This window comes from Bactrocera neohumeralis, chromosome 4, assembly GCF_024586455.1.
Source record: "Bactrocera neohumeralis isolate Rockhampton chromosome 4, APGP_CSIRO_Bneo_wtdbg2-racon-allhic-juicebox.fasta_v2, whole genome shotgun sequence".
Classification (NCBI taxonomy): domain Eukaryota; kingdom Metazoa; phylum Arthropoda; class Insecta; order Diptera; family Tephritidae; genus Bactrocera; species Bactrocera neohumeralis.
In genome coordinates, this window is record NC_065921.1 from 30356233 (window position 1) to 30623364 (window position 267132).

At 35.2% G+C, this 267132-nt stretch overlaps 10 protein-coding genes across 18 annotated transcripts in view; 7 read left to right on the forward strand and 3 right to left on the reverse strand.

The window, feature by feature from the left end:
* The first annotated feature begins 4262 nt into the window (after positions 1–4262).
* LOC126754763 (receptor-type tyrosine-protein phosphatase alpha) lies at positions 4263–6538 on the forward strand. The gene is made up of 2 exons (XM_050466863.1): positions 4263–4475; positions 5896–6538. Exons 1-2 carry the CDS (start codon positions 4263–4265, stop codon positions 6448–6450), a joined length of 768 nt encoding a protein of 255 aa, XP_050322820.1. The 3' UTR covers positions 6451–6538.
* A 7069-nt stretch (positions 6539–13607) lies between these two features.
* On the reverse strand, positions 13608–30291 carry LOC126754762 (protein clueless). 2 transcript variants are annotated; one of them, XM_050466861.1, is made up of 9 exons: positions 30230–30291; positions 29930–30113; positions 19597–20656; positions 18221–19543; positions 17309–18158; positions 17131–17256; positions 16857–17072; positions 13936–14147; positions 13608–13880 (listed from the first exon to the last, which is right to left on the reverse strand). In XM_050466861.1, the coding sequence occupies exons 2-9, from the start codon at positions 30039–30041 to the stop codon at positions 13691–13693; spliced, it is 4089 nt and encodes a 1362-aa protein (XP_050322818.1). In that variant the 5' UTR covers positions 30042–30113; positions 30230–30291; the 3' UTR covers positions 13608–13690. The 2 variants fall into 2 exon arrangements, with proteins under 2 accessions (XP_050322818.1, XP_050322817.1); XM_050466860.1 differs by lacking the exon at positions 30230–30291 and having other exon boundaries at positions 29930–30223.
* Positions 30292–31942: 1651 nt separating this feature from the next.
* On the forward strand, positions 31943–41008 carry LOC126756604 (uncharacterized). The gene is made up of 2 exons (XM_050469804.1): positions 31943–32135; positions 40587–41008. The coding sequence occupies exons 1-2, from the start codon at positions 32019–32021 to the stop codon at positions 40698–40700; spliced, it is 231 nt and encodes a 76-aa protein (XP_050325761.1). The 5' UTR covers positions 31943–32018; the 3' UTR covers positions 40701–41008.
* Positions 41009–52017: 11009 nt separating this feature from the next.
* Positions 52018–114443, reverse strand: LOC126756577 (lissencephaly-1 homolog). 3 transcript variants are annotated; one of them, XM_050469763.1, is made up of 9 exons: positions 114327–114443; positions 98060–98169; positions 97702–98002; positions 87615–87771; positions 87381–87558; positions 87183–87318; positions 78001–78156; positions 64334–64529; positions 52018–52542 (listed from the first exon to the last, which is right to left on the reverse strand). In XM_050469763.1, the coding sequence occupies exons 2-9, from the start codon at positions 98095–98097 to the stop codon at positions 52469–52471; spliced, it is 1236 nt and encodes a 411-aa protein (XP_050325720.1). In that variant the 5' UTR covers positions 98098–98169; positions 114327–114443; the 3' UTR covers positions 52018–52468. The 3 variants fall into 3 exon arrangements, with proteins under 3 accessions (XP_050325720.1, XP_050325722.1, XP_050325721.1); XM_050469765.1 differs by having other exon boundaries at positions 98060–98137; positions 114327–114433; XM_050469764.1 differs by lacking the exon at positions 114327–114443 and adding an exon at positions 113774–113848.
* A 4693-nt stretch (positions 114444–119136) lies between these two features.
* Positions 119137–145893, forward strand: LOC126756540 (integrator complex subunit 1). 3 transcript variants are annotated; one of them, XM_050469678.1, is made up of 4 exons: positions 119137–120558; positions 132790–133769; positions 141185–144736; positions 144810–145011. In XM_050469678.1, exons 1-4 carry the CDS (start codon positions 119250–119252, stop codon positions 144819–144821), a joined length of 5853 nt encoding a protein of 1950 aa, XP_050325635.1. In that variant the 5' UTR covers positions 119137–119249; the 3' UTR covers positions 144822–145011. The 3 variants fall into 3 exon arrangements, with proteins under 3 accessions (XP_050325635.1, XP_050325634.1, XP_050325636.1); XM_050469679.1 differs by adding an exon at positions 120929–120959 and having other exon boundaries at positions 120424–120558; positions 141185–145893; XM_050469677.1 differs by having other exon boundaries at positions 141185–145893.
* Positions 145894–149627: 3734 nt separating this feature from the next.
* On the reverse strand, positions 149628–157664 carry LOC126756596 (PRKR-interacting protein 1 homolog). The gene is made up of 2 exons (XM_050469792.1): positions 157487–157664; positions 149628–150137 (listed from the first exon to the last, which is right to left on the reverse strand). Exons 1-2 carry the CDS (start codon positions 157586–157588, stop codon positions 149784–149786), a joined length of 456 nt encoding a protein of 151 aa, XP_050325749.1. The 5' UTR covers positions 157589–157664; the 3' UTR covers positions 149628–149783.
* A 1731-nt stretch (positions 157665–159395) lies between these two features.
* On the forward strand, positions 159396–164868 carry LOC126756560 (LIM domain-binding protein 2). Its single transcript, XM_050469718.1, has 2 exons — positions 159396–159588; positions 162307–164868. Exon 2 carries the CDS (start codon positions 162336–162338, stop codon positions 164076–164078), a length of 1743 nt encoding a protein of 580 aa, XP_050325675.1. The 5' UTR covers positions 159396–159588; positions 162307–162335; the 3' UTR covers positions 164079–164868.
* Positions 164869–169853: 4985 nt separating this feature from the next.
* Positions 169854–219850, forward strand: LOC126756574 (synaptic vesicle 2-related protein). 3 transcript variants are annotated; one of them, XM_050469760.1, is made up of 10 exons: positions 169854–170087; positions 176180–176265; positions 186980–187236; positions 194361–194485; positions 200922–200985; positions 205888–206013; positions 210239–210310; positions 214068–214269; positions 214375–214465; positions 219219–219850. In XM_050469760.1, the coding sequence occupies exons 2-10, from the start codon at positions 176202–176204 to the stop codon at positions 219499–219501; spliced, it is 1284 nt and encodes a 427-aa protein (XP_050325717.1). In that variant the 5' UTR covers positions 169854–170087; positions 176180–176201; the 3' UTR covers positions 219502–219850. The 3 variants fall into 3 exon arrangements, with proteins under 3 accessions (XP_050325717.1, XP_050325716.1, XP_050325715.1); XM_050469759.1 differs by adding an exon at positions 170232–170356 and having other exon boundaries at positions 169859–170087; positions 214068–214465; XM_050469758.1 differs by having other exon boundaries at positions 169860–170087; positions 214068–214465.
* A 12213-nt stretch (positions 219851–232063) lies between these two features.
* LOC126756558 (inner nuclear membrane protein Man1) lies at positions 232064–234207 on the forward strand. Its single transcript, XM_050469715.1, has one exon. It carries the CDS (start codon positions 232252–232254, stop codon positions 234088–234090), a length of 1839 nt encoding a protein of 612 aa, XP_050325672.1. The 5' UTR covers positions 232064–232251; the 3' UTR covers positions 234091–234207.
* Positions 234208–242785: 8578 nt separating this feature from the next.
* LOC126756575 (oxysterol-binding protein-related protein 1) overlaps positions 242786–267132 on the forward strand; it is a 36451-nt gene continuing 12104 nt past the window's right edge. Inside the window, exons 1-7 of one of the 2 annotated variants that reach the window (XM_050469761.1) lie at positions 242786–242915; positions 248083–248145; positions 252195–252415; positions 254047–254305; positions 258767–258961; positions 261176–261371; positions 261454–261573. In XM_050469761.1, the coding sequence (XP_050325718.1) occupies positions 248117–248145; positions 252195–252415; positions 254047–254305; positions 258767–258961; positions 261176–261371; positions 261454–261573 (1020 nt within the window). In that variant the 5' untranslated portion in view covers positions 242786–242915; positions 248083–248116. Of the gene's footprint in view, positions 242916–243449; positions 243471–248082; positions 248146–252194; positions 252416–254046; positions 254306–258766; positions 258962–261175; positions 261372–261453; positions 261574–267132 lie in introns of those variants that run through there. The other variant, XM_050469762.1, reaches the window with a different exon arrangement.

Consider the following 267132-nt stretch of genomic DNA (forward strand, 5'->3'; position numbering starts at 1 on the left):
TCTTTTTTGTTTGTCTGCAAATATGTCTCGCTGCCCTCTTCACCTCCCGGTATCTATCACATCCCGCACGTGTTGTGGTCGATAGCAACGTTGCGAGGTAAGCAATCTGGTTTCTCTCCATTGCGACACGGTACTCCTCATCGTACCAGCTTTTCTTTGCATTTTCCGAAAAACCCTGGTCTCGTGTGAAGCTGTACGTAAAGAGCTTGAAATACCGTCCCACAGTTCCCTTATACTGCAATCATTGTTGATGAGTGCTCTCAGAGGCCAATAGTGCAAGTCGAGTAGAAAATCGTTGGGCGGTTTTTTTTTTTGTGATTGCAGCTTCTCGACGTCGAACCTCTTTGTGTTTGTTGACGTGCTTTTTTTGCTGCACAGAGGCGGGTGGGTATCTCGGCCGAATCGATGTTAGGACCTCGGAGCTTACGCACGTCTAAAACCCTGGAGACGTGTCTTCCGTCTATTACAACATGAGCGATGTGGTTGGCGCTTTTCTATCCGTAGACAGCCAGGTAGTTTGGTGAATTTTTCTATGCTGGAATCTAAAACTACAGATACCCATATTTCGGGACCCGGCGAAGTCGATCAGCCTCAATCCATTTGGAGATGTTTCTTCGTAGAGGCTGAATTTACTTACAACTTGCACTCCTGGTCTTTGAAAGCACTCATCAACAATGATTGCAGTATAAGGGAACTGTGGGACGGTATTTCAAGCTCTTTACGTATAGCTTCGGAAAATGTAAAAAAACAACTAGTGCAATGAGGAGTACCGTATTGCAGTGGAGAGAAAACAAAAACAGACTGCTTATCTCGCAACGTTACAATCGACCGAGGACATGCTCGAAAAGATGCGGCGAGTAACGTAAGTTTTCAAGACCGGAGCATACTCTTGTAGAACCCCCAAAGGTGATCTAGTCTCCGATGCCCAGAGCATACTTAAATTATGGAGGGAACACTTCTCCAGCCTGCTGAATGGCAGTGAAAGTACAACGCCAGGAGAAGGCGAACCCGATTCCCCAATCGATGACGATGGAGCAGACGTTCCATTGCCCGACCATGACGAAGTTCGAATAGAAATTGCCCGCCTGAAGAACAACAAAGCGGCAGGGGCCGACGGATTGCCTGCCGAGCTATTCAAACACGGCGGCGAAGATCTGATGAGGAGCATGCATCAGCTTCTTTGTAAAATATGGTCAGACGAAAGCATGCCCAACGATTGGAATTTAAGTGTGCTATGCCAAATCCATAAAAAAGGAGACCCCACAATCTGCGCCAACTACCGTGGGAATAGCCTCCTCAACATCGCATATAAGGTTCTATCGAGCGTATTGTGTGAAAGATTAAAGCTCACCGTCAACAAACTGATTGGACCTTATCAGTGTGGCTTCAGACCTGGAAAATCAACATCCGACCAGATATTCACCATGCGCCAAATCTTGGAAAAGACCCGTGAAAGAAGAATCGACACACACCACCTCTTCGTCGATTTCAAAGCTGCTTTCAACAGCACGAAAAGGAGCTGCCTTTATGCCGCGATGTCTGAATTTGGTATCCCCGCAAAATCCCCTGGTTTCGTGTACCAAGGCTATATATAATTTCAAAAGTCTCCATCGATGCTTGGCGCACTGAGGTACCACTCTTGACGCATTCTGGCCAAAGTGCTTTCCAGAACGAATTTAATGTTGATACCCTTAACTTTTCTTTGGCCATTGCAGCATATGTAATGCAATCCAAAATAAAATATTTTTTCCTTTGTCCTTTGGTTGTCCTTCTCTACTACATCTAAATTATGTTGGAATGCTCGTTGAATATAATAAAGCTTAAACGTAGCAATTATACCCTGATCTAGTGGTTGAATCAAGAAAGTGGTATTAGGTGCAAAAATATTACTTTACGAGTAACATTTGGATGCTCTAAAACGTGATGCATTGGCGCATTATCTATGAGCAAAAGCATTTTAAATTAAGACATTTCTGTTCCATATATTTTTTTATAAATTATTTTTTTTTCAACCGTGTAACTTCAAATCCGTGTAAAAAGAAACCGGTTAAAAAAAGAGTTGGGTGTATTAATGTTCAGGCTGACGATTCGTCTTTAACCCGGGTGACTTTATGTCTGACCATCCGTGCCATATAAATTCTGAACAAAAAGTATCCGGAAATTGTAAATAAAACGCAAAATATTTAATTTAATATTTATTTTGTCGCCTCAAAGTAATTCCCATCACAAGCAATAAACGATTATTCCAGTCCTCGAACAACTTTTCATAAGCACATTTTGGGATGGTCTTCAGCTCCTTCAGCGAATTTTGTTTTATCTCTTCGAACGACTGAAAACGGGTTCCACAGTACGGCAACTTTAGTTTGGGCAAAAAAAAATCATACGGAGCCAAATCAAGTGAATACGATGATGCAGCAAACTCCGAATATCGAAAAAACTGTGTTTTTCTTTAGTTTCGGTTCGTTTTTTTCCCTCCATTTCGATGATGGTTGAGTTGTTTGCATGTCAAACTCATAAACCCATATCTCATCGCTAGTTGTAATGCTCTCCATGAATGTGGAATGTATTTCCATGATGAAATTGTAAACATTACTGGAATACAAGTACAATGAAAATAAGTAAAGATGTGGTAAGTTCGGGAACAACTGACCATTTTATACACCTAATTCTGTTTTTACACGAATTATTTTTACACGAATTTGAAATAACACGACTAAATACGAAAAAATATTTCTATTTTTACACGACATAATTTGAAATAACACGAATACAAAAAAAACAAAATTACTTTTTTTACATGAATTATTGGATTTAACACGTTTTTTTCAATGAATTTTTTTCTACTTAAAATAATTCTGGTGTGTATTCTGAGTTATGTCTATGTATGCGTAATTTCTGTTTAATTTCTGTGTAATTTCTGGAAATGCGGGATTCCCCGAATTATTGAAAAAATAAAACGTACATAATGTATTGTACACACAATTTAGTTCCTATTTGACAATTATAATTGAAAGATCGTTAGTTTTTGGGATTTTTAACAAAGTGCTAAGTAAAATAAAGTAGAAGCTCATATAATTTTGGTAGACCAATAACAGGTTAGTTTCAAATATTTAACTTTAGATTTTTGCATTTTTGATTAATAAAATATATTTTGGTAGGCATACCCATGTTACATAATTCTCCTGCATTAAAAATGAGGAAAGCGATCAGCTTAGATACCAAAATCAAAATTTTAGATCAACTTGCAACGGGACAAGGCGCAACGGTTGTGGGAAATAATTTCGGAATCCATGAAGCTACTCTAAGAACAATTAAAAAAAATGAAACGGTAATTAGAGCATCAGTATGTTCTGGAACAAAATTAAGTGCAAAGTCATCATCGTATGTAAGGGATGTTGTTAAAGAGGAAATGGAAAAAGCTTTGGTAATCTGGATAGAAGACAAATCCCAAAAGAGAATACCAGTAGACGGACTTGCTATCAAGTCTATAAACGTATCCAGGAAATTGATCCAGATACATCATCTCAGTCAAAACAACATGCATTTTCCGCAAGTACTGGTTGGATGACTGGTTTTTCCACGCTCTCCACAATATAAAAATTAAGGAGAAACTGCATCCGCTGATGAATTGGCTGCTAAAGAAATTTCCCGAAAAACTAAAAAAAAATTATTGAAGATGGAGAATATACTCCAGACCAAGTTTGGAATTTAGATGAAATATGCCTTTTTTGGAAGAGAATGCCTAGAAGAACTTATGTAGCAAAATCGCAGAAAACAGCCGGTGGTTTTAAAGTAGCAAAGGACCGTATTACGTTGTTGTTTTGTTCAAATGCTTCAGGAGAACGTATTCTTAAGCCACTCCTATCGTCGTGCCTTAAGACCACGTTCCATGAAAAGTGTAGATTTCAATAAATTGCCTGTACACTGGATGGCGAACAAAAAGGCTTGGGTAACCAGTGCAATTTTCACAGAGTGGTTTCAGAAGCACTTCATCCCAGAAGTTAGGCGCTACATGAAAGAAAAATGTCTCGAATTTAAAGTTCTTTTGATTCTAGACAATGCATCCATCCAGTTTTGGAGCACCCAAACGTACGATTTTGTTTTTTGCCGCCTAATACCACTTCCCTTATACAGCCACTAGACCAGGGGATAATTGCTACGTTTAAAACGTATTACATAAGAAGTTCATTTCATTATGTTGTAGAAAATTTGATAATTATGAGGAATCATCAGTAATAGATGAATGGAAAAAATTTTCTATAATGGACTGCATTAATCAAGTCAAGATCGCGTTAGATTTATTAAAGCCATCAACTTTGAACTCGTGTTGGAAAAATATTTGGCCAGAATGCGTAAAATGCAAAGATCCTGTTATCGATAATAACGCTGAACTTGCTGATATAATAACAATGGCCAATGCAATCGGTGGGGATGGATTCGATGACCTATCGTTAGCAGATGTAGAAGAATTGTTGGTAGATGAAAGCTTGAGCGAAAATGAAATTATCGAATTCACCCTTGAGACTCGTTATGATAAAGAACATAGTGACAGTGACGAAAGAGATCGTCCAATTTTGAAAGCATCTCTAATTAAAGAAGGTCTTGATCTCGCTAGAAAATTAGGTAGTCATTTTGAACAACATGATCATGACGAGGAACGAGCTGCCAAAACGTGAACTGAAATCATTAATGGCATCTTACAGGGAAGTTTATAATGGGTTAACGCGAAATAAAACTCAATCTAAGATAACTGATTTCGTTCAAAAATCTACTGATGTCCCAACACAGTCGGCTAGAAATGATAATGATCAACAAAATCATTCCAGTGATGGCAGTGATATTGTAGTCTTTCGCAAACGTTTACGTTTATTATCAGCCAGTGACAATAAATAAAATTGTTTAATGTTTAAATTTTTCTTATGGTTGTACTTTATGTTATTTAAGTTTTTTGGCAATGAATTTCTGATATTATTTTTTTATGAAATCTAAATTTTAATTTATTTTATTATAATTTAGTTTATTTAATAAATTAAAACGAAAATAAATTCTTAAAATAACTACAACAATATTTTTTTTATATTATTTAGTCTAATTTTAACTTATTTTTGAGTCTATACAATCTATTATTTTTGTACTTGGCCAGTATCTTTTTTTACACGAATTTCTCGGGAACCATTCTATCGTGTAAAAACAGAATTAGGTGTACTCTTGAAACTTGCAAGAATCAAAACCAGGGAAATACATTACTTTAAGGTGTAAAACCTATCATATAGAGTAAAGTCAGCCGGATGATCGAAAATCCTGATATTATTCATCTATTTAGACACAAAGATACACTGTTATGAATGAAACACGCTCTCTTTTTTCATTGGGATAACTCACATATTGACCGATATATGCGGTACAAAGTCACCCCGAAGTTCGAAAATCTTTATATTAGGTATATGGGGGCTAAGGGAAGTATTGGTCCGATTCAACCCATTTTTGACATACAGACATACCATTATAAGAGAAGGATTATCCCTTAATTTCATAACATAAATTTCGCACATTGACCGAAACTTTGGATCAAAAGTCAACTTTAGGTTCGGTTCGGTTATACTCAAATTTTGCCCTTCCTTATTTGTTGAATTTAAAGTTTTGTCAGTACTAGAAATTTTTTCAAACAGACGGGAATGACTAAATCAACTAAGCTCAAAAGGCAGATAATTTGAAAATGTATTTTATAGGGTCTCTGATGTTTCCTTCTATGTGTTAGAAACTTAAGGGTTTAGGGTATAAAACAATTGAAAAATACTAAACACAAAAAATATTGTCAACAAATAGAAATAACTTTACATTTACTATATATACATATATGTGTGATATATCTTAATTTTTTTTTAATCTTTTCAGATCAAATGCCACGAATATTTTCCTTATGATTCAAATGGAATTTCGGTTATTATCAGGAAGAAAACTTGCTTTGAATATTATGACCGATCCGAGATGTTAATTACTCAGGAAAAGTATGGATTAAAACGGAAAATTGATCATTTCTTTTTCAAAAAATGGCCAGATCATGGATGTCCCAAGGATCCTGCGCACTTGATAAATTTTATTCGTAAAATAAGAAGTTATCGACTGTCTAGCTATTCGCCAACTGTTATTCATTGTAGTGCAGGAGTCGGACGAACTGGTACATTTATCGCTTTGGATATAATAATGCAAAGGTTGAAGTACGAGTTTAAGATCAATATTTATGAAACTGTTAAAAAGCTACGATTTCAAAGAATGAAAATGGTTCAAACTATAGAGCAATACACTTTTTTGTACGAATCTGCGTATGAACTTCTCCGTCGTAATATTAAAAAACAAATATTTGATGATAACAAACTAATTGTTCCACATAAAGGCGTTATAATGGCAACTATGTATAATTCTGAAGAGCGAAATAGCGAAAATGTCTAATTTGTAATAGCAACTTATAATATTAAACACATTTATAAAATGTTAGTAAAATTATTAAAAGTTAGAAAATAAATGTACTATAGAAAATAATTTTTTGTTAAATTTCCATGGAATTTATAATTGACTAACCAATAGGCGTTCACACGGTACTATTAAGGCCAGGTTCCTCTAAAAAACGTAATTTTTTTCAATACATTTTATTTTTATTACAAAACATGTTGGATAATCAATTTTTTTACATATGAAAGTACATACATACATACATATATTAAATTACTTGAAAAAATTTTGTTTATTTTTTTTTTTTAAATGGCGGTCCTGAAAATGGCTGCTGAAACTCATTCGATTCGTAGATGGATGACATCATTTCATGGAAAAGAATTATCTGAAAGTAAAAAACAAAACGGTTTCATTTTTTGTATCGAATTAGCTATGGCCTCAAGCAGAATGAAACATTTTCAATGAAAACAACAAACAAAATGGCGGACTTTTGATTTTTTTAATCCCTTTTTTTCACTTTTAATTGTTTATAACTTTTTTTAATAATAATGAATATTTCTGGTTCTGCTTAAGGCCATAGCCAGACATCTAAAGAGTAAAATGCCGTTTGGTTCATATCGATAAGTGCAATAGTTTTGAAATGAGAGTGTCATCCATGCGAAAAAACGTGGTTCGGAGAAAAATCAGTTTAAACCAAAGGCACGCAGTAGCTGCCGCTACCGAAGGCGTTCGAGCGGCCGGATTTCCCGCAGCGCTCCTCACTCTTTTATACCTGCTTCTCGGTCTTGCTGACCTTCGGGACTAATTCTATACTATTTCTACGAGTATACAGTAGCAATTTATGAAAAAAAAAATTTCGATTTTTTCAAAATTGTTTGGAGGAACCTGGCCTTAACAAAGAAGTCCATATGGCATTGCAGACTCAACTGAGTGCTATTAGTGACAGTTATATAATATTGGGCCGTACGTACTATATAACTATACACCCAACTCTTTTTTTACACGGTAGATACGTTCCTCAGAAATCCGTGTAAAAAAAACCGTGTAAAAAAAAACCGTGTAAAAAAGAGGCGTTTCCTATAGAAAAATGGGGGATACGTTCCACGTCATCTGAAAACCGTGTAAGATGAAATTAAGAACTATATTTACTTCGAAAAACCGTGTAAAAAAAGTTGAAAACTATAAAATAAATTGTATCGTCACCTGAAATGCAAAATAACGGAACATCACTTTTCGTAGGTTTACAGGAAAAGCAAAAAACCGTGTAAAAAGAAAACCACTTGAGATATTGAAACAAAATTTTCAAATCTGAATTAACATGAACCTATAAGTATAAAAAAAAAAAAAATAATGAAAAAATTAAGCAAATTTTATAGTAGGTATCTTACATTATTTTGAATTTTCATTTCTGAAACATAATAACGTATGATCAATCTAAATCCTGCAGATGCTGCCATTTCTTCTTAATTATTGTTAAACTTTGCAAAAGAACAGGCTGCTGAATTCCTAAAAGCACGGGTCTGATCACTTGGAACATGGAGTCGCTAAACCGAACTCTGGCGGATCCTTCTCTACCCATATACCGAGGGAGTTGTGGGTGGGTACAAGCCGTTGGAGAAAAGTGACAGTGTCTTCCAGGCCGAGGTTGCAGCCATTAAGATAGCAGCTACTGCTCCGGAGTGCAGCCTCCTTCAGAGAAGTGACCGTTAACAGTGTTTTCAGGATTGGTGGTACCTAACCTCGCTATCAATAGCATCGAGTGTCTTTGTAATAAGTGTGTGCGAAATCGCAAGAAATTACAAAGAAAGATAAGCTAGTAAGGAAAGACACCCTAGAACCGTTATCGGTAGAATGGGAGCGGATCTGTGCTCCCGTATCCTATTCTATTACTGCTGGGCCAGAATTTTTACACACCCTTCTGAAAAAGTCTTATGTCCCTAGATCGTTCGCATGAGATCTAGTGATCTCTTTACCCTTAGTAAGGTAGCCTTTCCCTAGTTTTGTAGCTTGTAACGCGCCATTGTCCTATTGACTTCCACGCAGTAAGGCTGGGAATCCTTCCAGACGCCATCTGGAGGAAGATTATATAGAAACAATTCAACACTTCCTTCTTGGCTGTCTTGCGTTAGGGAGGTCAGGACTTAATCACTTGGGGGCGCATACCTTCAGACATCCCACCGAACTGGCGGGAAGCGTTTTGTTAATTTATAAGTTCGAACACAGGAGGTCTTCTTAAAACATAAACAACAAATGAAGGCTAACTTCGATATAAAAAAAAACAAACACTGTTATATTTACATACTTGAGTGATGATACGTTATTTTGTTTAACGAAATCAAGTACTTGATGATACGTTTTTTTGAATTTTTAATATTGCTTGGGTATTTTTGATCGCAGAACCTTAAAATTTTCGACACATATGTAATACTAGCTGACCCCGCATACGTTAACCTGCGTGAAATTATGTGTTTTGAAATGAAAAGAAAGTTGAATTTACGTTGGAAATATCAATAGCAACCGAAGGTATTAGCAATCGTCGTTTTTCGGGTGGATTATGAACACACCTGTATACGTAACTATTTCTTCGTCGATGCATTCCATGTATAATATCAAGGCATTTCCGAATAGAGCAATGTGCTCGCAAACGAATCACTGACGCAAGTTGAGAAAAAACTCGTCAATGTAAATTTTGTTGTTGGAGGTGTTTCCGATGGGTGTACTGTATTCTCTGGGTTGAAAAACACTCTTTAGCCATTCTCCAAATGAACTGCGAGACGCACAACAGTCGAAAAACGTTCATGAATTGCAAAAGTAAATACCTTACAAAGCGCTTTATTGCAATTCACGTATCGACCGTATCGTTCAAGACCAATATTGATATGAGTTTTGAATGTGAATTACACAACAGTGGAGAGTATAGTACGATGTTGTCAACTTCGATATTCACTACTCTAAGTTGTATGGTCGTCTGATGAGCTACGACGATAGAGTGGATATCTATCATTTCCAGTTTGCAAGCAAGTGGATATTGTTTCGTGCATTTATTGTCAGACATACAAACCGAAGTGGGATTGTGGTGTCCGCAAGGTCCATGAACCATATTGGTTTTCATCACTTCGTTTAATACTGGATCTTTCTCTGCATGAGGAATTTCCACAGAAATGATTTCATCAATTTGATCTGGTGTAACCACCATCCACCATTCAAAGAAGAATGTGTGCGTGCGGCAAACCTCGTTTTTGCAACTCAACAGAGTACATCCAGCATCTGACTGCACCATACTTGTATATACATACGTTCTTCTTCTTCTTAATTGACGTAGACACCGCTTACGCGATTATAGCCGAGTTAACAACAGCGCGCCAGTCGTTTCTTCTTTTCGCTACGTGGCGCCAATTGGATATTCCAAGCGAAGCCAGGTCCTTCTCCACTTGGTCCTTCCAACGGAGTGGAGGTCTTCCTCTTCCTCTGCTTTCCCGGCGGGTACTGCGTCGAATACTTTCAGAGCTGGAGTGTTTTCATCACATGGCATGACTTAGCCAAGTGTCTCTTAATTGGCTGAACTATGTCAATGTCGTCGTATATCTCGTACAGCTCATCGTTCCATCGAATGCGATATTCGCCGTGGCCAATGCGCAAAGGACCATAAATCTTTCGCAGAACTTTTCTCTCGAAAACTCGTAACGTCGACTCATCGGTTGCTGTCATCGCCCAAACCTCTGCACCATATAGCAGGACGGGAATTATGAGCGACTTGTAGAGTTTAGCTTTTGTACGTCGAGAGAGGACTTTACTTTTCAATTGATGATATCAATATCATCGGCATACGCCAGCAGCTGTACACTCTTATAGAAGATGGTACCTTCTCAATTTAGTTCTGCAGCTCGAACTATTTTCTCCAGGAGCAGATTGAAGAAGTCGCACTATAGGGAGTCGCCTTGTCTGAAACCTCGTTTGGCATCGAACGGCTCAGAGAGGTCCTTCCCGATCCTGACGGAGCTTTTGGTGTCAACGTCAGTTTACACAGCCGTATTAGTTTCGCGGGGATACCAAATTCAGACATCGCGGCATAAAAGCAGCATCTTTTCGTGCTGTCGAAAGCAGCTTTGAAATCGAAGAAGAGGTGGTGTGTGTCGATTCTTCTTTCACGGGTCTTTTCCAAGATTTGGCGCATGGTGAATATCTGGTCAGTTGTTGATTTTCCAGGTCTAAAGCCACACTGATAAGGTCAATCAGTTTGTTGACGGTGGGCTTTAATCTTTCACACAATACGCTCGATAGAACCTTATATGCGATGTTGAGGAGGCTAATCCCACGGTAGTTGGCGCAGATTGTGGGGTCTCTTTTTTATGGATTGGGCATAGCACACTTAGGATGGAGTCATGTGTAGAAGTTCACGCAAGTGAGAAAGTTCTCTGATCGCCATTCACTTGAAGTGGCCAGAAACGATTCTTTTACACATGGCTCAAGCAGCTCACTACTTCCGGTCTTTGACCAAGTATCTTCTGGGTAGCCTAAGAACATCCTTTCGAAGGCGAGCTAATGTGAGAAGGCGAAACATCCCTACATAGGGTTGTGCGCTGGGTTTGGGACCCGCCACGTAAAAAAACACTCAACGAAAAAGAAAAAAATATACATACGTTGCTTCAAGATAAAGTCCATCAAATCGTAGCTGTTGTTTGAAAAATCTTGCTGTATTATCGTGATGATCGCTTGCTGATTGACAGCGATCCATAATTCCACACGTACATATGTCATCGCATCCTGGGAGCTGGCAAAAAGAACGCCGACCGATATTAGCGCGATGTCTTCGTTGCCGTAACAAATTTCAATCTGTAATTGATCACTTCGTTTGAAACACACATAAAGTTTTCACTGAACAATTTTCAATAATTTTTCTTTTAAATAGCCGGAATAAAAAAGCAAGCGACCGAAATTGAAAGATTCAAATAATTTACAGAACAAAATATTGAAAAACATAGCAAAAACGGATTGTATGAAAAGTCACTTTTTGGAAATTTCCAATTTTTCGACATTTCCTTATGAAAAGTATATGGTTTTTGTTTTATATCTAACCCTTTCCAGATCCACAGCGAACAACTTCTGATTTCATGAAGATTGGTTCCGACGTTGTCGTGCATTAGCGTTACTAACAAACAAACAATCATTTTTACTTATATATGTACATATGTATGTATGTATGTATGTATATACAAAATAAAACGTTTGTATGGGAAAAAGAAAAGGGCAGTTTTTAGGGGTTTTCCGGCAACTTTCGTAATTGTTTCTTACATAAGAACCGTCTCCGAATGATAACAAATACAACAAAAAAACAATCAGCCAAATCGGTTCAGCCATTCACGCGTGATGCCGTGACAACGAAAACGGTTTCATTTTTATATATCGCTCATTTGCTGCAAGACCGGCATAAATCAAAAAACGTGATTTTTGAGTTAATGATGCAGAATTGTTCGTTATATCATACTTCATGTTGAGTGAAAAATTCACATGAATACCTCTTATATGCTCCGCTTGAGAAGAGAATATGATTCCTGTTTTCCGTGTAAGGTTGGAGTCAGATGAAAACTTTTAACGCGTTTTCTGGCAAAGCGAGTTTTTTGACTTATGCCGGTCTTGCAGCAAATGAGCGATATAAGATTATGTGGTGAATCGTAATCAGTAAAAAACTCAATTTTGAATTTTTCGATGATACGTTATTTTTTATTTCAGGTGACCGTATGTTCATATGGCATTTTATTGAACATTAAAACTTAATATGCATAATTCATACAGGTAAAAAATTGGTAGAGCAAGCAAAAAACAAAAGAAATCACTTAATCCAGAATTAAGAACAGAAAAATTAGAATAGAAATAAGGAAAAAATATTTACATAGCTACATAATTATTCGTCGCTACTTGATAACAAGCGCAATAGTTTGCGACGAACTGGACTAAAGTCGGTATCATCGCTGGAGATATCCATTTCAGCAATGTAAATATCATGCGAACAAAATGTGTAGGTAAGAGTTATCGAATAATTAGATTTTCCAGTTACTACTATGTATGTATGTTCATTTCAGCAATGGTGCTAAGTGTGGCAAAAACAAACATAATTACAAGACAGTGATTTTGAAACCGTACTAGATTAAAAATTTTTTACAAGAAAAATTTTTTTCAGCCGTGTAACTTCAAATCCGTGTAAAAAGAAACTGTGTAAAAAAAGAATTGGTGTATTTGTAACTTACCTGACGCTCTTCAAATCATTTACATTGCTTCAAATGTCAATATGTGCGTCTAATTCTTACACATTCAAAAATTTCGTATGATGAATGTTGCTACACTTACAATAGAGTTTTCCATTTCAAGTACCACCTGGATATGTATTAGTACAAGAGGTAAAACTTTACAAATGTATTTGTGAATTGGTTAGCATCATATTGTAGGGACATTCAGCTATAAACAAATTCATTTGAAAATTAGTGAGCTTTACAAAATGAGCTCGAAATGTAAAAGACTGACATGCGATGAAAAAAATTATATTTTATATTTTTTAATTTAATTTCATTGACACTAAAATTGAAATTAATATTTTAATATATATTTTTTTTAGACTGAAACACGAGTTTAGTCGCGTTATTACTTAAAAAAATTGAATTGTTTAAATTTTTTGTTTAAACATTTTCAGGTTGGCAACACTAATAAAACTGCAATTGAAAATAGTTGAATTTCTTGATACCAAAAAGGGTTAAAATTATCTGAAGTTAAATTGCCTTAAACTTAATTTAACTGAATGGATTTGAATAGGTGTATAAATTGGTTAGAAAATACTCCACATCTCTCTCGATAAAGCTGTAAGCTGTAACATATTGCCTTTATAATAAAACAGTTGATTGAAGTCAAATAATAGAATTTATTATAGTACAATATTGTTTATAATTCAAGAAATTTCAACAAATTAAATAAACCAGAATCCAAAATAAAGAAGACTTTGGAATGGAACATAAAATTTACAAACAATAATGCCTGGCAATTTTTGAAACTGTTAAATTTTATCTAATTTTTGTTGATTGCAATATTGGATATATTTTTAAATTATTGGTTTATTTACCATGTTCTTCACGCTCGTGTCTAACCCTAATATTAATTAATACAAATAATTAAAAATGGCAGATCGGCGAATCATTTTATTATAACAATCAGTAAATATCATGACTGATATTAATCACAAAATACTGGTTACTCAACTTTTACCAACGTTATCACCAATGCCATTAGCCAATACCTCAGTCTTTTCAAGGTTAGGTGAAGAATTCGGCATATTACTCGAATGTTCAAAGGTACCATTATTTTGGGCAGTTCCGATAGTGTTGTCATTTGTATTCTTTAAGTGTTTCTCTATTTCAGTTCGAACCTTAGCTATATCCTTTTGACTAAATAAAACACAATTAAAAAATATAAATATTTATGTAAATCTTTATGACCTACCTGATTTGAACGAACAATATTCCATTTATTGTGTTTAGCATCTCCAAAACCGATCCCATGGTCGGTGGTTGTATGTGAATTGGAGGTAACCCAGTGCCTAATTTGCCATTTGAATATATATCGTTCATTTTGCGTTGCAAAAGTACAGCTTGCTGTGTAAGCAGACGCAAGCATTCCGCAGACTCTCGGGTTTTCTCATGAGCCTCACCTAACTGCAATCCAAAAATATGTGTCAGCAAACTTAAAAATTTCTTATATATATTATGCATAATAAATACATATAATGTTAACTCCTCCTTAGCAAATATCAGAGGTTACTATAAGCTCAAAGAAAGCGAAACATCACGCCTCTTGGAGGGGACCAACTGAGCGGAAAACCAATAGACCAACTGTATCAAGGACCGGCAAAGGTAGAACCAGCCACGATGCAGAGGAATAGGAAAATTATAGGATATCCTTACCGAAGTCAAGTAAAGTTATGTAAGGAGGCAATAATTAGGTAAAAACTACTTTCAATGGAAGATTAGGCAAACATTATCTACATTTGCTTAAGCTGCCCTAGACCAGGCAGGTTCTTCAAGGGTTGCGAGAAGAAATGGTCTCTAGAGAAACACCTTAGGTCTCGAAAAAATCACACATTTTGTCAAATATTCTGACATGGGAGCACAATATCTAATGATGGCTTCAGGACGGCTGCCTTCAACTATTACACTCTTTTACTAAATACCGTTGTACTCAACGAAGCGAAAATGTTGATCAAAGTGAAATACATATCAATAACTGTAAATACAGAAAATATTCTGTTTTCCATTTCTTTCTGCTGAAGATACTGAAAACAATAACATGATTCACCCTTCACTGAGTACTCATTTTTCTTCACATTAAAAAGATCGAAAAAACTGACCGAATTGTACACGTCAGAAATCAAAATTGGACAAGTGTTAATTAGCAAAAAAAAATTTAACAGTTTTCCGCGAAATGATTAAACTTTACATCCAGGATGGTACACGAGGTCTTTATAGGAGCTGGTGTCAAACGACATTTGGCGTGTCACCGCCCACCTTTAGGTGAAATCACATACCTCCAGACCTACGCGACCAATTTCAACCAAGTTCTGTAGCTAATATTAACCTCACATTCCTGTTACAGTGCAAAAAAGTACAACAAACACGCCTCCTTCCCAGGTAGCGTCTTTGTAGCACTTCTGCAAGAGGTATGGCAAGTCTTATTGCCCCACCTTATTTTGTTGATAAGAGATAGCCTACACTTTGAATACCACTCTACAGTGGCAGCGGCATGTGGATCTGACCATTAGCAAAGCCACAAAAGCACCCATCGGGGGAATCGAAAAAATCTGGAAAATCCTGGGGCTGCAAGCCAAGGATTATCAGGTGGATGTATACCATAATCGTAAGACCGATTGTTTCAACTATCAAAAGGATTGAGTAAAATAGACCTTAACTCGCGGTACAAGCCTCAATTTATTTCTACCTATCCAATGTAATGTATTTAAAGATGAGTGACGTCGTTAAAATGACAAAATTTTATAATAAGGGTTTACTGAAGTCAGCTGAAATTCTTTATGGCAACAAATAACAATGATTGAATACTGCAACAAGACAATGATACGAAACATATTAAGACTTTTTAATTTAAATTTCGCGCGAAAACCTATTCGTCGATATATTTTTATTCTAGGTTGGTATGACTCGTCAGTGACATCTGCACCAAATGTCACTTTAAAATAATTATTAGTGATTAGTATACGCTTGTCTTTATGAAGTAAATAAAGTGCACTGAGCACTCTTCTTTTATGGCGAGTGAAATTATTCAACAAAGAAGTTCCATTAAATTGTGTGTGCGGAATAAAATTTCTTGTGCCGAAACGCTCAAAATGTTAGAAAAAACCTGCGGTGATAATTGTTTTCTGATTGGTATAATTTATACAAAGAGGGTCGAGAACGCAATGACGACGAACCAAGTCCAGTATGGCTATCAACATTAACTGATGATGAACATGTCAATAAAATAAAGGAATTGGTGCTTGATAATTGACGATTAACAGTCAGAGATCTTACAGGCATCGTTGGGATATCGGAAGAATCAATGAAAACCATTTTGAAAGATCATTTGGGCCTAAGAAAAGTAAAAGCACGATTGGTGTCAAAACCACACAGTTTTTTCGAAAAATCAGTGTCGCGTTATTGTCCGTGAAACAATGTTTTCCGACTACAGGATGTCATGAAATGTATTATTACTGACGATGAGTCTTGGATCTATGCTTACGACCCGGAAATAAACGATCAATAGACCGAATATCGTGGCAGTAGCGAGCCGAAGCCAAAAAAACCACGTCAAAGCAGGTCAAAAATCAAGGTTATGTTGATAGTTTTCTTCGATTATCGAGGTGTGATGCACTTCAAATCTCTTTCCGACCGGCTAAACTGTTAAGGAATACTATTTGAGTGTTATGCTTCGTTTGCGCGAAGATGTTCGTAAACAGAGGCCGGAATTATGGGGGCGACAACTCTGGTTTTTGCACAACGACAATGCACCGTCGCATATAGTAGTGATTTTTCGTGAGTTTATCGCCAAATTTCCATCAAATATCGTGCGACAACCCCCGTATTTGCCTAATCTATTTCCGTGTGACTTCTGGCTATTCAGCAAACTCAAACGTTCCGAGAAAATGGTTTTGAGTCAATTGAAGTCATTAAAAGTGAATCGCGTAGCATTGAATACTATTCCGGAAACCGACTTTAACAGCTCTTTCGGGGATTGGAAAAAAAAACGTTGGCATAAGTGCGTTGGGCCCAAGGAGGATTACTTTGAGGGGGACGACATAGATTTTAAAGAATAAATTAAGAATTTTAAAATTATGTAGTAAATACACATTTCTAAAATGTATTACAAGGTATTACCTGAGATTTATAAATGGCATACGTTTCTTTTTCGTTATTTAGAGCTGAACGGAAATCACCCATACATGACTGAGTTCTGGCAACTAAGTGGTAACTAACTGCAACGTGCATGGACTTATCTCCAAAATATTTCAAATTTAATCCCAGTGCATGTTCAATAAATCGTAGAGATAGCTCGTACTCGCCCACAGCATGTAAAATTAGGCTAATATTACTCTGAAATGGCAAAAAAATATATATCAGAAAAAGAAATTTTGACAAAACAACATTTTACATCTATGAGGGCAACTTCTGGATGATCTTCACCACATATCAGAACCAATAAATATCGGGCACGGTAAAGCAGTTTCAATGATGCACCAATTTGTCCATTAGCGAAGCAATATAAAGATAAGTGTGTCTAAAAGATATGTATTTAAATATTTTTCTTTTCAATATTTCATATGACTTACGTATTCTAATATGGTGCATGGGTGATCAATACCGTTAACGCGTTCACTCATAATTACTGAGCGCTGCTGAATTGCTAAGGCCTCCTGTGGATCTCCCAACAAGTAGCTAAGTCGAGCTAACATACGTAAGCAAGATCCATTTTCGGAATGCATAGCTCCAAAAACATTATTTAAAAGATTTAAGGCTTCACTAATAAGCTCATAACCTTCTTTAAATAGGCCTTGCTGTATTTTAGACTGACCTGTGGTATAAAAATTGTATGCATCTGACGCACGAGGACTTATATGTTTAACAATTGGAAAAACATTTAGAATGTCCTCTTCGTTAAACGTTGATTTATTGCGTAAATCAAAATTATACTCGCGCAACAACACTTGTATTCCAACTTTCAAGCAGAAAGCACGCAAAACGCTCATTCGTTGGAAACCATATATTTCGATAGCTGTTTCAATTGAATCACATTTGAGATCATAGTCCCAGTATGATTTAATTTCTTTTTTTATTTGATTCCATATTGACTTTGGGGTCACAAGTAGCCAATCATTATTATCGCCAACTGATGTGTTTTTGTTTCCAGATCCATTGGCAATTTTGGTATATTTCTTTTTTCCACGACGATTAGATTTACTCGAATCATTGGAATTGCTTGCAGCATGTACAGGTCCCGAGGACAAGAAACAATTCAGAAAATGACTAATAGCGTTGGACAACTGCATAACATCCGTATTTTGCATATATGAATAATAAATATGTTTGGTAGCACGAACTATAATTTCAATAATAGCTATTCTATATAAGTATTCCAAGCGAGGTATTTTTTCCAACATATATATTACTTTTCCAAGATACCTTCAAACAAAACAGTGTTTATTAAAAAAAAAAAAAAAAATTAATAATGTCAATATCCATACCTAATGTTAATGCCATGACTGTGTAAAGCCTCTGTTAAACTTGTACCATCCATCGGTGGTGACGAATGATTCATATGTTCTTTAATAAAAGATGGCAATTGTTTTGTAACCAAAAATTCAGCAGCATCCTGTATAAGTTTTTTTTGCTTAGAAATTGAGTTATGAGAACTTGAATCATCCACATGACGTATTCCTGGCGAAAATACGTCCGGATTGAAACGAAAGTCGAACTCTTGCTCTTTTAAAGAACCAACAGCTGCGCACGCGTGTTTCACAACATCAGCAGCCTGGGTCTCATCAGAAGCAGCCACTTTAAACTGTGCTTCTTTGATAACGTCTAGGGCCTCCGACATAACGTCGTTGGCTTTATTGTTCGATTTTGTTGATATTTGGTTTTCCTCTTCTGATTGCAATACTTCACAGCGTAAATCATTATTATTTCCAAGCGCTGGCTTTTGTGAATTGCAACTTTGTAAGTGTTGAGCTGCGCTTCGTATAAAAGTAACATAACGGTCTTCTATAAACGCTTCAAGTAGCTCTTGTCTTAAACAGGAAAGTTTATGTTTATGCTCTATTGGAAAACCTAAAGCTTGCAAATCAGGACTAATATGGATATCATCCAGAACTAAAAAATTTACGTCTGGGGGAAACGTTCGCAGTAGATCTAGAATATAATGTCTGCCATCGTTACCTATGATGCCTTTACATTCGACAGAGGAGCAGAGCTCTACGGGTTCATCGCGTTCATTTAGTACAGAATGCGGCATAATCTTTAAATGCTTACCGGCCTTCCGTAGTAATTCAAGATACTTTGGATGGCTTAGAACAGTTTTTCCAAAATCAATGGAACCATAAACAACAGATTGCTCTTGTTCTCTCTCCAAAATTCCAGGAATAATGGATTGAGCGGTTACTCTATAACCACGATAATCTATTACTACTGTTCCCAATGTATAAAGGCCCTCTATATCTACGGCACTATAAACACGTACCCCATGAAGATCATTTCGAGGCGCTACAAAGGCGGCTACATCACCACCCAAGTCCTTATAATGATCTCGTACATCAAATCCCAACGAGAAAAATATATTGTTCCATATGAACATTTGCATTTTTGGATCCTCTCCAGGATTTATAGCCAAAACATTACCATCTATAACAGCCATAGCTCCGCGTGTTGCCGCAATTACAAAGTCTCCATGTACTTTAAAAATAGCTCGCTCGCGAAGTAATCGTTCTGGTAAAGTTTTACGTGGCAATTCACGAGTTGTTTGCAACTCTTCATTCCAATCACGTGTCTGTCCAGGGATGTGTTCCTCATAGCTATAAAGAAAATTATTAATATGTATTACTTCAAAAATTAGCAAAGTGCTTACCCAAGCTTTGATGAAAAAGCATCTTCAGCACGAATCGCATCAATTGTATGCTCTAATTGTGGTGCAGTCCACTGATATAATTGATAAGGCGTAGCAACCCGTTCGAATGCGTGACGTAAAGTACGCTTTTTTTGCATTTGTTGAAATGCACGCTTAAAAGATGGCGAAATTTGTGAGAGTAAATCTATTAACGAATGATTCAAATGGCTGGGATTGTCTGGTTTAGGATTAAACACTTCGTCTGTAGATTGGTTTATATAGAATCCCTTAGGACAAGCAGATATGTGAAATCGTTTCTCTTCCATGGTTACAACATATAAGTACATAAGATCTCCATGCAGTTTACGAGGTCCTGGAGGAGGATTCCATGCAGAGGTGGTTAATATTTTAAGTGCTTGTGGTCCTCTTGAATTTTTTAAACCTGGTTGCAAAGGTATTAGTGGAGCTTCTTTCACGCCGGGCATTACATAATCTGGTGGTGTACAATCTACTGAATCAGATCGCGATTTTTTCTTTTCGAGTAAGTCTCCTTGTGTTATAGTATGCAAAAACGTCAGAGAATTACATTCAATACCACTATAAGCATCCGAAGGGTCCATACTTTTTAATAAATCACGCACATGGCGTACATGAATACGCGCCTCACGCATCGTGTAAGGTTCTTCGATAACTTTAATTGTTGATCCGTGTTTTAAACCTTCAATTGTTTTTAGTTCAGCAAAATTATCTAAAGTTATTCCATTTAACTGTAAAGAAAAACAGGTACGGTGACAAGTATCTTCTCGATCCATGAGTAATTGATGTATTTCTTGCACCAACTCCATACTAGACAACTGTACTGAAAGCAATTCAGCACCTGGGCTCTGTATATGTACTGTGATACCAACATCGTGAAGCGTTTCTAAATCTATAGACTCGGATGAAAGCGAATATTCTTCACCGTCAACTAACTCACTTGATCCACTCTCAACATTTTCATTGGTTTTATTTTCATTTCTGGGAGTTGATGCTAATACAGAATTTTCACTCAATTCATTGATTGGTTTTTTCTCTTCTTTTCCTATAAGAAGACACAAAGACATATACTAAGTTTATTTATTTATACAGTTTGATAACACTTACAACTACATGTATAAGTAGTAAGATATACTTAGTCTAAGTTCTGTTACAAAGTTTACAATGCATACAGCGAGGACAAAATCGCAGAAAAAATAAGTGATATTTTTATTGCTGTTGTTTCATCTAAAACTAATTAAGATAGATAGAAGGTTATACATAAATACTATATATAAATGGTCAGGATGTCGAGTTGAAATCCGGATGTCTGTCTAACCGTCCGTCCGTTTGTCGTTCTGTCCCGTTGTGTCTGTGCAAGCTGTAACTTGAGTAAAAAATGAGATATCCTAATGAAACTTGGTTCACGTGTTTCTTGGAAAAAAGTGAGAATGAATTCGTTGATGGGTGTAATCGGATGACTTCCACTCGGATCGAATTAAATATACCAAAAGCTCCGTATGACTTCTGGCTATTCAGCAAACTCAAACGACCGCTCTACGGAAACCGTTTTAAGTCAATTGAAGCCGTTAAACGTGATTCGCTACACGCATTGAGGGCTATTCCGGAAATTGGCTCTATCAACTTTTTCAAATAATAGAAAAAACGTTGGCACAAGTGTATTGGCTCTAAGGAGGATTACTTTGAGGGGGATGACAAAGCTTTTGAAGAATAATTTAAGACACATATTACTTTGCAGAAGTGGTAATCGCGTAGATTTAAATAAAAAATAATCATTTATTGTGTTTTTGAAGAATGAGTAATTAAAAGTATTTCAGTATAAAATGGGATCTGGTAAATATATCATGATAGAAGAAAATCTAGTAATTTGGGAAATGTATGAAAAATGGCTAAAAGTGGCTGTAATTCCACTAACTATCAATCCACTAACTATCAATCCAGCTCAATATACCAAAGTTTTCGCATTTTGATGAGTATTTTTTTAGCAATGAATTGCAACTTCATTTTGTACTGTTATTGAAGGCAAAGGATGGACCTTTAAAAAAAACCCAAACACTTGTTATCTTTTAAAACCTATTATGATACTGTAACGTAATTTAATCGTTTTCTGAGTGTACCTAGGGTTATATTCTTGTACAAATATTCTTCTATCTGGTCCTATCCTGTTAACCTTTGTTTCGTTACTCCAAAACCCCCTTTTTTCAAAAATTTAAGTTTTTCTCTTGATGAGCTTTGGCGAAGATTAGTTGTTTTGAAGTATTTTTTTTTTTTTTAAAGGAGTGCTTTCTTCCTCGATATGGGTCCGAGCAAGCTATATGCCGTGATGATTTAAATGGATCTTTTTTGGCGAATATTACTGTAGCAGCGTTTGTACGCGCATCCGTTTTACGCGGTCTTGGCATCCGAATCCTGCCATTGACCAATACTTGGGAGTTCTCCATACATTATTTGATTGCGTTGTATACTTTTTTATGAGAAATTTCCGTTAGTTTAGCAATTTCGGCCACTTTTTGCGCCTTCTTTATACATGTTCCAAATTATTCCCCATTCTTCTATTGTAGTATGCTTTCCGGATCCCATTTTATACTATTTCTTTCACTGAAGTACTTTTAATTATTTATTTTTCAACAACACAAAAAATTATGTTCTTGAATTAAAATCTGCACGAGAATTAATTCCGCGAAGTAATCTGTGCCAATAGGCACGAAGAGATAAATGATTTCAAAAAGATTGCGACAAAACCTATGCAAGTACATTATTCATTTTGAAGTGCATACCCATGCTCCAAAAGAGTTACGACTTCCAGAAGGATGTCGGTTCTGGTAGAAAGTCAGAAGACTAGCCAAGATTTCGGGCAAAACTGAGACGGAACACTTTATGTTATGAGAGAGAAGCTTTCTACATTTGATCACGTACAATGTTAGGATTTCGTTTCATCGCACGCCAAATTATTGAAACAGATGAAGAAATTTGGTTATCTCTTTTCACTTTCCTGTCGCGTGTTAATAATTTTGGATGGCTGGTAAAAAAGGTTTTCGAGGATTATCGTCAATTCAATACGATGTCTGAGTTGAAAAAAGTTTTTTCGGATACATGGACTTTATTAACCCCATAAATTATTTCTTATTACACCAACTCAATGCCAAATCCACTATTCACACTTAATACTACTAATGGAAACATAATAATTTATTAGCAAAAAATAGAAATTGGTTTATTTAATTTTTTCGTGGTTGAAGGGCTGTATTTATAGCAATGAAACACCGTTTTAAGGGCGTTTCACTTACTACTTATAATAGTAGTAATCGCAGTCTCGTCAATCTTTTCTTTAAGAAAATGTACGCCCTTTTTGCACTCCTATAACATAAAAAACTACGTTGGATAGCTCAACGTTGTGTATTTTTATTGTCCGAAAGACTGCTTTATCCTCTTAAGTAGAAGGTTCTGTAGACTTGAGAACAAAAAACAATAAACATCAACAACAAGAAAATCCTAAAATTACAGCTGAAACATCAAAAAAATTTACTTTTGCTTTAAAAGCAAATAATAATGATAATATATCCAATAACAGCATTTTATCACAGATCTTAACTTTTTCGAGCCCTTATATACATATACTATATGTATATATGTATATATAATTTTTTTCAATAAGTTAATTTTTTTAATTTTTTACTCATTTAAAAGGAATAATTAATGTAATAATTATAAAAATAAAAACAAAATCAATTAATATTCACTTTATGCCATTCAAACTAACCGAACAAAATCAATATACAAGATGTATTTATACTTTGTCATGAGAATTGCACACTTAAAAGGTTTTATAGATATATTTTATAAGAATATATTAAAATACTGTCCAGGAAAATTTACCCATTTTTAATATATTTGCATTTAAAGTTGAGAAAATGTATTTATTTACACCCTTATTGACACATTATGGGGTTATATACATACATAGTTAGAATTTTCAAAAAAAATCGATTTATTTTTATTTTATTTATATATTATTATCGATTTATTTTATTTATTTCAGAAAGGAGTGCTTGGAAGTGCATTTCAGACGTGGTTCGTAAATATATTTTTTAATATTTAATAACATTTTTTAAATGAATAAATATTTTTTTTAAACAATATAAGTCTGAAATTTTAGTTAAAAATTTATTGTTTTTTAGAAACCGCCATTTTGTCAAACAATTTTATTTTGCTTATTCCTCCAATTAATTACTAGATTTAATATTACTTTAACGAAATATGTTTTTTTTTTTAATTCAGAGGATTCAGTTCAGAGACATAATGGTCACCGCAAAACGCTTTTTTTGAGAGGAGCTCCCAGAGATCAGCTGTAGTTCCTTTCCAAACAAATATTTTTACGAACACTAAGCCTTAAAATACAGTTAAAAGATTTTTGGATCAATAAATTTAAAATTTTTCTCAGCAAAAAATCTGGAAATTTCGCTCTTTTCGGTCTTCTAACTTTATATAACCCCTCAATAAAAATCCTGACATAACTCTATACACCTCCGGTAATGTTGGTTGATTTCCGACCTTGCTCGACACGTGGCTCGTTTTTGTTCTGAATCTCAGTGATTTATTGACGCTTGAAGGTCACGCACTTCTTTGCGTTTGTCACTTGAGTATTTTTATACTCTTGCAACTTGCAGGAATCAAAGCCAGGGAAATAGTGGTCAAATTGAAAGGTAATTTTTAATTTATACTTCGGTTGTTTTTCGAATCGGTAATTTTTTTTCTGTAATTTGGTAGTACTGTTAGTGAAGTCTATGCTAAATTTCACGTCAAAATATTCATTAATATTTGAGATACTCGTCGTTTCGTGAGGCTCCAAAAGTGAATTCTTTGATTTTTACTATGTCTGAATTTATTGAACAAAGAAGTGCGATAATGCACCATCACCGATTTTTTCGGGCAAAAGTCGACTACAGATGGTGGCGTTCACATATTCGGTTCAGTTTTAGTTGGATTTGGACAATTTTTGGTCAGAAGGTGGCATACTTTGTAGGAATGTGTGACATAGGAATATGAGAAAAATGCTAAGTACTAATTAACGGTCGGTCGGGTCCCGAGATATGGGATTTCACCAGAAATTGGGTGGTGCCACGCCCATCGTACAATTTTTACACCGGCTCTTTTAAAGCCTCTCATACCATATCGGAGGTAAAATTTAATGTTTCTGTCGTATTTAGTTATTGACTTATTGCACTTTTAGTAGTTTTTACCAGTACCGTTATATGAGAAGTATCGAGGTTATCATCCCATTTCATCCATTTTCACACTTTCGGTAGGAGTTTCCATAATATTAGTGGTTAGGAGAAATGTACATTAAACTTATTAGAGGGCGGGACCACGCCCACTTTTTCAAAATTGTTTCCCAAAAGCTGTTCCTTGCTACTGCGATCCCCTGTACCAATTACTACTTTATATCTTAATTTAGTACTTAGTTTTGTCACTTTATAGATTTTCGGTTAATGGTCCGATTACGTCCATCTACGAACTCCTAAATTTGTTTGTGCTAAGAAACCTGCATACCAAGTTTCATGAAGATATCTCAATTTTTACTCATTTTACAGCTTGCACTGACATACGGACGAACAGACAAACAGTCACTCGGATTTCAACTTTCCTCGTCATCCTGATTATTTATATATACATAACCATAAATCTATCTCGATTAGTTTTAGATGATACGTACAACCGTTAGGCGCACAAAACTATTATACTATTAGCAAAAGGTTGCAAGAGTATAAAAATGTCATCTCAACGTAGTAAAACATTTACGATTGAGGAGAAAGGTGGAATAACTCATCTATCGCAAAGGAATTTGAAGTGGGTCATTCAGCAATCTTTCAAATCAAATGTTTTGAAACTGCGGTCTTCGAAAATAGCGACAAGGAAATGTTGATCAAACATAAATTCAGGGGTTTAAAATTCATGAGAAACCAAGGAATATTTTCTATTTTTTCGAAGCGATTTCTTTCAATGCAGGAATTCTTAAAAGGAAATCCCAAAATTTTGTGTCTTTTATGAAATATAAGAAAAAATAAAATAAAAAGGTTAAGAGGTGATTTAACCCATTTTCGACCGCACCTAGATCCACTGCATTGATTTAATTTCAACTTTTTATTTGGATTGTAATAGAAGAGACTCGATGTTTAAAATTTTTTGAGATTGTTACATTGAGCCGTTTAGCCACGGCTTCTTCCGTTTTCATCCATTTTCACACTATCGGTAGAAGCTCTTATAAGATTTGCACAAAGCAAACTTGGTTGTTGTAGCTTAAGTGGTTTAAGAGATATATACATTAAACTTGTTAGAGGGCGGGGCCACGCCCACTTTTTCAAAAAAATTTACCCACAGATGCCCCTTGCTACTGCGATCTTTTGTACCGAATTACAGCTTTATATCTTAATTTAGTGCGTTGTTGTGGCACTTTATGTGTTTTCGGTTAATGGCGATTTGTGGACGTGGCAGTGGTCCGATTTTTTGTACTTAGGAACCCACATACCAAATTTCATCGAGGTATCTCAATTTTTTCCTCAAGTTACAGCCTGCACGGACGGACAGGCAGACAGTCAGCCGGATTTCAACATTTCTCGTCATCCACGCATTTTTAGGCACAGAAGAAATTAAATTATTTACTATATATCATGTTGTATGCCATTCCACCCAGTTCTAAAAGTTGATCCTTGGTTTTACAGTTTTCCCTATTTATATTGGACCTAACGAGCTCCCATAAGTTCTCGATGGATTTGACATCGAGTGATTACGCCGGAACATTTAAAACATATGCTTTGTAACTTCACGACCAAGTTTTGTAATGCCTAGAGTTATGCTTAGGATCATTATCCTGCTGGAACTACCATTATAGTGGCATATCCTTTTCAGCATACGGAAGCATCCCGTTTTTTAAAATGTCGGTGTAAACAAACCGGTCTCTTATTCCATTTATTATATGAATCGGTCCAGTCCCGTGCCCACAGAAAAAGCTCCAGACTGTAACGTTACCACCGCCATATTTAATGGTCGCAACATAATACTTAGGTTTGAGTCCTTGTCCTTTCGGCCTTCTCACACATCTTATGCCATCCGAATCTTTAATATTATATTTCGATTCGTCTGAGAATAAAATGGTATTCAATTTCTGAATGCTGCAATCGAGATATATGTATATAAGTACAATGCCTGTTGGCTGAAATTTATTTATTAATCGGGGGCACCACTGATCTTTTCACCGAATATTTTTAACTAATTTTATGTTGAGATAAATCGTTTTGCCAATCACCTATTATATTATTTATAAAGTCGCTTAAGTATAATAAGTATTTTCCAACAATTTTGATTCTTAAACTCTAAATCGCAACTGAACAGTGAAAACGTCAATAATCTCTTTATAAAATGTGTCATGAATATTTGTACCGGTTTATTGTTAACGTCTTCAACGAATAAAGTACTTTTAGAGCAGGGCGGTACTATTTTTCCTAACAACAGTTTTGCCACTCAGATCTATACTTTTGAAAAGTTTTTTGTTTAAAATTTTTTATCTCGAAAGAATATATAACAAATGTTATATTTTTTATTATTTAATTAACATATATAGTATATATTATATTTTTCTAAAATTTAGACATAAAAAAACACAGTAGAGGTGCTTTAGTTTTGTCCAATACTGTATAACCCTATATCTATCTCGTTTAGTTTTAGGAGATTCATAACAAGAACTTTGATCTGTCAGTTTAAATGGCTGCTATAAGCTATCGTAACTCGATCTTCATCAAGCTCTTCAAATTTAAATTAGATTCGAATGAAGAAAGTTTTCAATTCAAGCATTTGACTCCGATCTTTCAGTTTTTATGACAACTATACATATGTTACAGTGATTCGATCTGAACAATTTCTTCAGAGATTAAGCCACACGCCGATCACAAACGGTTCGATTCGTGTACATGGATCGAACTTAAAGAACTAGACAGAGTAACGGGTCAATACTATATTCGGAACAAAAATTAATTACTTGTTGAAGTTCTCTGGTACTTATGCTTTTTGGCTGTGATATAGAAAATTTAAAATTTGTTATCGACATATTGGCACAATTATAGGTACCGCAAACGCTTAGTTTACGAGATATTCGACCTTAAAGTTCAAAAATTCCCAAAATCCGGACATTTCAACAAGCTATTTTACCACATTAAACACACTTTACTCATATTTTCCACTTCAAATTAATTAAATTAAACTATAAACTTTTAAATAAATCCACATTTTACACTTTTAACACTTTTTTTACCGAAGAAATCTTTATTTTAAAAATTACATTTTACACTCGTAGTGAGCATCATGTGTGTGCTAAGAATTACGACGAAATGGAGCGCTGCCATGTGATAATAAGGAAATTCGCTGAAATGCCTTTTTTCCCAAAAATTCCTCTATCCATTCATGTGGATATGTTTTTTATTTAATTTAATAAACAAATAAGTCACCTAATATTATTTTCACTTATTGTCACCTAATATACAAAAAAACGTATTATCAAAAATAAATGGAAAGAGCTGACAGATATAATAACCAAAATTTAACCATTTTATAACGAAAACTCAAATTTTGTTTCAATATCAGTGCAAGATAACCAAAAAATATAACCACTTTATAACGAAACTCAATATATTTTTTTTATTTTAACGCAGAAAGGAGTACTATGCGAAAGTACTTCAGTCACCCCGGGTATTCGCTCGACCAGGGTTTTTTTTTAAAGCGCGGCCGAAGGCCGCCAACGTAGAAAGGAGTACTACGCGAAAGTACTAGAGTCACCCCGGGTATTCGCTCGACCAGGGTTATTTTTTAAAGCGCGGCCGAAGGCCGCCAACGCAGAGTTGGAGTACTACGCGAAAGTAGTAGTAAAGAGTATTTTTTATAGTTAATATAGAAAAAAGAATCACACGAAAAAACAAACAAAGAACAATTGTTAAAAATCCTACATATTTGCTGTTTAAGATGTTTCAAGGTTCGTTTTCCACATAATTGTAAACAATCTAACCTTTTCAACGATGAGTGTGCTAAGTGATTTTTAAATTAATAAATTTAGGTAAAATATAGCAAAATAAAAGTGAAATGTGAACTTATTTCAATGTTTAGAGTGTATATTTAAATATACAGAGTGAAAAACGTGAAAAAATTTAGTGAAACATAGAGAAATACCATGTGTTATTAGTGCAAATTTTTGAACTTTTAATCGTGAATATTTTAAAAAATAAAAGTTATTTTTATATTATTTTTGGGTATTTCTTCTCTGGAGAAGCTCCCCTATCCGCACATACCCCATTTATACGGAAATTCGGTTTTTTTAACCCTCCGCCAAAGTAATCGGAATCGTGCCGACATATTTATTTTCATTCAAGTTTAAATATATACTTCTCTAAATAACGAAATGAAACCGTTGATTAGACCTATTCGTTTCAAATTGAGAAATTTTGTGACTGTTACAAACTCAATTGCAAAATCGAATGACTTCAGAAGTCACAAAAATTGGCTCCAATTGGAAATCTCAAATTTAGAGACTTGTGACTGTATCAATATTCTGGTACAGAATTCTGGTATTAACATATCCTGTTCCAGGAATAATAAAGATGTAGAAAAGAATCACGGTTTGGTTTAGGTTAGCATCCTCCGATTTCGGGATTAAAATAGGTATGTACAGATAGAGAAGGTTCACCAGATTGAGAAAAATATATAATTTCAAAAATTTAAGAAGAGCTGAATTTTTGAACTTTAAATGCAAATATCTCAAAAATCATAATTCAGCGGCAACTACGTTTATATGTATATTTTATTGAACTGGACAATTTGCTCTATCAGCGCATATCTATCTTAACCCCGAAATAGGGGTTTTATCCAGAATTACGAGGTATTCTAAAGTTTTCCCACTTAATTTATTTAAAAACCGTCAATTTTTTAACTTCAAAGTAGACTCAAAAACAACAAATAGCATCGAATATCTCAATAAGCCTTTCATTAAATTTTATGTTGCTTATTTTATAGAAAAAAACTTATGCTTTGTTCGAATGAGTGATAAAAAAACACAATAGTTTTTTTTAGATGAAGAGATAATTCATAGCGTCTCATTTCAAGCGCTACAAATCACGTGCGACTTGCAGGTTACGTTAAGCCATAATGTATGCTAATAATAGAAAGAGTAAAATGGATTTATTAGGCCCTTAGGAAATTTTACATGTTCAGGAACTAATGCTCCCATGTCAAGAAATGCTTTAAAAATAGACATATTACATAAAGCCGATTAACATACCATTCGATTGAATATTTTCGGTTAAAACTTTACTCCTATCTGTAGATGCCGACGACATATCATCTCCTGAAACCGCTCTTTCCTTGCTCTGCAATTCGTTTTCTTGAGCCATTGTTCCACTTATAAAATGCAGGATCAATTGAAAATCCCAAGTTACACAACACGTTCACAATGTAATGTAGTTCTACAAGTACAGTTCCAAATTTCAATACATGAAATCGTTCAAACAGGAGTAAAGAAGAGATGTAATTAATCTTCTCGAATTATAATATTACATAAATTAAAATTAATGTTACTAACAGGTCAAATCTAACCCACCGCGATAAGGAAAAGAAATAAAGTTACAAAATTATCGAGCGGACTATCGATAGTAAATCAATTTGAATTTGATAAATGTTACAATATTTTCGGTGAAACCCTTAATAGACGTATTCACAGGGGTACTATAAAATATTCTTAACAAATGGGAAAACTTAAGAACAAAAATGGGTATGCGCGGATAAAGGAGGTTCTGCAAATCGAATATATACATACATAGACTCATAATTTTCAAGATATTTGTTTTTATAGTTGAAAATTTCAATATTTTTTAATAATTTATCTTCTAGTTAAACTAAGAAAATTCCAAAAAAGAGTGTAAAATGTTACAAATTTTTTAAAAATTAAAAAAACATTGTATTGACCAAATAAATTTTACTTCGTGTGGTTTAAAATATGTTCAAACTTGACTTTTCCTAGTTTTTTTAGTTTAAATAGAAGATAGTTTTATGCCAAAGATAATAAACTTTGCCCCAATTCCATACGACGGTTTTCTATCCTCCCCGTCAATTAAACATAATCGTAAAAATGAAAAACCGAGAAATCACGCTTCAAAGTTTTCGCTTTTTGCCCAAGCGCTCATATACATACATATGTATCTGCTAGACGCCCGGTCACTATTTCCCTTCTAGCTTCGATAATATTGCGAATTCCCATCTATAACTTTGGGGACATATTCTTAGATAATTTTTAAAGAGACTTAAGCAAAAAAAAATCGATTGTTTGAGGATTCAAAAGCCGGCTCCCCCTTAATAAAGATTTCGTAACAGAATTTATTGATCTTATAAAAAATTAAGTGGCAATTTGCCAAACGAAAAGTCATAAATATAAAAATAAAATTGAGAAAAATAAAAGTTGGAATAACTTATTAACGAAATACAAAGAAGCAGATAAAGGTGCTACATTAGAAATAAATCCAAAGAAATGTTCCGCTTGCCTGTCGCACATGTTCACTGTGTGAAGAACGAACGCAAAATGGATTTGTATGTCGTGTATGGCGAAACGATTTCATACAGATCGAACGCACATGTGTGTCGTGTATGGCCCCTTTAACACTGCCATGAACAACAAGTTTCGTACTACTTCGCAACTTTTTATGCCCTTCTTTCCGTCTAATGATATTTATCTAGCCCTCTTATACACTTTGATAACTCTGAGAACTAAAAATTTTTCCATTCCTGCCATAATTGACATTAGGGGTATTCTCTTGCTTTTGCAAAACCCTTGCACGGTGCACGAATTGCAGAACTCTCCACTTGGTGCAAAGTCACAACACGTAAAAAAATAATTACAACCTTGAGCTAGCTGTCATTCTTAAATACATATTTTGACGTAAAATTGTTAAGGAATGTAAATTTTAAATAGATTTTATAATTTCTATTTAAATTATTAAGATTTATTGCAGTGTTTTTGTTAAGAATAAATGCTGAAGGTGTGCCAATTCACAATAGCCATGCACAACAGTCATTTACAATAAATTGACCGAATCGGCCGTTCATATATCACTAGATTCTGCAATGGGTGCTCTCGTACAAGGGTACATATTATTATTATTATATTTCGGTATGCGATTTTTGCAATCTGCAATCTTGCAAGAGCAAGATAATTCCCTCCTCTATTTATCCATCCAATAAAAACATCGATGCACTCCTTGTTCACATTAAATTTACATCGATTTTTCGCCTACCGATGGATATCGGTTATCACTATTGTGATATTTATTAAGCTTGTGAGGTTTGTTTTGAATTTGTTTTTCTACTTGTCTGACGGAATGGTACGTTTAAGCATAATTGCATTTGCTGTGAAGCCTCGCGTTTCACTCATTAAGTTTCGCAAAGGTGGACTTGCTCCTATTGACCGTACAGAACGTCTGTCGTCAGCTTCTACAGTAAGTTGCAGAAAAGAGTTTGGTTGCGTAATAATGGCAGCATCAAAAGAAAGTGTATAACGTTTGTTTATTACTTTGCCTGTTTTATTTTCGGTCACGATTCCGATTAATTTGGCAGTCGGGTAAAAAACACGAATTTCGGTATAATTGCGGTATGTGCTAATAGGGGAGCTTCTCCAGTGCAGTAATATGCAAAAATAATGTTAACACTTATATATTTTAAAATATTCCCGATTAAAAATTCAAGGGAAACTTTAGTATACCATCCCACGATTTCAGGTTGAAAATTACCACGGGTAAATTTTAGAATCCCCCGATTTCGGGGTTAAAATGGGTATGTACGGATAGAGGAGGTCCTCCAACCTGACTTATGGTTTTTTAAATATTTGCATTTAAAGTTCAAAGAAAAAAATATATATAGTTGCCGCTGACTTATGGTTTTTGAGATATTTGCATTGAAAGTTCAAAAATTTAACTATATAACATGCGTGTTTCGCCGATTTATAATTAATTTTACACTTATGTATATATCTTAACTTATATCCACTAACCCTTCACTAATTCCTTTCTAACCATTTATTTTATATTAGATAGTAGAAAAATAACTTTTATTCAATAGTTTACTTTTGTTCAATTATTAAAGAATAACAAAAGGGTTGCATTTTAACTAATATTCAGTGTTACCTTAAGTACATATTTTACAGAAGAACATATCAATATCATCGGCATACGCTGTACACTCTTATAAAAGATTGAACCTGCTCGATTAAGTTCTCCAGCAGCAGGTTGAAGAAGTCGCACGATAGGGAGTCGCCTTGTCTGAAACCTCGTTTGGTATCGAACGGCTCGGAGAGGTCCTTCCCAATCCTGACGGAGCTTTTGGTGTTGCTCAACATCAGTTTACACAGCTGTATTAGTTTTGCAGGGATATCAAATTCAGGCATACGGGCATAGAGGCAGCTCCTTTTCGTGCTGCGAAAGAAGCTTTGAAATCGACGAAGAGGTGGTGTGTGTCGATTCTCCTTTCACGAGCCTTTTCCAAAACTGGTCGGTTGTTGATTTTCCAGGTCTAAAGCCACATTGATAAGGTCCAATCAGTTTGTTGACGGTGGGCTTTAATCTTTCACACAATACGCTCGATAGAACCTTATACGCAGTGTTAAGGAGGCTTTTCCCACGGGAGTTAGCGCAGATTGTGGGGTCTCTCTTTTTGTAGATCGGGCAGAGCACGCATAACACACTTTTCGGAGAATTTTCGAGCATTACCCTTGTCGGCCAGCTTATCAAGCTCTTCATACTCACGCATTTCGGCCTCTTTCTTTTTCTGTCTGCAAATGCGTCTCGCTTCCCTCTTCAACTCTCGGTATCTATCCCATCCCGCACGTGGTTTCGGTTGCAGCTGTACGTAAGGAGCTTGAAATTCCGTCCCACAGTTCCCTTATACCGAGTTGTTGACGAGCGCTCTCAGAGAGCAGGAGTACAAGTCGAGTAGAAAATCGTTCGGCTATCTGTTCTGATTGCAGCTTCTCAACGTCGAACCTTCCTTGTGTTTGTTGGCGTGCGTTTTTTTGCTACACAGAGACGGTTGCGAATCTTGGCTGCGTCAAGATAGTGGTCCGAGTGGATGTTAGGACCTCGGAGCGCACGCATATCTAAAACACTGGAGACGTGTCTTCCGTCTATCACAACATGATCGATCTGGTTGGTGGTTTTTCGATCTCGAGACAGCCAGGTGGCTTGATGAATCTTCTTATGCTGGAAACTAGTACTAGCCTCAAACCCATTTGGGGATGTTTCCTCGTGGGAGCTGGACTTACCGACCGTAGTGCCAAAGATAACCTCTTCGCCCACCCTGGCGTTAAAGTCACCAAGCACTATTTTGATATCGTGGCGGGGGCAGCTCTCATAGGTGTGCTCCAAGCGATCATAGAAGGCATCTTTTGGTCCTTCTCTTCCGTCGGGGCGTGGGCGCAAATCAGCGATATGTTGAATAACCTCGATTTGATGCGGATTGTGGCTAGACGTTCATTCACCGGAGTGAGTAGGGTTGCCAGCTCTCAAACTATGGAATATAGTATTTTTCCTCTTTTTATATAGTATTTTCAATAAAAATATAGTATTTTTCATAAAAAGTCAACAATTGATTCTTTAATTCTTTATTAAAAAAAAGATATAAAAACATAACAAAACAATTCAAATCCAGTCAGTTTTAAACAAAAGAATATGCTATTCGTATTATCGCAATTAACCGTATACAGTTCAAAGAGCATTTGATTGAATACCAATAATGAAACATTAAATAGTTCAATCCCACTTTAAGTTTTTTGAAAACAAAAGCAATATTTAAAAAAAAAACTTAAAAAATATTACATTCGCCGTAAATTATATCATATAGGCTATAAAATAGATTTGCGACATATTGATAAATTTTTACTATTTTTCTTTTGTTTGTTAAGAGCATATTATTATTTTTTAAATATCGCTCATTATCTAACAAAACCCATAAAAATCTTAATTTCAAACTTTGGGCAGAAAAAGAAAAACTCAGCAAAATTTCATCTAAATTTAAAACTTTGTTGTAAGGATTTAAAAAAAAAATGTTGGTTGCTATACAGTTTTATATCTTAATCAATTTAAGTGCCATTAAGTGTAATTGTAAAGCTGCTGAAAATTACGGCTGATTTAAAATTTTTTTTTTTGCTGGCAGTGTTAGGCATTTCCTTCTATATACAAACATTTTCAAATACACTTTGTATGGAATGCAAAGCCATATCTATGTTAAGTTTTTATGTGATACAACCAATTTTCGTCGGTAAAATCAAACCACTTTTTAAGATATGTGAGGCATTGATCTAAAAATAACACAAAATTGTTCTCTGTTTCTTTGTAAAGAAGAGGATTTTCGTCTCTAATATATTTTAATAATTTATTGGTTTCGTAACCAAAAAATTTATCTTGGTTCCTTTGATTGAGCTAAAACTTCAATTTTTCCATTGCTCCATACAAATCAAGCACTGTTGTGTCATTTCTTTCCAGTTTTTTAATTGTTTTGTCGAAAACATTGAAAACATGGCTGACCATATTTAAAAAAAAACTTTAACTTGTATATTTAAAATATCTTCTTCAAGCTTTAAAAGTTGACGAATTTGTGTTGGGCATTTATCATCCACTTTGCGAAAGTAATTCGTTATGGGAGTCCAATACATTAATATATGATCGACTGCTGGCAACAAAGAGAGCCATCTTGTTCCTATGTGACGCTTAATCTCATGCCATTGCCCATTCACTTCTGCCACGAATTTTTTAAGCTCCTCTCTTCTAGAGGCAGAAACAGAGAAGTAGCTATATATTTTAAGGATGATGTTTTCGACATCGCAATTTAAAAAGTTCATTCCGTATTTGACATTGTGTGCATAGCAATTGCCTTTTATTAAATGTGGCACCATTTTCTCAATGTTTGTGAAAAGCGAATGGTTTTTTCCAAAATTAGCATTTACATTGTCGGCACTAAGCGCAATTATTTTAACAAGCGATAGATTATTACGCGTTAACGAATCTTTTACTGCTGTGAACATTCCATCTGCTGACTCATCTGGATTTTCATAAAAGTCTAAAAGCTTTTGCTGCATTCCTGCTTTTGTATCGAAGTACTGAATAACAAGAGGGACTAGTTTTACATTTTTTCGGTTTGACGCGTCTATTTGCAATGCAAAAAATTCACTTTTATCTTTTATATGTGTCAGAGCTTGTTTCGATGCATATGGGACCAGAGCATTTTCGACAATTGCTGTTTGTTTCGTTCGACCCAATTGAATGGTTTATCATTTTTAGATTCGGCATAAAGTAATTTATTAAGTTGGCACCGCAATCTGCACTGTTATATGAAAGGTTGTGCTTTACTGTATGGTAAACTAAGGCTAACTCAGCAGCCGTTGTTTGTTTAGATTCGTTTGATTCAGCAGTACCCAATCGTAGAAAATTATTTAAAATTGAAGATTGTTGCGTTATTTTTAATTTACTTGCGTGCGTGTTATATTCACTATGCTGTTTTATCTAAAATAATGATAACTTTAAACTAAAAACCACGTATTAAACAATTTTGAATCTTACTTGACCTATGCCACTTTTATCAATTGAAAAAGTTATTGCACAGATAGAACATTTTGCTTTAAACTGATCTTCATCTTTTTCAAGCCATGGAAATTTCCTTTTCCATTCGTTTTTAAACTTTTGCAGTCTTTTTACTTTAACTTTTCTCTGTGTTTTAGGTGTTTCATATAATATGCTGCAATCACTTGAAGACATTCTTAAAATTTACCTGCGAAAAACAGCTGATTGAGCTAGTGCCTAAAATGCTTTATCGATTTATCGATATGTTGGATATTCGCAAATTCAAACAACCTTTTATGCACAGCTTTATCAGCTGATTTTCGCTGTTGCGAAAAAAATATAAAATTATGCTTGAATAGGGATTCAAATTTTTAGAAAAGTATGAATTAATTTGCTTAGAGTATAAAAATAGTATTTTAGCGTACTATATTTATTGAGAACAGTATATAGTATTCAAGCGAAAAATATAGTACAATACTATAAATATAGTACGTCTGGCAACCCTAGGAGAGAATGATAGTACTCGGCGACGGAGTCTCTCTCCCACCACGAATCCCACACCAAACTTGCGCTCGATTATATGGCCACTGTAGTAAATGCCACAAGGACCTACTCGTCTCAGCCCTTGTCCCGTCCATCGCGTTTCTGGGACAGCGGTGATGTCAGCCTTTATTTTCACGTGGACATCAACCAGCATGGCAGCGGCACCTTCCCAATTAAGGGACCGGACATTCCAAGTGCATGCCCTCAAATCATAGTCCTTAATTCGTTTGCCATGGTCGTCATCAAAAGGGGGTTCACTCATCCGAGGCTTGTTGTTTCTTTTCAGGGGGTGTGTTTTTTTACGTGGCGGGTCCCAAACCCAGCGGACAACCCTGCGGAGGGAATGTTTCGCCTTCTCACGTTAGCTCGCCTTGAAAGACCGGAAGTCGTGAGCTGCTTGAGCCATATGTAAAAGAATCGTTTCTGGCAACTCCCAAGTGAATGGCGATCAGAGAACTTTCCTCACTTGCGTGAACTTCTACATATGACTGCATCCTCCCATGAATTAAATTAATTTACCAATAATAAAAGAGTTATAAACTGTCAAATAATCAGTGTTACCATACTAACATATTTTACAAACTAACAAAAATAAAATAGAAAGATAGATTAACAAAACGGAGTTTTACGCGAAAAACCCCTTGACACACCCCGGTGTTAGACCGACCAAAACTATTTATTAGAAGTGCGGCCGAATACCGACTTGAAAAAATCTTGAAACACCCCGTGTTGGACCGCCCAGGGTATTTATTTGAAGCGCGGCCGAAGGCCCCCACGCAAAAAAAGAGTTTTACCCAAAAAAAACTTGGCACACCCCAGTTGCGACTAATAAAAAAGATTTTTTGCTATAGACAACTGCGAAATCCTTTTTTTTGGGTATAATCTATTTTCTTTATTTCTCTCTCGGTGTTCCTAGGAGGCGGTTCCGCTCCAAGGTGACTGTAAGGATGACTGCCTGGAGAGGAGTTCATTATTCTCCTTAACTGAGAGCATACAGGCCTCACTATGCAGACATAGGACAAGAGGCATCCTGTCGTAGTCCGGAGTGCGGTATACTGACGTCTGCCCTTCACTGCATCCAAGCGGCCTTATTGGTACGCCGTAGTTAAGGACCGGCCGGCCGATTGCCTTGTAAGTTGCCCACAACGTTTCTTTGTTCTTTCCCCTTCTGCTGCCGGCTAGCGAATTTTGTTACAACTGTGTATTTTGGCAATAATCGCGGTCGTATGAGGAGTGAACAGACAGACTGTCAAAAGTCAACCTAAAATCGTAGGATTATTGACAGCTAAAATCTTGACGCCATCGACTGCAATATTAAGGTCAAGTCTGCACTCCTTCGTCCAGTTTGTAAATGTGTTCGTTGTGGATTTAATGGGGGAAAGTGTTAAGTTGCGTGCAGAGAGGAAGCGAGATAGTTCGGAGAGATAGCCGTTTATCTTTGAACACATACCATCGATTTCATTGCCCGACATATAGAAGAGAGGACACCACCCTGCGGAACCCCTTGTTTAATTCTTCTCTCGTTCCCTCACAGGGTGGTTTTTGGTTAAGGCCATGAACTATCTGGGCGCATATGACGCGATTTTTAAACAATACCTACAAACCAAGTTCATAGAACCAATATGAAAGGGATCAAAACTAGGCATTATTTCAACCAATGCTCATTTAAACGAATTTCGCTAAGAACTGAATTTCAATTTATAGTATTTCTAACTCACCAAAATAAAATGAACATTGTCAGTTAAATTTTCATTAAAAGTTGCAATAAAACAACCGCATTTAACGAAAACGGGAAAGAACCAATCACTTTCTATTTCGTGTTGTTGCTGATACTGTCTATTCAACCAACTACATAAAATTGACCTTGGAACAATTTTTTTCAATAAAATAACTTACGCACAATGCACTCAACTAAATAAAATGAATGTTATTTCTACATCAATGTATTTTTTTCACAAACAATACTTGCAATTTCAAACAACTCCAACGATCCTCCAATCTGTCGATCCCATCCTTGAAGTGAGAAACCGGAAGGTCTGCAAAATACGCTTAAATAGCCGTTATGACCTCTTTATTTGATGAAAAACGCTTGCAACGCATACATTTTTTGAGTTCTGGAAACAAATGGAAGTCGCTGGGGGCCAAACCTGGTGAATACGGTGGAGGCTCCAACAAATCAAACTTTAATTCATGGATTTTAGCCATTGTCAAAATGCTCTTGTGACACGGTGCATTGTCCTGATGAAAAAGGATTTTTTCTTCTGCAAACCGAATTTTTTCCTTCAACTGGTCTATAAGGTTGCAATAATATTCAGAATTAATTGTTTTACCAGTTTGCAAGTAATCCACAAACAAAATTCTTGTCGCATCCAAAAACTGATGCCATAACCTTCTTGGCCGATTTCTAGACACGAACTCGTTTCGAAGCCGAACAACCAGGTTCACACCACTCTTTATCCTCTTGTTTTGATTTAGGATCATGGTGATAGACCCCAGTCCCATCCATAGTGATGAAACGACGCACAAACTCCACTTTATCTTTTTTAAAATGCTCCAAATGTTTCTGAGGAAATCGCATTCGAACGTGTTTTTGTTCCATTCTTAGCGAATGCGGCATCCATTGTGCACACAGCTTTCTAAAACCCTAAATTTCACTTAAGATATGGCTCACACTGCATAATGAGTTGCGTAGAGCCTCTACTAAATCAGTCAATCGACGGTGGTTTGACAACTTTTTTTCCATTTTTTTAATTTTTTTTTCTGAACCACCAACATCTCAAGAATATTGTGTTAAAGTTTTAGGTCATTCGGAGAAAAACTAACGAAGTTACAGCAGGTTGAATAACGGTACCTCTAACTTAGGTTTGCGCGCCTTCCAGCTACCTGCGCTGAGCGGTAAAAACTTTGAATCGATTTTCCCAAATATGTAATTTTTAAAGTCGGTGACCAGCCTACAGAATCGATCATTTTTGAAATTTTGTACAAATATTCCACATATACATATATAGCTCTCGAATGACGTCGAGTTTTTCGAAAAATTTTAATTACTAACAATTTACAATAACAAATTTCGATTTTTTCGTCTAAAATCGTCATTTTGGCTTGAAAATGGTACCAAAAATTTAAAAATTAAAAAAAAAAAACTCGACGTCAATTGAAAGATAAACTAATAAACTAAAGAAAGCATTTTGGTTTTTTGGTTTCAGATGATCCAGTGATGCTGTAGGCTGGTCACCGCACAAAAACTTCTTTTCGAGGTGCCTGCAGAGATCGATGATAAATCCGTTATTCCTCTCTATTTTTCGATTAAACTTTTTTTAAGTATCCTTCAAATGTTGTACTTTCATATAATAATAAGTAAAATAAACCTACAGCAATAATTTTTTCTAAAAAAATTCATGAAAAAAGGTCTTTTTTCGACGAAACAAACCTTACCCCCAGCCCCGTTGTCCGTTGTCCGAATAAAACACGAGCGAATTCCGGTAACGTGAACCGGTTCTATATATGTGGTATAATCTTTTTTATTTTTGTCGTATTTGGCAAAGACTTTTGAAGTGTTAGTGGATATTGAAATGAAAAATATAAAAGTAAATTTTTGGACTTCAAGCAAAAATATCTGAAAAACCATAAGTCATATATATATTATTAATCCGGAGAACTTTATCCGCAGGGGATGCTATGCTTTAGTTAAATGTAAAAGTAAATATAATAAGTTGAGCTTTCTGTTATAAATATAGGGTTAAGAATATAATATAATTCGTCCCTTTCGTTGATTTTATATTTTTTCGTTTTTCATAGGAGAGTGCTACTCGCAGTACAGCTATTGAAGACTGGGAATTGCCATATCGGTATGCGCGTAAACCTATTGACCCGGTTGAAATGGAATATATTAATAACGGTGGAATTATTTAAAGTGTTTCGTCAAAAAAGGAAAACCTGATATATTTGTCATGAAGACAGAAGCGTTTGCATATTTTTATTAATAAATAAATCAAAGAATGCAGTTTCGAAGTCGTATTAAATTTTTATATTATATGAAAAATTGGTTGACATGTGATTCGAATACCTTGAACTTAGGTAATTTTTGTTATTTACGCTAATAACACAAGGGATGTATTATATAAATATACTCTTATACATACTTTGTTGATTTATCAAAACTTCACTTAATTAATAACTTAATAAAAAATGTTTTAATCATCATGGACAAGTAAAACATACATATGTTCGCTATTTATTTTCACTATTAAACTTGGTTGTACTACTATTCTTATATTCTTTATTTCATTCAATGCATTAATAAGGAAAGGTTCTTGCCTTCTACATTTTTATTATTTGGCGGAAATGAAAATTAAGATGTTAGAGTTAAGTACAAGTAATATTTTGGTATGTGATTAACAGATCTCAGTATACATATCTATATTTTTGTAGAAAAGTTGCCGATATTTTAATTGATAAGGCTATGTATATAACGCTAGTCTCAATGCAATATTGGTACCCTTTAGAACATTTATGTATATAAAATTTGATTTGGGGAATAAAATTTGTGTTGCCGAAATGTTCAGAATGTTGGAAAAGGCCTTCGGTGATAATTGTTTGTGGCGAGCAAGTGTTTTTGATTGGTATTATTCAAAGTGGGCCGAGAACGGAAGGATCTGAAAAATTAAAGATCATAAGAAAGGCGAAATCACGCTTGGTTCCGAAATCACTACATATGTAGTCCTGCTGTGATGCGTACGACCCGGAAACAGACGACCTATCGGCCGAATATCGTGGCAAAGGTGAGCCGAAGCTGAAAAAACTACGTTCAACCAGGTCAAAAGTCAAGGTTATGTTGAGAGTTTTCTTCGATTATCGAGTTGTGGTTCACTCCGAATTCCTTCTGATCAGCCAATTTACCAACAAGGAATACTATTTGAGTGTTGTGCGTCATTTGCACTAAACTATTCGTAACAAGTAAGAATGGGTATATATATTTATATATACTCTAAACTGACGTTGAGTAACACCAAAAGCTCCGTCAGGATCGGGAAGGACCTCTCCGAGCCGTTCGATACCAAACGAGTTTTCAGACAAGGCCACTCCCTATCGTGCGACTTCTTCAACCTGCCTCTGGAGAAAATAGTTCGAGCCGTAGAACTAAATAGAGAAGGTACCATCTTCTATAAGAGTGTACAGCTGCTGGCGTATGCCGATGATATTGATATCATCGGCCTCAACACCCGCGCCGTTAGTTTTGCTTTCTCCAGGCTGGACAAGGAAGCAAAATAAATGGGTCTGGCAGTGAGCGAGGGCAAGACGAAATATCTCCTGTCATCAAACAAACAGTCGTCGCGCTCGCGACTTGGCTCTCACGTCACTGTTGACAGTCATAACTTTGAAGTCGTAGATAATTTCGTCTATCTTGGAACCAGCGTAAACTGGGTTTCATTAAGGTACCTCACATACAATCATCAATCATATGGAGCAAAGTCAACCGGATAATATTGACCGATATATACTGCCAGTTGGAAGTTCAAAAAACGCATAATTAGGTATATGGGGGCTTAGGGAAGTATTGACCCGATTCAGTCATGTTTAGAAGTTCACGCAAGTGAGGAAATTTCTCTGAGCGGCATTCACTTGATAGTGGCCAGAAGCGATTCTTTAACATATGGCTCAAGCAGCTCACGACTTCCAGTTCTAGACCAAGTATTCTCTGCGGCAACTAACAGAAGGTTTCAAGACCGGAGCAAACTCTTGTAGAATTCCCAAAGGTGATCTAGTGACTGATGCCCAGAGCATACTAAAATTATAGAGGGAACACTTCTCCAGCCTGATGAATGGCAGTGAAAGTATAACGTCAGGAAAAGACGAACCCGATTCCCCAATCGATGACGATGGAGCAGACGTTCCATTACCCGACCATGAAGAAGTTCGAATAGCAATTACCCGCCTGAACAACAACAAAGCGGCGGGAGCGATGTATTACCAGCCGAGCTATTCAAACACGGCGGCGAAGAATAGATAAGGAGCCTGCTTTAGCTTCTTTGTAGGATATGGTCGGACGAAAGCATGCCCAAGGAATGGAATTTAAGAGTGCTCTGCTCAATCCACATGAAGGGAGACCCCACAACCTGCGCCAACTACCGTGGGATAAAAAAAATTGGTTCACGTTGGATCCCACACAATTTGTCAATCGCTTCATGTCGATTGGTCGAGACAAAAGTAAAAAAAGGTGATAGTGTTTCTTCGAAACATGTTTATAACAATGTGAAGATGAATTGTGTATTTATACGTATGAGCTCGAAAGTAAACAGCAGTCGACTGTATGGGTGTTTCGAGATGAAGAGAATAAAAGTAGTTCGCGCTCAAAGCACTTCCAAAAAATGGTTGCCAGTTCTTTTGAGAGAAATGGACCATACCACTAGAACAACGTAAAACAGTGGTAAACAACCATTTGCTTTTCAAGAAATCAGGAAAACCAACCGCCGAAGACGGATTATTCTACACCACAACAATGCGAGTTCTAACAGATTAACTGAAACAACTGCATTTTTGAACACTCAAAACATGACTTCTTTTCATTCCCTTGCGTAAAAAATAAACTAGTGCTTGATGTATTCGTGGGTAGCTTAGAACCAGGGTAAGGACATAGAACACTTTTTATCTCTTTATGCTAAAATTGAATACAATTCATAAATACAAAAATTATATTTCAAATCATAAGCATTTGTTCAAAATTCATGTAAGAATCATTTGAAAATTTTAGTAATTCAAAAATAGAAAGAAATAAGTAAAAATTTGCATATCCAAACATGCTTAGCATATGGGTTTTACTGATTTCGCTCCTGAATCAGGCAGCTTTTTTTTTAGGACGAACCTATCAGATATATTTGATATCACAACAAACACATAGTTAATGGATTAAAACTGGCTCAGTAATCATTCGATGAATAATATACCACGTGCGTCCCAAAAGACTGATGCCATAACATTGCCAGCCGATTTTTTTGCCTTTCCACGCTTTAGGACCGTTTCGTAATATGCAGTTCACTAGGTTGACTGTTGATTGGACTCGGTTGATTTCACTGGTGCACAGCCCAAATTCAACACTACTTTTCCCCCAAAGAACAATGCTTGATGTGGTGGGTTACTACCCCCTTCGTAGAAATACCTGGTATGATGATGAATGGCGCTGTGTACAAAGCCATTCGATCTCGCATCAACAATCTACCGTGACAACGTCTGATTGTGTTTAACATGGGATCCTGCTGTCGACAGCTTAACTCCACGGTGCTCAAAAGCACAACGGATCAATACAATGCGTCGATCAGCGCCCTGAAAACTGGGTAAGCATTTTCAGTACCAATCGGCAGTGTGGCATGGACACACTAACCACCTTGGTAGGGCTCGAGGCCCATCTAAAACCTCTGCCGTACTTTGGGTCCGGCACCCGGTTGCAATGCAACTCCACATTCGACTGACAAAGTCAGTTCTTCCCGCGATTTGGGTTTTAACCACAGCCACCACGAATCTTCACAAAGGGCCAAACCCAATGAGCAGACTGAAGTTACCTCCAGGGGCTACTGCTCCCCGTGGTACCAGGTTAAAGTCTTTGGTATGACCTTGTAGCCGAAGCTACGACCAGTTGAGCTTCCATACAGACCTGGACTGGTGGCCAGGATCTTAGTCGCCTCTTACGACAGGCATGCCTTACCGCGGGTATATTCGGTTTCCCCTCGAACCCGGAGGGGTCCCCCCGGGTCCCGGGTTTACTCTACCCTATCTAAAGAAGGGAGATCTCGAAGTCTGCATTAATTACCGCCGGATTAGCATTTTCTACATTGCTTATAAGGTTATGTCAATGATATTTTATGGAAGACGTGTTTCAAGAGATCCTTAAAATATACAGCGGAAGGCAGCGGATAAAGTTATGGTTTGGGGGTATATGGCTGCATCTGGAGTTGGACATTTGGATTTTTATAGTGAAAAAATGGGTAAATACATGTATCTGAACATTTTAACAAAATAACTTAAAATTTAAGTGTGCTTAAATCGGCTGTTAATAGCAGCAAAATCAATTTCCAACAGGATACCGACCTAAAATACACAGTGTATCTTGCACGTGCAGGGTTGTTATGGAAATAAAAATAACTTCATAGATCCCGCAATCACTAGACATTAATCCTATTCAAAGTATCTGAAGCTTTTTGGAGAACCGTATTAGAAAACGTCGACTTTCATCAAAATAAGGCCAAAAAACTGGACCATCGACTCAGTGGCTCAAAATAACCGGAAATAATACTAGAAATCGAGTGGGGAGCATGCGTCGACGCCTAAGGACAATAACAGCAACAATATGTAGGCCAAAAACCGCTAAAACTATTGTAAACAGTTATTTGAGGATTTATACCTTAAACTAACTGCTTAAACTAGTGGTACATGTAAGTACTTATATATTTAAAAAAAGGGGTAATTACATTTACATATCTTTCTTCAATAAATTCGTTAATTTACTGTAATTGATTAAATTGTAATATAACAGACTATGTGAGAATTTTATAGTATGTATACTTAATTAAGTATTTTACATAGAATAACGTCTATAATTTAATTCATGATCTTTCAACTTAAATAAGCATCAGCGCGATTTTCTGAATGGGTCGCTGATTCTGCACGTGGCAATGTCTGCCATCCTCATCTTAGTACCCATTGTGTTCCGTGGGCAGGTATTTTTTGCGCTCCTAAAGTCTCGTAATGGACCAAAGTCGCAAAAACTTTCTAGAGACACTAAACCAGCTGCCATCGCTCGAGGTCGTTGATACTTGTGCTGTTGGCAGTGCATCCTATGAGTAAGTGTCGTGGAGTTAACCGTCGTTGGAGTCCTGGTTCAAAGGTGCTATAAAATTGCTAACGGCTTTTACTTTGGCCAGCAGCGCACAGTGGTTCGGTTTGTATGAAATCGCGGTCACAAATAATTCTCCCTGAGATATCGCTCTGAAATTTTCATTAAAAAAAGTTTTTTCTGATACATAGCACACTTACACTTACATAATAGGTTGTCAAATATCGCTTTTTTGCTCTTTATTCAATGCTTTAAGAAAAGTGATTGGATTTAGTTCAAATATGCGCCGTTTCGTTCGATAATCTGTTTCCATCTAGACGGCAATTTTATAATATCCCCCTCGTAGAAGCCCCCCTCCTTATTTGCGAAGAACTCGGACAGCCACTTTTCACAAGCCTCTTTTGAGTTCAACTTTACACCAACAAGGGCGTTCGCCATGGACAGGAACAGGTGGTAATCACTTGGCGCTATGTGGATGATTCCCTTCCAATCCCACCAAACCTACAGCCAAACCTTCCTGGTCGTCAATCCCGGCTTGGCCACTGTTTGGGACGATTCACCGGCTTTCGACCACGACCGTTTTCGCTTGATATTGTCGTATGTGATCCATTTTTCGTCGCCAGTCACCATCCGCTTCAAAAATGGGTCGAGTTCGTTCCGTTTCAGCAGCATATCGCAGGCGTTGATTCGGTTTTTTGGCGTCAAATCATGCGGCACCCAAACATCAAGCTTTTTTGTGTATCTAGCCTTCTGCAGATGGTTTAAAATGGTTTGGTGACTAACTCCCATCTTCTGGGCGATGTCACGAGATGCCACATGCCGGTCTAACTCGATGTTTTCCATGATTTGATCGGTATTCGTCGTCACAAGTCTTTCGTCGGCTGAATTATCCATGGTGTCGTTTTCACCCGCTCTGAATCGTCGAAATCATTCCTCCGCAGTTCGAAGTGATAGAGTACCATGCCCCAAAACACCATTAATGTCACGGAACGTTTCTCTAGCGGATTTGCCTTTAACGAAGAAAAACTTTAAAAAACTTCATTTGAGTCATTGCCTATTGTGAATGGTACAACTTTTTGAGAAGCATGCCAGCAATTGCAATTGCTGGAACATGATAATCACTGGAATCAAATTATGGACGATGCGATAGCTACTTCGCATGTCACTGAAGTTCGCACACTTTTCGCGAAGATCATTTCAACATATCAGCCTTCAAATCCTCGTCAATTATGGGCTACGAACAAAAATGACATTACCGATGACATTTTACATTGTATTCACTAAGAATTGGAAATGGGCAAATTTCGGGTGATACTTCCAGTGGTTTGATATCAATTCCACTGCCTTTTGTCAATTCACTTCAATGAAAAATTAACTTACCACGAATGTTTATCCGAACATTGGCCAAATTATCGTAACTACGATTGCTTGAGTGCACGCGCAATTTTAGCTGCCGAAAATACCGATGTTAATGACTCAAACTGAAAGATTCAGAGTCAAATTACGGGAGGTTTGCGCTCATACAAATCGACCGATTTCTTGACAATGAAGATCTTGATTTCTAAATTCGTTGTAGAGGCTTGGCATGCCGCAGCATTATTTGCGTTTCAAAGTTGGATGATTATTATTATATTTCACAATCTTCATGCGCCGAAACCGTGTAATGGCACCCGACTGATTGTGACGCTACTATCGAATACAAGGGGGTTGAATGTTTTATTTTACGAATTCCTTTAAGTTCTAACGATTTGCCATTTCAGTTCAAACCTATTCCGTTTCCAGTGAAAATTGCATATGAAATTATAAATTTAACTTTCTTTCCATTTCAAAACACATAATTTCACGCATACATATATATTAGGGTGCTTCAAAAATTTTTTTTGGAATTTTTTTCAACTCTTACCCCCCACAAGTGTTAGTGATTGACAAACAAAAAATCCTCCCTCAAGTCAGGCGCTGTAGCTTAACTCTAAGGGGTCGCTATTTTTTATTTAGATTCCCATACATTTAATATAGGATTTTTTGTTTTTTCATTTAAACTAAAATTTCACCAACTAATTTTCGTTTCTCAGAAATATCCATCACATATTCATAAAGATGGCTTTTCAAACTTTAAATATTCCCGCGACATATTATAATATAATAGTGCTTGATTTGTATGGAGGAAAGCTTATTGAAACATTAAATATTTTCCTAATATAATATTTATAAAAACAAGTTCTTAATAATAATTATGTGGCAGTGTGCCTCCTGGCCCCTCCTTGCCTTCGACCGTTCAACATCAGTTTCAGAATCGGTTTGTTAATTTTAAATCTTAATTTGTTATTTCATAAGAATATAATTAAATTGAGTGAAAAGGAGACTACAGGGGACGCAGTGGAGTCGAGGTTATGTGAAGGTACGTTACTATTGATTTGAGGGTTGCTTGTCACGTGTTTAAATTTACAATTTCGCGAAAAACATATTTTCCAAAAAAAATATAAACATAAAATAAATTTTAAATTAATTTCCATTGGGAGAAATGGGATCTCTACCCCCAGTACTCCACTGGTTCCAGAGGATCAAGACTGAAAATGCCTGCTGAATGTGCGCCTGCGTTGATAAATGAACATGTTTTTGTTGTAAGATTTACTGCATTTGACTATTTGATGCAAAATATTGTAGTTGTAGTCTTTGCTGGTGACATACATATTTACATGTATACGCAAAAATGTACTTATGTTGATTTGTTCGATGTCAACATCAGCAAGAATTGGGAACTTCTGTGCAGTAGAGTGCAAAATTAATTATTAATGGTAGGAATAATCCAACGACATAAGAGGGAACCATTATTGATGCAGTTTTCGCCATCTTAGCTATCATAATCCATTTTTAAATATTATAAATTTCTTTCAAATTTCTTAGTAACAAAAGGATAGTAAACTATTTTTCCAAGCCGAATTTAAGTTTATCTAGGATATTGGTAGCAAAGTTAACTTTTTTGAGCTTATCTTTTTTTCAAACCCAACCGTTTGTTTAGCAAGAAAAACAATTGCTATGTATTCCCCGAATTTCTATGTAAAAAATTATGGTCGGAGGTACATACATACGTAGTTTGTCATGAACGTGAAAAGATGGTTCGCATAAGTTGAAACCATTGATATTTGTCAATGCTCAGGACATAGGTTCGTTCAAAGTCGTGATGCGACGGAACTAGTTCACGGATCAAAAAACATTTTACCAACATATTCTAGACAATTTAAGCCTTCGATTTGTACAATAAAAAAAAATAAATTTTTTAAAGAAATTTTAAAAGAGGGCCCCCTAATGGAAGCATACAAAATCTTTAGTTTATTTTTCAAGTATCACACCCAGTTTCAAGTGTTGTCGATACTGGAAAAATAGTGAAATAAGTGAACCTGATTGTTCGAGGAATGGATTATAACACTGTAGAAATTTAAAAGGTCATAAAAAAAACTGACACATACGAACGCCAAACCCTTTGAGGGTTTTACTATACTGACCTAGTACCATCACCCTGACTTGGAATTTCTCACCCCCAGATTAGCTGTTGTACTGTGTAATTGAAGCAAAAATTATACTAAATAATCCTTAATTGATTTTATGAATTTTAGCCAATACCACATACTAATTAAAAGCTCCCTGGGTTTGAATAAGGTAATTCACATACCATGTTCGAAAATTTTATTAGATATAGAGGATAGATCAAGTTTTCATCCGATTTTAGGCTTGATCAGTTTCGGTACAATTTAGAAAAGATTGGGTCATAATTTGGCATACTTCAAAGCATTATTTAAGCAAAATTGTATTCCGTTATTTTAATTGGTGTTTTATTTACTTTTTGGAATGTGAAAGTATCAGATGGAATTTCATATTATGTTATATAGGAAGTAGGCGTGGTTGTGCCAGGATTTCTCTCATTCTTGCATGGAATGTTATGTACTAATTTTGGTTGATATGTGTCAAGTAGGTCGCAAGATATAGATTTTCCCGTAAATGTGAGCGGTGTCACGCCTACTTTCCGAATTTGACACCGGCTCTCTCTTTACGAATAGCTTCTCGCAAACGACGCATAACACTCAAATAGTATTTCCTTTTGACAGTTTGGTCGGTAAGAAAGAATTCGGATAGCACTACACTTCGATAATCGAAGAAAACTGTAAACATACAGCCCTATTCTGCATTTCGATTACGTTCCCGCTCTACGCTCCGTCTGAAACGAAAATAGGTATTCTGAGTTACGATTGGATTGAAAGAGGAAGAGGAAGAGCTGTAGCTCTTTCGAAGTCAGCTGTTTGCCTTGAAACGTGTGAAAATGAAACATAACAAAGCAAAAATACACAAATTATTGTTGGTTTATTAAAATAAAGAAATTATATCGCGTTTTTTTTTAAACACTAACATGGAATCAGTAGCGGCAGCGATATTACTTGAGGAGGAGAGCAATGCATTATTCAAAATATGCCCTACATTATTCTATTAAATAAAAACAATTGCATTCAGTGCATTTTACAGCTCCTATATTAGAAAAGTAAATGCTTTTATTTCATTTCACAGCTCGTTATATAAATGAATAATAGTAAAATAAATAAAAGGCTAACAATTAAAAAAATACTACTTTGAATCCGGCTTATAATTTGGATCTAATCTTAGCATTTGCATTTTTATTTCTACTTTTTCCTTCACCAGCTCTTTCTTAATTCTGTTGTGTCGCTTCTGTTCTTCAAGTTGCTTCACTGCAGTCTCCGCCAAAGTTTCTAGAGAACGATTCATGTGCCGTAAATATGAAGTAACTTCTTCCATTTTACCAAAGGCAGCTTCATTGAATTTTTTCGTCTCTGCATAAAATTCTTTTTGATTTGTATCTGTTGCTTAAGTAATGAAGAAGTGCTCTGATTGTCTGCTCTCGCCTCTTTATTTTGGCTTCTAGCTCTACTGGTTGAAGGGATATCATCCCTTTCCAAACCCGTCAAAGCTATCACCTTTTCATGAAGTGGGCTTATGCGTTGTAAACGACAAGAACCTCCACCGGTGCTCATCCTTTCTTTTTTGTTATGCGATAATTTTCGCTTCATGTAGCATTTTCAGTCAATCCAGACCTGCACGAAAACGTTAAATTTAACTTAATTTTTTAAAATTAATTGTAGGTAATACCCTACCTCCATGTATTGGAATCTTTTGTTGGTGGGCCAAGTGCATTTAAATTCCTTGCAACCTCCTCCCAAAACTCCTGTGCTTCTTCCTTCGGTCGCTTTTGGAAGCCCTGCGCAATATCTCTTTTCGTGGCCATCATATCACACAATTTTTCTTATTGCTCTGCCGTTGTTACTTTTGACCTGCAAACATATCAAAAAATATAATTTAAGCACAAACAACCAAGGACACCACCATTATGTCTTTTACAACTATAATCATAAAGTTTTACTTACATATTTGAGGAAATTATTTTATCCAAGTGCACGAAAATGAATATATAACGGCTTTCCGCCGACAAAACTTCAACGTACAAAAACGTAATTACGATCGCAATGCAGAATACATAGAATTGGAATTTTCGAAGTTGAATCGAAACGCAGAATACCAAAGTTGCCAATCGGAGAAAATTTCGATTCGAGTAGAAATGCAGAATAGGGCTGATAACCTTGATTTTTTACCTGCTTTGATGTGGGGTTTTGGTTTAGGCTCACCTTTGCCACGATATTCCGACTTCACCACGATATTCCATGGATAAATTTGCCACGATATTCGGCCGATTGATCATCTGTTTCGTGTTCGTGTTGCAGATTAGTTGATGTTGATGACCGTCCTGGACGTGATTCGTCGTTAACGCCTTCTCGACCCTCTTCGAATAATTTGTATCAATCCAAAACACTTGCTCGCGACAAGCAATTATCACCGAAGGCCTTTTCTAACATTATGAACGTTTCGGCAACAGAAATTGATTCCAATGACAAAATTTAATGGAACTTCTTTGCTGAATAATTTCACACATCGTAAAAATCGCCGTAATAACACTAATTTATTTTGCTGTGACATTTGGCACAGATGTCAGTGACAGTCATATCATCCTACAAGAAAAATATTTCGACGAATGGGTGTTTACGCGAAATGTTAATTAAAAAGTCTTACTATGTATACTATTTATTTATACTATTATGTTATATATACTATAACGATATAATTACAAAATAAAAAACAAGTATAATTTCTAAATAAAAAAATCATGATTTTCTTCTAAACCGATTGATGTGGACTGCCACCATTAATCGGAAACAAGTAATTTAGTTACAATTTACAGTGAAATATTCAGTGAATAACAATAGGAATCAGCTACATTACTGCGAGATTAGAATTTTATTTTTAGCGTAATTCGAAACCAACTTTCAAATAAATTAAAAAGTATTAATATTTCGATGTTATGTTTTATTATATATTTGAACAATCAACGACAGTATTAGCAATATATCTCCAAATATTAATCCAACCATGTTTTATTTAGCTGAAAACTAAAGTATGTATGATTAAAAAAGACGTAAAAGCATATATTGAATAGAACTGTTTATATATAAGAATCTATTTATATTTACCGACTGTAAGCTTTGTTATTTACTTTTATTATAATATTACATTAATATACTTGCTCTTTAAATTTTTCATCAGTTGCTCTAGTTCTTGCTTTAAAATAAATAATATTTTAATAAGATTTTCGTTATACTATAATCATTACTAAATAAATATATTATATCGTATTGAATTACATATGTATGATAATCTATTTTATATAATTTTACTTCTGAAATTCAAATGATGTCGCCTGGTTATAGGTAAAAGTAAACGTAATCCGTCAATGCAATTAACGGCATTCCCAAACCTTTACGGTCTGATCTACGCTTCCGGAAATAACATAGGGATGAGTTTTATGGAAATCTGAAAGAAATGAAAAGTTTTGGAATATATTTTCTTAGTAATGGTTTAATTTTTTTTTATAAATAATATACACATACTACATACATATTATTAATATATTATCAAAGTCATATAGCTAGCGTAATTTACTTTTGCGTTTCTGATCAAATGGAATATATCCAAATCAGATTTTCAGAATTTAATGAGGGAGATTTATCATGACCTTAAAACTCATGTAAAAGCATCAAATGCATTTAACACAGAAAGCAATTACTTAATTGCCTAATTCGCACTGGTTTACTAATACTCCTGGAGTGGGCGCGGTGAATGGGATGCTAAAAACAGCATAAGTAGTCTTTCAAATTTAGGCCATTAACATAACACATTTTGTAATAAAGTTATTTAATATTCATATTTTATATGATTTTTATTACCTTTTGATTTCAAGCTTTCAAAATATATTAATATGATTAGCACGCACAATTTCTTTGGTATTTCCAAATTTCTGTGAGGTATTCAGCATAGAATATTCTCCAACTCTTTACGCCTTTACAGAATACTCCATACTAAACTATTTCATCCGCTGAATGGTGATCACTTTGAAACTTTGGAATACAATTTTTTGGAGCTAGTTTGTTTAGTAGACCTTGGGGTTTTACTAGTAAAACTTTTTCAAAAATGAAAACTGTTTTGTCTATCATCGCCGTTAACCGACAGTCACTTGTATCTGTTGAGCCAAATTTCTCATAAGTCCAGTTGCCCGACGATAAGTGTTCTTGGGGAGATCATCTCGGAAGTCTTGATATTGATCTAGTGGATATATCCATTTCGTTTTTTCTAATCCTCGAAACAGTTGTTAGCAATTCACGTTTAATGTCTTCAATTAACTCAAAAGGGGTTCCCCGGAGCGATCGTTTAAATTTGCTGAATAGCCAGAAGTCACCTGGAGATAAATGAGGCGAAAATGGTGGTAATTTCGGCCTCTGTTTACGTATAGCTTTGCGCAAACGACGCATAACATTCAAATAATATTCCTTGTTGACAGTTTGACCGGTCGGAAGAAATTTGGAGTACAACACACCACGATAATCGAAGAAAACTTTCAACATAACCTTGATTTTTGATCTGCTTTGACGTGGTTTTTTCGGTTTCGGCTCGCCTTTGCCACGATATTCGGTCGATTGATTGTCTGTTTCTGGGTCGTAAGCGTAGATCCAAGACTCATCGCCAGTAATATGCCCCTATTGCGGATTTCAACCCGACTTGGTCGAATTGAAGTTAAGGCAACTCAACTTCAGATCAACCAAACTCTTTTTCGGTATTGCGAACTTCAACTAAGTTCAGTCGAAGTATGATTGGCGTTGCCAACCTAAGGAAGGGAAATTTGACAGATTGTGAAACAGCTAAAATTTTGTAAACGACATATTTAAACAATTGAATTCAGTTGTCGCTCGCGAAAAAGTGAGTAAACATATATAATAAACAATAAATAAATAATGGTAAGTTTGATTTATATTACAATGACGAAAATACTGGGGGCAAAATTGATGTGCTACGTATACGAAAAAGCCTTCGTGATCACTCAAATCCATTGGAGCTTCCAAATGCAAAGTAAGCCATAGTTTTTTCACAATTGAGTTGCTTTTTAATAATATTTGTTGCAGATTCATAAGTTATTTTCGATTAAATAACGTCTGCGAGGAACGGCCATACCTCCTATATTAAAATTATGCGCAACTCTGCGTTTCCTTGCTGACGGTGGTTATCAAAAATGCAGTGGAAATGATTTTAACATTGGGTTGGCGCAACCTATGATATCTTTAGTAATTAAAGAGGTTATAAATATAATTTAACAACGTACATATATGTGCCCAATGGATAAAAATTCAAATGACTGAGGAGGAGCAAAACGCTTCAAAAGTTTCATTTTATTCAAAAAGTGCTTTCCCGGGAGTACATAGTTGGTTGCATCGACGGAACTCATGTTCGCATAATTTCACCAAGAAAAGAAGTGCAACATCTTTATCTTAACAGAAAGGGCTACTACAGTTTAAACGTGATGATGTATGTATAAAATCTGAATTATATTAGAAACAAAATGGTATAATTTCTTAAAATTTTAGCTTTGTGATTATAAAATGTCTATTCGGTATGTGGATGCTAGGCATGCAGGCGCAAATCATGACTCTTTTGTTTTCAATGTTAGCGATTTGAAAGTGCATTTACAGAACATACAGAATAACACTTGGATCTTGGGTAAGACTTTATCGTATTTATTGCTAAATAAGTGGAGTAATGTAATTTCTTAGGCGACGCTGGCTATCCTCTGCACAAATATTTAATGACGCCTTATCGCATGGCGGAAGCGTCTTCACCCCAAGCATGCTACAATACAGTACACTCAAAGGTCCGGAATATTGTAGAGCGGACAATTGGTGTACTCAAGAGTAGATTTCGATGTCTTTTATCTGTACGAGGTTTACATTACACTCCTGAAAAGGCTACGCAAATTGTGAATGCTTGCTGCGCATTGCACAATATTTGCCAACACTTTTAAGTGGAATCTCCGGAAGAAATACCATCTACTTCAAATACTACAATGACCAATGATGTTTTGGACATAGAAAGAGAAGAAGAGGATACGGCTCGAATAATTCGCAATAATATTATGACTTCCCTCTAAATAATTAAAATATTAAATTTCATTTATTATTTCTAATGGGCTATTTATTCAGGCATATATTTAAATTTTATTTAAATAAATTCATTAAATAACAATGTAACCCTTCATGTAAACTTAAACTATGGTACAAAAATATAAAATATCACTTCATTCCAGAATAATTAAAAATAAAATAAAATAAATATTACTTTGTGTCTTAAATAACCAAAAGAAAAAAAACCTTTGCGAAGATTTTAATTTAGCAATTTTGAGGCGCTGCACCTCAAATTGAATTTATTGTTTCCAAATTGTGGCTTTCCTCTTCCTACTTCTGGAAACTTCTCCATTAACTCCACCAATTTTTCGAATTGCTTTTTTGTTGCAACTTTATTTTTTCTAAAAATTTATAAAAAATATTAATTAAAATTAATTTAACATTAATTAAAATAGTTATTTTACCCGTCCTCCATTTTTCTTTAATATTTTTTTTTATTTCACTGCACGAATGTTGAACTTCAACTTCTATTAAGCAGTTGAAGTTTATTTATATACTAGTCAACCCCACTTGTACAGAGTTGAAAACCGCAATACCAAAAAAAGTTGAAGTTCGATCATACTTCAACCGCAATTTTTTTTGACGGATTGGGTTGAAGTTGGCAATACCGAATTTTTAAACTTCGACTGAAATGCAGTTGGGTTGAAAACCGCAATAGGGGCAATAATACATTTCCTAGTAGTCGAAAAGCATTGTTTCACAGGCGTCAATATTTCGAAAAGATTGATCCCACGATGCCAGTAAGATCTCTGACTGTTAATCGTCAATTCTCAAGCATCATTTTTTTTTATTTTATTGACGTGCTGATCATCCATTTATGTTAATGGTGACGTTGTTCGTTTCAACGCGTTCTCGAAAATTTTTTTAAAAATTTGTACCATTCAAAAATACTTTCTACCGACAAACAACTATTACCGAAGGCCTTTTGCAAAACTTCTTTGTTGAATAACTTCATTAATCGTAAAAATCGCCGACTGAACTTTATGTACTACAGAAAGACAAGCGCCTACTAAACACTAATGATTGTTTTGATGTTTTGGGCATTTGGCACAGATCTTAGGTCGTGTTCTTTCTTAATTTCTAAAAGGTAAATCTGGCACATGATACTTTTTGCGTCTTTGAATTTCTTGACTATCAGCTAATAAACATACTGCAAGAGCATTACTGCGATTGCTGAGTTTATAATTTAGGTATTTATCAGATACCTTACTATCTTCTTGTTACGTAGCGAATTTGAATATATTTATTTATATATTTTCATTTGCTACAAACCACGGCGCATTTAGAATCATGACTGGTAGCGTTGAAGGATTTATATATTTGATTTGGAAGCCGTGACCCACAACATACATATGTCCGCACTCAAACTAAGTTCAGACTTCGCACCAAGAAGGCAATACATTTTGCTTTTCTTAAACTTAGGTTGCTGCCGCTTTTGTGTTACTAAGTGCTTTTATTTCTTACTCAACTTCTGATTGATATACTATGTATATTTATGGAAAGCCCATTTGACAGGTCACATCTAGAAATCTCATAACTTCTTCTTTATCTGTAGGACTATTGATTGGAAGCAAATTTCGTGAGCTTTACTTGTGTCAGATTTACACCACGACCCATTGGTGCTGCTTATAGCACATTTCTTCGTCTTGGATGTTTTAAATAATTCGTTGTTTGTAATAAACTGAGCTCGTTTTTTTTCAACTTCAAGATTTTTGAGAAATTCCGAGTCTGTCTTATAATCCCTTCTGCCATACTTCTTCGGATCGTCTATCGGCCAGCTACCGCTACCATTTACAAGCTATGATGCAGCAACGCAACTGTGTTCGGAGATATTCCTTTGCAAAACATACGATCGCTGAACAACAATACTAATTTCCTACATATCGACTCAAACATAGGATAAGATAGCAGAAAACATTCATTCACAGCATCCTGGCTAAGAGCTAATACACTTCTGTTATGTTTATTACATGAAACTCAAAATTAAAAAAAGAATTATGAACATTAGGTGAAGAAAATTTAATCAATCACTGTTTTCCACAATACTTCAAGAAAAATGCCAAGTTGTGCCAGAACTAGGTCAGCAAACAAGTGGGGCGATAACCGTTCAAAAAGAATTGACCTACTTTCTTCTTCTTTACTGGCGTAGACACCGCTTACGCGATTATAGCCGAGTTAACAACAGCGCGCCAGTCGTTTGTTCTTTTCGCTACGTGGGGCTAAATGAAGCGAAGCCAGGTCCTTCTCCACCTGGTCCTTCCAACGAAGGTCTTCCTCTTCCTCTGCTTCCCCCAGCGGGTACTGCGTCGAATATTTTCAGAGCTGGAGCGTTTCCGTCCATTCGTACGGCAAGACCTATCCAGCGCAGACGCTGTCTTTTGATTCGCTGAACTATGTTAATGTCGTCGTATAACTCATACAGGTCATCGTTCCATCGAATGCGATATTCGCCGTGGTCAACGCGCAAAGGACCATAAATCTTTCGCAGAACCTTTCTCTCGCAAACTCGCAACGTCGACTCATCAGTTGTCGTCATCGTCCATGACTCTGCACCATATAGAAGGACGGGGGTAATGAGTGACTTATAAAGTGTTGTTTTTGTTCGTCGAAAGAGACTTTACTTCTCAATTGCCTACTCAGTCCGAAGATGTGTGTGTTCTCTTTTCACGGGTCTTTTCCAGGATTTGGCGCAAGGTGAATATCTGGTCAGTTGTTGATTTTCCAGGCCTAAAGCCAAACTGATAAGGTCCAATCAGTTTGCTGACGGTGAGCTTTAGTCTTTCACACAATACGATCGATAGAACCTTATACGCGATATTGAGGAGGCTTATCCCAGGGTAGTTGGCGCAGATTGTGGGGTCTCCCTTTTTGTGGATTGGGCAGAAACATTTTTAACTAAAGTATTATATAAAGAAATTTAATTTTGTAAAATCAGTCTATATTATGTAATGTCCGGGTCTAGCAAAAAAAAAAAAAATAAAAACGTATTTTTATATAATTTACACAACCATTTGTTTGCCAGTTGTCTTTCAAGAAATCAGAAAACCGCCGGAGATGTATCAATCTTCACTACGATAATGCCAGCTTTCACACATTGACAGAAACAATTCCATTTTTGAGCAATAAAAAAACGATTTTATGAGTCATCAACCGTATATTTCTGACTTGGCACCGAATGACTTTTTTACTCCCGCATGTAAAGATAAACTAAGAGATCGTCGTTTCTCGACACCTGAAGAGATGGTTAATGAGTTTAGAAATACCTTAGTCAGAGTGGCAAAAGTGCTTCGACAATTGGTTCAAACGCACGCAAAAGAGTATATACTTGTGGCCAGGCAAAGCTTACCATTCAAAATTTTGAAGTGTTGTGCATATTTGACAACACTTTATAGCGGTACTTTTTGCGCTATAGAAATTTTTTATTTAGAAATAAGTTAATGACATATTATTTATCAAAAATATTAAAAATTAAAAACAAAAAAACAGCTATAGACAATATCATTTGAAAGTTAGTGAGCTTTACAAAATGAGCTCAAAATATAACAGACTGACATGCGATGAAAAATTATATTTTTTTTATTTCTTTAATTTAATTTCAATTACACTATAATCAAACAGTATTTTTCCCTTTCTGTCTTATATTTTAAAATTAATAAATTTAATAAGCCGAATTGTGCATGTTTTGATGTCAATACCAAACAAATATTAAGGGATGTTGTATATTTTGTTGAACAGAAACTGAAAGATATTATATGACTAAAGCTTTGAAAAAATCCTATATGGTGGATTTGCTTCCGCCGTTTTCCAATAGATGTCTCTAGGGTCAAGCACTGGTCGATTAAATCGTTTTATATCGATCTTGGACATTTTTGTCAACATTAACCCAACAAAATATTTGTAGAGATCTCTTTGCATCCCAAACTTATTGTCAACTGAAAATGTCACTTTTTGAGCCGAATTCTCGACATTTGTGGAAAATTTTGCTTTTCTTTTTTAATTGCAAGAAAAGTGCGGCTGAGGCTGTCCTAAGTGAAAGAACATGTCGCGAAAGGTTTCAACGTTTTAAGAATGGTGATTATGAAGTCGAAAACCGGCATGGTGGTGGAAGGGAGAATATTTTCGAAGATGCTGAATTGGAAGCATTACTTGACCAAGATGCGTTTCAAACCCAAGAGGAATTGGCCGAATCGTTGCAAGTGACACAGCAAGCCATATCAAAACGCCTCAAAGCCATGGGGATGATTAAGAAACAAGGAAACTGGGTTCCTTACGACTTGAAACCAAGAGATGTCGAACGGCGCTTCTTTGCATGTGAACAGCTGCTTCAAAGGCACAACCGAAAGGGATTTTTAAATCGTAAATTGTAACTGGCGGCGAAAAATGGGTCCACTACGATAATCCTAAGCGAAGAAAGTCATGGGGAAAGCCTGTTCATGCCTCCACGTCGACGGCAAAACCGAACATTTACGGCGCCAAGGTCATTTCTGCATTTGGTGGGACCAGCAGATAGATTTCATTTTTTGGGGGAGATTAATATTTTAAGTTACTGTAAACAACACAAATAGCGCTCGTATGTCAAAACGTTCTGAGTACGTATGACCTCGTACATACAAAACTTTACGATAAAGTTGGGAATGTCCAGATTGCAACCTAAGGATTGCCGTAATAAAAAGCGTAGATATTGTCGTTTTATTATTAAAACCTTCTTCAATAGTGAAAATTTGTTCATCAGTAAAAAGGATACTTTTTTGCGTTCCCGAACACTTTTTTTATATCTGAAATGGTTTGATCCTCGTGAGGACGACCACTTCTTTTTTGTCATCAACGTTTGGAAAAATTATCAATAGTGCGGTAAACAAAATTTTGTAAGATATTAAGCATAATAAGCATAATTCAATCACAATCACCTCACTATAATTTTTATTAGCTTTCCACTGAGAGTTAAATTCAGTTATGTACAGTTATGTACATCCGAACATTTCATTGGCTTTTTTTAGTTGTTTCAAATTACAAATTTGTATTTGAATATTTTAGAAATTGTCTTATATATGTATGTATGTGTGTCAATATTTCGTTTGTAAAAATCAAACATTGGACCAAATGAAAAAAGGCAAGACGCACCATCATGGACCAATAAGAATTCAGCAAGCTTACGATATTTTTTGTAAGTATTACGTATTACAACGTCAACAAATCGTTTATAACTTTGCATCGCGCTCTTTTTCTGTACGCATGGCAAACCAAATTTGTTCCCTCCTCGTAAATTGAAGTGATGATTTCAATAAAATTGAACTAAAAGCCAAAAATTCAAACTAGCTCTGAAAATCTACCCTCTCCTCACTACCATTTTTCTGATGTTCCTATCAAAAAGGAGAATTGGCAATATGGCCTATTGTCGACCTAAAATATTAATTTAATCTTTAAGTTCTACTAGTTCTAAGCACAATCCATATAGTGCTTTTATATGTTTACTTTATATATAATTTCACAAATTTTAGATTTAGCACATTTTATCTCAATACGACGCTATGAAAATGCAGCCCTATCGGTAATCGCAATACTTCAAAAGCAGCATAAAGCATTACAAAAAGGACAAACAACATTGTCGATTGAAATAAATTTTGTCAATTCCGCGACGATGCGCAAAATTCAGCATCAATATGTATGCGAGCTCGTATGTACCGGTGCAAGCAGTGAAATAGTAATGGGTATTAACACCTTGAATCCTTTTCAATTGTTAATAATTTTAAATACAATAGTTTTGGTTCTGGTTACATTGCAAATGTAAAACTCCCTTTACGTATTTTTGAAGTTTTGTCCATGCGTATATTTAGTAGTTCATAGCATTACCTTAATTTTTAGTCACAACTATAAAACGTCTCTTCGTAGACCACACAGGTGTTTCACACCTGTTCGGAGATATAGTTCGTCATGCACCCTGAATTACGGACCACACCTCATTGTGGTTTTTGGACTTATCCTTCCCAGCACATTTTTTTATATACCATAAACCCAAAGGTTTTCAACGCGATTGAGGTCAGGAAATCGAGCTGGCTGCTCCATAAACTCAATTCCATTGATCCGAAAGCATTCCTGTGCCAGCCTACTGTTGATTTTTGGATCATTGCCCTAGTAAAACCCCAATTTAATGGCATGTTATCTTCTGCAAATGGTAGCATAACATTTTGCAGTATATTGGCATATGCGTGCTGATTCATGATGCCATCAATTCGGTGGATCGGATCAACGCCTCACGGCATTGTGGTCGAGCACGACGAATGACGATTAATGCTTCATAACACCAAGGTAAAACACAGCATTAATCGTTTGGCCAGGTGGGACGAACTCTCGGTGTACAATACCCTTGGAATCGTAAAAACAAATCAACATTGTCTTTATTTTTGACTTCTGAAGACGACCGACTTCTGATCGTCACAGAGGTCCTCGCGACCTTCTTGGAATCGCTTAAACCACACATGCACATCAATTGAAATGTTTCAGTAAACGTTTTTCCAAGTTTAAAACAAAATTTAATATTTGCTCTTTGTTCAAAATGCATTTTACGACCGATGACCAAAAGCTGCTGTCACTTTTTGATCGATAACATCGATTGTAGTTATCCAATTGTCTTAAAATTTTTACGAAATGTCAGCAAGAGATCAAACTTTTTATTTCATATACCCACCAACAGGTGGCGCCACCAGAAACAGTTATATTTAAAAAGTTCTGTTTCTTTTGCGACAGACCTTGTATTTCGTTGCTCGCTGTGAAGTACAAAACTTGCAATGTTATCTACTCTAAGGAATAACGGTATTGAATTACCATTTTGAAATTGAGTGAAATAGGTAATTTCCACATTGTAATTAAATTCCCGGGAAAATGATATTTCAAAAAAAAAAAATGTATTTTGATAAATTAGCAGGAACCAAATTTTGTGTGCAAAATCGTTGGAAAATCTTGCGGTGATTCAGTTTCATGAAAACTACAAGCACATGAATGGAAGAAAGCTTTCAAAGACGGTCGAGAGATCGCTGAAGACATGTCTCGTTCTGGACGACTGTATGGAGGCCGAAACCTTTTCAACTGAGGTTATTGTCCATATAGCAGAACGAGAATGACGAGCGACATATAGAGTTTGGTCTTTGCTCGTCGAGAGAGGATTTTACTTCTCAATTGCCTACTCAGTCCGAAGCAGCACCTGATGACAAGAGTTATTCTGTGTTGTTGTCGAACGGTTTTGATCCCGACGGAGCTTTTGATATTGCTCAGTTTACACGGTCGTATTAGTTTTGCGGTAATACCAAATTCAAACATAGCGGCATAGAGGCACCTCCTTTTCGTGCTGTCAAAAACAGCTTTAAAATCGACAAAGAGGTGGTGTGTGTCGTTCCTATTTTCACGGGTGTTTTCCAAGATTTGGAGCTTGGTGAATATCTGGTCAGTTTGTGTGGCCTAAAGCCACACTGATAAGGTCCAAACAGTTTGTTGACGGTGGGTTTTAATCTTTCACGCAGTACGCTCGATAGAATCTCATACTATGTGATGTCGAAGTGGCTTATTTCACCATAGTTGGCGTAGATTGTGGGATATCTCTTTTTGTGGATTGGGCAGTGCACACTTGAATTCCAATCGTCGTGCATGCTTGCGTTTGTTGCATATTCAACAAGGAAGCTGATGCATACTCCTTATCAGTTCTACGCCGCCGTGATTGAATAGCTCGGATAGCAATCCATGGCCCTCGCCGCTTTGTTGTTCTTCAGACGGGTATTTGCTATTCGAACTTCTTCATGGTCGGGCTTGGAACGCCTGCTTCATCGTCATCGATTGAGGAAAAGGGTTCGCCACATTCTTAGAAGTGTTCCCTCCCTAATTTTAGGCTGCTCTGGGCATCAGTCACTAGATCACCTTTGGGGGTTCTACAAGAGTATGCTCCGTGAACTGCTTTTTACCTATTTTTGCTAGGGCTAAGGCAAGTTTTCATCCGTGTTTATCCATTTTATGCACAAAGATACATTGTTGAAAAACACTGACATTCAATTTCATTCAGACAACTTATATAATGTCCAATATTCGAAGTATATAAAGGCCGCCGCAAGTTCAAAAAATCATATCAGGTGCATATGCTGACCAAGAGAATTATTGATTCAGCCCAGTTTTGGTGCACGGGCATATTCTATCTGTGTTTCTATAATATACAGATTGGCCGATATTTGCGATAAAAAGTTGGTAATAAGAACTGAGTTCCATAAATTCGTTCCGGGCGGCTTGAACAGTTTTGGTCTGATTTGGATAATTTTCAAAGGCAGTTTCGTGCAAAGTCTTATCACGATTCATTTGTGCTTAATTTGCTATTGCTATAAAAGTAGCTGGAACTGTTAAACGTTTTTAACTGAATAATTTACGTAAATTGATTTAAAAAAAATGTTCCTATTTAAAGTGTGCCAACGCACAAAGATTAGTACTTTCGCAACGAACAAACACATTAATTCAATTTTAATAAATTTAACTAATTAAAATGTAACGAACGTACTAATTGTTTTTCATTTCTTTATGTTTCATTTTACTCATATAAAAAATTTAAGCAAAACTGTCAAATACTTTTCAAACGCTTCTCAAATATGTAAACACAGGGTTGTTATATTAATTAGTGGTAATAAATTCGATATTGGCAAAATGCTTATTATATTTGTATGAGTCCTCAGTTGAGATTGGTCCGGGTCAAATTTAACTGGATTATATATTTGTGTAACCTGAACGGTTTATAACATTCAGAAGGAAACGGCGGAAATCCTATAGTGACTTGTATTACATGTGACCTGGTCTACGAAAAGGGAGCTAACGTGCGAAAACTAGTTTTCTGGGAAACAGCTGTTAAAAATAAACAACTCGTTTCGTCAGCTAAATCAACTAAAAAGTGAAAATTGATTTTTTTGACACCTGAGCCCCCTTTCCGTAGACCAGGTCACATATACATATGTATGTATACAAATAATTAGCGAATTGAATTGATTAAAACATTTCCGTTGCTATAAAAAATGTTCATGTGCAAACAAACTTTTTGGTTTTGGTTGTTTAATGATTTTTTTACATCTTACCAATTGAAGTGCAAAAATGCTGATGTGCATACAGCGTTTTCATACATCGCTTGTTGCGTAAATCCCAAACTCTAATGGTTTTGTCATCACTTGCTGATATAAGATATTTACCGCCTGGATGAAATGATAACCCTCTGACCCAATTGTCATGGCCATTCAGAGTGAACAAACATACACCAACACTAACGTCCCAAATCTGTAATGAAAATTAAAAAAAGATAAAATACATACATATATAATGTTACGGAGCAATAACAGAAAAATATTTATTTCGTACATAGTTTCCAATTGAAATTATTTTTAAATGTAGGCAGATAAAACTGAATGAATTTAAATGTAGAGTTAACTACTAAAAATGGAAATTGTGTCAATAATGGATTACGTTTGGTATCATGTTTACTTGTAAAGGGTGATCCATTTCGAGGTTCTCTACTTTTTAAAATAAAAAATACTCAAACTTCAAATTTAATGGGGAATGTTTATTATCAGTCGAAAGAACATTCTTTTGGCATTTATTTTTTGAAGATTATCTTTTTAAAATGTTGGTCGCGGTTACGTCTCAGATGGCACCGCCGTTGAGTCCCATTTTCAATGACTCGTTCGAGCATTTCAACTGATAACTGGCGAATGACACGCGTTATGTTTTTCTCTCCAAGGCCTGAATCGAAGCGGGATTGTCCGCATAGACTTTCGACTTTACATATTCCTACAGAAGTTTAAACGTGTGATATCACACGATCTTTTTGCCAATCGACTGGCCTAAAAAGGTAAAATTACCTGTTTACTGAAGTGTTCTCTTAATAAATATTGATTTTTAATTTTTTTTTTGAGTTTATCATTCATTGCAACTAGTTTAAATAAAAGAAACGATTAACAAGCAATTTGAATATGATTTAAACGTATAATTACAAAATTACAAAACTACTATGAGATTATTGGCTAATTTGAAAGATCGCTGGGTTTGAGGCGTTTGGTGTCTTGGTGGTCCATCTCTAGAAGTTAACATGGCTACTTTTTCGTTACAATGCTTTAGCAATATTGCACTACGTGCTGTTGCAGTTTTTAATATTTCTGCGTTAACCGAGTCTATATCAGCACATCTACAATACCAATGTGCTTTGACAATTAGTCTTAGTACTTTGTTTTGAAATTGTTGGATGACTTTCTTATTGTTTGCGTTAGTAAATTTCCAGAGTTGTGCACCAGTTCTTGAGTCGGTTGTCCAGCTCTTTGCTTTTGTTTTTCACGTGAACGTTCCACCGTAGCTTAGAGTCAAGCGTCATTCCTAAGTATTTAGCGGAGTTAAAGTACGGTATTCGTGCACCGTCTATGAAAATTGGTAAGTGCTATATCTTGTTGTATGTGAAAATAATGTGTACAGACTTAGCTTCATTCACTTTTATCTGTCATTTCTTTGCCCATTGTAGCACTTTCTTTAAAGTTCTTTGGAGATTAGTAATGGACTCCGTAATTAGTCACTGTTGTAGCTTGAAACTTATCAGTTGATAGTTTTTCTTTCTCAAAGTGTTTAATCGTATTTTTAATTAATATTGCGCTTCCGCCACGGGCGCAATTGCTAGGACGAATTGTAGGTAAGTTTTATAGTTTTTAATTTTAAAATAGGATTGTGTCGTAAAATGTGTCTCCGATATCATACATACGTCAACATTTTCCGAGTTCAGTACAATTTCGATTTCATTCTTATGCTTGCTTAACCCATTGGAGTTCCATAGAAGAATTTTTATAGATTTAGATAATGGGTTGTCAAAAAAGTCTTGCGGTATTTTTATTGCATTTTTTTTTTATTGAAATTGAAATGAATTTTTGATGACTCATGCCCAGCTCTTGATCGATGCTACGGCTGCCACTATGCCGGTCTCTTTCGACCAATTCAGCGATTTTATCGCAATTTTCGACGACAGGCCTTCCGGAGCGTGGCGCATCTTCGACCACCTCTACACCAGAACGAAAACGTTGAAACCATCGTTGTGCGGCGGAAATGGAAACTGTATCGGGTCCATAAACTGCACAAATTTTATTGGCGGCTTGAGATGCATTTTTGCCTTTATCGTAGTAGTACTGTAAAATATGCCGTATTTTCTCTTTATTTTGCTCCATGTTTGCGACGCTATAACTCACGAACGACTTAAAAGAAACGACAATCAATCAAACACGTGTTAGCGCGTGAAATGAGCTTTCCAAAAAGGTATAGCATGACCCGATGCGACGAATAAAACTAGAACTACGCGCTTTCAGCGCCAACTAGCGAAAATACCGCAAGACTTTTTTGACAACCAATATCATTGGTATTAAAAAGATATTTTTCAAGCTTGCATAAGCGATTTTGTAAGGAAGTGTTGAATTCGTCTTGTTTGTTGAGTTTCTGTAAGATCTGTGATAAAATGCTGTTATTGGATATATTATCATTATTATTTGCTTTTAAAACATGAGCAAAATTTAATTTTGGGATCTTCTTGTTGTTCTACCTTTTGGGCTAGGCACCCTCGATAGTTGGCTGGATGTGTTTCGCCACAGTTACAGCATGCATTTAGGCTGCGGTTTCTCTGGTTTCGAAAATTCAGATGTCTTATGCTTACCGGCGCTCTTAACGCATTTTGGTTGTATGCCACAATAGTTTTATGTGTGGCCAAATGACTGGCAATTGAATTTAATATAGTTTTGGTTTCGTAAATCTCTTTTATGTTCTCCATGGGATCGGATGTTACCATTTAAGACGATTGACAGCACTCAGTGCATTTAATCCTTGCTCTTTTAAGTCAGTAATAATCGATTTCGGATCACAAGAATTGTGCAAATTTTTACAATAACTCTAATTGGCCTCGTTTGCTTATTCTCAAAGCTATACCAAGATATATTTCGACTCGAAAGTGCTTTTGATATGCATCTGTAGTCCTCTATGGAGAAAGTGTTTACTTTGTATATTGCATTATTTAAAAGTTTAATGGCAAAATTGTTTTTTGCTTCCGATTTTGCAATAGCATATATTTGCTGATAATTATTGCCTTTGGCATCTCCAGACACCATAATTAGTGGAGGCCGCGGTTTTAATGTGGCTTTATCTGCTTTTTCCGGGAGATCAGGAGAATACCTCGCTTTTCCTTTTTTAGCTGGTCTTTTTTTTAGAATTTCATATTTTTGTTTATAACTTTATTTTCATTATGAGTTAAAAAAGTAGCAGTTGAAAAATACTTTGATACATAGTATTTCCATAGATAATTCATGAAACCACACCATGCGGAACAAACTCTATGCTTTTCTGCGTTTTCATTACTATGCGCAATCAACATTTTTGATCTTCCGTTTTCAACATTTTTTAACAACCAGGGAATTGTGTGGATATGTAATATACAAATATATTGTTTCGGCCAAATAAACAAGTTTCGATAATTTCGAGAATATCAAAAAAATTGTTAGTACTTATTATAGGTACCTATCAAGTAAAAAATCTTTCTATTTTCCATTTAATTTTTTAATTTTGATTAAATAAATTAATTAACTATTTCAGATTTATCTTATTTTTAGTAACAATTTTAAAATTTATTTCTTGCGCATAGAAATAAATATGTCCATATTTTTTTTGTCCATTTGTATGTTTACGAAAGCAAATGCGAGTTACATACTACATACAAGGTGCGTTCCAAAGTAAACAGGACTTTTTGTATCTAGTCGACTGGTGCGTTAAAATCTGCTATCTTTATCGATTGTCCAGTGCGAATTTCATGACATTTCATAAATTAGAAGTGAAGTTATTGCGTTTTAAGTGTCAGTATGTTTGTGTTATCGGTGCGAAAATGAGCTTCGAACAAAGAGGCAACATTAAATTTTGTTTTAAAATTGGTAAAATTTTTACCAAAACGTTTCAATTGATGAAACAACTTTATGGCGATGATTGCCTATCCCGTAGCAGAGTGCACGAGTGGTTTCAACGTTGTCAAGGTGGTCGTGAGGACATAAATGACGATCAACATGTGGGCCAATCAAAATCCATGATCACCGATAATTCCATCGAAACTGTGGGTGAATTCATCATTGAAATTCATGGAAATGGAATTGAACATCTCCAAAACATCGATTTATCGCATTTTGACCGAACATTTGGGCTTACGAAAGGTGTATGCACGGTTTGTTCCGCACAATTTGACTGACGACCAAAAATTACCCAGAATCCAACATTCGATTCGACGCTTGTGACCGATTATTTGACCAAAAATCACATTTTAACCATTAACCACTCCCTGTATTCACCTGATATGGCACCGTGCGACTTCTTCCTTTTCGGAAAAATGCATTTGCCCATGAAAGGAAAGCTTATGCAGACGTAGGCCATTCAAAAGGCTTGCACCGGCATACTGGCGGCCATACCGGCCAGCGAGCTAAAACACTCGTTCGACATGCTTTTGGACCGTGCAAAAAGCTGTATTGAAGCAGAAGGAGACTATTTTGAATAAAATAAATTGATTTTGCAGAAAAATTCATTTGTTCTGTTTTTTTAAGTCCTGTTTACTTTAGAACGCACTTTGTATGTATGTACAAACATTCACAACGAAATTAGCAGATGTGGCTCAGACATCTCCCACATCTTCGGTGATGCCGAAGAACTGACGCAACGACAAAACGTCACAGCATCGTGTCGTTGGTAGAAAATCCGAGCTTTGCCCACAAGAACTTTTATTATCAATTTTGCCACTCTTTTCTGTGTTTTGGGAGTTTGCGGAATTGTACTTTTTCCCTTCCAGAAGGAGCATCAGAAAGTTGTTAAAGTTATGATTTTTAGCTTTTGCCATCGTCGCGAAAAGGCGGCCACTTATTGAAAAAGACTTGCCACTAATTACTTCGGACGAATGGCTACTCCTGAAACATCTGGTCACTATCCTAAAGCCGTTCGAATCTGCAACAATTGAAATAAGCGGTTGCACTGCTTCTATGGTGGTTCCCATAGTAAATAGGCTTTTGCAAGTTTTGACTGATTTATCGAATGATGATAAACATACGGAATATATAAAAACGGTTATATCTGCGTTGTTAAGAGGTTTAACCGAACGACTGGGAAACACGGAAAATTCTACGTTTTTGGATGCGAAATTTAAAACATTTGTCTTTTTTGAAGGTAGAGTAGCAGATATTGTAAAAAACCGCATTACTGGTAAGTCGAGAAATCCAAAACCAATAAAATGAGCAACTTACAACACCTGTACCTTTTGTCTCGAAACTCTCAATATGGAGTTAATTGGACACAAATATTGCCACAAACAGACCTAAAGGTACTAGTACTTCGAGAGCTATTATAGAAATTCAGAGGTATTTGGAAGACGAAGTCATCGGCCGAACAGAAAATCTGTTACAATGGTGGAAAACAAACAGTTTTAAGTACCCATATCTGTCACCAATTGCGTGGGAAAAGTTAGGATGCTTAGCATCATCAGTGTCTTGTGAAAGGTTATTTTCTACGGCTGGAATGATAATAAGTGAAAGGCAAACGCGTTTAGATGATGAAAAGGCTAAAGTGCTAATATTTTTAAATACTAATGATAAAAACAAGTAGTAGTTATATACGTTTAGTCATTTTAGAAACAACCAGAAGTTTCAACTGCTCATGGAATATTTTAATTTAATTAAATTTTTAATTTTACTTATTGTTAAAACCAAATTTGAAAGCTTTTGTGATGAATTCAAAAAAATAGTTTAGAGTAAAAATTTAAACTCTTTTCATGGTTGAAATATTCATAAATATTAAATTAAGTTTTTAATAACACTTACTAATAAATTATATAAATTTTAATAAAAATGGAGTTACTTTTACTGTTTTATATTTATTTATTTTTTTATTAAGATGCTCTTATAATTATTTCGTTTAACCGAATATCATTTAATTTAAAAGAAGAGTTGTAATTAATTAATTTCAGAAAAAATTATGGAATAAAATAATTACGGGTTTTTAATATTTTCCCAAACATTAGGAAACTCCCGTTAATAATTTGGTCTTGAAAATATTACACTAGTTTACAGTATTGAACTTTTTGTCTGTTGCCGCGAGTTCTGCGATTGATATTGTTCACTTATTACTTGTTTTTGTCAAATCTACCCTCAAAAATTTTTGAGCAGCTCGAGTTACTTTGTTTTTGATTTTTATCATTTAAGCATATATATTAATCGAAAACAGGCGTATTTTACTGTGTTAAGATTAGTTTTTCAAGTTTTTGCGTCATGAGTAGTTCAAGAAGACGTTGTTTAAATAAACCAGATCATTTTTGCTACATATGCGGAGAATATATGTTTAAAAATTGTAGAAAAGTTATATCAGCCTTGGTGAAAAATACCTATTTAGAGTATTTTGGGGTGCTCTTGGATAAAAATAAGAATTCTTGGGCTCCCAATTGTGTTTGTAAATCTTGTGTGGAATATTTAAGATTATGGAAAAGTGGTAAAAGGAGTGCCTTTAAATTTGGAACGCCGACTATTTGGCGAGAACCACGAAATCATCTCGTAGACTGTTATTTTTGTAGTGTGAACATAAACGGTTTAAACACTAAAAATCGAGCTAAATTTGTTGTAAACTTGTTTGTAAACTTGTTGATAAAAATGGGCTTGAAGCGATACGAACCAAACGACTGGCGTTTATTCATTGACAGCTCAAAACGTAGCCTTAAATGTATTCTATTGCATAATGGAAATAAATACGCTGGGGTACCTATTGCCCACAGTGCAAAGTTAAAGGAGGAATATTGTAACATTTCGCTATTCTATGACTGAGTCAGAACTAAAGGCTTGGACAGCATTCGTACCTGTGATGCAGAATTTTCTCGGAAATAAAAAATCTGAAAATTATATTGAACTTGTAGAAGACCTTCTGCTGCAATTAAAAAATATGGGATGCAATATGAGTATAAAACTCCACTTCCTCCATAGTCACCTAGAGAGGTTTCCGGAAAATTTAGGAGATATGAGCGAAGAGCAGGGAGAGCGTATGCATCAAGACTTACGCGTCATGGAAGAGCGCTATCAGGGTTTCTGGGATACAAATATGATGTCTGACTATTGTTGGTCTCTAATACGTCATTTTCCAAAGTCTACACATCGGAGAAGAGCTTTAAAACGAAGTTTTTTAGAACTTAATGATTAATTATTTTTCTTAATAAATTTTTTCTTAATAAATACATGTTTTTTTCTGTGTAATACCTACATAGCTGAAACTCTGAAACTAGAGCTGATAAAAATATTTTAATTATATTTTTGGAACTAGCATATTATATGTAGTCAGCAACAGCTAAAATTTCTTCGGCAACAAATGTACTGTAAACTAGTGTTATTAGTGGGTATTCAAAACATTCTGATGGATTATGGAATTCCCGTCATTAGTTTTTCTTTGAAAATATTAAGAGCGGGTATTCTAAACAAACAAATGATCAAACACACTAATGGTAATTTCTTGTAAGAAATATGTGAAACCATCATACCAACATACAAATGAACTATGCAATAGGCTCTGGGTGTCAGGTAGCCGAACCGCTCCAACATTTGCGAAAAAGTAGTGAAAAGAAAGGCGGAAAAACTTGACACGAGTTACAGGACCCAAAAGAGTATTTGCCGCCAATAACGACAAAAGGTTTCTGTCGTTCCCACGACAGTCGGGTCTACGTAAGTGGAACGGACCCGGACTTTTATTCGGCCAAACATTGTCAAATCGGCAGAATCTGCCGCTACAACAACAACAAAAGGTCTCCGTTTGAACGTCGACTTAGTTGCGATCGCAATAGCAATATAAAATCACAGTAATTTAAAAATAGCAATCACAGATATCGAAAAATCGCAATATCGCTCATCTCCAGTTTTTATGAATGAAGTGTGGTCGCTTGTTGTATTTGCGCCTGCGTTTACGAATGAAAATGTTTTTTATGTAAGATTTACTGCATTTGGGCTTCGCCAATTAGCTGCCACATTGGCTTGTGGTGATTATGCTACTTGACGATTGTTGTTTTTGTCTAACATTGTTTTAAATTTTTAGGCATGTAGAATAAAATAATAAGTACATACGTCCGTGTAACATTCAATGACTAATAGATTCTTTTTTATTCATGTTTAAAGATAAATAATATCGTATTTCATTTAATATATGGCCTAAATAAGAAAAATAAAGATATTTGTAATAATAACATATATATAATGAAATAGGTACTTAAATTTCTAGCAAACAATAAAAAGACTAAAGAAATGGCTGGACAAAATAATAACTACATCAAGTGTCAGTGAATGCAATAGCGTATTGGTTTCAGTTTTTTGTCTCCTATTTGATTTTTATTTACTTCTTTCATCAGTATCTAGTACATCCGCCAACATTTTTAATTCCTTTTGAGATTCGTTTTGGAAAACTGGAGATAAGTTTGCGGCACATATCACTTGGAATTTCATACCTGGTTTTTTCAACAAAACTCCCTAACTGATCCTTATTTTGGAACGATTGCTTTTCAATCCGTTGCTTTAGCTTCCCCAAAGGTTTTCAATTGGATTCAACTCAGGAGATTGACATGGCATTTTAAGAAAATTCACGCCATTGTCCTGGAACCAATCTTTTACCAACCTCGAAGTATGCTTAGGATCATTATCATGCTGAAATTTCCATATTAGTGGCAACTTTCCTCAGCATATGTCAGAAACTTGTTTTCCAAGATATCTTTATATTCGAACCTATTCATGGTGCCTGAAGTCCGATGTATTGGTCGTACACCATAGCACGAAAAGCAGCCCCAGACCATTATGTTGCCGCCACCGTGTTTAACGGTCTTTTTTGTAGACTGTGAATGCAATTATTTGCCTTTCGGACGACAAACGATCCGTCAGGCATCATTTTCGAACAAATTAATTTTTGTTTCCTCGCTCCACAAGATATTGCGCCCACTTTTTCTCATCCCTTGGGGCGGACCAATTTGCATGATTTTTCGCAAAATATAATCTTATCTAAAAAATTTTTTTTTTGCAATTATGGTATTCTTCTGGCTATCCTGCCATCGGGCCATTCGGGAAGATATTATGCTACCAATATCGGCTGATAGTATCCTTGAAGATACCAATGGGTCCTTTTTACCACGAGTGACGATACGGTTGTCCGTTGTTGTTGATGTCTTTTTTGGTCGACCGTGAGTTTCAACATTCTTTTTCATCCTTAGGGCATTCTGCACGAAATTCAATGAACGGCCTAATGTTTTAGCGATATTCCTAAGACTTTGGCCCTCTTTTCTGAGAATTAAGACGATTTCCTTTTCCTCCACACTGCAATGCTTTTTTCTACCCATCTATACAATATTTTAGTTTTCAATGCTTTTTAAACATGGAGCTATACAACCGAAAGAACAAACCATTAGAATAAATCGTCCGACTTGCTGAAAATCTTAAAATAATTACCAATGTACTTATTATTTTGACCACTTAGAAACACGAACATCAACAATCAATTGCCACGCCCACTAAAAATGGGGGAATCAGCTTTTTCTTTTCATTATAAAAGGTACTACAATATCGAATTTAATCAAATTAACCCATAGTTGCATTCGTGTACTTTACTAAACATTCTAAATGCAATTATGAGTGCAGCCTAAGGGAATGTACTTATTATTTTGACCATATGTGTATATGTAAACCTATAAAAATATAAGTCAACAAGTAAGGAAGGGCTAAGTTCGGGTGTCACCGAACATTTTATACTCTCGCATGATAAAGTGATAATCGAGATTTCATTATACGTCATTTACATATTTTTCAAATACCGTATTTTTGTAAAGTTTTATTCCGCTATCATCATTGGTTCCTAGGCGTGGTTGTGAACCGATTTCCTCCATATTTCGTACATGTCATCAGGGTGTTAAGAAAATATAATATACCGAATTTCATTGAAATCGGTGTAGTAGTTCCTGAGATATGGTTTTTGGTCTATAAGTGGGCGAGGCCACGCCCACTTTCAATTTTAAAAAAAGCCTGGGTGCAGCTTCCTTCTGCAATTTCTTCCGTAAAATTTAGTGTTTCTGACGTTTTTTGTAGTCGGTTAACGCACTTTTAGTGATTTTCAACATAACCTTTGTATGGGAGGTGGGCGTGGTTTTATCCGATTTCTTCCATTTTTGAACTGTATATGGAAATACCTGAAGAAAACGACTCTGTAGAGTTTGGTTGACATAGCTACAGTAGTTTCCGAGATATGTACAATAAACTTAGTAGTGGGCGGGGCCGCTCCCACTTTTCCAAAAAAATTTCGTCCAAATATGCCCCTCCCTAATGCGATCCTTTGTGTCAAATTTCACTTTAATATCTTTTTTATGGCTTAGTTATGACAACTTTATAGTTCTCAATGCTTTTGTGGGCGTGGCAGTATACAATTTTGCCCAGAACAAACCATTTATGGAGCCAAAATACGTGTACCAAGTTTCAATCTCAATTTTTACTCAATTTTGACAGCTTAGAAACGGACGAACAGACAGACATCCGGATTTCGACTCTAAAATCGTCACCCTGATCACTTTGGTATATATAACCCTATATCTGACTCTTTTAGTTTTAGGACTTACAAACAACCGTTATGTGAACAAAAATATCTCTTTAAGTCAAAAGCCCAAAATGAAAGGAATGATCCAATAAGTGTATACATACATTTTTCACTTCTTAATTTTATAACACCAAAATAAACAAATATTATTGAATATGTATAAAAAAAAAATCACTTTTTTGCCTAATCTTTTACATTGTTATTCATGCTTCATTTGTGTAAAATAATCATAATTTTAAAGTTTTTCTTTATATGTGACATGACATTTTTATTTTCTGTTTAGCATCTTACATTTTTCCCGTTTCGTGGAAGTTCCTCTGTACGCAAACAGTGGTTTTTTACATAACCTGCTAAATAATAGCGAATTTGTTAGCAAATGGTGATTTCCCTACCCCTTGTTTTTCAGTTCTGTTAGCCGTCCAATCGAGCATCATACAAACATTGTTTTAAGTTCTCTGACTAAACCTCAATATAGTTTCGCAGATAGTGAGTTTATATAAGACAATATTTGGATTCTTTTAAAGGGTTAGGTGGGTTTAAAAATTTCAAAAAATCGATTTTTTTGTTTGCTTTATTGAATTCTACAATACTTCTAGAATATTGTCCTAAATATTAAAGTTGATCTGAGTAATAATTTCGGAGATACAGCCTTGAGAACTTGTGCGTTCGAGACTAGCTAGTGCCCCGTCTTTAAACGTGTTTTTCTCGAAACTGTGTTTTTGAAATCGATGGGCATGATTTCTGGAAAAGTTATCGACCGATTTAGTTCATATTGTGTACACGTTTTTAAAATAACATTATCTAGTTATTGAACGAAGGATTTTTTTCTTGTTTCATTACAACTTATTTTTTTGACCAATAAATGGCGAAAATTTTACCAAAAAATGAGATTTTCTGTTCAAAGTCTGAGAAAATTTAATTTAAAATTTTATTATTTCATACGTTCAAAAACGAGATTTAGATATGTAATATCTATGCTTAGTTTTTAATTTTATATGAACCAATAATAAGTTATGCTGTCCACGGCGAGAGCACTTTTTTGTGAGACACCCAGGGAAATAAGGTCTCAACGGCTGAACTATCAAAATTTTTGTATCGAAATTTCAGGAGATATTGTCAAATATGTACCTTTGATATAACATATTATATTTTTCAAATATATGATATCTTCTATTAACAAAATACGTAAAAATACCTTTTTTTTGTACCTCTGAAACCCACCTAACCCCTTAAATCAGCACTTTTTCGTGTTTCCTGAGATGCTTATATATTATAGAACTTTGAAGAATCTGTCACAAATTGAGACTTTATCTCAAAATGTCTCAAATAGTAACTAGAGACTGGTTACAGAATTGCGCTATTAATAGACATGGAGAGAGAAGGGATTATTAGAAACTGAACGTTATTGTGATGGCCATTGATTACATGATTACATGGCATAAGTTTTGGTAAATGAGCCATTTAAAAACAATGTAAATCTGAATTTGACAATTTTAGGTAGGTGGAGGATGGAGTTCATGTGTAGAAGTTCACGCAAGCGAGGAAAGTTCTCTGATTGCCATTCACTTGGGAGTGGGCAGAAACGATTATTTTACATATGGCTCAAGTAGCTCACGACTTCCAGTCTTTGACCAAGTATCCTCTGGGTAGCCAGAAAACATCCGCTTTAAAGCGAGCTAAAGTGAGAAGGCGAAACATTTCCTTCACAGGGTTGTGCGCTAGGTTTGGGACCCGCCACGTAAAAAACACTACCAATGAAAAATAATCGACAGCCTCGGATGAGAGACCCTTTTGATGACGACCATGGCAAACGAAATAAGGATAACGATTTGAGGGCATGCACCTGGAATATCCGGTCCCTTAATTGGGAAGGTGCCGCTGCCCATCTGGTTCATGTCACCGTTAGAGTGAAGGCTGACATCACCGCCGTCCAAGAAATGCGATGGACGGGACAAAAATTGAGCGCAAGTTCGGTGTGGGATGGGATTCGTGGTGGGAAAGAGACTCCGTCGCCGAGTACGGTTGATGCGCTCAAAACGCATGTTTTAGAAATATCTCAATCAGAGTGGCAAAAGTGCGTCGAAAATTGGCTCAAAAGCATGCAAGCGCGTTCGATTCTGGTGGTCAAGCGGTTTTTCAGTTTTTGCTTGATGTTGCAAGGATTTAGGCCAAGATCTGTTTGCAAACGTCAGGACGATTATGACGACCATAAATCCATAAAATATTTAGTATAATATTTTATATTTAGTATAATATTTTATCAGTCAATAAATTATTTTAGTTATTTAGTGAAAGTAAGAGAACGTTTTTTCTCGACCATAATGGGGCTTAGCGTCAAATATTAGAATACTTAATTACCGATTTTCTCTACGTAGGTTCCCTTATACATTTCGGAATTTGACAACACTAGTGTTGCAATCTAGCAGCTCAAAACTTTTGCGTTACGAACGCTATTTGTGTGGTTTACAGTAACTTAAAAAATTCATCTCGGCACGGTAAAATCGGAGTGGTACACAATCATTTTTTAACAGTTGTCTTTCAAGAAATCAGGAAAATCCTCCGTCGAAGACGGAACTCTATTCACCTACAGAATGCGACCACTCATCACACATCGACTACAGAATTGCATTTTTGAGCGTAAAAAATAAACTAAGAAGTCAACGTTTTCCGACACCTGAAGAGACGGTTGATGCGCAGAACGCATGTTTTGGAGATACTACGGCAGAGTGCTTCAACAAGTGGTTCTAACCCAAAAAGTGGATACACCTTAATTAATTAAATATTTTCAAAACAATAAAGCGATTTGCTATGATTAATATTTGTTTTTGTTCTCCAATTCCGAAATATAAAAGGCGATCTACATATGCACAAGTTATTGGCTAATACAATATGTGTTGAGTTTTAATAATATGAAACACTTCTCTCGAACATTTAGTAGTTTTGTGCTAGAAATCCATTCATGCGGCGTATCTGAACAAGCGAGTATAGTAATTTCTATTGTTGGATTGGTTTTAATATAGATATGAAATTTACGATACGATGTTACGTTTGCATTAAAAAATAATAATAAAATAAACGGATTAAAAATATAGTAAACTGTTTTCAAAGTACATACTTTTATGGTTTTGTCTCGAGATCCTGATGCCAAAAATGGTCCTTGATGGTGCCCTTTTTTATTATCAACGCCAGTACCTTCATTTATAGCAGTTGTGGATATATCCGGTGCCCAAGCTATACATTCAACTGTGTGATCGTGATCTCGAAGTTCGGCCTATTCAAAAAACAAAAAAAAAATATATATATATTGCAAATATTTTAACTCAAAAACATTAAAAAATTAGAAGAATTATGGTATATTGATATGTATATAGTATGCGAAATATCACCAAAACGTTTTTAAACGAAAAAAAAACTAATTAATTTAATTTAGTTATTGCTCATGAAATGGTGAATAATTATTAAAATAGAAAATAGTTTTGATTTATATTACGAAAAATGTTACTATACTGTACTGCGCTGTGCAGATTTATAAGTAACTTCCATTTAAATTAGGAACAATTTTGGTTTTTGGACATCCTTGTAGTCGCAAAGCTTTGTTTCACAGACGTTAACGCGACGCTGTTTTTCGAAAAAATTCAGTGATTTTCAAGCACCAATTCCTTTATTGATCATAAGTTGATGATCGCCCTGAACGTGGTTCACCGTCAACGGGTCCTCGACCCTCTTTGAATAATTGGTACCAATAAAAAAACAATTGCTCGCGACAAACAATTATCACCGAAGGCCTTTTCCAACATTCTGAACGTTTCGGCAGAGATTTGATTCCGCACACAAAATTTAAAGCAACTTCTTTGCTGAATAATTTCACACATCATACAAATGGCCGTATACACTTTATATACATATGTACTTCAGTAAGACAATCGTATACTAAACACTAATGATTATTTTGATGTGACATTTGGCACAGATGTCACTCGCAGTCATACTAACGAAGAAAAAAAATTTTTCGTCGAATGGGTTTAAGTTAAAAGCGAAGTTTAAATTAAATTAAAAAAATTACATTCACTTAAATTGACAGTTTGATGTGGTTCTTTGTCTGGTGGAATCATCGGTAGGTATTTCCTTCGGAATGAAGCTGGTGACGCCGTTACTGTCCATGGAGAGCGGTATAGATCGATTATAACCAGAGCTCGCAAATAACTGTCGACCGTTTCTCGTTGTCTGCAAATAAGTGTCTCTCCCTGACTCTTTACGAAAAGACTCAGAGAGCAACCGTTTTATGGGTTCTTGAATGAGCTTGCTTGCGCTCAGAGCGAAACCGTTTTTTTCTATTCTGCTTTGTTCTGGTTGTTCCAAGACCGTTTTGTCGTGTTCAGTGGAGCAAAAAGTCTTTTGCGTATGTATTGGTATACATTCACACGCATAGGCAAGCAAATCGTTAAACGTCTGTTTTGCAGACGAAATATGTTAATTGCGATCGTGAATTGAGTGTGTTAAGTTGTGAAATATTTGTTGCAGACAGTGTCAGAAAGCAAAAAAGATCCTGTTTCTGCAAAACTTATCAAAATTTATGCTGACATCGAAAACTTCGACGTAACATTTGGTCGCTTGCCATTAAATTCAAATAGTATATTGGAATTTTTTAATGATTTGCAGCTTAAGATTCCGCATATATGTAAGTGCACTAGCGCAGGTTGTGCTGGCTACACCTGCAACGCAAGTGTCCGTCGAACGGGCATTCTCAGCCCTACAGTTTATATTAAGTGAACGAAGAAGTTTGATTAGTGCAGAAAATCTAAATGCCTTACAACAAAAGTAAATGTGAAGACCGTTTGCGTTGAGTTTTTCGGTCAATCGGTCTTTTGCTGACTCTCTTTGTGCGAGCGTTTCTCGTTCCGCTCTTTACGCACTGCTCATTGAAAGACCGAAATACAAAGAGCTCAACGAAAAGCGCTCAACAGAAAACATAAATGAAGACAGCAAGAGTCTCTTGCTCACAGCGAGAGCGAGAGAGTATGAACTTTTTCGGTTGTGCTCGCAACGAGAGCATAAGAAGAAAAACGGTCGACAGTTATTTGCGAGCTATGATTATAACTAACCTTTGTGGCCGCAATTAGAAGAAGTTGATCTTGACAACATCTGGTTCCAAAAAGACAGGGCCACACGCCACGTGCAACAATCAAATATTGCGAGAAAAGTTTGGCCTCCTAGAAGTTGTTATTTAACATTATTAAACTACTTCTTGTGAGATTATCTGAAGTCATTGGTCTTTAGCAATAAACTAGTTTCTCTTCTAGCATTAGAAGTCAATATTGAATGTAATATTCATGACACATGACTTGATTTGGTGGAAAAAGTACTCAAAAATTAAGTTCATCTAATACGTGTCTGCAAAAGAAGTTGAGGAGGCCATTTGAATTATGTTATTTTCAGAACCTAATTGGTTCAACTGTATCTTACAATAATTAAGAAAATTTGAATTTCCTTAACAATTAGTGTGCTTGTTATTGCAGAGAAGTCATATCACTCTTATTGGAAACCTCTGTTTTAGGGATACGTATGTGAGTTAGACCAAAACCAATTTCATTTATATTAAGCACCACACCACTAAGATAATTTTAAAATTTTTACGACTTCATTAGAATATTAGACGTTTTGGCCAACCTAAACAATTCAAAGTCAGATGGAAAGTCGGAAATCACGATGTATCAAGTTATGACTGTCAACTGTCAACAGTGACGTGAGAGCCAAGTCGCGAGTGCGACGACTGTTTGTTTGATGACACGAGATATTTCGTCTTGCTTTTGTTCACTGCCAGACCCATTTGCTTTGCGCTTCCTTGTCCAATCTGGAGAAAGCAGAACTAACGGCGCGGGTGTTGAGGCCGATGATATCAATATCATCGGCATACGCCAGCAGCTGTACACTCTATAGAAGATGGTACCTTCTCTATTTAGTTCTGCAGCTCGAACTATTTTCTCCAGAAGCAGGTTGAAGAAGTCGCACGATAGGGAATCGCCTTGTCTGAAACCTCGTTTGGTATCGAACGGCTCGGAGAAGTCCTTCCCGATTCTGACGGAGCTTTTGGTGTTGCTCAAAAATTAGTTTTGCGGGGATACCAAATTCAGACATCGCGGCATAAACGCAGCTCCTTTTCGTGCTGTCGAAAGCAGCTTTGAAATCGACGAAGAGGTGGTGTGTGTCGATTCTTCTTTCACGGGTCTTTTCCAAGATTTGGCGCATGGAGAATATCTGGTCGGTTGTTGATTTGCCAGGTCTAAAGCCACACTGATAAGGTCCAATCAGTTTGTTGATGGTGAGCTTTAATCTTTCACACAATACGCTCGATAGAACCTTATAGTTGGAGCAGATTGTGGGGTATGATTGGGCAGAGCACACTTAAATTCCACGCGTTGGGGCTTGCTTTCGTCCGACCATATTTTACAAATTAGAAGCTGATGCATGCTCCTTATCAGTTCTTCGCCGCTTCCTGGTAATAATGTTTGCCAAAAATGGATTATTTGGAGTTGACAATCCATCATACCCCGCCATATTTTTTGTTTATTTATCTGCTTGGTAAAGCCTAACAATAAGTATTCGAATCTTAAATCTGTTTAAAACCAAAGAAGCTCACGAATGTGGTTGACCTTTTTTGGTAGAACGTTGCTCTCTAATAGGCTGGTAGATCACTTCTTTTTAGACATGTTAGATTGCAGGAATTTACCAAGGCATTAGCCAATGGGTTTGGTTGTTCGTGAAGTTTGGAAATATAACTCATTCTGCTGTCCTCTATCTCCTTCTTTACCATAGGAATATCAAGATCTTTATGAATGTTTTCATTACGCATGTACCATGGTGAACTTGTGATTGATCTAAGCATTTTAAATTGGAACCTTTGTACTATACCAATGTTTGTTGCACAGGTCGTACCCCACAGTTGAATGACATATAGTACATCCATCGGTTTTATGACTGCATTGTATAACAGGACTTTGTTGTCTAGGCTAAGTTTAGAATTTTTGTGTAAAAGCCAATTTAAATTTGCTGCTCTTAACTTCATGCAAGTTATTTTACTCGCTATATGTTTTCACCACGTGAGCGATCGATCCAGGTGAATCCCAAGAAAAGTTACTTCATTCGCTTGGGGTACTAGGACATTGTGTATTTTAACGTTCGACACGTTTTTGGTCTTAGCGAGAATGTAACACGCTTGCTTTTTTGCTCATTAATATTTATACGCCAGTTGGCTAGCCATTCTTCGACAAAAGTTAAGTGCTGCTCTAATACTCTTGATGCTCTGATGGGGAATTTGCTACGGCTTACTAGAGCTGTGTCATCCACGAAAGTGGATGTGAATGCGTTAATAGCTGATGGAATGTCTGCTGTATATATATTATGTGCAGAGTTGGGCCTAGCACGCTACCCTGAGGTACTCGTTCTTCTAATATGAAGTCTGCTACTTTAACTGTAAATTTCCTGTTTCTTAAATATGACTCCAAAATTTTATGCAATTCGTAAGGTAAAACGTGTTTGATTTTCCATAAAAGGTCTTAATGCCAGACCATATAGAACGCCTGAGCTACATCTAGAAAAATAGCTGAACAGTACTCTCTGTGCTCGAATGCTTTCCTGATTTCGTTGGTAATTCTATTTACTTGCTCTACAGTGCCATGTTTAGCAGGAAAACTGAATTGGTGCGTTGGTATTATATTATTTTCGTGGAGGAAAGGAGTCATCTTTGATAGTAACACTTCAAATATTTTTGAAAATACAGGTTACAAAACTTATTGGTCTGTAGGAAGACGGCTGTGTTAAGTCTTTCCCTGGTTTGTCTATCAAGATAATCTGCGCCTTTTTCCATGAATTAGGATAGTGTCCGAAATTAAGAATTGCATTGAAGAGCAAAGAGAGCACTTCTACGGCAATATTTGGTAACTCAATTAGCATTTTTGGGGTAATATTATCATGTCCTGGTGACTTTTTTGGGTTAAGTTCTTTTATTATTCTAGTAACTTCAGAAGTAGAAGTCCTAATAGACACATGCGACTCGTTTGCGGTATTGGGCAAGGTTGGCAACGCAAAGTTGTTCTTTGGGCGATTGGGTTGAAATACCTTTTCTAGGTGATTTGCAAAGCAATTTGCCTTATCCTCATCATTACGTGCCCAATTACCATTCAACTGTCTTAGAGGCATGTTGGAATCTACTGGTGGCTTAAAAGACTTTTGGGCTTTCCAAAGGGTGTTTGGCTTGCTAGAATTTGAACACAGTTTCTTTATATAATTTTCAGTGTTGTGTTCTTTCTCGCGTTTAAGCGCTTTTTTTAACTTTCGTACAACAGACTTCAGTTGAAGCAGTGTTGAAAGGGAGCGACTTAACTGCCATTCACATCTAGCTCGCCTTTTCTTATTCTAATCCTAAATCCCGGTATATTGAAATTATTTTTATTTGTTAGATGAGTTTCTGATATAAGCATTACATTTATATTTTTTCAGACAGAAATTTAATAATCTCTAATGCGTAATTTTGACTATGAAAACCAACAGTTCAGCTATAAGCAACGAAACGTGTTTTTCTGTCGTGTCTTGTCTGTTCCATTCGGTGTTGGTTGCGCCGTAGCTCAGCATGTATGGATCAACAACAAAGACGGTTTTGTCGCATTTGGTGTGCGTTGGCTGTATGAAAATACATAAGAAGTTCGACAACAGCTCTTCAAACAAGTCAAAGCACGAACATGCGTTTTCGTTTCGTCTTGTTTGGTGTGGGTTGTCACATATGAAGCTATGGGCAGTTGCGTATGAGACATGAAAAACTTTTTTGACTAACCCGGTGTGGGTTCAGCCTAACACCGTTAGCATTCCATATACAGATATTTAGTAAGCTCATTTTTTACTTAATAAATTTTGCAGCATTTGGTTTTGTGATTTTATTAAATCTTGGAATTTGATATTGCATGGTATACATAAATTTTGGCACAAACTGTGTAAGATTTATAATCATAGTTTCAATACCTTCATTTGGAAGATTTTGCGGCAGTTGCATTTGTACAGTGTTGCCTTTCACTACATTTGCATAGCTTCCTTGCATAGTATTACTCTTAAAAGTAATAGGATTTGAACTTTTATCTGATATTGCAAATATTTCATTACGGGATGTTTGTAACATTTGGTTACGTCGTGCTTGAATGCCCTGTGACAACTTCGATTTCAAATCTTTATACACAGAACAGCCCCTGTAGTTAGCAGTGTGATTTCCTCTACAATTGCTGCATTTTTTATTTAAATCGTCTTTCCTAAGGATGCATTTTAATATGGATGTAAATCACCGCCTACCACACAAACTCTGCGTAGAGTGGAATATGATTTAGTATGCCCATATTTTTGGCAGTTAGTACATTGTACCGCACCGTTCCTCTTATGTGGTTCTTCAACAGTTACTCTACGATGCAGCAAATGTTTCAGATAATATGTAGGATGTGTTTCATTTTTTTTAAGTTGATTAGAGTTCGGCAACAATTCGATTTTAAACATTGGCTGTGGTACTTTGTTTCTATTAAATATATTTACAACAACTAGGCCCTCAGAGCTCTTCAGTTAATACGAATAATAGTTCTTGCTTTTATTTGTCAAAAATGTAACTATTTCCATAAAACTTTTTTCAGTGTAGGACTGAATTTTTGTTTCATCTATATTGTCTTTTTTCAAAGGCACTATATGAAAATTGTTAGTACCTACAATTTCACTTAATTTAGCAACAAGAGCATTTCTGCTACGCTCGCGCAAATATATTGGAGGTGGTTTGGCATTAACGACTATGGTGGTACCCTTCGCATCGTCGTCTGAACCATTGCTAAGTAAGGCAAATCTGTTGCCATTTAAAACTTTCGGTTTACTCTTATTTTTATCCTATTTTTTAGGATTGACCGCTGACTTTGAAGGGCCCAATTTCCTTTTTATATTAACGTAGCGGTCAATGCCAGTTTGTACAGACTGGGCACTTCGCTGCCTGCGTGCTTGCTGGTACCTGCTCAGTTGTTGATGTAGTCAGGTTTGTTGCTGGCCGTTGCCTTGTTTGTTGGCAGGAGTAGTAAAGTAGGCATTCAGAGAGTGCCTACGGCCTTGTTGGTGGGACTGCGCTGCGCTCATGGTTTTGTTTTGTTTTTTGTTTTATTTCGCACTTATTTATTATTTTATTATGTTTATTTAAACAGTTTAATTTTTTTTTTTGATTTTTTATGTTTTGATTATCATTTTCGCCGTTAATTTCTAACGCTTGCACTTAATGCACTTTTTAGATATTTGTTTATTTTGTTTTATTTTTTTGTAGACGGTTTTCACGGAGCGCATCAGAACACGTCCGTATAGAATGAAAGCTAAACTCCATCCATCAATGTTCTATTTATTTTTCGACACTGTATTCACTGGTATACAAGTAACAAGTACATAGGCGCGAAATTTGTGTATAGCTCAAACAATAGTATAGAGAGAAGCAAGCCAAGCCAAGTGGAAACGATAAATGATTATGAGACATGTTCATACTAAAACAAACAAGTTTGAGTGAACAATAGTGAATTTGAAAGTATAATCATAAGCTAAGTTATTCACTGCAGATCACTGGTGTCAGTCCTCTTTTAACGGGTCTTTTCCAAGATTTTGCGCATGATGAATATCTGGTCAGTTATTGACTTTCCAGGCTTAAAGCTACACTGATAAGGTCTTTCCACAATACGATGATTTTAAACCCCGAAAATTTATCGAGATTATTACGGAGATAGTTTAACTTGAACCTTAATTTTCTGGAATATTTGCAACTTTGCCATACTAAGTTCGGAATTGTTGTATTAAATCACTAAGTTCATTTTGAGGGAATAATTTTTGTGTAGATTTTCACCTTTTTTTTCACATCCATTGATGGCCTGTACCTATATCTGGGTATTTGGCAACATCAATGTTCCTGAGCAGTCCGTGCGAATTACTCTTGAAACGAAAACGTCATTTTGTAAAACAAGACTTTTTGTAAACTGTAATTCTAGATCCACTTTTGATTTTTAGAATAACCTTACAACTATATTCCGACATAAGTATTTCGCATATTTCAGATAAGCAGCCTCAGGGTGTATAATACATGATGATCATCAATACTTTCATGAAGAAATTCTAAAACTGGGCATTTGAGAACCTCAAAATTTGCTAACATATCCAGGACAATAAAAACAAGAAAAAACGTTAACTTCGGTTGCACCGAAGCTAAATACCCTTCACAGGTGCATTACTGTTAGTAACTATGTGTTCAGTTTGTATTGAAGCTATATGCTATAGTTAACCGATCTGAACAATTTCTTCGGAGGATACATTGTTGCCTTAGAAAATAACATATATCAAGTTTCGTGAATATATCTTGTCAAATGTGAAAGTTTTTCATACAAGCATTTGATTCCGATCGTTCAGTTTGTATAGCAGCTATATGTTATAGTGGCCCGATATCGGCCGTTCCGACAAATGAGCAGCTTCTTGAAGAGAAAATGACGTTTGCAAAATTTCAAAAAGATATCTTAAAAACTGAGAGACTAGTTCGTATATATACAGACAGACGGACAGACAGACAGACGGACATGGCTAAATCGACTCAGCTCGACATACTGATCATTTATATATATACTTTATAGGGTCTCGGATGATTCCTTCTGGGTGTTACAAACTTCGTGACAGACTTAATATACCCTGTTCAGGGTATAAAAATGGTTTGGTTCTTAGAGCTGCGTAATTTATTGAAGCATAATATCTGCCTTAAGTCTTCCGGAGTATTTGTTCGCAAATTCGAATATCAGCCAAATATATTATAATAACTTTGCAAAATAATTAAGAAACTGAATATTAAATTAGTTCTTAGTTTATAGGCAAGCTTGATTTCATGGAACCAATAGAATAATTCGCATTCAATGCGGAGAAGTTTTAATTACATACAACTGTTTTGTATGTTCCACCCCAATTTAATTTATCATATTTTAATGTTAAAGTCCGAAAACTTAATTTTTTTGCCCGAATAAAGTTTTAATCGAGTTTATCAGGGAACATCATTGGCCCTGAAATATTACCGCATTTTTTTTAGATAAGTGAGATGGCAGATGCTCTACTTAGCCTCTACTATTTAATGGTGTTAAAAGACGTTTTAACCCGCCTTATTTCAAAATAGATAATAAAAATACAATTTTATTATTGGTGATATTCCCTGAATAACTTCGATAAAAAGATAAAAGTTCAATGTATTATAAAAAGTTGTATAATTTAATAACATACCTTGCAATCCTTTGTACTCGTTTGCCAAATACGAATAGAGTGATCATTTGAACAAGAAGCAAATATACTTCCATCCAGGTGCACACGAACCATACGCACCCATTCTCTATGGCCAGAATATGTTTTTACACAGTATCTAATAACGTTGAAAAACTATCACAAACGGAACCATAAATGGTAATTAACAGTATTTCATACCCTGTGGCCACTTCCCACATCTTTATGGTTTTATCTCGTGATGCTGAAATTACGTAATCTCCAGCCGGCACAAACGCCACAGACGAAACATTATGGTCATGACCATGCATTGTTTTTACGCATTCGTAACTTTGTTGAAAATCCCATAATTTAATGGATAAATCAGCGCTGCATGATACTAAAATAAAAATATAGTCTTAGGTAAATAAAACAGATGTCATAATTAATACACACCTAAAAGCTTTCCTTGGGCGTCAAATGCTACGTCTTGAACAGAATCGGTATGACCTTTTAAAGTACGTTCATATTCTCCAGTTTCGAAGTCCCAAATTTTTATAGTAGCGTCCTCTGATGATGAAACCATCAAACCAAAAATTGGGTGAAATGCCACCTAATGAAAAAAGCAATTATTGTACTTTATTTTGATAACTATTACGCAGGTTAACAAAAAAATTTTTCTAGTTCTATGCAGTGAAGGAGAGAGGGGCCCCTCTCGGGCCGGAGTCCTCAGTGCAGCCCAATACTTTTCAACATTTTTGTTTTTGTAATTACATATGTATATGTAGATAATTTAAAATTATGCTCCTGCAGACTTCTCAGCGGTAAGTGTCAATTAAAAAAAATAACTTTTTTTTCAGATCCGCATCAATATTTCTTCTGAGATCAGATATCATATATGACTCGAGTACATCAAAAAAAAAATCTTTGGTAGATATGGTAAAAACAAATTTGGTTTAATAACCCAGAAGATGTCGTACCCCGGTGTCAAAATCTTGAATATACTTTTAGGCTCGTATATATTGTGACAATAAAAGCATCCGGAAATGTTAATTTAATTCCCCGGGTAAATTATATTAAAAAAATGTATTTTGCTAAGTTGGTAGGATTGTCCTTAATTACTATGTCAAATATGCGCGCGATCTGTCCATCAGTTTGTTAATATCAGCTGCTTAAGTCGGTACACTTCAGTAGTGCGTGGCTATTTTTACAGCGGATAAAAATATTGAACAAAAAATTTGTTTCAAATTTGTAATAAAATTTCCTGTGCAGAATCATTGCAAATGTTGGAAAAGGCTTACGGTGATTTTGTTTTATTAAAAACACAAGCCTACGAGTGGTACAAAGCCTTCAAAGATGGTCGAGAGATCGTTGGAGACATGCTTCGTTCTGAACGACCTTCGACCTCTTCAACTGAAAATATTAAAAAAAAAAAGTGAAAGATATAGGCTTAAAAATCGTTAGGCAAGTGTTATACAGATGGCATTATAGCTCGACATCTCGCGAGTCCGTTCGAATGATTTTGATAGATATATTTGGTATAAAACGCGTTCTTGCTCGGCTCGTCCCGATAAAGCTAAATTTTTTTCAAGAATAGTACCGTAAACAGTTTTCTTTGGACATGCTTGATCGTGCAAATTCCGATCCCACATTCATGGAGAGCATTATAACTGCCGATAAGACATAGTAGGTTTGTAAGTTTGACATGCAAAGAAGTCAACAATTATCAGCATGGAACACATTTTCAGTCGATCGAAAAGATAACACAAAATTCGCAGAAGGAGCTGAAGGCCATCCCAGAAAGTGCTTCAGAAAAGTTCATCGAGGACTGGAAAATCGTTGGCATAAGTGTATTACATCTGGTGGGGATTACTTTGAAGGCTACAAAATAAATACTGATAAATAATTAAATATTTTGCGTTTTATTTATAATTTCTGGGTACTATTTTGTCACAATGTATATCGCTAACACAGATCTGCAACAAAAATGCTCTGGCTTTTTCAACTCATTTATATATATTCAATATTGAAAAAACATTTGATTGTAGAAAGAGTATATTAAAATCATACGATAAAAGTTAATAGTGGATTTGTATGTATGAACCCGAAAGTAAACAGCATTCGACTGTATGGCTGTTTCCAGATGAGCCAAATCGAACAAAAGTTGTTTACACATGAAGAACTTCCAAGCAAATGGTTGTGTTTTTTGGGAAAACCTGACACGTCGCAACCAAACCACTAGAACGCAGAGGAAAAAATTCTGAGTGGTACAAAACCAGGTTTTGCCAATTGTCTTTCAAGAAATCGATTGATTGATCATCGATTGAAACAACTGCATTTTTGAGTACTCAAAACATCGACCGCAAGGTACTGACTTGAAACTGAATCATTTCTTTTTAATTTCAGAGGGGCAATGGAGCTTCGACAATTGGTTCAAACGCATGCGAAATGGTATAGATATTAAGGGGGTATTCTGATCTAGAAATTTAAAAAATTCGAATTTTTTTTTTATTTTCAAAGTTTAACTATTCAAGAAATATGTGTACAAGAGGATTTTTCAAAATTCAAATGATTTTCGGAGATATAGGCATTTTTCTGACCCGGCATCCAAACTGTTTCGGCCGGAACTAATCGAACAAAAGACTTTACGCGAAACTTTAAACGCGTTTTTCTCAAAACTGACTTTTTCGGAACGATACCCACGATTTCTCAGGTTCTACTGGACCGATTTACTTGAAATTTTTATAGAGTCTTCTTTATAGGCTTGTCTATGGTTGGAACTAGCCCAATCCCCAAATTTTTATTTTTATTATTTTTAAAAAATTCGAAATAGTCAGAAAAAGTGATCCAAAAAACTTTTTTTCAGGCAGTCGCCATTTTGTGAAAAAATTTTTTCCCACTTTTCCGTAGTTCCGGCCATTGCGACATTATTCTATATTAATAATCTTTTTTTTGGTTTCCGCTAACTAGGAGGGTTGAAATCATGGGTATGGTCACGTGGAAATTTTTAGAGATCCCCCACTCCGTCAGCTCATAATTTTTTTACTTTTTTTAGTTTTTATTTTTTTTCTGTACTTCTAAAATTAACAAATAACTAATAAAAAAATGGATAGTAAAAATATTAATTGCCTTTTTTTACGACACTTTAAAAATTACCTGAAATTCATGCTTCTAGACCAGAATACCCCCTTATTGGAGAATATTTTGAAGAGCAATATAACGATTTTCTTTGATTAATATTTGTTTATGTTTTCTAATTCCGAAATATACGAGGTTTGTGCAAAAAGTATTGCGAAATTGGTACATCGTTTTTTTTCAATCCGTAAAGTTTTTAAAAATTTATTTTTTGCGATCTTGTTTAGCTCCTCCTTCGATGTAGTTTTTGTCTTGTCGCCCTATCATGGGCCTCTTCAGTTTTGGGAACAAGGCCTCTGAGAACATTCTGTACCACCGAGAAACGTTGCGTTTGTCCAAGGTTTTTGGTTTTCACACAAAATTTTATACAGATTCTTTTAGCCATTTTTTGGAATAAGCAATAATCGCAGAACCGAAACCGAAACGCTTCCAACCAAAGGAACTGTCAAAAATTGACTAAACATTTAAAATGGCCTACCTTGTCACCATAGGTAAGGGATATGAGTACGGATACTAACATGACGCAACAAATCAATCGATAATCAAATATACGTAGCCCGCGAAAATTCAAAATTCGCCATACGTTTTGTACAAACCTCGTAAAAGGAGGCATTCACATATAAGTGTTCTGAAAACTAAAAAAATACTCAAAAACGTCAAATTCTTTTTTCCAAAACGGAAAATTTTTATTAAAATGGACGGGTTTTTGATCTAACTTGAACTCATAAATATAAAGGAATAATTTTATTCCATTATTTTACATTAAATTACTGTCTTTACTTTCAAAATAAAGTATGTTCTGTGTGAGCTAAAACATAAACTTATTGTAACCTGAGTCGCACCGTGTTGGAAGAGGCGCGGCACAACTACGTGTAAACTCGCGAGCAAAATAATCGCAGTAATACATTACTTTTATTCGTGTAATGTGAAAAGATATGACTCAAAATGCAAGCAGTTAATTTCATACTCTAATCTGCAATCAGATATTCGTCCCATTACTCATGGGACCGAAATACTACATAAAATCATCATTCTTTGTAAAGTCACATCCAAGCGATGAAAATTGCTTCAAATACTTAGTGTCAAAGGTTCTGATATTCGACGGCTTATTACTGATCCACAGTTGATCACAAGATATGGGTACGGATCTTCAAAAAGGGGGGTGGATTGTCTGTCATAGAGATATAACGTAAAAAGATTAAAAGAATTTGAAACTTTAGGTGGTTGTCATTGCCTAATGAGTCTAAAACTACATTTTATCTATTCCCCCTTCGACTACTTTTCAGAAAATTCAAGAGATGTGAGTTAAGAGCAAGGTGAACGATTTCACCAAGATATTAAGGAAATGAGAAAAGTATCCGGGGAAGATGGAGCTTGTCAATGATGGCAGACTACTATTGGGCGTTTCATAGAGATCCCTACAAACACGAAAATAACAAAAGAAGTCTCACGGGAGAAAATTAAATGTTTTTAGTACTTACTAATAATAATCTTAGATAAAATAACAAGTTTTGCTATGCAATTATAAATAAACAATTTTCTTTAGCCTTTTATTTTAAGATAACTTGTTTAACATATCGTACATATTCACATGGTCAGAAAACGTGACGTTCTATGCTAAATTGAAAGTTATTTTATGATTCTGCACACCCAAAACTAAATGTATTACGCAAAAAATCAAAATAACTCTCAATTTAATTTTTTGCAGACTGGTGAAATAAACCAAAAAAATTATTTTATCATATTTAATAGAGTTTAGGTCGCCGGAAATCCCTTTGGCTTTAGTTGCTGCCAGCACCGTCTCGCTTCCCTGGAAATAAAACTCAACATAGAGGAGAACAAAGGAAAAAAGGGGCTGGAATATCAACCCAAACGTTGGTGGGAGAAGTGGCTGCTACCACCGGCAGATATAGTGCGTCTACTTGCTGTGTTGCCAGCGGCCACACCTCTGCTGTTAAGAGAGCAGTTTACAGCGGCTGTAGTACTATTGCTAAACCCGCTTTACAACGCAGAGGCGCCACGCATAGAGGAGGGGATTGCGGTCAAAAGGCAGCTGTTTGCTCTCAGCAAAACAGCGAGGCCAGGCAAACGGTAGAAACGAGAGGACAACGCTGTAAATCAAAGCGTCAAGGGAGACCAAAATAATTCCCACGACAGCCGGTTCTACGTACCGGCCAAACCAAAATAAGCCGTTAACCTTCGAAGCCGTGACACCGGCCAGTAAGATAGCCAAGAGGCACTTAATCGTGGCGCAGCAGAGGAGTAGGAAAGTAGTGGAGTTGAAGCTGATGGATGCGCAAAAAAAGATTGAGACCAGAGCATGCCAATGTCAAATTTGATGGTTAGGGCTGGCTGAATGAGGTAAACGAAGTAGTGGTGAAGCATCAAGGCCTTTGGGAGAGGGTCGTCCTCGCGATAGTAGAGCGGAGCTGCCTCAAAATATGAAAAAGTGCAACCCAGCCCATAATAACGTAAACACGCTGGAGGAGCGAGAGGTTGAGAAAGATTTGGGTGAAATCCTGGAAGCCAAACAGAAAAGGGTAATCCGGAGATGCAACCCCACCAGGAGAACAAGAAACTGAAGGTTCTTCAGATAAACCTGCGGTTGTAGTTCAGGAACTATGGATAGCTTCGGAAAATATGATATTTGGACTAAAGTCGCCGTCATACTCTACATAAATCTCGAGTGCAACAAACAAGGAAAGGGCTGGTGGCTGTAAAGGATGGAAAAGATGAGACACTACTACTTGCATCCTGTTACATGCATAATAATTAAGATTGAAGATTGGGAGGCGCTTCGGACACACTCGTTTTCTGATCATAGGTATATAGGAAAATTGTAAAATTATCGCCCCACAATAAAAGTGAAACTTGTAAAAACTGAACTATAGGAAGGGACCGTCACACTTCGCATGCCGTCCATCTCATGCAAAGCGTAGTTCGAAGCCACCTCGGTGGAACAGGGTGCTCGTTTCACGTAGACCCATTGTTCAGGAACTCTTTAAACTAGCCAAGATAACCGATGAGGAGTTTTGCTGGGTGGAATTATACGATGTACTTAGTGGCGGATGTAAAAAGGAAATTCGCAGAGCTAAAAGAGCTGGAAAAGACAACTTTGGTAACTAGGCTTAGGAAACTACTATCCAAGTACCCGACTACCTCTAGGCTAATACGCAAAAAATGTGTACAAGGGTCTGGAAACAGTGAGGAATGATTGGAAGACCTAATAAACACGCATTTTTCAGGGTGTACGGGCGCTACTTCCAACCTGTAGGAAAAAGAGTAGAGTACGTTCTCTCAGATATCACAACAAAGTACAAAACACTTTGGGCACTTGACAACATCGATGGCAATCTATTTAAGGCTTAACACTGTGCCTATTATTCGAATGAGCTCCAATGACTTTAACATTGAAATGCCGGTGAGATGGAATGCCTTAGCGACATGCTTAGGGCAAGATCATGTGTAAGCCGTTGTTAACGATTTTAACATTTACTATAGAAAGTGCATAGAAGTAATCAGAATATAGACGCTAGACCACCACCTTTGCTCTATCTACAACTAACTAGATATCTAGGATCTTTACACTTCGAGAGACTGAAGGAAGTATAAGAATTGGATATCAAGTCTCTACTAAACTTCTTAAAAAGTGTTGACGTTCTCCAAGACGTAAACTTCAATTGGTATTAATAGTATACCTACATCTGACGTTGCAATGGACCAGTAGATCATTTGCACGATCTCATGTTTGCAAGACCGGTCAAAAACTATTTAGGAAACAGTCCACAATGGGGCCGAAGGGGCTCATTTCACATATTAATAAAACAAAAAAATTAAGCCCTTTCAAAACGAAATATGCTTACTTAAACTACATACAATTCCACATCACTAAGCAAAAAATATACATATATCAAATACGTAACTGTGCTTAGTAGTGAAGTCATGATCTTAATATTTGTAAAAAAAAACACGAAAATTTTCACAATTTTTTTTAAGTGAAGTAAAAAGAAACTTCTTAAAAAGCATATCAGTTAAAATGTTGCACTTGTATTTTTTCTTTAAAGTTCTTGAGTTCAAAATGCATAAACAAAAATGTATATTTCCAATTCCAGTTTTGTGATAACGGTATTTTAGTGTGAGAACAAGTAAACAAAGTCAACACAAAGTCTAAGTTGTCTGCTTGAATTGAAAATACCGTTACTTTCATGCATATGTTTCTTCTCTTTGCGTAGGTTTTATTGTGTTTTAATATGATTAGCCGTTTCTAAAGACTCGTTTCAAGATTATTTAAAAAAATGGAAACCAAAAGAAAGAAATTAGTCTGACGGAAAACAAAATAATTATTAAATTGTGGAAATATGGCGAAAGTTTCAGCAAAATGGGGCTAAATATTGGAGGAACGTATTCATCTGTCCAGTGTGTAGTAAACATTTTCAAAAACAAACAGGGCTTTGAACGATAAAGTCGTGATCGGGCCGCTCAAAAACATTATCAGTCCAGGAAGAACGCAAAATAATAAAGCAGAGTCGCTATAAAAAAAACAATAAAAGTAAACAATCGAAAGCGCATTCAATTTGCTCATAATTATATAAATAAGTCTGCAGAACTTTTGAAATAAGAAATATAAGGTTTGTTCGGAAAGTAGTAGGACTGATTTTTTTCCGCCGCGACTGTATTTCGGTAGAGGGCGTTCATAGCTGTGTTCTGTGAGTGGTGTAAGCCGAAAATGCAGCATTCGTTAGAGCAGAGGTACGTGATTAAATTCTGTGTGAAACTCGGTAAATCTGTGACCGAGACGTTTGATATTACCAAGCAGTCTTACTTTAGCAAGAAGTGGTGTGTTTCGGTGGCACCAGGCCTTTTTGGAGGTCCGGGAAGAGGTCGCTGATAAATGCGCAAATCCAAAGTGAAAACAATGCTCGTTGTCTTTTTTGACATCAAAGGCATCGTCCACCATGAATTTGTTCCTCCTGGACAAACCGTCAACGTCAACGCAAAGTTCTCAAGAGATTCAAACGTAGGGGCTATAGGGTCTGACAAGGCATCACAGCCGATTGGATTTTGCACCACGAAAACAAATTCTTGTTGGTGCAGTGAAACGGGGTGATGGTGAAATTATGGTGTGGGGTTGCATGGCGTCTGGTGGCATAAGTCAGCTTGAATTTATTTAATCGACAATGGATAATTGGGGATATTTGAACATTTTAAAAAATAATTTGAAACAAAGTGCAGAGAATCTTCGATTATCTTCGACGTTTTGGTTTCAACAAGATAACGATCCGAAGCATACTACGGAAATAGTTAGACTTTGGCACTTGTATAATGTTCCTAGACAGCTTGAAACGCTCCCTTAATCCCCTGACCTTAATTCTATTGAGGATCGAGGGAATCCAATAGAATTCGTCAACATACAATACAAAGTAAACAGATAAATTTTTGAGATCAATGCCAAATCGATTAAGTGAGGCTTTAAAGCAACGAGGCTATACAACAAAATAGCAACGTATTGCTACATAATATAGTTAGGGTACTGTTAAAAACTACCAAAAGCGCGATAAATCAATAACTAAATATGCTAGAGACATTAAATTTTACCCAGGAGACGATAATAGCCTTGACAGACGGCAGCGTTCCGGATTAACTGTGCACTTAATCAGATCCAAATTTGTAGGTGACAGACGGCAGCTATGCGAGTTTGAAACTCTCATAAACAGCTCATTGTCCTTTTTATAATATTTTCAATGAAAATTGATAGAAGATAAACATTACGGTTGTTAGCCGACCAATTTTTACCAAACCATTTTTTATTACAAAAGCATATCAACACATTATTTTTAAAACTGCATCATAACATAGAAGTTTTATTGATATTATATTGAGAATTTGATAAACAGCTGTCAGGGTTGCTTGTATTTCATTCACAATAGATGAAAATTGGCCGTTTTTAACAATGTTGCCAACGAAAATCTCACAACTCCCTAAAATTTTGAGAGTTATTTTTGGATTCAGCAACGGAGTTAGCTGTGGTAACTCCTGAATTAATCCCGAAAAATGCAATTAATCTGGTTTAACGCTGCCGTCTGTCAATGCTATAAGAGAGGGCTTTATACGAGCCCATGTAAAAATCACTTATCTCAGGGCCTTCTCGACCGATTTAAACCAAATTCGGCAAGTAAAATGCCTATAATATTCTATATCACAGTATGAAAATGAATGAAATCAAACTACAATCACGCCTACTTCCCATATAGCACAATTGTAATGAGTACGAGTGAGCGTCGACATTCCTAACATCATATGTATTGGCAGATTTAAAAGCATTGATAGCGACAGCAGGTAAAGCAGCGGGAGCAAAATAATCCACACTCACACACGCAAAAACAGAAACAGCAACTTTGGACGTAGAAATATTTGTACCATAAACAGCGACTGTGGTGAGAATGGAGCTGGCAGCAGATGGAGCTTCAAGGAAAGCCATCGATATGTACTCACATTACCAGCAAAAGCAGAAACAGCCACGTTGGATAGGAAAGCATTTGTACCATAGTGGCAGCAGTGAGAGTAGAGTTGCGAACAGATGAAGCGGTAAAGAAACCTTTCGTTACTGATGCAGAGGATTTTCTGTTGTCGGATAATTTGTTCTGAACATTGTAGACCTCTGAATTTAATTCATTAAGCTTTACGAACAAGGAATGTCGATCACATAGTTGTTGGATTAATGAGAGCGCCTTCGATTTTTCACTTCCCGAGTGAAATAACTTCAACAACAAAAGAATTTAGCAACAAGTTTACCTTTTTAAAATAGTGATGCTCCACCAACAAAGATTCCGTTGATTCCTTTTGTGACTGATCAGCACTTTGTTGGTACAATCTTAGGTTTAAGCAAAAAATCTATATCAGTCTGTGATAAATTGACAAATTCTTTGCATTTGTAGTAGCTAACCTTAGACTGACCACTATCCGCTCTTAGACCACAAACACACGGCATTAAAACAAAATAGAATTTGAATTACAAAACAAAAAATAAGCACGTCCCCTCACTATGACAACTGAACTGCGATGCACAAACTAAATTCAGAGCAACCGGCTCCGTAGAAAAATAGAAAGCGATACGTAGTCAACATGCTCCTCTTTTTGCATAAACACTTCATACGCGGACCCGAAAGAAATTATTAAAAACGCTATTTTGCTTATTGCCCAAATATCAATATGGCAACGATATATGTATGTATATAGACCATATTTAACATAAGTTTTACTTTTAGCGGCACCAAAATAGCTTTAGATCTGTGTTATCAAATAATAGATCTCATTTGTAACCATTAATATGTGCAATATCGACAAATTTTATTTTACGTTTCGAGTATATATGTAGCTCGATTAATTAATATGATATACTTTTACTTACCCGTGTAATGCTAGCACGATGTCCAGTTAAAGAAAATTTTTCCGGAGGACGTGGAATCCATTCACCGGGGCTTCGTTTTGCTTTAGTAGGAGCGCCCTCAATGACCTCCTTCTCAGCTTCTGATAATTTCGCTTCCAACTCCATAACCTTTTTTTGCAACCGAATAACTGAAGTCCATTTTTTTTCTAAGAGTCCACTGACTTTCTTTTCATTTTCTGTAGAAACGTCGGCTTCTTTGCGGAATACATCCAAGGACTCAGAATATCCACTACTGCCTAAATAATCGGCAATCGCTTGGTTCCTATAATTCAATGCTTTTTACAACAAGTACTATGAAAAGATAAAGTATATATCTTACAGTTCCTCGCGCTGCCTCTGCGACAAAACCATTTTCATGTTCTTCGTCAGAGCAGACGTTGACAGTATTCGATTTGTCCTATAAAAGTAGAATATTTTAGGGAAGTTCCGCTGAAAATTTATGAAATGATTTTATTTAACTTGTGTAAAACAACGCGTTCTTTTTAAAATTACTATAAACATGTCCTCTAAGAACATGATAATCAAAGTTTTTATAAACGAATGGATTACATTGTTGGGTCCATTTATTAAACGCGAAGGAATTATGCTTAAATAATATTTCTGCCAATTTATATTACCGAAAATATCCAAAGATATACTGACGAACTTCTTTAAAAATTAAAAATAATTGGAAACAAGTAAGGAAGGGCTAAGTTCGAGAGCAACCGAATATTTTATACTCTTGCAACTTGCAAGAGTCAAAGCCAGGGAAATACTTTAAGGTGTAAAACTAATCTTATAGAGAAAGTCAGCCGGATGGTATTAGTTATATAGAGGCCAGGCCAACTTTTCGCTCAAATTTATCTATTTTGAGCACAAAGGTACACTATTATGAATAAAACACGCTCTCTTATTTTCATTGGGATAACTCACATATATGTGGTACAAAGTCAACCCGAAGTTCGAAAATCTTTATATCGTCCCCTCAATATAACAATAGCGTATAATTTTTTTTGGGTTTTGAGAAAATCGAGTTTAAAGTTTTTGTAATTTTCTTATTGAAGGAAATTTCTGAACATGAAATTATGCACCATTTTTTCCAATGACATTTTGACCCACTTTGTGGAAGTAGAATTTGACGAAATTTTGACCAGACATAGAATCAATGATGGAGATTCTAAATATGCAATAAAAAAATAATGGCGTAAGAGCACATACGCTATTGTTATATTGAGGGGACGATATTATGTATATGGGGGCTAAGGGAAATATTGGTCCGATTCAACTCATACAGACATACCATTATAATAGAAGGATTATCAATTAATTAAAGTTATAGGTTTAGGAAATATGTACATTAAACTTGTTAGAAGGCGGGGACACGCCCACTTTTTCAAAAATTTTGAGCTACTGCGATCCTCTGTACCAAATTACAGCTTTATATCTTATTTTAGTGCTTAGTTATGGCACTTTGTACGTTTTCGGTTAATGGCGATTTGTGGGCGTGGCAGTGGTCCGATTACGCCCATCTACGAACTCGAAATTTATTTTTGTACGAAGGATATCATCAAGATATATATCAATTTTACCCAATTGAATTTCGAATAGTGATGCCATTTATAGCGTAAATATCGTGCAAAATCATAATATTTCTTTTTGTTTTTATTACAAAAAAACATAAAAATAGATAACGCGCCATACATATTCGTGAATCGGAATTAAAAACGAATTTTTTAAGACATTTCCCGTGAAAATTGGTGCACGTTTTCGGAAAAGCCGCTCTGCTGAACATTCACCAAATAGAAAAATATGTGATCCGCTGCGTTTGCTCTTCTTCGCCAACTGTATTTTGCCAACTCTCGCTACTCCTGGAGAAGTGAAGTTGGTTGCTGCTTGCCAGCATCACGCAGGGTGTTGCCAACATTACATGTAACTATGTCTTGACATAAATTCTGATACAAAATGGGGCAAATTCGCAAAAAATATTTATATTCTCGCAACATGATGCTACAGAGTATAATAGTTTTATTAGCTGTTTTAAAACTAATAGAGATACGAGGTGTGTTCAAAAAGTATCGCGAATTTTGAATTTTCGCGGGTTACGTATATTCGAATTTCGAATTTTTTGTGGCGTTATGTTGGTACTCATGTCTCTCACTTATGCCGACAAGCTCGGCCATTTTGAATGTTCATTTAATTGTTGACGCTGCTTTGCTTGCACGTGTTTTGGATCGTCTTCGATTTTTACCTATTCAAAAAAATGGATCAAAGAACCTGTAACAAATTTTGTGTGAAAAACGAAATTAAGTGCGCGGATGCATTCCGAATGTTGACTGTGGCATACGGAGAAGCTACCTTGGACCGAAGCAACGTTTATCGGTGATACAAAATGTTCTCAGAAGGCCGAGAAGATGTGAACGACGAAGAGCGTGCCGGACGCCCGAGCACTTCAACAACAGACAAAAAATTAATGAAGTGGAGAAAATGGTATTGGCCAATCGTCGAATCACCGTTAGAGAAGTTGCTGAGGACCTAAACGTATCGATTGCCAAGTTATGCGCAATTTGCGCGAAGCAATCCGCCAGAAACGCCCGGATTTGTGGAAGAACAAAAATTGGCTTTTGCACCACGATAACGCCCCTGCTCACACATCGTTGCTTGTGCGCGACTTTTTGGCCAAAAACAACACATTAATGATGCCGCAGCCACCGTATTCCCCAGATCTGGCCCCTGTGACTTTTTCTTGTTCTCTAAACTGAAGAGGCCCATGAAAGGACGACGTTACGCTTCTCTTGACGAGATAAAGACGGCATCGAAGGAGGAGCTGAAGAAGATAAAAAAAAATGATTTTTCGAAGTGCTTCGAAGATTGGAAAAACCGTTGGCACAAGTGTATAATATCTCATGGGGATTACTTTGAAGGGGACAAAATAGATATTCATGAATAAACAAATAATTTTTGAAAAAAACACAAAATTCGCGATACTTTTTGAACACACCTCGTATGTTATCTAGTCTTGAATGTATTCTGACGCAAACGATATCTCTAGTAAAAATTCATATAAATTGTCAAAATGTTATTTCTTGGGATTCGGAAAATATACTACACATAATAGAAAGCGAATAATTTGAATAATGTATGAAAAATTCCAAAAGTGGTCGAAATTGAAAATTACTACTAGTGCGACAACTCACGAAATAAATACGTCAGAAGCATTAAATTTTACAACTATGATGAAAGATGGGATCCATCGGAGCATGTGCACGGGACCAGATACCGAATATTTGTGGTCTAGTATCGAAATTCGTATAACAGCATGTACTTGTGCCAAAAATGGATAAAATTGGGACAATACATACGCTACTTAATAAGGATATTTTCGGCCATTCGATTGTGACTAATTACTCTAGCTGACACATACTACACATGATTTGATAATGATTTTCGTTAGTCTGGGAGACTTTATGCCCAATATTTCGGTCAGTGTGGGAATTATTTATATCCAAAAATTTTGCGTGAAAACATGTTCGGGAGTATACCATACATGAATATTGTCAAACGTGAATGCCATTTTCCCCTATCTTCGATATACGAAATATAGTGACTTCCGTTAATTTATACGTGAAAACATGTTCTGGAGTATTGTGAAACGTTAATGATATCAGTTCAGATCTTCCTCTAACCCAAATGTTAGTAATCTAGTGACTTCCATTCATTTTGACTTTAAATTTGTCTAGTAAGCGTTTATGTCGGTGCCATTTTAGTGAAATTAGGAGGACATTTTTTATGTGGTTTAGAGCTGTATATAAATGAAATTGGTCTAGCCTAAGTCTCATATCCCCAATATACTAATTTCCCATCCTAAGGTTCATTGGTTCCTTATATATCCGATGTAATAAACTTTTCCTCTTTTGTTGAGTTTACACATACATACATATCTCATAGGAGTTAATTTAGCTTGATTTGAATATCAATCAAGCAAAATGTACTAATGAAACAAAGTGATATGGTCATAGAGAATATAAGTAATTGAGATACCAAACTCCACTATAATCCATCCGGTTTCTTTCAATAATGGATGTTGAATTCTTACGCAAAACTGTTTAATATAACTATTTGAAAAGAATTGGAACACTCCGAAAATATTTCCTTATTTTTAATCTTTGCAAATTGTGAGAGTATAAACGGTTCGGTTACACCCGAACTTAGCCCTTTATCACTTGTTTATTATAATTTGTATACTCAAATATGTACATATATTAAATTTGAATATCAGTTTTGTGTTGATTTCGCTAATTAACAATCGAGTGGGAAGCAAAAGAAAGAACAGAAAGAAAAGTGTTTGTCCTTTCAAAACCCCAACTGTTAATAAATATTTTGATATTATTTTTCCTAATTCCAGTTAGAATCCATAACTCAAAAATAAATTGCTTCCAAAATATAAATAATGAATTCCATAAGCAAAGGCGTCGTGGCAAAGAAACCCGTGTTATGGAAAAAAGAAAAAAGACTTTGTAACTCAGATAGAACTTCGAGTAGCTATGTACATACACTTGTGGCCACGTAAAGCTTACCATTCAAAATTTTCAAGTGTTGTGCATATTTGACAACACTTTATAGCGGTACTTTTCGTTATTTATCAATAATATTAAGAATTAGAAACAAAACCCATTCAGCTATTAAGAAAGTATAGTGGTAAGCTTTGCGTGTATATCGACAAGATTTGAGTTCGTACAGATCAGTAAAGGCTATTACAGTTTATTGTTGGGGGAATGAAAGTTAACCAAGTCATAACTTTCATGTCTAAGAAGATGCTGAAGCATGTTTTGTCAACAATACGAAGAACATTATTTTGTTAGCTGCAATCTCCTGCAAAGAAGAAATAGACCAGGGATAGGATATCTTTTGGAAGAGGGAAAGCAAAATGATCAGAGAGCCAACGAACTCAAAATATAAGTGGTAAGATGAAAGCTGAAATGATATTGTGTTAGACTGCGAAAAAATGTTACCAAACAGACCATTAGAAGATTAAGAATTAGATTAAGATTGTAGCATTTAAAAACACAAATCCTGTTTGGACTTAACTAGCTGTCGTCACAATTATCAAGAAGTTTTCAGTTTCAAAGTGTTTAGAACTAATAGTTGTACGCTTAATTTCGGCACTTTATTTAACAATGAAATGATCGAAAGCGAAGAATTTGGGAAATCAACGTGTTGGTATTTATAAAATCATAACACTCTTATAATGTTTCAATAGTAATTGGTTTATTATAAAACATGAAATTCAGAAAGTCGCTGAACAATATATCATTAAACACAATCGTCTATAGCAGGGATGGGCACATTTTTAGCCCGCAAAGTTAGTAAAGTGCGCACGGGAGCTAGATGAGGGGAATATCAGTTTACGGAGGGAAGGTCATAAAAAGTTGCGAACAAAATCAATTACATTCCTCCGTAACTTAATGTTCATCGCAGAATCAGGAATAAAGGGATGTTCAACTTATTCCAGTGTGAGAGCGCTTCAAAATTAGCGTTTTTTATAACATTTTCCATTATGGCCAGATTGAATAAAATAATAATTTGGGCATTTAAACTAAAACGCCCAACATTTAGTACGAATAAAAATTACTATACAGTGGTTATTTATTATATGTAAATATTTTTAAAGTATATTAGAACAACTGACTTTTGACCTTTCAATACCCAATAAAAGGATTTAAGCTTGTTAGCTCTCAATCATTGAATGTTTTTAATCATTTTCCATTGAAAATAATACTATGATGCTTCAAATTACAAAACGTTTCATCAAATACCTTTAAATTTCACAAATTTATTTAATTTTCATTGTTTTACATTTTTTATAAGTGGTCTTGAACGATGCAACAGATCCCTATATTTACATATTGTTTGCTAAGATTTCAATCTGGCCATCGCTCGTTTCCAATTGCTAAACGTCAAAAGCACCTGAACTCGATCAACTGTCAAAGTTCAGGAGGTTTTGACGTTTAGCAATTGTTCTCTCACTTCCAGTGAGAGAGGAGTTGGACACCTCTTTATCTCTGGCAGAATGGTTGCGGCAATACTGACATTGTATACAAATTAAAGAGCCGATGTTTACTTCATATCGGAATTGTACAGTTGTGTGAACAAAAAGAGGTAAACATAATTTGCAGGTTTTAGAGTTACTTATTAATATTTGTTTTTATTTACCTTTACATTATGGAAAATTGTAATCACTGGTAGGAAAAAATTATATGAGTTATACTTGTATCTAAAAACAATTTTATTTAATAAGAAAATAGCACATTTTAAAATTTCACAACACCTTATGGTTGTTCCTATTTTGTTCACACCACTGTACATGTGGTAGAACAGTTTATGGTGGTGATGTGTGTTGTAAAAATTCATTTTAGCTACAATTGGAAAAACTTTTCTCAAGTTGTGGGCTTTTATACATATGTACATATGCAAGGCAGTTTTATATATCTGCATATATAAAAAAGAAAAGATACTTGTGACCATAATATATATTTTGTTTAAACATATTCCAGTTCCATTTAATGAAAGTGCTCATATAAATATATTATTAGTGATATTTTCAGTTTGGTTGTTTTACCAAAATATTCAAAGAATTGAGGTTTTTATACTCTCGCAACAAAGTTGCTAAGTATTATAGTTTTGTTCACATAACGGTTGTTTGTAAGTCCTAAAACTAAAAGAGTCAGATATAGGGTTATATATACCAAAGTGATCAGGGTGACGAGTAGAGTTGAAATCCGGATGTCTGTCTGTCCGTCCGTCCGTCAAGCTGTAACTTGAGTAAAAAGTGAGATATCATGATGAAACTTGGTACACGTATTCCTTGGCTCCATAAGAAGGTTAAGTTCGAAGATGGGCAAAATCGGCCCACTACCACGCCCACAAAATGGCGAAAACCGAAAACCTATAAAGTGTCATAACTAAGCCATAAATAAAGATATCAAAGTGAAATTTGGCACAAAGGATCGCATTAGGGAGGCGCATATTTGGACGTAATTTTTTTGGTAAAGTGGGCGTGGCCCCGCCCCTAATAAGTTTTTTGTACATATCTCGGAAACTACTATAGCTATGTCAACCAAACTCTATAGAGTCGTTTCCTTCAGGCATTTCCATATACAGTTCAAAAATGGAAGAAATCGGATAATAACCACGCCCAGCTCCCATACAAAGGTTATGTTGGAAATCACTAAAAGTGCGTTAACCGACTAACAGAAAACGTTGGAAACACTAAATTTTACTGAAGAAATGGCAGAAGGAAGCTGCACCCAGGCTTTTTTTTTAAAATTAAATGGCCCACTTATGTATGGGCCAAAAACCATATCTCAGGAACTACTCAATGAAATTCGGTATATAATATTTTCTTAACACCCTGATGACTTGTACGAAATATGGGTGAAATCGGTTCACAACCACGCCTTGTTCCAATATAACGCTATTTTGAATTCCATCTGATGCCTTCTCTGTATAATATATACATTAGGAACCAATGATGATAGCGGAATAAAACTTTACACAAATACGTTATTTGAAAAATATGTAAATGACGGATAATGAAATTTCGATTATCACTTTATAATGCGAGAGTATAAAATGTTTGGTGACACCCGAACTTAGCCCTTCCTTACTTGCTTTATAATTGTTTTGTTAAATTTTAAAGATCTAAGTTACCTCTGGAAATGTATTAAAATAATAATTCGCGCTATGGAAAGGGAACATGTATTTTCAAAAAAAATAAGAAATCATCAAGTAAAAATATATTTGCGCGGTATGGCATTATTAATTGAGAGTGGCTAATCACACAAATAGAATACAAACGATAGTGGCAGAAACAGAGAATTCGGCTTCTCCCTTCGCTACGAGCGGCAAGCGTTTTGTTCTCGTTTTCATTCGAACAATGTTGCCATTACTCAATACGCATATTTAGTTTTGTACACATCTAACTTTTCAATTATAATTTTTCATAATATAAAATATCAAAACTGAAATCAAATTATTAAAAATAGTTAATATATTTATAAATAATAGCATTCGACTCTGATTTTGAGTTAGTTTAAGAAAATTTCGAACATATGAAGACATTTTCTATAATTACTACAGTATATCGAGATTGGCAACCCTGCGTTGTGAGAGAGCAATCTGCTGACTCGTTTCTACGGGGAAAACCCCAAATAGTTGGAAATTCTATGGTAAGCGGGCGGTAGAAGCGGTGTTGGCTAATCATTTACATTGCGCTCTCATAAGATTCATTCAAACTGAAGTTATTATTGAAATTACTTTTTATAAGGAAGTTTTACAATAATGCGTGTGGCTACAGCAAATGAGATTAAACCACACATAGAATTTATTACTTCAAATAAACTAAATTAAATGCTGTTATAAAGACGTATTAAAAAAAATTATTACTAAAATATTTATTATACTTTTTGTTATTTGTCTTACATTTTATAAATTTATAGCAGTTGCAAAGAAAGTTAAAATTGTTAGGCAATTTTACAGTTATTACACACAGTGCAACTTCCCATATATGCGCCCGCTCTCATTTGTAATGTTGTGCTCTCATTTGTAAATATGGAGTGTTAAAATACGTTGCTCTCACTTCCCTCTTCATGTTTGCCTGCGATGATCCCCTCATCTAGCCCTCAAAATGTGCGCTCGTGCCCGAACGGGCAAAACGCCACTGAGGGCTAATATGCCCACCCCTGCTATAGAGGAAGCCGGGAAAAGCATACAACCCCAAAAATACAATTAAAACAGTAAAGCACGAAGGTGGTGGAGTGATGGTATGGGGTTGTATGGCTGCTGATGGTGTTGGCAAACTCGAAATAATAGAAGATTTACGGACCACCGTGCTTATATAAACATTTTGAAGCAAAATCTGCAGCCAAACGTAGAAAAATTGGACGTGTCTGAATCATTTTATTTCCAGCAGGACAACGAACCCAAGCACGTGGCTCATAAACAAGGATGTGCTTGACGTACAATGTCCCGAATTTACTAGAGACACCACTATAGAGTCCTGATCTTAATCCAATTGAGCATATTTGGAACTTGCTCGGAAGATGGATCAGGACTCATCATATAAGTTCAAAAGCTCGACTAAAAGAAGTACTTCAAGAGGAATGGATAAAAAAAAGATGTACGATATACACAAAAGGTTGTGGAATCGATGCCAGACCGCCTTAAGTCGTCATTAAAAACAAGGGCTATCCCAGGAAAATATTAAAAGCATACATACACATTTAGATATATTTATCAATTTATTTTACTTGCAAATAAATGTACGAAGACTTTATTGTAGTTTAAATATTGAAATTCTTCCAATTTTTATGAATAGTTTTGAAACGATTTAATGAATTGTATTTATTTTTCATCTATGTATATACATAAATAAAAATGAATCGCCAAAATGTATGTACGCTCATAACTCAATAACGCCTGGACCAATTTTGCCAATTCTTTTTCTTAAATGTTCGTTGAAGTTCAAAGATGGTTTTTACGGCGAGAAAAATTCGAATAATTTCCGGAAAACCCCTAAAACAGCCTTTTATACATACATACCGTGGCTCCATCGCATAATCGGACAGAAGTTTATCTAATATTAATGTGCTCCAAGCATAAAGATAAAAAAGCAGAATGTACTGTTTTTTGCTATTATTTGCACTTCATAATACAGTTTCTCTCATCAATAAAAAAACAACAGCTATCCTTTATGATAACTGTAAATTTGAGTAGCAAAACATAAATATCTCAATTTTTTGCACTCAACGAATAATCGGACAAGTGAAAATAGCAATGCTAAATGTGCCGTTATTTTGTAAATACGCACTTTACAATCACATTTTTTGGTCTTATTTAGTCATAAATTTTATTTAGTCACAGAAGAGTTTAGAATTTTGTGAATTATTTTTAAAATGGCTCCCAACGGAAAGAAAACTTCGCTCGAAATAAGGCAACTAATAGTGAAATTGAATGGTGAAGGTAAAACCGTCCGAGAAATCGCTGAATTGGTAGGAAGAAGCAAATCCACGGTCCATGATGTGATCAAGAGGTTCCATCATGAGTTCAGATTGGCTAATAGAAGCAGAGAAGGTCAAGGCAAGATATTATCTGTGCGAGAAGAGCGTTCTATAGTAAAGGAAGTCGCAAAATATCCTTTCAAAACGGCAAAAGAACTTAAAATTTCTTTTAAAAATCGAAGTGGAAAAGATGCCTGCCTAAATACTATTCGTAATACGTTACACAAATACGATTACCATGGCAGAGTTGCAAGAAAAAAACCTTTTATTAGCCATCAAAATAAAAACAAAAGGCTGAAATATGCTAGGGAGTATTTGTTAAAATCAGAAGACTTTTGGAATCAGGTAGTTTCACATTATTTCATCTCAAAATACATTTATTTTGATAGTTTTCCCTGTTTTTAGGTTTTATTCACTGATGAAAGCAAATTTAATTTGCATGGATCAGATGACAAAATGTTTGTGTGGCGTAAACCAAATGCCGAATTTGCTCATAAAAATACAAAAGCTACTGTGAAACACGGAGGGGGCTTTGTTATGGTTTGGGGGGCATGTCAAGTGCTGGAGTAGGCAATTTGCATTTTATTGATGGTAAAATGGACAAATTTGGCTATCTCAATATTTTGAAGGAAAATGTTAAGCAAAGTGCAGAGAAGTTGGGTATCGCGAACAATTTTGCTTTTTATCAAGACAACGACCCCAAGCACACATCGGGCGTTGCAAAGCTTTGGTTGATACACAACTGCCCTAAACTAATACAAACACCACCGCAGAGCCCTGACCTTAATATAATCGAGCATTTGTGGGAGGAATTAGCTAGAAGAGTGTATCAAAAAAAGTTTAACACGTTAGGTGAGCTAAAGGAGGCCTTATTACAGGCATGGAATTCCATAAAGCCGGAGGTTTGTCAAAATTTGGTAAAATCTGTTCCTCAGCGCTGTTTTGGATAACAAGGGTTACGCAACTAAGTATTAACTCCTTTTGTTTTATATATTAAGTGGTTCTATTTTGTTTTGTCCGATTATTCGTTGAGCATAAAAAATTGAATTGTTTTAGTTTTTTATTTAAATTGACAGCTTATATTTAAAAAAGTTACCTTTTCTTTATCACTTAAGCAGACGATAATATGAGGTATAAATAAAAGCGAAAAACAACACATTCTGCTTTTTTATTTTAATGTTTGGAGGACATTTATGTTAGAAAAATTCTTGTCCGATTATACGATGGAGCCACTGTATGTACATATGTATGTATATAAAAATGAATGTTTGTTTGTTAGTAACACTAAGAGAACTGTTGATGAAATTTTTAAAGGTTGTTTGTTGTGGATCGGGAAAGGTTTAGAAACAAATACCTTATACTTTTCATGAGGAGAAGTCGGAAAATTGGACAATTCCAAAAATTAACATTTTTCATACACTTTTTTTTCAATTTTTGTTTGTTTTGTTTTTCAATATTTTGATTTGTAAATTATTTGAATCGTTCAATTGCGGTCGCTTGCTTTTTTATTCCGGCTATCCAAAGGAAAAATTATTGAAAATTATTCAGTGAAAACTTTATGTGTGTTTCAGACGAAGTGATCAATTACTGATTGAAACTTTGTTACGAAGCCACGAAGAGGTCGCGCTAATATTTGTCGGCGTTCTTTTTGCCATCAACGTATGGCAGACCAAATAAAGGCAAGAAGTACTCCCAAAATGCGATGACATATGTACGTGCGGAATTATGGATCGCGGGCAATCAGCTACCGATCGTAACGATATCACAGCACGACTTTTTAAACAATAGCTGCGAGGTTTGATAGTCTTTATCTTGAAGCAACCTATGGTATATATGGTGCTGTTAGATGCTGAATGTACTCTGTTGAGTGGCAAAAGAGAGGTTTGGCCGCACGCACATATTCTTCTTTGGATGGTGGATGGTGGTTACACCAAATCAATTTGAGGAAATCATTTCTGTGGAAATTTCTGATCCAGAGATAGAAGCAGAATTATACGAAGTGATGAAAACCAATATGGTTCATGGACCTTGCGAACTTTACAATCCCTCTTTGGTTTGTATGTCTGACAATAAATGCACGAAACACTACTCATGTGCTTTTCTTTCGGAAACGGAAATGGGAAATGATGGATATTCACTGTATCGGCGTCGCTCACCAGACGACAATGGCAGAAAATTTAGCATTTAGAGGCGTGAATATCGACGTTAACAACACATCGAAGTTGAAAACAAATGGATCGTACCATATTCGCCACTTTTGTCTAATTCACATTCAAAACTTATGTCAATGTTGAATATTGTAGATTGGTGAAATCGATCAAATACGTTTGCAAGTACGTCACCAAAGAAAATAACATAGCGGTTATTGGCCTTGAACAATATGAGATCAGCAGTATCAAATGGGTCAATATGTGAACCGCAACAAAGCGCTTTGTAAGATGTTTACTTTTGCAATTCACGAAAGTTTTCCGAATCTTGTGCGTCTCGCGGTTCAACTTCATTTAAGACATTGCGTATTGTGAATGGTACAGTGTGTGCTACTTTTTGAATTTGTTGGAACATGATAATCACTGGAAACAGACGAAGGACAATGCGATAGTTCGCATGCCACTGAAGTTCGCACACTTTTCGCGAAGATCATTTCGACATATCATCCTTCAAATTCGCGTTAATTATCAAATCAAAAAAGATTATGTTTATTAAGCTGCGCTAATTTAAAAAAATGTAGAAAAATCAAAAATAAAACATTTTCGGCACAATATACATAATTTCAACTTTTTTCATTTCAAAGCATATAATTTCACGCAGGACAACGGCTGCGGAGTCAGCTAGTTTAATATAAAATTAAATGTCATAAACAAATACGCATTAAAAGTTAAAAAAAAAAATTGATGTGTAACTGATTTTTATCAATGAACTTTTTATTAGGTGCTGCACGAAGACTTTATAACAAAGTACATATAAGTAGTATAACCCGTCTATGTTTTTTCTTGAAGACAAACTGAGTTGCACGCGATATAATTTTTCTATTCCTCTCGTTGCGATTTGTGATTGGCACATTGCTTTCATGAATTGTGTTGCACAAACAGCAAATATTGGAATTTTCTTTATTTATTTAAAACAAAAATGTTCTTTTTCGTTTGGAGTTTCAAAATTTAAATTTTTTGATAAATGTAAGGGCTAAATCATTGACAATATATGTACATATTAAATAAATGCAAAGAAAAATTAATTTTTTGAATACACTTTGGATAAAATGAAGTAAAGACGTGCTTTTCTCTAGATCAAGAAAATAACATATATAGTTGCCGCTGACTTATAACTTTTAAGATATTTCACTACTTTTAACCTAGTATATTTTATATTTTGAATGAGTTTTCCATTTGTATTATGCACTTAAAAAATAATATTTAGGACAATATAGTGAAATGTATATTGTTCCTGAATATTATTTTTTTAATATTTATTGCAAATATAGCATTTGGTTAAATTCTGTACATTTGCAAAATAACAAAAGAATTGCATACTAACAAATGAAATGTATTGCCATATCTGCTTTATTATCAACGAAAGAAAATAAGGAATCAACTTTATACACCAAATACTCTTTAGCAATTTTTTAACCATGAAAAAAAGTTGCACAAAGGAGTTCTACACGAAACAACTCTGAACACCCCGGTGTTGGATCGACTGGGGTTTTCTTCTTTGAAGCGTGGTCGAACCCCGTCAGTGCAAAAAAAAAGAAATCAGAATAAATCGGTGTTGGATCGTCCAGGGTTATTATTTTTGAAACGCGGCCGATGGCAGCCAGTGCGAAAACGAGTTCGGCGCGGAAGAAATCTGAATACCCCGATGTTGGCTCGACAATGGAGTATTCTTTAGAATTGGATCAACTAGAATTAATTTTTAAAGCGTGGCCAAAGGTCCTCTTGGTTAAAAAGTTATAATGCCGTGAAAAGTATAACCCCCTTTTTAACGCTTCATTTTCTTTAATGGGAATCATTCCAACAGCAATTGTACTGATACCTTTTACACTAAGTACTGTTTCTTTTTTCTTGTTTCGCTTTTACTTTTAAATTTGGCAAAGCAAGTTTTAGGATGCCAGTCAGTAAATAAATCAGTTATATATTTAAAATGACTCGTTTTTTTATAAAACAAAGAAAAACAAGTAAGGAAGGGCTAAGTTCGGGTGTCAACGAACATTTTATACTCTCGCATGATAAAGTGATAATCGAGATACCGTTATTAGCAACTTTATTGCGAGAGTATAAAAATGATGCCCTCTGAATTACATGAAAATATCTGAGAGATTTACCGATATTTTCGGTGAAAAATTAGGTTAGGTTAGGTTAGACACTGAGTTCTTCGTCTTCGATATCAGGGACCTTGAAAAGTTATAATCCGATCACGACAATTTTTCCACAAGTGATACCTCAGCTCAAATACCGTATTTGTGTAAAGTTTTATTCCGCTATCATCATTCATTCCCAATGTATATACTATTATACAGAGAAGGCATCAGATGGGATTCAAAATAGCGTTATATTGGAAGAAGGCGTGGTTGTGAACCGATTTAATCCATATTTTGTACACGTCATCAGGGTGTTAAGAAAATATTATATACCGAATTTCATTGAAATCGGTTGAGTAGTTCCTGAGATTTTGTTTTTGGTCCATAAGTGGGCGACGCCACGCCCATTTTCAATTTAAAAAAAAAAACCTGAGTGCAGCTTCCTTCTGCCATTTCTTCCGTAAAATTTTGTGTTTCTGACGTTTTTTGTTAGTCGGTTAACGCACTTTTAGTGATTTTCAACATAAACTTTGTATGGGAGGTGGGGTGGTTATTATCCGATTTCTTCCATTTTTGAACTGTATATGGAAATGCCTGAAGGAAACGGCTCTATAGAGTTTGGTTGACATAGCTATAGTAGTTTCCGAGATATGTACAAAAAACTTAGTAGGGGCGGGGCCACGCCCACTTTTCCAAAAAAAATTTCGTCCAAATATGCCCCTCCCTAATGCGATCCTTTGTGCCAAATTTCACTATAATATCTTTATTTATGGCTTAGTTATGACACTTTATAGGTTTTCGGCTTTCGCCATTTTGTGGGCGTGGCAGTGGGCCGATTTTGCCCATCTTCGAACTTAATCTTCTTATGAAGCCAAGAAATACGTGTACCAAGTTTCATCATGATATCTCAATTTTTACTCAAGTTGCAGCTTGCACGGGCGGACGGACAGACAGACATCCGGATTGCAACTCTACTCGTCACCCTGTTCACTTTGGTATATATAACTCTATATCTGACTCTTTTAGTTTTAGGACTTACAAACAACCGTTATGTGAACGAAACTATAATACTCTCCTTAGCAACTTTGTTGCGAGAGTATAAAAAGAATATAGCTGCTTATCCGATAATGGGTTTGAGCACAGAAGTTTGAATCATAGCGATCCCGAAAATCCCTTTGTCGCCACAGACGAGACACATACCTAAAGGATTGAATCGCATGGATCGTGATAAAAAGATTTTTTTTAAAGAACTATAGCAATCAGCAGAAATTTGCTGACATAATGAAATAATATCTGCAGTGTTAAGCTATTAAAAAAAACGTGCAGATCCTTTTGTAAAGCTTTCGGATGCAATAAAACACACTTACAAATCGTAAAATGGTTTTGGTTTTTATTTAAAAATAAATTTTCTATTCAAATTTCTTGAGGTATAAAGTTTTTTCCTTAATTATGTGTAAATAAGTCAAATTTAAGAAAAATACAATAACGATTTAAAACTATTTGTGCATATGCATAAGCGTAAAAATCATTTTTGGCACAAAAGTAATTTAATCTGGAAAACATCTATTCGCCTATACCAAGGGTTCAAGGACTCCAGAAAGTTTTCCCAAAAAAAAGTATAGCAAGTTGAATACCGTATTTTCATTTCAATCGGTTATATAAATAAAAAATTAAAACAGTTTTTGAAAATAAGAAAAACCAATATTACCACATAACTATCAAAGATGATATTATTTCATTAAAACAAGTGGTACTGCATTAAAAATCTTCGAATCTTCGGAAGTTTGTATTAAACGTAGTCGTTATAGTCTCACCATCCACTTTTGTATAGTTTAGAAAGCTACGTATGGTTCATTGTTCACTGAACAAATAACAAAAATTCAGTATCACATACTTATATTTTAAGCCGTGTATGCAATTACTGAATATATTCACAAAATTGAACAATCATTAATTTTATGCGACAAATGATATTGTTAGAAAAATCGATAGTACCAATTAATGAAGATGCGTCATCACCTATGTATACATAGTCTTGTGTATATATTGCTTAAAAAAAATTCTTTAGAACACCTAGGGTTGAGAAAATGGTTATCAAATGGCTCTTATTTTTTACGTAGGATACAGATGGTTCTTTTAGAATATATGCAGATTCTGAAAAAATAACAAGTGTATCAAAATAAGACGGCATAAACCCACTAGCCGTGAAGCTAAATCGATCAATTTTTACACAGCACTGTTTTTCGAACGATTTTACTTACTTTCAGAATTTTTTTTTAACTCCGAACACAAGTAAAGTTAGATAAACAAACTTGTTCAAAATATATTAAGACGCCCAATAGACAGAAAATAGATTTTTAGTAACTGACAGTTACATATACACATATGTGAATATTTCATCTCACGATGTAGCCATACTTTAGAAATACTTAAAACACACAAAGGTGAGTACTATAATCAATTCAACAATAATGACGGCGGTAAATTACAAAAGATCTCAACGTGTTGTATAAATTCTTTTTCTACTAAACAAAAACAAGCCGGTATAGCCATCTCAGAGGTTAGTTAAAAAAACTTATAAATATATTTTAAAATATGTTTTTTTTTGGTACCAAAATAAATAAACTTTCTAAAAAAAGGTATGCTAATGGTCCAGGGGAAACTTTAGTATATCATTCCACGATTTCAGGGTTGGATAGAGGAAATGCTCCAGATTATAAATGTACGCTTTAAAAATGCTAATATGCTAATGCTAAGCTAGTATGCAGCTCTGAAGAAATCTAGTACTAATTTTGAATAAATTTTTTTCATTACAATGCGAACAGATTTGTTATACGAAGCAATGGTTCAGACGACGATGCGAAGGATACCACCACAGTCGTTAATGCCAAACCACCTCCAATATATTTGCGCGAACGTGGCAGTAATACTCTTGTTGCGAAATTAAGTGAAATTGTTGGCACTAACAATTTTCATACAGCGCCTTTGAAAAAAGGCAATATAGACGACACAAAAATTCAGTCCTACACTGAAAAAAGTTTCATGGAAATCGTTAAATTTTTGTCAAATAAAAATAAAAAGTATTATTTGTATCAACTGAAGAGCTCTAAGGGCCTAGTTGTTGTAATTAAGAGTCCGCCTCCAGTAGACTCTAGTGAAGAAAAAGAAGCATTGGTTTTGGTATTAAAACTATAGTAAATATATTTAATAGAAACAAAGTACTACAATGTTAAAAATTTAATTGTTGCCGAACTCTAATCAACTTAAAAAAAAAAATGAAACACATCCTATATACAAGGTCTGTTGCAAAAGAAACAGAACTTTTTAAATATAACTGTTTCTGGTGGCGCCACCTTTTGGTGGGTATATGAAATAAAAAGTTTGATCTCTTGTTGACATTTCGTAAAAATTTTGAGACAATTGGATAACTACAATCGATGTTATCGATCAAAAAGTGACAGCAGCTTTTGGTCATCGGTCGTAAAATGCATTTTGAACAAAGAGCAGAAGTCAAAAATAAAGACAATGCTGATTTGTTTTTACGATTCCGAGGGTATTGTACACCGAGAGTTCGTCCCACCTGGCCAAACGATTAATGCTGTGTTTTACCTTGGTGTTATCAAGTGTCTTTCGTCGTGCTCGACCACAATACCGTGAGGCAGGGTCCTGGCGCCTGTTGCACGATAATGCGCCGTGTCATCGGTCGACGCTTGTCACTGATTTTTTGACAAAAAACTCCATATTAACCATTAATCACTCACCCTACTCACCTGATCTGGCACCCTGTGATTTTTACCTATTTGGAAAACTTCATTTGCCCATGAAAGGACACTGGTTTCAGGACATTTCAGCTATCCAAAAGGCGACGACCGATATTCTCAAGAGCATTCCGAAAAATGACCTTAAACACTCATTTGAAATGCTAATTGACCGGGCTAAACGCTGTATCGAAGCACAAGGAAACTACTTTGAATAAAAAAATATAACTTTTGAAAAATATTATTTTTTGTTGTTTTTTTTAACAGTCCTGTTTCTTTTGCGACAGACCTTGTATAATCTGAAATATTTGCTGCATCGTAGTGTAACTGTTGAAGAACCACATAAAAGAAACGGTTCGGTACAATGTAATAACTGCCAAGAATATGAGCATACTAAATCATATTGCACCCTTAAGAAAGAAGAATTTGTGTGCAGCAATTGTGGAGATTTACATCACACTGGCGTAATAAAGCACCCTTGAAATCGAAGTTGTCACAGGGTATTCAAGCACGTCGTAACCAAATGTTACAAACACCCCGTAATGAAATTATAGCAACCTCAGAGAAAAGGGATCATATCACCTGAATAGCACTTAGCAATACATTGGAATTTATCAATTTGCTGGGGCTAGGTGAGACGTTGTGACCTAGGAGAGAACACAATAGACCTTAGGTCGTGGCGCAACCCTCATTTACTTATCTAATTTAATCTATATGACGGAATTGATATAGTTGGAAAAATCAGGTGGAGAAGAACCTGGCTACACTTGGAATCTCTAATTGGCGCCAACAGCGAAAAGGAAGAACGTTGAAGCTTCCAACAAAGTGGAGGTCTTCCTCTTTCTCGGCTAACACCGGCGAGTACTGCGTCGAATACAGTTCATTGTTTCATCAAATGCGATATTCACCGTGGCCAACGCGCAAAGTACAATACATTTTCATGCGGAACCTTTCTCTCTCCAAAACTCGTAATGCTGACTAATCAGTTGTTGTCATCGTCCATGGCAGTTTGTTCGTCGAGAGAGGACTTTATTTTTCAATTGCCTACTTAGTCCGAAGTTGCACTTGTTGGCAAGAGATATTCTGCATTGAATTTCGAGGCTGACGTTGTGGTTGGTGTTGATGCTTGTTCCAAGATAGACGAAATTATTTACGACTACGAAGTACGCGGTAGTAAGTGGTACCTGTAGACAAAAAATTCTTAAATTCCCTCTAATTAGTTTAATGTATATACATATATCCTAAACCACTAAATCTACAACACCCAAATCAAATAAGAATTTTTATCGACAGTGTGAAAATCGATGAATTCTGATGATAACCGCCCCACTCCCCATATAACGGTATTGTTTAAAAGTACTAATACAATGTTCGGACCGACATTGAAAACACATTTGTATGTTGTGGAATCTAAGTCGTTCGGACCGACAATGTGTGTTTTCGATGAGTTTTCATTGACAACTATCAATAGCAGCATTCTCTTGTTCTTGCAAGATTGCACAATGATAGAAAATGCAAAAATCCGAAAATACCGAAATATGCAAGGCCAAGAGAGCACCCATTGCAGAATCTAGTAATATATGACGGCACGAAAATAAACATGGGTTTTGGTCTGACATATTTTACAGCCATTGCAAAATAATTTTCTGCATATATTTGTTGTTGTGCGTTGCAGCAAGAGGAAAATCACATTCACGAATCTTTCTCGGCTTGTTAACCTGCAATATAGAAAGATTTAGTTTAAAAAATTTCGCCTTGATTTCTATCTAAAAATATCTTTAAAAGAATTATTCCTAATTAAAATATTTATTAAATAAGAGCTTACTTGTGGAAACGCCAAATTAACCAAAAAATTGCATTTTCCTTGCCTCTGTTAAAAAATTATTTTCCACCTTTTTTATTTAATAAGTCGACAAGCTTGAATGTCTATAGTTTTTCCCTCTCTTACCCCGCAACTCGACAGGCTGTATGTCGGCATTTGTTATCATAGCATAATCACTTGCGAAAAGGCTTCGGGTAGTTAGATTCGAGCTGATGGAGCGCATGTTTTGAGCTCTTGAACCATTTAAATTTTAATAGGGGTGAAAAAAATGTATGTGGAAAATGAAAAAAAAGAGATATATACTTTTTTCTACAAATGTTTTTTTTTGAAAAAAAAATATTTCATATATTCGGAAAATTATATATACCAATTAAAATAATAAATTTAGTATGAGCAATGATATCTTGATTTATGCTTATATAAGTTTATTAAATTTAAGACTTCGCTCATTCTTTAATCCATTTTGTAAAATTTTTCCGCAAATTAACAATACTAAACTAATTATTAATTTTTTGGAAAAATTCCTTAAATTATTTCGAAAACATACTTTATATTTTTATTTTAACACAATTGTCTTAATACTCGCTCTACTAAATTTAATATTACCGAAATAAAACTCCCGTCGGTGTATGTGTAAATGGGATGTGTTGCCTCTTCCAAATTTTCATAGAAATGAAAACTGATCTGTCAAACTAGTCAGACAGTTCATGAACTATATATTGGCAAATAAATTAGTATGCCATATATTGTATTCCATAAGCAATATGGAGTCTCCACACCATTGCGTACAGAAATGCACTTAGTATAAAATAAAGTTTTGCCTGTCGAGATGCTCCGTTAATTACGCTTTCTCCCATTCAATCGAAAATTGCAGAAAAAGTTACAGTGTTGGCGAACAGCTGGAGAAGTGTCAATATGGGGATTCTCTTGATGTTGCAAGATTGTACGATGACACGAAATGCAAAAATCCTACACCGAAATATGCAAGGCACGAGAGCATCCATTGCAGAATCTAGAGATATATAAAAACCGCTGATCTTATCAATTTATTGTAAATAACTGTTGTGATTTGGGGTACCTTCGACATTCATTATTAACAAAAAACATTAGCAAATCTTTATAATTTAAATAAAAATTATAAAGTCTATTTAGAACTTTCCTTCCTCAACAATTAAACAGCGTAATATGTCGTTATGTAAAATAACAGCTAAACCAGGGTTGCAATTATATTTTTACGTGTGATTGTACGAAAATAAACATGGGTTTTGGGCTGACATATTGTAAGCCATTGCAAATAATTTCTGCGATTTTTTGTTGTTGTGCCGTTGCACCAAGTGGAAAATTCTGCAACTCGTACATCGTGCAAAGGTTTTGCAAGAGCAAGTGAATACCCCTAATGCGGTGGCAATCTGTTACCAAGAATAACTTAATCGATCAATAAGTGTAATACACGTATAGAAGTTTTTTAATATCGACTTTCGATTAATAGCCTGAAGCTCTGCTTTACTACAAAGCTAGCAAGCAGTAGGATTTCGTAAATTGTTTAAGTTGTTGTGTGTGAATGTCAGAGAAGTTTTGAAATAACCCGGTAAATAATTTATGAAATGGATCGATGTAAAGGTGTTAACAATGCGAGAGGACAAAAGAAATCATCCGGACCGATGGGAAATGAATTTTTCGCCTTAGGTGCGAAAAGTAGCCGAGAGGATACTAAAAAGATATCTTCATGTAAAGGAAATAATATGGTTTCTGATCGTAAACGCGAAGCTCCTTCTACTGTTTCGAACGCAAGTAAGAAGGCGAAACTAATGCGTTTCGAGGAATCGTCGGGACTCACAATACACGAATCATGGGATCAATTTGCAATTGAATGTGAAACAACAAATTTGATTAATGCAATAAAGGATAATATTGATCAGTTTGATGATAATTTTTTGCGTATTGTGTGTGGATCAGTAAAACAACTTATGGAGCCATATACTAGAAATAAAATTGATTACGTGCTTTATTATAGTTTATTCTACTTGGCAAAACTAAAACCAAATATTTTTAGGAAAGATATTCTTAGTTCAGCTCTTCTCTATATATTACGTAGAGATGTAAATATTAAAATAAAGCAAAGTTCCAATTCTCAGGCTATTGCATCTAATTTACTAACCAAAGCATTCTATGACAGAAATAACTGGCCTGAATATTTAATTCGTATTTATATAGAAGATGCCATCAATGAACGAATATGGGCAGATAATGATTTTTGTATGCCATATATAAAAAATATTTGTTATATTTTTAACACGAAAATTCCCCCAAACAACGCTATGCAGCTTGAAACTCCTGCGTTCGGGGGGTCAGTGGGGCAACAACATCGAGAAATGCAATTATGTTTAGAGGATGACTCCGGTGATGGAAGTTCAAACACTATTGATTCTATGGGATTTGGAATTGATACAGATGCCCCGTTTTTAATTGCCAATCGTTTCTCCGATATTGAAAACACAGTGGAAAAAATGGTGGTAGACGCAATAAAAGAACAGCTAAATAAAAGACAACAAACAGACTGGTACACTAGAAATTTTTTAAAGTTTCTATGCTCCACAGCTGGATTAGGCGAAGTGCGTTATCTTTGTATAACTCGACTTGAATTGTGGATCCATAATGGCAAACTTGTAAAATATGCCCAGCAGCTTTTATACTATATATGTTATAATATTAAAGATAATCATATAAAGGACCATGAAGTATTGGCAATACTTGTCAAGATAAGATTAAAAACTAAGCCGTCTTTGAACTTTTTTATGTTTTGTATTAAAGAAATGATAATACAGCAACCAAAAGTGCTTAGATTAATTTTAAAGTTAGTGGTACAGAATGAACTATCAAATACAAGAAATCCAAATAACATGGGAATGCTTGGTAAGTTAAACTGTTGAATATAATACCGTCCAATATACCATATAATTATTGTATAATGTTTTTCATCTCATTTAATTTTTTATAAATTCTATATACATAATTATATTGAATGCAAGAATGTATTCAAAATTGTTGCTATTCACGAGAGAATACTGAAAATGTATCTGTTACCCCAAATTTAGAAAAAAATGTATAGTTTTTAGATTCAGTATGAAAAATTCTCAAAAGGTTTTTAAAGCTTAATATTATATGTTCCTTTAAAAAAAAATTTTATATGATTTCAAATTATTTTAAACTTCATGCGGGTTAAAAAATTCTATCATTTTTGAAATGGCGAAATATGAATTAACAACCCTTCCTGTAATTTCAGCATCTCAAAGGATCTCATTTATTTCAAATCGGTATGTGCATTCTGAAATATGGCTATGATATACAGTTGTCCACAAAATAATAGGAGTGCCAATTTGAAAAATGTGTTTGGCTGCATAACTTTTTTAAATTACATGTAAATGACTCGAAACAATAATGGTACACATAACGGGATACTAGCATTAAAATACGAAACAAATTTTTTTGCGATGATTGTTATTCTACTTCTGCTTCGCTAGTTTTGGAAGACACTTGTTATTGCTTTCCACAAAATAATAGGAATGTTAGATGTTTCGTTTTCAAAATAGTCCTTAACACAAAAAATATTCAGAAAATTCAAAAGTAAGTATAGTTCCATAATCTAGCAGCAATTTAAACTAGTTATTATTTTATTTAATCATTGGGTTTTTCTCCAGTGGGTAGAGGAAATCATCGTACAGAGAAAAAGCGGAAACGATAAAAAAATTGAGAAAACTAGGAAGAACTTATAAAGAGATCCAAGAAATCGTAAAATGCTCTCCTCAATTGATAGCAAATGCCTTAAATTAAAGAAACAAAAATGAAACTCGTAGACAAAAGCGCAAAACATCCACTGCAGACGATTGCAATATAGTACGCTACTGCAAAATTAATCCTTTTGCTTCAGCCAGGAGCATCCTTGACCAACTAAATTTGTCAGTTAATACTGAAACAGTTCTTAGACATTTCGGGCAGAACAAATTATTTTCCCTCAATTACGCAGCCCCCATATGGTCGCCTGGATGCAGTGGTACGCAGATGAGGAAACTACAGACCTGTCAAAACACTGCACTCCGGACCACTACAGGATGTCTTTTGATGTCTCCCATTGAACACCTCCACAGTGAGACGCTTATGCTTCCAGTTAAGGAGCATAAATTTGGGATGCTTTCGCAGAAATCACCTCTGCAGTCATCTGCTTGGAGCGGAACCGCCTCCTAGGAGCATCAAAAGGTCATTCCTTGATTACGTCGACGACGTCGTACAGTACGCCGACCGGACTTCGGACGCAACTAACTTTCGACAGGTACTGACCGCCATTCACAGCGGAGCCATCAACACCTTCACCGACTTTCCCGTGAATGGCGCTCTTGGAGTCAAACCACCACCCATCGCAGAAAGAGCTTGAAACGCGTTACTTTGCGCAACTATACTGTATCATCCAGAATAGACCCTGACATACCTAATGTATGTCCTGCAAACGAGTCTCCGCATGACACTGACCACCTGCATGCCCTACAAACCCTCCGAAACAGCACGTCCCTACTTAGATGACATAGACGACAACACAAATGATTTAATCCCAACGGCGATTTAAAACAACAAAAACAAATTTTTCCGAACCCCAATAAAAAGATTACAATTTGCGAGCATGGCTCCTGTCTAAATGGCGAAATTCAGATGAATCCAAAGTTGAGTTATTTGGTAGTACAAGCTCTAGGAACTTTGTCCGACATCCCCCTAACTCAGAATATAATCCACGGTTTACCACAAAAACCGTTATACACAACGATGCCAAATCACGGTTTTTCACATTGTGGTGTTCGTCCAATTAACTTAATTAATTCGTCCAATTCACTTAAGTGAAGGCATTATGGACCAAAGGGCATATGTCAAAATATTATATGAGGTAATGTTGACACATCCCTCATGGAATATGCCATTGATTTGGGCATATCAATGGGATAACGACCCTAAACATACTAGCAAGTGCGCAAAAAAATGGCTTAGTGCCAACGGAGTTGAGGTTATGTGGTGACCTGCTCAGTCTCCTGACTTCAACCCCATTGAAAACCTGTGGACAGATATCAAGAAGAAAGTAGCTGAAGAGTAACCAACCAATTCGAGGGATTTATGGCAAGTAGTGAAAGAGGCTTGGAAAGGAATATCAATAAAACGTTGCCAGGATCTCATAGACTCCATGCATCGGAGATGTGATGCTGTGTTAAAAAAATCGATGTTATTCTGTGAAACTTTGGAACCATTATATATTAAAATTATAGAACGGCCCCGTATTACATAAAATACTCCTATTTTTTTGTGGAACTAGTTTTTTAGTTTACTTGATATAAACTGCGATATAAATTTTTTTTATATTTAATTGAAATATGTGAAATCTGGAAATATTAATAGATCTTTAGCAAATTACATTGTGAAAAAATTTTGAAAAAAAAAAAAACATTTTTCTTAATGAAAATCAACAATTCGTTTTTCTCATGTGGTCACTCCTATTTTTTTGTGGACAACTGTACATATGTAGAGTTACCTCGGGTTTTAATTCTTGAACCAAAACAATGTTTCGGTATTATCCTTATCATTAATTAAATAGGCACGATTCCAATTGCTTTGGCGGCCGGGTAAAGAACATGAATTTCGGCATAAATGGGGTATGTGCTGATAGGGCTTCCCAGATTAGGAATATGCAAAAATAATGTTGCTTACACTTATATATATTTTTTTTTAATTCGAGATTAAAAATTCAATAACACATATTATTTCTCAATGTTTCACTAAACGTTTTCACATTTTTCACTTTGTTTATTTAAATATACAGTCTAAATATTAAAATAAGTTCATATTTCACTTTTTTTCTTATTTAATATTTTAAAAACCTCTTAGCAGACTTATAGTTGAAAAAGTTAGATTGTTTATAATTATGAGGAAAACGAGCGTTGCCATGTTAAACACCAAATATGAAGGATTGTTTAACGACCGCGTTTTCTTTGTTTGCATTTTCGCGTGATTCTTTATAAACTACAAAAAAATTCTTTCCAACATGTTTTAAGCTGTAATTGAGTATGTAAAGTACTCCTATCAGCATTGGCGGCCTCGGCCGCGCTCTATAAAAATAACCCTGGTTGAGCCAATATTCGGGGTAACCTAAGTATTATAAAACCTACAAAAAGTGTAAATTGTGAATGTGTTTAAATGTTTACAGTTTAATTAAATTAATTTGAAGTGAAACATCAACATTGTTGAAATGTTAACCCTATATATTTTTTAATCAGGAGGACTTCCTCTTTTAAACAGTACTTTCAGATCGCGGCGCCAAAGAAATCGGAATTGTGCCATTAAATATTTTAACTTTAATTGTTTCAGATGTTAAAGTAAATAACCCTTTGGGTGCGGATTGTATTTAAAAATACAAGATAATTAGAATAAATTGTTTTAGATGATCTGAAAGGTGCCTAAAAGACTGTTTCCTGGGACATATAATCCCAATACGTTTAAAAGTCATTAAGACAAATGTTAAGATTAAATATCCGAAAGACATTTTAGTTGAGTTTTAGATTAAATTTTGTTTTTTTTTCTCCTAACTCTTTTGTTATTGTTAAATAAATAGAAATAAACACCAAGTTAAATATTGAATTAAAACTATTTTTGCTCTATATAATGTAATATATACATATGTATGTATAAATGTTTTGGAAGATCGTCGACTAACTGAGAGAGATTTAGTAGAGGCTCTTATTAGGCAGTGTGAGCCATATCTGAAGTGAAATTTTGGGTTTTAGAAAGCTATGTGAACAATGGATGCCGCATTCGCTAACAATGGAACAAAAACGCTTTCGAATGCGACTTTCTCAGCAACATTTGGAACCTTTTAAAAAAGATTAAGTTGATTTTGTGCATCGTTTCATCACTATGGATGAAACTTGGGTCTGTCACCATGATCCCTAATCAAAACAAGAGGATGAAGAATGGTGAGAACCTGATTGTTCGGCTTCGAAAATAGTTCGTGTCCGAAAATTGGTCAAAAAGGTTATGACATCAGTTTTTTGGATGCGAGAAGAATTTTGTTTATGGATTACTAGCAAACTGGTAAAACAATTAATTCTGAATATTATTGAAAACATGCGAGAACTTCACACAAAATTCAAAATAAACTACGAACTTAAAAATGTGTTATTTATGTGTCCACTTCAAATCAACACTATACGCAATAAAATTGTCGCATATAAAATTTAATAGAAAATAAACAGTTTTTTTGTGCATGGAATTTAGCCTCATAACGGTGGCAAGTAGATACATACAAAATTTTTATTATTCAGTTACTTTACGATTAAAGAAATTAGAAGTAATATTGAATTCGGATTTGTACTATTCATATGTCCATGGCTGTAGATTTTAACTTTACTGAACTCTGTTGCCGGCCCTCCAATAAGTTTAGTAAACATATCTTCTAAGCTACTAAAGCTACAACAATTTGCCTAGCGCAAATATTATGAGAACTCGCCCGGTTTTTGTTGAAATCACATATCTCGGGACCGATTCCGTCTAAATTTTGTACGTGGCATTCTTCTCATATTCATATGTGACAGTGCAAAACCGGGCTACAACTACTCCTACTTATATGTATATACCACAATTTAAATTCCATTTGATTACTTCACTTCCCAGTACACAAATCAAGAAGTAATTATTATAACAGAAATTTTGCATTTATAATTTCATAAAGTATGCCACCTTATGACCAAACATTGCCCAATTCCAATCAAAACAGTTCAAGCCCATAGGTACTGAATATGTGGATATGGCTTTTGACCGAAAATAACGTCTTATAATATCAAAAATGCTTTTGACCGAAATATAAAGATTTGCGAATTCTAATGACTTTATACCAATATTTGAGTTATATAAAATGGGTATCTCTGTGAAAATAGATAAAAAGCATTACCTTCTTCTTCTTCTTAATTGGCGTAGAAACCGCTTTTCCCGAGTTAACAACAGCCGCCAGTCGCTTCTTCTTCTCGCTATATTTCCAGGTCTCCACTTGGTCCTTCCAACGGATGGAGTCTTCGGGCTACTTCCTCTGCCCCCGGCGGTACACCAAATATAAAGATTTGCCATCCGAACTTCTGGGTGACTTTATAATGCTGAATCGATGTCCAATATCCCGCTCATCGTTCCATCGAATTTGGACCATAAATCTTTCGCAGAACTTTTCTCTCAGAAAACTCGCAACGTCGACTGTTGTTGACATCGTCCAGAAGACCTGCACCATACAGCAGGACGGGAAAATGACTTATAAAGAGAGGACTTTGCTTCTCAATTGCCTACTCCACATCAGGATTTTCGAACATTCGGCTGACTTTACTCCATATGATTAGTGATGGTATGTGAGAAACCTTAATGAAACACAGGGAACATTTTTTTAGGATGTGGCATGATATAGTTAATATAATAGATAGAAGGATCGACACTACCCCAACTCCCATATACTCCTAATAATGATTTTCGTTTTTCTAACAAACCTTATGCCGAATATGTCGATCAGTGTATGAGCTATATATAGTATATGTTTATAAAATAGTTTTTCGTTCGCCTAATGGTTGTTTGTATCACTAAATGATCAGGATAACGAGACGAGGTACTAAATTAACATACAAAATGTAGTTTATACAGGGAATTGTGCGAATAAAATTCGCCCTCTAGTAATAGGTTTATAAAACATTAGGAGATATGTTGCTACAATAGCCAAATTCGCTTAGAATAAATTTTATAAGAATCCCTAGAGACAGTGTGAAAAATAATAAAATCAGATTAGAGTCCTGCCCTTGTTAAATTTCATCTTATTCGTTCTACATATTCCAGTATACAAAACAAGCACCAATGCATATATTCAGATGTAACTTTGGACAAATAGTGCCTTTGAGGTGTATAATCTCGAGTCTTAAAATTATCAAAATCGGTAAATAACTGTTCAAGTTCCCACATATCGAATATGTGGACCCCAGGGCGTATGACTGACTTTTAAATATCGCCCCCCTCCTTATTTGTTATGCTTAAGATTAACTCAAATCCAAAAACCAAAATAATGTAATAATGTCTCTTTGCATTGACGGTATTAACAACAGTTGTTTGAAATCCCTATACAAAAAAGGAGTGCGTTATCTTGTAAATATACCATATTTAATACATGTTTACGGTTGAGTTACTTTCCTATAGTGCGGAAAAGGCAAAAATCATAGCAATAAAAAAGCCTAACAAACCACAATAGAACCTTGTTCTTCCCATAAGTTTTCTGTCATCGATCAGTAAAATATTGTAAAAGGTTGTTTAAGAAAAATTAACAACTTCGTTGTAGACAATAAAATTCTTTTAAGTTTTTAAGAAATGAACATAACACTGTTCATCCTCTAGTTAGAATAAGAAAGGTCATACAGAGCAACTTCGTAAGCTTCTTGTGACTCGGTGAGGCATGATGGGCTCCTTTACAAAATGGATCAATTTAACTTACCATTTGAATTCATTAAAATCGCTTTTTAAAAAACTGTAGTTTCTCAGTTTATATTGAACCAGTTCCCATCCTCAAAATCACAGTTGTACAACTTATACATTACAGATTTATAAACAAAATAAAATAATATTATAAATATTTTAATTATGACCCTGTACCCTCTCATTAACCGTAAATCCGGTACATTACAATAACCTGCTCATTATACTCTTGCAACCAGTTGCTGCAGAGTATTTGTTCACCTAACGGTTGTACGTATCACCTAAAACTAAGCGAGAAGTTATAGGGTTATATTTATATACTATATATAACTGATCAGGATGACGAGAAAAGTTGAAATTTTGTCTGTCTGTCTGTTCGTCCGTCCGTCTGTCCATGCAAGCTGTAACTTGAGTAAAATTTAGATGTCCCGACGAAACTGGTACCTGGGTTCCTTAGTACAAAAAAAATTGCGACTTCGTAGATGGGCGTAATCAGACCGCTGCCACGCCCACAAATCGCCATTAACCGAAAATATATAAAGAGCCATAACTAAACACGAAATTAAGATAAACTTTTGAATTTGAAAAAGTGGGCGCAGCCGCGCCCTATAGTAAGTTTATTGTACGTATCTCCTAAACCACTTAACAACCAAATTTGCTGAGTACAAATCTTATAAGAACTTCTACCGACAGTGTGAAAATGCATGAAATCGGAGGATAACCCCGCTCACTCCCCATATAACGGTACCGTTAAAAACTACTAAAAACGCGAAAAATCAATAACTAATGATTCTTCTTACATTCTTTAGTCAAATTGTGAAAATGGACGAAATCGGACATCAACCACGCCTACTTTCCATATAGCACAATTTTAAATTTCACTTAATTCGTTCAGTTTCCAGTACACAAAAAAGAAGCATTTAATTTGGGGTGTTGTGAAATCCAAGACAGAATTGCTTAACTGTCAGAATTAAAAACCAATTCTGATTTTCATTTGTGTCAGGGAATCTGTTCGGATTTTCGTGTTTTCGAACATACGTAAAACCAATATTCGAATCAGCTGTCAAATGTAACAAAACATGCAGATGAATACATTTGGAAGCAATCTTATTAAAGTTTTTAATGAGTTTGGGTTTGGGTGTTAAATTACGTTTTGTAAATCTTCTTTAAGGTGAGCCTGCTTAAGAAGCTTCAAAAAATCGGAATTTTTTTTCGCGTAAATCTCTTTAAAAATTATCTAACAATATGTCCCCAAAGTTATAGAGGAGAATTCGCAATATTGGGGGAGCTAGAAGGAAAATAGTGACCGAGCGTCTAACAGATATATGAGCGCTGGGGCAGAAAGCGAACACTTTGACGCGCGACTTCTCGGTTTTTCATTTTTACGAGTTTTCTTAATTGGCGGGCAGGATAGAAAAAAACTAAACATCATATGAAATAATGGCAAAGTTTATTATCTTATCTTTGGCATTAAATTATCTTATATTTAAACTAAAAAAAACTAAGAAAAGTTAAATTTGAACATATGTTTAAACAGCATAAAATACATTTTCTTTTTTTCAAATTTTAAAAAAATTTGGAATTTTACATTTTTTTTAATTTTCTTAGTTCAACAACATAAGTTATTAACATAACATAAGTTATTAACAAACATGATTCTCTTTGAATTTTCCCTCCCAAAAAAAACCTCAACAAAGCCTATAAAGCAGGCTCCCCCCTTTTTTCCAAAATTTAATAATTAAGACATTTCGTGTTTTTTACAAAGTTGCTAAGGAGAGTATTATAGTTTTTGTTCTCGGAAACTACTATAGCTATGTCAACCAAACTATATAGAGTCGTTTCCTTCAGGCATTTCCGTATACAGTTCAAAAATGGAAGAAATCGGATGATAACCACGCCCACCTCCCATACAAAGGTTTTGTTGAAAATCACTAAAAGTGCGTTAACCGACTAACAAAAAACGTCAGACACACTAAGTTTTACGGCAGAAATGGCAGAAGGAAGCTGCACCCAGGCTTTTTTTAAAAATTGAAAATGGGCGTGGCGTCGCCCACTTATGGACCAAAAACCATATCTCAGGAACTACTCCACCGATTTCAATGAAATTCGTTATATAATATTTTCTTAACACCCTGATGACATGTACGAAATATGGGTGAAATGGGTTCACAACCACACCTTCTTCCAATATAACGCTATTTTGAATTCCATCCGACGGCTTCTCTGTATAATAATAAGTTGTCAGAAAAGTCTTGCGGTATTTTTATTGATTTTTTTTTTTATTGAAATTGAAATGAATTTTCGATGACTCATGCCCAGCTCTTGACCGATGCTATGGCTGCTACTATGCCGGTCTCTTTCGACCAACCAGGGCCTTCCGGAGCGTGGCGCATCTTCGACCACCTCTACACCAGAACGAAACCTCTACACCATCGTTGTGCGGTGGAAATGGAAACAGTATCGGGTCCATAAACTGCACAAATTTTATTGGCGGCTTGAGATGCATTTTTGCCGTATTTTCTCTTTATTTTGCTCCATGTTTCCGACGCTATAACTCACGAACGACTTAAAAGAAACGACAGTCAATCAAACACGTGTAGCGGGTGAAATGAGCTTTCCAAAAAGTATAGCATGACCCGATGCGACGAATAAAACTAAAACTGCGCGCTTTCAGCGAAAATACCGCAAGACTTTTTTGACAACCTATTATATACATTAGGAACATCAATATATAGCGAATAAAACTATACACAAATACGGTTTCATTTGACAAATATCAGATTCCAAAACATCCCTGAATATAACGGGATAAAACTTTGCGTGAATAATGTCTTTAGTGTGTGCCACCTTATGACCAAAAATTTTTTATATCCAATAAAAACTGATAAAGCCCCTAGGACCTATAATTGACTTTTATCGAAAATGTGGGCCAATGTGTGAAATATATAACTGAAATTAAGGGATAATCCATATCTTGTAATGGTTTGTCTGTATGTCAAAAATGGGTTGAATACCAATACTTCCACTTTTTTGGTGGTGGTTTGTTGTCACACTTTTGACTACAACGACAAAAATACTACGATTGGGAAATTTTTAGTATCATTTTCGGACAAAATTAGCAAGAAAAAGCCTATAACTTCAGAGTTGCAAAATGACTGTAAACTAGTGTAATTAAAATAAAAATTGTAAAAGCAAACAAATACAAATGGAAAGCATCATTTGTGTAAAGTTTCGTTCAAAAATTTTCGTTGGTGTTTAATTTATCAATTGTATGGTATCAAAATCTTCAGGAAATCAAAACTATTTACGAAGTTGAATGATTTTGGAGTTTTTTAGTGAGTTAACGCATTATAAATAGCTTCGAACATAATCTTTGAATTGAGGTGAACAAATGTGCATAAAACAAATAATGTCACTACCTATTACAGCAATGTAAAAATAAGTGAAATCGGAAGACAATCCTGTGGGTAGGGTCCATTAACTACGTACTTATTCATTCCTATGTCGCAGTGCGAATTACTTTCACTTCTACTTCCCTTGCAACGCAATTAGAAATTCTATTTAATTATTTCATTTTCCAGTACACAATCACCTACGAATATATCGCGTAAAACTTTGCCTTTTCTTCATCATAAGTCTAAAACTTGTCCCAATCGGACCCTAATCGTTATATATGTAGGTTGATGTTCGATGTATAATTAAAATTTGGAGATTATCATTTCCTGATAATAGTATGTCTGTATGTAAAAAATGAGTTGAATCGGATAAATTAGCCCGCATGTACCTAATAGAAAAATTTCAAATTTCTGTTTACTTTATATCGTATATACAATTTAATTTTGTATACTATAGTTTAATGCCGAAAATATATGAATTCAGTGTTATATATGTATTTATATATTTATAAAAATTTCGTGAAAATATGTTCTTTAGTATACCTGAGTATTGTCAAAGGTTCAGAAATTATTATAGTCTAGAGGAATAAATTTCAGGTAATTTTTAAGTGTCGTAAAAAAGGCAATCCATATTTTTATAATAAAGTTTTTTATTAGTTATTTATTAACATTACAAGAATGCAGGAAAAAATTAATATATGAAAAAGTTTAAAATTTAAAAAATTAGCAGCTTAAAAAGTTGGCACGTGATTCTTAGCTATCTGGAACCAATTCCATAAATAATACTCTCTAAAAATTTCAGGCAAGACGGTCCAGTAGAACCTAAATTTGTATTATTTTGGAAAAAGATTTTCGAGAAAAATGCTTTTAAATTTCTGTTACGGCCGAACCAGTTTGGATGCCGGATCAGCAAAATACCTATGTATATCTCCGAAAGTAATTTGAATTTTGAAAAATCCTCTTGTAGATATATATTATTCTTCAAGAGTTAAATAATAAAAATAATCGTTTTTTTTATTTCTAGTCTAAAATATCCCAACCTAGACCTTTCTCTGTCCCTATATGTATACCCCGATAGACTTTTTCATAATTTTAAAATTCTTAATGTATTCTTCAAAATCCATGTCGTCCTCTTCGAAGTATTCCCCCTTGGCCTCAATACAGTTGTGACAGTTTTTCCAACCCTAGAAACAGTTGTTAAAGTCAATTCCCGGAATAGCCTTCAATGCGCGTAGCGATTCACGTTTAATGTCTTCAATTGACTCCACCATTTTGATGCCTGAAACGATGGTTCGAGTTTGCTGAATAGCCAGAATTAGGCTAATTTTAGCTAAATCAAGAGAATACGGTGGTTGCGGCGATATTGGTTAAAAATTTGGCGATTTTGCTCACCAAAAATCAATGCAGTATGTATCGTGGTGTAAAAACCAAGAGTTGTCGACCCATAATTCCGGCCTTTTTAAATGAATAGCTCCGCGCAAACGACGCATAACACTCAAATAGTATTCCTTGTAGACAATTTGGGCAGTCGGGAAGAATTCGGAGTGCACCACTCTTCGATAATCGAAGAAAGATGTCAATATAACCTTGATTTTTGATCTGCTTTGACGTGGTTTTTTCGGCTTCGGTTCACCTTTGCCACGACATTCGGTTGAAAAATTTTATTACCTTTTTCTTAGGCCCAAATGATCATTCAAACTGTTTTACTGATCCTTCCGATATTTCAACTAGTAAGATCTCTGAGTGTTAATCCCCAATTCTCAAGCACCATCATGTTGATGGTCATCCCGGACGTGGTGTGTCGTCAATGTGTTCTCGACCCTCTTTGAATAATTTGTACCAATCAAAGTCTTACTATTTTTGCTCACAGTAGTAGGTAGGTTGTTATGTGTGAAATTTTAATGAAATTAAGTGTACAACTTTTCTTAAAAGTTATAAAATTATATAAACGTTTTAGCGTAGTTTTTTTAGTTTTAGGAATTATTAGATATTGGTGTAACTCTAGTTGACGTTTTTCACATCAGCTCGATATATCAAATTTAGACTCTTCGGTTGTGTTTAATACATATAAATTACTTAATAATATTCCATATTTGATTGTAATCCATTCAAGATTCCGACGAATAAATGCATGTTGATTTTTAAGAGAGATTTTATTAGCATTGTTTAATACAATATTATGTCACAATATTTAAATAATTCAGTAATGAATTTTCATCTGTTTCAGCTACAATGTTTCAAACATCACCGGAGCAGTCTTCCCATTATCTTGCCGAAATTTATAAAGAATTTTTATTACAACGCGAAGATTGTTTACGTACATTAAGAGTATTTTTGCGTGAACTGGTGCGTGTGCTTCGTTATGATATGAATATTGTAAAGTTCTGTAAATCATTTATGAGCACTAGAATTGATTTGATGGAACAAGTTGAGCATTCGGAATTCAAGGAGAGAATTTTCCATTCCATGGTTGATATTATTTGCCTTTGCATGTTATTATCGGTTTCTCCGCAAATCCGGGAAGCTTGCATTTTATTACGCTCCAACAAGGAAATAAAAAATAATCCATTATTGCTGAACTTTTATACCCAAATGTCTCAAATTCAATTGGAAGCAGTTTCTTGGATGTACGAAACGGTTCCAAATCTTTTCAAGATACAAAGTTCGGAATATAGCCAGGCCCTCCATAAACTTTTACTTTTGGACAGTCCCGAGCAATATTCACGATGCGATCAATGGCCATCAGAACCGGAGAGAGGGACACTTTTAAGGATTGTTTCGGAAACCCCAGTTCTGGAAGATACACTTCTGCGAATTATACTTATAGGCATTACTAAAGACATACCTTTGACAATACCGGAAACTATAGATATCATAATGATGGTTATTAAGAGAGCTTCATCAATGAGAATTCTTAATTATCCAGCAGTGCAAGCCAATAAGTATGATGTCATCGACTTTCTTTTCAACATGGTGGAATATCACTATCCCGAAAATATAAATTTGCCATTGGATTACGTTCCACCGAAGCTAGCTATTACTATATTATATTGGAAAGCGTGGATTATAATGCTTATGATTTCTGCTCATAATCCCTCAACTTTCGGAGCATTTTGTTGGAAACATTATCCTACAATGAAGGCTTTAATTGAGATGTGCATCACGAACCAGTTTAGCGAACAGAATCCTGGAAAAGAGGAACTTCAGGTAGGGTACGATCAAAAAATGGAAGAAAAACTTTAAGGGGGTATACTGGTCTAGAAGCATGAATTTCAGGTATTTTTTAAAGTGTAAAAAAAAGCAATTAATATTTTTACTATCCATTTTTTTATTAGTTATTTCTTAATTTTAGAAGAGTACAGAAAAAAAAATAAAAAATAAAAAAAGTAAAAAAATTATGAGCTGAGGAAGTGAGGAGTCTCTAAAAATTTCCACGTGACCATACCCATGATTTCAACCCTCCTAGTTATCTGAAACAAAAAAAAAAAGATTAATCTAGAATAATGTCGCAATGGCCGGAACTACGGAAAAGTGGGAAAAATTTTTTTTTCACAAAATGGCGACTGCCTGAAAAAAAAGTTTTTTTGGATCACTTTTTCTGACTATTTCGAATTTTTTAAAAATAATAAAAATAAAAATTTGGGGATGGGGCTAGTTCCAACAATAGACAAGCCTAAAAAGAAGACTCTATAAAAATTTCAAGTAAATCGGTCCAATAGAACCTGAGAAATCGTGGGTATCGTTCCGAAAAAGTCAGTTTTGAGAAAAACGCGTTTAAAGTTTCGCGTAAAGTCTTTTGTTCGATTAGTTCCGGCCGAACCAGTTTGGATGCCGGGTCAGAAAAATGCCTATATCTCCGAAAATAATTTGAATTTTTAAAAATCCTCTTGTACACATATTCTTGAATAGTTAAACTTTGAAAATAAAAAAAAAAAAAAATCGATTTTTTTTTAATTTCTAGACCAGAATACCCCCTTAAGTAGGGTTATTATTATTTATTTTCGACATCATTAAATTTGGAAAACAAATTGTCCAAACCGTTGACGCAATCGGTTAGACTAGTTTTTAGAAATCGCTAATTTTAGATATTCAAATTATTCTGTTATTTGTTAATTTAATAATATATTTTAATTAAGTAGTTAACAACTGTTGTACTTATTAAGAAATACGTACATATGTATATTACGCAGGTTGCCTTTTACATTTCGGGATACCAACACCAGTGTTGCAATTTGGCAATTCACAGTTTTATCGCAAAGTTTTTACATTTCTGTCGGTATGCATACTCAGAACGTTTTGATTTACGAGCGCTATTTGTGTTATTTACAGTAACTTAAAATTTTCTTCTCGAGAGAAAATCGGAGTTCAATCTCGAACATTATCGCGTGATTATTTTTTTTACAATTTTCGACGTGAATTAACTCATCAAGAGTTCATAGATGAACTTAATTAAATGTTTGACAATTCATCATCCTATGTGGTGAATTCAGTGGTGGATCAATCCAAGATGAATTTCGGGAAAGTCGGCCCAAATCAGTTGCTGCTCCGGAAACTATTGAAACTGTGTGCAAACTAACATTCAATATTGCATGAACATTTTACTGTAAAAAAATGTTCACGTTGGATTCCATACAATTTGTCAATTGCTTCGACAATCGGAAGTGTATAGATCTTAATGGAAAAATTTCATTGATTAAAATTTAAGGTAATACGGTAATGTGCTCTTATGTGTAAAATGGAAAAAATCGGGTCAATACTACCTCTACTTTAAACTGTATACATCACTCAGTATGTAAAATATGATAGCAAAATTAAGTGAACGTAACACTGGATTTACGTATATTTGGTCAATGTGTTAGTATCTTCACAAAATTTTGTGGAAAGATTTTCTCGAGTATCCGTATACTTGAGTACTGCCACAAGTTAATGCAATTAGTCCAGATCTTAAAATAGCCCCAATATGCACGATATTGATTTTCGACTTTAATTTTTTGAACATTGTGTGGTTTAGCGTTGGATATGAATGACATCGGCTTTCGTGTTAACCCCATATCTCTTGTATAATCATTTCGATTCGATTCTCTCATTGCCTTTTATTATATTCAATTTAAACCTTTTGGATTGGTTTATTATATCTCATCATATATCAATGCGAGCGTATAAAGTTTTCGGTTACACCAAACATAGCCCGTCCTTCCTTGTTTTTATTTGCTTTTGTTTATATGTACACTCAGTCCTTTTTTTACGCGATTATTGGTTCTGCCACTAATCGCGTAAAAAAAAATCGCGTAAAAATGGTTAGTTTTCCAATATTAACTGACGAATTGGTTCCGAATATAAAAAATATCGCGTATAACAAAATATACGCGCAAAAAAATATTCAAAAACAATACAATAAGTTTCAAATTTCAGACTTATGATTTATTCATTCATAACAAAATAAAAAATACAAAACAAAAACCATATATAAAAGAGAAGAAAATAGAAAATAGGGAGATTTATTGAAAACACCGTTGAATGCTGTTTAATCACTGTCATTATCCGTAGTGGAAATTATTCTTAGCCGCTTATTTTGATGGCCGGCACTGATATCACTAGAATTTGTACCAGAATCAATAGTAAGAACTATGGATTGATGTTCTGATTGACTTAGCATCTCCGACTGAGTTTGCACCATAAATTCAGTTAATTTTGTTTGAATGCTTCTTTTTGGACCCAATAAATTCCGATGTAGTTCTTTATATCTTAACATGCAGAGACTCAATTCTTTTTGAAAAATTCGTGCACGTTCGGCATCAGTATCATTTGCTACAAAATAATTTACCAATTCTGCTGCAAGCTTAAGACCTTATTATAGTTAGGCCTTTAGTCTTTTAACGAAATTCCCGAAACTGTATACCCATACACCCACACACGCAAACCAATATCCACACACTATTAGGGTGCGCCGACATATTCAAAAATTATTACGCTTAAAAATATGTAAACAAGCAAAAAACGAAAAAAAGCAATCGCGTTAAAGTGAAAAATTCGCGTAAAAAAAGGAATTTGCAAAAATAACCGCGTTAAAGTGAAATAGCGTAAAAAGAGATCGCGTAAAAAAAGGACTGAGTGTATTTGTGTAAAGCTTTGTTATTTAATTATTATTTATAAATATTATATATATATAAATTATGTGTGACGTTTTTTATACGTTTTCCGTCTTTAAGTCCATCCATTTTAAGCAACAATCAAGATATTTTAACACGTTAATATGATCAATTTTAAAGAATCTGAAAAATTTAAAAAAAAATATAAGAGTGCAAATGGCTGTTGTAGCTTAAGTAGTTTAGGAGATATGTACATTAAACTTGTTAGATGGCAGGGCCACGCCCGCTGTTTTAAAAAATTTTGCTCACAGGTGTCCCTTGCTACTGCAATCCTCATTACAGCTTTATATTTTAATTTAGTGATTAGTTATGCACTTTATATGTTTACGCCCATCCACGACCGCTATTAGGAACCTACATACAAAGTTTCATCAAGATATCTCAATTGTTACACAGGTTACAGCTTGCTCGGACGGACGAACAGACAGTCAACCGAATTTCAAATTTTCTGGTCATCTTGGTCTCTAATAATAACCCTATATCTATCTCGATTAGTTTTAGGTAGTATGTACCGTTAGGTGAACAAAACTATAATACTCTGTAGCGACTGATTGCAAGAATATTAAAATATCAAAGCAGTTTTTATATAAAACTATAAATGCTTCTAAGGCTTGAGTTTGTGTTGATATAAGAACTAGTTAAACGTCATAATAATTTACATAAACTAAAACTAATATGAGAGAAATTTTTGTTTCATCGATCTTTCTGTATAATATGCTTAAACAATAATGAGGGCTAAGATCTAAAACACAAAACTTTAAATGTATTCTAGACCTTCAGTTATTGTAAAGTAAAATATGTAGGTTAAATTCAAAATTTCAAATTTATTTAATATTGTTATTTTATGCAGAGTTTCTAAAATTAGGCCGTCGTTAAATAGTTAGAAAGATTCAATTTAGTCATCAAGAGTTTGCAGCAGTTTTGGATTGGAACCGGTTTAAAAATTCGAACTTCCCTTTGATTTTATGTCATGTATTTGTCAATAATTAGACACCGTTATAAAAATAAATGTACGTATTATCTTTGATATACCGTCATTACGACTGCCATTGAGACATCGTATGTAATTTCACATATTGAAATACCCGTTATATGTGATCTGGTCTACGAAAAGGGGGCTTAGGTGTCAAAAAAAAGGAGAACAATTAATGAGATAACGAAAAACTGAAGATTATTTTTAACAGCTTTTTCCAGAAAACTAGTTTTCACACGATAGCCCCCTTTTCGTAGACCAGGTCAAATATACGTATTTATGTTTGTGTGAAATTGAGAGCTCATTAACCCCTTGACGTATTTCCACGAGCCTGGCTCGTGGTGTGTAGAAGTGTACATTTGAAGAAATCTCCCGTTATTTTCAACTAATAATGTAAACAAAAAACATTGTTGCAGTTGAGTGCATTAACTACTGCAGATCAGTTGTGTAATTATCCATATTTTTTGTTACGCAGTAAAAATAAATAAAATTCGTTTCGTTTTGCGACAGTTCGTAAGCATCAAAACTGGTTTGTTTAGTGCAAGTTGCGTGCGAACAGTTGGAAGCGAATTTTGTTGCGCTAATTGATACGTCAAGGGGTTAAGGGGTATTGTGGTCTAGAAGCATGAATTTCAGGTAATTTTTAAAGTGTCGTAAAAAAAGGCAATTAATATTTTTACTATCCATTTTTTTATTAGTTATTTGTTAATTTTAGAAGAGTACAGAAAAAAATTAAAAACTAAACAAAGTAAAAAATTTCACAAATTATGAGCTGACGAAGTGGGGGTCTCTAAAAATTTCCACGTGACCATACCCATGATTTCAACCCTCCTAGTTATCTGAAACCAAAAAAAAAAGATTATTAATCCAGAATAATGTCGCAACCGCCGGAACTACGGAAAAGTGGGAAAAATTTTTTTTCACAAAATAGCGACTGCCTGAAAAAAAAAGTTTTTTTGGAAAAAAAAAGTCACTTTTTCTGACTATTTCGAATTTTTTAAAAATAGTAAAAATAAAAATTTGGGGATGGGGCTAGTTCCAGCCATAGACAAGCCTATAAAAAATACTCTATAAAAATTTCGTGGGTATCGTTCCTAAAAAGTCAGTTTTGAGAAAAATGCATTTAAAGTTTCGCGTAAAGTCTTTTGTTCGATTAGTTCCGGCCGAACCAGTTTGGATGCCGGGTCAGAAAAATGCCTATATCTCCGAAAATAATTTGAATTTTGAAAAACCCTCTTGTACACATATTCTTGAATAGTTAAACTTTGAAAATATAAAAAAATTAGATTTTTTTAAATTTCTAGACCAGAATACCCCCTTCAAAGAGATCAATACGTTTTGTACATAAGTATTTACGAATTGTTAATTGAATATCAAACTTAGAGCTTTAATAGACTACTAATCACTGCTATAATTTATAATAGCGTCTAGGGCACAAAATAGACTAAAACTGCCAACAAAACAATCAAATTGAGAAATTACTAAAACTCAAATAAAATCTGTCCAATTACCTTAGTTTTCCGTCAAAGCGAATAAGCGATTTAAAGCAGAAGCTATAGTCCTACCGCAACTAACAAACATGTTTCCACGCTATCACCTAAATAGCAAACTTTCGCAAAAATGTTCACCCTCTCTCAAATTGATATTATATTAGGCAGCGATCTTATACCCCAAATAATACTTGATGATATTGAAAAATTTCAAAAAGGCTTTTGGCTGAAAATATTATTGACGTTTTGTCCAGGAGGAAAAAATTCATGGTGGACGATGCCTTTGATGTCAAAAAAGATAATGAGCATCGTTTCCACTTTGGATTTGCTCATTCTTCCCATTTTTGGGCGAGGAGATGCCGGCGTGTGCCATTCGGTAGATTGCCGTTTTGTCTCAAATTTGTCAGAAACATCTGGTTAAGCCTGCTTGATCATATGAAATCGTCTGTGTCGCAGATTTACTGAGTTTCACACAGACTTTAAATGCGTACCTCTGCTCTAACGAACTCTGCATTTGCACCACTCATAGAAACACGTCGCGCGAAAATGTGTGTCCTGACTCTCCAGATGCTCGGAGACAATTGACCAGCCGCTCGTTTGTAAACTAGGAACGTCCTCTACCGAATCCAGTCGGTGCGCGCACGCTTCGAAGTACAGTCGCGGCGGAAAAAAATCAGTCTATTAGTTTTCGGACAAACCCTGTACGTGTACTACTAGGCAAAATGTTTGCTTAAGCGGACAGAAAGTTTAAATGAGTTAAACCTCCACCTACTTGGACACTCCATTCTACCCAGAAATAACTGCCGCACCTTAACATAACACACTTATACATAAACACACCGGAAACAAAACACACGTTTGCACCGCGACTATACACCACGTCACTAATGAAAAAGCGCATGATCATCGCCCCTAACGCATTCATTTCGAGAGAGGTCACCGCGCTACAATTATTGGAGCTGTCCACCAACCCGAGCACCACATTTACATTTCCGATAGCCACAACGATATGGCGCTGGATATACTTTTTGATCGTCAACGATACCTGAATCGGCCTCCGAAATATACACCCTGTCAAGACAATACAAATAAAATAAACTAAAATAACTAATACACTTGTTGACACGGGCATTTTAATTTCGAATATCCCAATAAACATAATGGCAAGCGTTTTGTAAATTAAGATAGCAGCAAGCTTGCATTAATAAGAGTTTTGCGAATGTCGTTGAGAATTTACTTGCAAATGCAAGTGTTTCACAAATGTAAACAAAACGGAACGGTGCGGCTGCAAGTTCTGGAAGTATCCAGAATGAATTTGTGGAACCGCAGGTTGTGCCTCAAGCACAAAATAATTTTGATTCTTGCCATTCGTCGTAAGTTCAATACGTTTAATAGGTTTCTAGTTACATTTTTTTTATTCATATTCAAATTCAATTGCAGAAACTCGCTGAAAATGGAGGCAAGAAAGATTACTTTGTGTTTGCCTCTAAGTCATATTTCCAGGACGCAAAAAATCGTATTAAAATTAAATTTACATTTTAATTTAATATTATTACATTAAAAACAAAATTAATATTAAAAATGATTTTTTAAATGTATCAACGAAAAAACATATCCAAAACAAAGTAAATGTTTAAAACGCTTACCAATTTTTATTAGAAATACGTGTTTTTTAAGCATTTTCAAAACGTGTAATTACGTTACTTAAAAAACATATTTTGCAATTGTTTTTTAAACGCTTATAAATTTCGGTCCTTTGCGATTCTAAACCCCTTGCTTTGATGTCTTTTGTAAAGGTCGCAGCAGCGTTTTATAAGTTTTTACTTACATTTGAACGCTTACAAAACGCTTATTTATATGTAAATGTTGACTGGGATGTTATTCACACAATTACAAATCAATTTATACAATTCCAGTGTAATCAGTCAATTATTATTTACAAAATATTTAAATTGTTTTTGCATTTTATGATTTCATCTACTAAGTTATTGTAATTTTTTATCGTTACAGTTGGTTTCTCTTGAAAAAGCCCAAATACTTCAGTTGGAATCATATTTGGCAGCACAAACTTCACAAGCTATTATTACTGAGGATAATGCGATATTAATATCACAGTTAATGCTAATGGACCCAATGGGACAGGTTCGAAGAATTCCTAATAGTGTTTTGGAACAGGTGAAAGGACTAAATAAAAGTTTAAAGTTGGGATACCTACTATGTCGCTGCCGTAGGCCTGATTTACTGCTTGATATAATTCAACGACAAGGTACAACGAAGTCTATGCCATGGCTTTCAGACCTGGTACAGAGCAGTGAAGGTGATTTCAGTCACCTTCCTGTGCAATGTTTATGTGAGTTCCTGTTATTTAATACCAATGCAATTACTGAAGAAAATAATCGCGATGGAGAATTGGTTTGTTACTTGAGGAATCTTGTAATGGAAGAACAATATCAGAAAAGGACTGTCTGCGAAGTTTTAGACTACATTTTTCGGAGATTGTCATCAACAGTTAAACAATCGCGCAACGCTGCAATATGCGGCTTAAAAATTATTTTTAAAGATAACACCGAGTTAAATGATTGGCTACTAAAGTCAATACCACAGATTCCATGTTTTAAAGAAGCGCTATCTTTTATGATACCACAACTAAGATCTGCATGTCAGGTTGAAAATTCACCTCTGTTAGTAATGGCTTATATCCAGTTTGTAGCTGCACATACTATTAACGATGGTGTTATTGATATGCTCGATCACGTCATTGACATGGCACAATTAATTGTGGAACGGAGCACTATGTTTCAGCACATTATACCAGCGAATGGGGATCTATTACTGGGACATAATGACAGCAATTTCTCTGAATGTCAGTTTCAAACTTTAAAATGCCTTTTTGTTATGTTCAATAATTATATTATTCGTCTAAGAGAACACAGAGAGCCTTATGAATGGACTGAATACCCAGACTTACTTATGGTCCAATTCGAGGATGGAGCACAATTGCCTCTTCATTTAAACATTATTCATGCCTTTATAATCTTATTAACACAATCTAGCAGTCAAATGCCTGAATCGCTTCCAATTTTGGATTACTGGTTTCCCCCAGGTCGAAGACCGCCATCTGGCTTCTTACCAAATATGCCACATGAAGCTGTGCAACTGTTACCTGATTGGCTAAAATTGAAAATGATTCGCTCTTCAGTTGACCGCTTGATTGAAGCGGCTCTCTTAGATCTTACTCCAGATCAAATTGTTCTGTTTGTGCAAAATTTCGGAACACCAGTGATTTCCATGTCAAAGTTATTAGCCTTGTTGGACCATGCTGTGAATGAGGAACTGGAACTTGTTAAAAGTGCAATACTTAACAAAGCTTACTTGGCTCAATTGATTGAAATTCAACAAAAACGAGGAGCAAAAAATGGTCATTTTACTGTAAAAGCCCTTGAATTGTACTCTCATTCGCAAACTGTCCCAGATAATCCAAAACAAACTGATACAGGTTTAGGCCTCTTAAGTTTCGAGAAAAGCTTCCAACCTCTAGCACCTACATCTCATTATCGAGTAAATAAAGATATTGAAGACATAATTGGCGATGTATTAAAAACTTCGCATTACCATTGCCTAAGTTGTATTCGATTTCGTAGGTTAATTAATCATTTCCTTGATAGAGATTTCTTGTTAACTAAAAATCGTAGAGAACTTATGACCAGTCACTTGAAAAAGGGTTGGATATGCTTATTGCGAATTATTGACAGATACAAACGTTCAATTTCCCAACAAACAACATCGCAAATAAAACATACGTGCACATTTTTAAGAGTACTTCTAAAACAAAAATTTATTACTTCGAATGAATTCGGTGTTTTATTTGAGAAACTGACTGAATGTGAAGCTTTATGGGAAGTAGAAATGAATTTGAAAGGAAACATTTACGTGTATATAAAAAGTTTGTTCATAATAATGAAACGGAAAGAGACTGAATTTTTTCAAATGTCTTCAAAAGCTTTCGGAAGTATTGCACGTAAACCGACCATAGAAGACATTGAAATGTTATTTGGTTTAAAAAAAGAGAAAATATCGGAGGAGGTGGAATTTTTGTGCCATTGTGGATTAATTGTCGACCGATTATGTGAAATAGATTCAGAGTTCACAAACTTACGCAAGCAGAATCAGATTGGCCTTCTGTTTACAAAAAACTGTGCAGATTTTCGGTTCCATATGCTTTCCTTAATATGTCATCAAATGAGTTGGGGAACAGTACTATTTACTTTGAAATTGTTAATGCATGAAATGCAACAAAATATTGATTCTAGTACCGCTCTCAATTTCGTTGAAGCGCTTATTAATAATCCAAAACTTTGGCAAGGTCGAGACAAAACCATATCTAAAACCAATTTTCCGGAAATTATGTTTTTATTAGACGAAATCGAGATGAATGCTTTAATTAGTTTTATTATAAATGAAGCCGATTCAAGCTTTCATTCTATTTTAGAAGCTCACGATTATAAAATTTGCTCACGCATTAGCCTCCTATTTAGGATAACAAGAAGGAAGCATAAAGATATTTCCAAATTAATAGAATATATGTTCAGGAAATCATGCCCGCATTTGTTGAAGATAAAGATTATTCACCAAATGTATCTTTTGCATCCTTCTATTCGCTTTATGACAAACAATTTAAAAGAACATGAAACGAAAATAACTACTTTACGGGGTTGCAAAGCTGATAAAGTATCAAACTATCTAATTACTTGTCTCGGAAATCTTTTCCTTAGGAAAGATTTCGAAACACTTTCTAGTGATATTGAAATGTTAATACGAAAATTTGCTGCATCGCACCCTATTTTATTTTTACGTCAACTAGGTGTTTTATCATCTCTAATACAAGGTAGGGCTCAATTAGGTGTTCGCTTATTGCGCGACGAATATCACTTTCATCGTTTTATTCAAATATTACGGGCACTTCAATTATTACAGCCCATGTTATTTGACGACAGTTATAAAACTGAATTTCAAGCAGCATTGGAGTGTTATTTTTCATTTTTTAAGCATCACAGCTTTATTAAAGAGTCATATCACATATTGATAAAATTTGTTGAACTATTGCAAGCATATATCAATTCCAATCCGTCTAGCGCGCTGCTATATATTGAAAAATATGTTGGAATTTTAATGGAATTATCAGTTAAATTTAATTCCATAACGTCATTACATCAACTTGTACAAGGTATAGCTCTTTTACAGCAAAAAGGTGTCACAATAAATGAGTTAAACGATGAAGAAAATAAGCACGATTTTGAATTAGAAGAGCATGTAAATAATAATAACTTTATTTCAACAGATTGTGAAACTTCGGAAGCTACTTCTACAAATTTGTTTGAATCTAATAACAAAGGAGGAGTTCAGTTTTCTATTTCTGCACCATTTACAAAACCACTTACATTGTCTCAACATTTTACTGACCTTATAACCATAATTAAAAACTCTAGTACGGAAGAAACTATTTTAGGACCTTTACAGGAAATAGAAAGTCTTACATCTAAACGTTTTTCATATTTAAACGAGGTATTTGATCGGCTACTGGAGTTAATATTTTCTCCAAGTGCACAGATACGCTCTAATGCCTTTATACTTTTAGTTCGCCATTTAAAACATAACCCGGGACGCTCTGACATTAATCGTTGCACCCTTAATGCATACATTCAATGCTTGAGGGATGATAACTCATCTGTTGCCACAACCGCTGTAGACAACTTAGTTGAAATGACTCTACTATTGCAAGAGCATACAGTTGAAATACTTTCTGTGGCATTTACTTTGGGAGTTAAATCACAATTAAACACTAGTACTCAAATAAAACGGGTTTTGCAAACACTAATGTTACAACATGGATACTAATTTCAGACTTCCTACTAACCCAGACGTTACACAATCAAGAAATTGCTTTAAAATTACAATACACCCACACTCTTCTACTACCACAATCTCACTTTTCGAACTTGAACGCCTTCTAGAAACCAATTTTTCCAGTAAAGTCGTCAAGTGATTTGACGATGAAGTTAAAACAGCTAATAACATAGTTTTAGAAACAAATACTATGTAATTGTTAGGAATATGGATATTTCGTTGTATTCATGGATTAATATCAAAATATGTACATATATCAATCAATTTTAGTAGGAATTGAATGTCTGTGTCTCTCGAATAACTTGTAGGGTAGAACAAGTAACGTTCAAAAAAGCAAAAAATATGGAATTGGAATATATTCAAGCTGTTTTCGTTTCCCATTACATCTTTTTGTTAAATAATAATAATAAGTTGCTTGTGGCATCACAACTGTCAATTTAAATCAGTTTTGACACGTAGTTTCTGCAATCAACTTTAAATCAAGCGATCTTGTAACTAAAGCGAAAACGAAAAGATTTGGACAAATGGAAATAAAAGAGACTTATAAATAAATTTGTTTTTTTTTTACAAAGTATTAATTAAGTAGTGTGTGTCAATACGCTATATAGTAATTGCACTAAGAATTGAGATGAAACACTTGATACAATTTAAGTTTGTACTTAAAAGTTTATTTGGTTGATACAGCTTAAAATAAATTTAGATATCAAATTAATTTATAGTCATGCACCATAAAGGTAATTTGACACTCTTGTCAATTTTAAATTGTATGATGTACATTTGTAAATTTATGTTAAAATAAATATGAAATTTGAAAATTTGTTTTAATATATAACTGAACATATTGTGGGTTGATAGGGGAATTTGCATTCATTTTAGGAGGCATTATTAATAAAAATTTGATAAGTTCTGAAGATGAAATTGTGCCGACTTCGGGTCTATAGAGAACTAAACTCATGTTGTTAGGTGGGAGATGCCTGCAATATCCAATTAGTAAGTAATTAGTGTAATGCCCCTATTGCGGTTTTCAACCCAACTGCATTTTAGCCGAAGTTTAAAAATTCGGTATTGCCGATATCAACTCAATCTGTCAAAAAAAAATTGCGGTTGAATCTGATGGAACTTCAACTTTTTTTTTTGGTATTGTAACTCTGTACAAGTGGGGTTTACTAGTATATAAATAAACTTCAACTGCTATTTTAAATGTTTATTTTATTTTATTTTTTTTTTTTTTATTTTTTTTTTTTTTTTATTTTTTTTTATTTTTTTTTTTTTTTATTTTTTTTTTTTTTTTATTTTTTTTTTTTTTTTTTTTTTTTTTTATTTTATTTTTTTTTTTTTTTTTTTATTTTTTTTTTTTTTTTTTTTTTTAATAAATTTTTAGAAGAAATCAAGTTACAACAAAAAAGCAGTTTAAAAAATTGGAACTAATGAAGAAGTATCCAGAAGTTGGAAGAAGAAAAGCACAATTTGGAAGCAATGAAGTGATATTGTTATTTAATGAATTTGTTTAAATAAAATTAAAAAATAAGACTGAATAAATAAGACATTAGAAAGAATAAATAAAATATTTAGATTTTTTAGAGCGAAGCCATAACATTATTGCGAATTATTCGAGCCGCATCTCTTCTCTTTCTATGCAAAATATATCATTGGTCATTGTAGTACTTGAAGTAGATGGTATTTCTTCCGGAGGTTCATTTTGGAAGTGTTGGCATTCACAATTTCACAATTTGCGTAGCCTTTTCAGGTGTGTAATGTAAATCTCGCACAGATAAAATACATCGAAATCTACTCTAGAGTACACCAATTGTGCGCTTTACAATATTCTTGATCTGAAGTTGAATTGCCTTAACTTCAATTCGACCAAGTTGGGTTGAAAACCGCAATAGTTCAAAGATATTCATAACATATGTATACAGTAAAAGCTCTCTCAAGCGGACACTGACGGTCTCAACGATATTGTCCGCCTAAGGGAGATGTCCGCCCAATAGAGCGAAACGGAAACGAATGCTTCATGATAATTATTAATTAGATCCGTGTCTTCCACAGCTACCTCCTCATTAGAATCACTTAAATCCTCCTCAGTATTAGTAACGCCTTCATAATCAATTTCAATACTGTAATCTGTGTAAGCAACGTTATCAATATTTAAATAATCCTCAATATAAAGTCACTAAGTTGTGCAATTTCATTTAAATTAAAGAGCGTTGCTAATGGAATATCATCCTCAAGCTCAAACAGTTCGACATTCGAATTGTATAAATCCAGATTTTCGGAAACAGTTTTCTATGTTTGACGCTTCAATTTTGTCCCAAGAAGCTTTAACAAAACACAGAGCATCAAGCATATTTTTTTTTTGATAATTCTGATGCCGATTTAGCTGTGTCCATATTTGATAGCATATCTTTTATAATGAAGTTTCTGTATATGACTTTAAAATTTTGTATTATGCCCTGATCCAAGGGCTGGCATATGGATGTTGTATTAGGAGGTAGAAACTCTTAAAGTTATGTTTGTCAGGCAGATATCTCTGGGATGAGAGGCAGCATTATCTAAAAATAAAATAATATTCCTGTTGCGAGATTTAATTTTTGTGTCAAGTTATCGTAACCACTCTGTCATAATTTCTGTTGTCATCCACGCCTTTTTGTTCAATTTCCAATCGACTAGTAAATTGGCAATTTGTATGTGTTTAAAAGCTCTCAGGCGGGCCGCTTTTCCAATGAATAATAGCTTTTCTTTTTGTCCAACCATATTGACGCAAAACATAATGGTAAGTTCGACAATTTACTACCAGTAAATTTTTCTGATTTTAGAGCCAACTTTTGTCAGGCATGGCTCGAAAAAAGTCTTATAAGTCTAATAGAAGACTTTTAGCTTTGATGTCTTCTTTATTTTTGATAATTGCTGCAGATTGCATTTTTCCAATGTTAAACCTTAAGAAACCCGTAAAATGAATTGATGGCCGACCACTAAAAATACAAAAATGCTACCTCTTTGCAATATCATGAACAGAACTTTTTTCTTTTTCTTGGAAATTTATTATTTCCATTTTTTCTTTCAAGGAGAGAACAGCCATTCTGATTAATAGTTACACACAAGTGATCGTTTTCAACAAATGTTTATCAGAATAGTATAACATGAAAAAACCCATTTCTAAAGTAACGGTTAGTCAGTAGCTACGGCATTTTTTGTCAATGAACAAAATACGGGGAATCACAGCTTAACGCTCTGAAAACATAGAGAGTGACAGACTTCAAACGACATCTGTCAAATAATAAAATACACATGTTCTTATGGACACAGTTATGTAGTTGTGCAGTAGTCTCAATAACTGTGTCCATAAGAACGTGTGTATTTTAATATTTGACATATGTCGCTCTCTATGTGTTCAGAGTGTAACGCACATTACTTGTCTGAGGCATGTTGCTAGCCACGACAGTGAAAAGCGTCCGCGTCCGTCCAAGGGAGCGTCCGCTTAAGTTCTCTGACAACACACACAATACAAAATCCACGATGTAAAGGATGAACGTTGATCGACCCAGTCTCTGTGTGATGTGAAATATCCTTAGCAAAGTGTCTCAGTAAAAATGCTTTTCGGTTTGAAGAGTAACGGCATTTGTGGGATTAGAAAATGATCTGCAATAACCTTTTCAGGGAAAGGAACATGTGAATCTCAATATCTCAATTGTCTTACGAAAGAAACGTCATCCTGAACAATTTGATATATATAACTTTACATCTATCTATCTCGATTAATTTTAGGTGTTACAAACAACCGCTAGGTGAACAAAACTATTATTGCATAATACGTGGTAGTATCGAGCGAGAATTAAAAAAAGTCTCACGAGCTTTCAGGTAATGCACAATTTTCGTTTTAAACCACGAAGACTTTTATACTTTAATATGGAATTTAGCCTAGCTGACATTGGTTACACGAGTCTTTTTTTTTTTTTGTTATTTCCGGATTGATTTTGTTTCCTTTATCTAAATTTGTATTTTTCTGAATTTCAGATTTGCTTAAGTTATATTTATGGATGCTATCCTTCAACAAAGCCCATAAAGTAACGATCAATTTCTTATCGGTTACTGTGTTCATAATCAAAAACAAAAATTTCAAAAAGATTATTAATCTGTATGAAAGTCGCTATCGAGCTATGGAGTTTTTTTTTAAGTATCGAATTTGGCTCCTTTTTTCGGCAGTTTTTCGTAGAAAACAATAGAAATATTTCAAAAAACAAAAACTAGATATCTCTTTAAACTCTTCCTTAGAGAGTGGAAACCGTTTTGAAAAACACCATTCTGAGAAAAACGCTTTCAAATATTGTCTCGTTCCGTCCCCTTTCTACAAGAAACGCTGTAGCGACGTTAATAATTTAAATTTCGATTTCATAATTTGAGAGAATTTTTATTACAGTGTATGCCATCCGATAATGCAAGAAAAAATGATTTTTCGAATATTTCACACTGAGTCGATCCCTTAAGCTAATTTCTTGCTTGCGAGTATGCTCTGTTTGCTTTATTACTATACAGATGCTGAATAATCAAATTACCATTGTTGTTCTTTTTATTACTTCTATGTTTCATATTATTATAACCTAGTTGGTAAGATTTTTAGATATTACATGAAATGAGCTGGCATCCAATTAATATAATAATAACCAGTCCATGATTTTACGTTTATATTAATTACATATGTAAATAGCTAGTCGTTTTTCTCCAGATCCATTTTGTCTTCTAGATTTTCCTCTTTGCCAGATCTTTTTTTTGCTCGTTCTTTCTTTTTTAACCGTTTTGCTCTTTTTTTCGCTGTTCTCTCCTGTGCGATACATTTATTTTGTTCAAGCTTTCTTTGAAATTCTTGGTCTTGCTGCTCTTTGATACTCATTGCTTGTATATTTTTTTGTCGAGAATATTCCTTTCTCCGCAAATGGCGATACACATGAAATTCACCGGAACCAGCACCAGCACTAGATCCCATAACATTGCGAACAAAGGATGGTGCTATTTGATTATAACCTTTTTCTTTGGAAATCTCAGGTATTACAATTGGCTTATTCTGTTGAGTAGAAAAAATACAACATTATTAGATACACAATTTAAGTAACATTAAAGATTTTCGGAAAACTTCTTAATGGAAGAACAAGAAACAAATAAATAGATAGACTAGTTTAAGTCGAATTTATTCTCTGAAGAATAAAGTACCCCGTCGGTTTTCAAGGTCATAATCAATTTTATACTAGCCTGCCAGCGTTTAGAAGTCGAAAACCATATGAGAACGATGATCACGCTTTGCTATCCCTTCCTAATAAGCTTTTTGATTAATTTGATTGTATTCAACGGAAGATCTGAGTTATGGATTGGTTGCGGGGAGGAACATGCAAAGATGTTGACAGCTACGCTTAAATCGTCGAGCTAGCGGCTGTAAGGACCAAATAAGTAAAGCAGTACAGACAAAACAACGATGTTAGTAGAAGAAACCGCTTCTAAATATGATTCTCAAACGGATCCCTTTTTAAAGAACATACCATATAGTACATTCAACGAACTGCCACTTCAGCAGTGTGTAGTATGCCATATATTGTATTCCATAAACAATATGGAGTCTCCACAGGCAATACGTCGAGATGTTCCGTAAGTGTACGCTCAAAATTTTCAACAACTTCAATAACGACCATAAAACGGCAAACGTATTATCAGACTAACAAATAATTGATGTCATAAATCATTTAAAATCAAATTGCGATAGAATATATTATATTGTCTTAATCCTACTGGAAATTTATGCAAAACGCCAAATTTAAGCTTTAATCAAAAAACAATTTTTTTGATGAGGAGAATATTTAGCACAAGGAGTTTTAACAAAAATCGACAATACTATCGACGTTCATTCAAAAATTGAAAAACTGCAACTTCCTTTTCAAAGTTTTGACACAGATGTTTTACCTTTTTGGAAAAGAAAACAGTACATCGACCACGAGTTATAAACAATAAGTAATATTTGTTATGCTATACCGTCAACTTAGGTAAATTCAAATGCATCAATTAATTAAAGTTTACTTAATCATTAAATTATTTTATGACAGGTGACGATTGAACGAGCATTCCCTACATTAAGACTTGTGCTTACAGACTTCCGCAATGACTTGAACCAGTATATTTTTGAAAATATTTGCTGGTAGAAATAAATATCAGTTTTTGGACAAAAAATATTGATAATTGGAACTTTTTGGAAGTTAATTTTGCTTATAAATTTTAATTTCATAATTTTCGTAAATATGTATATTTAATTTGTTAAAACAAAGTGAATATAAACTTTTTTTTATGCAAACAGTCGAAATTATCATCTTTGTAGCCAAAAGGAACGATGATTTCTATGAGAGCGGTATTATGCAGTTACCTTCAAAATTACAACAATTTGTCGAACAAATGGGTTTTTGTTTAGTCTAAATCGGAACATTCCAATTATTGTAAAGACCTTCTTCAATATAAAGCAAAAATAATTAATAGTAATGAGCAATTGCCCCTCTTTACTTACGCTTTATTTAAATAAACTGGAAAAATTCTTTTTCATTCAAAGACGTATAGTACTTTTCATGGGTACAGGGACTAAGAACTTTACCGTAAAATCACATGAAGCAAACATTCGACGCTAGTTGCTGTGTCAACTTTTGCTGCTCACCGAAAGCAAAAGCAACGAGAATCAAAATCGATAAACAGTCAAGACAATAAATTTTTGCGACGTCGCCTACCGAAAGTCGACACTTGCTGCTGCTACGACTTACGATCATGATCGAAAGCAACAGCAAAGCAAGAAGCAAAAAAATAATATTGGTGACTGTTGCTGCTATTGATATTTGTAACTGTTTGACATTTACTGCTGCTTCGTCTGCGACTTCGCTTTTTCCGGAAGCAGAAGCCGAAGTCAGAGCACATTAAAAAGTCGCGGGCAGTCGCAGCAAAAAGCAGAAATATTGTGACTTCTGCTACTTTTGCTGCAGTTTTTTTAACACTGCTACCGATCCTTTCGAAATATATTGCAGTACATAGACCTAACACCACAGAGTTAAATTCTAATTTATTTATAATAAAAAATATCCAATTTTTTTGCAAAAAAAAAAGGATTTTCACTCCTAGAATCTTTAAAAAAAACTAACAATTTTAATTTCGAATTATAATTATAACCTTTTCGGCGTTGCCTTGGGAAAACCCATATCTACGATGAACCTGTTTTTTTATTTAGGATGAGACAACGCCAAGTTAGGAGGGCACCGTGATTGCTTTTCTGCAAATAACGTTCGAAAATTGTTCCCATTGCCCTATTTTTAATATTTCTTCGTAAATATGTTATATAATTTCTTTGAATTGCCACACTTAATGTACAACTTTTATAAAAAGAAATTTTATTTCTTAATTTTTTTTTCCAATATTTCTTTATTTATTGAATAGATTTATTTTTATGGTAAAGCCTAACAATAACTATTCAAGTCTTAAATCTATTTAAAACTAAAGAAGCTCAAGAATGTGGTTGAGCTTTTTTGGTAGAACGTTGCTCTCTAGTAAGCTGGTAAATCACTTTTAAATCCCCAAACAGTAGGAATGTGTTGAATAGTGCTGGTTTTCATAGACGAATCGCACGTCGTAAAGCATACATATGTACATACATAAGTAAGGTTAATAAAAAGAACAGATCGGCGGTTGCTAAACAGTATTTAAATAAAACGTATTGGCTTTGGGAAAACATTGTGTTCACCGACGAATCAAAATTTAATATATTTGGTTCAACAAGATCACGAAAAGTGTGGAGAAAGATCAATGAAGAGTCGCAAGGAAAAAATGTATTGCCTGGTAGGAGTAATGTTATGGTTTGGGGGTATGTGGCTGCATTTGGAGTTGAACATTTGGATTTTTTTTTAAAAAAATGGAAGAGCATATCGTCACCTGAAATGCAAAATAACGTATCATCAAAAAATTCAAAATTGAGTTTTTTACTGATTACGATGCACCACATTATATTACATATGCGTCAAAAATTTTAAGCTTCTGCGATCAAAAATACCCAAGCTACATATATTAAAAATTCAAAAAAATGTATCATCAAGTGCTTGATTTCGTTACACAAAATAACGTATCATCACTCATGTATGTAAATATAACAGTGTTTGTTTTTTTTTATATCGAAGTTAGCCTTCATTTATTGTTTATGTTTATTTTTAATGATTAAGTTCAATGTGCTTTGGTTAGTTTAGGCTACATCGTTTATCGAACGTGGACTACTATATACATGCATGTATGTACTCCTTTGTGAGGCCATAGAAAAGAAGAACCCATGTGTTCGAACTTACAAAATAACAAAACGCTTCCCGCCAGTTCGGTGGGATGAAGGTATGCGCCCCAAGTGATTAAGTCTTGACCTCCCTAACGCAAGACAGGTTTCCACCTAATCTTCTTCCATACAGCTTCTGCAGATGGTGTCTAGTAGGATTCCCAGCCTTACTGCGTGGAAGCCAATAGGACAATGGCGTGTTACAAGCCCCAAAACTAGGGAAAGGCTGCCTTACTAAGGACAAAGAGATCACTACATATCATGCGAACGATCTAGGGACATAAGACTTTTTCAACAGGGTGTGTAAAAATTGTGGCTCAGCAGTAATAGAATAGGATAAGGGAGCACAGATCCGCTCCCATTCTACCTATAGCGGTTCTAGGGTGCCTCTTCTTGCTAGCTCATGTTTCCTGCGATTCCGCTGTGGTCTGGAACTCATATCATTCTTATCACAAAGACACTCGATGCTATTGATAGCGAGGTTAGGTCTTCGATCAACTCTGAATTCTCTCATTGTCAATGAGTTCAAGGCTGGAATCGCCGCTCTGCTATCTGAACTGATGGTCACTCCTCTGAAGGAGGCTGCACTCCGGAGTAGTAAATCTACTGCTACCTTAATGGCTCCAATCTCGGCCTGGAAGACACTGCAATACTTAGGAAGTTGGAGAAACTGGAGTTGATAGAGAGCTTCTGACAGTAGACCTCTCCACCTTTGACCCATCCGTGAAGAAGCTCACTGTCCCTTTTCTCTAACAGTTTCTTCCCACCCACAACTCCCTCGGTATATGGGTAGAGAAGGAGCCGCCAGAGTTCGGTTTAGCGACTCCATGTTCCAAGTGATCAGACCCGTGCTTTTTTAGGAATTCAGCAGCTTTTAGGAATTCAGCAGCCTATTCTTTTGCAAAGTTTAACAATAACTAAGAAGAAATGGCAACATCTGCAGAACCTAGAAGTTTTAATTCCAGCAGACTGTTATTACTTTTATGGTAATATACCTTTTGAGTAATTAGTTATTTAATAAATAATAAACATTATTCCATTTTTATCTTGAAATATTTAAATTTTTTCTGGTACTTATGTACATTTTAATAATAAAAATAACATGAAATATGAAAAACTTGCAACTGTTTTTATTTAAAAATTAAAAAAAAAGTATTAATATTTAAATTTTTATACAAATTTAGATTGATCATACGTTATTTTGTTTCAGAAATGAAAATTCAAAATAACGTAAGACACCTACTATAAAATTTGCTTAATTTTTTTTTTATTTTTTTATAAAATATACTTATAGTTTCATGTTAATTCAGATTTGAAAATTTTGTTTCAATATCTCAAGTGGTTTTCTTTTTATACGGGTTTTCGCTTCTCCTGTAAACCTACGGAAAGTGATGTTACGTTATTTTGCATTTCAGGAGACGATATGTATCTGAACATTTTAAGAAAAAAATTTAAATTTTAAGTGTGCTTAAATCGGCTATTAATAGCAGCAAAATCCATTTCCAAAAGGATACCGACCCAAAATACACGTCTTATCTTGTACGTGAATAGTTGTTATGGTATTAAAAATAGCAATCACTTGACATTAATCCTATTCAAAATATCTGGAACTTTTTGGAAAACCGTATTCGAAAACATCTAATTTCATCAAAACAAGGCCAAAAAACTGGATCATCGACTTAATAGGTCAAAATATCCAGAAATAATACTAGAAATCGAGTGGGGAGCATGCGCCGACGTCTAGGGACAATAATTGCAACAAAATGTAAGCCAAAAACCGCTAAAAATGATTATTTTTTTGATTTATATAAATAATCATTATATGAATTTTTGATATGAATTAGGCGCACTTTAAGTTTTAGCATTAGTTTTTTCTATTTGTGTAAAAAAAATATTTGATATGCTGTATTTAATGTTAAATATACATATCTTGAAATGGATAGAAAAAAACTGCAAAATTTTTTCATTTTAAAACAAATAAACGAATCGTAATTTAATAGAACTAGATGTACATATGGGGTATTCCATACCAAATCGAGCACTTTTGTACCCGACCCCTTTAGATTTTGCTGAAACTTATCCATCCTTTTCTACCCTTTGAAAAACATTTTTGAGAATTTTTTCAAAATTTTTTGTCAAACTGGAAAAAAAGTTACGAATTTAAAAAAAAAATTTATTTTCAAATTGCCATAACTTTTGTAGAAATTGACTTTTGGGGACCTTTTTTTTAAAATTTATTTTTTTGAATGAACTTTCCGAAAAAATACACGAAAAAAATTTAACACGATCAATTATATAAAATAATCGGTTTTTTAAGTAAAATCGTCATTTTTTTTTGGAAGTTCGCCATTTTTGTTTTTTTTTTTCCTCAAAAAAAAACTTCAATTAATTTGACAACTATCCCTGCTAATCCCGGAGTGGGCCGATTTTTTTTATATTTTTTTTTTTATTTTTTTCATTTTTGAAAATTTGACAATTTTTTTTACAACCATTTTCTTATTTTATGAATAACTAGATTTTAACTAAAGTTTGTTATGGAATTAAAGTTATTTTTGCACTATTTAATATAAAATAAATGATTTTAAACGAATTAGCAAAGTGTTAGTGGATATAAAAGTATAAAATATTAGTGAAAAATGCAATAAAAAAACTGTATAAAATATTAGTGTAAAAAATGCATTCTAAATCAAAAACCATAAGTCAAAAAGTCGAATGCGCGCAACTATATGTATCGTGTATATATTATTGATCTGCGACTTCTGATTTTTTCAGAAGCAGAAGCAAAAGCACTTGCATACTTTCTGATATCGCTCGCAGTTGAAGTAGCGAATAGCAACAATATTGCGACTTCTGCTAATTCGACCTCAGTTTTTTAAACACTGTTTTAAATAGTTGATTTTTGAACATTAAATGCAAATATCTCAAAAACCATAAGTCAGCGGCAACTATATATATATACATATATATTCTTGATCTGGAGGACCTCCTCTGTCCGTACATACCCATTTCAACCCCGAAATCGGGGGTGCTACTCTAAATCGCAGCCAATGCTAGAGCATCATAACAAGAAAAGGCTTCAAAAAAGCTATCAAAAAGGAGATATTATATATGAAAAAATATATGGGGAAAGAAAAAAATTAAACAACAAAAAAAGTAGTATTAGAAGATTTAGGAAATAAAGTTAAAATACAAAACAGAAACAGAATAATTCATAAAGATAATATCAAATCTTAAATCTTTTACCTTCAATATACAAGAAAAAGAAATTTTTTGTCTAAATTATGTCACATATAAAAAGACTTCCATCAGAAAATAATTAGAAGTCGAAGATAATATAATATGTATCGAATATATATTTAAGAGTCAAACTCAAATAAATTGTAATAAATTAAGATTTCAAAACGGTGCTGTTCAAATCGATAAATTAATCTATAGCCTCACGTACTATATCTCTTTGAATCGGGACGCTACAATTTAGAGGTGGAGGAGTTAATACCACCAGTGATATAAGTATAATATGAACATATCTATTATTTGTCAAAAATTTGTAACATGACACTTACGACCCATATTTTCCGTCTTAAGTGGATTTTATATGTAGTTTTTAGAATGTAAGATGAAACATTGTACTTTTCAAATACGGCCCGCCTTAAGTGGTCCAAAGATGTAATTCATAGATAGTAAGATGAACCTTTCCACTTACAACATATGATCTACCTTAAGTGGATTGTAGATAAGTATACTTCCTAGAATGTAAGATTAATATTTGTATCTAGGCTTAAGCAAAATATTGTTTTTAAGAAGACGAAATAAAGAAAACGAGTTATTAATTAACATACCCCATACCGAAATTCGTGTTTTTTCCCCGACCACCAAAGTAACCGGAATCGTGACCATAACTGAACGGCAACTACATACATTACATATGTATGTACATATATACATTTTCTTGATCTGCAAACTATCTCTATCTATACATACTTATGTATATTTATACTCATTTTAACACCAAAATCGGGGGATGCTATTCTAAATCCCACCCTCTTATAGTAATATCTAATCTAGTAGGTATATAGATTTACCGGATTCATCATTAATTTCTCCAATTTCAATCTTTGCAAATCAGTTGCTGTCTTTATAACAGCTCGAGTTTTCACTCTCTCTTCAGTCTCTTCAGGATCCATTGAAAACGTTTTAATAATTGTTTAAGCACTACATGGGTGAATTATGTTTACCACAACATTATGGGGCATCTCGACAAGCAAAAATTTATTGTATACTAATTGTACGCCGTACCTATTGTCTTTGGAGACTCCATATTGCTTATGGAATGCAATATATAGAATACTAATTAGTATGCCATATATTGAAAGCAATAAGCAGTCACTTCAGCAGTTTGGCAGATCAGTTTTCATTCTTATGAAAATCGAAGAGGCAACACATCCCATTTACACATATACCGACTTCAGTTTCATTTCGAAAATATTAAATTTAGTAGAGCAAGTATTTAAATAGTTGTTTTAAATTATAATAATAAAGTACATTTTCAAAATAATTAATGAATTTTTCCTAAAAATAAATAGTTAGCTCAGTATTGTTAATTTGCAGAAAAATTATACAAAATGGATTAGCGAATGAGCGAAGTCTTAAAATGTATGCTATAATTATCATAGTAAGAAAATATAAAATCTTTTTTTTACAAGAAATACATTCGTAGAAAAAAGTACATTTCTCCTTTTTTATTTTTCATATAAATTATTTTCATCCATATAAAACTTTAAACAGTTCAAGAGCTCAAAACATGCGCTAGATCAACTCGGACCTATCTACCTACCCGACGCCTTTTCGAAAATGATTATATTATGATAACAAATGCCCACATACAGATTCTACAAAAGCAATGGCTATAGATTTGACAGTTAGATGCCATAAACTTTAGCCTGTCGATATGCGAGGTAATTTGAGACGTTTACTAACCAGAGTATACACGCGAAGATTTTTTTTCCCCATTATTAAAGCGATCAAACGTTGATTCTTTTTTCACCCATTATCGGCAAATTATCTTATAGTGCCGCTCAGTGCAACTCCAGTCGTTTCAGCTAAGCGACATTAAAAATGTATTGTAATCCATATATTTAAAGTAGTAAGACAATATTGAGTATGCCGAATTTAATGTATTCAATGAAAATGGATTTCCCTAATCTATCTCAATATAATAAACGCCTGGTCTTAATATATTTAAGATCAAATATTTTCGATTTCATATTAGTATGTCAAATTAAAAATTCGTTCATGTTATCGTGGGAAAAAAAAACTTGTGTTCTAAACGAAAACACATTGAAACCCAGTTTTTGCTGAAAACTACTTGAATACTTATATTCACTCATTATAATCTAGTTTAATCGATTTTATTCGAAGACATATTTTGCCGGCCCTAAATTGTCACTTGATATTTGTTTACATTCCATATACAAATACAGCTGTCACTTGATATTCTCATATTAGGGGGATTCTCTTGCTCTTGCAGAAATGAATTGCAGAATTTTATTCATGGTGTAACGGCACAACAACAAATACACGCAGAAAATTATTTGCTATCGCTATAAATATGTCAGACCAAGACCCATGTTTATTTTCGTGCCGTCATATATCACTAAATTCTACAATGGGTGCTCTCTTGGCTTTGCATATTTCGGTATAGGCGTTGTGTGTCATCGTGCAATCTTGCAAGAGCAAGGGAATCCCCCTATTGATAGTTGTCAGTGAAAACTCATCGAAAACACACATTGTCGGTCCGAACGCCTTATCTTCCACAACCCACAAATGTGTTTTCAAAATGTTTTCAATGTCGGTCCGAACATAGTATAAAAACGTATGCTTTAAATTTTCCGAATTAAAAATGGTATGTGTAGTCATCCGGTTATAGAAGTGCCCAATCGAAATAGTCAATCGATTGTGTTTGTATATCGATTTATATTTTAGTATTCTAAAGGTTGGTAGTAAGAGTTTATTAATTGGATTTGTGATTGATATAGAAAAGTAGGATTGCAATATTTGCGAGTACATATTTGTTTCTAAAATTTAAACGGAAGTATATGCATATTGATATTTTGCAAAGCTTTTTCTACAGAAGATATTGTACCAGTCAAGAACTGCCTGACGATCGTTATTTGATTTATTAAACGTATGTATTTATAATTTATTTTTTCTCATGTTTAATTAATTCCTGAGATCTTCGGATCAAACATGAGTTTTCTAATAGCGTCTTGCAATCTGTAGAACTTCTCATTAAATAAAGTCGAAATAAATATAAGCTTTGTTGAAATTTCGAATTGAGCGTTGATAGAAAAATAGTATTTTAAACGAACTCGTTAATAAAGTTGTAAAGTAGCATAGATAGTTATCAAAATAAATACCATAATATGTTTTATGAATTTTTTGTTTATTAGATGTATCTTTCAGTAATATATATGTAAGAAAATTTTTTGTGGAACACAAATTTTTACATTTAGGGTTTTCACAAGTCTCATAAAGTTATAAGTTATAATCATTCGAAAACATAGCATTGAGAATTGTAAATGTAAACTCATTTTGTATGAAATCCAACAACAATTTTATTAAACAAGTGTAAAAATTTATAATTTTACGATTTTGCAATGCTTTACGACGAGTTGTGAGTACCTCAATAGTATATATAATAATTATTTAAAAACTATAATTCTAATATAACATTAAAGATAAATGAGTCATTTTGTATGTAATTAACCATAGAGAGCCCTCTATTGCAGTGTACCAAATGTATTGATTTTTTCAATATATTCTCTGCAAGGGATTGTTCTTAGGATATTCTTAGAAACAAACTATCTAAATTACGATGGCTGGGATTTAAAATAGCACCTCATATTTCGGTGTTAAAATGGATATGTATGTTCGTATAGAGGAGGTCCTCCAGATCAAGAATATATATACATACATACTTATGGGTTTTGCGATATTTGCATTTAAAGTTCAAAAATTGGGTTGTTATATTTAAAATGCGATTTTCTCCCATTTATAATGAATTTTACTCTTAAATTTCTAACTTTGATATATCCATATATGTTTTGTATTAAATAATGCAAAAATAATTTTATTTCTATATCTAACTTTGGTTGAAATCCATTTATTCATGCAATAAGAAAATGGTTCTCAGCAAACAAAAAATTAAAATTTAGTAAAAAAGGAAGATTATGCCCTCAATACAAAATTCATTTATCGTGTGATGAGTAAACTAAATACTCATCCCTCCCCACTCAACGGTAGTGTTCAAAACTACTAAAAGCGCGACAAATCAATAACTAAATGCGCAGAAACATAAACACGTAATAAGGCTATATAGGGGCCCGCTTTCGGGAATAAAATGGGTATGATCGGATAGAGGATGTTCTTCAGTTCGGCACGATTCCGATTACTTTCGCGGATGGGTAAAAAAAACTAATTTCCCTATAAATAGGGTATGTGCGGATAGGGGAGCTTCTCAAGAGGAGGAATATGCAAAAATAGTGTAAAAATAACCTATATTTTTTAAAATATTCCCTATTAAAAATTCATTTGCACTAAAAACACATGGTATTTTTCACTTGGTACACTCTAAGCATTGAAATAAGTTCACATTTCACTTTTAACAGCTAAAATTATTAATTTAAAAATCACTTATCAAATTCATGGTTGAAAAAGTTAGAATGTTTATAATTACGATGAAAACCAGCATTGCCACATCTTAAAAACCAAAAATTAAGGATTTTCAGCGTTTCACAGCGTTTTCTTTGTTTGTACTTTTCGTTTTTATTCGGCGATTTGTAAACCATGATAAGCGCATTAAATGGATAGAGCACCTGAAGTCCTGCAACTTCTCCACCGGTGTGAGTAAGCTTTGGGCTACTGTCAAGGCTCTGTCTAACCCGAAGAGACATGACGACCGAGTTGAAGTTCAATTCAATGGTCATGCCTCTTCGGACCCGAAGAAGTGCGTGAGCTATTTTAGCAGGCAATTTACACTGCACCCTTCGGTAGACAAAACCAAGCGATGTGTTAACCGACGGCTGCGCAAAATGCCAACCGCTTGCGCGCCACTTACTTTCACCGATGAGCAGGTTCAGAATGTCATCAACAAATGAAAATCTTCTAAATCCATTGGCCCTGATGGAATCAACATGCTTATGCTAAAGAATCTGTGCTCGACTAACTATCTTACCAAGGTCCTCAACCTGCCGCTGACCACTCTCCAAATACCCAATGTGTGGAAAGTCGGAAGAGTGGTCCCACTACTGAAACCTGAGAAACTCGCCAACAAAGGGGAGTCCTATCGTGCGATAACTCTCCTCTTCCCAATAGTGAAGACACTTCAGGCCTTGCTACTCCCGGCCTTCACTCACCAACTGAGCCTAGCCAGCCACCAGCATGGATTCCGAAAAGTGCACAGCACCACCATAGTACTTAGCGTCATAAACGCCCAGATAGTTCGTGGCCTTAACTAGAAACCACCCTGTAAGAGAACGACCCTCGTTGTAATTCATTCATTGTTTTATAACATAATGAATGTTGAATTCTTGCGCAACATATTTAGTATAGAGTTTTATAAACACCTAGAGGTATTTGCGCATCTTTGATTTTTATAAATTGCGAGAGTAAACAAGTAAGGAAGGACTAAGTTCGGATGCAACCGAACATTTTATCCTGATATTAGTATTTTTTATTTCTTATTTTTTTTTTAGAAAAAGAACTAGATGTTTTAGAGCTAGTGCAGTTTTCGTTAGATTCTATCTTTTATATTTTTAGTTGCGTATCGTAATTATTCACTTGTTTCGTATTAGTAATAGCTTTAATAACAAATTATATAATTTCTGCTTACCTTCAAATTTAGATATCAATGAATTCTATGAAAAAGGAATAATGTTGGGAATGAATCGCCGGGGTATTAATACTGTTACAACAATGGCGTCTCAATCAGGAATGGATGACAGCAATTGGAAAAACATAAATGTAGCGGAAAATGCGACACTTTTAAACAGTTCTAACAACTCTAATTTAAACACCGATGGATCAAATCAAAGTGGATTTCCACAAAACAGTATTGCGTATAATTCAAGTAACAGTCAATATTCACAAGGAGGTCAATCTTCTCCTGCCGGTAATCAGTCGATCATATTTCAAAATACGAATCCACCTGGTTCTAATACTCCTCAGTATACGTCTTCACCTGCCCCGTCTGGTTCTTCGACTCCAGGGCCAGTTGTACAACAAGGCATTGGCGGTTCCTATACTCAGTCTGCTAGTTCGGGATCATTTAATGGGCCTGTAGGAGGTCCGTTTGGTTCCCCCTCTTCGAATTTAAATCAATTTAATAGACCATCGAATGCAGGAACTCCTTTTAATTCTGGACAGGGCAGTCACTTTTCTTCGCAAGCAGTCTTTGGAAGCCAATTCGGCACATTATCAACTACTTCTCCATTTAGTCATACAGGTAGCCACCCAATGATGGGAAGTTCTCAACAAATAGATCGTATGGAGCAAGGCTTTAGAAGGCATAATTCTTATTTTAGTCACACTGAACATCGTGTTTTTGAATTGAATAAGCGACTTCAGCAACGTACAGATGAAAGCGATAACTGTTGGTGGGATTCATTCACCACTGAGTTTTTCGAAGATGATGCACGATTAACAATATTGTTTTGTTTAGAAGACGGACCGAAAAGATATACTATTGGACGGACATTAATACCACGATTCTTTCGCAGCATCTATGAAGGAGGGGTATCTGACTTGTACTTCCAACTTAAACATGCAAAAGAGTCATTTCATAATACAACTATTACGCTAGATTGTGATCAATGCACAGTAATAACCCAACATGGTAAGCCATTTTTTACCAAAGTATGTGCTGACGCAAGACTTATACTAGAATTTGTGTATGACGACTATATGCGCATAAGATCATGGCACATGACAATTAAAGGCCATAGGGAACTTATTCCACGGTCTGTAATAGGAACATCGATACCACCTGACCCGATGTTGTTAGATCAAATAACAAAGAATATTACAAGGGCAGGCATAACAAATTCCACTTTGAATTATCTCCGATTATGTGTTATATTGGAACCAATGCAAGAATTAATGTCTAGGCATAAAGCATATGCATTAAGTCCACGTGATTGCTTAAAAACTACTTTGTTTCAAAAATGGCAACGAATGGTGGCTCCACCAGGAAAAAAGGATCCACAAAGACCAGCGAATAAGAGACGTAAACGGAAGGGATCTAACTCTGGAGGAGCTGCAAATACAGGCACGCCTCCGGTTACCAATCAAAAGAGATCTCCGTCGGGTCCAAATTTCTCGTTGTCTTCACAAGATGTAATGGTTGTAGGTGAACCCACCTTGATGGGGGGTGAGTTTGGTGAAGAAGATGAAAGATTAATTACAAGACTAGAAAATACTCAATATGATGGAAATAATGCTGTGGAACATGAAAATCATTCAGGTTTTGGTCATGCAGACTCTCCAATATCAGGATCAAATCCATGGAATATGGATCGAACAGGAAACATCCCTTCTAGTCCCAGCAATGCTTCTGTACAACAAAACAATTCAAATATATCTGAAATAGACAAAAAAAGTCCAATAGTTTCACAGTAGATTACTTGGCGTGCCAGTACTTCTAGGATTGCATATGAGAAATGCAAAAGCTCCCAATTAAATATAATTTTTATTTTGAGAAAAAGCAACTTTATTTTATGGTACACGTATGTGGTGTGTTATAATTCCATTAATTTATTATTATTCGGATTTAAATTCACACTTCGTTACGGAACTTAAAATTTAATATAAGTTATACCACATATGAATGAAGGCAATTTCAAAATAATTGGATATACATGAAATATTGTATATATTTCGCATATTTATTGTAATATAATGTTATAATGCAATATAATATAATTTTAATATAATGGATTTAAAAATAATGTGTTGTACTTTGGTAGAGAATTTCATTAAAATAATAATTTCTTCTGAAAAACGTGAAACAATTTAAATATTATTTAAAAACAAATATATATAATATCAATTCCTTCATAACGTAATACCCTTTTTTATAGCAATTGAATACATTTTTAGCCCGGAAACAATGCGCCTAGTACTGACTCCGTCTTGCAGAGTAATTCGTTGTTCTTCATTCATTCATTCAGATCGCGGCGCCATAGAAATCGGAATTGTGCCATTTCGGTAAAAGTCTTCTTTTCCGTTGTATTTTACCAGAAACGCGTAAATTAATTTGATGCTTATCCCGTTATTACAATAATGTGCAGCAACAATAACCAAATAAAATTTCTGCTCTCCGATATTTCAACACTTATCTTTCCTATATTTTTTAAATATGTACGGATATTTAGTATACAATGAAAGTACACTTGTCACAACAAAACTATTTAAAGAGAACAGAACTTATTTGCTTAGTGGCTCACGCTATAATGAAGCTAAAACATTTTTCTACATCAGCGATCGTCATGCCGTTGTTCTCTTAAGTCACTTTGGCTCTCAACAACCCACTTACAGCAAACAGCGTTTTTAATGACAGTACCAAAAATGATCACAGCCCTGAGTTATTGCTCGATTTGTAGATAGTATGTACATACACTCGCCATCAATAGGTTAGACGCAACCGTACTTGCATTAGTATTTAGCAAACAACTTCTATTTTGAATTCAATTAAATAATAGCTGATAAGCATATGATTGAGTTAAACACTGCTACTTCAAGGATAATTTTCAAAAGATTTACATATACATTCCAAAAATGAATAGTTTTTAATTAAAACAATAATAAAAAATTCGTTATGAAATCAATGAGCTACGCAAATTAATTTGTAGGTTAGGGAGGTTTTTAATGAACGCAGGTGTAAGTTTAATAAAAAAAATTTATAAGAAATATACGCACTTCTATTCGGTACTAAATTCGCAAAATAGTTTTTCCTGCACACTTCAAAACTCTTTGAATACTAATTACATTTTGATATAATATTTTAATTAGCCGACGACTTAAAATCACACAATAATAACACAAAACTTGGAATGTATTTAATTTTCTTCATAATTAAATTTTTAGTTGCCAGCTATCTTTTTAAAATAACATTTGAAGCTTTTTACAGCTTATTCCCATAAACCACCCATGTGAGGAGCGCATGGGGGGATAAACTGCCAGTTGATACCTTGGTGACCGTGTTTTTGAGCAATGTTATGTGAGACTTTTTTAAAGTCCACAAACTGTCTTTCGGTAGCTATTTGAGCTCCGATAAATGTTTTGCCATTATCGCTCATGATTTTCGATGGAAAACCTCGTCGTCCGACGAAACGAGCAAATGCCGCGAGGAAAGCCTCTGTCAGATTCGTACACAGCTCAAGATGCACTGCTTTTGTAGTAACACAGGCAAAGATAGCCACATAGCCTTTCATTAGGGTGAGGAACTTTAAAATGGTCGCCATTATCTGAAAAAGCTCAACAAAATCGAAACCTGTAATTGTGAAAGGCAAAGCGAAGTTGCAGCGTTCCGGTGGAAGTGCTGCCTAATCTGTGTTCGCACATAAATATGCACTTCTTTATTTGGGGCTTATGTCGGGGTACGTACATACAACTCTTGGCGGACCATATGTTGCATGAGGAGATGTTCTGCGTAGAGCATTAGTATGGGGATATGTCTGATAAATAAAGTGGCAAATGGACACCTCTCTGGTATAATTATACGGAGGCATTCATTATATGTTAGGCTTGAGTTAGCAAGGCGACCATTCACACGAAGCAGACCCTTCGTGTCTAGAAATGGACTTAGAACTAAGCGTAAGCTCTTTTTATCAATCGTCTTCGATTCTCTTAGTAATGATATATCGCGGCTGAAAAAGGGCGTTGGGGTTGTTGCGATAAGAACGACCTTTGCTTTTTGTAAGTCTTGGTGCGTTAATGCATCGCAATAAGGGTAAGATACTCCTTTAACTTTAAGTTTAAGCCGCTATAGAAGACTACCCGGAGGGCTCGGGGAACAATAAAAATTGCTCAAGGATGTCATTGTCATCGATTTTTCGACTTTCTGGGGAAAGTATGTTGGGCATGGGCGATTGTAGCCAAGAATCGGGAGGCTATGTTCCACCAAACGGTGGTGGTGGCGATATGCAAGGGTTTGCACCCTCTTGTACCTAGATCAGCAGAATTGCCAACACTGGCTACATGTCGCTAAGTGGCTGATCTTACTAGGTCAAGTATTTGAAACGTTCGATTAGAACTATATATTTTCCACGCGTTTGGTGGCTTTTCTAACCAGGCTAGGACTATCGGAATCGGATCATAGATATTATTTGTATTTCGCTATGTTTAAGTGGGTCTGCACCATGCAAACTAGTTTTGCTAGAAGCAGAGGGCCACAGAGTTCAAGTTGTGGAAGACTTAGCGTTTTTAGAAGTACAACTTTTGCTTTTGTAACTAGTAAGTGGCTTGTAGTTGCGGCATCGATTTGAGTGCGCACATATATAGCGACGCAATGTGCCTTTTCAGAAGCGTCGCAGAAGTCGTAGTAGTTCCACTTTGTAATCGGGTAAATGGTTCACACATCGTGGAATTGATATCTGCGAAGTGTCGGACAGATTGTTTGCGAACTGGGACCATTTTTCTAAGCGAAGAGGTCATTATTCTTGAATCAGAAGTTTCGCTTGTATCATAATTGGCGAAAACCATCCTGCGGTGTCGAAAAGTTTTGCCACCGAGGATAAAATCTGTATATTCGTTATGGCGGAAAATGCGGATATGGACTCAGTCGTGTATGAAAACTGGTCAGATATCGCATTCCATTGGATGCCTAGTGTTTTTGTTGTACTTTCCTTTTCGAATATAAGGAAATTAGTATTCAACAAATTTTCATTTGGTATATTTTTAAGATATTTAGGTGATTAGCTGTTATCATTTTTAATGGAAACCCTGACAACTTGATTATCTTTATGTACGACATTTGTCGATATTAAAAAAAATATTTTATCTACTCTTAACAAGTAATATTTAAAAATTATAAACTTTAATCTTGTGGAAGATTTTGGCTTCCTGACACCTTGATCATCTTTACGACATTTGTCGATATCCCATTGAATACGTATTTGTATATACGGAAATTTGATATGAGAAGCATTAAGTCTGGTTGAAGTGTGGGTCCCGCGAATAGAATGTCATTCAGAGAACTTCCAGAGCTGGTGGATTTTGATGCATTGAAGACAACTCTAACTTTTGTTGTTTTCTTCTCTGGCTTTACTACTGCATGATATGGCAAGTATGTGGCGGTTAGATTTAATTTAAATTTATTTTTCATTTTATTTTCAATTTTTAAAATTCGCGACGATATCGAAAACCCTCAATACGTCAATATTGCATAATAAACGATCAATAAATATTGCCATTCGGGATCGCAGTGAATATAAAAATATTAAACGTGTAACCAGCTTCATATAATCTGATGATTGCTTATTTTTTCTTTTCGTTTTTGATATGGCATCTCTAGCAGTCGAATTAAGCATCAGAAGCCATAATTACTTTTTTATGAAAACGCGTTCTCAAAATACTCGCGGTATAACGATTGCAAAACATAGCTGTATGGAAAACCTATAATGTACAATATTTCTGAACAATTTTTAAATAAAGAAATAGTTTTAGTGGATACGTGTGTTTATATCATTCTAGGATATTCCTCTTCTTTACTGGCATGGAAACCGCTTACGTGATTATAGCCGAGTTCACAACAGCGCGCCAGTCGTTTCTTCTTTTCGCAAGGAGACGCCAATTGGAAATTCCAAACGAAGCCAGGTCCTTCCCTACCTGGTCCTTCTAACTGAGCGGAGGTCTTCCTCTTTTCATTTGCTGAACTATGTCAATGTCGTCGTATATATCATACAGCTCATCGTTCCATCGAATGCGTTGTTCGCCGTGGCCAACGCGCAAAGGACCATAAATCTTTCACAGAACTTCTCTCGAAAACTCGCAATGTCGACTCATCAGTTGTTATCATCGTCCACCCCTTTGCGCCATATGGCAGGACTACTCCCAATTGCCTACTTAGTCCGAAGTAGCACCTGTTGGCAAGAGTTATCCTGCGTTGGATTTCAAGGCTGACGTTATTCTTGGTGTTGATGCTGGTTCCTATATAGACGAAATTATCTACAACTTCGAAGTTATGACTGACAGCAGTGTCGTGGGTGGCTAGTCGCGAGTGCGACGACTGTTTGTTTGATGGCAAGAGATATTTCGTCTTGCTTCCGTTCCCCACCAGACACATTTGCTTCGCTGCTGTTCCATTCTGAAGAAAGCAAAACTAACAGCGCGGTTGTTAAGGCCAGTTGTACACTCTTATAGAATATTTTACCTCCCCGGTTTAGTTTTGCAGCTCGAATTATTTTCTAAAGAAGAAAGTTCAAGAAGTCACACGAAAGAGAGTCGCTTTGTGTGAAATCTCGTTTGGTTTCGAACGGCTCAGAGAGGTCCTTCCCAATCCTGAAGGAGCTTTTATTGTGGCTCGACGTCAGTTTACACAGCCGTATTGGTTTTGCGGGGATACCAAATTCAGACATCGCGGCATAAAGGCAGCTCCTTTTCGTGCTGTCAAAGGCAGCTTTGAAATCGACGAAGAGATGGTGTGTGTCGATTCTCATCTCACGGGTCTTTTTCACGATTTGACTCGTGGAAAATATCTGGTCAGTTGTTCACTTGCCAGGTCTAAAGCCACACTGATAAGGTCCAATCAGTTTGTTGACGGTGTGCTTTAATCTTTCACAAAATACGCTCGATAGAACCTTATAGGCGATGTTGAGGAGGTTTATCCCACGGTAGTTGGCGCAGATTGTGGGTTTCCCTTTGTGTGGATTGGGCAGAGCACACTTAAATTCCAATCGTTGGGCCGGCAATTGTTGTTCTTCAGGCAGGTAATTGCTATTATTTTCTCGTCATCGATTGGGGAACTGTTTATATGCATTCACTACCATTCAGCAGGTTGGAGAAATGTTCCCTTCATAATTTTAGTATGCTCTGGGCATCGGTTACTAGATCATCTCCTGTCCTTATTATTTTTCACATAACTGTTTATATTTTCGTAATCAGGAGAACTCTTACCGTAAATACCCATGTTAATCCCGACATTGGGGCAAAGAAATCTTTGATTGGGGCATGCTACTCTAATTATGTATGTATACACATACAGACATATAGATACATACATAAGTATATTCTTCATCTAGAGGACCACTTCTATCTGTACACACCCAACACCGAAATCGGAATATTATATTATAATATTTATAACCCACAAAGACTCTGAATTAAAAATATAATCTTTAATTTTTTAGATTTTTAAGTATTTGCTGTTTAATCTTTCTTCTTCTTTTTGTTCGTTTGTTAAATATTATGATAATTATTTAAAACTAATAAGTATATGTGTGTACATAAGTATGTACATATGTAAGTGTAAAAGACTCCAGAAATGGAAAGTTTTTTTTCAGGGGACATCTTTCTGAGTTACGTATGCATGTACGTATGTACTTATGTATGTGTGCATTTTTGTAATGTGAGCCAATTCTGATTAATTCGTTTTAAATTAATAAATTCCGAGATATTTATGTATTTGGAGTAAGTGCACTACAAGCATACATATACATACGTAATAATGTTTCAGAATAAGAATATTTATGTTACGTAATAATATATCTGAATATATATTGAATCAACTTTCGTTTCCATAAACTTCGTACTCATTATTTGGTTGGGTTTTAGAATAACATCACCCAATTTCGCGGATAAAATGGATATGTACGGATAGAAGTGCTTCTCCAGGTTAAGAAAATATGTATATGCAGTGGATCACAACTAAAGTGATTTAGCCGTATAAAAATATTAAAGCAAGTATTACCAGGAAACTAAATACATTTAAAAGCAAAAATATAAATACAACTAAACAGCGGCAGATATAAACATTTAAATTAGGCTTTAAAAAAATCAGATTTTATTGTTATTTTATTTATCTAGGCACAATTCCAATTTCTTTGGCGCCGTAATCTGAAGGTACCGTTGGAAAGAGGAAGCCCTCCTGATTAAAAAATATAAGGGGTTATAGGTACCGCAAACGCTTAGTTTACCGTAAACTCTTAGTAGATATTCGACTTCAAAGTTCAAAAATTCCCAAAATTCGAACATTTCAACAAGCTATTTCACTACATTTCACACACTTTAAACATTTAAACAAATTCACAATTTACACTTTTTGCAGGTTTTATAAGTAAGAACTCTATATTTTAAAAATTACTTTTACACTCGTAGTGAGCAACATTTATGTACTAACAATTATGAGGAAATGGAGCGCTACCATATGATTATAAGCAAATATGATGAGCAATTCGTGAAATTTCTCTTTTTCGCTGTAATTCTTTCTTTATTTAGCAATCATAGTTCTAACAAAAACAAGTGTCTACAAATTATATTTTAATTTAAAATGAGTATAAACAATCTTTCCATGCATATGGATATTTTCTTATTTAAATTTAATAAACAAGTAGTTTAAATAATAATAATACATAATAAAATAATAAAAAACTATAGGGGTATTCTCTTGCTCTTGCAAAACTCGGTGCACGGTGCAAGAATTGCAGATTTACAACGGCACAACAACAAACACACGCAGAAAAATATTTGCAAGGGCTGTAAAATATGTCAGACCAAAACCTATGTATATTTGCATGCAATGTCACGCAAAAATATAATTGCAACCCTGTTGTAGTTGCCATTTTACATAAAGACATATTACCTCGTTAAATTGTTGAGGAAGATAAGTTTTAAATGGATTTTATTATTTCTATTTAAATTTTAAAGATTTGTTACAGTTTTTTTTCTTAAAAATGTATGCAGAAGGTGCGCCAATTCACAATAGCCATGCTTAATAGTCATTCACAACAAATTGACCGAATTAGCCATTCATATATCACTAGATTCTGCAATGGGTGCTCTCGTGCTCTTGTATATTTCGGTATAGTATTTTTGCAATCTGCAATCTTGCAAGAGCAAGAGAATACCCCTTATGATTTTTAAAGATGTACTTCAGTCACACGGAGTATAAGCTCGATCAGGGTTATTTTTTTAAAGCGCGGCCGAAGGCCCCCAACGCAGAAAGGAGTACTACGCGAAAGTACTTCCGTCACCCCGGGTGTTCGCTCGACCAGGATACTTCGCGAAAATACTTCAGTCACATAAATTACGTATTACACATATACATATGTAGAAAGTATTTTTTTTATAGTTAATAAAGAAAAAAGAATCACGCGATAAAACAAACAAAGAAAAATTGTTAAAAATCCTACATATTTACTGTTTAAGATGTGGCAAGGCTCGTTTTCCTCATAATTGTAAACAATCTAACCTTTTCAACGATGAGTGTGCTAAGCTGATTTTTAAATTAAAAATTTAGGTAAAATATAGCAAAATAAAAGTGAAATGTAAGCTTATTTCAAAGCTTAGAGTGTGTATTTAAATATACAAAGTGAAAAATGTGAAACAATTTTGTGAAACATAGAGAAATAACATGTTTTCTTAGTGCAAATGGTTGGATAGAGCTGATGCTCCAGATTAAAAATATATATGTTATAGCCGACGCAAACTTATAGTTTTCGAGATATTTGAATTTAAAGTTTAAAATTTCGCAAATTTTATTTTGAAATTTCTCGATTTATAGTAACTTTTTTATCATATTATACACTTTTTATACACTTACACTTCACTAAATTGTTTGTACATATTTTTTTATTTTCGATATGTTTTTTTTACTGGCGTAGACACCTCTTACGCGATTATAGCCGAGTTAACAAAAGCGCGCCAGTCGTTTCTTCTTTACGCCAACTGGATATTCCAAGCGAAGCCAGGTCCTTCCAACGGAGTGGAGGTCTTCCTTTACTTCCCTCGGCAAGTACTGCGTCGAATACTTCCAGAGCATGTTTTCGTCCATTCGGACAACATGGCTTAGCCAGCGTAGCCGCTGTCATTTAATTCGCTGAACTATGTCAATGTCGTCATATATCTCATACTGCTCATCGTTCCATCGAATGCGATATTCGCCGTGGCCAAAGCGCAAACGACCATAAATCTTTCGCAAAACTTTTCTCTCGAAAACTCGCAACGTCGACTCATCAGTTGTTGTCATCGTCCAAGCCTCTGCACCATATAGCAGGACAGGAATTATGAGTGACTTATAGAGTTTGGTTTTTGTTCGTCGAGAGAGTACTTTACTTCTCAATTTTGTGTAGGCTTATCTCACGGTAATTGGCGCAGATTGTGGGGTCTCCTTTTTATGGATTGGGCATAGCACACTTAAATTCCAATCGTTGGGCATACTTTAGTTCGACCATATTTTACAAAGAAGCTGATGCATGCTCCTTATCAACTTCGCCGCCGTGTTTGAATAGCTCGGCCGGCAATCCATCGGCCCCCGCCGCTTTCAGGCGGGTAATTGCTATTCGAACTTCTTCATGGTTGGGCAATGGAACGTCTGCTTCATCGTCATCGATTGAGGAATCGGGTTCGCCTTCCCCTGGCGTTGTGCGTTAACTGCCATTCAGCAGGCTGGAGAAGTGTTCCCTCCATAATTTAAGTATGTTCCGGGATTCGGTCGCTAGATCACCTTTGGGGGTTCTACAAGAGTATGCTCCGGTATTGATACCTTCAGTTAGCCGCCGCATCTATTCGTAGAATTTTCGAGCATTACCCCTGTCGACCAGCTTATCAAGCTCTTCATACTCACGCATTTCGGCCTCTTTCTTTTCTGTCTGCAAATGCGTCTCGCTTCCCTCTTCAACTCTCGGTATCTATCCCATCCCGCACGTGTTGTGGTCGATCGTAACGTTGTGAAGTAGACAGTATGTTTTCTTTCCACGGTGACACGGCATTCCTTATCACACCAGCTATTTTTTTGCGTTTTCAGAAAACCGATGGTTTCAGTTGCAGCTGTACGTAAGGAGTTTGAAATGCCGTCCTATAGGAGATCAGGAATGGAAGTCGAGTAGAAAATCGTACGGCAATCTGTTGTGAGTACAGCTTCTCGACGTCGAACCTTCCTCGTGTTTGTTGGCGTACACTGTCAAAAAATGATCGATCTGGTTGGAGGCTTTTCGGTCCGAAGGCTGCTTGATGAATTTTCCCTAATATAAGAATATCAAGCGACAGCTGTATTTGTATATGGAATGTAAACAAATATCAAGTGACAATTTAGGGCCGGCAAAATATGTCTTCCAAAAACATCGATTAAACTAGAGCAGGCACCGATTATAATGAGGGGAATGTAAGTTTTCAAGTAGTTTTCAGCGAAAACTGTGTTTTCGTTTAACAGATTTTACATGGACGAAAACACAAAAAAAAATCGGTTTTCCCACGCAAATATGTTTCCGTTGTCGGTCCGAACATAGTATTAAAAATAAATCAATTTTACATAAATTTCGTAAATATTATGAAACAAAGTCCAACATATATTTTTATTTCTATTGGTAATTATGTTTTTTGACTATGTTATTCTCGTAGAAAATTTAATATTAGATTGTCAAAAAAATCTTGCGGTATTTTTGCTAGTTGGCGCTGAAAGCGCGTAGTTCTAGTTTTAGTCGTCGCATCGGGTCATGCTATACTTTTTTGGAAAGCTCATTTCATGCGCTAACACGTGTTTGATTGATTGTCGTTTCTTTTAAGTCGTTCGTGAGTTAAGCGTCGCAAACATGAAGCAAAATAAAAAGAAAATACGGCATATTTTACAGTACTACTACGACAAAGGCAAAAATGCATCTCAAGCCAATAAAATTTGTGCAGTTTATGGACCCGATACAGTTTCCATTTCCACCGCACAACGATGGTTTCAACGTTTTCATTTTGGTGTAGAGGTGGTCGAAGATGCGCCACGCTCCGGAAGGCCTGTCGTTGAAAACAAAATTGCGATAAAATCGCTGAATTGGTCGAAAGAGACCGGCATAGTAGCAGCCGTAACAAGACAAGAGCTGGGCATGAGTCATCAAAAATTCATTTCAATTTCAATAAAAATAAAAAAAATTCAATAAAAATACCGCAAGACTTTTCTGACAACCCATTATTTGTTATCGACATATTTATTTTCATTCAAGTGTAAAAACTTCTCTGAATAATGAAATGTAATAGATTTTGTGACTGTCACTTACAGAATAGCAAAATTGTCTCTAACTTAAAATCTCAAATTTAGAGGCTTGAGACTGTATCACAGTACAGAATCGCACTATAATTCAGCAAAATTTGGAAAACCGCAAAGCAAATGTCGGGTGTGTTCGTTGGGAAATTACTGCGGCAGTGTTGCCTTTGATGCGAAAGCATTACGTTCTATGCGAAAATTCGAGCAACATTACCAAAGTAACACGCCAACACACCATAATGAATGCGCCAATTGGAATGCGCGGTAAGATGGAGGAGAAATTGTAAGTGAATTGTGTCTTAAATATTAATTTTATGTCTGATATACATAATATATTAGGGGTATTCTCTTGCTCTTGCAAAACCCGGTGCACGGTGCAAGAATTGCAGATTTACAACAGCACAACAACAAACACACGCAGAAAAATATTTGCAAGGGCTGTAAAATATGTCAGACCAAAACCTATGTATATTTGCGTGCAATGTCACGCAAAAATATAATTGCAACCCTGTTGTAGTTGCCATTTTACATAAAGACATATTACGTCATTAAATTGTTGAGGAATATAAGTTTTAAATGGATTTTATTATTTCTATTTAAATTTTAAAGATTTGTTACAGTTTTTTTTCTTAAAAATGTATGCAGAAGGTGCGCCAATTCACAATAGCTATGCTTAATAGTCATTCACAACAAATTGACCGAATTAGCCATTCATATATCACTAGATTCTGCAATGGGTGCTCTCCTGCTTTTGTATATTTCGGTAAAGTATTTTTGCAATCTGCAATCTTGCAAGAGCAAGAGAATACCCCTATTAATTTAATAAAAAATGTCATCGGGGTATAATTCAACACTTTTGAAAATTCTTTTACTTTTATTACTGTTCTTTTTTGCAGTAGTCTTTAGACAAGAAACGATTTTATCTACACCTTCTTTTCTTAGTATTTTTCATAAAATGTTCACATCCATTTTCCAAAATTTCGTCAGCAATTATATACATAATACGTTAAAATTTCCGTATTTGCAAGTAACATGTTTTGCCCGAAATAATTACTGCACAATTGCAGCAAAGTATCAGCAGAGTATCAGCTCAGCATCAGCAACAAAGTATCAAGTTACCAACAGGGTTGCAGTACTGCGGTAATTATTAAGCAGCTCGAACACAGCCGTCGCTAGCTTTATCTCCCCGCATCGGTTCGTAAAATTTTACTTCATGGATTTAAAGTTATAAAAACTCTGATTCCTTTGTTATTGGGCAATAGGATATAGCGCACGATGTGCCAAAGTTTTTTTTTTAATATATTTATATCGTATATGGATTTTAGGTGAAAATTTTAAAACGATATCTAATCAAAAATTATGTAAATGTATGGCCGCGGCTCTCATACAAACGAGACCACTGTGCTTTCGCCGGTTACATTTTTAGATTAAACTATACATATATGTATGTACATATGTTTCTATAATAGGTATTATAGCATCATTTCATGATAGTTACATAATTATAATTATATTCTCTAATAATTTATTTTAGGTGACTAAAGTGCAGACAAAAAATGATTAAGCAAACGCATACGGAGTTATTAAATATTGATGGAGAGTTAGAAACTCTTCCCGCAGGTAAGTGGCTTAATTATATTCTAAGAATTACGTTGCTGTTCTGAACTTTTTGTAAATAGTGCACCATATCCAAATTTAATTATCCAGCAATAGAAGAGGTATAGTTGTAAAAAAAAGCATTGACGCGTTTAGTGGGGTATGTTTTTTTCATTTTCAAAGAAAATGTACTATATATTTTTTTACATCATCAGAAATCTCTACTTTTCTTCAACGATTATTAATCCTTTAAAAAATCAGATATTTTGATGTGAGGATTTTCGATTGAACAACAATCTTATAATATTTAATGTCCGATTTGTATAACAAAACTTTGTTTGAAGGCTAAGATAGAAGTGTTATTTGCTGCTCTTATTTTCATATTTTGCTTGATATGACTTTACCACAGATACAGATTTGTCCAGGTGAATGCCAGGATAAGTTATTTTATTTGCTTGGGGTATTAGGATTCTTTCCATTTTGATAAATGACATTTGATAAACAAAAATGTATATTTTCACATATTTGGCCATATAGTAAGTGCGCAACTAATGCTTCATTTAGTGTCCGACTTGCTAGATGTAAGCAAAACCATTTATACAAATCGAGCAATGGCAACATCACGGCTCGTTGTTTCACTTAACCTTTTTGGAGTTCCTGATGTGCTTCAGCCGTCGATTTATTTGACTAAAAGAAGAAAAACAAAACTTCCCGCAAATGACGGTTATGTGGAAAAAACGGACATATTTGCCCAACCAAAATGTGATACATAAACAAAGTCTTGGGAAATACAATTCCTTTTCAGATGTATGGGTTAAGTTTATCACGATTTGGATATATCAAAATCGATCACCACTAACTGCTGGACCATCTATTGCCAAACAGCGAGAACTTAGTTACTTATCAATACATTAATTCGACAGTTGGTCAGTCATTCTTCGATAAAAGGTAGCGGTTCTTGGCGCTATGATTGGACACACTAAGGCTGTGTAATTTCCGAAAGTCAACAAGGTGTTTTTTTAATTTGTTGGTGTACCTGCTATATATGTAAAACACTTATTGGGTTAGCCCTAGCACACTGGCCTTGATATACACACACTCTAATCGTTTGTTCATCTTGACCAGGAAAGGGCACGACCGCAATCAAACACACAGCACAGTAAATAACGAACAAAAAAAATCTGCTTGTCGAAAGACCACGTCAAAGTGATTATGTGTACGTTCAAATATATAGAACAACTGACTTGTGACCTTTCAATACCCAATAAAAGGATTTAAGCTTGTTAGCTCTCAATCATTAAATGTTTTTAATCATTTTCCATTGAAAATAATACTATGATGCTTCAAATTACAAACCGTTTCATCAAATACCTTTAAATTTCACAAATTTATTTAATTTTCATTGTTTTACATTTTTTATAAGCGGTTTTGAACGATGCAACAAATCCATCCGTTTACATATTTTTTTGGTAAGATTTCAATCTGGCCATCGCTCGCTTTCAATTGATAAACGTCAAAATCTACTGAACCGGATTAGCAGTCAAAGCTCAGTAGGTTTTGACGTTTAGCAAGTTGGACATATCTTTATCTCTGCTAGATGTTATCCAGTCGCTGTCTCATGGATAATATGATACGAATCTCTCATACTGGCTCTCATTTTTCTCTCAAACGCGTTCCCTGATTATTTATTATTATGTTGGTAGTGATGGAGATCAGGGAATTTCGAACAGCTGATTTCAGAAAACGCGAGATGCCAGAAGTAAACCGCTATTATTACCTGACAAAATCAGTGTGAAATGAAATTGTGTGAACATATTTTGGTAAAATAAATGTTTATGTAAATTAATTATTGATTTTGCACTTTAACATTTATATATGCATTTTCAAAGCGTTTAATTTAGTGTTTTGTATAATTTATCGAAAATGCCAAAAATAAAGAAATGTGTGGTCCGAATATGTATCTAATTTATATGTAAATATTATTTTAAGCTATAGTATATAAGTATATACATGTATTGAATACATTTCTCTTGAAATATGTGACGTTTTTTTATGAATTGTTTTGTTTTTCTGTTTATTTATTATTTTAAATTGTTACAACTTGTGATATTTTTTGTGAATTGCTTTGCTTTCTCATGTTTATTTGTATAGTAGTGTGAAAAATGCAAAATACCCAAAAAATGTTTATAAAATACCCAATCTAATATTTTTAAGCAGTGTCATCATTGGCAAATTTTATAAAAAATATGAGTTTTTTCTCTCGAATCAAAGAGTTTCGTATCATCTTATCCATGGCTGTCTTGACTAGAATCATCTTGACCTGTCATTGGTAATGAGAACACTTCATTTACCCGACTTTGAAAGTTGGTAGGTTTTGACGTTTTGCAATGGAATGAGTGGAAAGACCAAATTGAAATCCTACTAAAAATATATGTGATCGGAGGAATTCGTTACTGTCGTTCAAGACATTAATAGAAAATGTAAACCAACGAAAATTATAGACAATGCGAAATTTAAATGTACAAGGTCTGTCGCAAAAGAAACCGGATTGTTAGAAAAAACAACAAAAAATTAATATTTTTCAAAAGTTATATTTTTTTATTCAAAGTAGTTTCTTTGTGCTTCGATACAGCGTTTAGCCCGGTCAATTAGCATTTCAAATGAGTGTTTAAGGTCATTTTTCGGAATGCTCTTGTGAATATCGGTCGTCGCCTTTTGGATAGCTGAAATGTCCTGAAACCAGTAAAAATCACAGGGTGCCAGATCAGGTGAGTAGGGTAAGTGATTAATGGTTAATATGGAGTTTTTTGTCAAAAAATCAGTGACAAGCGTCGACCGATGACACGGCGCATTATCGTGCAACAGGCGCCAGGACCCTGCCTCACGGTATTGTGGTCGAGCACGACGAATGCGTGACAAAAGACCCTTCATAACACCAAGGTAAAACACAGCATTAATTGTTTGGTCAGGTGGGACGAATTCTCGGTGTACAATACCCTCGGAATCGTAAAAACAAATCAGCATTGTCTTTATTTTTGACTTCTGAAGACGATCGACTTCTGATCGTCACAGAGGTCCTCACGACCTTCTTGGAATCGCTTAAACCACTCATGCACATTACTACGGGATAGGCACTGATCACCACAAACTTTTTTCATCATTTGAAATGTTTCAGTAAACGTTTTCCCAAGTTTAAAACAAAATTTAATATTTGCTCTTTGCATTTTACGACCGATGACCAAAAGCTGCTGTCACTTTTTGATCAATAACATCGATTATAGTTTATCCAATTGTCTTAAAATTTTTACGAAATGTCAACAAGAGATCAAACTTTTTATTTCATATACCCGCCCATAGGTGGCGCCACCAGAAACAGTTTTATTTAAAAAGTTATGTGTCTTTTGCGACAGACCTTGTATCGGGTGATTTTTTAAGAGCTTGATAACTTTTTTAAAAAAAAAAAACGCATAAAATTTGCAAAATCTCATCGGTTCTTTATTTGAAACGTGAGATTGGTTCATGACATTTACTTTTTGAAGATAATTTCATTTAAATGTTGACCGCGGCTGCGTCTTAGGTGGTCCATTCGGAAAGTCCAATTTTGGGCAACTTTTTCGAGCATTTCGGCCGGAATAGCCCGAATTTCTTCGGAAATGTTGTCTTCCAAAGCTGGAATTGTTTAACTTGACGTAGCCCCACAAAAAATAGTCTAAAGGCGTTAAATCGCAAATTGAATGAATTGTTCTCCGAAGTTTTCCCTCAAAATGGCCATAGAATCGCGAGCTGTGTGGCATGTAGCGCCATCTTGTTGAAACCACATGTCAACCAAGTTCAGTTCTTCCATTTTTGGCAACAAAAAGTTTGTTAGCATCGAACGATAGCGATCGCCATTCACCGTAACGTTGCGTCCAACAGCATCTTTGAAAAAATACGGTTGATTCCACCAGCGTACAAACCACACCAAACAGTGCATTTTCGGGATGCATGGGCAGTTCTTGAACGGCTTCTGGTTGCTCTCTCATTCAACCAGAAATGAGCCTCATCGCTGAACAAAATTTGTCGATAAAAAGCGGAGTTATATTTAAAACACTGTTTTGGTAATAAAATTCAATGATTTGCAAGCGTTCTTTAGTAAGTCTATTCATGATGAAATGTCAAAGCATACTGAGCATCTTTCTCTTTGACACCTTGTATTTGACAAAACGTTTTGACAAAACGTGACGCACATTCATAGTATTAATTTTCAATGGAAAATGATTTAAAACATTTATAAATTGACAACTGACAAATCTTAATTCCCTTTATTAATTATTGAAATTTTAAAAGGCAGTTGTTATATTGCTTCATAAAATCATAAAAAAAGATGTAAATAGTTTTTTCATAATTAAACGTCCAATATACAATAATATTTTTTAATCGTAATAAGATTTGGATATTTTAATGTAAATAGCCAAAAACAAGTATTTTGTCTGATTCGGTTACAAATTCGCTAATTTTGAGGCGCTTTAACGCTAGAATAAGTTGGGAATCCCTTTATTCTTTGCAGAGATAAAGAGATGCCCAACTCATCTCTGAATGGAAGTGAGAGTGCAATTGCTAATCGACAAAACCTCCTGAGCCTGATCAGCTGTTAAAGTTCAGGAGGTTTTGACGTTTAGCAATTGGAAGTGAGCGATAGCCAGATTGAAATCCTACCAAAAAAAAATTTAAACGGAGGGATTTGTTGCATCGTTCAAGACCACTTATATAAATGAAAAACAATGAAAATTAAATAAATTTGTGAAATTTAAAGGTATTTGATGAAACGGTTTGTAATTTGAAGCATCATAGTATTGTTTTCAAAGGAAAATGATTAGAAACATTTAATGATTGAGAGCTAACAAGCTTAAATCCTTTTATTGGGTATATCAAAAGTCAGTTGTTTTAACATACCATAAAAAGACTAGTATTTTTTTCGTACTAAATGTTGGTTGTTTTAATTTTAATGCACAAAAATTATTATTTTGACCGATCTGGCCTTAATGGAAAATGTTATAAAAAATGCTAATTTTGAGGCGCTCTGGAATAAGTTGAACATCCCTTTAGTCAGCTTACAGAATTGTGCTATGAAATGTCGACCACTGATACAAATTCAACAGCGTATGAGTATGTATGTATATATATCGAAGAGTGCTCCTAAATAAAATTCAAGGTTAGGCATTACATGTTATTCGTACTTTCTCTATTATTTTCAAATGCAAAACAATCTTAATTAGAACTTTCGGCATTAAGGAAACAAACCATCATCTTTACAGTAAGCAAGCGTTTACACTTCGAAATACTAACATCAGAAATTACTTTGAATTGTTACCAAATATATTATACAAATTAAATTAATAATTAATTTTAATGTGATGTAAATAAACCAATAGAATTTAGTCCTCAAAAAAATATATAAAGATATTATTAAAACCTTTTTAAGTATTATGGACGCCAATTTGGCTTCGATAATAATAAATAAAAACATAAATTGCTTAACAGCTGCTTATAATGTATTGGAAAGCAAAGGTTTAATTCGCAATCAAAGTGTTATATACAAATTTCAATGATGGTTACCATTATCATGCAAAACAAAATAGACAAATACATACATTAAGTTACAATTATAACACAGAACTGTAAAATAAATTAGCAACATTTAACTACTCATAATTAAAATTTTCAAAAATGCTATCGTAATCAAAATAGTATTTTTTGGCCAAGAAAAGAACAAAGAATCAATGAAGTCAAACAGATAACAAATTTTGGTTGCGAAATTCCAACCAATATAATAATAGCCCAAATTTCAGAAAAAGTGAAATAAGGCCAATGATTACAGATTACATACAAGTACAAGTTCAGTTTCATGTTATAACCTCAAAGGAACCTTACCAATAATAGAACTACACAGAGAAAATAGTATTATTTTATGTTTAGTAGATACTACCTCATTCACTTCACTTCTAAACGAAAAGCTTTATCTTACTACAAAACAATGCCAACCCTATATCTAAGTCACATCTGAAGGCGTTAAACCTTAGCCAAATAAAATAAAAAATATTTAAGAACTAAAGAGCAGGTAACGTAAGAGTTGTGATGTAAAGGGCAAAAAATCAAGTTTAATAAGTATTTTTAATTTATATATTTTCCTCTCAAAACTTTTCTCTTACAAAACAGTTATTTAATAACATGTGCATATATATTATACATATTAGGTGCACAACTAAGTTCCCGCTCTCTGTAAACAGATGATGTTATTACATCAATGAGTTTTATTCAATACCTTACCGCTGGTGTGGGGCAATGAAAGACTTGCATCAAGGGAAAATTATTTTATTCTAATTTTTATTTTGTATTTTCATTGCTTATATACTATTTTAGGAATCTTATCTTATATAACGAAATACATATATGTATGTATACATATGTATATATTTTATGCATTTCAGCATATTGTTTATACTGCATGATATGGGTTTGTTTTCAAGTGTACAATTCAATACATGTGTTTGTGTGTTTAATGTTATCTGATCTGGGTTTCTAAAGTGTATAATGAATTTATGACTTGTGGTTATGTATATATACTAGGGTGCTTCAAAAAAAAATTTTTGAATTTTTTTTCAACTCTTACCCTTCAAATGTTAGTGATTGACAAACAAAAAATCCTCCCTCAAGCCAGGCGCTGTAGCTTAACTCTAAGGGGCCGCTATTTTTTTTAGGTTCCCACACATTTAACATAGGAATTTTCGTTTTTTTATTCAAACTAAAATTTCACCGAGGGGATAAGAGATGAAAAAAATTGCAAACTTTTTTTTTGAAGCACCCTAATATATACATAGCCTACAAATTCTTCTTTTGCTATATCGGATGTTTAGACTAACTCAATTGGTATTTTTTTAGTTGCAGAAGACAGCGGGAGTAATGGAACTGTTATTAGTTTTTCTTCCTTTATTTTTGGACCACATTAGTTAGTTTAGGTTCTTTATCATCGCCGTAAAATATTGGAATTTTTAATTTTTCTAATTCCAAGTTATGACGTAATGTTGAGCTCTTCTTTTTTTATCCTCTTTTTGAAAATTTTAACTTCTTGGAAATATTGTTCAGCAATTTCCTCGTATAAGTTGTCAATTTCTGCATCGCTATTTAAGGTAGTAGTCTGGTAACTTACGCCTATTTTCATGACTTCTTTGGAGGGTGGCTTTTTATAGGAAAATATAAAGGAATTATGTTGAATATTTAGAGTGTTTTTATTTACATATTGAAAATATACAAAAAAAAATTTTGAACAAATTTAATACTTTATTACTATTATTATTGTTCCTCGAAGTTGGAACCTCAGAAAAAAATGCACGTGTGTGGCCTGGGTGATTTTGGCTCTTGATGTTATCTGAAATCAAATATTCTTGATTATTCTTAACCTATAGACATGTCATTCTGGTCGGAACTACTGAAGTTAAATTTCAAGGGTAAATAACAAAATGGCGGACTTTGAAAAAAAAGTCCTTTTATTTTAGCAAAGAAAGGGTTGTAAAATAAAAGGTTAGGGGTGAAAAAAATTCTCGTTAGTACCGACGAGCATTATAAGTGTGTAAAACTGTTCTTAATTGGCGTAGACACCGCTTACGCGATTATAGACGAGTTAACAAGCAGCGCGCCAGTAGTGTCTTCTTTTCGCTACGTGGCGCCAATTGGATATTCCAAGCGAAGCCAGGTTCTTCTCCACTTGGTCCTTCCAACGGAGTGGAGGTCTTCCTCTTGCTCTGTTCCCCCGGCGGGTTGCGTCGAATTTTCAGAGCTGGAGTGTTTTCGTCCATTCGAACAACATGATCTAGCCAGCGTAGCCGCTGTCTTTTAATTCGCTGAACTATGTCGATCTCGTCGTATATCTCGTACAGCTCATCGTTTCATCGAATGCGGTATTCGCCGTGGCCGACGCGCAAAGGACCATAAATCTTTCGCAGAACTTTTTTCTCGAAAACTCGTAACGCCGATCTACCATAGCAGGACGACGGGAATTATGAGTGACTTATAGAGTTTGAATTTTGTTTGTCGAGAGAGGACTTTGCTTCTCAATTGCCTACTCAGTCCGAAGTAACACCTGTTGGCAAGAGTTATTCTGCGTTAGATTTCTAGGCTGACATTGTTGGTGGTGTTTACGCTGGTTCCAAGATAGACGAAATTATCTACGACTTCAAAGTTATGACTGAGTGACGTGAGTGCCAAGTCGCGAGCGCGACGACTGTTTGTTTGCAGACATTTACTTCGCTTCCTTATCTATCCTGGAGAAAGCAGAACTAACGGCGCGGGTGTTGAGGCCGATGATATCAATATCATCACTCTTATAGAAGATGGTATCTTCTCTATTTAGTTCTGCGGCTCGAACTATTTTCTCCAAAAGCAGGTTGAAAAAGTCGCACGATAGGGAATCGCCTTGTCAAACCTTTTGGTATAGGAGGGCTGGTAGACCTTCCCGATTTTGACGACTTTTGTTTTGCTCAACGTCAGGGTGGCCGTATTAGTTTTGCGGAAAATAAAAATCCTTTTCGAATTATGACGAATATTTGGTGTGTGTCGTTTTTTCATTTTTTCATATTGAATATCTGGTCAAAAAAAAGGTTTGCCAACAATAAGTTCCAATCACTTTATTACTATTATTATTGTCACTCGAACCTTATATGCGATGTTGAAATCCCACGGTAGTGCACAGATGGGTGGTCCGGGGGCATGAGTTTGGCTCTTGATGTTATCTGAAATCAAATATTCTTGATTAATCTTAATCTATAGACATGTCATTCCAATCGGAACTAATGAAGTTAAATTTCAAGGAAAAATAACAAAATGGCGGACTTTGAAAAAATCCTTCCTTTATTTTAGCAAAGAAAGGTGCGAATCTTAGTAAAACAAAATGTTCCGAGTCGATTTAAAAAATTCTAAAACGTTAGTATCGACGAGAATTATAAATCGTGTGTAGAACAGCCTGTTAAAATTTGAAAGCAATCGGTTCAGTAAAAAAAGCGTTAGGACCCGGGCCGACCAGAAAAACAATGTTTTGAAAAAAACGCGTTTAAAGTTCAACAACTCCGAGAGAGAGGACTCTGAGGCGCTCTAGGAAACTCGTTATAACTCCCGAAATATTTCGAATTTCTGTCTGAAATTTTCATAGTATATTCTCAAAACATTGTACTTTCAAATTAAGCAGAAAAAATGTTCGATTTTTTGAACCCAAGTTACCAGACTACTACCTTAAATTGTTGAACACATTTTTTAGTTGATTGAACATAATTTGCAAATGTACTATTTGTTCATTTGTTAGCACAGTTTTCATATTAAAATCGTCTACAATTTTCCTCAGATTTTCAATTTTCTTCTTGAACATAGATGTTTTTTAATCTAAACTATGGTATTGTACTTAAACTGCTTAAATTTTTGTTTTTCCTAATAGCTTTGATGAAATAGTGTTGGTCGTGTACAACACCTTTTCGGATAAAACTGCCTCTTCCTGTTTGCACCCATGGTTTTTTCCGCAACACTTTTCGTATTTATTAATCAACTGCTTGATATTCTCCAAAAAAATCGTTGGAGGTAAATTGATTTGGTCGCCTCGTTGACCTTGCTGTGCCTCGATTCACAGCCGTTGAGTATTTCTTTGGATGGCAGTTAGATCACTCCGTTTAGTTTCTTGCTAAAACGACTTATGTGTTCAGTTTAATATACACCCGTCTTATAATATTATAATATCTCGGCTTTGCTGATACTAAACAAGTAAGCATGTTTAATAATATTTGAACATATTACCGAGGGAAAGAAATTGTTATTTAAATTAATGGACTGTGTGTGTTATCTTATCTTATTTAATATTCTTATATGTAGAATATATAAAAAATAACTAAATATATTATTAAACTTCCCGCCCTTTGGTAGCAATGAACATGTTCAAATTTAAACAGATGGCTTCAGCAAATAGTGGTGACTGATTTTGATAAATTTAAAACGTAATAAACTTAACCTAGACATTGCGTTCCCACATTAGTGACTTTGTTTTTGTGTCATATACTTTTATAAAAATGTTTGTCCGATTTTTTGCGGGAAGTGGTGATTTTCTTCTTTTAACCAAAGAAATTGGCTACTGAAGCACACCGGGGAATCCAAAAACTTGACGAATGCCATGAATTGGAGACGTTGCTCTATGAGGATCCGTGCCAAATGCAAGAGAAGCTCGCTTCAGACTATATGCGTTGGGATAGATTCAGAAACAAGAAACTTGAATACCTTATGACCTAAATACCAGGAGATTTACGAAAAAATTACTCTGTTGCATGACAGCACTCGGCCTCACGTTGCCAATCCCGTTAAAACATTCCTGGAAACGCTTAAACTGGCAGTACCTCCCCACCGGCCTTGTTTCCCAGATATTGCACTGTCCGATAATAATTTGCCCCGTTCGATGTCGCATGGTCTGGCTCAAAAGCAGTTCCACTCACAAGACTACATCGAAAAATGACTTGTTTCTTGGATAGCATCAAAAGATTATCAGCCTTACCGTAAGGGTATTCGATCTCTTCATTGACGGAAAAATAGTTGATAAAGATTTTATTTATACAGCTTCATAGGTACACAAGTTAAGATACATTTTTATTTAAAGTTATGATAAATCTGCTGTATGAAGGCGACCCTTAACTTGTAAATGCAATTGCCAGATTATAAATTTATATTTTACTAGATACATACACCGTTCAGCAGGCAGTGAATCTCTTAGGATTTGGATGGTTTCACGTTAAACTATCACTTTTTGTTGGTCTATGTTGGATGGCCGACTCTATGGAAATGACCATACTCAGTATCATTGGACCAACAACACAATGCGAATGGAACGTATCTACGTACCAAAAAGCTTTTATGACAACCATTGTATTTTTGGGAATGATTATTAGCCCTTCATTTTGGACTCAATTAAGTGATCGATATGGCCGTAAATCGGTAAGCCTTAATTCATGAAAATAATGATATATTTTAATATATGTGACCTGGTCTACGAAAAGGGAGCTAACGTGCGAAAACTAGTTTTCTGGGAAAAGCTGTTAAAAATAATCGTCAGTTTCTCGTTATCTCTTTAATTGTTCTCCTTTTTTTGACACCTAAGCCCCCTTTCCGTAGACCAGGTCACATATAAATGTATTAGTGAATTGTTACGTTTAGTTTCTATAACATTGGAGCTCATTCCGCAGCTCAATTATGCTTGCAACAACATAACTTACCGTTGTTGCAAGTTATTATAAAGTGTGATCCATTTCGAGGCGAATGACACGCGAGTTATGTATATTCATAAATTCTCTATCCGCGACTTATGTATAAGGTTTACAATTGATTCAGACTAAACAGAATTTTTTGAACGTAGACAGTGCTTAATCTACCGTTATTTGGATTGTGGAATTAAAGTGCGGAATTACAATACACAAGGCGTTCCAAATTAAACAGGACTTAAAAAAAAACAGAACAAATGGTTTTTTCGGCAAAATCAATTTATTTTATTCAAAATAGTCTCCTTCTGCTTCAATACAGCTTTTTGCACGGTCCAAAAGCATGTCGAACGAGTGTTTTAGCTCGTTGGTCGGTATGGCCGCCAGTATGCCGGTGCAAGCCTTTTGAATGGCCTCTACGTCTGCATAACGCTTTCCTTTCATGAGCAAATGTATTTTTCCGAAAAGAAAGAAATCGCACGGTGCTATATCAGGTGAATACGGGCAGTGGTTAATGGTAAAAATGTGATTTTTGGTCAAATAATCGTCCTTCGAGTGTTGGATTTTGAGCAATTTTTGGTCGTCAGCCTTTCGTAAGCCCAAATTTCCGGCCAAAATGCGATCAATCGATGTTTTGGGGTTGTTCAATTCCATTTCCATGAATTTCAATGATTTCGGCTGATTTTTAATGACACGGATATTGACTGGCCCACATGTTGATCGTCATTTATGTCCTCACGAGCACTTTGAAAACGTTGAAACCACTCGTGCCCTCTGTTACGGGATAGGCAATCATCGCCATAAACTTGTTTCAACAATTGAAACGTTTTGGTAAAAGTTTTACCAATTTTAAAACAAAATTTAATGTTGACTCTTTGTTCGAAGCTCATTTTCGCACCGATAACATAAACATACTGACACTTAAAACGCAATAACTTCACTTCCAATTAATGAAATGTCATGAAATTGGACACCAGGCGACATATAGAAGTCGAATGTCAGAAGAATGTTACATACCCAATTTGGTTGAAATCGGTGGAGCCAGCCCTGAAGTATGTATGTGATTTTACCTAAAAGTGCTCGCAAGTGCCGGGTAATTGATATTAAAAAAAAAAATATTTTGTTAAGTTGGTAGGACTGTCCTTAATTACTATGCCAAATATGAGCGCGATTTGTCAACCAGTTTATCTGCAGTAGCTGTTTAATTAGGTACACCTCAGTAGTGCGTTGCGTTTTTACATTGGATTAAAATATCGATAAAAAATTGTATCCAATTGTATCCAATTTTTTATTACCAAATCTTGTGTGCGGAGTCGTTGCGAATGTTGGAAAAGGCTTGCGGTGATTCAGTTTTATCAAAAACTCAAGTCTAAAAGGGATACAAAGCCTTCAAATACGGTCGAGAGATGGTTTAAGACATGCCTCGTTCTGAACGACCTTCGACGCCTTCCATTGATTAAAATATTAAAAAAGATGAATGATGTGGTTCTTGAAAATCGTCAGGCAAGTGCTACATAGACATGGGTTTATGAGTTTGACGTGCAAACAAGTCAACAATCATCGGAGTGGAGGGCAAAAACGAAATCAAAAATCACGCCAAAGCCGCTCAAAAATCAGTCATTGCTTTTTTCGATATTCGTGGTTTGGTGCATCATGAATTCATGCTGGAGGGACAGACGGTCAATTAGGAGTACTGTTTGGCTGTACTGAGGCGTTTTCGTGAGAACATCTGTCGAAAATGGCGGGAAATGTGGAAAAACACTTCAAGCATTTTTACACGACGATAATGCATCATCGCAACGAGCCACGATTGTGACCGAAGTTAACGCAAAAAACGCAATGAATATCATCGATCAACCTTACGCTCCGTGTGATTGGTTCTTGTTAAGGATAAAACAAAATTCGCTGAAGGAGCTGAACGCCATCCTAAAAAGTGCTTAGGAAAAGTGTTTCGAGGACTGGAAAAATCGTTAGCTTAAGTATACTACATCTGGTGGGGATTACTTTGAAGGCGAAAAAATAAATATTGATAAATTATTAAATATTTTGCGTTTTATTTACAATTCCCGGGTACTTTTTGTCACAAGAAATGGGGAGTGGGCGGGGTTATCATCCGTGTGTGGTGTCATGCCTACCTTAGTTCAGAAGTGGCTCTGGTTACGAACTCCGTTTTACTTTTTTGTCAAGGTACGTGTGTACCAAGTTTAATCAAGATATCTCAAACATCACCAGGACAATTAGATCCAGTGAAATTTTCGCACCACCATATCAATTCGTTCGTTTTATCTTAAAATTTGAGGGACTATTTATAATAATTATAATTAAAATATATACAGAAATCTCATATGAGTATACCATTTTATTTTGCAAGAGTAGATTCGGTACACCCAAGCTTAGCCCTTCCTTACTTGATTATTTAGAATTTAACTGAGATATGAATGGAATTTTTATATCCTGATCAGGGTATACTAGGTTCGTCTTAATTTCCGTAACTCCCAGAAGGGAAAGTCGGAGGCCTCATGAAAAATATATTCTAATGATCAATATCACGAGTTGAGTCGATTTTGCCATCTCCCTCTGTCTGTCCGTTTAAATGTCTAATTACTTAGCAAAATTTATCCAAATTACATTCCTTATGTCCTATTTAATTTCTATCATATATTTAAGCAATAATGTTTTATATAATAACAAATTACATATCTATATATATTGGGTAGTCTTTTCGTATTTCTAATCAAACTTCAACTTATTTTTTTTATATTTATACTAATAAATAAATAAACAAATATGTACCATTTTGGTCCACAACTTTTTGACATTTTTCCGCGTCTCATCAGTATAAATCGAAATTTCGAAATTTTCAGAACAGAAGCGAACGAAACATTGTTGTGCTACACGAACTGATACAGCATCGTCTCCATAAACTTCAAACATTTCATTGGTGGCTTGCGTGGCATTCTTCCCTTTTTTATACAAAAAAAATTAAATGTAGCGAATTTCTTCATTATTTTCACTAATTTTTAAACAGCTGTAACTTTGAAGAAGTCGCACGATAGGGAGTCGAAACCTCGTTTGGTGTCGAACGGCTCGGAGAGGTCCTTCCCTATCTTGACGGAGCTGTTGGTGTTGCTCAACGTCAGTTTACACAGCCGTATTACTTTTGCGGGGATACCAAATTGAAACATCGCGGCATAAAGACAGCTCCTTTTCGTGCTGTCGAAAACAGCTTTGAAATCGACGAAGAGGTAGTGTGTGTCGAATTCTCCTTTCACGGGTCTTTTCCAAAATTTGCCGCATGGGGAATATCTGGTCGGATGTTGATTTTCCAGGTCTAAAGCCACACTGATAAGGTCCAATCAGTTTGTTGACGGTGGGCTTTTATCTTTCACACAATACGCTTGATAGAACCTTATACGCGATGTTGAGGAGGCTTATCCCACGGTAGTTGGCGCAGATTGTGGGGTCTCCCTTTTTATGGATTGGGCAGAGCACACTTAACTTCCAATCGTTGGGCATGCTTTCGTCCGACCATATTTTACAAAGAAGCTGATGCATGCTCCTTAACAGTTCTTCGTCGCCGTGTTTGAATAGCTCGGCCGGCAATCCATCGGCCCCCGCCGCTTTGTTGTTCTTCAGACGGGTAATTGCTATTCGAAATTCTTCATGGTCGGGCAATGGAACGTCTGCTCCATCATCATCGATTGGCGAATCGGGTTCGCCTTTTCCTGGCGTTGTTCTGTCGTTGTACTTTCACTGCCATTCAGCAGGCTGGAGAAGTGTTCCCTCCATAATTTAAGTATGCTCTGGGCATCGGTGACTAGATCACCATTGGGGGTTCTGCAAGAGTATGCCCCGGTCTTGAAACCTTCTGTAAGCCGCCGCATTTTTTTGTAGAATTTTCGAGCATTACCCCTGTCGGCCAGCTTATCAAGTTCTTCGTACTCACGCATTTCGGTCTCTTTTATTTTCTGTCTGCAAATGCGTCTCGCTTCCCTCTTCAACTATCCGTATCTGTCCATCTCGCACGTGTTGTGGTCGATCGTAACGTTGCGAGGTAGGCAGCCTGTTTTCTCTCCGCTGCGACACAGCTCGTCGTACAAGCTGTTCTTTTACATTTTCCGAAAACCAATGGTTTCGGAAGCAGCTGTACGTAAGGAGTTTGAAATGCCGTCCCACAGTTCCCTTATATCGAGTTGTTGACGAGTGCTATCAGAGAGCAGGAGTGCAAGCCGAGTAGAAAATCGTTCGGCTGTCTATTGTGATTGTAGTTTCTCGACGTCGAACCTTCCTTGTATTTGTTGACGTGCGTTTTTTGCTGCACAGAGGCGGGTGCGAATCTTGGCTGCAACAAGATAGTGGTCCTAGTCGATGTTAGGACCTCGGAGCGTATGCACGTCTAGAACACTGGAGACGTCTATCACAACATGATCGATCTGGTTGGTGGTTTTTCGATCGGGAGACAGCCAGGTGGCTTGATGAATCTTATAATCGCTGAATCGCTCATAGAAGGCATCTTTGGTCACATCGTCCTTCTCTTCCGTCGGGGCGTGGGGGCAAATCAGCGATATGTTGAAGAACCTCGTTTTGATGCGGATTGTCGCCTAGTACTCGGCGACGGAGTCTCTCTCCCACCACATATCCCACATCGAACTTGCGCTCTTTTATATGGCCACTGTAGTAAATGTCACTAGAACCTACTCGTCTCTGTCCTTGTCCCGTCCATCGCATTTCTTGGACTGCGGTGATGTCAGCCTTTATTTTCACGAGGACATCAACCAGCTGGGCAGCGGCACCTTCCCAATTAGGGACCGGACATTCCAGGTGCATGCCCTTAATTCGTAGTCTTTATTTCGTTTGCCATGGTCTCTCATCCGAGGCTTGTTGCTTCCTTTCATTGGGGGTGTTTTTTTTACGTGGCGTCATCTGCAGAAGCTGTATGGAAGAAGATGAGGTGGAAGCAACTCAACACTTCCTTCTTAACTGTCCGCGTTTGGGAGGTCAAAACTTAAACATTGGGAGCGCATATCTTCAGACCCCACCGAGCTAGCGGGAAAGGAAAATAAACGTTTTGCTAATTTATAGTTCGCCTTTGGTCTTTGGACTTTGATTAGCCCATTATGTGATATTATCTCGACCAAAGAGGCAACATTTAATATATTAAGTTGATGTTGAAAACGTCAACCAGAGGATCGGAAATCCTTATATAAAGATATGAGATTTATGTCAAGGTAAAAACCATTTCCATTCCAACTCAGCGCTAAACCACACATTTTTTAAGAAAACTTTACCATTTACATAGTTTCATTAAAATAACACGCATTTTGACCTATGTACCTGAACGGTTTAAATAAAGGAGGAAATACGGAAGTCATTTTATGGTGTATATTGAAGACAGAGAAAGGGTCAGGCTGACTGCATTAACTTTGATATTGATATATATATAATAATTGAGAACATATTTTGGAGCAATTTTATATACATATAAAAAATAATACTCGCTGACAAAATATATTCGGCACAAAACTTGTTGCAATAACGAAAATTATTAGAAGAAGTATTAGAGTTAGGGGTTATATTGACTCGATTTTATTCAACTAATACTACAGACTAATAAAATAGCCGATAGAGTTTCATCAAAGTTCCTCACGTACAATCACCAATCATATGCGGTAAAGTCAGAGAGATGTTCGAAAATCCTCATATTACTTATATGTGAGTTTGGTCAAGTTTTCACCTTATTGTATCCATTTTAGGCACAAAGATATACCGTTATGAGCAAAACACGATCTCCTGATTTTATTAAGATACCTGACATATTGGCCGATGTTTGCAGTACAAAGTCACCCCGAAGTTCGAAAATCTTTATATTAGGTATATGGGGGCTAAGGGAAGAATTTGTCCAATTCAACCCATTTTTGACATACACGCAAGGATTATCCATTTTTTATTAAATTTAAATAATTTCTTGTCATAAGTGGCACACATTAAAGACATGATTCGTGCAAAGTTTTATCCCGTTATATTAATTGCTTCTTGATTTGTGTACTGCAAACTAAACGATTCAAGTGGAGTTTAAAATTGTTTAATATGGGAAGTAGGCGTGGTTGTAGTCCGATTTCGGCCCTTTTTACACTGTGACATAAGAATGCAAGAAGAATGCTACGAACTAAATTTTGTCGAAATCGGTTGGTCAAGGCTCCAGATATGAGATTTCACCAAGAAGTGGGCGGTGACATGCCCATCGTCCAATTTTCATACCGGCTCCCATAAAGCTCTCTCATACCATCTCGTTGGTAAAATTTAATGTATCTGGCATACTTAGTTATTGATTTATCGCGCTTTTAATACTTTTGAGTAGTACCGTTATATGGGGAGTGAGCGGCGTTATCCTCCGATTTTCTCCATTTTCGCACTGTCGGTAGAAGTTCTTGTACCAATTACAGTTTTATATCTTAATTTAGTGCATTTAGTGCTTAGTTATGGCACTTTATATGTTTTCGGTTATTGGCGATTTGTGGGCATGGCAGTGGTTCGATTACGCCCATCTACGAACTCGACATTTTGTTGTACTAAGGAACCTACATACCAATTTTCATCGAGATATCTCAATTTTTACTCAAGATATTGGTTGTACGGACGTACTGATTTCAACTTTTCTCGCCATCCTGATCATTTATATATCTTGTATATATGTATATCTATATCTATCTCGCTTAGTTTTAGGTGATTCGTACAACAAAACTATAATACTCTGTAGCAACTGGTTGCAAGAGTATAAAAATAGTTTTAATCCTTTACGTATTTTGTTTAGAAATATATTTGAACGATATAAAATGCACTAGTAATCATCTTATTTTATTTCAGGCCTTAACTTTTTGTGGTGTTCTGCTTGTATTGTACAGCTTACTAAGTTCTGTGGCACCTACTTTTACTTGGCTTATCATATTGCGTGCACTGGTTGGATTTTCGATAGGGTGCATACCACAATCGTAAGTTATTAGGTTTTGAAGATAATTCCAAATATATATTAGTATATGTTTAGATGAAATCTTATTTGTTTTAATCACAAATAATTCTAACTGGCGCTCAACGTGGGTCAGTAGCACGCAAAGGATACACATCAAATATCCTTGCCAGTTATTGCCAATAACATCACAAATAATCATAACTCGCTCGGACTCAATCGATTATTAAAATCTTTGCAACAAAATACTAACCGATATATATGTATGTATGTAAAAATAATTTCAGTACAACAAAATTTATATATTGTATAGGAGATCATAGTAGGGTTTGGCGCACTCTGTTTAAAAATATTAATGTATACTGCAGACATCCTAGTATTTTATAAATGTGAATGTAAATTTGTTTTGCTTAATTGCTTAACCGATCATCATGAAACATTTTACACATATTCCTAATGGTTTGAAATTAACATAGGATACTTGTGCAAATTTTTGGTATAATGGTCGTTTGTAAAATTGTTGTTGGTATTATAGATGTCGAAATCGGTCCCACAAAATACCGTTAAGCGAAAACTTATAAAACCCCATAACTAAGCCGAAAGTTAAGACACAAAACTATTACTTGGTGTAACGAATCGGTGTGGAGAGGAGAATATGTGGATTGAAAATTAGTTCCACGTGGCTGCCCTTTAATACGTTTAATTTACTAATTGCACAAATCACTAAAGGTATATTAACCAAACTCGCTCAAAGCAAATCATTTTAGCACTTCCTCCCACGCAGTGAAAAAGCATAAAATCGGGTGACAACTCTGCCCTCTTCGCGTATGACGCGTTTGTTGAAAACCATTAAAGTAACATAGTAGTGTGATAACTCACTAAATAAATTCGTCAGAAGCATATTTCACATTATATATATTATATAGTGCGGAAAGCCTTCATAGGATCCGTATCAAAATTACACAATCGGTGTGGCACCGCGCACTTTCAGGTGAAATCCCATATCTCAATAACTACTGAACCAATTTTAACTAAAATTTCACATTATAAATTTGGGCATAATCGTAATATGTTCACACCATTTGCCATACATGTAATTATAAAAATTTTAAATTAAATTTTACTTCTACATTTTACAGATTATTCACTTAGAGTTAATGGTGTTATTTTAATTAAATTTTGCAAAAATATTGGTTTTTAGAAATTCTATCTTCCGCATAAAAAATCAGACTATAACTATGACCAATAATATATGTAAATTAGGTAACAAATCTGATTGTAATTCATCCCGTTTCAACGAATAAGACGTGTTGAATTCTTATGCAACATATTTTATCATAAAGTTTTTCAGCATCTGAAAGAATTTCTCCGCCTTCGATCTTTGCAAGTCGCCAGAGAATACAATGATCGTTTACACTCGAACCCTTTTTTACTTGCTAATTTCATATCATATTTATGATATTAAAAAAACAACTTGGAAATAACGAACATACCTGGTGATTAGCACCAGAAAAGATTATTAGCTTTACAAAAAGGAAATAGTAAAATAAGGGTTGCAGGACGAATAATTAATTATTTTCTAGCTGCATTTTTAAGCCTTTGTCAGGCGTGGTTGTTGTCCAATTTCTTCCATTTTCACAATGTTACATAAGAATATAAGAAGAAAACGAAATCGGTTGGTTGAGTCCCGAGAAATGGGATTTCACCAAAAAGTGGGCGGTGCCACGCCCATCGTCTAATTTTCACACTGGCTCCTATAAGCTTTCTAATACCATCTCGGAAGTAAATTTTATTGTCTATAGCGTATTTAGTTATTGATTTATCGCGCTTTTAGTAGTGTATAACAGTACCGTTATATGAGGATTTAGCGGGCTCCGATTTCATCCATTTTTACACTGTAGGTAGGAGTTTTTATACTATTTGTGCTGCGTGAATTTGGCTTTAGTAGTTAAGAAGATATATATATTAGACTTATTAGAGGGCATGGCCACTCCCAGTTTTTCAAAAAATTGTGCCCACAGATGCCCCTTGGCTAGTGCCCCCAAAATAATTATTACCATGATTTTCGAACATCCGGCTGACTTTGCTCCATATGATTCTTGATTGTATTTGAGGTACTCTTATAAAACCCAGGGAACACTTTTTAGTATGTGGCATGATAATAGTTAATAGATAAAATCGGGTCGATACTACCACAACTAGGTATAATGATTTTCGCTTTTCAAACAAATGTTATGCCAAATTTGTCGTAGTATAATGAGCATCTTAATGCAAATGTGGCTCTCAATTTATAGTGCCCTCAAAGGGGGACAAGAAAAATGCTTTTCTGTTTTTGTTTTTGGATATAATTTGATTTATTTCAAAACGTAATTTAGATATTTTACATTTAACAATATAATATTTAAAAAATTTAAATATACTCGCTACGTGCGAATGTACGATTGAAGTCGACGGCTAGCAGACGAGACAGTATTCGGATGAAATTAGTGGATTGGGCGTATTTTGTTGAACGTAGCGCGCAGATTTCATATCGATCGACGTCGAAATCGAATGTTGATGTAGTGATGATCCTTGTTTTAGTATGTGGCGTCTTCGTGCATGTTGTTCTCAGATGTTGAGTGTGATAATGTTGTCATGTGAGGTGAAATCCCTTGACTGTTACCAAGTGTGGTGTGTGTCATTAGGGTGCGCCTTTCTTTTCTGAGTAGAGAGGTGTCTATGTATACTGAGGCTTAGCTCATTTAAACACCGATAATAATACTGATTTAAATTTTTAAGAATCATTTATTTATATATATAAAAAACGACAATTTTTCAATCATCATCCAAATTTTTTTTATCGCCTTCAAAGTAAAATCCATTTTAATTTTGTTTTGATGTTTTCAATTGAGCGAAGCGTGTTCCCCGAAGAGGATATTTCAGTGTGGAGAAAGGTAAAAGCTACAGGGGGTCATATCAGGTGAATACGGTGCTTGCTCAATGATATTTGTAAGATGTTTGGCCAAAATTTAACACAAATACGTTGATTTAAATCTTAAAATTGGACAAACACTACTGAGGTCGACTGACATAAACAGCTGCTGTAAACACACTGGTTGACAGATCGCACTATTTTTTGGCATCATAATTAAGAACAGTTGTACCAACCTAGAAAAAAAAATTACCTATCTTCCATATAAGCGGTAGATGAGAGGAGGAAATGATGAATTCCTGATATTCTAGACAGATTCTTGACAGGGAAATGAGCTGCCTTTATGCTGGTATGTCTGAATATGGTATACCCGCAAAACTAATACGGCTGTGGAAACTGACGTTGAGGATCTCTCAGAGCCGTTGGATACCAAACGAGGTTTCAGATAAGGCGAATCCTTATCGTGTGTCTTCTTCAAAACTCCAAGGTAGAATACCGCATTCACGTTTTGGCCAGGTGGAACAAATTCTTTGTAGACAATACCCTTGGAATTATAAAAACAAATCACGGTTTCGATGGAATTTCCGGTGATCACGGACTTTGATTGGCCCACATGTTGATCGTCATTTATGTCCTCACGACCACTTTCAAAACGGTAAAACCACTCGTGAACTCTGGTATGGGATGGGCAATCATCGCCATAAACTTGTTTCATCAATTGAAACGTTTCGATAAAAGTTTTATCAATTAAAAAAAAAAAAAATTTGTTGGCTCTTTGTTCGAATCTCATTTTCGCACCGATAAAGCTTAAAACGCAATAACTTCACTTCCAATAGACGAAATATCATGAAATTCTCACTGAGCAACCGATGAAGATAGCAGATTCTAACGCACCAGTCGACATATAAACGGCGCCACTAGGGGGGCGCTAGATTCGAAAAGTCCTGATTACTTTGGAAAACACTTTGTACAACTGCTGGCGTAGGCCGACAGTTCTGCTTCCTCCAGGTTGAACAAAGAAGCAAAGCAAATAGTTCTCGTAATGAACGAGAGCAAGACGAATATCTTCTGTCATCAAAAAATAGTCGTCGCATTCCCGACTTGGCTCCCACGTTACGTTTGATAGTTATTACCCCGAAGTTGTAGATAATTTCGTCTATTTTGGAATCAGTGTTAACACCAACAGCAATGTCAGCTTCGAAATGCGACGCAGAATAACTTTTGCCAACAGGTGCTACTTCGGATTTAGTAAGAAATTGAGAAGCTGTAATTTCAGTTTGGGCAATAAGAAAAAATCACACGGAGCCAAAGCTGGTGAAAACGGTGGTTGATCGATGGTATTCATTGCGTTGTTGTATTGCACAGTAGTATATACATGATCAGGATGACAATAAAAGTTGAAAAGTATGATGGGCGTGGTACCGCCCACTTCTTGGTGAAACCTTATATCGTGGGACCCGACCAACGGATTTCGATAAAATTTAGTACGTGGCATTTTACTTACTTTCTTATATCACAATGTGAAAATGGACGAAATCGGACTACAACCATGCCTACATCCCTTATAACAAAATTTTAAATTCCATTTGATCCTTTCGCTTTCCAATGTACAAATGAAGAAGTAATTAATATAACAGAAAACAACTTTGAACGCAAAATGCCTTTAAAGTATGTCACCTTATGATCAAAAGTTTCCCATGTCCAAGCAAAATTTTTGAAGTCCCTAAATACCAAAATGTGTACTACAGTGTCCGTTGTTGACTTTTGACCGAAAATATCGGCCAATAAGCATACAATTGACATTTAGAGAGAATATTTTCCTGACAATATTATATCTGTGTATCAAAATTGGTTGAATCGGGTAAATATTGCCCTGAGCTCTTATACACCTGATACAAATATTTTGAAATTTCCGGGTGACTTTATGTTGCACATATCCGCCAATATTTGAGTTATCTCAATGAAAATTGCTAAGCTTATTTTACTCATACCACGCCTCAAAGTTGGTTTTATTGTATTTATCGTTATTATCGTAGCAAAATAGACAACTGAGAAGATACGTTAATGCTACATTGAAGATATCGAAATAACGGAAATCAAATCAAAATCAAATAAAATAATGGCAGGAAAAAAATTGGGCGCACAGAAATTCACGTAGTTTGAAAATTTGTAAAAGTATCAAATTAATGCAGAAAGCTTGCTATATTGTCCATATTATTGCATCATATTTTTTACAGAAATATGGTTAGTGTAAAATTCGGCAGTAATGCAAACATTCCTTTGCGAATTGGTTTTGCCCAAAAAAAAGATTGAAAACCCAAGCATGTCACACAGCGACATCAATAAAAATCTAAAAGTGGCAGTTTCATACTTAAAAGAAATAGTGACTCCTCCTTTGCAAAAAAAAACAAACAATCCCAGAATTTGAATCTCCGATTACAGGAAAAAAGTGTTAAAGTAAAGAAAGTCTGAATGAAAAAAGAAAATGAATTACGTCCTTCAAATGATAATTAAAATATTTTGGTGAAACAACGTTTGGTAGTTGTTTGGTAGCCGTTGTGGCTTTAAAAGCGAATCACTTATTTGCTATAAAAGTATAAATCAGTCAATTTATGTTACTAAGTATTTATGAAAGCCTTTAATTAAGCTTCTAAAAGTACGAAGCGCATAAAACAAAGTGTATGCCGCCATGAATTTTGTTTGCTTTCAGTGTTTCTCTCCAAAAAAATGGCGACTGTTGTTTGGCAAAGCGGATGCAAGCATTTTGCTTGGCTGCTGTCAAGTACACATATCAGATTTCTCTGTCAAAACAAATTTGTGATGCAAAGCGAAGTAAAAAATTTAAGTTTATACCATGTTCAGACCGACACTTAATCACACGATTTCGGCTGTTGAATGGATTATCCCACTAATCTTAAAAATTTATCAAGATTTCGCCATACAAAAATGACAGTTCCAAATCACTTCATTGAAATGATTTGAAACTGATCCATGCTAAATCTCTCTGTGCGACTCTGATTTTGCGCAATCTTCTTGTCAGCACTGGAAATCTTTTACATTGTCACAGCTGATTTGGACAATACAAAGGGGAAAAAATGTAAACAAACAAATTTTTTTTAAAGCAATGAATCTAATTTCATCTGAAAATCGACTTAACAAATGAAAAAATGCATCCATTATTTCTATTATATGGAAAATATTAAAAAAGCCGTATTTTTATTTCAAAATACTATATGACAATCTTTTCTTTTGATAAATATTAAGCGATGTGAATTTTGGAATGACAATAACAGCTGTTTTTTGATCTTTCTAACGGCAGTGAGAACACTGTTGGGTTATGAAATGCTTAAATATAATCTAATCTTTTAAATTTTCGGTCTGAACATGGCATTACTCATTCAAACAATTTGGGAAAGCATAAAGCTTTATTACAAATTAAAAAGCCAGTTAGAAATCTGAGTTTTCTTTTATTTTAAGTAATTTACATTTAAGAAGCAAATATAACATATTATATTAAATACCTTATTGTTTTTTTTTTTCTTATTTACAGTGTGACGTTGTATGCAGAATTTCTCCCTTCAAAACATAAAGGAAAATGCGTAATTCTAATGGATGTAAGTAACTATAACTCCAAAGGTAAAACTTTCTGTAAACTCATTTGTCCTCGAAAGAGGTAAGGAAGACTGATTAAGGGGGGGCCTGGTTTACAGACATCAAAAAATCTATTTTTTTTTTAGGATTTTTTTGGGAAGGAAAGAAATAAGTGATTAAAACGAAATTTCTAGGGTTTATAGTTACCTATATTTAAACATCGTTCACAAATTTTTTGGATACGAAATCTTTGATATTCTGCCTTTGGGAAGCATTTGTCCGATGCATCTCGCATGTGCATTTGTCGGACGGCGGACAGGATGCAGGTCGCAATTTCTATCGGAAACAAAAAATTCAAAGAGCTTCATATTTTTTAATAATTTACCTTCAAAATAAACTAAAAAAATTCCAAAAAAAAGTGTAAAACTTTAGAATTTTTTTTTTTTAATTAAAACAAGTGGTTTTTGACCAAAAAAATTTTACTTTATGTTGTTTAAAAATATGTTCAAACTTGACTTTTCTTAGTTTTTTTTAGTTTAAATAGAAAATAATTTAATGCCAAAGATAATAAACTTTGCCCCAATTCCATACGACGTTTAGTTTTTTTTCTATCCTGCCCGCCAATTAAGAAAAATCGTAAAAATGAAAAACCGAGAAATCGCGCGTCAAAGTTTTCGCTTTCTGCCTAATCGCTCATATATCTGCTAGACGTTCGGTCACTATTTTCCTTCTAGCTTGGAAAATATTTCAAATTCCCATCTAAAATTTTGGGGACATATTCTTAGATTATTTTTAAAGAGATTTAAGCAAAAAAAAAAAAATAAAAAAATGTTTTTTTTAGCTTCTAAATCAGGCTCCCCCTTAATGGTCGCTGAATGAACTTTTATTATTTTATACAATGGTTCTACGCTTTCGCAGAACACTTTCCAACAAGTCCTTTTAACTTTGCTAATGCAGACTTAAGCAGAGTATGTTCCACTTTATACAGTGTCTAGTTGGCGCATGTACGGTCAATATCTTTCTCTTCTTAAATTTTGAACAACTTATGTACTACTATGAGCAGAAAATTGTAGGACTTTGTTCATAATTTTAAAATTCTTAATTTTTTCCTCAAAATCTAGCCAACTTTTTTTCCGATCCTCGAAATATTTGTTAAAGTCAACTGTCCAGAATAGCTTTCAATGCGCTTAGTAATTCACGTTTAATGTCTTCAATTGGCTCAAAGCGGCTGAAATCAGCCGAATACGGTGGTTGCGGCACGATATTATTTGAAAATTTGGCGAAAAACTCATGAAGAATCAATGTAGTATGTGACGGTGAATTATCGTGGTGCAAAAACCAATAGTATTCCTTGCTGACAGTTTGGCTTCGATAATCGAAGAAAACTGTCAACATATCCTTGATTTTTGACATAGTTTTTTCGATTTCGGCATAGATATAAGACTCTTCGCCAGTAATAATACGTTTCATGAGATCCTGATAGTCGTAAAGCACTATTTCACAGATTGAGTGATTTTGGAACTAATCGTACTTTCACTTTTCTTAGGCCCAAATGATCTTTCAAAATTGTTTTCACTGATGCTTCCCATACTCAAACGATACCAGTAAGATCTTTGACTGTTAATCGTTGATTCCCAAGCACCAATTTCTTCATTTTATTGACGTGTAGATCACCAATTGATGTTGATGGCCGCCCCGGAAGTGGTTTGTCGTCAAAGCGTTCTCGACCCTCTTTAAATATTTTTTACCAATCAAAAATACTTGCTCGCGGCAAATCATTATCGCCGAAGGTCCAAAATTCTAAGCGTTTCGGCACCAGAAATTTGATTCCGCACACAATATTTAATGGAACTTCTTTGTTGAATAATTTCACTCATCTTAAATGCGTCGGATGCACTTTATGTACATCAGAAGCGTATACTAGACAGTAATGATTATTTTGATGTGACATTTCGCACAGGTGTCACCGACAGTTATACCAATTTAGAAAAAAAAAATATTTCGACGACGAAGGCTTGCCAGTCAAAAACGCTACTCCCTTCCTTCCTTTTCCTTCCTTATCGGCAAAATGTGTGCACACTCAAAAACATAGTAAAAACGCAGAAATCAGCCATCTTTGTTCGTTTACATTTGAATAATGTTGCCATTGCCCAATACGCATATATAGTTTTGAGCACATCTTTGTTTTCAATTACAATTTTTTACAATATAAAATACCAAAACTGAAAACAAACTATCAAAAATAGTTTATATACATATTTATAAATAATAGCATTCGACTCTGATTTTGAGGTATTTTATGAAAATTTCAAACATATTGAAACATATTGAACAGATTGAATTATAAAAGTTGATAATTACTACAGTGTATCGATATTGGCAACCCTGCGTTGTGAGAGAGCAATCAGCTGACACGTTTCCACGGCAAAAATCCAAATGTCGTGAATTCTCACGTCATCCCACGTCAAAGAGAGAAGGGAGTAGCGTTTTTGACTGTGCAGTTACATTGCGCGCCCATAAGATAGGTCGTGCCAGCTGACACGACCCACGATTCTGCGTTTTTGACTGGCTAGCCTATTAATAGGAACAACTAAATCTGACTTCAACTACAGCATTGACTATTAGTTGAAGGCTCTGTTTATTAAATTGTTTATACATACATATGTACATATATGTATGTATACAAAATTATAGAATAATAATAATATGCTGATCAGAGAACTGTAAAACTCACTTTTTCCTTGAATCAGCTCATACGCAAAAGTTTCTATTCAAGTCCAATCACTGAGCGAAACACAGCGTTGAGTAAAAATCAGCTCATGTTGCCGAATCGCTCATTCGCGTACAATGTGAGCCTTCGGTCCGAAATGCTTTGCTCACGTTTGCTCACTTCACGAAATATTTAGCTCATGCTCGCTCACTTTACGAAATTTTTAGCTCACTTTCGCTCAGTGATTGGAATTGAATAGAAACTTTTGTGTATGAGCTGATTTAAGGAAAAAGTGAGGTTTGCAGTTCTCTGGTATGTATATAGTTTTTGTATGCTTTGTTCGCGATCAGCTTATGTGTCACATGCATTGCACTAAGAATTTGGTACACAACTTATATTTTAGTATGTATTTGTCATCCCGTCGATATGGAGCAAGAAGATATTTTAGAAAAAATACGTACAAACGCCTACACATTGTCAGCCCGACATAAGGGAAGGAGCCATGTTTGGAATATATTATCTGAAATTATTAAAGAGGATGGCACTATTTGGAATGGATTTACATATATACTGCCAATCCTGTAACAATATTTTAAAATATATGCCAAAAAATTCTTCAAATTTAAACAAACAAATGTATGTATGTAAGTGCTGCAAATTGCTTAAGGAGACGGCGCTTTTATTCAAGCACAGTGAGTTTATTCATATGCGTTGAGTTTGCTCTTTTGTGTTTTTGTTTTCATTCAACACGATCATTGTTGAGCCGAATGAGCGAACGCTTGAGTAGAGCTGTTTCAACACGAGCGTGAATAAACTCAGCAAGCAAACGAATTTACCGCAATTGAGCTGAATTTAGCTCAGTAGCGAAAACATTTACGAATGCCATTTTGAGCGCTTGAGCCGAATGTGCTAATAGTTCGGGTATTGATCGTGCATGAACATTTTTGCGCTCAACGAAAGCATTCTTTGCTATAATCGCGTAAGCGGTGTCTACTCCAATTAAGAAGAAGAAAGTAAAAAGTCAAAAATAATTTCTAATATAACTTGACAACAATAATAAACGAAAAATACTCTTATTACAAAACAAGAATATTCTGTGGCAACATGTTGCGCGAATTTAAAAATCCGAATATGAATGTATTTTCAAACATGTCATCCAAAACCTCGGCTGATACTGCTATTGTTGTATTTATTATGTATATTTGCTGTGTTGTAATTGTCTTCGTTTATTTCTTTTTTTTGTGTTTCGTTATATGCAAGTATATTGGTGGTAGTTTTGTTATTTGTAATGGACGGAATATTTTCTGTAGAAGGAATTTGCAGAATTTCTTACTTTCTTTTAAGTTGTTGGTGGTATTTTTTTGTAATACTGGTAGCGGAGTTTTCACTGAGAGGAGTAAACTGAGTTTTTTTCTTCTCGCATGGAGCACTTTCTGTCTGTTTTTTTGATCATTATTTGTTTCTTTTGTATAAATTTGGGACATATTTTGTCAGAAGATGAGTGATTACCTGAACTGTTAATGCAAAAGGAACGAGTACAAGGGGTGGGTTGGTGAGGGGGCACAGCGCACTTGTCGCGAACAGGGGCTTTAGTACAACGTTTTGTTGTATGACCCAAAAGTTGCCAGCTTTTGCAGCTCATCTTTTGTTGTTGGAGGAACACTTGGAAATCGTTAATGGGAAATGCTTGACACTTTTTCTTTTTGATTTGGGACTTGTTGATAACAGAGCGAACCTGTTATTACCCAGGAGGACCTGGGGCATATCTCTTGTTATGCACTGTTCAATAATATAAACACTCTTTAATACGTGCTCTTACGAAAATGAAGGTGTGAGAGAATAGCAATAATCACTAATAGCACAAAAAACACTATCGGTCGCTTTGAGTACCGAAAATGGTAGAAATTACAACGGTAATATCCTCTGCATTAAGTTGTTCGCGTCGTTTCTGTTGGTACATAGCATACAAATTCGACAATATAGAACTCGTAACGAATTAGCGATTTATTAGGCGATGAATTTTTAAGAAAGGTGCCACGACATCGATATTTGCTAGCTACGAGCTATTGATTTTTTAATAAAGGTTAAAAAAGAGAGTTAACAAGCGCTATCTATTTAAGTGTTATTTTTATTCAATACTAAATAAATTCAACTAAATTTAAAAAAGATCTTGATATTTCTTCAATAATTTTAGTGATACATTTTTTATTTACAGTGTTTTTGGGCTTTAGGGGCCTGCTTTGAAATTGCTTTAGCCCTAGCGATATATCCAAACTTTGGCTGGCGATGGCTTTTGGGCTTCTCAACGGCACCATTGCTGCTATTTACTTCTCTTACACCGGTAAATATATACACTTATTCTCTTCATATAACAACTTCTAGGCATATTGTATATTGTAAGAATATTTTATTAAACTTTTCACTTTTTCCATACAACAATATTCAACTCCAAATTAATAGTGTGTAAAGATGAAATGTGTGGAAATTTACTTCTAACAATGAATTTTCGTGAAAGATAAATTGACTTTTCAAAATAATAAAAAATCTAAAGAAACTAAAATCTTTTGAAATTAAATTAGTTGAAAAAACTGTCTCATTGCGCACATAGTAAAAATATTTAACCTATTAAACGGTTTAATTAATCTCTATATCTGCTTAAGCTTATGGAAAAATTAAACTATCTGAACCAAAAAAATATTGAAGTTTTTTATAATTAAAAAATATATATTTTTACATTTTACTAAAATTTTTTGAAAATGAAAGAACTATTAAGGTTTAGATTAAGCCATTCAACTTCATGATATATTGTATATGTAAGTGCAAGATAACATTTATTATACTCTTGCAACATCCTGCTAAAGAGTAAAATAGTTTTGTTCACCTAAAACTAATGGACATAGATATAGGGTTATGTATATACATATATGTATATATATTGGTCGTCAAAAAAGTCTTGCGGTATTTTCGCCAGTTGGCGCTGAAAGCGCGTAGTTCTAGTTTTATTCGTCGCATCGGGTCATGCTATACCTTTTTGGGAGCTCATTTCACGCGCTAAAACGTGTTTGATTGATTGTCGTTTCTTTTAAGTCGTTCGTGAGTTATAGCGTCGCAAACATGGAGCAAAATAAAGAGAAAATACGGCATATTTTACAGTACTGCAACGTAAAGGCAAAAATGCATCTCAAGCCGCCAATAAAATTTGTACAGTTTATGGACCCGATGCAGTTTCCATTTCCACTACACAACGATGGTTTCAACGTTTTCATTCTGGTGTAGAGGTGGTCGAAGATGCGCCAGGCTCCGGAAGGCCTGTCGTCGAAAATTGCGATAAAATCGCTGAATTGGTCGAAAGAGACCGGCATAGTAACAGCCGTAACAAGACAAGAGCTGGGCATGAGTCATCAAAAATTCATTTCAATTTCAATAAAAAAAAAAAATTCAATAAAAATACCGCAAGACTTTTTTGATAAACCATTATATGAGTGATCAGAATTACGAAACTAGTTGAGTGACTGTCTGTTTGTCCGACCATCCGTTCGTGCAAGCTTGAAATATATTGATGAAACTTGGTATTCCAGTCCACAAAAAACTTATTTGAAAACTTATAAAGTGTCATAACTAACTGTAATTGGCGCAGGGTATCGTAATAGTAATGGACACCTCCGGACAAGAGATTCTAGTAAGGACTTAGCCTCATAATCTTTGCGTCACTTTTCTTGCACAGAGCACCAAAAACAAAATAAGTCTTACTTTTAGAACGAGAAAAAAACATATCAAAAACGAGTCAGCCAAAAGAAAATATTAATAATAAAATTAATCTGAAAATCCCTACGTTCCAAATACGTCTGCAGACCACTACCCACACAAAGACGAAGACCACATATAGCAGCAGCAACAACAACAAATACAATTAGACAAGCAATAACATATTTAGTAAACACCTAGAGGCAAAAAACTCTGCTGCTTTTCCAACAACGACAACAAAACATAGCAGTATGAACCTCAGTTTACAAAATCAACAAGAAGCATCCAATTCTCAAACCTCAGTAGTAAGTCCTCTTCAGGTAGGGATATTATACTGTCGATCCAAGAAAACGATCCCATGGCAGCAAATACTCCCAAACCTTCCCAAAAACAAGTTAAACAGGACCAGTATTGGCTTAGTCATCAAAACAATCTGAAAATTCAATTTCCTACCACATGCACCCTCAATCGCTATGCGCTAGGTGATCTCACTACTTAAAGAAGTTATGCAACAAATCTTATCAGTGACGAATTTACTCGTCACTCTTTCTCTTTTTAATTCAATGAAAATGATGTTTTGCAACGCAAATGGGGTTTGAAAGAACGCGTTGAAAATTAAAATCCTACTCAAAATTAATGATACAGAGCTATTTTCAGATCCTATCAATAATATATTGGTGACTCTAATGGCCCAACCGCCATCTCAGCGGTAAATAGCCCTCCCAGATACACAATCGATTAATAGCAGGAGGCGACTACAATGCGAAATCTCATTACTCGCTAGGGCAGACAACTCTATACGGCTATAACAAAGTCTAAATCTCCTTATTTCTCTTCTCCTCTTCAGTCTTTCCGACGTATCCCACTGATACGGTACCAAAAAGCAGCAATATAAATGACAATACATGTACTACATGCTGTGAATAATCATCTGATCACTTCGCAGTGTTAATCACACATAGCTGACTTACACTCTCAATACCGTTTACACAACAAGAAAACTGATTGGAGTCACTTTCGATATTCAGTGTCTTCAACAATTAACTGAGCTACCTATGAAAATAAGCGACATTATTGTAGCTGAGTCTTATCTCCAGTCAAAGAAATTGTAAACTAAAAACGCCGTTCGCCGAAAAAATGGGAACAAACTTGACACAATCAGCCATTAGAATGGAAAACAATAGGTGTGTTAAATTTGTAAAAATCAAGTACGTTTGCTTCTTCTTCTTTACTGGCCTAGACACCGCTTACACGATTATAGCCGAGTTAGCAACAGCGCGTCAGTCGTTTCTTCTTTTCGCAACGTAGGACCAATTGGAGATTCCAAGTGTAGCCAAGGTTTTTTTCATCTGGTCTTTCCATAGAAGTGGAGGTCTTCCTCTTCCTCTACTCTCAGAGCTGGAGTATTTTCATCCATTCGGACGACATGACCTAGCCAGAGTGGCCGCTGTCATCGCTCGTACAGCTCATCGTTCCATCGACTGCGGTAACCGCCGTTGCCAATGCGCAAAAACGCCGACTCTCAGATGTTGTCATAGCATCTGTTGGCAAAAGCTTTTCTGCGTGGTTTTTCATTGTCGTTGGTGTTATTATGACTGTCAACAGTGATGTGGGAGTCTAGTGCGACGACTGTTTGTTTGATGACTGGAGATATTTCGTCTTGCCGTCGATCACTACCACACCCATTTGTTTCGCAACTTTATCCGGTCTGGAGAAAGCAGAACTAACGGCGCGGTTGCTGAGGTCAATGATATCATTTAGTTTCGTAGAATTTTTGTCTGCCAATGCCTCTTCAACTCTCGGTATCTATCCCATCCCGCCCTTGTTTTGGTCTGTTTTCAGCTGTTCTTTTGCCTTTTCCAACGGTTTCGTTTGCAGCATAAATGCTGTCCGACAGTTGCATTATACCGAGTTGATGATAAGTGCTCTCAGAGAGCTGGAGTACAAATCGAGTAGAAAATCGTTCGACTGTCTGTTGTGACAGCAGCTTCTCGACGTCGATCCTTTCTTGTGTTTTGTTGACGTGCGTGTTTAGCTGCAACAAGATGGTGGTCCGAATCAATGCGCAATGAACACTGGAGATGTGTCTTCGGTCTATTACAACATGTTCGGTCTGGTTGGTGGCTTTTCGATCCGGAGACAGCCAGGCAGCTTGAAAAATTTTCTAATGTTGGTAGCCATATTTCGGGCCGCAGCGAAGTCTAGTTTTATTCGTGAATTATAGCGTCGCAAACATGGAGCAAAATAAAGAGAAACTACGGCATATTTTACAGTACTACTACGATAAAGGCAAAAATGCATCTCAAGCCGCCAATAAAATTTGTGCAGTTTATGGACCCGATACTGTTTCCATTTCCACCGCACAACGATGGTTTCAACATTTTCGTTCTGGTGTAGAGGTGGTCGAAGATACGCCACGCTCCGGAAGGCCTGTCGTCGAAAGTTGCGATAAAATCGCTAAATTGGTCGAAAGAGACCGGCATAGTAGCAGCCGTAGCATCGGTCAAGAGCCGGGCATGAGTCATCAAAAATTCATTTCAATTTCAATTTAAAAAAATTCAATAAAAATACCGCAAGACTTTTTTGACAACCCATTATATAGTATGTATGTATGTAAATATTTGTACGCATATTCCTGCAGAGAAAGTTAATACTGTTGTCAGTACTTTTATAATTATAAGTCAGTTGTGTGGGTAATACTATTTATAACACTTATTAACAGTTAAAAGTAACCTTTATTTCAAGGGTATTCAACTCATAGTATTTATTTCATTAATTGCTCACAGAATTACTTCTTACCGAATAAATCTTTTTATTTGCAGTGGATTACAGAGTCGGCCAGGTTCCACACAATAAATGGTAATTATGATAAAGCAGTCCGAGTTTTAGAACAGGTAAGAAAACTTTTATTGTATGCAATCATTTTATTTTTTTTATATTTGTATAACAGTTACATGCCATGAATACGCGTTAAAAATATATTTAATAGAGAACCCGTCCACGCTTCACTGTGGCTGATACATACATACATAGATAATACTACTACTACCATCTACATATATGATTTCTATTAGCTGGATTATAACTATTAGTTAATGAGATATAGCATTTTTGTGAAGCAACTTGTGTTAGTTTATAAAAAAATGGATCATAAAGCATTTCATGTGTTAATAAAGCATTGTTTTTCGGGGGAGATACTGTTGAATTTGGGTTCAGGGAAATCCACCGTTGATAAGATATTTGCTAAGCTGTAAACAGGCGAAATGAGCACTGAGGACAATGATGATCTAAAGAGGCGAAAGCTCTGTGAAAAGTTCATAATCCAACAAAAACAACGAATAACTGATTCTGAGACGTGGTTGAGTGCCTTCCCACCAATTTTCAGTCCAGTTATAAATGGTGTAACTAACACAACATTCTTATATATATGTATGTACATATGTATATAGATGTGATGTTTTTTATTGTTTTTTTTTTTTTTTTTTTTTTGAAGAAATGAAATTCTCAAATGATTTCTACAAACACGAAGTTTTAACAAATGCTTATGATTTGAAATATAATTTTTGTTTTTATGAGTTGTATTGGACTCAAATATAAAGAAATGAAAAGTAGCCTATGTCCTTACCCTGGTTCTAAACTACCTCCCCACCAATTTTCAGCCAAATCGGTTCAGCCGTTCTTGAGTTATAAATGGTGTAACTAACAACAACTTTCTTTTATACAACCGGATTGCAATTCGCACGATCAAACATGTCCAAAGAGACCGGTTTACGGTCCCATTTTTGAAAAAAACCAGCTTTATCGAGAGGAGTCGAGCAAGAACGCGTTTTATACGCAAAATATTCACCAAAATCTTTCGAACGGACTCGCGAGAGATGTCTAGCTATCTTGCCATCTCTCTAAAACTTGCCTGACGCTTTTCAAAAACAATATCCTTCACTCGTAGGCTTGTATTTTTAATAAAACCGAATCACCATAAGGATTTTTGGCAACGATTCCGCTAACGTAATTTGGTTAGAAATACAAAATTTGAGACAAATTTTTTGTTCGATATTTTTATCTGTTTGTAAAAATCGCAACGAACTACTGAAGTATACCAACTTAAGTAGCTGCTGTATACAAACATTGACATATTGCGCTCAAATTTGGCAAAGTAATTAAGGACAGTCCTAAGTTGGTATATATAAATACAGTGAAAACTCTCCATGCGGACAGCTCTTATAGCCGGACAGCTCTCTTAAGCGGATAAATTTCTAATCCCAATATTGTCGCCTTGTTTCAGGAACGAATCATGCTTTCCTAATCGGACGCTCCCTTGGGTGGACGCGGTCACTTTTTTATTACGAAACATTTCCCATGAGCGGACAACTCTTTCTTAAACTTCACCATTTCTCTTGCTTTATCAAGTTTTTAAATCATTGGTCAGCAAACGCATACAACCATAATTTAGTGTTTGTGTGGGTGAGTTGCTCTCTTCCCTCTTTCAAATTGTTGTACAGTTTTCTCATAACTATTTACAAATTTATAAACAAGCAAAGAAGAAATCATATTCCCATACTTCATCAAACTTTTTGCTTTTCACTGTCAGACAAGTAATGTGCGTTAAGCTGCGATTCCCCGTATTTTGTTCATAGACAAAAAATGCCGGAGCTACTGCGATTAACCGTTACTTTAGAAATGGGTTTTTTAGCCTGTACTATTTTGATAAACATTAGTTGTAAACGATCACTTGTGTGCATTGTAGAATCATACAAGTAACAAAAGAATCATATGGTCGTCAACAGCTGAGATCACCTGATCGACGTACTTAAAGTAATAAATTGGATGGCATAACACGGCAACACACTTGCCTTTTCTAAGGCATTTGGCCGTTTTAGTAGTAGAATATTTAGGAAACCCTAATGCCTGGCCTTTTGCCCTGAGTCTCCCTCATTCTATGGCATTCTTAATGTAATTTCTGCCATTCTATAAGCTTTCGCCTGTGTATGTATAAAAAAAGGAAAGCTATTAGTCATTGGAAAAACAGGCAGTCCGAGAGCTTTTAAACACATACAAATTACCGATTTACCAATTGATTGGAAATCGAACAAAAAGGCGTGGATGACAATAGAAATTATGACAGAGTGGTCCTTATATTTTAGATCAAATATGAATCCAGCTAAATCCGCATCAGATTATCAAAACAATAAATGTACTTGATTCCGATGCTCTGTATTTTGTTAAAGCTTCTTGGGACAAAAATGAGAAATTTAAAATCTGGGTTTATACAAATTTAAAATGTCGAACTGTTTGAGCTTGTTCCATTAGCAACGCTCTTTAATTGAAATGAAATTGCACAACTTAGAGACTTCACATTCTTTTAAATGGAAGCAATCAATAATCCGTCAATTTTTCCAGCAACAAAACTAATTTTTTCAATTTTGTATATGTACTAATATCTAATACCAATTTCATTTAAGTTTATGATTTATGAATCTGAACTTCTTATACATGAATATTTTACTTTATTAATAAAAATTTATTACAAAATGTTTTGAAATGTATTAACATATTTATTTCCTTAGTGGTGGGAACATTCTACATACATATTTGTTTTTTATACCCTGAACAGGGTATATTAAATTTGCCTTGAAGTTTGTAACACCCAGAAGGAAGCGTCGGAGGCCCTATAAAGTATATACAAGGTCTGTCGCAAAAGAAACAGGGCAGTTAAAAAAAATCAACAAAAAATTAATATTTTTCAAAAGTTATATTTTTTTATTCAAAGTAGTTTCCTTGTGCTTCGATACAGCGTTTAGCCCGGTCAATTAGCATTTCAAATGAGTGTTTAAGGTCATTTTTCGGAATGCTCTTGAGAATATCGGTCGTCGCCTTTTGGATAGATGAAATGTCCTGAAACCAGTGCAAATGAAGTTTTCCAAATAGGTAAAAATCGAGTTGCGAGATCAGGTGAGTAGGGTGAGTGATTAATGGTTAATATACAGTTTTTTGTCAAAAAATCAGTGACAAGCGTCAACCGAAAAGACGCTTCAAAAGACGCTAACACCAAGGTAAAACACAGCATTAATCGTTTGGCCAGATGGGACGAACTCTCGGTGTACAATACCCTCGGAATCGTAAAAACAAATCAGCATTGTCTTTATATTTGACTTCTGAAGACGACCGACTTCTGATCGTCACAGAGGTCCTCACGACCTTCTTGGAATCGCTTAAACCACTCATGCACATTACTACGGGATAGGCACTGATCACCATAAACTTTTTTCATCATTTGAAATGTTTCAGTAAACGTTTTCCCAAGTTTAAAACAAAATTTAATATTTGCTCTTTGTTCAAAATGCATTTACGACCGATGACCCAAAGCTGCTGTCACTTTTTGATCGATAACATCGATTGTAGTTATCCAATTGTCTTAAAATTTTTACGAAATGTCAACAAGAGATCAAACTTTTTATTTCATATACCCACCAATAGGTGGCGCCACCAGAAACAGTTTCTTTTGCGACAGACCTTGTATATCTTACATATCTTTTATTAACAAACCCGTTTTATTATTATATGTATTACGTAAAATATGTAATTTTGGTAAAATTTTAATTGACTTTAAATTATATCTATATAATTTTACTTTTACGCTTTTTTTACTTAAAGATTGCCAAGGATAATAATCGTCAAATGCTTATTGGAAGGTTAACAAGTGATTATGAAGCCAATCCACAACATCAACTGAAAACTTTGTTTAAACCCGAGTTAAGAAAAATAACATTAATTCTCTGGTTTCTATGGATGTCTTGTGCTTTTTGCTATTACGGATTAGTACTAATATCTGCAGAAGTCTTTCTTAGCGATAAAGGTAAAGCGACGCCCAGTCAGAATTGTAGCTCTTTTAATACAAAGGATTTTATGGATTTAATGTGGATCACATTTTCTGAATTTCCCGGTATATTTTTGACAATAGCTGTAATCAAACGACATGGAAAAAAGAAAACAATGACTTTACAGTTCATAATCTTTTCTGTCTGCATGTCAATACTTTCGCTTAGTGAGAGGTAAATATACATAACACATATAGCGTTGCTGTAGCTATGGTATACATACTTTAAATGCTATTATAAAAAAACTATTCAATACAGTGAAATTATTATTTACGAATAAAGTCTAAATGTTAATGTCGGTATAAATATCCAAGCGGTTGTAAAGTGTGGCGCGCGAATCGTGCTACAAAAACAAAGTGTAATAACTTACAATAGCGTTTGGTTCCAGCAAGATGGAGCAACTGCACACATAGTCAGACCGCTAATTGCGGAGCATCAACGAAAATTTGAAAACAAATTAATATCAAGAAACTCCACTTTCCGCTGTCACATACTTTTCAGTTTTTTTACCGTGAAGAACACATGAAAAATTTCAATTGTTTAACAAAAAATTATGTAAAATATTATTATTTAAACAAATGAATCGTGAAAAAATATCTACATATAATGTAGCACGAACATTTTTCTTTGACTTCACAAAATTTCATCGATTTATCTCCAGTAGTTTATGAGAAAATAATTAAATAAAATAATAAAAAAAACTTTGACGAAATATTTATATCACGCGGTATGCGTCTGACCCCCTTCCTAATGAACTGCTAATTTTCAAAATCGGTGATTTTGGGAAATTTTCATGAACCACTTGACGTGGTTTGACCCATTTGCGTCTCACTTCCCTTTTCAACTCTCGGCATCTCATCTCAGTGTGGTTGATTGCAACATTGCGAGGCAGGCTTTATCTTCACTGCGACCTCATCTTCACTGAGTCCTCATCGTAACAGGTGTTCTTTCGATAAGGAGCTTAAAATGCCGTCCCACAGTTCCCTTATACTCAGTTGTGCTATCAGAAGGAGTACAAGTGTGCAGAGAGCAGGAAAGTTTACTTGTCGGCACTCTGCTTCTCAACGTCGTCAGGGCACTGGAAACATGTAATCCATCCATTGCAACACAAACTTTTCGATCCGGATTTACCTGTCGGCACTATTTCCGTCCACTGCCATTTCGACGTCGCCATGGGCAACTGTTAGACATGGCGTCCATCATTATCCAATCACGATCAATGTTGTTAAAGAACTTTTCGATCCGGAGACAACCAAGTAACTTGATTATCAGGGCATTATCCTAGTGCAAAAACCAAGAGTTACAAACAACGCTTAACAGTCAAAAAGTATTCCTTGTCGACAGTTTGGCCGGCTGGGAGAAATTCGGAAAGCACCACACGATAATCGAAGAAAAATAAACTTGATTTCGGCAACCTTTTTCGGCTTCAGCTCACCTTTGTAACGATATTCAGCCGATTGGTCGTCTGTTTCCGGGTCGCAAGCATAAGTCTAAGGCTCATGGCTAGTAATAATACGTTTCTGACATCCTGGTAGTCGGAAAGCATTGTTTCCCAAAACGTTAACGCGACTCTATTTTTCGAAAAAGTTGTATGATTATGGAACCAATCCGACCTTTCACTTGTCTTAGGTCCAAATGATCTTTCAAAATAATTTTCACTGATCCTTCCAATATTCCAACGATACCAGTAAGATCTCCTATTTGATTTGGTCGATTATCGAGCACCAATTCCTACATTTTTTAACATGTTGATCATTAGTTGATGTTTATGGTCGCCTTAATCGTGGTTCGTCGTCAACGCATTCTCGACCCTCTTTGAATATTTAGTAACAGTTAAAAGCCCTTGCTCGCTACAGACAATTATCACCCAAGGCCTTTTCCAACATTCTAAATGTGTCGGCACCAGAATTTTGATTTCTCACACAAGATTTAATCGAACTTCTTTGTTGAATAATTTCAGTCATCCAAAAAAACACCTTTGGGTAAAAATGTCTTTAAATAAACAGGCACTTATTTAAATTTGTCATTTAAATTTTTTAACTATTAATTTTTTTCAGTAAATACAAAAAATGTGAAATTTCATGGAAAATCATAAACAAATTCCTCGCCGGTGTGAAATTTTATTGCACTGGGCACTTTTGTAACTGACCAACAGTCATTTAAATATGCGTTTAAATCAAAGCGATGCCATAAATACCTCTGATCTGTAAATTTAAAGATAAAAACTCACGATTGTAGTGTATTTTCTATGGAAAATGTTTACATACCTTGGTCCAGTTCTTAATGTAATATTAAGGGCTAAAATTTTCATCAAATTTTTTTTACCACATTTTTGGTACATGTGCACTCGTCTGACTTTTGACGCATCATTGAAAATAATTTTCTTATGTTTAAAAACAGTAAATAACACGACGAAACCTATTGCAAAAGAAGCAATAATTGTATATTACAAATTGAGGTTATTATATGAAAAATATTATGTTTTAAGTTGTCTGACGTTATTCTCACTCACTCACTCTTCTTCTTCCTTACCGGCGCAAACGCCGCTTCCGCGGTTATAGCTGAGTTCACAACAGCGCACCAGTCGTTTCTTCTCCTCGCTGTTTAACGCCAATATGTCAATGTCGCCATATATCTCCGACGACTCCGGTATTCCCTATTTCCAATGCACAAAGAAAGTTGAATATTCCGCAAATCCTTTCCTTCGATCCTTCCTAACGCCGACTTATACATAAGATATTGTCATTGTCCAGCACCATATAGCAGGACGGTAATGATGAGCGGCTTCTAGAATTTGTGAGTCAAGTCACGTATTTGAGAGCCAAGTCACGAATGCAACGACTGTTTGTTTGATTACAATAGAAAATTCGTACTGTTCTCGTTCACAAGCAGATCCATACACCACTTCCTTATCCAGTCTGGAAAAAGAAGAACTAACGGAGTGGTTGTTGAAGCCATTGATATATTATACATATCATCGGCGTACGCCGGCAGCTAAATACTCGTATAAAATTGTACCTTCTCTATTTAGCTCTGGAGCTCGTATTATAAAAGTGGTGTGTGTAGATCTCCTTTTCACGGTTCTTTACGAAGATTTGGCTCATGGTGAATATCTGGTAAATAGTGGGTTTTCCAGGTGTAAATCTACACTGATGAGGTCCAAGCGATTTGCTTATCTTTCACACACTAGGCTCGACTATTTCAGGAGGCTGTATAAATGTTCTCTCCACCTATTTAGTATGCTCTAGACATCAGCCACTAGATCACCTCTTTGGTCTTGAAACCCCTCTGTCGGCTAGCTTAATCTCAAGCTCTCATTTCACTTTCGTTTTTTGTCTGCATATTCGTCTTGCTTCTCTCTTCTACCCTCGGTCTCTATCCTACCCCGTTCGGGTTTTAGTCGTTAGCAACAGCGACGTAGGCAATCTGCTCCACTCCGACACGACAGTCCTCATCATACCAGCTGTTCTTTCGACCATTCCGAAAACCAATAGTTTTGCTAGCACATTGAAATGACGGTCAACAGTTCAATTATACCAAGTTGCTGATGAATGCTCTCAGAGTAGAAGTGTAAGTCGAATAGAAAACCGTTTAGCTTTCAATTCTGATTGTAACTTCTCAACGTACAACCTTCCTTGTGTTTGTTGACGTTTTTCTGCACAGAGGCGGTGATGAAGTCGATCAGCCTCAATCCATTTTGGGAAGTTTCGCCATGGAGGCTGACTTTCCAACTGTTGTGCCAAAGATACCTTATTTACCCAAGCAAATATATGTAATAAAATAAAATTATATACAAATCTTGTTAAATATTTATAAAAAACCCAACAAAGAAGGAATCATCCAATTCGCTTAAGTGGTTTATATTTATATTTTTACATTCAAAAGTGTTTTCATTGCAAAACATTTTTTATTTGTTCCTTGAGACAAAATATGGGTAAATTTTAGAATAGCATCCCCCAAATATAAGTGCTGATTTTTTGAACTTTAAATGCAAATATCTCAAAAACCATAAGTCAGCGGAAACTACATATATAGTATATACATATATATATTCTTGATCTGGAGGACCTCTTCCATCGGTACGTACCCATTTTAACCCCGAAATCGGGGGATGCTATTCTAAATCGCAGCCCAAAATATTATACACCTATTTGTTTATTTCGATAAAATTTGAAAAATTTTGGTGTCATGAATTTTCAAATTTCCAACGATTGAAAAAAGTTTTTTTCTTTTAAATGTACTTTTTGTTTAGAAAAAAAACCTGGTATAATTTTAACGCATTCCTCAGGGCAAAGTTGAGAGAAAATCATAAACAATAGGTCGGCTAGTTATTTTTATAATGAAGTACTTTTCTTCGTATTCAAATTTGTAAATTTTTAAAATTCACGATTAAAAAAATCTTTAAAACTTTATCAATATAACAGAATACTTGTCAAATATTTTGCCTCAAAGAATAATATTTCGCTCGAAATAATTTTTGAAGTTGAGTTTAACTGAAATTCCAAGGTGTTACTCGACGTAAGAGGTCTATAGCATGCTTCAAAAATTGTGACCCTGTATACTGAGTTATAATTATGTAAAGTACTTTTAACGTCAAAATACAAATGCGTATAAATTTCAAGCTAAAAATTAGGACCGCGTAAAATGTTACTTTTTTACTGCATTGTGAATCAATTGTATGTCAGAGTTTATTAGATATGTGGTTTTATAGAACATCATTTTTATTTGGTGCAAAGACTGCTACTCTAAAATACATATACATAATTGTTAGAGACAATAATTTCATTTCAAGAAATTTTTTTTAACAATATTTACATTTTAACGGTTTTTTAAATATTAAAAATAAATTTTTTCCATTGTATTTTCGTATTTTTGTACCATATTTGTTAAAGCAAGAAAAAATTGACCTTATTACTATTATTTTCAGTCGCATTTATACAACTTCGGTTCTATTTCTCGCAAGAGGTGTTATATCTGGACTTTTTCAAGCTGCGTACATATATACACCTGATATCTATCCGAACAATTTACGTTCATTGGGAGTTGGAGGATGTTCAACTATAGCCCGATTAGGCGCAATGGCTACACCATTCGTTTCTCAAGTGCTTTTCCAAAGTTCTGCTTTTAGTGCATTTATGGTGTACACTTCAATCGGCTTATTGTCAGCAGTTGCGTGCATTATACTTCCAGAAAGTCAAATTTTAATATGAATATTTATATACATATAATATATATATACAGATTAAAAATTACACTATAAAAAAGATGTATTAGAAAGTAATGAAGTCATTTAAGATTTTTTTTGTATTTGTTAACAAATAAACCTTAATTAATATGTTTGGTTATACCATGTTCAGACCGAAAATTTAAAAGATTAGATTACATTTAAGCATTTCATAACCCAACAGTGTTCTCACTGCCGTTAGAAAGATCAAAAAACAGCTGTTATTGTCATTCAAGAATTCACATCGCTTAATATTTATCAAAAGGAAAGATTGTCATATAGTATTTTCAAATAAAAGCCGTCTTTTTTAATATTTTCCATATAATAGAAATAATGGATGCATTTTTTCATTTGTTAAGTCGATTTTCAGGTGAAATTAGATTCATTGCTTTAACCCTTCTGCACAAATTGAGATTGTACCCCTCATAAACAATTTGTGGGTCAATATGACCCAATAGCAAAAACACGTCAGTATGGTAAAATTATAATGACAAACTCATTTTTTTTATTATTCAAACATAAAATTAACAAATTTAAAATTGTTTTCAATAGGAGTCAGTAAAAAATACGTCAATTCTGACAATTTATTCACATAACTGCCTTTACACTATGTTGTATGCATATAAATTTCAAGCATTTATCGCAACGAACTGAATGCATGTTGGAGTTTTTAGTATGTGGACAATAAAAACACCTTTGTCTCTTATCCAAGAAGCATAAAGGAGAATCTTGAGGCTGCACGACCGTGGATAAACTGGGAGTGTCTGCAGCGACTGCTTCCTGGATGTTTCCACAACTCTTTTTGCAGAAGGACCATAGGGCATTCACTTTCGGCGTGCAATTTGCGGGGTTACCAAAGATGTGGCCAAGTCTACTAAAAATAATCGCCTCTTAAAGATTTTAGTTCTGTTCCATTCGGGATTAAGTTCGGTCCATATAACATATTGGAAAAGAGTATTATGCAACTGGCCATCGTTTCGTTTGGCGTTTACATGTGTACGTTGCTACTAATTGGTCCAGCGCATCAACACCTGCTTTAGTCGCATTATAGTGATGTATTATTTCTGGTTTATTTTTCTGATCATCCCTAGTCTCTGCCGAATGATGAAGAGTACTAATTACAACAACGAATTTGTATTTCACATTTGTTTCAGTTCTAGTGAAATGAATAAATCGAAAGCACCTTTTATGCTAGCAACCAAGGAACGTGCGTGTTGTGAAGGGCCTGGTTTATTTGAAAGAATGCATTCTTGTCGCGTTCTGCTGCATTGAATTTGTTGAGGATCTTTATACCAAACAATCGTACCATCTTTTGCAGGAAAACATTCATTATTTCCTTGTGTTTCTCTGCTAAGACTTTCAATGCTATCGAAAGAATCTGTAGATATATCAGACTCATTTATTTCAGATTCATCACATTGAAAATCTCGATCTTCATCAGACGCTTCATCAAGTGACTCGTCATCATCATTGACAATTTCTTCAATTCTTTCACGTGATAGAATCTATACAAATATGAATACATACCTACATATAATAAAAGAATCGCAATGTTATAAAAAATTTAAATTATTACCTGGTTTCTTCGCTGCATTTTAATTGCGCAGATTTTTACATTCGCATATCACTGAGCAAAAAAATTGTCTACCCGAGCGTCTTCACAGTTGAAATAAAACACACAACTGACAACATTTTTATAAGCTTGGACGTATGTTTGCTGTATGTAGTAGAATATAGTTATCCTAGAGCAAAACAAAATTCACCAACTACATGCATATGTACATACATAGCATCAAAAAAATTCAGAAAATAAAGTTCAATACCGTTATCACTAGGCACCGCAAAATTCGCAAATGAGCACTAGCGCGCTTTTTCTGTTTAGTCACATTTGAGCATAAATTTTCTTGGTGGTCAAAATGACCCACAAATTGTACACGCGTACGAAAAGTTTTTAAAAAATTATGTTAAAAAGCTGGCTCGTCCTGGAAAAAAAATGTGTACGTACAACTCATCATAAGACTCAGACTGAGGATATCAAAATGGTTTTATAAGCAATTAGCCATCCTAAGGCATGGTAATACGCGTTTGTTTCTTAAATTTGGGTCATTTTGACCCAATTTGTGCAAAAGGGTTAAAAAAAATTTGTTTTTTTGCATTTTTTTCCCTTTGTAGTGTCTAAATCAGCTCTGATAATGTAACTGATTTCCAGTGCTGACAAGTAGATTGCGCAAAATCAGAGTCGCACAGAGAGATTTAGCGCGGATCAGTTTGAAATCATTTCAATGAAGTGATTTGGAACTGTCATTTTTGTATGGCGAAATCTTGATAAATTTTTAAGATTAGTGGGATAATCCATTCAACAGCCGAAATCGTGTGATTAAGTGTCGGTCTGAACATGGTATTAGATGGACGATATTGTTCAAAATGGGATAAACGTGACCCTGTAAATTAATAAATGTTCACCTCAAAAGAATGTTACATTCAAAAAATCAACCATACCAAAAATGGGATCCAGAATATGCTTATTCACAGACAAATTTATATTTGTGCAAAACAATTTGTTTTTAGTTTTTTTAATTTGGAAACTGGCTTATATATGATACAAAAAAAATTAAACAAAAATTACGTTGCAACCATATAAGATTGCTTATATTGAAGTAAATGTATCGCCACATACCTGTAAATGTTTAATATGTGAATAATTCGTTCCAGAGCTAATATGTGGCCAGTAATTCAGTGCATATCACCAAAAAAAGTTTGAATAATGGGCAATTTGCACCACTTACATATATTTACTTTCATTGATAAGCCCAAACCAAAATAGTTTATAACTAAATAAAAACATGTTTTTTTTGTGTGCCAAACCATAAATGTTTTATTTCGCTAAATTTTATTTATTTTTTTACATTTGTTTATACCTATATTGGTACCTATATTGCATTTTCCTTACCACCACGAAGTATGTAACCAGACACCTTACCCTGAAGGCCTATTTGCACAACTATATACAACTAGCATACTCAGCCCGCTTCGCCTGTTTTTATTTAACCCTTTCAGTGGATTTGTCGAATATATTCGACATTGCATGAGCGCGCTTTTTCATGTCAAAAAAGTAACTGTAAACGTGCTCATAAATTCTTGCTGTTAAATCAGTTAGTCAGGCAGAGAGCATTTTAATGAACATAAGCTACATTCAGTTTTCTAAATTTTAGTTACTTAGTTAATTCGATCTTTTTGCTGGGTTATCAAGAAGATTGTTCGATCGGCTTTATTTCAACATAAATTTAGGTATTTAGAATTTATCAGAAGTGTTCGACAAAATTATATGTTATTCAATAGTGTTTAAATAATCGTTCTTATCAAAAAAAAAAACAAAGAAAAAGTAATTAGCGTATACCTATAATTCCCAATATATTGTTGTCGAATATAATTGACATTGACCCGCAAAGGAAGTTTTTTTTTCCGATTAGAAAAAAAAAGTATATAAAAGTTTGGTGTTTTATAATATATTTTCAGAAAATATGGCATATAAAACTTTAAATGATGATGAGATATTTTAAATTCTTGCAAATTGTTCTGATATTGAAGATGGAAATGAGTGCCAGTGTGAAGATATGGTGGAATATGATGTCGAAAAGGTGGATGGAAATACTTTTGAAGTGATAGAACGGGAAATTATTCCAGATTGCGGTGAAGCCTTAGATGAAGTGTTAGATTTGGAATTGCCGCTTATCACTGAGGCCGAAATATCTGGAATGGGTATATCAGTTGATAATGAGCAGCCAAGGTCAAGCATACAAACTCCATTGACCTTCACAGCAAAGAAAGCTATTTCTTGGAGAAAAAATCGAATAGAACATTCTTCGATAGCAATTCAGTTTGAACGTACACAAGATGCTGCAGATATTGAAATTGGTACACCATATTCATATTTTAAAAAATACCTTACTGATGATTTCTTCATTGGAACTGCGTGTCATACCAATTTATATGCTCAAAAGAAAGGTCAATTAAATTTCACGGAGTGCTCAGTCAATGAAATTCGAATTGTTTTTGCACATCATATAATGATGGGGGTTTTAAAATTTTCGAGAGTTGAAATGTTTTACGATCCTTCGCTTGAAATATCATTTTTCAGAGAGAATATGACCAGAAAACGTTTTTTTTCTATTAGAAATAATTTACATTTGGTTGATGTTATGGACAAAAAAGGGCAGAATAGAGATCGACTTTTTAAAGTTCAACCAATATTAAACACAGTGAGAAATCGTCTTTGGAGCCGTATGATTTCTTATTTATCAAGGATCGACAACTCCATTAGATAAAAAAATAGTGAAGGATGTTGGTTTCGGTTCTGCTGTTGTTCTTCATCTATGTCAACGGATTCCAAGTATGGCCATTGGTCACAATCTATTTTTCGACAACTACTTTCCTTCTTACCAGCTTTTCGAAATATTGAAGCAACGCAAAATTAATGCCGCCGGAACCATTCGTGTTAATAGATTCGCTAATCCCAATCTTCCTAGTGAGAAAGAAATGAAATCAAGAGGGCGAGGGTTTTCTGCTGAATGCATTGACGCAAATGGTGTTGTACTTATCACTCGTTGGTATGACAATAACCTGGGGTCGAATTTTGTTGGAATTGGAGTTAAAGATAAGGCTAAACGGTGGGAAAAAGATTCTAATGAATTTATATGCATTGACAGACCACAAGTTGTACGTATGTATAACGAGAGCATGGGCGGAGTGGATTTACTGGATCAAATGATTCAATATTACCGCATTGACATTCGTTCTGTCAAGTGGACACTTCGCGCGATAATGCACTTGTAGAATAGAATACACAAGGGGATATAGCACGTAAACGAGGAAGACCGTCGAAGACAAAGTCAAGGGGCAGCAGCCAAATAGCTTTACATTCTGAAAGTAACACAGAAAGCGACAATGATTCTATGTCGCCTAATCCGCCTAAGCATAAAAGAAATGTCCAAACACAACCACCGCCAGAAGTTCGTTTGGATCAAATACCGCATTTACCGGAATTTTTAAATGTTAAAAGCGCAGGACGTTGCAAAGCCAACAATTGTGGTAAAAGTTCCTTTGTAATATGTAAAAAATGTAACGTTTATCTCTGTGTAAAACGAGAAGAAAATTGTTTTTGGAATACCACAAAAACCAATAAGTACAATTATAAAATCAATTAATTTTCAATAAATATGCCATATAATTTGAAAGAGAATTGCATTTTTCATATAACAAATTTTGGTATCTTCCAGTGTCAATGTCGAATATAATCGACATGCCCTAACTGTAAATTGCGATATCACAGGTAAAAATAAATATTTTTTTCGAACTTAGGAGCATTATATTACCTTAAAAATAAAATTTTAGATTTTTTTTCCACCACAAATTATTTTTTCCACTGAAAGGGTTAAGCATACATGAACTAATAATTAACAAAATCACAAAAACGGTTTTTTTCAGTTTTAAATATTCCGAAATTTACTCTTAAGGGGGTACTCTCACGTGAACGCATACATTTTACCACTTTTTAGGAAATTTTTTTTATGCGACAACAAAATTCAATCATTTTAATTTTTTAATACATTTTTATTTGTATTTTGAAATGTAAAAAAAAAATTTTCGTTTTTACATTTTTAATATATTTTTTTTAAATCAAAGTAGTCCACAACAAAAAAAGTTGTTTGGTCATGGTGATAGCGGCTGTTCATGTTGTCTGAAATAAAAAAATCGAATGGATTATTAATCAGTAGTTCTGCGGCTATCGTCCCTACCAAATATAATCAATTTTATTAAAAACAAAAATGTCGAACTTCAAAAAAAAGTAACGAAAATCTTGTTTTTTCGTTAAAAAAAAATGAAAATATTTTCGAAAATAAACAATTCTGGTGGGGAAGATAACTATAAATGAGTAGAAGAACATATGTAAATTTTAAAGCAATCGGTTGAAAACTGTATATAGGACCATGACAGTTTCAGAAAATGATGATTCGAGAAAAATGCAGACTTGTCATGGCGCCTGGTAGACAGTCGCTCACGACACGTAGGCGACTATGAGCTGTAACTTATCAAATACTATGAATTTCGGTCCGAATTTTTCACAGCATGTTTTCAATAGGTTTTACTGTCACAATATATAAAAAAAACTCGATTTTTCTTTTGTTTTAACTTACATCGTAATGTACATACATAAGAATTTTCATATGCCCCTCCATATGCCATTTCTAAAAAATCAAACATTCGTGTAAGCGACAAAAGAGGCACAGACGCACCATCATTAACCAATAAGATTCGAGCAAGTTGTGCATATTTTCCTGGTATTTAATATTATCTACAACGAAATCAAATTTATTTATTCGATTTAGCCTATTTTATATATTTAAAGCCATGAAAATGCAGCCCAAACAAAAAATCGTAGTACTTGAAAAGAGCATAAGTCAATTTTGAATAATAAAGCATTGCAAAATGAACAAAGGTCTCAACATAGCCGACGTTGTCCTGAGATGTCTATGCATAAAACTTTGCCGATACTTCCATGGACAGGGGCATTTCAACGGATGAGTTTATCCAATTATAATATTCCTTTATTTCTTTTGAGAAATACTATGTGTTTAAGTAAATCTAAAGACGTAACCGGCCAGTGGTTTTCATCCAAAGGAAAACATTTTACTAGTTCTTTTTAGCAATGCTGTTTGCTAGAAATATTAAGGTTATTTAATAAAGAAAACGGATCTTTTAGACGTTTATAGTTATTTAAAATTTTAAGAAGATTTATTATTAACATACACTTAATGGAAAAAAATTATAATATTTATATATAAAAAATCACGTGTCACGTTGTTTGTCCGCGATGGACGCCTAAACTACTGAACCGATTTTAATATTGATTGCACACCGTGTGCAATTTGATCCAACTTGAGAGACAGGATAGCTTACATCTCAATTTATAATCGCAATATTATATTATTGCAAATTATTTGTCTATTATTTGACAGTCACAATAATCTGTGGAGAGTCCTCCTTCAGATAGATGATCCACCCAAGTATAAGACAAACAATTTTCTGAATTGGCACAAATTTCGGGGTTGTCTTTACCAAGTTTGTGGCAGATGTACCCTGCCAAATTTTCAAGCCCGTCGTTGTTGAAAATCTTCAAGTCACAATTTTTTTGTCAGCGGAATTTAGATCAACTGACACACGTTGAAAAATATTACCTGCAAAAATATAATAAACATACATACATGCGTATAAATAAAAGGAATAAAGTGCTAGTTAAGATTATTATTACAATTAGGATAAGAAACAGTAGTTAGTATGCAAAAACTTAGTTTGTATGTAAGTACATATTTGCATTTGTTAACATCTATACATTTTTATGTAAGAATGTTTTCTGTAGTTTTAGGTTTATAATCCTAATGTACGTTTAATATTTTGATAATTACCGGTTAGAGATAAGTAATTCCCTTCCAAATCTGGGGTGTTGTCGACTTCAACATTTCCTTCATCTGTAATCGGTCCTTCGTTGTGACCAAGTATATAGGAACGTAGCCTATACTTGAACTCCTTCCTGTCAGGGTGATCGTGAAGACCGCATTTCAACCTCATTACGCCGAACAAATTTTCTAATACGTCTTGGTTTAAACGAGACTCCGTCCTTTTCTGCCGTTCATTAGCCTCTTCAGGAGTTAATCTGGTTAACGTGAGAAAAGCGCTAGGTAGCAACTTCGTTAGACTCCGCGAACTTAAACCTGCAAGAGTGTTTGGTTATAAAAGTAAAATTATTGCAATCAAAATGCTATAATTACCCATTTCAAACTGCAAATTTCTTTCGAAGGCTTCTGGTGCGAAGTGCACAAAAATGAATCCACTGTTTTAGTACTGTTTTATCCTATGGGAAATGGAAGAATCTCCATTTCGTAGCACTATTTTTAACATTGTTATTATTGCATCCGAACACTGCGCAACTCATTTTAAAAAATATAAAATTTCACAATTAATACTACACGCGAAAATACAATTCGAATTCACATTCAAAGGCGCGGGCGAATAATAAGTCAACTGTGACGTCAGCAAGAACAGCTGATTGAAAACAAACAAGCGCATTGCGTAAACTCTTTCTCTATCATTCTTGTATGCTGTGGCTCCCGACAAAGTGAGAGCGGTGGCGACAGTATAGCAATAATTCTAGAAATTTTGCTGCTACGGTGTGGTAAATGAGAACCCTGCTTAGGACCACATCACCAATGATCGTTTGGTTGCAAATCTTGAGGGGAGATTCCTCTGCTAGCCAGGTCGGCAGGATTATCTTCGGAGCTGACATGCTTTCAATTTCAATTTGAGTATGCTCGCAATTTTTTGATATTCGATTCGCAACGAATGTCGACCAAGAAAACGGTGGCTTGCGTAGCCATTCGAGAACGATGGTGGAGTCAGTCCATAAATATATTCCATTTTAGCTAACAAAAGAGCACCAGATAGTTCAATTGTGTGTATTGAGATGGTATTAACAGGAGCGACCTTTGTTTTTGCTAAAAGAAAGCACGTTTTAATCTCGTTATTGTACACCTGCACGCGCAAATAGATCGCTGCTCCGTACGGCTTTCCTGAGGCATCGAATATCTCCGAGTCGCTCAAATGTCTACTTTATAGGTTTATTTAACACCAAAATATTTAATTTTATGCAAATATTGTTTTGTTTAGAATTAAGTGTTCTAAGTATTTAAGTAATCGACTTAAACGGGAGCGTATGTAGATAGCGCGGCAGATCGCTGATCAAATAAAACATTCAGATCATAAATAATAAATTATATGAAAAAAGTTCAGTAACACGCAAATGTATGTATATGAATTACTTCTTCTTATTTACTGGCATAACGCAAAACCTAAAAAGAGGTAACAAAGTGAAAAAAAGAAAAAAGCTTTGGTGAAAAAAAATTTGGAAAAATAAAGTGCGGTAGTGGCAAAAAGCAAAAAAAAGTACGGTTAGTGACAAAAATTGTGGAAAAAATTTACCTCAGAGTGTGAATCAAGGGGGCTGTCACAGGCATCACACGCTGCTACATCGCAGCTCGTCACGCGAACCCATCCATCGCGGCCGCAGCTTGGACCACCACCTCGTCGATCCACGCACCTCTGAACACCTTCTAGGCTAAACAGTCGCCTACGGGGCCGGGATGAATTTCAGAATTTTCTTGCTGTTTGGTGTAAAGGGAACGCTGATTTTGAATCTTCAGCAAGTAGCATCAGTGTACGGATTGCTAGATACAGGGCACCGAAACCGAAAGAGACTATATTTAATTGAAACTCATTGACCCGCCCGTCCAAAGAATCTCTAAAGACGATTCTTTGATAGGATGTATGCTTGGAGTTGACCAAAATGTGACGATACATTTTTTCAATATCAGCATTGAACACAAATCTAAAACGTCGTCGTTTGGTGATCATAAGAGTGAGATCAGCTTGCAGTGCTGGACCAGTGTACAAAATGTCGTTTAAACTTTCACCATTGGATGTGGGACATGAAGCATTGAAAACGACTCTAAGTTTAGAGGTTTTACTTTCAGGTTTGTAAACGGCGTGGTGAGGGAGATAGTAACTTTTGTACGGATTTTCTGCCATTTTGTGTGGAATTCCTTGCATATGACCTAAGTCTATGTACTCCCTCAAGACTTTTCGGTATTCTTCCTTAAAGAGAGGTTGTTTATTGAGAGATGTCTCACTTTTCAAGTATTGTTTCAATGCAATATGACGAGATGCTCCAAAATTAGTTTCTGCTGGAAAAACTTTGAATGGGAGTGAAATAATGTAACGTCTTTCTCTGTTTCTAATGGTTGTTTCTGAATATAACCTGTCACAATATTGTTCTTCTACGGTGACAAATGTTTTTTTAGGTATTTCTTCTTGGGAACTTGGGCAGTTGAAATATGTAACGTAAGTCATTTTATTCTTCGTTCAAACACTGTACGTTGTGCAATGAGGGAACCGAAGATTTTCGATTTTACCCCATTTAATATGATTTTCGGGTAAAGATCCCCTCCAATCAACACATCAACATTTTGACTCGCATAGAAATTATTATCCGCTAAGGGCATATTGGGTAACCTTTTGACAATTAAGAGTTAAGTGATCTGGTTGGAAGCAGTCCAGTCAATTTTGGCAGTACCAACGCTTCCCCTTCTAGTTTTAAACTATTGTAGACCTTTCTGCTTGTCAGATTTAAGCGTTTTTGCAGACTGTTGGTTACGAAAGTTCCTTCAGATCCCGAATCGATCAAGGCTCTGACAGTGAAGGTGCACTCGTTGTGACATGTGGTCACCATGGCTATACCTAAGAGCATGCTTCGACTGGTAGGCACATTTGATACAATGACCTTAATAGAGGCCACATAAGATTTAGTGGAAATCTTAAAAGTGTCTGTGCTGTCGTATATCTGAGCTATTTCCTCACTCTGATCCCGGTGAATCATAGAGTGATGTCTCTGTTTACGTTTAGAACAATAAACATACTTTTACAATTTTTGACTTCATGTGAGTCCGATAAGGAGTTTAGGCAGACGTGGAGTTTTTGACAGCATTTAACAGTGCGTTAGGCTGCATCTCATTGAATCTTTGACAAATTTTTAAAATGAGCGATTGAGATGGCAGTTTACATTTAAGATTGTTTGGTATACGACCTTCACCATCAGCCGATTTAATCTTGGTTTGAGTACCCAACTCCCCTTTGAGGTTTGATACTCTCTCTAGCGTTTCAACCCGTTTGGTTAGAAACTTGTCTAACTCAACTAATTTTGAGATATCTGAATCCGAGTCCAGAGATTGTACCCAAAGCGATAGTGTATAGGCAGGCAATCGGATGGAACACAAATACGTAAATATGGCATCTCAGCTATCTATATTGATGCCATGTATTTGTAAAGCTTAAATGCAGCTATTTATCTCCCGCTGTAAATTTCTGAGTTCGGCCTCAGATTCTGTTGAAACGTGCGGAAGCTTGAACAAAAAATTTAATTGTGTGTTGACAAGCACTCACTTGTTTTCATATCTATATCTTGTCAGAGACGCTTTCGAAACAATAGCTTTCAGGTGGAATAACTTTTCCACTGGCGATAGCCTCGAGTTATTCCCATAAATGGCGGCAAATAGATCCCTAATTTCTATATCACATGGCGGTAGGTTGATCGAATACTTCACGGGTTCTGCCGTTTGTTGTAACCGTTCAGGTTGCATCACTGTAGAAATTGAAGTTGGGCTTTGGTTGAACGACGTGAGGTTGTGCATGTGTTCGCCCATCAAGGCCGCGCATCACACATAAGCCTGGTAACAGCTTGAATATTTGAGTTTAATGTAGTCAATTGAGTTTGTATCAGAATGATCCACCTTTGGCAAACACAACTTGTATTCTGACTTTACCACTGCCCACAGAGATTTCAGTTCAGCTTGTTGTACTTCGAGAGAGAAGGCACTTTGGTTGTTTGCTGTTGGAGCAAACGACTCCTCAAATTTCAGTAGAGCGTCTGCAGCTCTGGTAAAAGCCCTGATGGGTTCCATTGTATTTGACAATTGAACCGGAACTGCAAAAATGTTGCACAAAATCGGATCTAAACTTTAAAATTAAAGTTTTAAAAATATGTGCAAATATGTTGCAAAAAGTTTAAAAGTTACAGAACCAGTCACGGACAAACTACAAATTGATTGATGATGACTACATTTAATAAAGCAAGTAAATAATTTCCGTTCAAATTTATTTGGAATGTGCTTGCTGGGTAATCGTCCCAATGCACAAAACAAAAATTGATTTGTGCTTATTTACTTTATTTAAATTAAAATACAAATAAAAATGTCCAAGCATTTGTTTGATCTATATCATCTACTTTACTTTCACCTTGGTTTATGGATCAATTTTCAAATTATTGCAAATCCACCACCCTTCTGTTTGTTTTTGTCCTTCTGGGATAGCTGCTGCGCTGTTTTCCCTTTGCTGCTTTGTTTTAGTGTAATATATAAAGTGCAATGTTCAGTGCAATTGCGAGGTATATTTATTGTTGTACTTAAACGCAGTATAATACAACCAGCAGTGTGTGTTGATTTTGTTGGTAGAGTGCTTAAAGTAAGTTTTGGTCTCTACTCCACACAGCACAATTGGTTTTGTACATAACTTATGCACAAATTAACCAATTTATTGCCTTATAGCTTGCAGAGCAAAAGTCCAAAATATGTTTGGCTGTAACCTTACTTATTGCTAATCGAAGGACCAGTGATAATTCGGGTGGTCAATAATATTATATGTATGTTAAAATAATTCGGACAAGATGTTATTTGTAAATATGTATGTATGCATTTAATACATGTTAATACATTGTAAAATGATATTTATGTTTAAATAATATCCTGTTATGCTGCTATTTTCTAGCAATGGATTCAACGTGTTGAGGCACCAAAAGTCTATTTATATGAGCCAAATCTTATGAAATAAAAAGTTGATATTCGGAACGCAGGAGTATTTTGCATTTCGATTGTAAATTGTATCGGTTTCTATATATTTTGGTATCAGGATTATACCAATTAGAATAAACAGCGTCTATTTTACATATGTAGTTCTAAAATAATAATAATACTAGAAATTTGAGAAAAAGCTGGAAAATGACAATGAAATGTAAACATATTGTAAAAGAAGAAAACTAGTTATAATTACGAAATTCACATAACATACTTTAAAAATGATAACAGATGGTGAGCAATTATCGGATGCTGAACTCCAGGAGAAACTAAGTGCTTTGGGATTTCCTAAAGTAGCAGTAACAGAGACTACACGTGGTATTTTAACGAATAAATTACTTAAATCTAAACAAAATGAAATGAAGAATACACTGCACAATATAAAGTTTAACGGTCTGTCACCAACGAAACGTAGGAGCATATATAACCAAGAATCATCAAATTCATTTTCAGCAAATCGTAAAATGAGTATAAGAAATCGTCCTATGACCGGTTCGGCATACTCCTTGTACCAAAACGATTCGTCATCAAATAATTGTAACCATATGCATACGAATGTAGGCAATAACATTGAACATAATTTTCCAAGGGGTACAAATTACTCAATTCACACTACGCCAGAACAGATTGTAACTACGCTTTCGGAACATCAAAGTCATGAAGGAGTAGTAAGCAGATTGCTAAGTTTTCGTGACAAAACTTTTAGAAAACCGAAAGTATGTGAAAGTCATCAACACGTATGCTTATCATTGTCGAAAGGATCAAATAAGTGCTTAAATAAATCAAAACGTACATTTTACGATTTTATATCCTATGTTGGAACGCAATCCCGCCTGAACCAAAGCTTTAGGCCATATTTATTGGTTAGTTTTTTCGCAATGTTTTTTATTGTGTTGGCGTTAATTTATATATTGAAAAGTCCAAACAATTTGGATTTTGATAACCTTCGAACTAAGGTAATAATATGTGAGGAGACAAAATATAAAGCGAACTGCATCCCAGCTGTTTACATTGATGGTACAATTAAATTACTTAAAAATATTCTGGAGAATCTACAAAATCGGTCGAAAAAATTCCATTGTAACAATAAAAAGGTTGCTGTCGTCGAAACAGATATTATTAATTCTATGGATAAAATAGAATACTCTAATGGAATGCAGGGGTGGAAACAGAAATTATCCTATGCAAAAGTTCTTATAGAGGAAAACCCTCAATGGAAAGTTGTAATAAATGAGGGACAAAATACAAGTTTTTCTTTAACCAATGAAAATCTCTCGTCATTTTGTAGATTTTATTCCAAAGTTAAGAGTTTCTTTGTAATTATTGGTATTGGTTCCATAATAGTGACAATTTCGGTTTCTTTATATATGCTCTATCGTAACATAAAGGCGTGGAGATTAAATCGCTCTACTGTTATTGAACAGTTTACCACAGATATTGTAAATGAACTAATTTATAGAGCATCATTAAGTGAAGTCCCGGAAGAACGGGAAGTTATTATAAATCATCTCCGTGATAAGTTAATACCTTTAAATAAGCGTAACGCTTATTTGAATTATTGGAAAGAAGCATTGAAAATTCTCGAAATAAACGATAGCAGGATACAATTCGGACAAAAACTTTGTGATGGCACAGAATACCGCACTATGACATGGTTAAGCAATGCAAACTCTAATGCAACAAATGGTTTACTTAAGAAATGGCAAAGTCCGGCTTTTGGTTATGCAAATAAAATAACTAAACCTCCCACATCATGCTTGAAAATTCGTCATATGTTTGATTCGACAGAATCAGATATCTATAATTTAAAACAAATAATAGAATCTGCTATAATAGAGAAAGTTGGAAACCGATGTTGTATTCAAGAAATTCAAATTGATAAAAAAAGTTGCTGTGTTTATGTCCGTTGTTGCAGTGAATTTGATGCAGGAGTGGTTCATAACGAAATAAATGGCTGGTGGTTCGACAAGCGTTTAATTTCGATTAAATTCTTACGGCTTCAAAGATACCTAACACGTTTTCCAGAAAGTAAAAATTCCGTGTCTGCGCTATCACAATAAAGCGTGTTTGAAATTTTTGACATTATATGTATGTGTGTATTTTCCTCAATTTATATATTTTAATAAAACAACTATACTATAGTGTAGTTATATATGTTTCTACAAACAAAACAATAATATATTAGTATTCTAGGCATTGGGACTTGAGAAGATCAAAAAAAACCAACTGTTGAAAAATATTCTATGCTATTAAAAGTCCTATGTGAACTTTTGTTGCTGGAATTGCACTATTTTAAGGATACACATACAGTGGCTCGCAGTAAAAACGATGCAGCTGTTTGGTAACAACAACAAGTTTCTGGGGATGTTCGAGCAAGCAAATAACTGCAGCAATATTTCGACAGTGTTGCTTTTCTGCAAATACTTAGCTGATACTTATATTACAACATTTTTGCGTCGAATATGATGCCTTGCGATACTGCCGCAGTGATTGAGACTCGAACATCCCCTCTGTGTTAAAATACTTAAGCGATCGTCTCAGTGTGACCCTCGGAAAAATTACTGATTTTCGCGATTTTTCTTTTAATGTTGGAATTAACTAATCAGTCCGATTTTTTTTATAAATAAATATATTAATGACGAATACAAAATGATTTTTTTATGTTTAAGGGGAAAAGTCTTGCGGTATTTTTATTGATTTTTTTTTTTTTTATTGAAATTGAAATTAATTTTTGATGACTCATGCCCAGCTCTTGACCGATGCTACGGCTGCTACTATGCCGGTCTCTTTCGGCCAATTCAGCGATTTTATCCCAATTTTCGACGACAGGCCTTCCGGAGCGTGGCGCATCTTCGACCACCTCTACACCAGAATGAAAACGTTGAAACCATCGTTGTGCAGTGGAAATGGAAACTGTATCGGGTCCATAAACTGCACAAATTTTATAGTACTGTAAAATATGCCGTACTTTCTCTTTATTTTGCTCCATGTTTGCGACGCTATAACTCACGAACGACTTAAAAGAAACGACAATCAATCAAATACGTGTTAGCGCGTGAAATGAGCTCTGCTTTCTCCAGACTGGACAAGGAAGCAAAGCAAATGGGTCTGGCATAGAACGAGGGCAAGACGAAATATCTCCTATCAAACAAACACTCGTCGCACTCGCGAATTGGCTCTCACGTCACTGTTGTCAGTCATAACTTTGAAGTCTTAGATAATTTCGTCTATCTTGGAACCAGCATAAACACCACCAACAATGTCAGCCTGGAAATCCAACGCAGGATAATTCTTACCAACAGGTGCTACTTTGGACTTGACAATTGAGAAGCAAAGTCCTCTCTCGACGAACAAAAACCAAACTCTATAAGTCACTCATAATTCCCGTCCTGGAAAGATCTGCGGAAGATTTACGGTCCTTTGCGCGTTGGCCACGGCGAATATCGCATTCGATGGAACGATGAGCTGTATGAGATATTGGCATAGTTCAGCGAATTAAAAGACAGCAGCTACGCTGGCTAGGTCATGTTGTCCGAATGGACGAAAACACTCCAGCTATGGAAGTATTCGACGCAGTACCTGCGGGGGAAGCAGAGGAAGACCTCCACTCCGTTGGAGGGAACAGGTAGAGAAGGACCTGGCTACGCTTGGAATATCCAATTGGCGCCACGTAGCGAAAAGAAGAAACGACTGGCGCGCTGTTGTTAACTCGGCTATAAACGCGTAAGCGGAGGAGGGAGTAGCTTGCTCTTTCTGTGGTAGCAATAACGAGAACGCAGAACACATATTTTTCCACTGTCGGAAATATACAAATGAGCGACTATCTTTGGAAAAGGAAGTATCCAACCGAATAACACCAGAGAATACAGTGACCTATATGTTGCACTCGAGGAATGTGTGGAATTTAATGGTGAAGATTACAGCCATGGTACTCCATGACCTGAGAATAGGAGAACAGCAAAGAAGGATCTAGAGCAGGGAATATCGCTCTAATGACGTGAGCCCACACGCTTAGCTTGCCCTGTGTCAAAATGCTCAACGGCGGTTCCACAGGTCCTCAGTAAAGCTACAGGAGACGGAGTTAGGGTTTAGTACGTAGGCGTACCGTTTCGCAAGTCCAGAACAGTAGGTAATACTGACTGGGCGTAGTCCCGAATGAGGTGCACCCATAGCGGGCAGTACGAATCGTGCATATTGCTACAGCAAAATAGCATTATCAATGTAAAATTCCCCTTCCGGCACAAAAAAAAAACACACACACACACATGTGTGCACACCGATCGTAAAAAATCAAACATTTTCACGAACATGGATCGGTATGCGCACAAGCCTCTACACGAGTAAACCGCACTCGCACACATACTGATCGAACGCACATGTGTGTCGTGTAAGGCCATTTCTACTGACATACAGATGGCGCACGCATACGTTAGCTTCAAATCTCCACGAAGACGAAATTTTTGTGTTGCGAAATATTGATGAATCTAATAGATTAGTGGGATAATGTGCTCAGCAGCCTAAATTTTAGCATTAAAAGTCGGTCGAATAAATTAGTACAGAATGTCGTTAAATTCAGGTAGCGGGCTTTACACTTCCCGAGGTTTGCCCTACCTGTAGTGTTATCCTTTCTGTCTGTGGTGTTTTATATGGTGTAGGGCCACAATAATACTAAAAGCAATGTCAATAGCTTACATCTCCATCCGGCGAAATTCTACAATGTTTGGAAGGTTATCCTCTTTTTTAACAAAATTGTTATTGTTGTCTTTCAAAAAAGCCAAAGTGGAATGAATGCGTAGTGAACTGTGACTAAATCGGGACAAACTAATGCTGTTACGATATGTTTCGTATAAAATGGTATAAGGCCGCGATTTTGACACTCTTCTAGTACCCTTTGTGAAAAATGGAGTTTTTATACCTTGTCCTTCATTTTTTTAGTAATCTATTGTTTTTTTTTTTATAAGTTTTTAAATTATTTCTTTGATTCACCCTTTGAATTTAGTAACACTGGGTTTAGCTTTTTTCGCCAAATCGCGCACAGACATTGATATGATATTGAAGTCTGTTAATAATTTTTTAAAATTTTCTAAGAATGTAAACTATTTTAAATGAATTATATATATTCTTAATTTAACTTTAATAAAATGATTTTTGTTATTAAATAAAAAGTTTTCAATATTTATGAAATAGACACTAATCATACTGTTTTTTCATATTCATATATAATTTCAGTATGCTCTGGGCATCAGTTACAAGATCACCTCTGTGGGTTCTACAAGTAAACTATTTTAAATGTTATATATATATTATTAATAAAATGCAATATTTATGAAATAGACACTAATCATACTGTTTTTTTCATATATAATTTCAGTATGCTTGATCAGGATCCTCTCTATTAGTTTCGCATCTTTTCGAAGAATTTTTGAGCACTACCAATATCGGCCAGCTTGCTTAGCTTTTCGTACTCACGCAGTTCGTCCTCTCTTTGATTTTTTCTGCAATCCACTGCGTCAAGACACTTCTCATCGTACCAGCTGTTCTTTTGCGATTTCCGAAAACCAATGTTTTCGTTTGCAGCTTAAAATGCCTTCCCGCAGTGACTGCATCTTCTGGACGTGGAACTTTCTTTATGTTTGTTTATGTGCGTTTTTTGCTGCTCAGAGACGGATGGGTATCTGCAACAAGATAGTGCTCTGAGTCAATGCCAGAAATGACACCTGCGGGCTGAAAATATCGAAAAAGTGGGCTTTTTAATTAGTTTAATAAATATCTGGTAAAACATTAAGCTATAAAATAAATTAAATTCGCTAAGGACAAATCCCTTAAGCACCCTTACCGACGCTGTAAAAAATTATGAAATCGGAAAATAGTCCCGTCCACTCTCCACTTGAGCGATATCAGACTGTAACAACGCCTAATTCACTTATAGCACAATTTTAAAGTCCATTTGATCATTTCCCTTCCAAAATTCATATCAGAATCATTTAATTAGAAAACTTTGCACGAATAATGCTTTTACAGTGCGATTCTGTACTGTGATACAGTCAGAAGTCTCTAAATTTGAGATTTTAAGTAAGAGACAATTTTTGTGACTAGAGACGACTTTGTAAGTAACAGTCACACAATCTTTTACTTTTCAACGCATGCGCACCTGCGTCCAGATCCCGCTTTTTGCTGCGTAGCAAGATTGTTGTTGTTGATGATTTCTGATGATGAATTCGAAGAATGTGTGTTCAGCGTCGTCTTCTGTCGCATCGTTGTATAGGCATGACGGCTCTTCGGCTTTTCCCATTCTGTATAGGTACTTTTCGAAGTATCCATCACCGGATAACAGCTGTGTTGTGTAAAAATCTAATTCTCCGAATTTACAGCTTGCCCATGAGTGTAGATCTCTTATTAGCCTGGCCATCCATCTGCCGCAACTTTCATTCTCCCATCTTTGTTGCCATGTTGTTATTGTATCCTTCCTTATTTGTTGTATTGCGCTCTTGTTATTGCCGGATGATTTCTTTAGCCCCCGCAGCTTTTTCCTTTCATATGCTAGAAGGTCAATTGGGGCATTACCTCTTATAACTAATATTGCCTCGCCTGATACTGTTCGGTAGGCTGATGCAACTCTGAGGACTGCGGTGCGGTACACTCTGGCCACTACCTTACGCTGGTTTTCCTTTTTAAGCGTGACTGCCCAGATCTCGGCTCCATATAATAAGACGCTGATTGTCGTCGACATTAGGAGCTTTCTCTGGGCTCCTATGTTGGCCATTAATCGGCTCAGCAGAGAGGTGATGTTCGCTGCCTTTCCTGTGGCGTGCTGGATTTGTACCCAAAAGGTTAGTCTGGGGTCCAGTCTTACGCCTAGGTTGTTTACTGTTTTTTGTGTCCTAAGAATATCTGTAGTCGTGTACATATATAGCGTCATAGCTAATGTTCCATAAGTCTGGGCTTAGAATGGATCCTTGTGCTGCTTCTGACGTGAATGCTATCTGTCGTTTTGTACAGCAGCTTCCTTTTATTAAGTTAGCTCCGTTCCGTATCTTAAAGCTTTTCTCGAGTGCGTCGATCACATCCATCCATCTAGCGCTGTTGAAGGCGTTTCGGACATCTAGAGTCACCAGCAACACTATTCTTTTGTATTTATGGCATCTACGCGCTGCGGTTTCTACGCTTTCGTTAATCTGCCGGGTCTAAAGCCATGTTGTCTAGGGGACAGTCTTCCAGCTTCGTTGATAACCGCTTCGAGTCTGGGTTTAAGTAGGCTTTAGTACAGTTTTCCCGCTGTGTCAAGCGTGCATAGTGGACAGTATGCTGATGGCGAATTGGGGTCTCAAGTAGTACTGGCGGGCGCTCTATAGCGATTATTTTGAAGATTTCTGCTGGGATCCCGTCCGGGCCGGGTGATTTGTTGGCCTTGAGCTTGTCAATGGCTAGTTGCAGCTGTTCAAGGGTAAACTGGGATATTTGCGCAGATCTTAGAGTGTGTTCTGGATCACTAGTCCTTATTTCGCGTGTGGGGAATAGTGCGTTCCCGATGTGATCCATTATGGCAACGGTTAAGTCAGGTGACTTTGCTCGAGCGCCGAGTTTCATCATCTCTATTTTATACCCGAGTTCTGTTTAGATCCTCTCGAAATTCTTCCCATTTTTTCTTTTTACTGTCGTCGATGACATGCTTCAGCTCTTTTTTTGCTGCTTTGTATTGCTCGGCGTCTTGGGATGCGGCTCCTCTGCCCCTGAATCTCGTGTAGGATCTGCGAAGGCGGAGGCATGTGCGCCTAAGTTGGGCGATAGTTTCAGTCCACCAGTAAACTGCTGCTTTATGTTTGCTGTGGGAAGCCCGTGCTCGACAGTTTTTCTTGCAATTATGGGGGAGTTTCCAGATGGGGTCGTCTATTGCGAAGATGAATTTCGATGTGTTTAGTTTCAAAATGTTCCACTTTATACTGTTCTTTGTGCTGGTAAGCGTTTGTTCCAGTGGCGATCATGAAAGAGTTGTAGTGATGGTCGCTGCCAGTGTAATCCTTAAGGACTTTCCAATTCTTTATTGAGTCTGCCATGCGTTCTGTTGATAGGGTAATGTCTGGTGTGGTTTCCTCGGATCCCGGTCTTTTAATACGTTTCTCTACGGCTCTGGAATTTAACCTTCTATAGACCTGGCTGTGTCATCTATATTGTCGAGCTTTTCTTGGCATTCCTATATACTATCGCTTGGCGTAAAGTAGCAGCTAATTACTGTAAAAAGGTCGCATTTGACCCAGACAAAACCGCTGCCGTAGCTGCTATCTTCTAGCCAGGCACCTCTCCCTTTCTTTTTACCGCGCACACACCTTTCGTAAGCCCAATTGTTTGGTCAAAATGCGATAAATCAATGTTTTGGAGATGTTCAATTCCATTTCTATGAATTTCAATGATGATTTCGGTTGATTTTTGATGAATTCACGCACAGTTTCGATGGAATTTCCGGTGATCACGGATTTTGATTGGCCCACATGTTGATCGTCATTTATGTCCTAACGACCACTTTGAAAACGTTGAAACCACCAGATAGGCAATCATCGCCATAAGCTTTTAAATCAATCAATTGAAACGTTTCGGTAAAAATTTGACCAATTTTAAAACAAAATTTAATGTTGGCTCTTTGTTCGAAGCTCATTTTCGCACCGATATTCAATGAAATGTCATGAAATTCTCACTGGACAATCGATAAAGATAGCAGATTCTGAAGCACCAATCGACATATAGATGGCGCCACCAGGGGGCGCTAGATTCAAAAAGTCCTGTTTATTTTGGACAGCACATTGTACATCCTTACTGTGGTTAACGCTTTTTCCGCAAAAGACTTACAGAAGTTAAAGAAGAAGAATAAATAAGTAGAAAAAAATGTCCAAAGTATTAAGATTATGACTAAAATGAATAGTACTATTAGTTTTATTATGAACATCTTTCTGAACAGAATGACAGAAATAATTAATTTTTTAAATTCTTTAAAAATTATTTGGATTTGGGTATTAAGTAAATATTTTGTTACTTAAGTTGCAATAAAAAGATGTACTTTAAATTTGGTGATTTTTTTTAACAATCCTGTATTCGAAGCGAAAAGATTAGATAAATAAATTTGTTTACTAAAAAGCGATAATGAAGGAAGAGTCGGATATACATACATATAGGATGTAGAAATAGATTTGTTTTGTGTTTTCGAGAATTACATTAATAAGTCGAAAACTTTAATCTTTTATTGGCAAAATAATCGTTATATCTTAATTTTTATTTTTCGCTTACAAAATGATAGTTATTTTTTGCTCACAGAAAAATAGTTATGCGGTTAGTTATACTTAACCCTTACGATTGCCTTGATAAAAAAAATTCAATGAGATTATTGTCAAGGCAAAACACAAAGTTAACTCTTCAATTAATTAATTTTCACTAGGTTAGAAGAGGTGCAAAAAAAATTGTCCTGAGCAATTTTGGTTGATTTAGCTTACGTGGTTTGGGAGAAACCACAGATGTTTCTCCCTAATGGAATTCCTTGCACCAAAACAAAGTTTGTATCTCAATGGGGAATTTATGTAGTTAAGGCACATTATATGTTTACGATTAATGAAGTTTTATGGGTGTGTTAGTAATTCGATTCTAGATTAGTTTTAGGTGTTACAAGCAGTCGTTAGGTGATAGAAACTATTATACCCTGTAGCAACACGTTGCGACTGTTTAAAAACATATCGCGATTGTAAATTGATACTTTTCTTTAGTTATTGAGTTTAGTTTTCAAACACTCTCTTACAGTCTGTTACGACAGCATCAAACTTAAGTCCATGAATCTTCTCCTCGTTAGTTAAATTAAACATCGCTACGGTAATACCGGTACTGTCAATGGAGAGCGGCATAGATCGATTATAATTAATTTTATATGACCGCAATTGGAAGAAGTTGATCTTGGCAACACTTGGCTGCAAAACGCATTTGAAAAAAAAAATCAGAAATCTCTTATTGGAAAATCCTCAATGTTTCGCAAGTATTTGTGGAAATAATAAAATCAATCTCATATGTCAAAATGTTATAAATATACATTATTTATTCATGTTTCAAACGTTTTACATAAACTACATTGCTGAATACTCAGAAATTTGTAGCAACTAAATGCAATAATAATACACTCACTGATTATTACTTTTTATGCAAGTCGTTCAATTGCTAAGACTTATCATGATCAACCACTGGGACATGAAATATTAATATTCCATGAAATTCAAAGTTATTAAATATGAATAATGCGATTAAGACTCTTTTGATCTGGTTAGAGAAAATTGCAAGTGAAAATAACGATACTTAGGTATAATGATGATTACAAGCTTTGTCCTCACAAAAATCATAGTCCTTTGACCGAAAAAAATATGTAAACAGAGGGACATTAATTTGTGAAATTTAAAGGTATTTGATGAAATGTTTTGTAATTTGAAGCATCATACTATTATTTGCAATGGAAAATAATTAAAAACATTTAATGATTGTGTGTACTTTAAAAAGATTTAAATAGTTTCTAAACAACTATATAGTAGTTTTTATTCGTATTAAATGTTTGTTTCAAAATGCCCACAAAATCTGGCCATAATGGAAAATGTTATAAAAAACGCTAATTTTGGGGCGCTCTCACACTGGAATAAGTTTAACAACCCTTTATTCCTGGTGATAATTTGCGGTATTTATATATAGAATCCTTGTTAGAAAACCGAATAACAAAGTTCTACGTCACTATTATCTTGAAGAAAGTTGGGTTGAAATTTAGTTTACATCCGTATGTGAATCTAAAGTATCGATTTAGCAGCTCAATTTTTTAAATTTATAAATACAAACGTAATAGATTGATTTAGTCGAATGTGTTAGAAAAAAGGTAATATTTTTAATCAAATTCATTGAAATTAAAATATTCCTTTGATATTGAACAATATGCATTACATGTACAAAATATATGTATAATAAATCACATTGCGGTGACTTTCATATACTATATGTATATTCATAATTTAAATACAAACAATTAGGTTTATAATTGCACATTTTTTTGTATTGGTGCTAGAAATATTTTTGTGCAAATGTAAATTGCACATATTTATTGATTATGTTTCACCACGTTATGTTATTTACATATGGTGTATCCAAGTTATCAAAATACGAAAGCTGTTTCGGTTAGAGTGGTTTCTATAGTATATACATATGTATGTATGTATGTAGATTTTTTCCTTCTCCTGTCAACTTATATACATATGTATGTGTATGCTTGCTCTTGAAATAATTTCAGTTCTTGAAATACTTTAAACTATACAAGTAAGGATTTTATGCTCTCGCAAAGCCGGGGAAATAGTACAACATACAGTAAGATATTTGCTTTTGACATGTTCGTAGCAATGACTCATTGGCATTATTATTACAGTGAAGCTACAAACATGTAAGTTGGAAAATCGCGGTTTGCCAAGAGATTGTAGATTTAATGTTATTCCATTGTTCCAATAATACAAACAAAAAATTATTCCTTTTTATCTTAAACTATAAATAATTAAATAATAATTATTTTCACTTAAATAAATCCTTGGGTACAGTTTTTTAAAGCTCGGCAGAGCTTTAGAAATCAAAAACAAAATCTTCAGTCACTTTTGTTTTTGTTTTATTTTATGAATTTTATTTCTAATTCTTTTTTTTTTTCTTTTTGACATGTGCACTCCATCTTAGTTTTGTGTCCATGGTCATTCCTTCGTAGCATTGTGATATGGTATTTGCACACCCTTTAAGTACAGAGATTTATGTCTAGTATTATTGTATGTGAAATCAATATATGTATACTGATTTAGTTTCGTTTAATTTTATTTGCCATTTAGCTTTGCATTCAAATATTTTGTATAAATATTCTTGCGATCATGCAACTGATGCAATTTGTGTTTTGCCGACAGACAAAAGCGCAGTATCATCTGCAAATGTTGCTGTAATACAATTGTCATCTGTGGTAGATCGCATGTAAAGAGTAGGTAAAGGATGCGTCCTAAAACACTATCCTGAGGAACACCAGCTTTTATTTCCTTTCAATCAGAGTACATGTCTCCATGTTTAATTCGAAAAAAAAACGATCCGAAAAGTATGCTTTTAAAATATTGTAATATTTTTTTGGTAAAAGCGTTTTAATTTTGTTTAGGAGCCTTTTATCAAAGGCTTTAGAAAGGCATTTTCACTGACTGGAGTTATTCTATGTACTTGGTCAATAGTGCAGTGATTTTTTCGAAAGCCAAACTGATGCACCGGTATCAGCTTCCTCTCTTCACTTATGTTGTTAAGACGCACTGCAAGCAGTTTTTCCAAAAGCTTTGAAAGTATTGGCGGGAGAGATACAGACCGATACGAAGTAATGTCATGCGTATAGCTTTGATTACATTTTTATGAAGGTCTGATATTAAGCATGCCTCTGGCTTGTTTGAGTGGTGTAAGTTCCTAACGATTGCCTTAATTGGTCGAGATTGCTTATTTTCATAAGAAAACCATGGTAAATTCTGTGTAGACAGAGTTTTGGTTAACTTTCTATAATCATCAGAGGCTGATGTATTGATTTTATATGTATTATTATTTAGAAGCTTAAAAGCAGATCCTTTTTTTAGCCTCATTATTCGTAATATTATATATTTTTGGGTATTCACAGTCACTCGATATCATTATTGGAGGAGGTCGTGAGATTTTCTTATCTGTTTGATTACTTTGCCAACGCTTCTTCCAATCGTCAAAACATTTTTAATGGGCAATTTTCTTGTCTAAGCGGGAGATGAGGGAGGAAAATGAAGAATTTCCGACCCTTTCTTAACAGGGTGTATGTTATTTATATTTTCCATTGCATCGAAAGTAAGAAAACACATACATATCTCATAACTTATATTTATATTTTTCATAAAGGTAGACACAAAAAATTTGACAACTGTCATGTGCTATGTTCATGCGCTGTACCTGTGATCAAATTGAATTTTGATTTATACTTTGCGTGTTTTTCGAATCGTAAGTTTTTTTTCTGAAGTTGGTAGTACTGTTAGTGACGTATGTATGTATATGCAAAATTTTGTGAGGCTCTGAAAGTGAATTCTTCGATTTTTACTTTGTCTGTTTATTGAACAAAGAAGTGCGATAATTTCGCCACATTTTCAACTAATATCGTGCCGCAACTTCAGGCCGAGGACGCCGTTTTCACTCAATTGAGGATATAAAAGTTGAATCAAAGAAGGTTCTAATGGCCATCACGATGGAGGATTTTTCCAAGGGCTATGATGATTGGAAAATTCGTTGACATAAGTGTATCGCAGCGAGAGGGGACTACTTCGTAGGAGATGAAATGGACAAAATTCACCTTTCAATTTGATCACAGTAGTATTGCACGAATTTTAGAATTTTCCAATTGGTACACCTACAGACGCAGAGAACTATTTGCAATGGGTGTAAAATAATTCAGACCAAAACTCAAGTTTATTTTCGTGCAGTGACTCGAAAACAAATAATTGCAACCAACCCCGTGTCAGCTGTCGTTTTGGAAGAGCAAGAGAACGCCCCTATTATACTTCGTTATTTACGTTATTCTCGGCTAACCCACATCATTTTGACTTAAAGTTATGATGGAAAATCTTTCAGGTATATGGGGTTAGGGAAAGTATTAATATAAATTTACACCCATTTGGGAAAATATTCTGGCGATATTTAAGTAATACCAGAGGTGTTCAAAAAATAACAGGAATTTTCATTTATAAAAATATTTCATCAATCGTCTACATTAAATTTGCGCATTCAAAACACTCCCCACTTATGCCAGCGCTTCTCCTAATTGTCGGAACACTTCTCAAACTTGCTAATTGGGATAAAAACGAAAATTACAAACAACAGCAATGTTACTCAAAATTGATTTTTTTTATTATCTAAGTTACCATACTTCAATAAACTGATTAAGGGGATATTCTGGTCTAGAAGCATGAATTTCAGGTAATTTTTAAATTGTCGTAAAAAAAAGGCAATTAATATTTTTACTATTCATTTTTTTTATTAATTATTTGTTTCAGTACGGGTATGGTTCCGAAGAAGTCAAAAATTTAAGAAAAACGCGTTTAAAATTTCGCGTAAAGTTTTTTGTTCGATTAGTTCCGACCGTTCCGGTTTTCGTAGTTTTCGGCTTTGTTATTTCCTAAGAATCCAGAAACGACTGCTTTGAAACTGTTCCAACTCGCTTTTTGAATACGATCCAGCAACGTTGGAAATTTTTGATCGGCGAAAGCGGACCAACAAAAACCCCTGCCTTAACCTTTGCTTCGGATAACTTCGGGAAAAATTTTTTTATAATAAGTATTAAAAAATGAGTATTATTACTATAACTTTTACAAAAGCAAACTTTATACGAAAAAAAGGTATTTTCTTTTCGTTTTTGTTCATAATTAATCAGAAAATTATAAAATAAACTTTAGGAAATCGAACGAAAATTTTTTTGTAGAGTCGTGTTATTCATAAGGTTTGCTAAAACAGCCAAAATCATGATACTTGTATGTAGTATAATTTAACATATTTTTGGCACTACAAGACCCCGCTAAATGTGTAGGTACGTCCCATCAAAGAAGATCGTAAGGCGAAATAGCACTAAACGTGGCTATGAAAATTGGTTAGGTTATTCATTATATTTTAATAATAAAACCAAACAATTATTTTTTTCAAAAAATAAGTCAGATTATTTGGAGTTAAAAATTTTCTGTCTTTTTGTCAAGAAAGCATCTAATGTAGTTTGCATTTTAATTTAGCATTCTGTTAAAAGTTGTTAATAATTGTATACAGCATCTTTATCGCACCGGCTTTTTTTGAGTTCCTTTTCAATTTGGATCATTTGCAGTAAATTGGTCCATAATTTCAGTTATGGTGGTCAAATTCCTTCCTACTGACGCAATCGAAAGTTCTTTCTGCTATCTTATTCCAACAAAAGTATATGTTTTCCAAAGCATTCAGACAATGTATTTTTTCCAAAATTTTAAACTGTTATATTCGGTCCTATTCCTGTTGTCGTTATTGTTATAAAACGAAATAAGAACGTCTATCTGGGAATCCTGTTGGCATTAATGACATTTATCATGTGTGGCCAGGTCCTTCTTCACCCGGTCTTCCCAACGGAGTGGAGGTCTTCCTCTGCTTTCCCTCGGCGGGTATTGCGTCGAACACTCTCAAAACCGAAGTGTTTTGATCCATTCGGATGACATGACCTAGCCAGCATAGCTTCTGTCTCTTAATTTGCTGAACTATATCAATGTCGTCGTATATTACGTACAGCTCAATGCGCAAAGGCCCAAAAATCTTCCGCAGAACCTTTCTCGCCAAAACTCCTAGCGCCAACTCATCAGATGTTGTCATCGTCCATGCCTCTGCACCATATAGATGAGTGACTTGTAGAGTTTAGTTTTTGTTCGTCGAGAGAGGACTTCTCAACTGCGTACTCCGTCCGAAGTAGTACCCGTTGGCTAGAATTGGATTTTGAGGCTGACGTTGTAGTTGGTGTTAATACTGGAAGTTATGACTGTCAACAGTGACGTGGGTGCCTAGTGACGAGTGCGATGACTGTTTGTTTGATGACAGAAGATATTTCGCCTTGCGCTTGTTCACTCTATTCAGTCCGGAGAGAACTAACAGCTCGAATTATTTTCTCCAAGAGAAGATTGAAGAAGTTGCACGTTAGGGAGTCGCATTGTCTGAAACCTCGTTTTTCACGGGTCCTTTCTAAGATTTAGCGCATGGTGAACTATAAAGATCCAATCAGTTTGTTGACGGTTTACTTCAGTTTCATTACGATATACCAATTTTTACACAAGTTACAGTTTGCACAGACAGACGGACAGACAAGTATACGGATTTCAATTCGTCTCGTCATCCTGATCATGTACATATACATATATATAAGTCTATATCTGTGTCTATATCTATCAGAAAGAAGATAATAATAAAAAATAATAAAATAAGCTAAAGCCTTACACATCCATATGTATTTATTATAAATTTTCTTTATATTTCAGTGAAATAGTAAAATACCAATAAAAAGAAAATAATATGACTAACAACGGATCCTTTATTCAAAGGTAAGACTTAACTAAAACACCTATTCATAAATGTCTTCACTGCTTAATTTTTATTTCAATTATTAATCAAATGTTTACATACAATTTTTAAATAATATAGAAAATATCCTTATATTCCACTCATGCCACGTTTGCCTGCTTGTATGCCCTCTTTAAAGGAGCCTAATTGTAGAGTAGCGTCGATCTGGCTCCTTCATTTACTGCACAGTTCTCTGGAAAATCATTGTGTCCTGGAACTTATTAGTTATAATCTATCTATCTACCACTATCTTCGATGAAACTCTAAGAGATATTCGAAATTTCAAAACCGCTTTGCTAACCGTAATAAAATAGGTTGTTAAAAAAGGCTTGCGGTATTTTCGCTAGTTGGCGCTGAAAGCGCGTAGTTCTTGTTTTATTCGTCGCATCGGGTCATGTTGTACCTTTTTGGAAAGCCCATTTCACGCTAACACGTATTTGATTGATTGTCGTTTCTTTTAAGTCGTTCGTGAGTTATAGCGTCGTAAACATGGAGCAAAATAAAGAGAAAATACGGCATATTTTACAGTATTACTACGATAAAGGCAAAAATGCATCTCAAGCCGCCAATAAAATTTGTGCAGTTTATGGACCCGATACAGTTTCCATTTCCACCGCACAACGATGGTTTCAACGTTTTCGTTCTGGTGTAGAGGTGGTCGAAGATGCGCCACGCTCCGGAAGGCCTGTCGTCGAAAATTGCGATAAAATCGCTGAATTGGTCGAAAAAGACCGGCATAGTAGCAGCCGTAGCATCGGTCAAGAGCTGGGCATGAGTCATCAAAAATTCATTTCAATTTCAATAAAAAAAAAAAAATCAATAAAAATACCGCAACACTTTTTTGACAACCCATTAATAACATTTTTTGTTAGAATCACACTCTTTTTTGGAACAAGAAGGCTTTCTTTAATTTCTTTGATCTCTGTTTGGACAGTTGCAGAACTGCAGTAGTTGAAACTCTAGTAGTCACCCCTGCCTTACTACCCTCTAGCGGAAAAGGAAATTTGAATTCGTTTCTAAAGGATTACGATTTTATTTTTATTTTATTTTTTTTTTTTATTTTTTTATTTTTAAGAAATTTGTACAATAATAAATTATTTAACAAATAAATATTTAGAAGCGCTAGCAACAAGGGCCTGTAATCTAATATAAGGTTAATGGTTAAGGTGTTAGTAGAGCTAACTACGATTTATTCTTAATATTAAATATGTTTTAGCAAGTCAGTCTCTTTCAACAATTTGTACATCTTTAGAACGTTTGTGATGTTAGCCTCTCTCAAAAGGTCGAAGGAAAGGATTACGAAAATCCGTAGTATTGCGTTACTTATACTTGTTAAAAAGGGTGATCCATTTTTTTAAGTTTCATTTTTTTTTAAAGAAAAATATACGGAAACTTTAATTTGTGGGGAATATTTATTAACATTCAAAAGAACCTTTTTCGGCATTTATTTTTTGAAGATTACCGCGACTACATCTCAGATGGTTCATCCGTTGAGTCCACTTTTCGTTGACTCGTTCGAGCATTTCGACTTCTAACTGGCAAATAACACGCGTGACGCTTTGTTCCAAGTCCTGAATCAAAGCGGGAATGTAAGCATAGACTTTAAACTTTATTTATCCCAACAGGAAAAAGTCTAACGGTGTGTAACCGAAGTGTTCTATGAATAAATCCATTGATTAATGCGATATATGGGAAGTGTTGCCGTCTTGTTAAAACCAAACGTTCCGACAAGACATCGCAGTCGATTTGAAGTTGCACCACAACAACACTCCAGCTCACACCGCCTTTCTTGTGAGCAGCTGCAGCTGTGCTTTTAAAGAATTGTAACGATTGATTCAATAAATTTTTTTAAATTGACTCTGTCCCATTTCTTTCAGGACAAACCCTGTATATAGTAAAGGCCATTTTACAAAAATTAAAAAAGAACGTTAACTTCGGCTGAACCGAAGCTAATATACCCTTCACAGGAGCATTTCTTTTAGTAACTATGTGTTCAGTTTGTATGGAAGCTATATGCTATAGTAATCCGAACTGAACAATTTTTTCGGTGATTATATTATTACCTTAGGCAGTAATCCATGTCAAATTTCGTGAAGATATGCGAAAGTTTTCCATACAAGCCCTTGATTCCGTTCGTTCGGTTTGTATGACAGCTATATGCTATAGTTAACCAATCTGAACAATTTATTCGGAGATTACATTGTTGCCTTAGAAAATAATCTATACCAAATTTCGTGAATATATCTTGTAAAATGCAAAAGTTCTCCATATAACTTGATTCCGATCATTCAGCTTGTATAGCAGCTACATATATGTTATACATAGTGGTCCGATATCAGTAGTTCCGACAAATGAGTTCCGTTTAATGCTTTCGCAAGGTCGATTGATTCGTTCTGCAGAATCACACTAAGCGGTTGGGTCAGTGACAAAACATCACTGAGACAAGACAAAAAATTTCAATAATAAATTCGAAGTTGCACAGTTGTGACTAAATTGGGAAAATGTTGTAACTTCTCTGAATATTTCAGATATCTTTCCAATCAAAGCAAGTTGCTCAATTTATGGGGAAAATATGGTATCACCTCAGCGTTTGTAGCTTCTTTTTCTATCTTTTATTATTTCAATACTTATACTACTGTAATCAAATTGAAAGGTGAATTTTTAATTTATACTTCGCGTGTTTTTCGAATCGGTAATTTTTTTTCTGTAAGTTGGTAGTACTGTTAATGATATCTATGCTAAATTTCACGGTAAAATATTCATTATTATTTGAGATACGTGTCGTTTTGTGAGGCTCTAAAAGTGAATTCTTCGATTTTTACTATGTCTGAATTTATTGAACAAAGCAGTGCGATAATGCACCATCTCATACTGCATTGGGTACTTGTGATCATTTCGCCACATTTTCAACTAATAACGTGCCGCAACCACCGCATTCGCCTGATTTACCTTCGTGTAACTTCTGGCTATACAACAAATTCACATGATCAATCCGAGGACACCGTTTTGACTCAATTGAGGATATACACCCGCGGCCAAGCGTAACTTACCACTTGATTTTTTTCACTATTTTCAATTTTTTCGTTCTTTGGGTAACTTTTTTATGGATTTAATAGAATACGGGGAATATATACTTTTATATATGTTTGACACAACTTATTTTTTTTTTTTAATTTTATATTTGTGTAAGTCAAAGATCACTTCGTTAAAACTTAACGGAAAAATTCCATTACCGCAACAAGTACCGTTACAATGAGTGATAGAACACGTGTTCGCTAGAAATTTCTTAATGGTAAGTTACGCTTGGCCGCGGGTGTAGTAAAAGCTGAATCGAAGAAGACTCTGATGGCCATCATGCCGGAAGATTTTTCCAAGTGCTATGAAGAGTGGAAAATTCGTTGGCATAAGTTTATTAGGATTAGGAACTCTCCCTCAGTTCCCTCTTACGAACTCCGCCATAATTTTTGCCAAGAAACATGTGTACAGAGCAAGGTGTTTTAGTTTTTACTCAAGTTACAGCTTACACGCCCGGACGGTCGTCCGGATTTCAATTTTTCTCGTCACCCCTATATCTATTTCCCATTGTTTTAAGTGATACGTACCACCGTTAAGTCAACAAAACTATTATACTCTGTAGCAACATGTTGAAAGAGTATACAAAAATAAATCGAAATCGGTCGGTCGGTTCACGAAATATGGGATTTTAACTAAAAGTGGGCAGGACGACGCCTATCGTCTAGTTTTCACCATGGCTCACATAAAGTCTTCTCATACTATCTCAGGTGTAAAATTTTATATCTCTGTCGTATTTAGTTATTGATTTATTTTTAACAGTACTGTTATATAGGGAGTTGATGTTGTCCGATCACGCCCATCTACGAACTCCTCAAAATTTTGTCAACGAACACATTTAGCAGTTTTTATCAAGATATCTCTATTTATACTCAAGATGTTGCTACTCTGTAGCAACATGTTGCAACAGCATAAAAACGTTAAATTAATATAAAGTTACTACATTTTATTCTTTTAGAACCTGTCTTCCTTCTGAGATGCTACAATGGAATGATAGAAATATTATGTCAGTTTTGAAAAATTGCCTGGGAAAAGAGTTGAGTAAAGTAACGATGCCTGTTACTTTAAATGAGCCATTAAGCTTTTTGCAAAGGATATGCGAATATATGGAATACGCCGAAATATTAAATAAAGCCAATAAGGAGGAAGATCCTGCTGACCGAATGAAGCTCGTTGCAAGTAATGTATAACACAACATTTATAACTATGTCTTTGTATACATAATATATTACTGAACGTAATACAAAAAGGAAACACAGTTAAAATATGTTCATAAATTATATGCAGTACAATAAACTTTCATTGCCTCTAATATATTTATTGCAATAGTTTATTCAACCGAAAACCGTGTTGCAGCGCAACCTGAAAAGAAGCAAACTTTTATATAAAGCTTCCAACTATAATTAGGGGCCACTGTTTGTATCAAAATACTTTCTAGGTATAGTATATACGAATAGGGTCCGATAGGTACTTTATTTGATTTAACGAGTTTCAACGAGTATCGATCATGACTCCACTTCGGTGAATCCAGGTGGTCTTACATCGACCTGGAGAAGAGAAAAATTTGTCTTCTTCTTTATTGGCGTAGACACCGCTTACGCGATTATAGCCGAGTTAACAACAGCGCGCCAGTCGTTTCTTCTTTTCGCTACGTGGCGCCAATTGGATATTCCAAGCGTAGCCAGGTCCTTCTCCACTTGGTGCTTCCAACGGAGTGGAGGTTTTCCTCTTCCTCTGCTTCCCCCGGCGGGTACTGCGTCGAATACTTTCAGAGCTGGAGTGTTTTTGTTCATTCGGACAACATGACCTAGCTAGCGTAGCCGCTGTCTTTTAATTCGCTGAACTATGTTAATGTCGTCGTATATCTCGTACAGCTCATCATTCCATCGAATGCGATATTCGCCGTTGGCCAACGCGCAAAGGACCATAAATCTTTTGCAGAACTTTTCTCTCGAAAACTCGCAACGTCGACTCATCAGCTGTTGTCATCGTCCAAGCCTCTGCACCATATAGCAGGACAGGAATTATGAGTGACTTATAGAGTTCTCAATTGCCTACTCAGTCCGCAGTAGCACCTGTTGGCAAGAGTTATCCTGCGTTGGATTTCTAGGCTGACATTGTTGGTGGTATTTACGCTGGTTCCAAGATAGACGAAATTAAGTTATGACTGTCAACAGTGACGTGAGAGCCAAGTCGCGAGTGTGACGACTGTTGGACTTGTAAAGAGTTGTAAAGAAACAGTCCCGTGTAGCCAATAAAAATGTGTTCTTCTACCGTGACAATGAACCAGCTTACACATCCGCCGCGGGAATCGCACAGTTGATTGAAACAGACTGCAAACTAAGCACTTATTTTTGTTTCCACACTTGAAAAAGTAAATCGGCCGAAATAAATTTGAGTCGAATGAACAGGTTATCACCGAAGGGTGTAACAATCAACATTCTATAGTGGTCCGATATTGGCAGCTCCAAAAATTGAGCAGCTTCTTGGGGAGAAAACGAAGTGTGTCAATTTCAAATGTAATTATTGTTTATATTTTATAGGGTATCCGAAGCTTCCTTGTGGGTGTTACAAATTTCGTATCAAACTTAATATACTCTGTTCAGGGTATAACAAGTAAATAAATATTAAATTCGGGTGTAGCCGGTACAGTTTTTGTACCAGTAATTATTATTATTTGTTTATTAAAAATATAGACTGCGCTGCAACTCAGAGAAATAAAAAAAAATGCTGGAAAAGAAAAGTTTTACATATTACATTAAATAAATAAAGTTTAAAATGTAGTTTCAATATTTCTTACATATACATAGCTTTCGCTGTGTCGGCATTAGCATCAAACTGGGAACGTGTTGGAAAACCATTCAATCCGCTTTTGGGAGAAACGTATGAACTGCAAAGCAATGATTTCAAAATTTTATGCGAACAAGTATCACATCACCCACCGATTTCTGCTTTTCATGCCGAATCTTCTAACTACAAGTTCTATGGATCGATTAACCCAAAAATAAAGTTCATGGGAAAGAGTATAAATATCCAGCCCAAAGGAGTGGTTACTGTTGAACTAACCAGGTAAAAACTTAATTATAATAAACAATTATTCTTTTCATAAACACACGTCAATTAAATTCTTGAGAGGAATGATTTCACATAAATAATAACAAGCTATTAAATCATGTGAAATACAAGTTTCGAAAACCTTAAAAAAATTTCTGGAAGATAATATACATAAGTACATATATAGATAATATCGAACTTTAATGAATACTATAATTTTAAATAATATTGAAATGTGGAAAAACTTAATAAATACAAAAAGTATGATTCTTGGATGCTTTGCAATTTCGGCCAGAATTCTATTGGTCGAACTATATAATGTCATCTGAACCTCCAATTATAACTTATCTGCCGACGAACCCAGGCCTTAAGAACGCCTATTACGAAACCACTGGATGTTCTCTCTGAACTAGACTGTGCTTCTGATGATGTTAAACAATGCAAAAAGTTTTATCTGTGTAACTTTCCGAAATATCGTCAAGAAGTCCTCGACCGATAGTTGCGATTATTTTTTTATACAAAGCTTCTGCAATAGTCATTGTAGAGGATGTTCAATTTGATGGCTCTACAAAATAGACTGTAACCATTAGCTCTCCTACTAAAGTTCCCATGCCATTGCCTTTTAATTTTAATTGTCGTCATGTGTATCTCATATTTCATTCATGCCTCGTTAGCCTCCTTGTTGAGCAAATTAGGGATTGACTGCACTACCATTGACATTAATATTTACATAAATTTATACTTTTCAGGAGACTTATTGTTTTACTAGGAATATAATTATAGCCTGGAACCCATAGCAAGTTATTGTGAAATAGGATGTCAAATCCACTTAAAGATGAAGGCATTCTTTCATTATCTTTGTTTAAGCCCTAAGAGACTTTAGTGATTTCAACGCCGCTTGGTTATCTGAATATATAAATATATTCCTTGTTTTGAGTTTGTCAGTACAAGAAAACTTTCTATAATTGCGGCGATTTTTACCACTGCAGTGGTCTGGTAGACATAGTGGCGGATTTAAGATCAGGCTTAGGTACGAAAAACCAAACTTTCAATTCAATATCTTTTTTTTATTCGAGTTCTTAAATTACAAATTGTTGGAATGAATCATGTAAGAACGAGGCTTAGTGAAGCGGAATACATGGAGCAAAAATTAAAATAAATGAACAGGAAGAGATAATTCGAAAACAAGAAAAAATTTTTATATATTTTATGTTGAGCTCTTAAGGTTCGAAGAAGAGACGGATACATACACTGCTATTTCCCAACAACCGTTTTCGCTAAATAGTTTGATTATAAGAAACCCTATACTAGTGATTTTGACAGAGAGGCAGAGAATAAATCATTAACTAACCTAAAAGTTAAAGATATGCCTCAGAATCAGAAATAATTCGTTGCTATCAAAATAATCAATGATATGACACGATAGCTTTGTACTTGATGACATTAACTTTATCTACTGGGTAGATGGAAGGCGATTTTGACATCTAATTTTGACACCACCACCCTGTCGATTATCAAGGTTGGACTCATCCGTATATATGCTTAGCCCTGTGTTCCGGGGCCGAATTTAATTTGAATTTTATAGGATTTCGAACATCTGTGGTATTGGGTTAGAATGCTTCTCAGCTTACAGAATACTATACTAATTGCTCTTACAATGCTTTTCATACACCTATAGCGTATTTCTTTTCTATTATTGACCACCATACCAACATAATGTATGTCATAATCGGCCTAACAACTGATGTGTAGAACCAATGAGTTACCAAAGATGTTAGTTTTTTTTAATATTTTTATCAGTTGAAGGTGGCCGAGAACAAGCCATGTCTTCAACGATCTCTAGACCATCTTTGAAGGCTTTGTAGCACTCGTAGGCTCGTGTTTTTAATAAAACGGAATCACCGTGGCACAGTACTTAAAGTAGTTAAACTACCTACCTACCAACTTAGCAAAATATTTTTTTTTTAGGAATATTGGAAATTACAATTTCCATGTTCTTTTTTTGACTCAATGTATACCTACACTGTAGGTTGGGTCGATTCCGGACTTTTTTCGATTCGGGATTTCTAATAGTGCGGAAAAGTTGCTTTAGTACTTCCTGATTCCAATGCAACTTTTGTTTTGAGATCGGATTGCAACTTCAATCCCAACTCCGGCCTTGAAATTTCGGAAATTCGCCTAAAATCGTGAAATTGTCTACCTAGCGCCTGAAATTCGCATCTCATGTCAAAATGTATAAAACAAAAGTTATTTGTCACGTCATTTGCTACCGAAATGGTATACGTGATCATGGCCGTAGGACGAACAGTTCCCGAGATACGAGCGAAAATGCGGCGCGCCACAGCGCAAGGTGAAAATCGGCTTACGGCCACACTTCTTGACGTTGATTTCGCCGAGTGCTATCACTCACATTCATTCACCTGCGCCAAACGACACGTTCGGACTGGTCTCCACATAAATATTTTTTCATCGAGTTCCTTCACTCTTGTCATTGATTTCGCCGAGTGCTATCACTTATATTCTCTCAACAGAACACAGAACTCAAAATGTCTGTATCTAAATTTAAATTTAGACAGAAATGTCCTGTGTTTGGCATACATCCGTACAATCTCTCTGAGTCCCAGTTACCTACTTACCAGGATGTTCTTTTGTGTTATCAGTTTGAAAGATTTCGTATAGGGCGACTCCGAGGCGACAACTATGAACCTAGGAGTAAAGAGGTTACAGAAATAGTTGCAAAAAAGGTGGAAAATACTTTCAAAAAGACATATATTCCGATAGTTTCAAACACCAGAGTTGTACAAATGCTCACCACATACCATAAGAAATTTCTGACTCTTGAACAAATGTATTTAAGGAACCCAATAGGTTTGAGCTCTAAAAGAGACGACTTTGTCTCTTCTGCCGGAAAATTATTTGACATCGCTGCTTGTAAATGCATTTATATTTCTTCTTGCACTTGTCCAAAGGAAAGGAAAGTTCCCATCACTGAACAACCATTTATCTTGGACCAGACAACCAGTAGAATTGGTCGCATTGGAAGTGTTGATCTTCTTCTTCTTCTTAATTGGCGTAGACACCGCTTACGCGATTATAGCCGAGTTAACAACAGCGCGCCAGTCGTTTCTTCTTTTCGCTACGTGGCGCCAATTGGATATTCCAAGCGTAGTCAGGTATTTCTCCACTTGGTTCTTCCAACGGAGTGGAGGTCTTCCTCTTTCTCTGCTTCCCCCGGCGGGTACTGCGTCGAATATTTTCAGAGCTGGAGTGTTTTCATCCATTCGGACAACATGACCTAGCCAGCGTAGACGCTGTCTTTTAATTCGCTGATCTATGTCAATGTCGTCGTATATCTCGTACAGCTCGTACATCGTACTATCGAATGCGATATTCGCCGTGGCCTACGCGCAAAGAACCATAAATGCTTCGCAGAATTTTTCTCTCGAAAACTCGTAACGTCGACTCATCGGTTGTTGTCATCGCCCAAGCCTCTGCACCATACAGCAGGACGGGAATTATGAGCGACTTATAGAGTTTAGCTTTTGTTCGTCGAGAGAGGACTTTGCTTCTCAATTGCCTACTCAGTCCGAAGTAGCACCTGTTGGCAAGAGCAATCCTGCGTTGGATTTCCAGGCTGACATTGTTGGTGGTGTTAATGCTGGTTCCTAAATAGACGAAATTATCTACAACTTCAAAGTTATGACTGTCAACAGGGACGTGAGAGCCAAGACGCGAGTGCGACGACTGTTTATTTGATGACAGGAGATATTTCGTTTTGCCCTCGTTCACTGCCAGACCCATTTGTTTTGCTTCCTTGTCTAGTCTGGAGAAAGCAGAACTAACGGCGCGGGTGTTGAGGCCGATGATATCAATATCATCGGCATACGCCAGCAGCTGTACACTCTTATAGAAGATGGTACCTTCTCTATTTAGTTCTGCAGCTCGAACTATTTTCTCCAGAAGCAGGTTGAAGAAGTCGCACGATAGGGAGTCGCCTTGTCTGAAACCTCGTTTGGTATAGAACGGCTCGGAGAGGTCCTTCCCGATCCTGACGGAGCTTTTCGTGTTACTCAACGTCAGTTTACACAGCAGTATTAGTTTTGCGGGGATACCAAATTCAGACATCGCGGCATAAAGGCAGCTCCTTTTCGTGCTGTCAAAAGCAGCTTTGAAATCGACGAAGAGGTGGTGTGTGTCGATTCTTCTTTCACGGGTCTTTTCCAAGATTTGGCGCATGGTGAATATCTAACACACTAAAGTGGTATCCATGTGGACGATGCCACATTCTGGACAGGATATTCCATTGCGTTGTGTATTATCAATGTTAACCTTTCACCCCTATCTCTCTTGCAATTCATTGGTGTATTCAACCACAGCTTTTAAAAAATTAACCTTTTCAAATAATTTTCGTTGTTAGTTCAAATATTCAGTTGCATTACCTTGGCTTAAAACCTAATTCTTTGACTATGGTTTCAGATGGAACGAGGCCTACTCGTGGAGTAACGTTAACTGCTGTGTACATAATGTAGTTGTAGGTAAACTATGGATTGAACAGCTTGGGACAATGGAAATAAAGAATCATTCGAATGGTTACCGCGCCATTTTGGACTTTAAAGAAGCCAGTTCTTCCAAAGAGGCTAACACAGTGCTTGGAATTGTTGAAAATGATGAGTAAGTACTTTATTTTCTTTTTACTTTAGAAAAACCTCCGAAAATGAATTTTAGAGTGTGCGATACCATGCCCATTGGCATTTAGACCGATTTACATGCAGCCTCATAGTTCTATCTTTACTGCAAATTATAATTTTTCTAATGTATTACTTGTTTTAGTAGTTTTCAGTATAATATGAAGATATGGGGGTCAGCACCGTTATTAAATCTTTTCACAGATAATTTTAAAATTGTATGATGACATATTATAGAGAACTGTCTTTGGCAACTTTTGTTGATCTAACTTTAGTAGCTCAAAATGGAAATATTAAAACTTATTAGACCACGCTCACTTTAAATCCTCAGAACTTAATATATATACATATGTACTTGTATTTAATCCTGTACAGTATTTCGCGAGAGTATAAACATGTAATTTTGGAGGAGTCGACAAAGCCGGAATTATTTCCTAAGAAACTATGGATCCACCGGTTTGGAGCCAGCGATTTTTGAAGCGAAGTTTATCTTTTAGCCTAGCTTATATGTAACTAATATATGTAAGAAAAAACTGCACTCAGAACAAGAGGAAATACTGATATACAAACATAATAAAGGGACAGTAGGGACTAGCACAGCCAAGGACCTCTACCAACGTATTCTAGGCTTACCCACACACTTCTATGGTATAAAAGATTCGAAAGTTACACCGAACGTGAAAATCATTATATTAGGTAGGGCGACACTTCTAAAAAATCAATTTATTTTGTTCAAAATAGTCTCTTTCTGCTTCAATACAACTTTTTGCATGGTCCAAAAGCATGTCCAACGAGTGTTTTAGCTCGTTGGCCGGTATGGCCGCCAGCATGCCGGTGCAAGCCCTTTGGATGGCCTCTACGTCTGCATAACGCTTTCCTTTCATGGGCAAATGCATTTTTCCGAAAAGGAAGAAGTCGCACGGTGCCATATCAGGTGAATACCGGGAGTGGTTAATGGTTAAAATGTGCTTTTTGGTCAAATAATCGGTCACAAGCGTCGATGGTATGTTGGATTCTGAGCAATTTTTGGTCGTCAGTCAATTTGTGCGGAACAAACCGCGCACACACCAAATGCAATAAATCGATATTTTGGAGATGTTCGATTCCATTTCCATGAATTTCAATGATGATTTCGGTTGATTTTTGATGAATTCACGCACAGTTTCGAAGGAATTTCCGGTGATCACGGATTTTGATTGGCCCACATGTTGATTGTCATTTATGTCCTCACGACTACTTTGAAAACACTCGTGCACTCTGCTACGGGATAGGCAATCATCGCCATACACTTGTTTCATCAATTGAAACGTTTCGGTAAAACTTTTAAACCAATTTAAAAACAAAATTTAATGTTGGATCTTTGTTCGAAGCTGATTTTCGCACCGCTAACGCAAACATACTGACATTTAAAACGCAATAACTTCACTTCCAATCAATGAAATGTCATGAAATTCTCATTTGGCAAACGATAAAGATAGCAGAATTTAACGCACCAGTTGAAATATAGATGGCGCCATCAGGAGGCGCTAGATTCAAAAAGTCCTGTTTACTTTGGTTTCGAATGAGGGAGGTTTTCATCCGTTTTCATACATTTTTAAAACTTTTGCCTACAGATACCCCTTGTTACTGCGATCTCTGTGCTAAATTCGAGTTATATATCTTACTTTAGTTATTAGTCATGGTCTTTATACGTCTTCGGTTATGGGCAGTTGTCCGATTACGCCCATCTACGAACTCGCATTTTATTTTTTAAACGCGTATACCAAGTTTCATCAAGATATCTCAATTTTCATTCAAGTTACAGCTTGCGCGGATGAACAGACACCCGAGTTTCAACTCGCCTCGTCATCGTGATCATTTGTATATACATATGTCTACAACCCTATATCTATCACGATTTGTCTTACGTGATACTCTCAAACGTTAAGTGAACACAACTATTATACTCTGTAGCAACATTTTGCAAGAGTATAAAAATAAGGTGAACGACACAGATTTGGCTTTAAGGTTAAATACTTAAATATAAATGCACAGACATTAACTTTTATCAACTTTATTTGGCATAGACAATCGAATGGTCAGATAGTAGTCTATTAAACAATTCGGATCTTAATCAAAACAATTATACCGTATACAACATATAGCAATTGAAGTATGCAATAGTGTTGTATATACAAAATTTATGTTTGTTTATTTTTAGAAAAAAAGTAAGATATAGGTTATTTGGAAAATGGAACGATTTTCTTAAATGTGCATCAGAAGAAGACTACCAACTCTGTATGCAGCAAAAAAACGTTAACGAATCAATGTCATCCCATGACCGAAACTCCAGGAAATTATTTTCAAAATTGAACAGTTTTAAAATGCCATCATTTTTAGGCGCGAACATTCAAGATGTAAGTGCAAGATATGTATATGTATGTACATATCGCATCAATTAAAAATCATTAATTACCTCAAACAATTTTTTCTATATAGGATCTAGTTGGAACATCAGAGCTTAAGTCTTTAAGTCTGAACGAAGATGCTGATATATCTTCTGAAATTAAATCAGCTTTATTGTGGAAATGTAAAGAGCGACCTGCTTATAGCTCAAAGGTAAATATTTATTTGTTTGTTTAGAATCTTTTAAATAATACATGAGATTAAGGTTTGTAGCAGATTATAATAATTTTGCTTCCTAAATATTTTACACATATGTGTATAAAAATGAAACGCTATTACGTTTTGCAATAGTACATATACATGTATGGTATATATTTGTAACTCTTATAAGAATGGCCGAACCGATTGGGTTGCAAATTACTTGTCTTTGAACCAAGCGACGGGCATACGCTACTTTTGATCGTTTCATGTTAAAAGTGCAAATCAAAATAAATACCATATATCGTCACTTGAAATGCAAAATAACGTAACATCACTTTTCGTAGGTTTACAGGAGAAACAAAAAACCGTATAAAATGAAAACCACTTGAGATATTGAAACAAAATTTTCAAATCTGAATTAACATGAAACTATAAGTATATTTTAGAAAAATATAAAGAAAAAATTAAAATTTTATTGTAGGTAACTTACGTTATTTTGAATTTTCATTTCTGCAAATAACGTATAAAACATAAAAACTAAAAATTTGAATAATAATACTTTTTTTTAATTTTAAATAAAAACAGTTGCAAGTTTTTCATATTTCGTGTCATTTTTATAATTAATATGTACATATGTAAGTACTAGAAAAAATGTAAATATTTCAAGCTAAAAAATGAAGATAATTTATTAAATTAAATAACTAATTATTCAGAAGGTATATTATCATAAAAGTAATAACAGTCTGCTGGAAATTAAGCTTCTAGGTCCTGCAGATGTTGCCATATCTTCTTAGTTATTGTTAAACTTTGCAAAAGAATAGGCTGCTGAATTCCTAAAAAAGCACGGGTCTGATCACTTGGAACATGGAGTCGCTAAACCGAACTCTGGCGGCTCCTTCTCTACCCATATACCGAGAGAGTTGTGTGTGGGAAGAAGCTGTTAGAGAGTAGGGACAGTGAGCTTCTTCACGGATGGGTCTAAGGTAGAGGGGTCTACTGTCAGAAGCTCTCTATCAACTCCAGTTTCTCCAACTTCCTGAGTATTGCATTGTCTTCCAGGCCGAGATTGGAGCCATTAAGGTAGCAGTAGATTTACTACTTCGGAGTGCAGCCTCCTTCAAAGAACTGACCATCGGTTCAGATAGCAGAGCGGCGATTCCAGCCTTGAACTCATTGACAATGAGAGAATTCAGAGTTGATCGAAGACCTAACCTCGCTATCAATAGCATCGAGTGTCTTTGTGATAAGAATGATATGAGTTCCAGACCACAGCGGAATCGCAGGAAACATGAGCTAGCAAGAAGAGGCACCCTAGAACCGCTATCGGTAGAATGGGAGCGGATCTGTGCTCCCGTATCCTATTCTATTACTGCTGGGCCACAATTTTTACACACCCTGTTGAAAAAGTCTTATGTCCCTAGATCGTTCGCATGAGTGATCTCTTTGCCCTTAGTAAGGCAGCCTTTCCCTAGTTTTGGGGCTTGTAACACGCCATTGTGTTGTGGGGGAAGCAGAGGAAGAGGAAGACCTCCACTCCGTTGGAAGGACCAAGTGGAGAAGGACCTGGCTTCGCTTGGAATATCCAATTGGCGCCACGCAGCGAAAAGAAGAAACGACTGGCGCGCTGTTGTTAACTCGGCTATAATCGCGTAAGCGGTGTCTACGCCAATTAAGAAGAAGAAGAACACGCCATTGTCCTATTGGCTTCCACGCATTAAGGCTGGGAATCCTACCAGACGCCATCTGCAGAAGCTGTATGGAGGAAGATTAGGCGGAAACAATTCAACACTTCCTTCTTGGCTGTCTTGCGTTAGGGAGGTCAGGACTTAATCACTTGGGGGCGCATATCTTCAGACATGCCACCGACTTGACGGGAAGCGTTTTGTTAATTTATAAGTTCGAATACAGAGGCTCTTCTTTTCTATGGCCTTACAAAGGACTGCATATGTACATGTATATAGTACCAAAGCACATTGAACTTAATCACTAAAAATAAACATAAACAATACATGAAGGCTAACTTCGATAAAAAAAAAACACTCTGTTATATTTACATACTTTAGTGATGATACGTTATTTTGTTTAACGAAATCAAGCACTTGATGATACGGTTTTTTGAATTTTTAATATATGTAGCTTAGGTATTTTTGATCGATTTTGAAGCTTAAAATTTGCGCCGCATATGCAATATGATGTGGTGAATCGTAATCAGTAAAAAACTCAATTTTGAATTTTTTGATGATACGTTATTTTGCATTTCAGGTGACGATATATAGATGTGAGGTTTTTTTGTTTTTTTGAAGAAATGAAATATTCAAATTTTGAAAAACTGCTTATTATTTGAAATATAATTTTTGTATTTATGAGTTGTATTAAATTTGACATAAAGAGATAAACGGTATCCTGTGTCATTATCCTGGTTCTAAGCTATTTCCCCACTAATTTTCAGCCAAATCGGTTCAGCCATTCTTAAGTTCTAAACGGTATAACAAAAACAACTTTTTCTTTTATATATATGTATAGATTTGCTTTGATTGTAATTAAGTATTAAACTAATCGAGTTAGACATGGAATTACATATGTGTACATTTATATACATATATAAATGATCAGGATAACGAAGCGAGTTGAAATGCGGGTGACTGTCTGTCCACCCGTCGTAAGTCTGTCAGTATAAGCGATAACTAAAGTATAAATTAAGATATCTTGTTGTTACTTGGTATTTAATTAAAATAATGAAACTTAATTAAGAGAAAAACTGTAAAACCTATAACATGACATAACGAAGCACTTAATTAAGATAGAAACTGTAATTTGGTAGAACGACCGAAATCAGATGACAACTACTGCCCATAAAACAAACTTCTGATTATTTCACTTTGCATTATACAAATCAAACATCAGTGAAGTTAACAGAATTAAACTTTACACAAATAGTGCTGTCAAGGTATTTAATCTTAGGTCCCAAAATGTATGTACCACAGTACATTTTTTTACAAAACATACCGGTTGACTTTAAACCGCATTTATCGGCCAGCACATACAAGGGCGTTCCAAAGTAACCAGGACTTAAAAAAAAAAAACAGAACAAATGGTTTTTTCGGCAGAATCAACACCACATCCGATGGCACCATACACTTACATCACCACACAACACCAACACAACTCACCACACCTGTACCCACTCAACAAAAAGGATGGACATCGGGATGGGAGACACAATTCGCACGTTAACACTCGAATAGAGACTGCGCTCATCAACATTCAACAAGATATTCGATCCTACGCGCCACATCAATATCTTCTACAATCGCTTAGCGGTCCGGTTTGCGAATCATATACACTCGCTTCATACACTCGTCTTTCGAATATAACTTTATATTTTATATATATACGTATTAAATAAACCATAAACTAAAATGATTATACATTTAAAATGTGTGAGCCTCTTTATTTAAGTGCGAAAGTGCTTAGTATTATAATAATAATAATAAACATAAACGCCATCGCAAGTAAATACAACGGCGAGTAATAAAAACTATAAACGCGGATTTTATTAATTTTATCGGAAATAAAAACTCTTATTTACCTAAAAGAGTTTTCGGTTGATAAAGTTCTCAGTATACACTGAAAGAAAATATATACAAATATTTTACAAATTTACATTCTCTAAATGAATATAGATTCAAAAGAATCTAAAAAATCTCAATTCTTGAAAATCCCAAAATGATTTCTGACGATAAGAGTCCATGTACAACTGCAGAAGCTACACGCTCTGAGCAAGGTGTTACAAAACAAAAGAGGGGGAAAGACATATCGTACTCTAAATTCATTTCTGAGAGTGACTGTCTAATAAAATACTGCACTCAACTTGCTTTTTCGCCGATTCAGGACAATTCTGAATCGGCGCTAGAAATAAAAAGCCAAACAATTGAAAATTTTTGGACATGTCTCCAAGCTGCATATGACGCAATTGTAGATACTGACGATTCAGATCTACCGGAAAACTTTAAATCTTCTACTTACGTCAAATTTGAAAACTGCTTAGACCAGTATGAAGACACTAAAATTATGAACGCAGTTGAGTGTGAGTGTTAGTGATGGGTGTAGGTGTGGTGTGAGGCAGGCGACTAAAGCTCATTTAGTCACCATCTTTTTCCACTTTCTACATATTTCGCAGTATCGACGACTTCTCGTAGTGCGTCAATAGTGGATCTCTTTTTTATAAAGCCGTATTGTCTCTCTGATAATTCGCCGGATTTTTGGATTGCTAGTTCCAAGTCGTTTCTTACAAAGCTTTCTTACACTTTCCCAATCGTGTCGAGCATGCAAAGAGGTCGATATGATGAAGGTTCTTCTGGTGGCTTTTTTGGCTTTGGGAGTAGAACCAGGCGCTGTATCTTCCATGGATCGGGGAAACACCTCTCCTAATATATACGCATTGTACATGTTAACAAATAAACTGGGTCTAAGAGTTATGACTTCTTTAAGGCCTCTATTTGGTATACCATCTATTCTAGGCGCTTTAGAGTTTTCGCACTCCAGACGCTCCCAAAGACGTCAGTATCAAATTCCTTTTCACGCCAACTACGTTTTCGAAAGGTATTTCTCCGAAACAGTTCCCTTTCTTGGGAGAACAAAACTTCAGCGATTATAGCCATATGGTCGCTATTTGTGTAAATATCTGATACCTTCCACTTAATATGTCTGCTAAGCGTGTCGTTAGCAAACACTAGGTCTATTATAGAACCCTTATTACCTTTTGAAACGTATTTTTTGTGCCATTGTTTAGAATCGTGAATTCTAGAATGAGGCGACCACGGTGATTTGTGATTCTGCTATCCCAAGCAGTAGACCATGCGTTAAAATCACCTGCTTTTATTATTGGCGATTTGTTTCTGGTCTCTAAAGACAGCTCCAGGAGAAATTCTTCAAATTCGCTAATTGTTGCGCTAGGATGAGCATATCAGCTTACAAAATATATACCTTGTGTCTTCGCCCATGTAAAGCCGTTATGGACTTCTTTGGAGCGGGATAAGAAAGCTTGTCCTTTGCAGGCCCATATTGCTGCCTTGCCACTTCTATCCTTACTCCAAGTGCTTTCCGAACGCTGTCTATATGGCTCGCTTAGTACGGCGACATCTATGTTCTCCTCTTGAACTGTTTGTTTTGGCAGATCTTGTGTTGCAGCACAGTGATTAAGGTTTAGCTGTAATAACCTCATTTTTTCATTGTTTTCATCATTTGTACGTGTTTCGGACAGGTCATACTTAAGACGGAGTGCAGCGTGTACAGAGGGCAGACCGATTAGTCTGACTAACACATTTGAGTGCCATATGACCCAATTGGAAACACCGGACGACACACTCGGAGACGACAGATAGACCAACCTCTCTTCACTTTGCCCAATTTTAGTGCAGCTTTAGCGTCCTGAGCGCGCAGACAAATAAGAGCTATTTGTGTGCCACTTCGGGTTTTTCTCATACTTTTGACGCTTGATTTCTCCAGGTTTTGGAACCCACACTCTTTTTTTTAGTGCCTCGCAAATTTCTTCCAGTGTTGTAATTTCAT

Coding starts and splice junctions, on each gene's coding strand:
- LOC126754763 (XM_050466863.1), top strand. CDS start 4,263: ATGGACTGCATTAATCAAGTCAAGATCGCGTTAGATTTATTAAAGCCA. Junction 4,476..5,895: donor CAGATGTAGAAGAATTGTTG/GTAGATGAAAGC, acceptor TAATCTTTTCAG/ATCAAATGCCACGAATATTT.
- LOC126754762 (XM_050466861.1), bottom strand. CDS start 30,041: ATGGCTCAAGAAAACGAATTGCAGAGCAAGGAAAGAGCGGTTTCAGGA. Junction 17,073..17,130: donor CAGAAGTTGCCCTCATAGAT/GTAAAATGTTGT, acceptor TTGCCATTTCAG/AGTAATATTAGCCTAATTTT. Junction 14,148..16,856: donor ATGCCATTTATAAATCTCAG/GTAATACCTTGT, acceptor TTTGGATTGCAG/TTAGGTGAGGCTCATGAGAA.
- LOC126756604 (XM_050469804.1), top strand. CDS start 32,019: ATGGTACGTTTAAGCATAATTGCATTTGCTGTGAAGCCTCGCGTTTCA. Junction 32,136..40,586: donor GTCTGTCGTCAGCTTCTACA/GTAAGTTGCAGA, acceptor CGTTTTTCATAG/GAGAGTGCTACTCGCAGTAC.
- LOC126756577 (XM_050469763.1), bottom strand. CDS start 98,097: ATGAAAATGGTTTTGTCGCAGAGGCAGCGCGAGGAACT. Junction 87,559..87,614: donor CGCCCAAGGAAAGCTTTTAG/GTGTGTATTAAT, acceptor TTTTTATTTTAG/TATCATGCAGCGCTGATTTA. Junction 87,319..87,380: donor ATGTGGGAAGTGGCCACAGG/GTATGAAATACT, acceptor CAACGTTATTAG/ATACTGTGTAAAAACATATT.
- LOC126756540 (XM_050469677.1), top strand. CDS start 119,250: ATGGATCGATGTAAAGGTGTTAACAATGCGAGAGGACAAAAGAAATCA. Junction 120,559..132,789: donor AAATAACATGGGAATGCTTG/GTAAGTTAAACT, acceptor CATCTGTTTCAG/CTACAATGTTTCAAACATCA. Junction 133,770..141,184: donor CTGGAAAAGAGGAACTTCAG/GTAGGGTACGAT, acceptor TTATCGTTACAG/TTGGTTTCTCTTGAAAAAGC.
- LOC126756596 (XM_050469792.1), bottom strand. CDS start 157,588: ATGGATCCTGAAGAGACTGAAGAGAGAGTGAAAACTCGAGCTGTTATA. Junction 150,138..157,486: donor AGAAATTAATGATGAATCCG/GTAAATCTATAT, acceptor TCTACTCAACAG/AATAAGCCAATTGTAATACC.
- LOC126756560 (XM_050469718.1), top strand. CDS start 162,336: ATGTTGGGAATGAATCGCCGGGGTATTAATACTGTTACAACAATGGCG.
- LOC126756574 (XM_050469759.1), top strand. CDS start 176,202: ATGATTAAGCAAACGCATACGGAGTTATTAAATATTGATGGAGAGTTA. Junction 210,311..214,067: donor CAGTCCGAGTTTTAGAACAG/GTAAGAAAACTT, acceptor TTTTACTTAAAG/ATTGCCAAGGATAATAATCG. Junction 214,466..219,218: donor ATACTTTCGCTTAGTGAGAG/GTAAATATACAT, acceptor TATTATTTTCAG/TCGCATTTATACAACTTCGG.
- LOC126756558 (XM_050469715.1), top strand. CDS start 232,252: ATGATAACAGATGGTGAGCAATTATCGGATGCTGAACTCCAGGAGAAA.